Raw genomic sequence first — 288358 nt, forward strand, 5'->3', positions numbered from 1 at the left:
AGCACTAAACTAACAAAATGAAACAATATAAATAATTTGGATGTGCAGGCTTATCGTTGAAGAAGTAAAACTTCCTCTTTTTAAGAACGAGAGAAATGTACATATATTTATTAATTACTTTTTTGCTTCACATTGCTTATTCTAATTTCTATTACCTTTTTAATTATGTCTGTCTGTCTTTATGTGTGTCTGTATATATGTATGTATGTATGTATGTATGTATGTATGTATGTATGTATGTATGTATGTATGTATGTATGTATGTATGTATGTATGATATGCGCACTAATTGTCATGATACCTTAGTAATAATTGTAAATATTTTCCACGCATATTGATCTTTAAAATATATATGTAAATAAAATCCCTTTCCGGTTATATTATCTCTGACTTTTCTTAACTTCATTCCTTTCATCTTTCAGTGACGAAATATAAATGTCTAGAACGGTATACATATTTATCTTCTGGTTGAACTATTGTCTCAGTATATATGTATTACACGTGTGAATCATCCATACTTGTATCAAGAAAACATAAAAAAAATGGCTCCCTCACAAAGCTAAATTGGTTTTGATAGTATGGTATCGCAACCTATAAACGTGGGTTCCATTATTTTAACATTAATCTGCTTAAAATCAGATTTCTGCTGTCCTACGTGAAGATCTGACGACGACCGCTTAAGGGTCATGTTCTGGTGACCTTTAAATTAGCTAATAGAAATGCAGCTTTCAAAAATCTGAAAGTGAAATAAATCATTCGGTACTCATTCATGCTCTTCGTCCACACTGCTCAGTCTCCAAATGCGAAGATATAAAGCTTCATCTGATTGGATGATAAAATGAGCGATTATGGTAATAACATAGGGTATCAGAACATGACCCCTAAGCGGTCGCTGTCAGATCTTCATTTATAACAGTGGATATCTGATTTTAATCAGATTGATTTTAACATATACTGGCCAAAGCCCTCTTTCTGGGAACTGAAAATATTAGGTTAACTCACACCTTATCGCAAGTTACTTGTTGCATTTCGGTATTGTCCGAACGGTTACAAATAAATCTAACGCATATCTGGAAAGTTAGCATGAAAAAGAAATCTCCAAAAAGAAACAAGCAAATGTGTTTTAAGATTGTGACGAGTACCAAAAAATTACATTATAAACTGAGCCAATATCACGTGTCACAGTTATGTATAGATTAAAACCCAAGCTGACAAATGGAGAAGGACCCCCAAAAACCATCCCACTTAAAAATCACTTCCATAAACATTACTATTCTCTATTCCATCTGCAACTTGTTCCCAGGATTTGCAAAATATGTAATTAACTTGGCTGCTGCAAAGAATGTCATCACGATTTAGCGGGAACAAAATCACTCTGGACATCTGAAAAACTCCTAAGCCAAATGAACGTCAATATGTGTGTGCGTGTGTGTGTGTGTGTGTGTGTGAGAGAGAGAGAGAGAGAGAGAGAGAGAGAATTACAGACATGACAGAGAACTGATAATTGAATAAATATATTCAAAAAGTTGTTCCGTCGAGAGCTTAAAAACAAATGTCGATCACTACTAAAAGGTTCGAGGGATAAATCCACTTTTAATTTTAGGCACTGTAGTTCTGTCTCGATTTCTTTTACAACAAAAGAATATTTTGTATCAAAGAGGTGTTGTGTACGATAGCATCTGCACTCTGGATTTTCCAATGTTATTCACAGTGCCACGTTTATTTGTGCGGAACACTGGGCTGGCTTGTAAAAATATGTACCAAAGATTTCGAGATGAAAGTTAACAATGTAGAGCTACTTGCGGCGTGTAAGGCTTTGTGTTCAAAACTACATTATAACTTTCAAAAGTCTAAATTATGCAGGTCGACAATTTTTGTTCCAACTTATTTTTTCCCTGAGTGTGTTAGTTCGTTGGTAGTTCGTTAGTTCGTAGATCCTACTCTGGACTGAGAAAGATAAATAGCATTCAGGTCATCAGATTTACAAAAATTTAATCTGAAAATGCTGTACTAAAGATCAGACATCCCGAGTTTTATTGACCCATTTGGAAAACGTGCAGATTCCTTTCAATTATTTGGAACGAAAACGTCAGTCATAATATCCAGCTGTCAAAATTTATTTGTCAAAGAGCTTTCGAAGATTATTCTTTTAATAATTAAAATTAGCACTTACCTGAATGCGTTGCTAATAGCAGACATATGGGTCTGGGATGTAGTTTGTAAGCTCAACTATATTAAAGACAACGACGATGGAGGAGAAGAATAGGGAGGAGGAGATGGTCCACGAGAGGAAACAGGAGAGGAGGAAGAAAGGGGATAACATAGAAGAAGGAAAGAAGAAGAAGATCAAACGACATGAGGAACCTTAAAGATTTTCAGTGTTGCTTATTTTTCCCCCAAAGGGCTTAATTTTGCCCCATTGTTCTTTTGGCGGTGAATATGAGCAACCTATATATATATATATATATATATATATATATATATATATATATATATATATATATATATATATATATAATCGATTTTATTAGCATTATTTTTTCATTTAATAATGTTGGACATATTAGAAGCTGATATATTGACAGAGCGGAAACTTCGTCCATGCGTAAATAAATACATCATTAAATTTCCATGAATGAAAATTCCAGTTCAGTCAATATATCAAACTAATCTAAAAAAAAAATACTAGACCAGTCAGACTTTAGTAATTCACAAAAACGTAAAGTGGACAATGGAAGAAATATTATGAAGACTATTTGCGATGCGGACAGAAACTGCTGATCTGAATATATTTAGCACGTGATATATAATGACATTAAGCATAGTGTACTGAATTTATAAGTATTTAGAGAGGATCGCGAAGTTGTTGCTGGGTTTAACTCCCATTTTTCAGCACACGATAGGCTATACATGCCGGTCAGTATTAATGGTGGAGGAAGAATCCGGGAAAACCCCAGAATGAACCACCGACCCACGAGAAGCTACTGGCAAGCTTTCTCATACACCCACACTGGCTGAATCCGAGACTCGAACCCACGCAGACATAGGTGAGATGGCAGTGATCCGTAATGGTAAGTGCTTTAGACCACTCGGGGCCCCTCATTTGCTGATACATAAATCTTTGTTTACAGCGTAAATAACTGGATCTGCTTGTTATAGGTCATATAAGGTTAACGGTGTGAATCTCAGTACTGGTGAAAATATTTTTAAAAAGTGGACTGCACCACAGCTTAAAACAGTGATGCAATAAACATGTTAAAATTTCGATATGCGTTTAGTTCACAGAACACAAAAGCATTACTGCAAAATAAAATTTAAAACGGCAACGCAGATGTACACATTCAACAATGACGTAAAACGAATTGAATATATATTTTATGGATGTTTTCGTCACATCTGTAAAAATATTTATATATCTCTTACAATAAATAAAAATGAAGACCTTGCTTCCTTGATGCCCCAATACCAAAACAAATTAAAAAAATATTACCTTCACTCTCCGGTTAGTATTTATATGAAAACAAATAAAACGGATGAATTCAAATGGAATCATAACGAAAAGACTAAGAAATTTGTTTAAGAGAAATACCCATGTATTTGTACGTCATCAGTAATCAAGAGTTGAATTAATTGGTTCAACAATATGAAGCCATATTTGAACATCATCAATAGAAAAATTTGTCAAGTTGGTTGTGTCAAAGGTTGATTACACGTAACAATTGTATGACACTGTACATTTATATCACGTACTTTTTATGACATGACATTGTCTATTTATATGACGTATTTTTTATGATATTGTACATTTATATGCCATTGTAAATTTATATGACCGTGGATTTATATGGCATTATACGTTTATACGACATTGTACATTTGTATGACACTGTACATTTATATGACATTAGTGTCGGATTAGACTTAGCGAGACCCTAAGCTATGGGTAGCAGTAGAGTCCCTATTTGGTATTTAAAAAAACATTTGAGAGGCCCCTTCAGACTGTGAGGTCCTAAGATGTAGCTTGTTTAGCTTATGCCGAAATGCGACAATGGTTGCAAGTATATTTCACTGTATGACATTGTACATTTATATGACAGTGTAAATTTATATGACTACATTTGTATGACTGTATATTTATATGGCTTTATACGTTTTTATGACACTGTACATTTATGTGACGGGATACATTTGTGACGTACTTTTTATATGACATGACACTCTATAGTTATATGACGCACATTCTATAAAATAATGTACATTTATATGACAATGCACATATACAAATTTGGCGAGAAAAGAAGCAAAACTACAAGACGTGTGTTTGACAGGATTGAATAGTTGACACCGTGCATAGCCAGATATAAACCATTCAGAAGTTCATACTTAGATTTAAACGAATGGGTTAATGGAAAAAAGCTTTATGATACCAAAACATAAATCTATTAAGTGTTTCTTTTATTTTTAAAGCCGTGTTAAACACACTAAATGATAATGTAAACATGCAATCATTTTTTTTTTTTAGAGAGAGTCAGTAATTTGATAGATGTCCGGTAAAAATAGAGGACATTAATAAAACCGAGACTGATTTTGATATATCTGTAAATAAATTTAAAATAGTTAAAACATTTCATATCAAACCTGTTCGAATAATTAAAATTAAACGACAAAGAGTTTGAAGTGTTAATCATGTTTCAACATCGTGGTTCCAATAGCCGCAAAAATAGTAGGAATTAAAAAAAATTGACAACATTAGTATCACCACAGATAAACAGATACGATTAACAGAATCAATCAAAATATGTCTGACCTTTTTTCTTCTCTTAACTGAAAAGTTATCAGCGCACAAAAGATTATATATATATATATATATATATATATATATATATATAATGCCAGAAACATAATATATTACAATGTAGATACCTCTCTCTCTCTCACACACATTATATAACCCTTGTATATCACCTAAATGTAGCAAACTTTCAAGAATTACTGAGTGCCGAGAAAGTTGTAATTATCAGAAAACTCTCTAATATGATTGATATCATTGCATTAGAACTTTCGCCAATTTCTTATCATCATTACTCCATTGAGATTTCTTACCATTTTAAGGAAAAGTACCATAGGCTCATCACTGTAAGGTAACAAGTTGACTGCAGCTTAATTTGTGTTCCATTCATCGTAATTTATATTTCTTTCCAATTATATTAACATCCATGCTCTTAAGGTTGACTTGAGCGTATTCCGAGTATTTATTGTGCTATTGTTGTTAGAGTTAAATTAGCACTACTGTGAAAGCTATATCGTCCAAAACTAATGTGCGCGCATACAAAGTGAGATACTAACATTTTACCGCGTATATTGCGTATTGCAACCGGAGTGTCCTAAAGATTTCGTCATTTTTTAATAATTGCTAGCAATTACAGTGTTAATTTTAATGTGCTTTTGTGTTGATCAAATGTATAGGTAAAAGCCTTTGTAACCTAAATCTTATTCTCAAGCCCGAGTCCGTGATGGCAACACAATCTTTCTCTCATTTATGAGCGGGATAGGGATCTAGCCGTAGAGGATAAGATTTACGTTGGGGAAACGGCCTGTTGGGTACCTGGTACGACTGTTTCAATTGAAATTCAGAGAATAACCAGGATTGGCAAACTTTATCTCTGTAATCGATAAATTGCCACGTGTCATCATAACTTTTCTCGTGCTTTCCCCAATATTTATTTTTGGTTTTGAGATACTCCATCTTTTTTGGCTAGCTCTGTTAAATCGTTCTTCTGCCCTTCTGAACAGAACAGAATGTTTGTTCAGTACTTTAGGCCTCTGGCCCATAATACACAACTTAATAAAAGAGAGTGTAACGCAGTGCGCCACAACAGTCTGGTAAAACATTTCTTTAGGTGCTGATATTTATACTTTTAAAAGTATGTCTATTAATTTAAAAGCAAATAAAACCATTTTGAAACATTTGTAGTATGGCTTATTTTCTGAGTGGACATTATATTTATAAATTTATCTACTGAACATTTGATATAATACACATCGTCGAGAGAGTTCCGACTTAAATTGATGTAAGAAGTACATACACATACAAAATGATTCTCATTTTCTACACACTTTATATTTTCTTTAGGACATAATTTACAGACTCTGATCTCTTTCAATCTTCAGTCATTAAATAGTCTTTAAAACATTGAAAGTTTTTTTTTTTTGAAAATGAAAGGTTAAATATTTGTAATTATCAAATAACGACTTGTACTGCCAAACCCATGTGTAGAATCGTATATTTTACTTTACCCAATCTGAAACGAAGAATGAAATAGACGTTGTCTGAACATAGTTCAAATTTGTTTGTCACCCATTTTTGACGCTAGCCATGCATACATTAAAATATTAGAGAATAAAACATGTTTAACTTTACTCGCACGTGCTTTTGCCGGCATAATCCATGTAATTTTTAACATAACATTGAAAGGGATATCTGCTAGTCGGCATATGCATAATTTTCGTCCAGTACTTTACACATCTGAACATGTCAGTATTACACACAGAGTATTGTCCACATTCACCAAGACTAACACGCTTATTCACAGTATTTGGTACGTTAAGATTCTGACAGCACATTAGTGCTAGCAAACCGAGTATACAACGGAGTATAGCACATTAGTGCTAGCAAACCGAGTATACAATGGAATATAGCACATTAGTGCTAGCTGTTATCTAACCGTACAATGGAGTTAGCACATTATTGCTAGCTGTTGATTGTACACTGGAGTATAGCACATTAGTGCTAGCAAACTGAGTATACAAGGGAGCATAGCACATTAGTGCTTGCTGTTATCTGATTGTACGCTGGAGTATATCACATTAGTGCTAGCAAACTGTATCAGGGAGTATAGCACATTATTGCTAGCTGTTGATTGTACACTGGAGTATAGCACATTAGTGCTAGCAAACTGAGTGTACAAGGGAGTATAGCACATTAGTGCTAGCTGTTATTTGATTATACAATGGAGTAGAGCACAATAGTGCTAGCTGTTATCTGATTGTACAATGGAGTAAAGCACGTTAGTGTTATCTGATTGTACATGGGAGTTAATTTTGTACTAAAACCATTAAAGACCTATTTAGTCTCTTCACCGTTTCATTGTTTAAATCTGTCAGGATCTCTTCCAATTGAGATGGTAGAGTGTCACGTGTTCTCCATGTTACTCTCCAAAATACGCATGAGCCTTGACGGGTCAATGGGGTAGGGCGGTTACTGAACGATCCTTTAGCTGGCCGATAGTTGTGTTCTACACAATATCATTCCACAACCCGTCATAGGAGAGGCGGGTCGAATGTATTCATGCTCATGGCCAAGATGCCATGAGCCAACAGTATCGTACTGTTTGTGGAATATATATGAGCTTTTCAAGCATAAATGTTTCATTATATGCATGACAATCTAATGCACCATGGTACTTGTTGATGAACAAAACACTGATTTTATTTGTCGATAAATCCACGCATTGATTGTATATGTTAATATATCCATACATCATTACTGTTGTTAAAATCAATGTATTGGCCATATCCGTTAAGGAACATTTTCAGTATTGATCCATTGAGGAACTTTGTATGAATAAATACTAGGATAGGGTTACCAGTTATTTTAGGTTAGTTTGAGGGGGATGGACATATGGGTGTGACCCATGGTGAGGTGTCAGAGAGTTGATTATCATTAATTTGCATTATTAATCAAAATATCATTCACGTGCTTGCATTACATGTCTTCACTAGATGATAGATCCACCCAATCCAATTTCATCCCATTACAATCCTTATTAATTCTATGTACTGTATTTCCACTGTCACCTATGGAAAATTATACTTTTGACACATATATCTAAAGAAGAGATATTTTTAGTAAATTACTAATTTAATGGCATCTTACTTTCAGCTGGCTTACAGATATCGACCAATTCGTCAGATCCTGTCGTTTAATAAGTACATCACTTTCTGATATTCATTGGTTTTGCTCTTAAAATCTTTTTAACTTTGAACATATCATCTTGTTAATAACACATATCATCTTGTTAATAACTCATATCATCTTGTTAATAACACATACCCCATGCATCCTTTCTCTTCAAGTACTAAGTTTGTAAACAACTGGATCAATTAAAAGTACTTGGCTGATTTTAATTACATCCTCTGTAAAGTTTGGATGGTAGACTGTTGCAAAATTCTGGACATCTTATGTCTGACATTAACTCTATGGCATGAAACCAAATGGTATAAAAAATTATCCTCAAATAAGGAATGTTACTTTTTAAAAATGGGAAAAAGCTTATCAATCTAATTAGCTCCAGTATCTACTTTAATGTGGCTCAAAGTCTAATAGCATTAACATCATGCTAAAACAGATTTAAGAAGAATGAACATGCAGGCATGTGGACAGACAGCAGCAAAACAATATACCCCCTTCTGCTAACACTGTGAATTAAAAACACGATAAATGATGAGCACTTGGACTTGGAGGACACAAGAACAAGTATGTTTTATTTGCTGATGTAGTATACTTGATTTCTATCCAAGACTTTCACATTCTAAAACTGCAATATCAATTCAAAAGCATCTGAACTTACACTTAAAAAAAGATCCATTCCTTATGTGTGATAGTACCATGTAAACAAAGCACAAAAGGCTCACACATACATTTCTAGGAAATACATTACAAAAATACACAACTGAAAAACAGCACATTTACATGCATCTATAAATCTGATAACAAATAATGACCAAAAAATGAACACATGATCAGTGCACAAACTACTTTTTTGACTACCTTTTTATGCTTTTACTGAATAATGCACTCTAAAGTGTTTAAGTCTGTGTCAAAAGTTAAAAATAGCACAATCTGATTCGGCTTAAAACAAATCTGATTTTATTCTGACCAATCGGATATCCAAAACTTTGAATATACACCGAGAGCTGCTGAAATAAATGCAAGATATTGTACATACAAATTTTTTTATTTATCCAAAATACTGCAAAAATTACTTATTTATTACTTGATTATTTAAAATATGGCTAAATCAAGATCCATGACCTTTAAAAAAACAAAGAAGAAAAAAAAAGAAGAAAAAACGTATCTGGGTAAGAATTCGTGATAGTAACTTATTAGCAATGCAGATTAAACACTCCACCAAGCCATTACCCAGATTTTATCAGAATGAACTATATTTCAGTATTTTGTTCTTTTAAGTAAGTATATATTTTACGGGTGATTTCAGTAAGACATACAGTAAAATTGGAAGGGTTGGCAGGCCTGCATCCACACTAAATAACACAGTCACTAACTAAATTTATTCAGTCACCCAAACTAAATACTGCCAACTCGTATGGTCATCATAAAAGCCGTGAACAGGAAGATTATACAAACATATAGTGTTTTAAACAATAGATATACTCATCTTAAACATTTGATAAGACAAACCATCTCACCCCACCCCCTTTATCCTGTTGAAGAAATTGTTGTTAAATATTTACTATGGAAAGCTTTGTCTAATATCAGGACCACCTCCTAAATCTTAACAATCGTTCATGGCTGGTCCTCAAGCCTTATCAGGGATGGTTAGTCCTCTGTGGAGACCGGTGCCAAGGTTTCATCCTGGGAGAAATAATGTACATAAATGTTGTTTGCGTATTGTCACTGATGTAACAAGACAATATTTATCATCTTAAAGATGTCTGGATGTAATAATCCCATGATACAGTTTTGGTACCGACCGTTGCAGGTATGGCAAATAATCCCATGATACATACAGTTTTGGTACTGACCCTTGCAGGTAAGGCAAATAATCACATGATACAGTTTTGGTACTGACCCTTGCAGGTATGGCAAATAATCCCATCATACAGTTTTGGTACTGACCCTTGCAGGTATGGCAAATAATCCCATCATACAGTTTTGGTAATGATCCTTGCAGGTATGGCAAATCATCCCATCATACAGTTTTGGTACTGACCCTTGCAGTTATGGCAAATAATCCCATCATACAGTTTTGGTACTGACCTTTGCAGGTATGGCAAATGCATCTTCTGCAAATCAAGAGGTGACCAATGGTGGCAGTGACCAGATTTGCAACTGAAAGGGTGCAGGTTTGAATACCATCATTACACCAGCTATCGTTGTATGTCCAATTGATTGGCTTGTGTTGATATGCTGTAAGACACCAAATCATAGTAAGCCTTGCATCAATTTATATGTGAATGAGCTTGACTTTGTCTTTTTAAGTTACAGCCATTAAACACTTTGCTCTCCAAACAAACTGAGTAAGTGTAGGGTATTTCATAGCCAGTACAATTCATCATATGTCAAAATTTCAAAACTTAAACTGATACAATTAAAACAAACTGGTCTGCAAATCCAACAATTTTGATTACTTACAAGTGCCAGTGATTTTAAACAATAAAGTAGCCTTTAGACAGGCCATGCTTTTATTTTGCCCTCAAGCAAGTTTAGCGTTGTGCTGTGTCTAGAAGACTCTGGGGTGTGTATAAATGCATGGACGGACATACTGATAGACACCACAGTGATTACTGTGCAAAGTTTCTGGCAAGGAGAGCTAAAAAAAACTTAAACTAACTATTGTATTTATATTGTTGTTGTTGCTTGGGTTTAACACCATTTTTCTGTGCATGATAGGTTAAACATGGTGGTCAGTATAGCTAGTGGAGGAAGAACCTGAGAAAACCATGGTGAGAACCACCAACCCACATATTGGGTAGCTGACGTGTCAGTTTGTCAGTGCAAATTCACACACATATTGAGTCTTTTATTTTCTTTCCTTGGCATTATATCTACATAGGATCCCTTCCTAGTACTATAAGAACAAGCCAGCTACACAACCAGCACTATCCCCTGGATTTTCCAGGACCAGCTGTATAAGCCTGGTTTCATAACATAACTCTTTATATCTAAGGCCCCATCCTCAAAGTATATACATTTATCAAGCATTACAATGCGAGTTAACTCATGAAGTCAGCACAGATTTCTGAGTAGGTCCTTAACCTGCTGGGGTCTGCCCATGGAGTAAAAACTTGGAAACCATCGGGAACCTGACATAATGGATCTGTGATAGCTCAGTGGTCGATGCAGAGGACTCAACTAGAAAGCTACGTGTTTGATTCCCAACGTATCAGCCAGGATTGACCTCATAATTTCAAGGATTTTTTTGTAAGATCAGAAGTGTCTTTGTTCTTAGAAACTTAAATTTGATGCATTTCAAGAGGAAAACATACTGATTTATTTTGTACTTTTCATTAACAAATTATTTTTTTTTTACCTAAATAAATTGTGGGTAATGATAATGAATATATGGCATGCCTTAAAATAATGTACAATGATTATGAAAATATATAAATCACAAATGTTTCTGGCATCTTAATGAAGAAAAGATGCAGATGTCAAATTCACTGAATGAAACATTTCAAACCGGCTTCAAAGATATTCAAAAACTTTAAATGTGGCCAAATTTTTAGCAATATTTTTATATGCAAATTAAACGTGGACAAGGTTTTTGAAAAAAGAAACATGTTCACCTTTAAAGCAAACCTTTCTTGCACATAATATGAAAAGAATCCTTAAAATGAGAATCTTTAATAGTGTAGATCAGTGCTTTCTTTTAGGTGTTTTATATAGACTACACTGTTATTGATTCTTTAATAGTGGACATCAGAATGACCACATGAATATTATAAAAGTGGCCATGTTACACTAGGGACATCATAATGACCATATGCATATTATAAAAGTGGCCATGTTATACTAGGGACATCAGAATGACCACATGAATATTGTAAAAGTGGCCATGTTACATAAGGGACATTAGAATGACTATATGAATATTATTCAAGTGGCCATGTTATACTAAGGACATCAGAATGACCATCAGTGCTTTCTTTTAGGTGTATTATATAGACTACACTGTTATTGATTCTTTAATAGTGGACATCAGAATGACCATCTGAATATTATAAAAGTGGCCATGTTATACTAGGGACATCAGAATGATTATATGAATATTATAAAAGTGGCCATGTTACACTAGGGACATCAGAATGACCATTTGAATATTATAAAAGTGGCCATGTTACATTAGACATCAGAATGACCACATGAATATTGTAAAAGTGGCCATGTTACACTAGGGACATCAGAATGACCATCTGAATATTATAAAAGTTGCCATGTTACATTAGACATCAGAATGACCACATGAATATTGTAAAAGTGGCCATGTTACACTAGGGATATCAGAATGACCACATGAATATTATAAAAGTGGCCATGTTATACTAGGGACATCAGAATGACCACATGAATATTATAAAAGTGGCCATGTTACACTAGGGACATCAGAATTACCATATTGCAGGGTTTTCATTTATACCCTCATCTGCACATCAGAGACCCTCACATTTTTAATTTTACACCCAGTTCTGACACCACCGATGTTTGACACCAATGTTTGATTTTCATTCAAACTGACTTCCAGATCTGACATGTAAATTCTAACTCCCAATCTTGCATCCCTAGGTGATACACTGCATATCAATGTTACAGGAGGGACTGTGTTACACTTGGGACATCAGAATGACCATGTAAATGTTATTTGAGTGGCTGTGTTACACTTGGGACATCAGAATGACCATGTAAATGTTATTTGAGTGGCTGTGTTACACTTGGGACATCAGAATGACCATATAAATGTTATCTGAGTGGCTGTGTTACACTTGGGACATCAGAATGACTATATAACTGTTATTTGAGCAGCTGTGTTACACTTGGGACGTCAGAATGACCATATAAAAGTTATTTGAGTGGCTGGGTTACACGAAGATCGTAACAGTTTCGAATCATTGTAATTCAGTTACTGTTCAAATAAGTTTCCTCTGACTCTTCATTTCTTGAATGTACGCCTTTTTCCCTTGACCACGCTGCGAGGTCTTGGAGCAGTTGAAGTAGATCCAACAGAAAATACATTGGGTCCTGCTGTAAATGGATTCGATGGTGGAGAGCCAAAACCAGGAGTTCCAAAGCTACTATTGGCATCTGGCATAAAAGAAAATAAATATATAAGCGTTTAAACAAGAATGTTATTAAAAGCTTAACAAGAACAAATTTATCATGGGCTGCCTATATTTTAAAGACAAATTTAACTGAACAACCTGGTTTCAATTCATTAATGAACATTGCAGAAAAGACAGTATAAAAAAGTGTTGGTAGTTAATTTTGGCAAAGAATTAAAACAAGCTTTTACTGGACTAGTTGCCAGACAAGTATTTTCTTTAGTGGACTCAGCCTCTGAAAATATGTCCCCCATTTTATATAAATGAGTCCTAACTTCATAGCAATTTACTCACAAGAAAGGGCCCCAAGTGGCCAAGTGGTCTAAAGCACTCATCATTACGGATCACTGCCATCTCACCTCTGTCTGCGTGGGTTCAAGTCTCAGGCTCGGCCAATGTGGGTATGTGAGAAAGCTTGCTAGCTTCTTGTGGGTTGGTGGGTTCTTTCCGGGGTTTTCCCGGCTTCTTCTTTCACCAGTTATACTGGCTGCCATTGTATAGTCTATCTTGCGCTGAAAAATGGCGTTAAACCCCATTACAGAAACAACTACTCACAAGAATGTTAACATCCTAAAAGAACATTTTTGTCACATGGCCCAGTCATAATCCAGTAAAGAAAATAACTTAACAAGTGTATCTTGGAAGACAGAGTTTCACCTGCATCTCATGTGTCGGTCTGTGTGTGCGCACGCGCATGCATGCACACACACACACAGACAGACCCTGACCTACCTGCTAATGAAATGAAGAAGATGTATTTACAACTACAATGCTGAGAGAAAACAGTACATATGTCTCCATTGTTGCTTTTTATGCAGGGGGTAAAACTACAACAGAAACAACAAAAATAAAAATTACAAATATTTACAGTATTAGTTGCTGAGTGTTGCAGCCTAACCCCTAACTCTAAGTTTTTTGTTCAAGCGTAAAACTGCGCTCTTAAAAGTCCATTAATGAACCCATGTGATAAGTCATGTAAATACAAATTATAACAATTTCAAACAACTCCAATGTAAAATTGTTGCTAGACAAATAACATACAGATTAATTTAGAGAAGAAATAGTCAATAACTCCTATGTCACACAATCCTTACTATTCCTCATAGGCATTTAACAGAAAATAACAGAAAAAAACAAACATGGAACAAGCTGTCTCACCTGTGCACCAATACTTAGCAGAGGTGACAAAAGAACGCAACTAAATGATGAACTTACTGAAATTGAACTGTGGAGTGGCCACAGCTGAAGCAGAAAAGTTGAATCCCTTCGTAGCCCCACTGTCTATCTGAGTACTTCCTCCTTGGCCAAAAACAAATGGAGCACTGCTGGCCAGTGATGTTCCAAATGTGCTACCACTCTGTCCAAATGGATTAGATGTTTGTTGATTGGATGATGCACTCTGCCCAAACATGTTTGGAGTTTGCTGATTGGATGTTCCACTCTGCCCAAACATGTTAGGAGTTTGCTGATTGGCTGCTCCACTTTGCCCAAACATATTAGGAGTTTGCTGATTTGTCATTCCACTCTGCCCAAACATGTTAGATGTCTGCTGATTGGTTGGTCCAGTTTGTCCAAAGAGATTGATCTTTTGTTGATTGGCTGGAGTGCTCTGGCCAAACACATTAACCACTGGCTGATTTGTTGTTCCACTCTGCCCAAATGGACTACTAACCTTTTGACTGGCTGTTGTATTCTGTCCAAATAAGTTAGAAGTCTGCTGATTAGTTGTTGTATTCTGTCCAAATAAGTTAGAAGTTTGCTGATTGATTGTTACATTTTGACCAAATGCATTTGTAGCTTGCTGAGTCACCGTTCCACTTTGTCCAAAAGGATTTGTTGTCCCTCCAATTATACCAGTTCCAAAGGGAATTTTACCTGCATCAGCAGAAAAGTTAAAACCCACCCCCGATTTCTGATCTGTTGTCCCAGAAACTGCACCAAATTTAGACATATTTGAAGCAGCTCCTGTTGTGGAAGCTGCTGTGTTTGTCTGTGTATTTGAACTAAATGAAAATGTTCCTGTATTAAAAACTGGTGCAGAACCTGAAGAGGTCGTGCTTGATGGAAAATTTAAACTAGTGTTTGTTTGTCCAGATTGTAAACCTAATGTAGCACTGGGCACTGATGTGTTGGCAGGAAACTTAAAGCTAATCCCAGAGTTTGAAGCTGTTGAATTTGGTGTGAAATTGAAACCACCAGCTGCATTTGAAGCTGTTGTATTTGTTGAAAAAACAAACCCACTGTTAGCACTTGATGTTGTTTTATTGGTAGCAAAACTAAAACTACCAAGGGCTGCACTGCTTGTGGTGGTATTTGTGCTGAATGTGAAACCCCCAACTGTTGATGCTGTTGTTTTGTTTACATTAAAATTAAAACCAGCTGAGGCTGGGGCAGAAGTAGGCTGTGTAAAATTTAAGCCACCTGTCATTGACAATGGTGCAGATGAAGTTGCTGCAAAATTAAACCCTGTTCCTGAACCTGGGACTGAGCTAGTTTTCTGCATTAAGGGGAAACTCTCTGTGGTACTCAAGATAGGGGCCGGATTAGAACTTGTGTTTATTGTGCTGAATTTTAAACTTGGTGCTGCTGCTGTTGTTCCTGCTGTGAAGCTAAATCCAGAACTATTTGTGGCAGTTGCTCCAATTCCTGAAAAAGAATTGGATAACATCTTATTGCATTATACTGGTAAAAAGACGTTTCATATATGTATCTCATATTACAACCATTAAACCATGAGTGTAAGATTATCAAGAACCCAATATACTGATGGACGATTTGACACAAATACAAGAAAGCAAATGAATACAAGGCACTTTTTTTGGTTAAAAAATCAATATCTTTCAAGTGGTGATTAGCAAAACTGACTTATCTGAAAAAAAATTAGCAATATTACTTATAATAGGTATAGATGATGGTCATTGATATAAGGTCATGTTTTCTTGACAATCTAATTAATCAATCAAACTAGAGGTTTCGAAATTCTGAAAACAAATAAACTATTGTTAACTCTTCCCAACTCAAAATGCAATGCTTTAGCTGAAGGTTACCAAAATCAAGTTGTTTTCGAATTCCAAAGATTTGAAAATAAACTTGCCAAATCTTCATTATGGTGACCTCAATTTCAATCAGATTGCAAAATTGGAAAAATATGCCTCACGGCCAACTTGCCAACCATAAAAAAAAACCTTTCTCAGTAAGGCTCAGTATTTTCTGTTAGACCAAGTGTAATGAAATATTGGTGACTTAGAAAATATGTGAAAATTTCAGAAGTGTGATCTGAAGCAGCACATATATTTAAATTTTCAACTAAAAATTTGTCAAGCACACTTAGACCTTAGTGACCTCATGTTCTGTTTAAAAAAATTATATTCCAAACTCATTGTAGTTAACAGATCCTAGCTAGAAGCCATATGATCCTCATATGCATATTTTTATTTTATTAGGTAGAGGCAATATCATCTCTTCCACCATAACCAATACTCGCATCAAAATGACCTAATGTCCAAAATATATAATTGTTACCTTGGGACATGTTCTTCATATGTACTCTTACAATGACAACATATACATCTTGAGGTCTTTCATAATTTTCTCATTGTAAATATCAGCACAGCTAAAATGATCAATTGATCAGCACGTTTTCCCACTCTGCAGGTGGTTGAAGCAGGACTGCCAAGCCTCTGAATTTGTCATCCAGCAATTGTTTGTGTATGGAGGATTCCTCTTCAAAAGTGAGTTTCTGCATCCCAGATTAAAGATTTGCACCCAAATACAAGTGATTAAGCGATTCCGAGACCTCTGATTTTGTTACATTTCTGTACCAATTGTTTTAACTTTAAAGAAGCTGATTTTCCAAGCACAGTCATTCAAGAAACTCCATTATATTTATGTGCTGACAATTCAAAGAGCCTGATTATCACGTAAATGTGCTTTCATTTGTTGGATGACACTGCTAGATTAACAAAACCTTTATCATGCAGGCATTCTGTATAAAAAAGACCTCCACTAAATATGAAAACCATGATCAGGATCAAACAAAAGCCAATATGCAGATTTTAAGACCATTCTTCTTCTGGAGTGCACAATCATGCATTTGGAGTAAAGAGACATTCAAAGGGACCACAAAAGGAACATAAATCTTTTGTTCGTATTGACAAACCCATCTCTACAGTGCATTGTTACATCATAATCCGCTTATGATGACATGTGGCCTCTGTTCTGTATTTTGTGATACACTCAGTCATGCTACCAGACTATACCTACAATCGACACGAAATGAAACAGCTACAATTAACTGAATGATGGGTAATCCTTGTTTTTGTTTTAAAGGTACCAGTAAAACGGTTTTGCTGAAACTTCGGAGAAAACTGATTTTTTTTTGAAGTACCGATTGCTGTGTATAAATACAAAGAAAATGGGAAAATCATAATCAGAATTAAATACTGTCAACAGTGCAACTTTGTCATGGGTAAACAAAAGTTTACCGTTTGCGTGTTCATCGTCCCAACTGTGCCCAAACTGCACAATAGCTGAAAGTTAGACTCAAGCCTCTTCAACATACTTTAATGAAACTGCCTATTCTAAAGTGATTGAAAGCACTAGCAAGTGATTGACAAATAAACAGTGCACTTTTTTGCTATAACTAACAATGTTTAAAATGGGTGTGAATTTATGTTAACGGTTCAAATGAGGTCACAAGCTACCATAAGTGTGATAACTATTTCCCACATTTTATATCCCACCTTATTTTCTTATTTTTAACTCACATATGCATATAACACTGCTTACTAAATAAGATATTTATTCCGAATTAGTTTTTTTGCGGGGGTGGGGTGGGGTGGGGGGTGGTGGCAAATGTGCTCTGTGATGTTTCTTCATTCCTTTTAATTTAATGATGGTAATTAATGCTTATATATACTGTACACTGGGTTTCAAGGGTTGTCATCGCCGGGGGCGGTTGTGGGAGATAAGCACCCACTTCCCATGGAAATCTCCCAATGGCTTGCGTCTGATAGAGCCTCTGACAACCAAATCCAGCTCCAGGCCTTCACGAGTGGCGGAACCTGTTTAAACTGACTGGAGAAGGGATGACAGGTGAGCTTCTGGCGCCTCAAAACCAGATGCTTCGGGCAGATGGGGCTCGTTAACCTTGGGTGGTCACCCATCTAGGAGAAGGTAAACTCCGATTTCAAACCTTTGCTGCCTTGCGACTATACCCTCCTAGGGGAAAGGCTAAGGGAGTAAACCCCAACAGAAAATCCGGAGTCGGAGTCCCTAAGGTGACTTGGCATTGATTTCAGTGTCATCTCGGCAACTCCTGCGACGCAGCTGGTGCCATGATGTATCGGCTTATCCTTTCCCTTGGATCCATCAGCTGCGTGGAGAGGGGGGATCAGCTGCATGGGCAACAGTTGATTCTCCATATCACCCTGCCCAGGCTTGCGCCCTGGAGAGGACACTCCAGCTTCGCTCCATAGCGTTGACACAACACGGGAAGCAGCAGTTTACTGGTTATAAGACACCGCTCGATTGGCGTAGAGCCAGACGCCAGAGGTTGCTTCTGACGGTGGGAGAGACCAACATGTTTCAATGGACAGCTACCGCCCGCCTCAAACTGGGCAGCCCCCAGCCAATAAGGTGCTGTTCGCCACAGTTCGCCTGCCTTGCTGGGTGCATAAGGCTTAAGGTACGCGAGTACCTGACAAGCGGACTGCAACTACTGCACCAAGAAATAACAAAATAAAAATAAAAAAGACTACTTAAATCCTCAAGCTAGGTACCTGGAATGTCTGGACCATGCTGACTGGGCTTTCAGATGATCTCCAGACAATCAGTGATGTTCATGAGACTTCAGTCATCAACGACGAGCTTGCAAGGCTCCAGGTCGACATTGCCTCACTACAGGAAACAAGACTACCAGATTCTGGGTCCCTGAGAGAAAAGAACTACACATTCTTCTGGCAAGGAAAGAGTGCAGATGAAGCCAGAGAGTTTGGTGTTGGATTCACTGTCAGGAACACTCTGCTGGGAATGATAGAACCCTGCCAACAAGGAAATGAAAGACTGGTATCCCTCTGCCTTCACACCACAAACGGGCCAGTCAACCTGATCAGTGTATACGCTCCTACACTAAGATCTGCCACAGATACCAAGGATGAGTTTTATGATGAGTTAAACTCGCTCATCGACAAAATTCCCAAGGAAGAGAACTTGATTTTGCTGGGCGACTTCAATGTTAGGGTGGGTGCCGATCATGACTCTTGGCCCTCCTGTCTTGGCAAGTTTGGCGTTGGGAAGATGAATGAGAATGGGCAGCGCCTTCTAGAGATGTGCTCGTACCACGAACTCAGCATCACCAATTCATTCTTTCAGACAAAGCCACAGCACAAAGTGTCTTGGAGGCATCCCCGGTCTAAACACTGGCACCAGCTGGACTTGATCATTACAAGACGGTCAGCCATGAAGGGTGTGCTTCTCACCCGTACCTTCCACAGTGCTGACTGCGACACCGACCACTCGCTGGTGTGCTGCAAAATGAAGCTTCAGCCAAAGAAGATCCACCGCTCTAGGCAAAAGGGTCAACCACGCATTGATGTGAGCAAGACATCATATCCAGACAAGGCTGAGGAATTCACATATGCTCTTTCCAAGATGTTTGACTCAGAACCCCCCAACGGCAGTGCCAAAGAAAGATGGGATTACATCAGAGAGACTGTATACAGCACAGCCACATGGATCTTTGGTAAGAAGCAATCAAAGAACAATGACTGGTTTGAGGCTAACTCTGCCACACTCATGCCAGCCATAGAAGAGCGTCGCACTGCTCACCTGCAATACAAGCGATCCCCCTGTCAGAAGACACTACAGGCATACAGGTCTACGAGAAGCAAAGTGCAGAGATTAGCACGGCAGTGTGAAAATGAATACTGGCTTCAGCTCTATCAGAGTATCAAGTCAGCAGCAGATACTGGAAACATCAGAGGCATGTACAATGGCATAAAGAAAGCAATGGGTCCCACGAAGAAACTGACAGCACCACTGAAGTCTGCCACAGGCGATACCATCCACAACAAAGGCAAGCAGATGGAGCATTGGGTGGAATACTACTCCGAACTGTACTCCAAAGAGAACCATGTGAACAATGATGCCCTCAACGCCATTGAAAACCTCCCTCCAATGGCCGAACTGGACGAGAAACCTACTGTAGACGAACTAAAGAAGGCCTTAGAGAAACTGTCTCTAGGTAAAGCCCCAGGGAAGGATGGCATCACAGCAGAACTCATCAAGTGTGGATGTAGCGTGCTTCTCACACACCTGCACGACCTCCTGTGCCAGTGCTGGGACGAGGGGGCAGTGCCTCAGGACATGAGAGATGCTAACATCATAACCCTGTACAAGAACAAGGGCGACAGAAGTGACTGCAACAACTACAGGGGCATATCACTTCTCAGCATCGTGGGTAAACTTTTCGCACACGTCATCCTGAACAGACTGCAGACGCTTGCTGACAGAGTTTACCCAGAGTCGCAGTGCAGGTTCCGCGCAGAGAGGTCCACAATCGACATGATCTTCTCTGTCAGGCAACTGCAGGAAAAATGCAGAGAACAACACAGACCCCTCTTCCTGGCCTTTATAGACCTCACCAAGGCATTCGATCTGGTCAGCAGAGATGGACTCTTCACAATCCTGGCGAAAATTGGTTGCCCTCCAAAGCTGCTAAGCATGATCCAGTCCTTCCACGATGACATGAAAGGCACAGTGCAGTATGATGGCTCAACATCCGACCCCTTTGACATCCGCAGTGGAGTTAAACAGGGCTGTGTCCTTGCCCCCATGCTCTTTGGCATCTTCTTCGCAGTCCTGTTCAAGCACGCCTTTGGGACGTCCACAGAAGGGATTTACCTGCACACACGATCAGACAGCAGACTGTTCAACCTGGCACGACTGAAGGCAAAGAGCAAAGTGCGTGAAGTAACCATCAGGGACATGCTCTTCGCAGATGATGCTGCTCTAGCCACCCACACAGAAGCTGAGCTTCGGTACCTGATGGCCCGCTTTGCTAAAGCATGTGATGAGTTTGGGTTAACCATAAGCCTAAAGAAAACAAACGTGATGGTTCAGGACGCGGACCCCCCAAGCATCATCATCAACAACTACGAACTTGAGGTGGTGAGTCAGTTCATGTATCTCGGCTCTACCATCACCAACAACCTCTCGCTCGATGCTGAGCTCAACAAGGGGATCGGAAAGGCATCAACAACTCTCTCCAGGTTGTCGCAGAGAGTGTGGAACAACAGCATGCTGACCATGAACACTAAGATCACCATGTACCATGCATCCGTGCTAAGCACTCTCATGTATGCCAGTGAAACCTGGACTCTGTACGCCTCACAAGAGAAAAGACTGAGCGCCTTTCACATGCGATGCCTCCAACGCATACTCAGGATCACCTGGAGAGATCAATGTAACAAACAACGAGGTGCTCAAGCGTGCCAAGATTCCCAGCATGATCACACTCCTCCGCCAATGCCGCATCAGATGGCTGGGCCATGTATGTTGGATGGATGACGGACGGATCCCCAAAGACATTCTTTATTCAGAACTTGCCTCTGACAAAAGGTCGATCGGACGGCCACATCTCCGCCTCAAGGATGTCTGTAAGCACGACATGAAAGCCCTTGATACTGATGTCAACACCTGGCGACATGCTCTGATCACTGGTCTGAAAGCCGGAGAGGACAAGCAACGCTTGCTAGCTGATGAAAGACGATCGCAGAGGAAGAAGAAGCAGCTTCAACCAACACCTGACACAACCTTCAAGTGCAGCAGGGACTGCCACTCCCGCATTGGACTACTTAGCCACAGCAGACGCTGCACAACCACCAACTGGGACATCTCTCATGGGCGCAGTTCCATCGTCTCTCGAGACTAACTGATGCCAACACACACATACTGTACATTATAGCCAGGTGTTGACTCGTAAGTTTCATTGGTGGGAATGGAGATCAAGTTTGCTTGTTGAGAAAAAAATCTACAGCATTCAGTGATGATTCTTGGGATGTAGGAAACAATTCACTAATAGCAAAGCATGTAAAATGCAGCAAAAATAAATTTCTGAACTCTTGGTTGATGGAGATGTACTTTGTAAAGCTAGAAATGGGGTGGTGGTGTCATTTAATTCCTGAATGCATGAAATTGACGGTCGCATTATACATCACTCATCATACATTGCAAAGTACGATCATAGGGTTTTAGTAATAAAATGTCATTAACTAAAGTTCCTTACAAAACTATTGTTTTGGAAAATAATATACATAATATAGATTTGCTTAATACCTGTTTCTATATATAAAAAAATGAGAGACTGTAGATGTCAGGAAAGGAGATATTTTACATTTTATAATGCATTTATTTCAGGTGACAATAGTTATACCTATGGGTGTTGTGGGATGCAAAGACCATGGAAGTAGTGCAAAATAGTCATGTAATGATTTTTTTGGTAAAACTGGCTGTATTGCTTGACGTCAATAAAGTAATAACTATCCCATCTTTTTCAATTTTCATTGACTATTACATTAATAGACTTGGAAAAATATTCTGTACTTGTTCTGGCAAAGTTTGTTGAAAATTCGTGACAAAATATTAAGGCTGGTGATTTTTTTTGCAACAACATTTTAAAAGCCTGGACCAACCCTGCCATATAAAAAAAAGTTTTCTATACTGGGTTAGTGTTAAAGAGATCTTTTGTTTTATTGTTTTTCATTTCATTCTCATTTAGTTTTAAAATGGCCTTTCCTAGTGGAGTGTTAGCAACTCTAACTTAGTGATTTTCTGCACATACTGGCTATTGTCATCATTATACTGTGCTTCAGATATCTGAGGTCCAAAATTGTCACGTGATTTATATGATTAAATACAGCATTTGTCAGTTCCATTGATAAATAAACTAGCTGAATTTCCAACCTGTGCCAGCTGGGGATATTGTCTGCAATAACTGCAAAACATCTTTAATTGAGCAAATGAGTTCAAGCAATAGTTAATTATCAACATGTCTTTGTCTCTTTGTTCATATATGCCAACCCCTGGCGAGGAAAAAGTGTAATCCAAGTTGACAAAAAGAATAATCCGAGCAGAAAAAGAGTAATCCACATATAACATGAAAAAAATTCAATGAGCATACGTACAAAATGATTTATTTATCCCTCTGGACTTTTAACATCAATTACTGCTTCAAGTTTTTGTATAGAATGCTTTGAGCTTTAAAAAGCAAGACTCTCATTGCATTTCAAAACACTTTGTAACAGTTGAGATTATGAATGTTTTGCACACTAGTAGAGCACTAAGTGCTGGATTACAGAGCTTGGATCTAAATTCAGGTGTACTTTTGTTAACAATACTGAACAATCTCTCACTGCCAGCATTAGAATGGTAAAGAACCAATATTCCTTTCATAACCTAACAAAGAGGAGGAAATTTATATCTTCCAGCTACTGGGTCTTTTAGCTGGTAAATAAGGTGCCATTGCACATCAACTCTGTCCCCATGAAGTACATTGTCAGGTAGAGTGCCAGCTTGATACTTCAGGAGTTCTCCTTCTAATTTATAAGCAGCTTTTCCTGCAACATGGTGGATCATATGACAGAGACAACCTGATATGTACAATGATAGAGACATTTTTCAAAATACAGAATGCAACTCCTTTATGAATTCCAGTTGTCACTGATGCAGCATCAGCTGAAAACCCAATACAGTTCTGCCGTCTTATATTTATTCAAACAATTATCAAGCAAATAAAACTTGATTCTCCAGTGGAATCTACTGTTAATTCTGGTAAAGAAAGAAGAACACTCTGACTTTGCCTTTTTCATTGTCAAAGTCTCATACACAGACTGGGTACAACGTTTTGTAATCATAATCACTACTCCTGTCTGTTGCAATATTAAACGGCCCAATTTTCATGGTTTCTGCAATTTTAAGTAAATTATCTTCTGCTAAACACCTAACAATATTAGATGATTTTGTTCTTGCACATGCATATTTTCTGCAACTCTGGAATCAGTCTGAACAAAGAACCAATGTAGTCTTCTACTGCTAGGGGTAGTCCGTGTTCTTTTAAGGACTCTGTACACAACACCTCTGCATTTATAAAATTGGTGCCCACAATTTAGTTCTGCTGTAAAAAAGAAACTACCTTAGTACTGGAGTTAGTAAAATGAGCTAATTCAAGGTTTCTTTGTTTTATCACCATGACCAATATTAAAATCTTTCCACACAGCTTGCGAGGGGCGTGAAGCTGCCCTTAGAATGGAATGCTGTAATGTGTAGTTCATTTATTCATCTCTGAATCAATTTTTCATCTTTTCTAATCAATCTGTGAAATTATTTGAAAAAATATTTATGCTCTAACACATGCATCAACTAGAATAAATCCAACTTGACTTTTTGTGCCAAATACCTACAGAATGGTTATGTACCAGTTATCAATTTGAACAAAGAATCTGCAAGCAAAGATTACAAGTTAGAAAACCAGTCTGTTCTCTCCTAACTAAGCCATACAGCTGCTATAAATAGAAACCGAGGGCAAAAGTTTGAAAGTAGAACCAGCTTACTTCTTGGAAATAGGGCAACTGCTATAAGTAGAACATAAAACTTAGAAAAGTGCATGTAAATCTACGGACAAGCATAATCTTCTGTCGTAGTTACATAGAAGCCATCTTTTCTAGAATACAGTCTGTGGGATTAATGGGATGTTAATAAAAATGAGAAAACAAATTATTAATTTTTTTGGAGGGGGATATATATATATAGAAAACTCGTAATCCGAATACATTTATGCGTAAGGCGTAATTTAGCGGAAAAAACAATGATTACGCCAAAAGTGTAATGGTTGGCATGTATGTTTGTTGTGTGATATTTAACAATTCTAGCTGCCACAGAGTCTGGCTTGTCTCTTTAGTGGAATAGTTAAATCAAGCTCAGTGGCTGCCTCAGATTTATCCTTCAACTTTCATGTGAATTTTTCTTCAATGAATCTTTCGTATGACCTTACTTGCAATTTTTTTTTTAGTAAACTCATTTTATCCATATGAAGTGGATCACCTCATCTGATGACTAATTCAAATAAAGTAATCACGACGTACATTTTTCTTGTTTTAATGCAAACACAAGCTGCTGCTTTAGTATAATTGCTTTGTTCAAACACAATATTACACAAACAAGTTCATCATTGATGTAATCAAGGCAAAAAAATTAAAAAACTCATTATTGTCATGAAGCAGTTCATAAAGGAAATGGGCACTTACGTTGATAAAAAAAATGGGAAAAACTCAGACGCAAGATTAACTTCATCCATCATATTGACTAAAGGAGTCTATTTACCAAGTCTGATAAAATGTCATCTCAAGCGGCAAGAAGATCACCTCATTAACATGGATAAATATCACTAATAATAAAAGCTATTTTATATCGTTATGATATATGCCTATTAATATATGTGGATAAAAATCTGATCAGAGTTGTTTAAGTGTTTGCAAGCTCAGCCAATCATTTGCAACATAACCTCAACAATTTGCAAGGTTGTTCGTTTTTGTAGTCATCTGATTTCAATCTATTATCAAGATGAATCAAAACTGTATCATATAGGGCTTTCTGAAACCGCCAATCAGATGCAAGATCACCTCATGAATCAATATTATTGAAACTGTCAAGGACCTTTATTTTATAAGATCACCTCATGAATCAATATTATCGAAACTGTCAAGGACCTTTATTTTATAAGATCACCTCATGAATCAATATTATCGAAACTGTCAAGGACCTTTATTTTATAAGATCACCTCATGAATCAATATTACTGAAACTGTCAAGGACCTTTATTTTATAAGATCACCTCATGAATCAATATTATCGAAACTGTCAAGGACCTTTATTTTATAAGATCACCTCATGAATCAATATTACTGAAACTGTCAAGGACCTTTATTTTATAAGATCACCTCATGAATCAATATTACTGAAACTGTCAAGGACCTTTATTTTATAAGATCACCTCATGAATCAATATTATCGAATCTGTCAAGGACCTTTATTTTATACGATCACCTCATGAATCACTATTATCGAATCTGTCAAGGACCTTTATTTTATAAGCCTATATTTCAAGTTTGATCAAAACTGGATCAGAAATGAGGTCACCAAAGTAGCTACAGATCCAAGATCACCTCAATGAAAGGTCTGGATCTTTCCCATTATTGAACTCTTCTGAGAATGTGATGATATAAGCCCAAGTGTAGCAGACTAGGTACATGAGGCCACTTGCTAACCAGCCTAGCTGGATCAGACTTTACAGTTTCATGGTATGATGTACCTGACAGAGATAGATGAACTGGTTTTGATTCTTAACTGTGAATGGTAGAAACTGGTCTCCACTCCTATTACACAAGCATAGCAAAATTGGATAAAAAATATGGCCAACAGAATAGCAACAAGCTCAGTCAATTTGATTCAAATTCACCTTAATAATATGCAAGAATCTTACTCATCTGAGACCTTGATTATATTAGCCTATATTCCAAGTCTGACCAAAATCCAACCAGAATCATGGCCTTAAGAGTTGAAACAAACACTGACTGACACAGACTATAACATAATCTAACTCAGCCTTATGGCCAAATCAGCTAAAACTTTTGAACATCCCATCTTTGCAACTTACCTCCTGAAAATTTGAAATTAAATCCTTCTGCAATACCAGTTGAGGCTGTTGTGGTAGTTGCTGTTGCTGATTGTGGGAACACAGGTTTGAATGAGAACTGAGGTTGTGATGAACTGGTCACAGCCACACCTGTTGTGCCTGCTGAAAAAATAAATCCTGGCTTTGCCGCTGAACTTGCCACAGTATATGAACTTATGGTACTTATAGATTCCTGTGAGCCTGGAGTCTTCATCAGACTAATCTGAATCGGAGTCTGAGTCTCACCACTGTTCTGATTAGATGACATAAATCCTGGGAATGCACTAGATGGCGCTGTCACATTTATTGTTTTTGTGCCTTCTCCAGACTCCTGTTGAGGAATAACCTCTTTTGGTGGAGTTTTGGGGATTTCTCCATTTGGCAGAGCCAAGCTTATGGAAGGGACTGGAGCTACTGTGTTTGTTGTTACCATTGCTGCTAAAGAAACAGCAGTTGTAGGTTCAGAAGATGTGGTTAATATTTGTGAAGTAGATTTCAGACCCAAACTGGAATTTAATGACGTAGGTATATCTGCTGTTGTGGTGGAAATTGGGGCTGTAGTAAAAGAACTTGTCACTGTTGTAGCATAAATGGACTTGACTTTATCTGCAGCTGAAAAAAGATAAAATATTAATGTAAAAAAACAAAGTTGGGTAAAATTGAGGAAAATGAACTCAATGTAATAGTTTATGGCTGATGATTTTAATACTAATTTTCAATTCATGCAGTACAAATTTATTGATATCTTTAGGAGACTGATTGGACCAAAATTGCCCTTGCCCCAATGTAAAACAGTCCAATTTCATGAAGAATTTACTCCTGAAAATTATGTTTTTAATCTATCAATGTTTATTCCTTGATTTTCCATACTGATGGGTTTCTGCAGCACAGCAACACCTCCAAGGTTATACTATGCATAACCTAGTCTAGTAAAGTGTCTTGCTCAAAAGATGCAACATGGTGGTGGTGGTTGTTGTTGTTGTGGGGTTTAATGCCATTTTTCAGCAAATGATAGGCTGTACATGGCAGCCAGTATTACGGAGGAAGAACCTGGGAAAAACCCCAGAAAGAACCACTGACACAAGAGAAGCTAGTGGCAAGCTTTTTCACATACCTACACTGGCAGAATCTGAGACTCGAACCCACACAGACACAGATCTGTATTGGAGATCTCTTTAAACCACTTGGCCACAAGGGGCCCCTGCAACATGGTAGAAGTTCCAGTTTGATTCAATGCAGAGGTGTTGTGTACAAAGTCCTTAAAAGAACTGAATCAGAACTCTTCAAGTCCAAAACCGTAACCACAGAATGACAGTGCCTCTCTATCCTGATGAAATTGGGGCTAATTCAATGGCAACCAAACAACGTCCCTGAAATTGTGTTTATTTTATACTGGTTGTCAGAAAAAGACATTTCCAAATTTCACTCATAAATAAAATTAGACAGCATATGTAGTTCTTTACTTTTTGAAAGAAAAATAAATTAAAGGTCATTAAGTCTGAATACTGAGCTATGAGGTCAAACAAAATGTGTTTCGGGTTGGCAGACCAGCTCTGGGTCTTTGGAAAAACCCTCACACTTCTTTTCCCAAGGTAAAAAAACCCCAAAAATATTGTTAACACAAAAAACGCTTTTAAAAATTCTGAAATTGATTTGCATGTCTAAATGAGATGGTTAGGTCCAGTAACTGAAGCACTTTCTACATTATAGCTACTATTCATTATAATATATATAATGTTTAAATAAAAAGTGTATCATTTATATATAAAAAATCCTTAGCTACCTACCCAATTTTTAAACCAGTGCAGAAGGAAACACATGTATATATTTTTTTGGCCTTCAATTAAGATTATACAAAGCACTTTAAAACAGCTGTTTATACTTTAGAATTTCTTTACGACAGCACTCAATAACTTGTGCACATGTGTGCTTTAAAGAGAATCAAAGTATTATCAGGATATATATAACACTAGTACACACATACAGTGCTCCAGGCAGAAATTTCATATTTACAGAGGGAGAGGTAGGGTGGGGTGGGGTGGGATAAAAACACATTTTGAGAAAAGACCCTTGTAGATAATCATGACGTCATCACAATATTATAATTTAACAATGAAAATGTACATTGATATTTTCTTCACAAAACTGTAATCAAAATTGTATAATTTACAAGGAACAATAATGAATCAAATCTAACAATGCAGACGGATTTTTAATAAAATATAATGAATAAAGAGGAAGTTGGCAACTTAAATTTTGTAAATGATCACTTTGAAAATTATTATTAAATGATAGCACGTCTGCAATGTACCTGTAAACAATAATAATAATAATAATAATAATAATAATAATAAATAATAATAATATTTATTAGGGAAGAAAGAAACTATTTTCTCTTTAAAGAAATTCCTACCAGCACCAATTATACGGTGACTTAAAAAAAGGATTACTGTTTAAACTAACTGACCATATTCGACTGAATTATAATCTTTACTATCTATTTACCTTTCAAATATTTTTTTATGAAATACGTTATTATTAGCCGATTTCTAAAAGTTTGGTGCTCTGGCAAGTTTCATGTTGTACAGGTAAAACCTGTTATAATGCACTTTGTTATAACGCAATGGCAGCATGGCTCCCATTTTTTAATTTAAGGTGACCTCTCTTTTTAACATCCTAAATACATGCTCTCGGAAAAGCTGATTATTCGTATACCTAGCAGATTTTGAATCCCAGCAATGCATTTAATGTTGGCTTAACTTCATCATGCACCTTTTTTGCCATAATGGTATGTATACAATTCAAAACTGAAGTATATTTGATATTTGATGAAACCCGGCAAACAAAACAATATATGATCAAAAGGTTAGTCAAAACTGATGACAGTGAAATTTCAGTGCACATTTTCTATGGGGAAGTTTTTAATAAGTTTTTTAAACATAATCTCGCTTATATCATGATGTTATTCTTTGGACCCCAAGCAATTCGTTTAATAGGTTTTACCTGTATATTCTTTGATATGTCAAAAAAACTGTATTGCTTGTATACTGCAGCTGCAGCAGCATCCTCTGAAGTTACAGACCAGAAACCGATAACATCACAAAATTGTCCCACTGCAAATTTGCCGCAAATAAAAAACACCCCTACTTTTCACCCAAATTGCAAAATCACATCCAGTAAAAAACACCCTCACTTTTTACGAAATCTGCCCCATTTTAGTCAATATTGCTTCACTCTCTACATTTATCATGACCCTCCTGTGTGTGCTGTAAATACTTTTCTGACCATCCTCTTATTACATCTGCTATGTGCATAAGATTGTAAGAGAGACAGGTGGGGGGTTTCTATAAAAGAAAAAAAAGAAAGACCCCCCCCCATTTACCCAGTGTTGTACATCTGATCCCAAGGGTGGGGACACTATTTCTCCAAACCCCCCAAATCTGGTGAACACACAATCTTTTCGCTCGACAAATGAAAGTAAAAGTACAAAATACACTAACAGTGCAACAATGATGGGTTAATCTTGTTCGCTTTTACAGTTTTGGCATTGATATTTTTTAAATCTGCGAAGTGTCATCATATTTTTCTTGGATTACATCACTGCATTAAAAGTTTGTATCATGTACTCAAATAACTCATGAAAACATTACCATGTATAAATATACAGTTAACCTGAAATGATGCATTTACTCTATCTCAAGTTTCGCTGAAAGAACTGGAGTAATATCAATGGCTATCACTTTATTCTTTCTTTCCATACATTGATGCAATATTTCATATTGTACACAACATGTACGTATATAGCCTCCCATTTATTATTCATTCCATGTCAAACAAAACTGACCACAGGGTTGTGTATCATGTAATTTGGCAAGCACTGAAAAAGGTCTTCTATCAATTTTCTTGTTGTTATTTTGGATTTAATGCCATTTTTAGCGCATGATAGGCTATACATAGCAGCCAGTGTATAACTGGTGTAGGAAGAACCTGGGAAAGCCCTGGTAAGAACCACCGATCCTTGGGAAGCTACTGGCAAGCTTTCTCACACACCTACATCGGCTAAGCCTGAGACTTGAACCCACTATTGATTTTGTAATGAAATTATATGCAGAATAATATGCTTTCCTGGAAGATCTGTTGTCTGGCAAAAAAAGGAGGCAACTGAATAGTTCTGCTTGTGGAATGTTTCCTTTGCAATTTTGAAGCTGAAACAGTTAATGTTTTCACTATGTATGTTTGTACTATTACTGTAAATAATAACTTAAAAATAATTGTGAAACTTTACATCTTTTGAGTGTGCATGGCATTAATATTTGATTCAAACAAATCCACATCAGTATCAGACCTGATTTTTCTTTAAAGGTTTCGTCAACATCCTGCAGCATTTGCTCTACTCTTTTATGTTCCGCCTCCTTGTCTTTGTCGTAGTCCTCCAACGTGGCCAGGACATTGGCATAGGGCACCTAAAATAGATTTTGCAGTGATCAAAACAAAAGCTATAATGTACTACCACATACAGTTTCTAATCATACAAAATTTCATGATGGATATCATACAACTGTCCAAAGAAAATAATAATGTATTTCTGATCATTCACTTGTATTTTACTGTTATCCCAAAAAAAGTTCATCTTGAAGTACTCAAAAGCTGGAATGGATGCTTATAATACAAGGGGAATAACTCCATCAATCTGTCATTCGTTTTGTTCAATGTGAACAATAAAAGACGAAAAAAATTAAAAATGTCCCCATTATTGAAGGAGCAAGATAAGGATAACTGCAATTATACAATATTCAACTTTTTCTGAGATTTTGTGGCTGTTGTAAACCATGCATTTAAAGACCTAATGAACAATAATTATTCTGTAAATATAAAATGCTCCCCCCCCCAATCTGGCACTGATAAAATATTGTTTTCCCCAACACCACGAAAATAAATGAATTCCCAGTATCCATCAATACCTTTCTTGGCCTAGTATTCATCTCTGAATAAATGGACAAGGAACTCTTCTTGGAGGATGATAAATTCTTTAACAAGGAAGGTCTGGATGGCTCCGATTCCAAACCCTGAAAATAACAATATGCTTTGTGTACCGATATGTAAACTGGTTACCTTAATTTACAAGCAGCTCAAAATTTAAGTTAATCCTACATTTTTAGGATCTCAGAGAGTCTGTATGATTTGGATTTTTAACGTAGCTTTAATCATTTTTCAGTCATATCACTATGTCTGCAGCGTGGCAGTTTATAGCGATGTCAAGCACTGGGTCATCATGCCGTAGACGTGTAGCATGAAGTCCCACCCAGTCACATTATCCTGACACCAGGCCGACAAGTACTAACACTAACCTTTTAACGCTGAGCGCCAAGTGAGGCAGCTGTTAGTACCATTTTTCTAAGTCTTTGCTATGACTTGGCCGGGAATCGAACCCACAAACTCCTGCATCCGAGACGGATACCCCAACCACAAGAACACCAGAGTGGTTGATCTGAGAGAGAGATGATCTACTGATAATGGGCCATTAAACATGTAGTTATTACATTTGCAATTAATACAATTTGACTAGCATTTTTTGATGATTTGCCACTAGCTCCTTATACATATAGCAAGTGGCATAAAGATTTAATTGTTGTGTCATAAATTTCATTTCTCTTCATCCAGAGATATTGATGTTATTTATAGCCACATGACTCAATATGTGGTCATGAGATGCCACTATTTGTTACCAATTTATGACAATACATTATTACACAGGTGACAAAACAATTCATAACAAAATGACAGCATGATGCCAATTTATGACAGGAAATAACACTTCTAATGGTAAACATCTTGTATTATCATCTGCAGTCTTCCATGTTACTTTGACAGTGACATACAAGTTTGTGACATGATATGATAGTGATATATCAATCAATGACATGACATTATGACAAAGTGACATACCAATTAATAATGACATTATAACACTACAGTGGTAGTATTATCAGCTGCAATCTTCCCAAGTTCACATGCCAATCTGACAAAAAGCAAATTTTTCAATAAATCCTGCTATTCCATGAATACTTACCTGAATACATTAATGTTAGGAAAATAAGCTCGTTAGCTCCCAATTATATTAGGGACCAACAACTGAATGTTTTGGGGCCAGGGGCTTTACACCTTTTTGTTTAATTTCCATCTGTCACTTGATGAAAAAAATATTTTACTCTGTTTTACAGCAAATTAACACCCATTTATATCCATGATATTATATGGGGAATAAAATCTTTATTTATCTTGTAATTAAAGAAAAGGAAATATTTCAGCATAAAAAAAGTCACAGCCCCCACACACCCCTCGTAAATTAAATCGTCAATGTCAAATAGATGATGATTTTGTTATGTGCATGTTAATTGTGGTATAAGTTGTAATCTAAAACCAGTAACTGAAGTGAAATTATTAAGCTTATACTATTGCTGATACAATGAAAAACATTGGGCTTGAGGGCCTATTGATACAAATAAGGAGTGCTGATGCAATGAAAAACATTGGGCTTGAGGGCTTATTGATACAAATATTATTAGGAGTGCTGACACAACGAAAAACATTGGGCTAGAAGGCCTATTGATACAAATAAGGAGTGCTAATACAATGAAAAACATTGGGCTTGAGGGCCTATTGATACAAATAAGGAGTGCTGATACAATGAAAAACATTGGGCTAGAGTGCCTATTGATACAAATAAGGAGTGCTGATAAAATGAAAAACACTGGGCTTGAGGACTTATTGATACAAATGAGTGCTGATACAATGAAAAACATTGGGCTAGAGGGCTTATTGATACAAACAAGGAGTGCTGATACAATGAAAAACATTGGGCTAGAGGGCTTATTGATACAAATAAGGAGTGTTGATACAATGAAAAACATTGGGCTTGAGGGCCTATTGATACAAATAAGGAGTGCTGATACAATGAAAAACAATGGGCTAGAGGGCCTATTGATACAAATAAGGAGTGCTGATACAATGAAAAACATTGGGCTAGAGGGCCTATTGATACAAATAAGGAGTGCTGATACAATGAAAAATACTGGGCTAGAGGGCTTATTCATACAAATAAGGAGTGCTGATACAATGAAAAACATTGGGCTAGAGGACCTATTGATACAAATAAGGAGTGCTGATACAATGAAAAACATTGGGCTAGAGGGCTTATTGACACAAATAAGGAGTGCTAATACTGAAATCTATAATCTATACTGATATAACAGGTAGAGAAACTTTGAATGGGATGCCAACAACCAGCAAGACATTTATCAGAAAAGGCCAGTAAATATAAAACACATGTACTTGACAAAGGAGAAAACATTTAGTGAGAAATTTATGTAAAGTTCAGACATAAAATAACTGCAGTCCTGACAATCATAGGATGATCAGCAGTCTTACAGAGGGATATACATACTGAACACATTCACACGTGCAAGTCAAACATTATATTAAAGGAACAAAAATAAAATTATAGTTGTAATATCATTATTAAATTGTGATAGCTACAGCTGTTTTGAGAAGAAAAAAAAGTGTTTTGAACTATTGTGTCATAAATAATGAAAACAAGCTTCATTTAAGTCATATTAAGTTTTCTGTACTGATGAAAACTACCAAAGTAATGGCACAGTGAAAAAGTACCATGGTACATACCATGCAAAAAAAAAAACCACAGAGGCAAACTGGTAATATGGTGCAACTCTACAATGAAGGCATTTTTAAAACAGAAAATGAATGCCAGGACACTGACTGATCGAAAGGTTTCTTTCAAAATGACACAAAATTCTAAATCACACATGTCAGTGACTATTCCATGATGAAAGTGCCTTCCATGGGTCCCAAGTATGTTTGACTTGAACAGCCCTTAACAGACATCAAGACCTGAACCAAAGAAGAGTAATTATACTTTAAAAAATCACGTTTGAATTAGTAAGCACGAAGACGGTAACACTCTTGAATGTTTTGAAAATACACTGCTCTCATTGGTTGAGAATGCACAAAGTTATTGGAATCACCTGCTCTCATTGGCTGACTCAGCTATACTGTAATTGTACCAAATACTTTCAAAGACCCAAGTTGGTCTACGATTCATAATGGATTGAAAACAGACTTTAATGCAATTAATGCAACATATATTGTTCTTCTTTACTTTCCAGAGGGATGTTAGCATCTTCAAGATTAAAAACTTAGGGACAACTGTTACTAATGTATACACTGCCTAATCAACTTAATTACTACAGTGGTTTTTAAGCCGGATGCTCAAAAATGCATGGAACTGTATCTCCTCATTATCTTTTATAAAGATATATACATTGATGTGCAATACTTAATCCCATTTACTGCAAATGACAAATTATGAAATTAAGAATCCAAAAATTTTAAGTGATTCACAGGATAATGTACCGTGGGAGGACAGCCTGTAACCAATATATGTTTGGGTACTCTGATTACACAGAAAGTTCAGTCTGACTATAACCACAAATACCCCCACCACCCCCAGTCCCAAGTAGGTTTCAATGCAACAACCTTGAAAAGATTGTAACTATTTAAATAATTATTTCAAATTTCATTACTTGTCAGGCATTGCACTTTATTATTTTTATACAAGCAACCAAAAAAACAAACAACTTGTGGTAGTTACCTTTAATCCCCTTGAACCATTCAATGAAGAATCTGGGCTTTCAGTGCTGTCTCGATCTGGTTTCATTTTACTGAAAGTGAAAGGAACTTGTGTTTAAGTAAGATAAACAATGTTCCTATCTTAACCTTTACCATCCTACCTTTACCTTTTAAAATCCTACCTTTACCATCTTGCCTTTAACTTTAAAATCCTACCTTTACCTTTAAAATCTTACCTTTACCATCTTGCCTTTAACTTTAAAATCCTACTTTTACCATCTTGCCTTTACCATCATACCCTTACTGATATAAAACCCTTTGTTACAATCTGATCATAAAGCTGAAGCTGTCATGGACATCTTCCCTTTATACATTAAAAGTATCTTAAGATTTTTAAATTTTCAGTTCTGATTAACATTTGCAAACCAATTTAGATTCACATTTTGCTAATCAATTTGCAAACACATGTAGCAGCAATGTGGAAACAAATGAGCTTTCTATATTATGAATCTAAATTATGAACTTCTGTATTTGATCATATACCTTTTATATCAACAAAGCAAAAGCTCTATATATACCAGAATGCCAAACAGAAGGCTCATCCATTCAATCTCTGACCATATCAATACAAAGGCATACAAAACAACAAAGATAATGGCAAAAACAAAAAGGTAAAATCATTCAAATACAAAGCCAAATTTTCTTTTATATAAATCACATTCATGTACAAAGTCCAAAACCTCCTCAGCTGAAATGTCACCAGGGGACAATCCTTAAAAGGTAAAATGGTTGCCTCCATTAGTTGCCTCTTGTGACATTCGTCCCCAAGTCACTTGGGGGAATGAATGTTAGTAAGAAAATACAAACAATATGAATTGAAACTGAAGCTAGCAAATCACAGGGCAGTCCAGCAATTTCTGATGTGACTGTATGAGTCTAAGCATCTGATAACTTTCTTTTTGAAACACACATGTTATTATTACCTTTGGATGGTCAGACAGTCAGTATTGTATACAAAGGCAAATTAATGTTCTTATTATCATTGGATGGTCAGACAGTCGGTATTGTTTACAAAGGCAAATTAATGTTCTTATTATCATTGGATGGTCAGACAGTCGGTATTGTTTACAAAGGCAAATTAATGTTCTTATTATCATTGGATGGTCAGACAGTCGGTATTGTTTACAAAGGCAAATTAATGTTCTTATTATCATTGGATGGTCAGACAGTCAGTATTGTTTACAAAGGTAAATTAATGTTCTTATTATCACTGGATGGTCAGACAGTTGGTATTGTTTACAAAGGTAAATTAATGTTCTTATTATCACTGGATGGTCAGACAGTCAGTATTGTTTACAAAGGTAAATTAATGTTCTTATTATCATAGGATGGTCAGACAGTCGGTATTGTTTACAAAGGTAAATTAATGTTCTTATTATCATTGGATGGTCAGACAGTCGGTATTGTTTACAAAGGTCAATTAATGTTCTTATTATCATTGCATGGTCAGACAGTCGGTATTGTTTACAAAGATAAATGAATGTTCTTGTTATCATTGGATGGTCAGACAGTCGGTATTGTTTACAAAGGTAAATTAATGCTCTTCAATGGTTTATTAGATTGGATGTATCAAAATTAAGACATCTGGATCAAGTGTATCTTTCTAGGACTACTGGTCCAATTTCACTTATTGAGTATGTGACCTGGTAATATTAACAAACACTCTCTCTTTCTCTTGTTCAAGCCACAAACATATGAAACACACACCTGCATATATTTCTGACTGCTACAAAAGAACTGATCGAGATTGATTAACCTTAATTTGGACCAATCAGTGTCATTTCACTGTGATTAATGAGAAAAACTTTTGCCTCTTTTTAAATTTACTTGATTTAAAATTTGCAAACAATTTATATTTCTAAACGGATCTTTCATTAGCTACTATAAACACATGTATCAGCTCGTTAAAGAAGGATAGCATAATATTGTTTTCTAAATGATTTTACCCATGATGCATAGCAAATTTCCAGACAGGTCCAGTGACATGCAAACTATGATGCATTTTCTGTGTACATATCCCAGAACAGGATAAAATTGTCTTGTCTACCCGCAAAATTGTAATATTTGCTGGTGCATGTTACAAGAAGGAATTTTTTAAAATTGTAAATCAAGTTTCTCTGGGAGTACTTACTCAGTCACAATAAGAATTATTTTCAACTGCCAAGCAAATCCAGCCTTTCCAGACATGGGTTATATATATATATATATATATATATATATATATATATATATATATATATATATACATACACACACACATATACATATATATATGGCAAAGAACTTTTCCACGATACACCTCTATCATTACAACTCACACATAATGGGGTTCATAAACAAGTGTGAGTTACCAGTGCATGTGGACATAGCTGAGACACTTTTTATGTTTGAATACAAGAGGATATACTGATTTATGACAATTACACTGAATCCAAAATTGAAAGACGGAACTAAAACACGAATTTCATTTCACAAACTTTATTTAACTGGTATTTCTTTCTTAAAAACTGCTGTATATGGTTATTAAAAGTTACATATTTCATGATACTGATTCAAATTTCTGGGTAATAACCACTTTTTGTCACAATAAATTGAGCAATATAGCAAGTTTCATTAAACGGGTTTTATTGCAAGTTTCTTCCTGTTCAACATACAAAGGGCCAATGTTTCTGGTGTTTTCTAGAGAACAAAAATGGGGTCCATGTCTAATCCCATATCTTAACTGGTTTACAAGTCATCTCGGCAGGAGAAATCAAGGGAGAGGTGTCACATTATAATTATTAGCCTCTGCCACCTCTATTATACCAGACACTCTTCTATTTAAGCTCGAACAAAACAACATCAAATTTTATATGTAAAGAAACTGAATGCAACTGTAGATAGTACCTCTGTTCTTTCGCAAAGCTTATCTCTGGGGTCAATTTGACTGTATCCATCCTCTGAAATTTGGATAAGGATTCTGTATTTTCTTTTTCTGTCAGATCCAGCTTCCTTTTGGCAAAATCCTTGCCTGAGATCTGAAAGAAGAGCTGCAAGTATTACATGATAAAAATACAGACCCATTTCATTTTGGCAATGGATATCGCTTTTGCTTTTGCAGTTGTATATCATAATAGAGAGGTCTAGATACAATATGTGACCAGATGCAGAGGTCTAGATACAATGTGTATCAAGATACAGAGGTCTAGAAACAATATGTATCAAGATGCAGAGGTCCAGATACAATATGTATCAAGATACAGAGGTCTAGAAACAATATGTATCATAGGCTTATGGAACATACCTGACATACAGTATTTAAAATATCATGTGAGTAGCTTTTTTTCAATCCTACCTTTATATGCACATTCATGGGTCAGTATAAGACCTGAATTGACGAAACCTTGTGCTATGTTGTTGTTGTTGTTGTAGGGTTTAATGCCATTTTTCAGCACAAGATAGGCTATACATGGCGGCCAGTATAATTGGTGGAGGAAGAACCCTGGAAAACCCCAGGAAGAACCACCGACCCACGAGAAGCTACTGGCAGGCTTTCTCACATACCAACGTTAGCTTGTGCTATGTAAAAGGTGCTATGATGTGTTTGACTTTATCATGACCACAATGAAAGATAAATATGGCATTTGCTTCTGAATCATCTGAATAAATGTAGCATATTTCATTGCTAATACCTGCCATAATATGACTCCCATTAAAATAAGGACAGCAAATAACAATACTGAATTCCTGGTGTAAAAAAAACATATTTCTTTTCCACAGTGACCTGATCTGTTTGTTTTCATCTAAAAATCAATAAGCTAATTCCTTGCTGCAAGTGTACACTATTCAAAGTTTGGCTGAGGTCTGGAATGCAGAATCAACATAACTGGTTGGAAACAAAATTTTCTTCTTTCAGTCACGGGGACCTTAACATCAGACCACAAAATTGATAGGTTTCATGCTTAATCCAAGATCAAGTGATCCACAAAGTTTGGTTCATGTATAGATTTAATGTTTCATGCAAACCATCTTTATTCTTTAACATAGTGACCTAGACCTCAAAATGACATGACCTCGAAAAAAATGCAAGCCATCAGCAAAATTTTAGTAACTTTAGTATATCCTTTGCCTAATGATGACGGCATGAAAAACAAACTTGCAAAATCCTTGTGTCCACTATTTCTAAAACAGGGGTGTCAAACTCAATTGCTCAGCGGGCCAAAACTCAAATCACACGTAAGGTTGCGGGCTGAACTGGATAAACATTCAATAAGCGGAAAATTAAACCTTTTTTAAATATTAATATAAATTAAAACAGAAAAAGGTCTTAATAAAAAAAAAAATCATTGGCATACCCATTTTCGCTCTTATGCCAATTTGTCAGAGCTGGATGTTTGGCAAGGCTGCTAATTAGGGAATTTGATTTGCACTTTATATTGCAGGGCCATTAAAAAATATTTTTGCCTAAAATTCTCTCTCGGGCCGGATATAATTGTACGCCGGGCCTGATGTGTCCCGCGGGCCTTGAGTTTGGCACATGTGTTCTAAAACCTGTACTTTAAACTCTGTTATACTACCCTGACCATAATCCGCTGATTTTTTGTGCAGTTTACTTGTAATTTTCCTAGCTGAACAAAATGCCATGTGTTCATGTTTATTAAGCCTGATTACACATGCCCAAGGTCATAGCCTTTGACCTTGAAAGTTATTAGAAATATAAAAATAACAGAGCATTCACTAACTTGCAACAGGAACAACCATTTTGTTTCAGAGAGTGGTCAACATAAAATATTACATGAACATTTATGTTGGCCATCATGTGAACTCAAGAGGAGATGATGTAACAGATTTTACTTCAAGTCTGATAATACTGGGGAAATATTTTCATATATGAAATGTTTGGGCATGTGAAAATGATACTGCAACACCCTGAAAACACGGTACATTATTTTCAGTTAATGTCTACAGTAAAGGGACAGATAATTAGCAGATGATTTCATGGAAAAGCTAAAAGAAGCTCTATTTTATAGTTAGAAATTATGCATCTGTTTAAATGTGTACAAAAGGATTTTACTACTGATTAACTGTACATTACTAGGATTGCTGGGGACGAAATTTTCAAGAATACCCCACACAATTGGCAACCCATAATAATATAGTTAGTCCATTGCTTCAATTGTACGATACTTACCCTGATGTCTTTTTCCTTCTCAAAATAAACCCTTATACAATCTAGTTGTTGCATTTATCAAACCCTGTTGACTACCCATTCAGTTCTTTGAAGAGCAAAAGTACCTGCGGAATGCCAAATTCAGTTAGACTAGGAGTGTAATCTTTTAATGAACCAAATATGTCTAATTACATTCAGCCAAATGTGCTTAGACATTCTTTTGGATAAAAATGCTAAATTTATAGTTCAACCACATTCAACATTCTTTGGCTACTACCACCCTTCAAGCAACAGAAATGGTGGTCCATAAAAGAAAAACTGTACAGATGGAAAATGGGTAATTTCTACACTGGTTGGAAATAAAGCATGCACAATTCATGAAAATTTGCGACCAAACCATATATTCCTATTTTCTAATACTATATATTTCCTAATTAATACACACATGGGCATTACATTTTCCAAAATGGGGGAGGGGGTATTTACTAGAGCACAATAATGAAAGCTAAAATTGTTCTTATGATGTACTCTTACAATGACCAAATGGGAGTGGTGTTTATTAAAGCACTGTAAAGTTTCTCATTTCCCGTAAAATACATGTAATAAATACCACAAAATAATCAGTTTTGTATTGGTTCTTTCACATTTTTTAAATTAAAACACCAAGAATGAAACAAGGAATTTCTAACCTTAGGAATTGTCAAGTTGGGAATGTGGCCAAAATTCAGCAACCACCCTAACCTCCAAATAAAAGCCTTTGCTCAGAAAAGTCAATGAAGGTGTCCAGCTTTATAAATATATATATACACACACTAAATAATCTTTGAAACGCAAATTTTCTTTAGATATCAATTTAAATCAAAGCTAAAGTCAAAGTCTGTTGACAACAAAACTCACCTCTCTTCTCTGCACCATTTTTCTACTTGAGCTGAGTGAACTCCAGACTGCATTGTTTCTGGTTTGTTGCCTTGGTCTTTTAACACTTAATTCACTCTCATAATCTTCATTCTGCTCCTGGCTGGGTCGTGATGGTCGTTTCAGAGTTGATGTTTCAAGCCGAGGGATGTTATAGTCGTGCTGTGAAAGGTCTGGTAAGGCCTCATGGAGAGATGATAGGGATGAGGTTGATGCATTCGAGTGTTGACTCTCTTGACGCCTACAAAAGAAAATATTGAATGGTCTAAAGTGATAATGTTCCAAGAGGTAAAAAGTCTTTAATTTACGGAAATTTCAATAATGTGAAAAGTTTGTGTACACAAGGTTGGGCAACATCAATGCTTATACTAGGAAAACTCCCAACGTGTTCGTTCATTAACTCTGCAAGCGATTGGTGTAATGAAGCATCACAGATAATTTGGTTGAAATCACCCTCTGAAGGATCGAGGCAAAACAGGCACCATATAACATATGGCATATTGTGCGAGACAACTAGTTTAAGGATTTTATATGACAAAACTGAATAGGTCTTTTTTTTTCAACAGTAGCTCCCACCAAGAACCTCAGGTAAAAGTTTCCATTTAACAACAAAAGTTCAAACTTACACTGAACAAATTCTTTAAAGATTTAAAAACAAATTAAACTAATTGCAAGGTTCTCATTTTCTTAGTGGATACTAAGGCCTATGTAAATCGAATCTCCTTACCAAACTCAGTTAAATAAAAAAGAGAATGACAATGATAAGGTTATTAATTGGGACGAGTTATATAATACTGTACTGTTACACTAATTAAACTCCATAGGTGGCATTTGTAAATAGAAAAACAGGATAAGGGAAATAACTCTTCATATACATTTGCAATTGGAATATCCCTGAGTCTTTCTGCACATGATAATTAAAACAATAGATTTGTTAACTGCTGAGATGCTAATATAGGGTTGGTTTCATATTAATTTATAGCCTCAGTTAAAACTGACCAGACTTATGTTAACATCATGTATCTAATAATGAAATATAAAGAAATGACACCATTTATAATTGTACAGAAAGGCCTTTGATCATCTCTAGTTGAAAGGGAAATTTTTCTTTTAATTGAGAATCTACCCTCATTCATCAATCCGCCCTTATTTGTCTTCTTTATTGGCAAGAAAATATGATTCATGCAAAGATCTCCCATTTTCCAAGGTATCAATATGTTAACCCTGTCTATATCTGATGGATTGATCAGATATTTCTGTGTTTTGGGCCTGTGAATTGCACTAGATACAATCAATATCAACCTGTTGAAATTTGAACACTAAATGAGAAGGGGTGCATACAACTGGAATGGACAATTTTCCACTGCTGGTCTGTGTTTGTATAAATACATCTCTGCTGTCAAATACATTTTTAATGGATTCTCTCCGGCATGTAGTCATACTTTCGACGTTAAACTTACAAAGCATCCTACATCAATTACCTCTACCATTTTCCGCTATGTACCAAGCACTGCTCTTACACTCTACTGGTTAGTTGGCATTACATACTAAGGAAGGCAACTATCAAACCCACAAGATGTCGCTTGGACCAAGCAATGAAATATCTGATTGATCAGCCAAATTGTAAATGGGGTTAACATATAAGAAACTTGGCTAGAGAAGATGAAAAACTCTCCGTCATTATAACATCTACTGCTTTTCATTACCAATTGGAAAATGGTCATATCATTAATGAGTGCTCTTCATTAATTCAGTCACTGTAACAAAGCATCATGTACATTTTAAAATGAGTTCGGAAGCCATATTTTCTTATCCAATAAAATTATATCTCAGTACATGATAGAATGAAGACCACAGACCAGTGGTTGTCTGTTTCATGAAAGTATTTCAAAAATAAAATATAAAAACCATATAATTTTTTGTCAAATTTGAATTCAGTGATATATATATATATATATATATATATATATATATATATATATATATATATATATATAAAAGCACTTGTATTGTTTCAATTTGGATATAATTAAGAATCAATCCTACTCCTCTACTGTTATCTTTATTGATAAGTACAAAGAACAAGTGATCATCGATTGTCCTCACAATGGCCTTCATAGCATACTGACAGATCTTTTTTATTCCCCATGAATAGCCACATTTCCCTATTGGTAGCCTCATTTCCCTATTGGTAGCCACATTTCCCTATTGGTAGCCTCATTTCCCTATCGGCAGCCACATTAATTTGATCTCTTCCCTCAATCTGGTGTCAGCCAGAATAACCTGGCAAAAGCTCTATGCATATTTAATTAATGTGTAAATAACACTGCATAGCCATGGAAATAATAATTTAAACAAGAATTAATGGTTTATTAATAGGTGTTAAATGATAATGGAATATAGTAGTGTTCAAGTAAATGTGGAAGATCACAACTGTCAAGGGTAAATGAAAATACAAATTACAAATGCCCTGTAACCTCTCTCTCTCTCTCCAAAAGCTACAAATAAAAAATCCCCCAAATCAATATATTAAATCTTGCACACAGACATGACATTGTTTCATCTCTATCTCTCTTACTCACACTAATGCATTCTTTTTTAGTTCTTTTATTTTTTTAAATTGGAATTTGATAATGAGGTTACTGTTGCTCAAAAAGTACAAGTTGCATATGTAACTTCCTGACAACACTGTACCGATAAATTATAGCCACAAATAATACATAGATGTGCAGACCATTTTCTTCATTGTTTTGCCATAACAAGCTACAATGATGTATAAACTAAATGCAGATGGTCGGTCTTGCCAACTAACCTATTGTCATTCCTGCCATCTCTCTCTCATTAATAACAACAAAAATCTTTTTGAGTACTTTTATTTTTACCGAAATGGGATTCTTGAGTTGACAGAAAAATGAAAACAAAATGTACGATTAGTCTGTATGTTAGTAATATTCCGTTGTTGAATACTGTGTGTCATGTAGACCTTGTCTGAGTAGACCTTTTTTTCTTACATGGTAAGTACAACAAAATAATAATTATTTATTTTACATAAAAAATTTCATACTATGATATGAATAATTATTTTTTGTGTACCAAAAATTACAGGAAATATGGTAAAGCATTATGAATAAAACATGACCCCCTTCTCCTTCTGTAGGCAAGTACCTTGAAACTTTAACTTCAGCTTGTCCAGGGAGTTGGGCATGTGGATTTGAAAATCCCTGCTGATGGTGACTTCTCTGATCCCAAATATTTCAGTGAAACCATAAAAAAATATTGGCTCAGTTAACTTGTTTGAACAATACTGCAGCCTCTTAAAAAAAAAAATCAAGTGCATTATTAGGTGCTGTCTAAGTTGTAAATTCAAGCTAAACCAACCTTCTCTTGGCATGGTGAACTGGTACATCTGGGGTTGTCTCCTCTTGAGAATTTATTGACCTTTTCCTGTGAACAAAACACACATTCTGTGTTCATTATTCCTTATTTCCTGCATTCTAATAGTAGGAAAGCTTACCAAATATTGACCAGTTTAACAAAAACTTTATATACAAACCTATAAAGAATTTATTTCTTCTTAAAAGAATCCAAGTTTGTGGGAAAATGTAATCTGATCTTTCACCAAAGGGTCCATGTGGCACTGAAGTCATACAAAATGTCTGGTAAAAGGTCTGATTCAATGTTATAACAACATAGCATTTTTGACAACTTAAACTACACAATAATGCTTGATTTGAATATAAAGTTTGCAGAAATGTTGTTAATGTTGTACATTTTCGACAAAAATGACTATTTATCCATGTAGACTTAATTATAGAATTGTTCCATGGAGCAATATGTCAGACTCACATGACCATTCTGTTGCTTACTGTAAGTGACATCATGCCAAGTACATGTATGTATATTTTTTGGGAGGAACTATGAACATTTTTCAGGTTATGACCAACCCACAAGTTCCCAACAAGTACTGAAAGACTCTTGACCAGTGTTAGCTGCATAAATATCTTAGCTGGTCAATAAAGTGTATGTATGGTTATAGTGTGTGGATCTCAAATTGTGATCAGTGTGTGTGTGTGTGTATTTGTGTGTCATGAATGATGAGTGTTTGTGTTGGGTAAGGACTGGCCCATGAATAAAAACCAACTAAATAAATTTGAAGCACCTGGCTGTGAACAGTTTCCTCCAAGTTGTGACCCTGGTGCCAATGTTGGTTGCATAAATGATGACATCTTCAAATCAAATGGGTCGGGGTGGGTGGGTGGTGGTTCAATCCAAGCTACACATTTGCACCAGTGACCCTTATTTTGCATCTTTGGCATGTGGAAGTTCCCTCCATGGCACCATTAGGGCACATAAAAAAGACCCCCCCCCCTCCAAAATGACAAAAGATCATTACAGTTGACTTCAGACTGAACTGAAGACATGCTATGCTTATTATAAATAATGAGCTTGTTGCAAATCAATATCATCAATTTTAATAACATTAAGAAATGTTTTAATAATTATGATAGCTTGGTCAACAAATCAAGAGTAAATGGTGAATCATTGATAAAAATATAAAAAGGATGACATTTTCAACAAAATCAGTGCAGCATTTATTTCCCAAGTAGTGTACAAAATGAAATGTACACTCAAATGTCCTAAAAAAGTTCTACTGGAGAATGGTTATTCAAATCCCAATATGGAAGACTCATGACAGGGGAGAAAGATCAAATCATAATCACATGGGTTATAGATTTATTAATTTCTGCAATAAATATTTAAATATTCAGCTAAAATGACAGTGTACTGAAGAGTAAACACAACCATTTTCAATGACAAAGAAACTGTAGAAAACTGTGTTGTAGTTTGATTCCACATATACAATGATGAAAAACTGTAAATTATGTTTCTCTGAAAATAATTACCTGATCATAATAACATTAGGATTATTCTCTGCTACCTTTGAATCCAGCCCTGTCTTAAAAGACTATTAAAATGTCTTTCCAGAAACGTAACATACAATTGTAACTTATAGGTTAACTCCCCTTAATACATGGTAGTTGGCAACCATTATACTAGATGTAATCCGTTTTAACTTGAGACCTCTAGCAGGTTGGGGGAAAGAGTATGAGGGTTTTTGTAATGTGTTCAGTAAGTATTATTGCAGAAATATAATTTACCAATAGAGTACTTAGGTTATTCTGGGTTCTTCTTCCACCAGTTATGCTGCTTGGCTTGTCTAAACCCAAAAGACAATAAATGAACTCTGAACACAGAAAAATCTCAACATAGCCACTGAGTGCGAGTTTTAACATAGCTTAAAAAAAAATTCAGTCACACTGCTACGATGTCTGCAGTGGGGCAGTTTATAGTGATGTCTAGCACTGGAGGTATCATGCCACAGACATGTAGCATAATGTCCCACCCAGTCACATTATCCTGACACCAGGCTGACCAGTCCTAACACTAACCATTTAATGCTGAGTGCCTAGTGAGGCAGTTGTTCGTAAAAATTTTTATAATTCTTTGGTATGACTCGGCTGTGGTTCGAACCTGCAACCTCCTGCATCTGAGGTGGACACGCTAACCACTAGGCCACTGGAATGGTTGAAACACAGCCACTGATGCATGAAATGTTGGTCATAGTACCTCTTTTTGCTAAAAAGTTGTACAACTTATCAAGATGCATTTCACAAAGTTTCATAATTCTAAGTAGTATATCATGCAAACAGCATTCTAAATAGAGTGTTCGAACAAAAACTTGAACAAAGTCAGTAAAAAATGAAATGTAGGTTACAATATATTATTTTTGTTGTTTGGGTATATTTCTAATAGATATGCATATCATCGTCAGTTTCAATCATGGGCTACAGTGACCTACAACTGAAATGATTGATAGTGCTCATCAAGATGCATACCCTCACTATGTTTCATGATTCTAGGAAAAATAACATGCATAATATATCCCAAAAATTCTACAGAATCATGACCTAATTGCAAACTCTTAACCTGAACCAGTGAAATGTAGGGCACAGTGACTTTCTATAGTTGTAAGAGTGTGGTACTAACAGAAATTCAAACAATCGTCAAATTTAATAATTTTGCATAGATAAAGCCTGACACAAAAGTTAAAACACAAAATGCACCCAAAGACAAGTGTGAATTAATGGTCACAGTGACCAACTTGTGTGATGAGGATGCATCCACTCACGAAGGTTCACGATTCCACATACAACACTGTGTACACATGGTGCAAAACATCTGAACTGATTGCAATTATGAAGAAAAGAAAGAAGAAAAAAATTACAGAAATGTACATGTACAAATTTAGCCCCCGTTCCTGTTGATAGGTGCAATGAAACCCTCACAAAACTAGGACCTAGAAAGAAAGAAAGGGTGGTATATGCTAAAGAGCAAGCAGTACAATAGTTCTATACTTCATAAAAATAACCATAGATATTTACTTATAAGATCAGTCAACTGCAAACAACACCCTGATCTGCTGTAACATAATGCACCTGCAAACCAGGGTCAATGTTGTTTGTTCAACTTATTACTCTTAACAAACTGCACAGACCTGCATTAGGTGATGACAGATCTGCATCTGTGCAATTTGCAGTTGGACTTAACTTATAACTGTGAATATACAGTAATTCATATTCCCCAAACATTAAAATCATAAGTTTCACAAATACCATACAAAGCTAAACAAATTAGCTTCACTTATAATTCCTATCAATGGCAATGATAAGTTATTAGAAACATGTTGTGCTATAAAAAGATGAAAGAAAAGAATGTTATGCTGACTGCCATGAACTTACCTTCTTTCCTTTAAAGCAGTGACAACAGCTCTTGTATCTGGAGTGGATCTGTCAGTCAATGATGAATCAGCTTTCAATCGTGACAAACTGGACAATATAAATTATAAACTATACAGTTTACCTATCCTCTACAGGGATATTACGAAACATTCAGATAGCAGGAGTTTCATTTTTTATCAAAGCTCTTATGATAAATGTTTTGAAAAATGTTGTAAAGTTTGTAGTGAGATCATAGTTTTGTTTTGGAAAAAAATAGTCAAAGAACTTGAACCATACTCTTTAACAATGCACAATATCACTAGTTAACAAGTTAACATAAACAGTACAATATACATGCATTCTGTGGTTCACAGTCAAAAATGTTGGAGGCACAAAAAGGGTATAGTTGACTCTAACTTATTGATCTTAACCGACATTTGGTCAAGTGATGCAGTCCTAAATTAAACTTTATGTGCACAAATCATTATCAGAACAATGAATACTGTGGCCTATGACCTTAAGTGTAAGTCATTCACACAGTTTGGTCTAGAAACTTACCTGAAAACAAAAGACACTGTGCAAAACCAAATTCTACTTTGAGTTATAATAAAGCCGTCTACCAATTTTGGCCAAGGTATGTGTTAAAAAAATTAAAATTTCTGTGCATAAACTACTTTTCCTTTTTCTTTGTCCTTGACTTCTGACCTCTGAAACTGATATGCTTATTCCTTTCCAGAAAGTTTGGTCATCGTTTGTGATGTAGAACCAAATTTACTCATGGATATTTTTCTTTCTGTGACCTTAACCTTGGATTTTTTAAAACCCTGTAAGTGATAGGGTTGTTCCTTACATCTGGTGCAAGCCATCCTCAAAGTTTGGCAACTGCTGATGGCATACAACTTGAGTTATAATTGTGCAAAAATCAAATTGGAAATTGATGTACATGTTTCAACAATACACTGGTACAAAACTGGACAAAATGAAAAGAAATATGAGATATAACATACACTATGATGATATTTCTTATGAACAGTAAATATCTTCATGGTGGATGTACTTTGACAGAGTAATATACAACTAGATAAAACACCTGTCTGTGTGGGTTCGAGTCTCGGGTTTGACCTATGTGGGTATGTGAGAAAGCTAGCCAGTAGCTTCTCATGGGTTGGTGGTTCTTTCCGGGGTTTTCCCGGGATTTTCCTCCACCATTAATACTAGCTGCCATGTATCATGTGCTGAAAAATGGCGTTAAACCCCACAACAACTAGTTAAAAACCAATCCACAAAGTTTCAGATAACAAAAAATTGGTTAAACAAATGGACAATTAAATATAATTCATTAATGACTAGTTACAAACCAATCCAATAAATCAGAATAAACAAAAGGAGTAACCACAATATTAATTAAACACAATTACATGACTAGTTAAAAACAATTAATAACTTCAAAAATAAACCACCAAAAATGTAGTAAACTTGATAGAAATAAAACATAAGTACATACAAGTTAAAAACCAATCAAACAGGATAAAGATATATATAAAAAAATTGCACAAAAGTGGACAATAATTAAAAGAAATAAAGCAATACACCATGCAATGTGATACATTTTTGCGCTGGCTTTAAACCTGAATATGCTGCCGTGTGAGCAATCTCCTTAGTGTTATGTGATGTGCACAGAATACACATCAAATATCACAATAAGTCACTTAGCTGGATTCATGTATTCAGCCGCAGCATGAGTTTTCTATCATGGGAAGTCACTCAGTTGCATTTGTGATTTCAGCTGGAATAAGAGTGATCTCCAAAGTATCATGGGAAGTCGCTTGTGCTCTTGATTTAGGCTTCCTTGGGAGCCATCTCTATGGTGCTATGTGATGTATACATCACATAATGGCAAGTCACACATAGTTGCACTCATAATTTAAGCTATGGCTAATTTATGGCACTTTTAAATAACGTGGGATGTCCCAAACAGTTTAAATACACTTCATACTCACAGGAACTCTCTTATATGTGAATGAGGATTATGCTGATAACACCTTCCCGTTTTGACACTTATAGGAACAAAAAGGAGATGCACTATAGTGACATAAAAATTCAACATTAATTTTACAGGGCAGAAGACGTGCACAAATCCAAGTTAAATGAAAGCCAAAATCAGCCAGAATACTGAATTCTATGGGGACAGAAATTATTTTTATTATAAAGCTGGCTGATCAATAAAAAAAATCAGACTGCTTTTTCAAAAAGATCAGTAATCAGTGATGGCTACTCTTTCAATTAACAATACTGACCCAGCACTGAGTGAATGACTTCCCATCACTGGCAAATGTCTGGAAGCTGCGACTGCAAAGTGTACTTGTTTGCTATATTTGTCTGTTCGACAGAAAACATTTAAATATGTCACAGTATAAGTTCTGATAAATAATTCAAATATTTTAAGTATATTCCATAAAAAAAATGTCATGAAAGAAACAATAGAAATTTTCCACGAATGAAGTGTCTCACCTGTGGTAGGCATCAGGCTCATGTATACCTGGGGGTTTGGGTATTAAGAACAGACCTTGTGTGTATGTTGTAAGAAACAACTGCTGCTGGGAACACTGTTTCACCTGTGATTATGTTCATGCTGAGGTCTTAGAATTTTATATTAAAAATATGATTTTGTATTTAAAAGACTTTTACCCCTTTTCTGTCTTTATCTTTGCTTTGCATGCCTTTTCTGGGGTGTCAAAACACTATATAGCCAAGATTGTGCTGATTTTAAAAGCTATACATACATACATATTTTGCAATTAATTGGTAACGCTAACAAGTCACTGATTTCATGAACTAACAAGTCACTGATTTCATGAAATAGCAGCAAAGTCCTTTCTGATATATAAAGTAGCTTTTTTTTATCCCTTTCACAGTATATTTCTTTTCACAATAAGGTAATACTCACTATGGGCTAAGGGTCCTGTTAGGATCTGGAGGAGCTATCTTCACTGTGTTTGTTTTCCTATACATGGATGTGTTCCTTTCAGACAGGGAAAGTCTCTCCTGTTTTCTGGTGCGGAAGTTTGGATACACACCTGGAGAAAGCCCTGTGTTGGGTATCGGGACAATTGCCTGTCTGCTGGGAGAACTAAGGAAAAAAATTAATTCAGAATAATAGGAAAAAAAATTAATTCAGTAAATTTATGTAATGACTGAATTTAGCAATCTGAAGATCATCCATGGTATTTTGGGATAGCAAATCTAGCTGGTGCATGTTTTACTGGCAAAATATTTGTGAAGTTCATTGGGATCAGGGTCTGTACCCATCATCTTTTGAAACATTTTTCAGATGCAAAAATCCATGATTTAAACTGAAGGTCATTTGAATAAGCTTTAAGGTAACATTATAAGTTTGGCAGGTTTGAAATCCCCTCTCCATATGGATATAAGATACAGTTGGAAAATATTGCATGCAAATTTTGTGTATACGGTTCATTTGTATGTACAATTTTTTCAGAATTAAGCAAAAACAGAATAGACCCTGGCATGTATTGTTTTGTAAGTTTATGCAAGTTTATTAGCATGGAATCAAGTATTCATGTTTAAACAGAATCAACAGAACAGTACCAAAAACAAATCTATGTCTAAATTTATACACGGACGCCACTTAGAAACACACATCTGCATTCTAAAATGTAACCTTTCCTTCTGTTATTCTTAGTTTTAACAAACTTAATCTTAACAAACTGTGACAATTAAAAATTATGATTCATATGTATTTTCAATGGAGTTATTATGGATTATTTTGGATGTAATGAAACCAGTTGGAGATATGTGATGTGATGTGATTTGGATTTTTAACGTAGCTTTAACAATTTTTCAGTCATATCGCTACGATGTCTGCAATGTGGCAGTTTATAGTGATGTCTAGCACTGGGGCATCATGCCGCAGACATGTAGCATGATGTCCCACCCAGTCACATTATCCTGACACCGGGCCGACCAGTCCTAACACTAACCTCTTAATGCTGAGCGCCAAGCGAGGCAGCTGTTAGTACCATTTTTGTAAGTCTATGGTATGACTCGGCCGGGGATCGAACCCACGACCTCCCGCATCCGAGGCGGACGCTCTAACCACTAGGCCACCGGAGCGGTCTAGTTGGAGATATACATGTACTTTAGTGACAATTAAAAATTATGATTCATTATGTATTTTCAATGGAGTTATTATGGATTATTTTGGATGTAATGAAACCAGTTGGAGATATACATGTACTTTAACTATTCATTTGTTTCAGTTGCCAATTTTATTTTACATGTACATAACCGATCATGAATGGGTACAGAGAAGAAAATATCAAGATATGTAATCACCAATTCCATCATTTCTCATCCAATATGCATCAATGAAGCCCTCATTTTTGCCCCCCCCACCCCCGCCCTCTTTTATAACTTTTTTGATACTCATGCAGCACTTCGTCTAACCATTGCATTATACATTGCACATGACAATCTGAGGACCCTGATCATCATGTTAGAATGGGTTTTCCTGTAGTTAAACGTATCAAAGGTTGATAAAAGTACCTGTAATTGGGTTCTGGCAGGCGTTCCAGACCCAGTGCTCTTTTTATCATGGGTAGAAATGCTGGCAAGGAGGAAGAAGCAACACCACTTTTATCGTTGATCAGGTGCGACTGACTCAAACTGTTGGACCACGGTGACCCATTTGACTCATTGTGCAGAAATGAAGGGTTTGTCTTTCCTGAAGTCCATGTTGACCGTTTCTTAATACTCATTGAGGTGTCATTCAAGTGATTGTTCAAAACGGACGAGTTGGACCAGGGGGATTTGTGAAGAGGGGTCAAAGGAGTTCTTGACGATGTATTTGGAGAAACGGGGTAGGTATTGTGGGTCTTGTGTGGTTTAGGGGACAATGGATGTCCTCCAATAGTTGTTCTGCGGCCTGACATTTTCTCGATTCTGCGTTGGCTCATACCATTTCTGCGATCTTGTTTCCCAGTTCCAGTAAGAATTCTACGCATATAGCCCCGATACGATACAAATAACGCGATACCAAGTACAAATAAAAATGATAAAATATAAATATTAAAAACAAGGTACGAAAATATTGATAAAACGAAGAAAACCATAAAAATGAAGTTGCTTAAGTCGGTCATTTTTCCGACGACGGCATGATTTCTTTATGAAAATACTTTGGTTTCGAGGCTATAAATTCATTTCCCTTGATTTCACAGCAAAAATAGCCATAAAAACCATTTGTTAAAAATCACTTAGAACACTATACAGAAAATCTAATTTATCAAAATCTGAATAATAATATATATTTTTCGCTAAAGAAACATACATACAACTAAAATAATATAACTATATATTTTATGATAGGATCTGTGTTAACTCTTGGTTCGTAAAGAACGAGCATCAGGGCTTGATTGGTCAGTTCGCTAAAAAGGCGGACATTTCAAACAGTGAATCACAAAAGGTTGGATATTCAAAAAAATTGTATATAATCGCATATATCTGGTCCAAATTTTAAAAGGCAGAAAAATAAGAAACTGATAACTCTTTACAAACACGTTTTGTTTATCATGCAATACTGTTATCAAATTGCTTTTTTAACACCCTGAGCTTAGAGGGGGTTGGTGGGTGGGGGTAGCCGAGGGACGGAGGAAGGATGCTCTCATTATATTAGATGAAGGTATTCTGTAAAAGAATGATATATTTTCAAGCTAAGTCAGTTAAACTTCATGTTTAGTCAGTTAAACATTTTAATTTTTAGTTTTTATCATAACATTCCAGCACATAGAAACGGAAAAAGTTTTGTGTGTAGGTATTCTTTAGACGTACTCGCCTCTGGTTCCAATAACTCCCAAATTTATAACAATAAAGGAGCATACAAAATAAAATAGAAAACGGCCTGAATCCACTATATTAGTGTGAATTCACCCTTTTAGTGTAAGATGGCTCAAGCATACAGGTTGTTGCAGAGTTGATAATGTCATCCACTTGTACAAAACACCAGTAAGACTCCTGACAGCCACTTTGTCAATTTTTGGCTAGTAAGTCCAAATCTTCACAACCTATAAAAAGTATCATGGTTGACTTTAATGCGTTCGTTTATTGCAAACAACTATTCAAATGACGGTGAAGGTGTCTGCTTAGCTTATTTGTCATTAAAAATTGTTGGCACCCTGTAAATTGCATGTTTATATGACCTAAAATTAAGTTGCCAGAAACAGTTGCAAAAAAACAATCAATAATTGTATTGTAAAGTTAAACATTGCCAGAAACAGTTGCAAAAAACCATCAATAATTGTATTGTAAAGTTAAATTAGCCAGTAAATACATTATTGTCATTTATTTTAAGTGTAATGTTTTTTGAACTGCTAGTCACAGGATGATACAGTAATAAGGTAATGTATTGATAATGTGACATCATGGTCTTGTGAGGGTAGTATAATGTGACCTTGAGAATGATATAAGGACATCTCAAGAGATTTATGTTTTAATAATTTATCAGTTTGACATGATATTGTATTTTTTATCCAGCCATCTGAAATGGATTTTGATTCAGAAGAAAAAGGTGAATGTTTAGGAGATAAAATAATGTATTTGAAGATTTCATGATATTAATGGTTGTAAGGCTGCAGCATCTACCAAAATGTCTAAAAATTTACAATAATCTATATCAGGGGTCTCAAACACGTGGCCCACAGCCGCATGCAGCCCTCCAAGTCATAACCTGTGGCCTGCAAAACGATTGGCATCACAAGGTGTCATGCGAGATAACAAAGGTGGTGCTGCCCTTGGGTCATCAAAAATACCCTTATGCACCCCTCAAGCTGGTTTGAGTTTGATACCCCTGATCTAAATTATGCTATTTAAACAAAGTAATTAGAAACTGAACCCTTGTGCCGTACCTTGCTCAATTTAGGATTCAGTTTGTAATACCTCACCAGAGTTTTATCAACAAATGGCTTCATGTAAGTCATTTGACTCATTAAGGCAAAAATTGAGTAAAAATCCAAACCTATGAGTCTTATTCAAGCCAATGATCAGTTTACAGTAGTTTTTAAAAATAATTATATTGTTTAAATACACAACAAAAATATTAGTTATATAATGTGAATAAAGCCAATAAGGCAGTTCCCTTGCTAGAAGCATCAGCAGTTTGTCTTCTGGCAACCCAAGATGCCTTGCCAATGTGCTGTTCTGAAAGTGATTGTTTTTTGCACATTTGGTCATGGAAGTCTTCTTTTAGCCTCGGTACATATATGGCAAAACATAAAGGCATGTTCACTGTCACATTCTTATTGCGACTTCTTGAAAACATAGCCAGTTGTGTTTTCAACCATTGCTGCACAAGTTAGTTTTATCTTACGGGTAACCGTTACCTCATTGGATGATGATGGCTTGACTGTTTCAATAACAATACTATTATCATTGGTTAGTTATAAACACAGTCCAAAAGATAATTTTGTTTGTTTTGGATGAATTTTTTGTGTGTGCCTTGGACACCATTTTTAGTCGAATGCTGAAAGTATCTTGGAACAATGCAAGGCATACAATTAAGTGAATAGAAATTGTTGCTTCATTGCGTGACAAAAGTGCACATAAAATAATAGTTTCTTGTGAGAATCACTTTAAAATCACGTGTCTATTTTCTGCCTCTTTCTTGGGTGGGGTGAATTATACGGTTCTAACATCCTGTTGCTACAAATAATGTGACAGTTGCAGGTCACATAAGGTCAGATCCAGGCTCCTCACTCAGTTGTAACCCTATGTGTTATGATAAATTAGTGTAAGACACTGATTTGCGCATGTTTTCTCTGTTTGGAAGAGTTGTAATCTAGCCATTAACGAAACCTTAATTTTGTGTTAATCAGCATATAATAATAAGTTTAAGTACCACCGACGATTTGTAGACCAAACTTTTGTTTTTTGTTAATCAGCAAAACATAACATTGTGGTGCATCAATTTACATACCGTCTATGATTTTTGTAGGTCAAATTGGAAAAGTCTGCGTATTTGTTGCATAAACACTGCCTCTCTTTGCTGAATATATCTGTAAATGTTGGTAAAACATCCCCATGATCATTGTAATGTTGTTTCAAGCTTATGCATACATATAGATGATGGAAACACAATTAATACAACTGGATGTATTTCAAAATTAAATAATGTTTAAACAACTTTTTTTTCTCCATAAATCAACCTAATGTACAGTGTTATGTATGCTACATCCAATTCTCATGAACTTTTACTTTTTCTTAGCAATTCTACATTTTGATATGAAAATCATACATACAGTTAGAAAAGAATAGAAAAATCCTTGTAAACAGTCCTCCTAAGCAGCAGTTGGGCAGATATGTGATTTAACTGGTATTGGTTGTTCCTGCATAGCTGACAGCCACATGCAAGTTTAATTACTGATTTTGTTACTATTTTTAGGCAGCAAACTGAACTAAGTCATGTTGAAAATTAAGTCATGCAAACATTGAAGCTGTTACTGGTTGTTTCATGCACACAAATAGTTTTACTGGAAACATGTTACTATAGCCTGTTAACTATATATTTGCAGTAGTAAAAGAACACTGGTATCCTCAAACACAAATCTGTCATCCCAATGCTAAAACACTTTGGAAATGTAGCAGTAGATGTACATTATAATGGGAGTGGTTGAGTATGCTGCCTTATAAGGAAGTACAATACAGATATAGTATGTCAGACATACTCTGTGTAAACCAGTACGATAAAACCTGTCTTGAAAGACCATCTGTTTTGACTGACCAGTATCATCATGCACTGATTTATTGATTATTTAATGTTGTGAAATGTTATGAGAGACCACCTGTCTTAAGTGACCATTAGTTATTGGCAAAAGGGGCGGTCTTTCAAGACAGGTTCTACTCTAACATCAAAATCTATTTGTCCATTTGGGGTTTGACTTTGAATCTTTATAAGCTGTCTCAGTTTGCTGGAAAATGATGTGTTTTTCTTATGAGATAGCTGTAATGGAAGTCCTAGTGCCTTCCAGTGGCAGAATTCTAGATGTTGTATAGAAGATAGACTGATTAGTTAATTAATGCACTTAGATATCCATTAAGGTAGCCCTTTGATGGCAAAAGATATTTAAACCTTAAATAAAAAAAAAAATAGAACCCCTTACATCTGCACAAAGTGTAGCTATTAATTTTCACAAACAATGCCAAATATGGTACATTTTAAGTAGTATTTTCATCTGTTATGGAATTGGCTAATTATTGGCTTTGATAAATGCTTGAATATCTATCCCTTGGTTATTTTATATTTATGTTCTAGGGTGTGCTCACCAGTTATTATGTACTTTTGAGAGTGACGTTTGTAAGGTGAAGTTGTTTGCATTAAAAACATGCACAATGGAGAGAATGTTGGCATACCTCTATGCTACATTAATGTAATGTGGATGATATTTCTTTGAACATTGTACTTTTGGAAATTGTACATGATCTAAGCACACTGCTAACTTAAATGACTGATCCCTTGTGCTAAACAAAATTGGCCAGAATTAGTCTAAAGTACACTATCTATAGCAGCTATTAAAATAGGGAAAATGAATTTTGCCAGACTAGACAATACCAGCTTCTGAAGTGCAGTAAATGAATTACCAAATATATAAAATGTAAAAAAAAAAGTTATTGGCTCTTTTTTTTTATACAATTTACCTATGAAGTTCAGGAAGAGAAAATGATAAAGTGGAGCTAGCACTTTTTCGAAAGGTGCACATCTGGAGGAATGCCAAGCTGTATACTCTATAACCCATATTACACCTATCAATCATACACCAAAATAAAGGGAATTAAAGGTTCTTTGAACTATACCAAAGATGTACAAGGTCTTTTTTAAATGGCCAGTATAACCAGTGAGGAAATTCTGGGAAATTCTAACCCTATGCAAAATATGAAACTGTAGAGTGCCACCCTAGTGTTTATGTATGTTTCTGAATATCTTGACACATGACCATATTGCATAGCACATAAAAGACCAATATAAAATTGTACCTTATTTGAGTAGATGAAGTGGTTTTGGCTAGGTTTTTGTTGTTGTTGACAGATGACTAAAAACTAGATCCTACCAATGAATTAGCCTGGATCAGCTAACCATTATGTGTCCTTGGACAAGGCGCATTACTCCGTCCTTGACACTAAATAATGTTAACTGTTACTTGCTGTAAAACATGAAACTAAACCTGAACTATATTTGTTTTGGAGCTCCACCCCCATGATCAATCGCTGCTTAAAGAGGACTTTAACTCTGCCATTTTAGTCCAAACTGACAGCTGAAAACCTTTTAGCTTTAAACTATGTGCCATTAATCATTTGTGATGAACATGCTAACTAAAGAAAAAGTGTGGCATCAAACTTCATCTGTAAACTATTTTTTGTGTTTTTCAGGTATAGTACTAATAAAATGGTATCAACAAAATTTGACTTTCTGATCCCTGTGTCCCGTGAGGATCTGTTGAACAAGACTGATGTTACACAGTATGTTGTGGATGAGGTTCTGTTGCTAAGAGAGATCCCAGGAGCAATACAAGGTGAGCTGATTTTCCTGCTATTGTTTCCTTTTCTTTTTGTCACTTACATTATCTGATAGCAATAAAGGCATGCAAGTATAACTTGCAACAGTGATGGATAAAGCAGTGATGTTCTTAATATGTGTTATAGTTTTGTAAGACAGGACCTGTTTATTAAAGGAGGGTTAACTGAATAGTGTCCATGGGATCAAAAATATAGGAGTGATTGGGAGAAGCAGTTTGCTTTCATTCGTCCATCGAATCGCGGGGCCTAGCATTCAATCTCAATATGACATGGTGGTCTGGATGACATTAATAAACACAGTGCAAGCATTGCAGATGTGTCTAAACAATCTGTAGTATCGTTTAAGGACCTGGCCTTTTCTCCAGCTGAATGGAAGGAATTGGCACTGATGATCTGCATAGAGAGTTTCAGGTTTACCAAATCTACAGTTTAGATGCAGAACTGAATTTGGAAAGAGCAGATCATCAATGGGTTGCTCTCAGGAAAAATAAGGATGGATCTGGCCAACTGTTGTTTCCAACCTTTGGAATAGTAATGCTATCAATACTTTCAATACCGCATTCTCAATGGTCAGAAAAAACAGAACTAGCCAAAGAGCCAGCCTGTCAGCATCAACCCAGGAAGCTATTCTTGTTAGCAAATTTGGCACCCAAGGACAAATAAATGATGAACTTTTGCAGAAATGCAAATCTGCAGCGTACAAGGGACTGACATCTTTATCATGATCTATACACCTTACTCTTGTACCCCCTGATTTTTTACCCTGCCTCCTGATTTTTAATGGTGATTTTCCTGATTTTCATTTTTTCAATATTGGCAGGTCTGATATACATATGGATGGACTGGAAAAGATGTTCACTTCATTTAAGTAATGATTTATTTTAAACTTCATTACATGCCAAGAAACTAGCATGGGTGCCATATATGTGATGTGATTTCTTTCATTTTAGTAGCAGCATGAAAAATATACTCCATATGTTTAGTAGCATAGATTTCTACAAGAAATTATTTTTGAGGCAAGGTTGACTTGCTAAGGCAATGATATTACTAGTGCAGTGTCATTTTCACATTTTTACCAATGGGCCAGTCACTGTCAGACTCTATTGTTCTTTTACCAATGGGCCAGTCACTGTCAGACTCGGTGTTGTTCTTTTTAGTACATTAAGGCATGAGTATTACTACTAACATTTATTTAATGTCAGTATCTAGCAGAAAATAACAAACTTTGTTTTTTATCACTAAACTACTTACTATCGCTGAAACATAGAAGAACATTGCTTGTTGAATTTGTAAGAAATTCTTTTAAAATTTCAGATGCAAAGGTGGCGCTGAAAAACAAGGGTCCACTGTGCATATTGGAGCATTTTGATGCTTTCTTCAGTTTGCTTTGGTAAGTTTTTATCTAGAAAATGAACATGTAAATATTGGTGGCAGAGACCTCATTGTTCCCAAGATATTGATTTTACATGGTTGACACATGGTATGATGGGAGAAGTGAGTTGCTGCATTTGATTCTAGTTTTGTCTTGGGGTTTTAAAATGTTTCAGTTTTTAAGATGAGCTAGTTAATTTTTACATTTATACATGCAGTAGAAACTTTTTACAGTCTCCAATTGGAGCATCCTTGACCTTGGTTTAAGTACAGTAGTGTATCAAGAATGATGCTCAAGGTACTTCTTATCAGCAGTGCAATGCATCAGCTTGTTTTTTTCCAAAATGGCCGTACTATTCTACTTTGTAAAAATTGTATGTTGACAAATTGTTGTTTTGCTAACAAGGATCCTGTTCTGCCTGTTAGTTTAATTCCTTTCATCAGAATTTCATGAATGAAAAAATTTGCTCTCTGGTTCCACTGAAATTCTTGTCTTCAAATCCCATCAGACTTCAAGTTCCATGTGTTGCGATGGATACAGTTTGGGAGAAAGGTGAGCTGAGGCTATTAGATTCATTGTGTTTCCAATGAAGTCTTCTAAGAGAATTATGAACTGCAATGTGCATGCTAAAAATGCAACATTAGAATTAAAATTGTAATGTTTTAAAATCAGCTGCATGATACATCCAGGATATGTAGCATAGCAAAACTGAATATTGATTCTTTATTACCACTATTTTTGTTGCTAAATTTCATTTATACATGGTATATAGAGCAATTATATTGCTGGATGTGAAAAAGAGAGCTAACTTGATTTTCTACATTTAATAACTGAATTAGATTCATTTAACATGTTCGGGGTGGGAAATTATAATACATTCCGAAGATTAAGGTTTTTATATTTTTAAAGCCTTTGCTGTTGAGGCAGTTCAGGGCTATACTTTTATTTACATACATGCCAACCATTTCACTTTTGGCGTAATCATTACACTTTTTTTCACTAAGTTATGCCTTATGCATAAACATATATAGATTTTCTGTTTTTGGTAAATCCCCCTACAAAAAAATAAATAATTTATTTTCTCATTTTTTATTAACATCCCATTAATCCCACAGATCGTATTCTAGAAAAGACTGCTTCTGTGTGACTATGATATAACAGTACGCTTGCCCGTAGACTTGTATGCACTTTCTGAACAGTATTAATATGTTCTATTTATAGCAGCTGTCTTATTTCCAAGAAACATGCTGGTTTCTACTTTCAGACCTTTGACCATGGATTCATTGTTATCATTTGTGTTTGTTAGAGAACCAATCTATAGCGTGCTGTAGGTCATGTCTATTGGCAGTTGTACAAGAGTACAATAGACCTGCATGTACTTTCCTCATACTATCATTAGATGCTATTTATTGCAGCTGTGTGGCTGTTAGGAGAAAACAGACTGGTTTTCTAATTATTAATTTTTGCTATCAAATTCTAATTGATAATTTGGTGCAGAAACAGTCATTAGGTATTTGGTGCTAAAAGTCAGGTAAAATTTATTCTAGTTGATGTGTGTGTTAGAGCAAAAATGTTTTTCATATAATTTCATAGATGGAGTAGTAAAAGACAATAAACAGAATTCTTCAAAGATGAATACATGAATGGCATAATGCAGTGTTCCATTCTAAGGCAGCATCACACCTATTGTAGACTGTGTGGAAAGAATTTAAATATTTGGTGCTAATGGTTGCCAAATGGATTCTGGTCAATGTGTGTTAGAGCAAAAATGTTTTTCAAATAATTTCACAGATGGAGTAGAAAAAGACAAAGAAAAAAGATTCCTCCTATTTCCTAGATGAATACCTCAGTGACATACAGCTTTCCATTCTAGGGCAGCTTGATGCTCATTCATGGTTGTGTGGAAAGGATTTTAATATTGGTAATGGTGGTAAATTTGATGTAGATAACACCTGAAAATACCTTGAACTAGCTTGTCTTACTAACTCCAATATAAAGGTAACTTTTTTTTTTACAGCAGAACTCAATTGTGGACATGAATGTTATAAATGCAGAGGTATTATTTACCAAGTTCATAATAAAACACGGACTCCCCCTAGTGGTAGCAGACCACATTGGTCCTTTGTTCAAATGAATGTTTCCTAATTCCAAATTGCAGAAAATATGAATTTGCAAAAATAAAATCATCTAATATTGTTCGGTGTAAAGGTCAAGATACTTCACTTAAAATAGCAGAAGCCATGAAAATTAGGTGGTTTAGTATTGCCACAGATGGGAGTAGTAATTATGACAACAGAAGGTTGTAACCCAGTCTGTGTCAGATACTTTGACAACGAAAAGGGCAAAATCAGAGTGTTCTTATTGTATTACGAGAATTAACAGTAGATTACACTGGAGAAAACCTTTTTTTATTTGCCTGATAATGCTTTGACGAAACATAAGTTGGCAGAACTGTATGGGGTTTTCAGCTGATAATGCATCAGTGATTGGAATTCATAAAGGAGTTGCATCATATACATGTACATAGCTGCCAACCCTCACGAATTTGGTGTGAATTTCACGACTTTTTCAGCGATTCACAGATTCACGCCGTAAGACAAAAATTCACGAATTTTCCGATCCTCAATTATTTTAAATCTTTAATAAAATAACCGATTTTCCGTTAAGCGCTAGTTGTGATATTCGCAGTTGCCGAAACGGTCCAGTACCGCTGGTCACAATATTAGTAGATCTACAGCCGATTAGTACAGTTGGCCCGGTCGCAAGCATTTTAGCCTATTTTAATCTGTATGTATAAGAGTAGTTTTACAAGTGCTTTTGAGAGAAACTAGGGCCTAACCGCAAATTTGCTCCGTGCATGCGTCAAAACACTGATTTGAGTTACTGTTCAGCATCGTTCAGCATCGCATGTAAGATTTTGAAAATGTCTTCACCACCAAGGAAAAAGAAATGTATTACTCAAAAAGTGAAAGTTTAATTTGGAATATATCAAAAATTGGCCGTGCATTCTGCCATTAAACATTGATATTCATTCATACTTTTTGCACTCAGTGTGCCATCGCAGAGACAATGTGAGGAAGAATGTCGGTTGCAAGAAACACGTAGAAGTTGGGGAAATTAAGAATTCGCAGATTTCAGCTCTGGAATATTTTAAACCATTGGCGGAAGACCCGCAGGCTACCAACGCTTAAGCATTATTTGTGAGTTTTCTTGTGTCGAACACAATCTACCTTTATCAGCTGGAGACCATGCTAAACATTTGTTCTGACATATGTTCCCAGACTTGAAAATTGCTTCCAAATTTTCCTGTGGAAGAACCAAAAATGCTGCAGCTCCTGTGCATTCCTCACAGCAACAGTGATAGCAAAAGAGTATTTTCTTTAGTGATGAAAAAAAAAAGACAGACTTTAGGACCTCCTTAGCCGCAGAAAATTTGTCAACAATTTTAGTCCCCAAGATCTACCAGCAGGCAAGAAGTCGAAACTGTTTAGAAAACAAATTTACGATCAAGCAGTTGAGGAAGTTCAAGTCTGCCACAGTATCATGTCTTAATAAATAAATATTTCTGCATATATGTAGTGTTTTATTTTTATTTTGCGAACTTGATATAGCGTAGTATTAATGGTTGGAGTAGTCAGAGTGGATGGAGTTATTGTCATGGTATTTTTCACGAATTTGTGTCCAAATTCGCGACTTTTTATCCCAATTTTCACTAATTGTGAGCCTGGAAGGTTGGCAGCTATGCATGTATTTTGAAAATGTAGATACCATATCAGTGTACATAACAGGTAGTCCCTGTCATTTGATGCACCTTGCTGAAGGAAAGACTGCTGATAAATTAGGAGAATTCCTGAAGTATCAAGTTGGCATTCTACCTGATAATGTACTTAATGATGCCAGTGGCAGCTTATTTCCCAGCTAAAAGACACAATCACTGGAGGATATAAATTTCCTCTTTGTCAGGTTATGAAAGGAATGTTGGTTATTTATCATTCTAATGCTGACAGAGAGATTCTTCAGTATTGTTAACAAACATAACAACTGAATTCAGATCCAGGCTCTGTAGCCCAGTATTTTGTGCTCTACTGGTGTGCAAAACTTTCATGGACTCAACTTGTACAAAGTGTTTTGAAATGCAACATGACAGTCTGTTGCTTTTTAAGCCAAAAGTGTTGTATATGAAATTTTGAAGCAGCAGTTGATGTTACAAGACCAGAGGGTTAAATAAATCATTTTGTACATATGCTCATTGAATTTTATCATGTTATATGTGGATTACTCTTTTTTTCTGCTCGGATTACTCTTTTTATCCAATGGGAGTACACTTTTTCCTCGCCAGGGGTTGGCATGTATGTATTAAAGCCTTTGCTGTTGAGGCATTTCAGTGTTATACTCCTATTAAAGCCTTTGCTATTGAGGCAGTTCAAGGTTATACATGTATTAAAGCCTTTGCTGTTGAGGCATTTCAGTGTTATACTGCTATTAAAGCCTTTGTTGTTGAGGCATTTCAGTGTTATACTCCTGTTAAAGCCTTTGCTATTGAGGCAGTTCAAGGTTATATTCCTATTAAAGCCTTTTGCCATTGCAGCAGTTCAAGGTTATACTACTATTAAAGCCATTGCTGTTGAGGCAGTTCAATGTTGTGCATGTATTAAAGCCTTTGTTGTTGGGGCAGTTCAAAGTTTTACTCCTATTAAAGCCTTTGCTATTGAGGCAGTTCAAGGTTATACTCCTATTGAGGCAGTTCAAGGTTATACTCCTATTGAGGCAGTTCAAGGTTATACTACTATTAAAGCCATTGCCATTAAATCTTGCTGTGACCATTTTTCAGGTTCTTGTTTGTAGTTGAAGTTGATGCATACTACATTTTTGGAGTATTTATTGAAATATTTTTTTAATTACAGCTTGCTACTTTGGATTTATACCAGTAACAATCAGGGCCATCTATTAGATTTAAAGTTGGAGTGTGAGTTCCCACGTAGGCAGGGGATTTGGGGGGACCTTCCCTAACGGTGATACACTTTTTCTTAAAGTAGCACCGCTCCAATGGCCTAGTGGTTAGAGCGTCCGCCTCAGACGCGGGAGGTTGTGGGTTCGATCCCCGGCCGAGTCATACCAGAGACTTAAAAATGGTACTAACAGCTGCCTTGCTTGGCGTTCAGCATTAAGAGGTTAGTGTTAGGACTGGTCGGCCTGGTGTCAGGATAATGTGACTGGGTGGGCCATCATGCTACATGTCTGCGGCATGATGCCACACTGCAGACATCGTAGCGATATGACTGAAAAATTGTTAAAGCTACGTTAAAAATAAAAATCACATCACATCACATCTTAAAGTAGCTGGGTATAATGTAAAAGTAACCAGGTAAATCACCTGGCTCCCAACTGACAAGAAAAGACCTGAAGAATGTTTCACTGATCGTGAAGTATTACTGGTGAAACTGTTTCCATAAATACAAATCTATGCAATATAGTGCCATTCCTACTAAAAAAACTTGCACTAGTGAACACCTGGCATTTTAATACCATATATACCAATGTTAATTAACAATGTTAAATTAAAAGAAGGAATGAAAATACATATCACACAGCAAATGTGTCCTCAAAAAACTAATTCAGAATAAATATGTTTTATAGTAAACAATATAAAATGCCTTACGAGTTGACAATAAGGGAATAAGGTCAGATATACAACAAGGGGGAATACTATATTTGCCAATCAATTGCTGGTGTTTGCATAACACGCAGTAGTGTAGAATGTGGTTTCTTTGAATTATGATGGAGGGACAGTCGTTTTCACAAAATAGTTGCATTGATAAGGATTAACTTCTATTTAGTTGCACTAGCTTTTTGCTTGTTTATTTAGGACTAACATTTAGCTGTTGTGAAGTTTGGCCACAGCTAACCAGAATATGAAAATAGGGTACATCCTGTACATCCTGGGGGGGAAAAGGGTGTGTCAGAGGCAGAAACGGTCAGTCTTTTTGGGAATTTCATGCATATTGGACCAGGATGATCAATCAGTATTTAGGGAATACAAGGCTTTAAAAATGCCACGAAAAATTTTAGGTCCCAATCTCTCTCATTTTTTTTATCTAGTGTCCCAACATTTCTTTTGACAAGTTGACAGGTATGCCTTACACACACACACACACACACACACGTTTTACAATCGTGCCAATAGTAGATATATTTCTAGAAATAAAATGTTAGTATTCTAACTACTGGCATATTTTTAATCAAAATAATATTTCATGTCAATGAATGGTATGGTGAATTCATATTTTTTCATATGTATTTGATTTTTATGATTTTGTGAAAAATGATATTTTCGTTTTGTACTTATATTCATGGCTTGGGAAAGACTTCTTTAATTTCATGGTTTCTAGCAACCATTAAGTCCACTAAAATTTGTATCCAAATGTATAGTTGAAGTTTGTTACAAAGCTTAATCTTGATGGTATCAGTCATGGGTTAAACATTCTACTTAATGTCTGTTTGTTCTGAATGTTTAGTACGATGAAGGACATTGATGCGGAGCTTAAAGAAGAGGCATGGGAGATTCTTCTCAAATGTAAGTAAACTTCAACCTAGAATTGGATATCTGTCATTAACAGCGACCTTTCATATCCATTCCACTTGTATTTTTCCTTAGTGCTATTTATAGCTCTATTAGTCATAGAAGGCTTGTTGTCCATTGTCTGTCCATCTGTTAGCACACGTTTATTATTGCTACTCCTCCTAAACTACTTGAAGGCAATAGTGTATCAAGACACACCTAATTATAGAGCAACCTCCCACTCCCAATATAAAAAAAGTTGTTTGATGGTACAGATCTAACAGCAAATATGTCTGCTATGGTAGCCATTTTGGAAATCTTGTTACCTCTTTGCTTGAGTGAGTGGTCAAAGGGACATGGGGTTTTCAGAGATGCTGCCAGGACATGCAAATGTGGGAACCATGCAGAATTTGTACAAATTCCTGTACTTGGAGGGCAATGATGCATGAGAACTCCCACAAATTAGTTTCAAGTCATACATATAAAAATGAACTCTGCGCAGTATTCAATTCTTATTTAACTTTAACCCTTAAATTGCTTGTCACGACACAAGTTATGATGCCATTAGAGGTATTGTAGTGTTATGACACCTGTTTGTAGTGTTTGTTATGACACCTATCTCTTTTCACGTAGGCAACTATTGAAATATCTGGTTTCTTTAGCTTGGCATAAATGGTTGTTAAACTAAATTTGATTATCATACAAGCACTGTCTTATTGTGAACTTTGCATCATAGAAGTTTTAAAATACAGGCTACGTAGAAAACCCAAAATGGCTGATTCCGAACATGGTTTCTCTTCAGATGAAGGTTTCGTTCAGCAAATAGTGGTTGATGTTAGTGACAATGACTGATTTTTTTTTAAGTTTGAAGTAGATCAGATTTTTGGAGCTGGTAAAATATTAATAAAGATAACAGTGAGTGATTTTGAACCCAATACTGATGAACCAACATTTCAGGTACTATTTTTTTTGTATATATATATTCGGTTTCTTCCAAATTTCATGTTGCAAAAAACATTGTTCTTGTGAAAAACCAATGTTAGTTTCAAATAAGTTACTACATTGCCATGTTAGAGATAAGATAATTCAGAACAATCTACATATTGCTATAGTGTTTTAATGAAATCCTGACATTGGTGTATCTGTTCATTGAGGAAAAGTTGCAATGTGAAGATTTTCAAGATGAAACTGCTGAATTTCAGGACATTCCTCCAAGTAGTTTTGGAAGAGTTTTAACAAACTGGTGCTAATTTTGGATGCAGGACACTGGATGAATCACATCATATTTACTGTAATGTCATGTTTATAAGTGGATGTTTCTAGTACGGGTAAAACGATTCATCAATACTTTTGCTGTACTCATACACATGTTGATACAAGTGGTGGAGAATTTTTACAAAATGATATTTACCATATGCAAGTTACTTTAGTCGTTAGCAGTCATCAAATAATAATTATTAGTCACTTGCCTTGTTACTTTTTAAATTGAAAATTTATCTGAGACAGCTGTCTGTTGCATGGCACAAACACTCAGTTTTATTAGTAAAAGCAAAAATGACTTGAGAAAACTGACTCAGTTTTTAGAAATTAACACAAAGTGATGTGGTTTGTAATTGCCTTTCCTTCCCCCCCAATTCGATGCTAATTATCTTATCCCAGCTGCATGTTCACCAGCATAAAGGAGACCTTCTAAAGATGTTCCATGTGTATAATGAAGTACATTACTCATCACTGAATAATTACTTTTACACAGAGTTTCCATGTTGATTTGTATCTTGTCTGTGTTAGTCAAGTTTGAAAGCTATACTACTGCTGTGTGATATATGTTACATTGAATTCTTACTGTTGGTTATTGTTTGTTTCAGTCCAGGTAGAATAACCACCAATTAGAACTTTACTCTGTTTACACATCTGGATTCTTGAGCTTGACATACATGGTTGTTAAACGTGCCCTGGGACAAGCATTATGCCATAGTTTGAGCCTTGCATAAGGGAAGTTTTGCAAATGCATGTTTAAAATACGGACCACCTAGTAAGCTCAAGATGGTGTGGTACATCATCAGATGACAGTTTCATTTAGCAAATACTGATTTTGATCCCGAAAATGGTTTTAAATACAAGTCCAATGTACAAAGAAAGGCATCATGATGGTCAATCCACCTTCCAGTGGCATTTCAAAATTAAATGTAGGAAAGGCAGAACACCAAGCCTAATTAAAACAATTTTAAAGTAGAATGCAATTTTCATTTATTTTCTTAAACTGTTTACCCTGCTAGATGATGAATTACAAAACTCTATCCATATCAGCATTAACAATCAACAGATTAATGCATATACAACTATAGGTGACATCTGATTTTGACTTCAATATAGCTCAAACGGAGCATGAAGAAAGAGAGATGGATATTGAATTGTTGGGTAAATATTGAACTCTGGCCGTTTCCTCCTCTCTTTATTTCTACTCTCCATAATTTGGTGAAATGGAGGGGAGCTCCACCATTCAGATAAAATCTTGTCATCTTCTTAAATCGTCCAAATAGATTGGAATGACTCTTTTAATGCAGAGATATTTAATCAGTGACTGAATGTGTCGATGGGATAAATAAAATTAGCACAGAATTGGCAAGGGAGCAGATTTCATATTGCATAAGTTTGTTAGCTCTTGTAAATTTATATATTTTTTTATGAATGGGAGTGGGTGTTGTCAATAGTTTTTCTTCTTCACTAATACAACCTGTGGCTGTGGCAGTTTTGGTTTTTTTGTTTTTGTTGTTGTATCTTGTTGGTATTCATCCCTACTCCATACTAGATGAGATTTTCTTTGCACGAGGAAATTGTTTTTCAGTTTTGATTTTGTTGTTGTAGGGTTTAACGCCATTTTTCAGCACACGATAGGCTATACATGGCGGCCAGTATTAATGGTGGAGGAAGAACCCGAGAAAACCCCCGGAAAGAACCACCGACCCACAAGAAGCTACTGGCAGGCTTTCTCACATACCCACATTGGCCGAATCTGAGACTCTAACCCATGCAGACAGAGGTGAGATGGCAGTGATCCGTAACGGAGAGCTCTTTAGACCACTCGGCCAATCGGTGCCCCCCTTTTCAGTTTTGAAGATAACATGTTAATGCCTTCCAAGTTTAAGTGAGACATGAAATTGATAATATGTTTTTAAAGCATTCATGAAGTGCAAAAGAAACAGCGTGGTGGCTAAAGTGAGACCTGTATCTGATCAAATGAAACCTACCTTAAATGGCCTCTAACATAGAATAAAGCTCACTGACAGCTAACAGGTAGTCTATTTGATAGTATATGTCTGTAATCTGCTTATTGGGAATACAACCATTATATCAACACATAAAAGAGCACAACCTACCATCAGCTTCATAGGTTTATTGATAATGTATTGTAACATCGACAGTGTACTGTAAATTATATTGATATTCTGCACAGGCGTATCATGTCAGTCCTTGTTTTTTTGTGATTCTCTTGTCATAAATAAAAAATGTGCTGGCTTTTAATGGCAGATTCAAGTTACACAAGAAACCATATCTTGTAAAGAAGCAAACTAATGAATTTTTTATTTTATAATTTTCAAATTTACATCCATGCATTATCTGCTGTTTGTACTTTAATGTAAATTATACATTGAGAATGAAAGAAAATAACTAATCAGACGGGATGAGAACATCCAAAGCCTTATGTCCTAACATTGAACTCAGATTTATGATGGAGCCTTTATCCATCTCCAACATCTATGATTCATTTTATTAATCTCACCTTCAGTGTCTACAGCCTTGACAAATCACATGTCATCTGTGCTGGAAGAAGGTGACTTTGACAAAGAGACTCGTGTTGACAGACTGAATTGTGTGAAGATGACCTGCTACCTTCTGTGTCAGTACATTGAGATGTTGGAGAATGATGACACAAAGCCAAACACTAATCAAATTGTGAATGCCAAGGTCAGTATTTGAAATACAGTAAAACTTAATAAGATCACTAGCGGGACCTAAGTTATCATTAGCAAGTTGATTAAATCTAACATTTGGTTTCTCAGCACGTGGCATGTATGTTATAATGTTTGGTGTTTTGGCACCCTGTATGTATGTATTTATGTATTATCTACATATGCGTGTATGTTAGGTTGATAGGTAAGGCAGATATACAGAGTTAGATAGAGATAGATTGTATGGATGGACACGTCACTCCTTCATTTTAATGTTTCCAGATAACTTGTGAACCTGCTTATAAAGCGGAGGTAAACATGGGTCTCATTTTTAAAAATATTGAACAGGAACAAAATAGGTTCTCTTTTGCTTCACATTAAAATATCTTCAAAAATGGTAGACGAAAGCTCAATATATCACCCATTTTTTGATCAAATGTGACAGCTAGTGCACAGAAATGCAGAATAATTATCATCAAATTTGCGAATTTGAGTGTTTTGTAACAAAATTTTACTTGAACCAAAAAGTATGTTAGTGGTAAATAATACAATATAGGATTATATACTGATATATGAACATGTTCAGTATTTCTGGTGGCAATACTGAAATAAATACCAATTCAAGTCTTTCTAAGTGAAATTTGCATTTTAATTTTAATCATTTAATTGTGTTTCAGTGTAATCATGGTTCATGCGATATTTCCCTGGTAAAATTTGGATCTCTGGATTGGAACTAATTGAATTTTTTTTCTGCAAAAATTTGAGGGGTTATTTTGTGAACACTGAAAAAGAAAACTTGTGCTACAAGAAAGTCTTAATCCTCAAGGCATTAGCCCCCATCAGTTTCAGTAATATTTTAGAACAGTTTATTAGATATGTTAGATTTGATTATTAATAATATAAATTGATAAATTTCATTCCATTCTTTAGTGTTTAAAATGTAGTTAATTTACAAATGCCTGTTGCGTAGTTAATTCATTTCATGATTGTTCTATAAATATCCTTATGGTTCCAGAATTAAATCTTGTTAGAAGATTCAATAATCATATAGACATGAATATGTTGTGAAATGTGTGCTGGTGAGTTATTGCTTTCAAGCGTACTCAGTCATATGAATGCATAATGTTGTAAAGCTGGAATCACATATTCTTTCTTTAACTTTTTATGTAGAGTTTGTAAGAAACTGTAGTACAATTATTTCCCCCTCCCCCACCTATAAGTCCACAGAAGAAAAGAACAAACATCAGCATTATGATGCAGTGTTTGACTCAACAGTGATATCTAGTGTATTTTATGTATACAACTGATTAAAAACTATCTAGAAGATTTTTCATAGATACACATAAATGGCCTGAAAATTAGCATGGTCTCAGATTGATTTTTTTTTTTGCCCCATGCCCCTTATATTACCAGTGCTAGTCTCTTGGACTTTTGATATTTATTAGAATTTCCCTTAGATGGCATACAGTTTGTGGATCATTTTATTCCTCTACATGTTTGTAAAGAATTATAAAAGCACATCAGTGCAACTAAAAGATGATCATTTGATAGTGAGAGACTGGTATCGTGAAATGTTACCAGACATAGGGGCAAATTTAGTATGCAGTTGATGATGCACCAGTCTCTTCACTATGAAGAAAGTTGAAACTGGTGCTGATCCATTTTCCTGTTTAATTGCTAGGAAAAATCCAGTGTAATGATGCTACCTGAAAATATGTTTAAACAATATGAAGCAAAGAATGAAATGTAAACCAGATTTCTGAAAATCACGAATCATGTGGAAATACATCATTTTCTGATATTTATGTTAAAAAAATGAAAAAAGGTTAATAAGGAACAAAATATGTCGATATATGAATTTTCAGTTGGCATAAATTTTGTTAATTTTTCATGTGTTTTATCTATGTTTATTGAGCTGTAGTAAAACTTCTCCAGCATGATGAATCAAAGGTACAAAGTGATGGGATTGTAAACTCAGCTTATTTATTGCATGACTTGTTTCTTCTTACCATTCAGCATCACAAATAAAGTCATTATACTTTAACTCCAATGAAAACGATTTGGAGCTGTAAAATTTGTCATAAAGCCAGTTTGATATTTCCAGCTGAATATTGTTGTAGGGTTTAACGTCATTTTTCAGCACACGATAGGCTATACATGGCGGGTAGTGTTAATGGTGGCGGGAAAACCCCGAAAAGAACCACCGACCCACAAGAAGCTACTGGCAAGGTTTCTCACATACTCACATTGGCTGAATCTGAGACTCGAACCCACGCAGACAGATGTGAGATGGCAGTGATCCGAAACGGAGAGTGCTTTAGGCCACTCGGCCACACGGGGCCTCTCCAGCTGAACGTCGTCATGTACCTAAGAAAATAAGAAGCAATGCCATCAAATTCAGGCAGTTTTTGCCATGGTGTTGATTTTTCTCTAAACAACATAACAATGGCAACAAATGACCCAAGATGTGAATGAACCTATGCTTTATCAATCTACATTAGTTACTAGTGGCAATGGCAACTCCAAAAGAAATTTATTTCCTATTGCACTGGTTTTAAAATTAGGGTAGTTAGCTATTTTTAAAAAAAAAGCATTTTATGTATTATAATGATTAAAATATATAATGTACCAAGTGCTTCAAGTACTGGGCATAACCAGCTCAGGTAGATGCACAAATTAATTTCTGCAGTTTGTACAAAAATTATTGAATTTTTATTTAAAAATCACCCTGGGGTAAAAAAAAGGTGCTAGGGTCATCAACTAAAACAGGGTTGGTAAGCTGATCGGAAACACATCTTTTATTTTGGCCCAGTCAGTGCACAGTTTTGAGTGATGCAAGAGTACACCCTCTGAGTGACAGAGGTTGACTGTCAGAAAGGTGGTGATTTTATTAGCCAATGCAAATAACATTGCTAAAAATCTGCCTAGCCTTGTCATTTTACATTAGGTTAAATTGAAACCTGACTTGGTCAGCAAATCTATATGGAAAAAAGAATTACTAGTAATCTTTTATGTGTATTTAAAATATATTAAAAGTAGATATGTGGGTGAAAACATCTGAATAATGTCTAATTGTATACAATATCCAGTTATTAATGTTCCTTCATCACAAGTAATTTCTGGCAAGGTACATGTTAATACAGTCACTTACCTGGAAAAACACGTAATATCTAATTGTATACAATATCCAGAAAAATATAATATTTATGGTCAACTTGTTCTTAGTGATTTTGAAAAAGCATTTGATATGTCATGGATTTTTCTGGACAGAGTTATTAAATAAACATTAAATAGTATTTTAATTTTTGAGGGAACAGATGTAGCTCTCTGTCAGAATATGTGCACTGCATGTTGCCAATACAAGCACTAGCTTGAAAGGAAAAAGGCTGTCACTGAGAAGGAAAAGAAATGACTGTACATTGAGCCAAAAAAGTAAATAGTGACAAAAAGGAAGGCTAAAGAAATATTTGCCAAAGCCACAAAAAAAGAGCTTGACTGGCATATCAATAGGCTGTGTCCACTGGAGAAAAAGACAAGTGAATGTATGGGATTATTTGTATATAGTTGATGTAATTGGGTGTGTATTTTACAGGTTTGTTATGAAAAGAGAGAAGTATAATATATTTGCTGCTAAAATTGAGAAATTATTATAACTTAATTAAGATGTGAACACTGACATGCACATGAAATAACTTCAGCATCAATAGTATTGGAGAATAAACTTAAGTGACTTTAAATATTGTGAAATTATTGAAGTCAAGTTGAACATTTTTGGTAAGTTTATTAGTTTTTCAAATGATTATTTTGGTTTATTTTATGATCATAAGATGCAAAAGGAGCAGTTTTTTATGAGTGTAAAATATGTTTTTGGATGGTGGCCTTTGGCCCCTGGAACTTCAGATCGAGGGAACTGCCTCTTGAGACCCAGTTGGTGGAGGAGTCCCAAACCTCCTTAGAATTTTTTCAACTTTTTTTTATGGAAGATCAAAATCATGTATGATATCAGAATTCTTTACAGTAAAAGGAGTGTGTAGGCTCTATCTTGTTGGACCTATTTTTATTTTTATTCTGTGTAGATTTATTGTCAGTTTTTATAAGAGGTAATATAAATAAAGGCATTGTAACTAAAAAAGAACATAGAGTTGCACAGTTTGCAGATGATCCAATGACATTTCTTATTATTCCACTCTGATTTTATTAGAAATTTGTGCATTAGTATTTGACTGAAAGGTAAATCATGGTAATGCTAAAGTAATATGGGTTGGAAATTTTAAAAAAATTAATAAAGATGCAAACCACTGGTCTCATTTGAAATTAATTTGGGAGAGGTATCTTTTTTAAATATTCCTAATTATTGATATATTAATTTAACACCATTGATTCAGTTGGTCTTTATGGAGACGTTTCAGTTTATACAGATCATGTCAATACACCATGAAGTATAGCTGTCATTGCTAAAACTTGAAATGTGTTTAATCAACTTCCTTAATTTATTAAAAGGGAGCCAGTGTTCATAATAATTCTATCCATGATTAGTACTCATTTAATTTTAGAAAAATAACTTCAGTAAAGTTGATTACCTTATATCATGGCTTGTATCGTAATCGGTATAGCCGTCTAATAATTTAAGGGTAAGATTTGCTTCTGGTTTTCTTATTTTCCACAAATCTTGATTAGTACCTGGCAAATGGCAAGGAATCTGCATGCATTAATATTATTACCAAAGACTGCCTGGTTTAAGCAAACGTGGGCACAGTGACTATTTCAGTTAAAATTGTCACTATGCATGAATATTTGCGGAAACCATGCTGTCTTGTTTATGATGTAGTGTACTAGCCATGTATATTCATGGTTTTAAAATTGATTTCAGCTGCAAATTGCACACATCCAGATCTGCCATCACATAATGGACTGACAGATCTGGTTCTATGCAGTTTTTTGAATAGTAATCAATAAAACAAACTACATAGGCCCTGATCAGTATTATGCGATGACAAATCGGGATCTGTGGTGTTTGCAGTGTGATTAAACTTATAATCATGTATGGAGAGCATTAAGATACAAGCACAGTAAGGGCTTTTCCAGTCAAACATACTGGGGACCCAGGTAAATAACTTCCATTGAGTAGTTGTTTAGACATGCAATTTCGAATTTTGTATCATTTTCTTTGTATTATCAAATTACCCTGGGATATTATTCTAATAAGGTGTGTTCTCTGGGTACCATGTATGATGAAATGGAACAGCCCTTACATGTAAATATCATATATGTTTACTTTTAAATTCTGTAAGCCAATTTAGGCATTCTTAACAGCCTATTCAGTACTAAAATCAGCTTTTTTAAATTTGATTTTATTAATAATGCATAGCGGTTCTGTCAAAAATAATTTGCAGTTTTGCCAATTAAACTGCAATATGTTCATTTTTGTACCAGGGTAAAGGAAAGAAGAAGAAGGATGCAGGAGCATGGACACTTGACTGGGCTAAAGAGAAGGAACATGGGATCAAGGCAGTACTTCATCTAGTGCAGCTGAATATACACCGACTATGGGATCCGCCTATACCAGAGGAAGAGTTTGTCAGGTAAAAGAAACAAGTCTTTTAGCGATAGTGCAATGAATTGTTTAAAGTTAAAATCTTACAGTGTAAGAAATCATTATCTAAGATGGCATTTTTGACAATAATTTCAGTTTTCTCTAACTCCATATAGATCATAACCTCTTAGGAAACTTGCAGAAAATATAATGCCATGTGTTCATCCCAATTCACTTTAATTGTCTGCAGCTTTTCACTGACAAGCCGACTATTAATTTGGCCATCTCACTGCGTAAACCTTTGGTTGAATTCATTTGTCAGATTTCTGCATCTTTGGTTTTTTGCACCTGTCATTGTCACTCTTCCTCACAATAGATGCCTTAATTTTTTACGTGATTTCAACCAACTTTGCTATTCAACTTGATACTGATGAGATGTTGGCTGAGTTCTATTGATGAGATGTTGGCTGAGTTCTATTGATGAGATGTTGGCTGAGTTCTGTTGATGAGATGTTGGCTGAGTTCTATTGATGAGATGTTGGCTGAGTTCTATTGATGAGATGTTGGCTGAGTTCTGTTGATGAGATGTTGGCTGAGTTCTATTGATGAGATGTTGGCTGAGTTCTATTGATGAGATGTTGGCTGAGTTCTATTGATGAGATGTTGGCTGAGTTCTATTGATGAGATGTTTTTCATTTCCACTGAATAATGCCTTTATGCATTTCGACCAGCTGTAGTATTTAGCTTGATATTGATGAAACCTGGCTGTGTTTATTTACTTTCTTTATCATCTTTTAGCAGAGTTACAGCCCCTGGTTGTTTGACCCACTCACGTTTGGTTCAGTACAATAGCTCTCTCAGTTACTGTTGGATTCCATTCAAATTTGGTTGATTTTCATGACACCGTGGTTCAGTTGTCAGTATTCTGGCTCAGTGGATTTTGAACCTCTTATCTTTAGACCCACCCACTATTTTTTTTTTCCTGCACATTAACTCCCTTTATTATTAATAGATTTCATATAGATATGTGCATTGAATTATAAATTGCTTTATTATCTTTTTGTAAGGGTTGAAATAAAACATACACATATAAAAGCTAATTCTTGATTAGCAGCTCACATCATATGTGGCTAACTTTTCATTGGGTCTTTAAATTCATGGTTTGGGACAACAACAGAATTCACCAAAATTTGTAACCCATCAAAATTAGTGATACTACAGTATATTTGTGGCAGTCCTCATTCACAGCGTTTAAGAGATGATGTAATGTCATGGGATCCAGGTGCCCTCATGAGTCAGCCTGAATTTTCCTCAGGATAGAAGATGTCTTTTTAGTGTCTGTATTGGAATGTGGCAACAACTGTTCTGTGTCCACCAAGAAGTTTAAATTGTTTCTTGGTTGTAGGTAGGCTTAGGTTGCCAACTGCTGCCATAACTGCTCATGATTTTTGTTCTGGGTTGAATTTGAGAAGTTCTGAAAATTAATTTTACAGGAATGGCAGAATGCACACTTTTATACTCTATTTTTATACCCTTATAATAGAAAAATGGATGAGTGCAACAATCTTGGACGTTTCTAAATCATTGCTGACACCTTGCACTTTAAGATATACTCAAATTTTGCAGCTTGGTTACAAACTGCTGTTACAAGCTCTTGGAGAACCCATCCATTGCCTATGTGGCCAGCAAGGAAGCTAGAGAGGGGATTGCTCACATTCTTGGAGTTATGGTCAAACGATACAATCATGGACTTGGTATGTATATCAAGACTCGTGCTAGGTCAGAATATTAGGCAGAATTTGCCTATGCAACTTTTGTGTGTGTGTGTTCCTGATAGAAAGAAATTGATGGGTGCTTCAATGTGCCCACCTCACACCTGTGTGTGTGTGTGTGTGTGTTCCTGCTAGAAAGAAATTGATGGGTGCTTCAACGTGCCCACCTCACACCTGTGTGTGTGTGTGTGTGTGTGTGTTCCTGCTATAAAGAAATTGATGGGTGCTTCAACGTGCCCACCTCACACCTGTGTGTGTGTGTGTGTTCCTGCTAGAAAGAAATTGATGGGTGCTTCAACGTGCCCACCTCACACCTCTCTGTGTGTGTGTGTGTGTTCCTGCTAGAAAGAAATTGATGGGTGCCTCAAAGTGCCCACCTCACACATTTTGTGCATCCCTGTTGATCTTTCATTGCACCCTTCTGCCTAACCCTAACCCTAAACCTAACCCTTCTGCCCTTTTTAACTGGAAAATTGACTTCTTTACTTACAATGTAATTTTTGATTGATCTTATTTGATAAATATTTTACTTTTTTGTATCAGGCAGGTAGGGGTTGATGCAGTGCCACTTATATTTGTTAGCTCGTTTGAAGTGACTACTCACTGCCACTAAAACATGGTTAGAATTATGTTTTCCGTTGGGAACATACATGGACCCCAACATAACTGTCCATATATCAGAAATGGGGAGAGAAAGGTCAGAGAAAGCTTGGGCTACTACACAGGTCTCTGAAACAGATAGTAGAATTTATTACACTTCATGAAACATACAGAACATGCAAAATTTTCTCTCTTTATTGTCTGAGAAGAGAGCAACTTTGTCTTTGTTCTAGGCAATAAAACAGGGTATGGTCAGGTGGTTCAAGTGAAGTTTTGCTCGTCTACACCTGGCATGTAAGCACTGTATATAATATACCGTTTGTTTCCACTTTCTACTGGATGTGCCTGTAATTTAAAACCATACAAAAACCAAAGTTCTAACCCAGTTTTAATTAGAAATATTTGGGTCACAAAGTAAACATAGAGGATCTTACATGATTGCTTATTTTAAACGAGTCAGATAATTTCTTTTTGTAAGCCTTGGTTACTAAAAGATTGAAATTATATGTTTGACTTGAGGTAAAATATTGTTGCAGAAGTCAACTGTTACGTATATCTGATTTAATTCATATTTATTTTAATTTTATTGTTTGTTTGTCTGTTTTAAAATGTTATTTTTATTGTACATGCTATTATAATATAATCTTGTTTATGTGATTTGGAAATTTTTCCAGAAAATCTGTTTGACCTAACTCTAATTGTAAACACCTAAGACTGACCTGAATTCAAAATTGGTAACAGTCACTTGAACAAGTTCTTTTTTATATTTTATTCTCGGAGTAAAATGATTGCTTTTTATCAAGGTCATTCTGAGGCTGCGTGATTTATGTAAACATGATCACATGACCCTCTATTTCGCAATTCGGGAGTTTCCGAAATTGCACATTTCATAGTTTTAATAATGATGCTTAGAGAGAGATCTCTAAGTCTGGGCTTTAAACACGAGGTCAAGTCATTTTTCTTCAGTTGTAGCCAGTTTTCGAGTTATATGTTCACTTTACTTCAGATTATTTGGATTCTAAAAGGATTCTTTTTTTCCTGGAAATATATGTGTGCTCATACAGAATTCTTGAACAAAGACATTTCTTAAAAATTTTATTTGGATTTCCAGCACCGGAGTGTTATTTCTTGTGTTTCTGCAAGGAACTGTAGACTTCAACACTGTACAGAATACAGCATGCATCATCGTAATCCATGTTTGGTTCTTCATCGGGACTCACATTTGATTTCATTGGAGCATTTCAGCATTTGGACTTCTAAAATTTTATTCTTGGATTATTTTTGGCTTTGATTCATAAAACTAGAAGTTCTTATATTTTTCATTTTTACAGGGAAATAAATAATTTGTTAAATTTTTCAAAGCTTGTTGTTTTCACTCTTTCTTGTGTTATGTTTATTCAAACCTAAACACATAACGTAAGACAACATCAGATACAAAAATCATTTTGTTGTAATATCTTTGTAAATAAGAAGTGTTTAAAACTTGGACACATTATGGACAAAGTGATTGGGACACTAAATAAAATCATTTTAAATTTAAAAAATGAGTTACAAGAGTTTTATATTGACCCCTTGAAATGTAAGATGCTATTCATCACATGATAAAATGTATTTTATTTTTGATTTCTTTATTATTTATTTTCTTGGAATAAGATTTTATTTTGACAAAACCACAGAACAGTGTAGTAAATTTGTTGTGAAATATGTCATGCTGCCATGTTACATGTGTTACAATAAGGAAATTATAACATAGATGTCGACCTAATTAACATAGTTGTCATATGTTGAACTTCATAATGTAAGTAAATATTTAGCATAGAAGCAATTAGTAAAACCATTTTGTATGATGGGTTTCTTTTTGATCTGGTAAACAGCTGGTTAGATAACTTAGCACATGTAAAAAAGAAAGGGCTGAAAGAAGTTGATGAATATTAACACTACTGTAACATTGTACTTTAAATATATTCCTTGACTCATTTGGCCCCAGAGACTTTAGTAATTTTGCCTGAAAACGGGGTAGGAAACACATTTTGGAGGTTAATTCTGAATACAACCAAATGCCTCTGCTTCCAAGAGTTTTTCTTTAGACTGATGCCTAGTTGTGTTAGAAGCATTGTTTTCTTTGGCTATTTGGCTCACGCATGTGCAGAAGGGTAAAAGTTGGAGTTCTTTTTTCTTATGTAAATGTTAGAATAATATTGATTCACCAAGGTTAATATTTATTAAATTCCAAACATTTCCCAAATTACCCATGTATCCATATTTGCTGCTATGTCCTTTCTAATGCAGGAGCCAGTTTGAAGGTCATTCAACTGTTACAGCATTTTGAGCATCTGGTGACACCTCTGGCTGAGGCTGTAGCTCTCTTTGTGTCTGAATATGGAGCCAAGAATGTCATTGCTGAGCTTTTCAGGTAAAAACCTAAAAAAGTGGATGAATTAAAATTCAGTGAAAACTGAGAGATTAATGGAAGTAAAAATAAGTAACCTATCAAGATGATGACAAGAAATAATTTTCCAAGCTTCTGTTCTTTATGATATCTGTCTGTCCATCTATTTTTGCATCTCCTAAACTTCCAGGCAGAAATTTATGCATTTGGATGTTGCATTAAAGAGCTCATCGTTGGCTTCATCCCTGGGGTAGGTGGGTGGGTGAGACAACATCCAAAATGTCAATTACAACATATTTTCTGACAAAAACTATATATGTATTTCACAGCATGAAAACAATGAATATATATGGCAGATTTTGCATTATTACCTATGGGGTGCAGTCTGGGGCTGAGGAGCAAGTAATAGGTGGGTGGAGTTAGGGTTTGAATATGTGGTAAAAGTGCATGGATTTGCAATTGCACAATTCAAACATGAAATGTGTTCATGGAACATGGATGTCCCACCACTGCTTGAAATCTAACATAAACACAAAGCTTAACTACACAGATTAAGGGATAAGATAAATCATTTGTAGTAAAAGTGAACATGTCAAATGGATTTTGGGAAAAACAGTAGTCCCCCTGTTATGAGACTCCACTCAAGAAAGGATGCCTGCATCTATTGCCATTGTACATGTTAAAGATTTTGTCTCCATGATTCAGGCCACCCCTCTTATAAAGGCTACAGAGGTGGTGACTTTATAAAAATATGGACTACCTATATTTTTATGTATCTGAAGGAGAAATTGAAACCTAAATGTTTATAAATAATTTTCATGATTGGGCAAAATTGACTGTTGTTATTGAATGATTTCAATATTGATTTTCAGTAATTATTAAACACAACTGAAGTATTATTTTTCTTGCAGAGAAATAGGCCGTATGGATCCAGCAGATCTTTCTCGCGACACATCGGGAACCCGGGCATATTCCGCATTCATAGTGGAGGTTGCTGAGAAAATTCCTACCACCATCCTACCTAACATAAGTCTGATTCTGTGTCACCTGGATGCAGAGGTGAACTTTTTAAATACATTATCCATTCATATTACCAGATCATCTACTGCCTTACAAATCCATCCTTACAAAGGTAAAAGGATGTTCACCAAATCTTTTGCTATTTTTAGCAATCAAATTGCTTAAAATAGAATCATCTGCTTGCCAAGTAAGATGAAAATGGAAAGGAGGATGAGAGTGCAGACATGAAAAATGGATGCATTTTAATTTTTATGTAAATTCATTGCCAGAATGTAACAATCATGTCTTAGATTGATTTAGACCTCTTAATGGCATATTTCACCCATTAATGATGCATTATAGAACAATTTCTGATTTCCAGTTACTTGTGAATACATTAAATCAATAATCAATTACAGATGATTACAATAAAAAAATAAAAAAAATAATTAAAATAACCGATTGCAGTTAACCTTGGACTGCCTGGTAATCCATCTTAAATGCAGTAGTCCAGAGAAGGGACTTAAAACTGGAGGTCTCTTCATTATGGGTCATAAGTATTTCTGTATTTAGTTCACCTGACTATTGGGCAATGTGGCTGTTTGATAGTCCTGTACTTCATACATCATAAGCCAACTTTTACTATTTTAAGCTTGTTTTCAAAATCCTAAGTGCTGGTTTCGATTAAATTTAACTGAGCCTTCTGACATAAAAGCCATTCAGTTTTCTGCAAATATTACCCATAAGCCATTAAATATGGCTGCCTTTACTAAAATGAGGTAAGTTTCTAAACTGCTCAACAAAATTTGACCAGATTTGTTGAAAATAATGTGGCCTTTAAAAAATTGAACAACTTCTCTTGAATACCACTCAACAGAATTTGACCAAATTTGATGGAAAACATTCTGGCCTCAAGGCTTTATAAAAAGAATGCTGATCCACTGTAAGATTTAGCTGACTACAAATAGATAGTCTACAGTCATCATTTTTCGCAAAACCTTTGTACAGAATTTTACCAAATGTGACAGAAAGGTATGAAATGCTATTAAAGTTATTGAGATTATGCTGCTGATCTGTCGTGTCATATAACTGCAACTACTAAATAAGAAAAATCTTTAACTGTCTTTTCACAAACATCTGAGCAGAATTGAACCAAATATGACATAGAGCATGCTGGCATAAAGGTCTTTAAAATTTGTATACCAGTCTACATAGAGCATGCTGGCATAAAGGTCTTTACAATTTGTATACCAGTGTACATAGAGCATGCTGGCATAAAGGTCTTTACAATTTGTATACCAGTCTACATAGAGCATGCTGGCATAAAGGTCTTTACAATTTGTATACCAGTCTACATAGAGCATGCTGGCATAAAGGTCTTTACAATTTGTATACCAGTCTACATAGAGCATGCTGGCATAAAGGTCTTTACAATTTGTATACCGGTCTACATAGAGCATGCTGGCATAAAGGTCTTTACAATTTGTATACCGGTCTACATAGAGCATGCTGGCATAAAGGTCTTTACAATTTGTATACCGGTCTACCATCCAATATGGCTGCCATTATTAAAACATGATGAGAGATGAATGTGGGAACAAATTGAAAGATTGTTTATCTTTTTCTAGTCCCACAGTATGCGTAATGGTATTCTTGGGGTGATGGGAGAGATTCACATTAAGATTTTGAGTCAAGAAAACTTGGATGACAAGTTGAAGACGGCCAGAGACCAATTCCTGGATAAGTTAGAGGTAACAACTTCATCTATATTTGTCACTTAATATATGCCCCTTTTGTGACTTCCTATTCAAATCAGTTGTGTGGGATGATCCAGTATATTTTTCTGCCACATCAGTCTTATTATAACATTGCAGTTTGTTAGAAAAAATGTCACATCATACTTTTTATGTCAGAACATGTCACATCATGCTCTATATTTATGTAAAACATGTCACATCATACTCTGTATGTATATATGTAAAAACATGTCACATTATACTCTGTATGTATCTATGTAACAACATGTCAGATCATACTTTGTATTTAGGTAAGAACAAGTCTCATAATTTATATTTATATTAAAATACGTCAGTCATACTTTGTATTTATCTAAAAACATTTCACATCATACTCTGTATGTAAATGATGTCACGTAAAGCTTATGTACGATTTAGTTTTAAAAATATTAAAAACCAGATTTTTTTTGTCAAGAATATATTTATTGATAATTTTGTGAAAATCATTTTAAATACAATTCGTCCTTGAATAAAAAGGGATAGGTGAAAAATAAATTTTACTATTGTATGTTTCGATATTGTGCTCTTTTCTGAGGTATGTGTGGCATACAGGCTGATACCATTAAACTTTGGTCTTGTCTGAAGTATGTGTGGCATTCAAGCTAATACCATTAAACTTTGGTCATGTTTGAAGTATGTGTGGCATTCAAGTTGATACCATTAAACTTTGGTCTTGTCTGAAGTATGTGTGGCATTCAAGTTGATACCATTAAACTTTGGTCTTGTCTGAAGTATGAGTGGCATTCAAGCTAATACTATTATACTTTGGTCATGTCTGAAGTATGAGTGGCATTCAAGCTAATACTATTATACTTTGGTCATGTCTGAAGTATGAGTGGCATTCAGGTTGATACCATTATACTTTGGTCATGTCTGAAGTATGAGTGGCATTCAAGCTAATACTATTATACTTTGGTCGTGTTTGAAGTATGAGTGGCATTCAAGCTAATACCATTAAACTTTGGTCTTGTCTGAAGTATGTGTGGCATTCAAGTTGATACCATTATACTTTGGTCTTGTCTGAAGTATGAGTGGCATTCAAGTTGATACCATTATACTTTGGTCTTTTCTGAAGTATGAGTGGCATTCAGGCTAATACCATTAAACTTTGGTCTTGTTTGAAGTATGTGTGGCATTCAAGTTGATACCATTATACTTTGGTCTTGTCTGAAGTATGTGTGGCATTCAAGCTAAGACCATTAAACTTTGGTCATGTCTGAAGTATGTGTGGCATAGAAGCTGATACCATTACACTTTGGTCATGTCTGAAGTATGTGTGCAATAGAAGCTAATACTATTATACTTTGGTCTTGTCTGAAGTATGAGTGGCATACAAGTTGATATAATTATACTTGGTCGTGTCTGAAGTATGTGTGGCATTCTAGCTAATACCATTATACTTTGGTCTTGCCTGGAATATCCAACAGTAAATAATCTGCAACTTATAGTTATTGGTTTGAGTCATACTTCTTGTAAGGGAAACTGTCCATTCCTGATCATAGTCCCTATATGAAATTATTGCTACTAAATTTAGAGCAAATAGATTTTTAAGGGGCAGTAACTTACATCATCATGTACAAAATATTTGCTGAAAAACTGTATTTAAGGGTCAGAAGTCAGGAAATTGAGACGAAGAACGTCTGTGATAGTTTTCAGTCATAAATTGAATTAATTTGGCAACATATCAGCAGAAATTTTAAAATGGATTTATTTAAACACCAAAAGCCATTATTAACATCCTCTGATCTTTTGACACAAGACCTTGTTTCATTTTACCGCTCTTTTAATAAATTCTTGAAAAAAAATGGAAAAAAATGTTTTCTGAGGTACTGTTATAAAGAGTCATGGTGTGACAAAAAACACAACTTTTTTGATAACATATTATGGATTGACAAAACAATTTTTGTTTGACCAGTCATAAAGCTTGTTACATTCATATAATCTAGGACTTAAGTTGCCATATTGTATGAATAAGTAATCCAGACCTTAAAACGGACACACGGCGTGGGTTCGAGTCTAGGATTTGACCAATGTGGGTATGTGAGAGAGCTTGCCAGTAGCTTCTTGTGGGTCGGTGGTTCTTCCCGGGGTTTACCCAGGTTCTTCCTCCACCATTATTACTGGCCGCCATACATAGCCTATAGTGTGCTGAAAAATGGCGTTAAACCCAACAACAATAACAACAACAAAATGGACACAGGCATACAATGATTTCTCCAGGAATTTAAATATTCTTCCATATTAACACAATAACCCCTGGAGGGTTTTGTCGTTTTCGTCTTAAATTCGATTAGGAAACACATTTTGAAAGCTATTTCTGAATACATCCTAAAACACCAACTTCCAGGTGATCTTCCAGTAACATGCTGCCTAGTTGTGTTAGAAACATAGTTTTTCATTGGCTATTTGGCTCGCGAATGAGCAGAAGGGTAAAAGTTGGAGTTCTTATTTTTTTTTTTTATGGACCCATTATTTTCATATAGAGAACACTTTTCTCCAAATGCCCATCTTATCCTACTTTTTGCAAAGGTTCATCTGTCTGTTCGCAGTTCATACCGGTCTGTGTTAGATCTGAGACCAAAAAGTCTAAAATCCGGACACAAAATTGGTTTCCGACCACAGGCAAAATTTGGTTAGGAAAAAAATCAGGTCCAAACAATGAATATTTTTGCTCTTTATTTTGTAGTGCAACTAGAAATTCCAGATTATTTGGTATCATTGGAGAGCTACATCTGTCTACCTTTCTATAATACCACCCACTTTAGTGTATCTTACATGACCTTGACGCTACAAAGCTCAGCAGTAGGCTATTACCTCCTACCACTTAAACTCGTCACCTGGGGTTAATTTGTTATTGTTCAGGCTAAGTCAGAATATTAGGAAAGTCACTTCTTTATCCATGGACCATAGCTGCCAACCCTCACGAATTTGGTGTGAATTTCACGACTTTTTCAGCGATTCACGGATTCACGCCGCAAGCCAAAAATTCATGAATTCTCCGATCCTCAATTATTTTAAATTTTTAATAAAATAACTGATTTCCCGTTAAGCGCTAGTCGTGATATTCGCAGTTGCCGAAACGGTTCGGTACTGCTGGTCGCGATATTAGTAGATCTACAGCCGATTAGTACAGTTGGCCCGGTAGCAAGCATTTTAGCCTATTTTAATCGATATGTATACGAGTAGTTTTACAAATGCTTTTGAGAGAAACTGGGGCCTAACCGGAATTTTGCTCCGCGCATGTGTCACCAACACTGATTTGAGTTACGGTTCAGCATCTCATGTACGATTTAGAAAATGTCTTCACCACCAAGAAAAAAGAAATGTATTACTCAAAAAGTGAAGTTTAATTTGGAATATATCAAAAATTGGCCATGCATTCTGCCATTAAACATTGATATTCATCATGCTTTTTGCACTCAGTGTGCCATCGCAGAGACGATGTGAGGAAGTACGTCGGTTGCAAAAAACACATAGAAGTTGGGAAAATTAAAAATTCGCAGATTTCAGCTCCGGAATATTTTAAACAATTGGCAGAAGAAATGCAGGCTACCAACGCTGAAGCATTATTTGTGAGTTTTCTTGTCGAACACAATCTACCTTTATCAGCTGGAGACCATGCTAAACATTTGTTCTAACAAATGTTGCCGGACTTGAAAATCGATTCCAAATTTTCCTGTGGAAGGACCAAAAGTGCTGCAGCTCCTGTGCATTCATCACAGCAACAGTGACAGCGAAAGTATATTTTCTCTAGTGAGGAAAAATAAGACTTTAGGGTCTCCTTAGTTGCAGAAAATTTGTCAGTAATTTTAGTCGCCAAGATCAACCAGCCGGCAAGAAGTCTGAACTGTTTAGAAAACAATTTTACGATCAAGCAGTTGAGGAAGTTCAGGTCTGCCACAGTATCATGTCTTGATAAATAAATCTTTCTGCATATATGTCGTGTTTTAGTTTTATATTGCGAACTTGATATAGTGTAGCATTGACGGTCAGAATGGATGGAGTTATTGTCATGGTATTTTTCACGAATTCTTGTCCAAATTCACGACTTTTTATCCCTATTTTCACTAATTGTGAGCCAGGAAGGTTGGCAGCTATGATGGACTGTGAGGTAGAAGTTTGAACTCGCAGCGAGCCATGGTTTGGATTAAGAAATAATTTACTTAACAGACTTGTACTTCAACTCTTTGTGCATGTGCATGCACACACTTATCTTCAACAATGGTTTCCTAGCAAATATTCTTTTTAATGTGCTGCTGAGACAATTGTAGAGAGCAGGGCCGTCTGTCATCTACTTCTTGCTTATAGCTCATTCCTTATTTAGATTTTTTTCAAGCAAATTATTATGTTCTTTAAAGCATGAAAATTTGAAAGTTTGCAAATTTTAAATAGGCCAGTGTAATTTAGAATTTCTGTCACAAAGCTAGGAAACAAATTCTGAAAGTGAAACAGTCAAGCTTTAGTTGTTATTTTTATTTGTGATATGAGAAGGCAACAAATTGATTTTGTTATAATTAATTTTCTTTAATGTTTTGCAGTCTGCATATTTTCAGTAAACTTCATGACCTCTCGTGTACAAAAAACAAGGTTGTCATGGTTACTAACTCATTTTTATTTTTCTGGTAATTGATATTCTTCTACTATTGGCAATGCATATCATAACAAAACTTAATATTCTTGTTCAATCCTTAAACATTGAATTTAATGCATCATACTTGGCTATGATGTATTTTGTCATTATTCACTTCTTTTTGTTCAAATTGCTTACTGTATGCATGGATGCTTGGTGTCATTTGCTTGGATTTGATGTCATATTATTTTCTTTTACAGGACCATATTCATGACACAGCGGCCTTTGTACGAAGCAAGGTTTTACAGATTTGGCTAAACATTGTTAACGAGAAGGTATAACTCAGATCCTGGCCATGAATTCATGTATATTGTTAATGAGAAGATGTAACTCAGATCTTGGCCATGAATACATGTATATTGTTAATGAGAAGATGTAACTCAGATCCTGGCCATGAATTCATGTATATTGTTAATGAGAAGATGTAACTCAGATCCTGGCCATGAATTCATGTATATTGTTAATGAGAAGATGTAACTCAGATCCTGGCCATGAATTCATGTATATTGTTACTGAGAAGATGTAACTCAGATCTTGGCCATGAATTCATGTATATTGTTAATGAGAAGATGTAACTCAGATCCTGGCCATGAATTCATGTATATTGTTAATGAGAAGATGTAACTCAGATCTTGGCCATGAATACATGTATATTGTTAATGAGAAGATGTAACTCAGATCCTGGCCATGAATTCATGTATATTGTTAATGAGAAGATGTAACTCAGATCTTGGCCATGAAGTCATGTATATTGTTAATGAGATGTAACTCAGATCCTGGCCTTGAATCCATGTATATTGTTAATGAGAAGATGTAACTCAGATCCTGGCCATGAATTCATGCATATTGTAAATACGAAGTTATCTTGGAGCCTTTCCATGAATGTCATTATGCTCCTCCTATACCATGTTAATATATAGCCTTCACATTTCGGGATTCAAAATTCTGATTGGCCCCCCAGGATTTGAGCATGTAGGTGGAGATGGGGACACTTTAGCATATAATTGATATCACAATATATAAAAAGCAAAGCAAATTTTGAAGTTGCATAATGTTGTGTAATGCCCCATGCACTGTTGAAGATAGACGTGATAAACTAAATGTTTGTAACATGACTGGTGATGGTCTATTATTTATGAATCTATCCTAGGGAGAGTTGGTAAATTACAATACAATACAGTACAGTCTTTTTATTGTAGATTTAAAAATACTTGGGTGGCATAGTTATAGCATTCATGAACTGAAAATACAGATTAACAAAGTTTTAATAGTAATGGCTATTGTGTACTTTACTTTGACTTTGTAAGCAAATGTATTTGGGTACAAGTTACAGTTATTCAGTTCTGAATCCCTCCCCATCGATGTAAATCATGCATTGTGATACATATTGGAAGCAACATGCAGATCGTATCAATTCCTGCATAAAATTAGAATTAAGACAACATTTTATATTTTCCTGATTCCTGTAGAAATGCACCAAAAATTATATTTAAAACAGTGTTACTATTCTGTGACCTCATTTTTGAAAAGCAGATCACAAAACATTAGTTTTCAAGTGAAAAAAATTGATGATATATCTGTCAGGACTTTGTACTTATATAATGTACTAAAATATAGATATGTGGATGATATTTTATGAAGGTGTGTGCAGGTGAAACAGTGTTAGATGAAGACCTTATTCAATAATTTATTTACTATTTCATGACTACAGTGTCTTCCCCTCAATCGACAAGGGAGCCTGCTGCACCTTGTGCTTGGCCGTTTACAGGACAAATCAAGCCAAGTCAGAAAGAGTGCTGTTCAGCTCATAACCAACCTACTGAAGAGCAATCCATTTGCTGCCAAGGTATGTGAGCCTTTACAACATTTAACAATGCATTCAAAAGGTAGGGGAAACAAGTTATTTTAAGTTAACTAAAATTGTGATAAGAGTGATTCATCATTTGTGGATATTAAATACCTGATTCAGCAACATGCATGTATTTAACAATGAAATAGATACTAAAACAAGAATGCCTTCCAAAGTTCATTTTTATTTGTATTTTTCTCTAGTTTTTTATACATATGTCCTGCAAAACCAGATTCATTATAAGAAACTGGTCTAGATCATTAGGATTAATTGACCTATAGTTTAGTGTTAGGAAGTAAATTTACTTTTATTTGTAGAGTTGGGACTGGATGAATCTCAGTTCCTCTATACATTTAATAAACTCTATGGTCTTTATGACAGTAACAAAGTGTAGGTTGACGTGTTTTATGCCAGTTATATATGTTAAGCAGGCAGCTCAGGTCATGGGTTCGAACCCAGGCTGATTGATACCAAAGACTTATAAAAATGGTACTAACAGCTGCCTCACTAGGTGCTCAGCATTAAGAGGTTAGTGTTAGGACTGGTTGGTCTGGTATCAGGACAATGTGACTGGGTGGGCCATCATGCTACATATCTGCATCATGATGCCTCAGTACTAGACATCACTAGAAACTGCCACACTGCAGACATCATAGCAATATGACTGAAAAATTGTTAAAGCTCCATTAAAAATTCAAATCAAACTCATTTTTGTAAATAAATTAGCATATTGTAGTTATCTCCCTTTGATATTCCTCCACAAAAATACTTCAGTAGTAAGAATAGGAAGTCATTGCAGTAATTCCTTGAATAATGTTTCCAATGTTAATACTTCAAATAGGAAGTCATTGCAGTAATTCCTTGAATAATGTTTCCAATGTTAATACTTTAAATAGGAAGTCATTGCAGTAATTCCTTGAATAATGTTTCCAATGTTAATACTTTAAATAGGAAGTCATTGCAGTAATTCCTTGAATAATGTTTCCAATGTTAATATATATTTTGGAGTGATATATAAAGATTTTCACTTCATCTGTCCAAACCATCAACGTTTTCAATACTTTTTGAATTTTAATTGTTACCTCAAACTATGAATTGAAACATGTAAGAAACAATAATTTCTCCACTTCCTCATCAGTGGCATATACATGAATTTGAAGTATGGACAGAATTTTTTTTCTGTAAAACGACAGTATTTGATACCCACAAATATAACTGAAATTGCAGTGTTTGATGTATAACATCTTTACTTTATTTCAGTTGAGTGCTGAGGAGCTGAAGGTGAGTTATGAGACAGAGAAAAAGAAACTGGATGACATGATGCCTGAACATCAGACACAGGACGCTACCAATGGTGAGACACAAGAATTGGTTACCTAATCATTCTGTGGAGAGCAGGACAAAGATATTGCTTTTCCAGCTGCGGTTATACTCCATCACAAATGTAGTTATGGGGGGGTATACTGGAGTCAGTTTGTTCAAATGAAATTGGGGGTAGGGGATGTGGCATTGTGAACTGGAGTCTGCTTGTCCATCAATATGTTACATTTTTTATTTATTTAATAATGAAGCTGTTCAGATATCTTGAAGACATTTGGTATCCTTTTGCAACATGACTAGACATTGTGTCATGTAAAATATGGGGCCTGATCAGAATTCGATTTTCATTAACATTTGAAATGTCTTTATGAAACTTGGTATGCAATTACAAGAGTTTTTGACTCTTTGAAACTGTGGCTTTGTTAGAGTAGTACTTTTAGAGTTGTCTCACCGTTTTAAATTTTTATTATAAACTTGTCACATCACAGTTGATAATGCTGAGATCTGTAATTTTATAATTTTTGGAAGTCATATATTGTAATGCAATTTGAAAGAAATAGTGCTCCCTCTTTATAAAGTCCCTCAGTATGTCCCAATAAGTTGATTTGTTAATGTATTTCACTTTGTGTTCTTGGATAATGAGAACCAATATGGAGGTCATTTCACAACATTAAATACTCTATTATGTTTTAAAAGATGATCTGGACACATCATTATTGGAATACTCCTTGATAAAAGGCTCCCTGTTGATAATGTGACTTTCATGACTCACATAACAATGGTATAAAGATGGAGAACTGTAGCTTATTGTACAAAAAATGTGAGACATCTATGAGTTGCAGAGTGTTAAATGTGTCATAAAATTTGCTTAAAACTTACCATGAGAAGCAACAATAATACTAATAACAAAAACAACTATAACAAGATTTAAGTTTATTTGTGTATAACTGATTTTTATGATGCTTAGTCTATGAAATTATCAAAAATTTCTCACTCAGAACTTAATCTAGACATGAAATTTTATTAATTTCATCGACCAAACCTCTCTTCACAATAATCCAGGGAAAGGACAGTCATAAAATGAGCTGGAATGATGTAAATTAGAGATATTAATTAAAATGAAAATTTCTAGTCTGATTGTCAGGTTTATCTATATGATTTGTCAGATTGCAGTGTTTATAAATGCAATACGATATTTTCATTATTGGCAAGAACTTGTTTTCTGTTTGTACCATTTTGATCTTGCAGTATAAAGATGCCATAGAAATTGAACTGGTCTCTCATACATCAGTTGTGAAGTTGTATCAACTTACATTGGGTACCTTTCACATGATCTGTTCTTGGATGATAATTTATACAAATTTATTTTGAAAAGCAACAGTGCTTTAAAATCATCATGTTTGTAAGCTCCACCTTTATTTGATCATTAAATACTCCTGGTCTGTTGGTCTGTTCCTTACTTTTTGTTTCCACACCATAAATGTAATAATGTTCATTCTAGAGTATGTTCCTTGATCAGACTTTGTAGATGGATTGCGCTTAGAGGAGAAAAACCTATGTGGTTTGAATTCAAAGGTCATGGTCATGGTAAGCTGATCCATTGTCCAGTGTTAGTGAGGGACCCTGGGTAGCCAAGTGGTCTAAGGCACTCTCCTTTGCAGACAGATCACCAACATCTCATCTCTGGTTCAAGTCCCAGGCTCAGTCAGAATGGGTATGAGAGAAAGCTTGCAATAGCACCCATGCCCATGGGTTGGAGGTTCTTCCTGTGATTATTACAGGTTCTATCTCTCAGATATGCTGGCTGCCATGTACAGCCTGTAATGTGCTGAAAATTGGTATTAAATGTAAAAACAACTCCAGTGCTAATGTTTACATTAAGGGCTATTAAATACGGAACTGTACCATTGTTGTTGAAGGGTTGGTAGGGTAGATTTACTCACTTTTTGATTACTGAGTAGTCCCTGCTTATTACAGCTAAGATGTTAGAGTTGTTTTTGAGGTGGCAAAAATCTTCAAAACCCAGAGAAAACTACCAACCTGTTTTTGGAGACCACTGCCTTTTGCAAGTACAGGATTTGGGATCAAACCCAGGACCACAGGGACACAGGTTAAGTATATTATCCTACTGTGCTATCCATGTCCAGGTCAATGTAATCTTATCGATTGTTCCTGTTTTTGGTACAGAGAGGTTTAAGAGCATGATATGTGAGGAATGGAATGCCCTTCAGAAACGACTTAAGGCCCTTCTAACCTCAGAAGGGAGTGAGGAGATTGTTGGGGAGGAAAGTGAGGATAAGGAGGGAGATTCTGAGCTTATTACTGAGCAAGACACCATGGAAAGGTGAGTTTGTAAAAACATTGTTTTGTAATATCAGGGGCAACTTTGTTTTGCATGAGTTGGAAGATGGTGAGACATATATGTATTACTCCTTTGGCAGTGATGACGTCATCTTAATTGTTATGATCATGTGGAATGGTTTTCTGTCAAAGATCTGTCAGTGATGAAGTGATCTTAATTGTTAACATTATCATCATGTGGAATGGTTTTCTGTCAAAGATCTGTCAGTGATGAAGTCATCTTAATTGTTAACATTATCATAATGTGGAATGGTTTTCTGTCAAAGATCTGTCAGTGATGAAGTCATCTTAATTGTTAACATTATCTTCATGTGGAATGGTTTTCTGTCAGTGATGAAGTCATCTTAATTGCTAACATTATCATCATGTGGAATGGTTTTCTGTCAAAGATCTGTCAGTGATAAAGTCATCTTAATTGTTAACATTATCATCATATGGAATGGTTTTCTGTCAAAGATCTGTCAGTGATGAAGTCATCTTAATTGCTAACATTATCATCATGTGGAATGGTTTTCTGTCAAAGATCTGTCAGTGATGAAGTCATCTTAATTGTTAACATTATCATCATATGGAATGGTTTTCTGTCAAAGATCTGTCAGTGATGAAGTCATCTTAATTGTTAACATTATCATCATGGGGAATGGTTTTCTGTCAAAGCTCAGAAAATCAATAACCTGATGCATGGTGCCACCCTAACTCAAAGATTGGAAGCCTCTTGTTTCTAAACAAGTTGGTCAAAGAGCCTGTGAAAGAAAGTTTTACCATTTGCAATGCTTCAGTTCAATTTGATGTTCTTGAAAGACACCAATAAATTATGAATATTCAGTCCTGCTGGAGCTCCATTGTTAGTCTCACCACCTTATGAAGATAGTACTGAAGTTATCAACTTTGCACACAAAGAAAAGTATGTGATCAATAAATGGGGGACAGTACTATTTCTCTTCCTTGTATTTTATTGGTTACCGATAATTAGCAATCACTTGTCCTTCATGAATAATAATATGCTGTCCATTGACAGGGTAGTGCATCACTGATTAAATATATTTAATTTTGGATACATAATTTTCTTTGTGTGCAAACAAAACAATTTTATTTTAAATGAGATATAATTTTAAGGGAATAATATGCAAGATCTTGACTTTTCTTTATGGAATCTGTGTAGACATTTGCTAAGTTACAGTTGCCATGGTAGCTTGTGCTTGATGGAAGTCACTATCTAGTTTTTGCTTGATGTATGTTTGAGTGTATTTTGTTAGAGGTTGTTACAAGTCTATGCTCTTAAAATAAGTAACAGAAAAGAGTGAAAGACAACAAGCTTTGTAAAATTTAGCAAATAATTTATTACCCTAGAATACAAAGTGAAAATGAGAAGAAAAAACTTACAGTATTTTGAATTCGATCCCAGAATAATCCAATAATTACAGACACAAGTCCTAATAATTTAAAGTCCTGAATATAATTAGTAAAAGTCCAGAATAAATCCAAAAACTGACAGTGTTGATGTGTCTGTGGTAGCATATAGTGTTGAAGTGCCAACAGTCTTATATTGAATCACAGTGGTATAATTCCAGGTTTGAATTCACTCTAAATTCCAGTGAATGGGTCTATCCAAGAATTCTATCAGATCACTTTTGTATTTCCAGAGAAAATAATCACTTGAATTCAGTAATTTGAAGAAATAAATTTTCAAGCCCAAAAATGAAAAACTGGACACAACATATAATGTAACCTAAAACTGCTACGTATTAAAGCACAACTGAAAAATCCTCACAGTTACAAGATTATATAGTTCTTTACTTGACCTCAGGTCACAATTAGCATTTTCTGTAAAATAAAATAAAATTACCTAATGTAAAATAACTTTTTAGAATGATCCTAATGTTTACAAAATAAAAACCATAACGTGGATTATGTAAAATACACTAAGGATTTTATTTAACCTAGATATACCCAAATAAACATATTTAATAATAATACTGATTTTAATCTCATACACATAGAGAATATATTAGCTATGTATTAGTTGTTTACACAGAATAAAATAAATTTTAAAATAGTGGGTCCAACAGAAATGAACTCGATTTTTGGACAAGGTCATGTCCAACTTATAATATTACATTACAATAGCATGTGGGGCCCTGAGTGGCCGAGTGGTCTAAAGCACTCACCGTTACGGATCACTGCCATCTCACCTCTGTCTATGTGGGTTCAAGTTGCCGGTTCAGCCTATGTGGGTATGTGAGAAAGCTTGCCAGTAGCTTCTCGTGGGTCGGTGGTTCTATCCGGGGTCTTTCCGGGTTCTTCCTCCACCATTAATACTGGCCACCATGGATAGCCTTTCTTGTGCTGAAGAAAAATGGCATCAAACCCCACAACAACAACAATAGCATGTAATGAAATTAAAAAAATAACAAAACTAACAAACAATTAAATTAAATATACACAACAACGTATATATGGCATTGTGGTTTGCTTGTGGGATTCATGTCACAATTAAATGGTAAGTTTTTATCTTCTTTTTACTTGTTTAGGTTTTACTTGTCTTAATAAACTGTTGGATCATTTAGAAAGTACATCTTTGTTTCAAATATGTTTAAAGTGCAAAGTCAGATTAATTTAGGAAAGTTTTTCTGTAATGTAAATTATATGAATTCTATTCATTTCAATTTTATTTTTTAAGTAAACAGTAGATTGTTAAATCATTTGTTATAAGAACTGAGTTGTGTTATCCTTACTGATTAGTAATTATATATATTATGAAGTTACATGCATTTTCATGTTTTTGTAAGCTGAATTAAATCTCTCTTTTTAATCCTAGATGTAAATTGTTTAGAGATTAATGCTTTACATCACATAGATTGTAAATTTTACTACAGTTTATTTCAGCACTTCATAAACTTAATTCCACAATTTTCATAACAAGCTGGTTTATCCAGGTCAGTGTGGATGTTATTCTCACGACTTAACATGTTCAGTTCCTTCAGTTCAATAATAAGTCAATGTAATAATTGTCTAATCCAACATATAAACATAATTCATTAGGTTTTTGTATGATGCAAGATTGTCCAAATTATTGTAAGTATTATTCTAACTGACTTGACAAGATAAATTCAGTTCAGTATAATTCCACCAACTCAGCTGTTTTAATTGATTCATTCAACATTTCATTATAACAATTCCAGAAATTTTGGAAGTTATTGGTCCGTCAAAGTCAATATGTTAACTTAATCAACCTGATGCACTTGATTCAATTCAACTTTTTATCAATTCAATTCGATGTTGAGGAATAGGAATTTAACATTATTAATATGCATATAAATCCAATTCAAACAAGTTTTATACTTGAAGTTTACAGTAAATTAAGCATTCTTGCAGAATTAATATTTAACAATGTACAATCAAGTCATGTTATGTTTCCGTTGTATAATTCTTTACTAAAGTCATTCTACAAATAGTTTATTAACATAGTGAAAGCACAATATTAACCACGACCTTGTGTTGTATTATGTCCCCTTTATTGATACATTTGTTAATAAATGAATTACATTGTGTTATGGATGAATATAAATTGTGTTCAAGTTTCCAACATTCTCCCTTTGTGAGTTGTTAGGCAATAAGCTTACTGTATATATAATTACTTTTAATTAGAGTCCAACTGCAAACAATGTAGACCCAGATCTGCTGTCACATAATATGGTGGCTGATCTTGCTGTGTTGTTTGTTCCACTGATTACTTCTAACAGATGTCGATCTGCTGGCTCATGTGAAAACAGATCTGGATTTGTCGAGTTTACTCATCCCAGGTGTCATCCTCTGATGTAATATTATCTGGACTGACCTCAGTGGTTACAGTGTTTTATTTATTATGTATTAAAATGCTGTAAATTCATTTATTTTGTTGGTATCAATTTTAATTTTTTTGTTGTTGGTGAAAATGTGTTTCATGAGTACTCAAATTGATGAATAAGGGAAGTAGTTTTGGAGTGTTTTGGCCTTTAACTGTGGTTTGGAGCAACTACAAACCTGACAAAAATTGGTACCTAACAACAAAAAAACCTGGCAGGCAATTGCCACATTACATTTCACTCTCCAAACAGCTTAAATTTAGAGCCAGCTCTATTCTGGTTTACAGAGGATAAAACTATGCCAAAGTTTGTAAGTCACATCCAGATCCACTTTTTCATGAAACCTTTGTATCTTTGTTATCAAGACACTTGTCTCCACAGCATTAACAGATTTCAAGACATAAATATGATTTCCACAAGTGACAGCTGTATGATCATAAGTAATGGTGACATTTAAAAACTTAAAAGTATTAAAAGAAAATTTTCTATGAGGCATTATATAAATGAAGAGATCGTTCTGATGGCCTAGTGGTTAGAGTGTCCGCCTCAGATGCAGGAAGTCGTGGGTTTGAACCTGAGCGGAGTCATACCAAAGACTTCTAAAAATGGAACAGTTCCCTTGCTTGGTGCTCAACAATAAGAGGTTATTTTTAGGACTGGTCGGCCTGGTGTCAGGATAATGTTATTTGTTGGGACATGATGCAACATGTCTGCTGTACGATGCCCCAGTGCTGGACATCACTATAAATTGCAACACTGTAGACATTGTAGCAATATGAATGAAAATTTGTTAAAGCTGTGTTAAAAATCAAACACACACAAAAATAAAGATCCAGTTCATCTTTTTCTGACAAAATTTAAGAGGTACGGTCACGGTTTGATGCATGGTATTGGCCTTTAATTGCATCCTACTGACTGAGACATGTGTGATATGTCAAATTTCAACTTGTAAATGATTATATGCATGGAGATAGTTTTTATCCTTATGTTGAGATAGCTGTCATTATAATATGTCTTAAAGGTATCCTTTATACCATTTACTCTTTTAATTTTTAATTTACTTTGTCAAAGAGTAGTACTTAAATATTTGTATGGGTAAGTATTTTATTTTGAGAGAGAGACAGAGAGAAAGAAGAAAATGGAAATGCATGTCCAAAAAACATACAAAAGGCCAGATATCCATCCAAATGGAAAATGAAAGTAGATTTCAAAAATGGTGTTGCTACTGTGGTGATATTATTTTTCTCTGTTAATTTTCAGTATCTCATTATGAAATATATAATAAATTGGGGTTCACTTTCAAATAGCATTGTTGTTGTAGATATTAGTGAAAGGTTTTGTATTTGGTTTACTGATACTGTTGTATGTACTGCCATGCAGCGTGACAGGTATACTATCCTCTAGCGTACTACTTACTTTGGATAAAAGTAGGTCACATTGACCTCTGGTGATTAAGCTTTTGAATTGTGCTGAGTCTCCTGGCACCGTTAAATCTCCAGCGATGACACTTTATGGTATTTAACAAAGTAGGTCAGCATAACCAGCTTTTCATGATCCTTAAATACATTTTGATTTTGCATTTGGTTAAGTTTCTCTGATATTTTATTATTTAGTCATGAAATAAGTTGGGTAAATTTTTAATGGAGGGTACCAGACAGAAATAGGTCACAATGAACTTTTTTTGCTGTCAGCTTTTTAAGATGTTTGGATTATTCCATTGTAGCAGATATTTTGCATTTTGTCATTCTGATTTGTATTACAGCGTTCTAGACAAGATCTTTGTTTACATGATGGAGGAAAAGTACAAAAATGCCATGAAATTGATGACTGTTGCTAAGGAAGCCTGGCCGGATATAGGTGAAACTAACTCTCTGTCTGAGGGGTGAGTAAAATACTTGACCTTTTATTGCTTTCATGGTATGGCCCAACAAAATATTATGTATTACTTATGGGTTATTTTTGCATTTTTATGTGTGGATGGGAAACATGTTTGCTTTGTCTGTGATCGGTCAGTTTAGTGTTGTTGAACTAAAATATGAGGAAAAAATGTCATAAAACTGCTTCAAAAACTTCATATCGGAAGCACAAAATTTGGCACGTCAGTAATAATCCAATGATTGTATGACATTACAATGTTCCAGTTTTAATTTTACAGTGTTCCAATTTTAATTTAATTCAGAGTTTGAATTTCATTCTTTTTGACTGCAGGATAAATTCTTTAAAAGAATGTTTTTAAAATTATAAATTTGCAAGTTTAACAATATGGAAATTTCCCCATATGAGTGGTATATCAAGCTCCTTACACATGTGAATAAAGAATATGTTTTCTGCAAGATAACTTTACTGGGAATTGTTGGATTTGAATCAAGCTTGCTTTAAATCTTTATATTGATGAGATCTGAAAACAGTTCAATTTCCATTTTTTCTTTCATCATTTAGAAAAGTTAGGGCCGCTGATTACTTACTTCACTGACTTTCATTTTTTTCATGTGGGACTTGCATAAAAACTTGTCATTCATATCTTTATTAACGAGAATTTGGGTGAGTTTGATTTTCTGTGTTCCATGATAGTATTTACAGAGTTATGCCCCTTAACTGCTTATCCTCTTGATTTGGGTAATTTTGCTTGTTACTTTGCTAAGGTTTGTGAGAGTTGAAATTTGGTATGCAGCATTATATTAATACATTATTATCTAGAAGATCTATGGCTCATAATTGCCCATCATCCATTGATTTCTGCAAAATAACTTTCAATTTCAAACATTTTGTATTATGTATCTTTGTATTATTTTCCTGTCATATATATGGAAAGGGCATATAGTGTTACCATTATTCATCCTTCCCCTCAGATCTCATCTTCCTCACAAATTTTGTTTCTGCTCAATAATTTTTGAAAGATTTGATGGATTGAAATGAAAATTCGTTATGAGTTTTTACATTACATCTTTGACTCCACATCATCATTTTGTGGAAATATGTCCCCTGATTGCCGTCTTCTAACTTTGCTTCCTATGGCCAGTGATAATGTTATAGTGAGTTGGGACCTTGGTAATGCACCCATTACCAGTAGCTCTAGTTGTTGCAGGTTTGAAATGTATATATTTTGACAGTTTGACAATACACCAGCAGGTTTGTTTAATCAAAATATGTTTTTTCCTATTGAGCATCTAATATTTCACTCCAATATCAGCCTAACTTTATAGGTAAGCCTAGCATGTTTGTAATCCAGAAATTTTGAAGAAAAAATTATTGATGGTAAATGATAATTTCACTTCATTCAAAGTTTTGAAGTAACCAGTAGGTGTAAGGATTGTCATAATTTTGTTAAGGCAGTTTGATGACTTGCAGAAATGTTAAAACTTTTCAGGATACATGTTCTCTCTTAGAAAATATTTTATTAAAGGGGATGGCTTTTGGTTATTTCATGTGTCTGTGTGCATACATGTGTATAAAAATCATTTTGATCCCTTAACTAATGAATGGATATTTGCTGCTACATGTAGCCTACCTGTTAAACTGAAGCATCAGATTTCTTTTACTAATTATAGTGATGATGGGGTTTTTGAAGAGGAGGGAGTGAGTGAAAGCCAGATGAATACAGTAAAGTCATTGAAGAGATTGTATTTTGGTAAATATATACAGTGACCTATTTATTAATCCATATTCAAATTTATTTGTGCCATATTTACAATGATGTGTTGAACAAAGCAGTTATGCAATGTACACCATATTTACAATGATGTGTTGAACAAAGCAGTTATGCAATGTACGCCATATTTACAATGATGTGTGTAACAAAGCAGTAATGCAATGTACGTCATATTTACAATGATGTGTGTAACAAAGCAGTAATGCAATGTACGCCATATTTACAACGATGTGTGTAACAAAGCAGTAATGCATTGTACACTGGTTTACAATGCAGTAACTTTGGAACTATTTGCATTTAAAATATATATGAACAAATGATAGATAGTGAAACTGTAATATGTCAGAAACTCCAGTTATTTTGCTGTACAGATAGTCAAGAGAAACAATATATTATTAGAAAAACAATTTAAAAAAAGTAAATCATATCTTTTAGAGCTCTTATGTACATCAATAACTTTACAGCATTATATTAAGTTTCTTTGTTGTACCATGCTCTCCGGAAAGTCTCCGTGTCACATATTTCTTGGTATGATTTCCAAATGTAAGTAATGGCAACTTTGTGTGTCATTCATACACCTCACGTCTGTTCTAGCAGTCACTGTTGTTTTGATATTCTTCTTTCATGAAAATAAATTAACATATTTTTGTTGCATGCAGCACGCAAAAGGACATCACTTGCATCTGTGACAGAGGCACTGGAAACGCAGGGTACACAAGACCAGAATATTGTCAATGAGCTGAGCAAACAACAAGTCCTTGTACAGTACCTACAGGTTAGTTAAGTCAGGAATCCTCAAGAATGAGATAAACTGAGACAACAGGCATTTTGACTTTGGCAGAATCATTCCAACTTTCAACTTCAAATTATGTCATTACGATAATTTCCACCATATTCTAAGTTTCTTGTCAGATAAAATCTATACAGTTAAACCACAATGTATACCTCAGTATATCTAGATCACAAAGATGCTTGCAATTCATTTGTGAATGTGTACCTAAGCACTTGTATCACAACAGCAATCGAATATTGACCAATAAAATAATTCATGTCAGTTTAGTGCTGAAGTGAATGTTGAATATAAATTCTGGTTCTAATCCATGTGGATTTTGCCCAATTTTTGCCTTCAGATCCAGATTAGTGGTAAAAATTAATTAAATTTTTCATACAGTGTACTATAAATATGTATTATAATATATTACCTACGATGTCATAGACTCGACAAAATTGGGGTACTAATATTAGTACTGGTAGTATATACAGTATACTTTTTATGACCAGGTTATGCCACTTATATTATGCTTATATTGCTCTCTGGGTTTGGAATGTATGTTGTTCCTTATGGTGGGTGTTGGCATCTGGATAATCATATCTGTGTTTTAGCACACAGCATTTTTGATAAAATCAAAGTTCTTATTGTCTTGACTCTGTAACATTGCGATTAATAGAATATATAGCATGTATGTCATCAGTATTTACATAGCATAAGGAATACAAAATATTTTCTGCAAAGTTTGTGTCATTAAAAAGAATATTTATAGTTTACTTTAGAACAAAGCATTTTGTTGTAATCAAGAATTACTATTATGCTTTTAATGAAAATGTCTGGAAAATTGGATGAAATTGACATAAAAACAGTGAATTTTCTATTTCTTAAATTTCATTATAAAGAAAGTGAAAGTATTTAATGCACTGACCTGTACACTTTACTTCATTTTAGGATTCCCTTGCCTTTGTCATTCTGTAATGTATCAATCTGTAGACTGTACTTCATTTTAGGATTCCCTTGCCTTTGCCACTTTGTAATATATCAATCTGTAAACTGTACTTCATTTTAGGATTCCCTTACCTTTGCTACTTTGTAATGTATCAATCTGTACACTGTACTTCATTTTAGGATTCCTTTGCCTTTGCCACTTTGTAATGTATCAATCTGTACCATTTACTTCATTTTAGGATTCATTTGCCTTTGCCACTCTGTAATGTATCATTCTGTACACTTTATATCATTTTAGGATTCCCTTGCCTTTGCCAGTTTGTAATGTATCAATCTGTACACTTGATTTCATTTTAGGATTCCCTTGCCTTTGCCACTTTGATTCAGGAAGCAATCCCAATAATCTCTCAACTGCTTGGATCCAAGACAACATCTGACATTTTGGAAGCAATTGAATTCTTTGTGACCGGTTATGAGTTCGGACTGACAGCTTCTATTGTCGGAATTAAGAAAATGCTTCTTCTTGTGTCCTCAAAAGAACCAGGGATAAAAGAGGCAGTGGTGGCAGCTTATAGAAGGCTTTACTTAAGCCCAGAAGGACGGAATGAAAGGTGAGGAGGTAGATACCAACCTGCAAGCCCTTATGATTGTACTCTAAGGTTTAAAGAAACATCCTGGAGGTTATTAAGGTTGATGTGTACCTTATGAACTATTTAGATGAACATAATGTTGCCATCCCTGCTTCAGACAATGCTTAGGAAGTTTTCAGACAGGTTCCAAAGTGGAAAATAGAAGTATCTGATATTTCATTATACCTTATTGAAACTGGTCTCACTTTGTGGATAATGTTAACTGTCTTACTGAGTCCTTTCAGGTCTTTAGATAGACATGAATACAAGTTTGTCATATATAGATGGAATTCAGTATTGGAGTCCTTTGAGGTCTTTAGACAGACATGAATAAAAGTTTGTCATATATAGATGGAATTCAGTATTTGAGTCCTTTCAGGTCTTCAGACAGACATGAATAAAAAAATATCATATATAGATGGAATTCAGTATTTGAGTCCTTTCAGGTCTTCAGACAGACATGAATAAAAAAATATCATATACAGATGGAATTCAATATTGGAGGTGTTGCCCAAGATCATATTCGCCAATATATTTAAATTCACATGGGTGGGGGTGGGTGGGCTGAGAGTCTTTAGAGTCTTTATACAAAATAGTATATATCAAAGTTTTTTTTAAAATGAAATATTACCAAGCATTCAGTACAGAATGATGTTAGCATGAGCATTGATTTAACTTAGATCAGTATTCTGATGAAGCACCAGTCCAAAGCCTGAGGCCATTACGTTAAAAATCCTAATCACACACACCAGTCCAAAGCCTGAGGCCTGTACGTTAAAAATCATAATCACACACATCAGTCCAAAGCCTGAGGCTTGTACGTTAAATCACACACACCAGTCCAAAAGCCTGAAGCCTGTACATTAAAAATCCTAATCACACACACACCAGTCCAAAGCCTGAAGCCTGTATCTTTTTACTTTGACAAAAGGGCCTTTTTTTGCTTCCACAGAGGAATTGTTGTGCGTTTGGTCTTTTAATTTGTGGTTTGTAACAACCATGAAATCGATGAAAATTGGTATCACCATGAAGAATAAAGATATCAATCAGTGATTTTTTTCAGCTAACAACATCACTAAAATGGACTTCATACTTTGTTAACAATAGTATTTAACAGTTTTCTGCAAAGCCTTAGTACTAAATTTAATTTGAATAAAGCATTTAACAACAATCTTTCTGTCATTCTTAGATCCCGAGCTCTTGCTGTTGTGAAGAGCCTGTCTTGTCTAATTGATGATGCCACACTGGGGGAGCTGACTGCTTTAGAAGGATTGGTAAGAGTTTGTGATAGCTAATAGACATGATTTAAAAAAAAAAAAGGAACCATCTATACATTTTGAAATGTTTCATATTTCACTGGACCAGTTTCAAGTGGATATGATACAACTCAAATTACTTTCGTTTTGGGGATAGCTGTCTGATTAGAAACTACACGTTCTTAAAAACAAAACCACCCCTGAAACAGATCTTCTTGTAAATGATATGTTGTTGATAATTTTTCTTTAAAATGTTTATTTTTACTGTTACTAATGTGCCCATGTGCTAGACATCACTATAAACTATCACACTGCAGACATCATAGCGATATGACTGAAATTTTTTAAGGCTATGTTAAAAATCCAAATCATATACGCACACACACATGATTGCTGTTGTCATGTAAAATGGAAACAAAACATCCAAGTATTACTTCAAATTGAGAGATAGCAACAAGCCATTGAGCTGAATGGTAAATAAGGTCTGCATAGGGTTTAGAACTGAAGTTTATGCGATTGTACTAGTGGTAAATAAGGTCTACATAGGGTTTAGAACTGAAGTTTATGCAGTTGTACTAGTGGTAAATAAGGTCTGCATAGGGTTTAGAACTGAAGTTTATGCAATTGTACTAGAGGCGAATAAAGTCTACATGTACTTTACAAACAGGCCATTGAGCAAAATGTTTACCATCGCTGCATCAGTTTTGAATATCAAACTTTTTAAATACGTGTTTTCCAACTGTACAGTTGCAGTATATGATATTTTGTTTCATCTTACTGAAAACTGTCAGAATTTCGGTAAAAATGAACTGCCTTACTATAAGTCTTGTTAGGGTTTGCAGGTCTCCTGATTACAGTACACATGTCTGTCAAATTTGGCATTAGCACTAAATCAAGGTAGAATATTAGTGATTTAATCTCTGTAAAAACAGGTCACCAATCATTCAAGAGACCAGTTTATTATGTCATTTTTTACTCCTGGACAACAACAGATTAGTGGCAAAATGTTTTTTGTAATTGCCTCTGCTTTCTGTAATCTGTTGCAGTGCTGACCAGAATGCATTATCCAATTACCAGTGCGAATGTGACAGTCACTGACAGATGCTCGTTTGCATTATGTATTTACCGTAGTATCATTATGCATTTACCGTAGTATCATTATGTATTTACTGTAGTATCATTATGTATTTACTGTAGTATCATTATGTATTTACCATAGTATCATTTATTTTCATTGGGCTCAATTTTTGTGGCTTCGTAAAAAAAAGAAGGCATTTTCTGGGTACTTAGATTCGTGGTTTTGCCTGTCAAAATTTCCATATTAGTAGATATTTAATTTCATGGTTTAACCTCTACAAATACCCAAAATAAAGAATACAAAAGAATAAAACTATGCCGATGCACTTTAAATGTTTAAAACAATATTTTCACATGTATGAGCACTTCATAGATTTGACAAGTTCAATACTTACACCATGTTTTCAATCAAGTGAATTATATCAATTGAAGACGATGCAGCCAACAACACTAAAACAATACTTCCATCTCTGTGAGCACTAATAAAACACCTGTCAAGATTAATCACTTTCACCATGTTTTTATTTGAATGCTCAACATCAGAGGAAGCCGACACAGCCAACAACACTAGGCAAATCGGTTAATAAAGTACATATTAATGATCTCTTACTTAAACCACTGTCCATCAAGTTGCACCATCAGTACTTTCTGATGATCATGGCATTGGAACACAGTGGCTTAAGATTCAAATTAGACCCTCTTCAGTTCCTGGACTTCCTAACCTGTCAGAAGCTGTGAACACAGCAGAGGTGCTTGCTTACCAGGCAGCTAATGTTTGTGCCTGCCAATGGTACAGACTGACTTCAACCACTAGACTTGACAGTAAATAAAGAGTAAAAAGAAGAATTAAAGTCACACTTCCACGACTGGTATGTTAAACAGATCATGGATGCCATTATGGAAGAAGATGTTACCGGTGATGATCATTGCACAGTATTAGTAAACTTTGCAACCTCGTTAATCAAGCCAGTTCATGCTGAATGGATAATTGCAGCTAAGCGACAATGAGTGAAAGATCAGACCAAATTATCAGTAGTTTTGAGAAAGCTGGACTTGTTTAATTCAGCAATTTTGGGATTATGTACCTGAAAATGCATGGATAAAATGAAATGTCATCCTACGTGGCTCATTTTTCGTGAGGGCTTTAAATTCGTGGTTCAGGACAACAACAAAAACCATGAAAATTGATGATACTACAGTAGTTATAGATAAGGTCCACTAAAACAAGTAAATAACTTGTTAAATCAGTTAGATTTTAAAGTGTGTAGAGTATTTACAGTATTTACAAGTGAATTACAATAGAACACTTAAATAATTTTTTCTATATGGTTAATAGATGGAAAAGACAAAATTTTATCTTTTTGGAGTGCTGGATTGGGAAGTAGTAAAATTTATTTTCTTAGCATTAATTTGATGTGGTAAGTATTGTCTGAGAAACATAAATTACAAAATTTTGTTAGCTTTTTTGTAAAATTACAATTTAGACATAGGGTAGAGTTTTGGAGTTCATAATACCCAATTCATTGACAGAATGAAGAGAGACCTATACCTGGTCTGAAATTCAAAAGTTGGCAAAACTTCTAATCTTTAATCTTAATAATGACAAAAGAGTGGCATGTGTATATTACCAATTTTGCAAACTGACAGTATTTGTGAAAGAAATACTTGCACTTTACTATTTGCAAAATTTGTAGTGGCACTTAAATAAGGAGATTTGCATCAATAGATCTTACTGGTTTAAAATGATAATATTGCTTCTGTTCAGTTTAAAACTTCTAGCAGGCTACAGCTTCTTGTTTAATATTAACCTTTTTTCTTTATTGATTGTGGATCTGTTTATCAGGTCTTTTATTTTGCTTGACATTTTTGCTTTATAGATTGTGGAGCTGATGAAGTCAGGTCTTTTATTTTGCTTGACATTTTTTCTTTATATGTTGTGGAGCTGATGAAGTCAGGTGTTTTAATTTGCTCGACATGGTTTCTTTATAGATTGTGGAGCTGGTGAAGTCTGGTGAAATCAGCAGTACTATCATTCAGATGTTATGGAAGAGATTCACCATGAAAGTTCCCAACACAACAGAAGGGAACAGTAGAGCTGCTGTTGTTCTTCTGGCAATGGTTGCTGGGTAGGACCCTTTTAGAAAACTTTTTTTTGCTGTCCTCCAACCTCTTCCAACCAGTCCATCTTTATATACTTCATCATGGCAGTGGTAGAGCATGCACAACAGTGTTTGTCACGCTTCAGTTATTCCTTACAGTCCTTTCATGAACACAGTTTTAGTTGTTTTCTCTTCATTATTGGAATTTAATAATGTTTGAAATTATTTTGATTCATTCATCCAGCATACATGCCCCTCCCGCACAACCATGCATATCTACCTAACCACTACTTAACCTTTGGGATCTAAGACATCAGAACCAGAATTTGTTACCTATGGTTTAAAATTTCTTTTTCTCAACTTTTAGTGCTATCATTGGAAGATTGGCTGTTAGAAGTAAAGTGGATGGGTCTGTTGTATACATAAAAAAACGTTCTTGAACTGACTATATTTAAGTTTTTAAAATTTGTTTTTCCCTTACACTGCTTTTGCATGATTTTTAATCAAGTTTAAAAATTCAGTATTGTCATTTGTGAATAAAGTTCCACAGATTTGTGGGGATTAATTTAGTTGCTACAACTTTTGATGCATCTGTTTGGGAATGTTAAAACAAATCACCTTTAAATTTGGCCTAATTTCATGCAAAGCTACTTGAAGGTATTGTCATTTGTATATTACTGTCAGTTTGGTTTGCATTTATATAAATAAAGCAAGAGCATAAGCACGAATGATGATACAATCCATAAATACCTAGATGTACAAAATAGACTAATCACTTAACCTAGTGTTTGTCTTGTGGGTTTTTTTGTATTAAAAAAAAGCCTGTTGCCTATTGCTGTATAAAAGAAAGGCATGACTAGTGGTAGTGTGATCGATGTTTATGAATGATTGAGCAATATGCACACACACAAGAATCATTTCGGCAGATTATTAGCTGTTGACATTGATAACTTACCATGATAAAACAAACTATCAACTTTGAAGAGGTTCTGGACTGTGAAAAAGAGGATAGACTTTTGTGAAGTTCTAGATTTTTAAATAAAACTATACTGTTTTAAGAGATTGTAGATCAATCCAAGTGTGTTCTGCCTGTAGCAAGATGGTATCAATGGAAGCAGGAACCACAGTGGTCAGGTGGTTGACATGCCAGATTTGTTGGTTTGAATCGTATCATCAGACAACCTTACTTGGCTCCCATTTTATGTTCTTTTAACAAGGCACTTTTATTCTAATTGTCTTGCAACTTAAATAACCTCCTTATTTGACTGTCCTCTAAAAATTTTTCTAGTCATTTGTTTTCCTGTATGTTTTCAGTGCCAACATGAGTGTGATTAAATCTAACATTGATGTTCTGGTCAAGGAAGGGCTGGGGATCAGAGCTGAAACAAATTTCCTCCTGGGTAGAGACACCTGTCTGGCACTCATGAAACTGGGAGTTCCAAAAGCTGTATGTATTGTAAAAAATTTACCTGGATTGAGCAATACAATTGCTTGTCATCAAATCAATTTAGATAATTAAATGTGATCTTTCATGGTTTTAAAACCAAGCCTGTGCATGTTTCATTTAATTAATGTCGTCTACAAGAGCTCGACATCAACAGTTGCTCGATAGCCCAAAGCAAGAGAAATTAAGATCGATGGAAGTGAAAACTAAGAGTTTGTCAGACTTGTTGTTTCTTATAAAAGTAATTAAAAAGCATTTGAAGAATAGACTATACTTGTATTAAATAGAGTATATTTGTATTGAATAGAGTATATTTGTATTGAGCACTACTTTGCCCCTATACATGTTGAAATAATTGTAAGACTTTTCCTAATCAAATGGAAGGCTGATTCAATCCATGCCTTTGTTAAGTCTGCTATCTTGATTTGCTTGGATCATATAAAGTCTCACACCTCATATGTATGATAAGACAGATATCAAACATATGTATGATAAGACAGATATCAAACATACGTATGATAAGACAGATATCAAACATATGTATGATAAGACAGATATCAAACATATGTATGATAAGACAGATATCAAACATTTGTCTGATAAGACAGATATCAAACATTTGTATGATAAGACAGATATCAAACATGTATGATAAGACAGATATCAAACATACATATGATAAGACAGATATCAAACATATGTATGATAAGACAGATATCAAACATATGTATGATAAGACAGATATCAAACATATGTATGATAAGACAGATATCAAACATGTATGATAAGACAGATATCAAACATATATAGAGGATTAAGGTTCAAGTAAGCTCATTTATCCAGACTATCAGATTTTGCTGTATTAGGTGAAAATAGTTGTATTGCCAGATGTGGTCCAGCCATATGGACTCGCATCCACTCCTACACTGCATCCTTCCAGCCATATGGTCTCACATCCACTCTTACATTGCATCCTTCCAGCCATATGGACTCGCATCCACTCCTACATTGCATCCTTCCAGCCATATGGACTCGCATCCACTCCTACATTGCATCCTTCCAGCCATATGAACTCGCATCCACTCCTACATTGCATCCTTCCAGCCATATGGACTCGCATCCACTCCTACATTGCATCCTTCCAGCAATTCTGACAATGACCTGCTGTCCTTTTTGCCTGCCAATGATACTTTATTGGGTGCCAGACCCCCCCCCCCCATCTCTATTCCTCGACCCAGAGGCATGGGCTGTTAAGACTCAATCAATCATTAGGGAGGGATGTGGGCTGGTGCCTCCTTCCCAGCATTTTTAATACCAGAGTGAATCCATAAGACATGGCTTGCAATATAGCTCTGATTGCTTGACTCAGTTGGTACAAATATTAGGTCAGCGATCTGCTCAATCTTGCAGCAGATCAACCCAGCAAACTTGTAGTGCCCCCCCCCCCCCCCCGCTCTTCAAGCATCCAAGGTTATCACAAGTATTATGTTCATGTCTGGAGAAACTCCTCTTGCATGCCTGGATCTGGTAGTCAGATATACCTGGCATGAAAAGTTCTGTGCTTTTATTGGTGGACAGAATCTCAAAAGCTAGAGGCCCTCTACTTTGAAGTTTAATGAAGAGAAGTGTCGTGCTTTTGCTGACAGGTGTCAGATTAACAGTATCTCACCACTCTTATCGTCAATCCCCCAGGTTGGCTTGCTTCTTTCTTTTCCTTCTTTGAGGACACAAAATTAGCCTTTATTAAGATCAAGTTATGCTTTTCTACGATTTCAAACAAATTATTATTGGCCGCAACAAGGATCTGGATGATTTGATGTCCAGTTTCAACCTATCTAAGCTAAACCTCTCCTATGTCTTGACATGGTTCATCTCATCCTTTCTATGTCTTGACATGGTTCATCTCATCCTTTCTATGTCTTGACCAGGTTCATCTCATCCTTTCTATGTCTTGACCAGGTTCATCTCATCCTTTCTATGTCTTGACATGGTTCATCTCATCCTTTCTATGTCTTGATATGGTTCATCTCATCCTTTCTATGTCTTGGCATGGTTTATCTCATCCTTTCTATGTCTTGACATGGTTCATCTCATCCTTTCTATGTCTTGACCAGGTTCATCTCATCCTTTCTATGTCTTGACCAGGTTCATCTCATCCTTTCTATGTCTTGACATGGTTCATCTCATCCACAATTGGGCCTATGTTATGACCTCACTAAAACTTTCATCATACAAGACGTTCTTCCTGATTGCACAAACTTTAGCATGTTGGGTGAGTGAGCTACTTGCCCTGTCTGTGAATCTGAACAGCATGCAGTTTTGTTCTGACAGTACATTCATGCTAATTACTGAACCTGGTTTCGTATCCAGCAGGTTACCATTTACAGGCAATAAAAAACTATCCAGTCACTCTCCTCGATCAACCTGTCAAGAGAGGCAAATCTGCAAGACCTGACTTACACTCTTTGCTACAATCTGCAGTGCATGGAGAGCATCTACAGTGCCTGTTTGAGACTTTTACTACCAGTTCAGATCAGAACTCCAGACAAAAGCCCATAAACTGTGGCCTCTTGGTTAAAAGTGGGTTATTAGATTGTTGTGCTATGAACTCTTGCAAGAACAGGCACAAATCATGAAGATTTTGATTCACAGATCTGAGCAACTTCATGAGTGTGGGCTGCATTAATGTTAAGAGTTCATTTTTTCGGTAGAGCAGCTATCATGGTCCTACAGTGTGACATGGTTGGATGGTCATGTATTTCCTCCTTCTACTACTATGATTTTGTTAGGTATTTGACAGAGGAGGAAAGTAGTTTAGTTAATTATGTTTCTAAGAGATGTCTGATCAAATTATTGTCAATCCCTCTCACCCTTCAATTCAAAATTGCGAGCATCCTGTTGTAATCAGGTAAGCATACATGATACAGGTGGCTACCAAGTAGGGGCAGTCTTTAGGAGATAATTACCTTGGTCTGTATGGTAAATAGATAAAAGACCTTTATCGTATTTTATTTAGAGAATGCTTGATTTGGAGGTAGGGGAGTTTATTTCTTACTGTTAATGTGATCAGGTATATAAAAAGTTAAGTGCCAAATATGAAACAAGTTGAATATGTACTGTGTTTGAACCAAAGCATTTATTATTTTAATTAAAAATGTTTATTCTTTTGAAATTATAGTTTTGTGTTGTAATCCACTGAGCACATGCATTTTGTCTCACATATGGTAGCAAATCATGTGACATATGTTTGACTTCTATGATGACAGCTGTGTTAAATTTTAGTGTTTAAATTTTTTGCAGGTCATGTACAGGGGGATTACTTCACAGTACAGTTGAAAGTGACATGTAGATTCCATGTTACTATATTTCTATTACTAATTGAAAAATATGTTCTTTTTCCACTGATTTGTTTCTTTAACACAGCCAGCATGCATGGGATGGCTAATTATCTAATTTTTTCACTTTTCCCAAATCAATGACAGTTGTATATTTCCAGATCTGTCAACCCTTAAAATTTAAATAAATGACCCATAAAATACAGACTTAGTGAATAAAAGCAGACATTACGGAAATGCAATTGTTTGCAGTAAAATCTGGATACTGGCTTGTCCATATTTGATTTGGATCTGAGGTTCATAGTAAATCCAGTGGAATCAAGCTGGGAACCAGACTAAAATTGCTGGAGAACTTCGGATGCTTTAAACTGCACATATTTGGTGATGCAAAATGTTTCTATGCTTTGTTGTTTTTTTTTATAAATGGCATACAACATGCAATGCATTATCAGGACAAAAGGGTCAATAAACCTGTTAAAAGTTTTATTAGTGAGTATTGAATAATAAAATGGAATATTCAGATTATTGATGCATTAAGTGTTATGGACATCTTGTGTTGATTTGATTATGTCTCATGATGGGAAAGATGATTGCCATTGCCACAACCCATGTGATATTAAATTTAAAGGATTATGTCAAGATGAGAGATAGCAGGAAGCTATTGAACTCCGTAGGGTTTGGAACTGCAATTTGTGAAACTCTACTTGGGGTAAAAAAAATCCAAATCCATCTCCAGACCTTCACGGGTGGCTTAACTAAAAAGTCCAGTGGAACCTGTTTAAACTGACTGGAGAAGGGATGACAGGCGAGTTTCTGGCACCTCAAAACCAGACGCTTTGGGCACATGGGGCTCATTAACCTTGAGTGGTTGCCCATCTAGGAGAAGGTAAACTCTGACTTCAGATCTTTGCTGCCTTGTGACTATATCCACTCATGGGAAAGGCTAAAGGCGTAAACCTCGACAGAGTCCAGAGACGGAGTTCCTAAGGCGACACAGCATTGCTTTCAGTGTCATCTCTGCAACATCTGTGATGCCAATGATGCCATGACATTGGCTTGTCCTTTCCCTTGGATTCATAAGCTGCATGGAGAGGGGGAATCAGTTGCATAGGCAACAGCTAATTCTTCATATCACCTTGCCCAGGCTTGCACCCTGGAGAGGACACTCCAGCTTCACTTCACAGCATCGACACAACACAGGATGAAACAGTTTACTGGTTATAAGTCACATCTAGATCAGCATAGATTCAGATGCCAGGGGTTGCTTCTGGCAAAACGTTTATCGGATGGCCACATCACCGCTTAAAGGATGTCTGCAAGCGCGACATGAAAGCCCTTGACATCAATGCCAGCACTTGGGAAGAGCTTGCCCTAGACAGGTCCAGCTGGTGACACACTCTGATCACTGGTCTGAAAGCCAACACGTGCTTGCTAGCTGATGAAAAGCGATCTTCAAGGAAGAAGCAGCAGCTCCAATCCACACCAGACTCAACCTTCAAGTGCAGCAAGGACTGCTACTCCCATGTTGGGCTTCATAGCCAGAGCAGACGCTGAACCACCAACCGGGACATCTCTCATAGGCACACTTCCATTGTCTCTTGAGACTAACAGATGCCAACCACTCAGGGGAATTAAAGTTCAGTAAACTTCAGAAGCTTTTTAGTTGAATACAGTGTTTACTGTTGCTGCATCTATCACACTTATGTACTTTAAATGCATGTTTTCCAGCATGACATTAGCACCTTACTAAAAACTGCTGTAACTTCCGGGAAAAAATTGACTGTCTTTCTGAGAAGGTATTGTTAGGGTTTGCAGGTATGTATCTCATAAATTTAATTTGCTAAGTCTAAGTACATAATTCTTTAAAAACACTAAGGGGTGCTATTTAACTATTTCAGATGAAAGGAGCGGTGGGAAATGATCCATTCAGACTACCAGAATCACATGACCTCTTCCAGAGACTTAAGCTGATTCTGATCAATGGTAGGTGTTTGTTTCTTGTTGTTTGGTGACCTTCCCGTATGTAGTTTACCTTGACAACCTTCCTGAATGCAGTTTACCTTGTGACATTTCCAAATGTAGTTTGCCTTGTGATCTTTCCAAATATAGTTTACCTTGTGATCTTTCCAAATGTAGTTTATCTTGTGACCTTTCCACATGTAGTTTACCTTTACCTTGTGACATTTCCACATGTAGTTTACCTTGTGACCTTTCCAAATGTAGTTTACCTTGTTACTTTTGTATTAATTGGTATATATATATATAGGAATCCTTATGCCTATCTGTCCATTACACAACTTTGTGAATGCGTTTAGTAGTGCAGTTTTTAATGGATTGTCATAAAGCTTCCCAAATGTTATAGGCATGAACTGTCGGTTTTTATATAAGGTTATGGTAAACAATTATTCATTCCCATTTTAATTTTAATCTGTGGAAGTCTTGGGCTCGGTCAATGTGGGTATGTGAGAAAACTTGCTTCTAGCTTCTCGTGGGCCAGTGGTTCTTTCTGGGGTTGTCCCGGGTTCTTCCTCCACCATTTATACTGGCTACCATGTATAGCCTGTCTTGTGCTGAAAACTGGTGTTAAACCCTATAACAACAACAGCAGTCTGGAATGATTTACTGTTGTGCTCAGATATAATTTGAAACTAATCCTTTATTTAAATTATTCATTGGAATTACAAAGTGCTCATTAACTTTTTAGGACTTAAGCACTATTTTGGGATTGTTGGGAATTCATTCAAAGACATTCTGGATTATATCACTGTGATTCATCAAGACTTGGTACATCCATATATTCAAGACTGTTGGTACATCACTGTCACAATTGGTATTCATTTGGAACACTACTTTTGGACCTGTCATAGAACATATTTTTATTTGGGATTTATTTCACAATACTTTAAGTTCCACTTAAATTCTCACTTTGTAACTTAGAGCAATAAACTATTTGTTAATTTTACTAAATTTGTTTCTTTTTGTTACTTATTTTAAAACCATAGAGGCCTCGGATGCGGGAGGTCATGGGTTCTATCCCTGGCCGAGTCATACGAAAAACTTACCAAAATGGTACTAACAGGTACCTTGCTTGGTGCTCAGCATTAAGAGGTTAGTGTTAGGACTGGTCGGCCTGGTATCAGGATAATGTGACTGGGTGGGACATCATGCTACATGTCTGCGGCATGATGCCCCAGTGCTAGACATCACTGTAAAGTGCCACACTGCAGACATCGTAGTGATATAACTGAAAAATTGTTAAAGCTATGTTAAAAATCCAAATCACACACACACAAAACCACAGAGTCCTAAAAAGATATATATTTTTCATACTGATAGAGATACAAGCATATTGATGGAGATATAGTCTTACTTATGGAGATATGGTCACAGTGATGGAGGTATAGTCATACTGATGGAGATATAGTCACATTGATGGAGATATAGTCACATTGATGGAGGTATAGTTGTACTTATGGAGATATGGTCACATTGATGGAGATATAGTCTTACTTATGGAGATATAGTCACAGTGATGGAGGTATAGTCCTACTGATGGAGATATAGTCACATTGATGGAGACGTAGTCTTACTGATGGAGATATAGTCACAGTGATGGAGGTATAGTCGTACTGATGGAGTTATAGTCACAGTGATGGAGATGCAGTCATACTGGTGGAGATATAGTCACAGTGATGGAGGTATAGTCGTACTGATGGAGATATAGTCACAGTGATGGAGATACAGTCATACTGGTGGAGATATGGTCACAGTGATGGAGATATAGTCACATTGATGGAGGTATAGTCGTACTGATGGAGATATAGTCACAGTGATGGAGATACAGTCATACTGGTGGAGATATGGTCACAGTGATGGAGATATAGTCACATTGATGGAGGTATAGTTGTTCTGATGGAGATATAGTCACATTGATGGAGGTATAGTCGTACTTATGGAGATATAGTCACATTGATGGAGATGTAGTCCTACTGATGGAGATATAGTCACAGAGATGGAGGTATAGTCATACTGATGGAGATATAGTCACAGTGATGGAGGTATAGTCGTACTGATGGAGATATGGTCACATTGATGGAGGTATAGTCCTACAGATGGAGATATAGTCACATTGATGGAGGTATAGTCATACTGATGGAGATATAGTCACATTGATGGAGGTATAGTCATACTGATGGAGATATAGTCACATTGATGGAGGTATAGTCATACTGATGGAGATATAGTCACATTGATGGAGGTATAGTCGTACTGATGGAGATATGGTCACATTGATGGAGGTATAGTCCTACAGATGGAGATATAGTCACATTGATGGAGGTATAGTCATACTGATGGAGATATAGTCACATTGATGGAGGTATAGTCATACTGATGGAGATATGGTCACAGTGATGGAGGTATAGTCATACTGATGGAGATATAGTCACATTGATAGAGGTATAGTCTTACTTATGGAGATATAGTCACATTGATGGAGGTATAGTCATACTGATGGAGATATGGTCACATTGATGGAGTTATAGTCCTACTGATGGAGATATAGTCACATTGATGGAGGTATAGTCCTACTGATGGAGATATAGTCACATTGATGGAGGTATAGTCGTACTGATGGAGATATGGTCACATTGATGGAGGTATAGTCCTACAGATGGAGATATAGTCACATTGATGGAGGTATAGTCATACTGATGGAGATATAGTCACATTGATGGAGGTATAGTCATACTGATGGAGATATGGTCACAGTGATGGAGGTATAGTCATACTGATGGAGATATAGTCACATTGATAGAGGTATAGTCTTACTTATGGAGATATAGTCACATTGATGGAGGTATAGTCATACTGATGGAGATATAGTCACAGAGATGGAGGTATAGTCATACTGATGGAGATATAGTCACAGTGATGGAGATACAGTCATACTGGTGGAGATATGGTCACAGTGATGGAGATATAGTCACATTGATGGAGGTATAGTCGTACTGATGGAGATATAGTCACAGTGATGGAGATACAGTCATACTGGTGGAGATATGGTCACAGTGATGGAGATATAGTCACATTGATGGAGGTATAGTTGTTCTGATGGAGATATAGTCACATTGATGGAGGTATAGTCGTACTTATGGAGATATAGTCACATTGATGGAGATGTAGTCCTACTGATGGAGATATAGTCACAGTGATGGAGGTATAGTCGTACTGATGGAGATATGGTCACATTGATGGAGGTATAGTCATACTGATGGAGATATAGTCACAGTGATGGAGGTATAGTCATACTGATGGAGATATAGTCACAGTGATGGAGGTATAGTCGTACTGATGGAGATATGGTCACATTGATGGAGGTATAGTCCTACAGATGGAGATATAGTCACATTGATGGAGGTATAGTCATACTGATGGAGATATAGTCACATTGATGGAGGTATAGTCATACTGATGGAGATATAGTCACATTGATGGAGGTATAGTCATACTGATGGAGATATAGTCACATTGATGGAGGTATAGTCATACTGATGGAGATATAGTCACATTGATGGAGGTATAGTCGTACTGATGGAGATATGGTCACATTGATGGAGGTATAGTCCTACAGATGGAGATATAGTCACATTGATGGAGGTATAGTCATACTGATGGAGATATAGTCACATTGATGGAGGTATAGTCATACTGATGGAGATATGGTCACAGTGATGGAGGTATAGTCATACTGATGGAGATATAGTCACATTGATAGAGGTATAGTCTTACTTATGGAGATATAGTCACATTGATGGAGGTATAGTCATACTGATGGAGATATAGTCACATTGATGGAGGTATAGTCATACTGATGGAGATATAGTCACATTGATGGAGGTATAGTCATACTGATGGAGATATAGTCACATTGATGGAGGTATAGTCGTACTGATGGAGATATGGTCACATTGATGGAGGTATAGTCCTACAGATGGAGATATAGTCACATTGATGGAGGTATAGTCATACTGATGGAGATATAGTCACATTGATGGAGGTATAGTCATACTGATGGAGATATGGTCACAGTGATGGAGATGTAGTGGTACCGATGCAGATATGGTCACATTGATGGAGGTATAGTTTTACTGATGGAGATATAGTCACTTTGGAGAAATAGTTGTTCTAAATGAGATCTAGTCACATTAATGGAGATTTAGTTATACTGATGAAGGTGTCATAATGTTAGAAATAAAGTCATATTGATGGAAATATAGTTGTACCAATGGAGATATAGTCATACTGGTGGAGATATAGTCACATTGATGGAGGTATAGTCATAGTGATGGAGATGTACAGTCGTCCCACACTTTAATCTATACAAAAGGTGACTGTATATGCCAGATAAATCACTATATATAAATATATATATATATATGTTGTATTTCAGGCATAACAAACCTAGAGAACCGTTACTGGATCCCACTGGCAGAACAAGCTGTTAATGTAATATACAAGCTTGGTGAGCATGCTGACCTGATTTGTAGTGACATCATCAAGCAGATTATACATGAGGTCATCAAGGCCAGCAATTCAACTGAATCAGGAGACACCATGCAAACCGGTAACACATAACAATTTTGTGCCAAAATAATTCCATGGCACTCGTATATATATTCTGTGTGCACTGTAAATCTTTAACTCATCTACTGGGTGAAAATCTAAAGGTCTGATAGTATTCTAGTAAAATCTAATAGTCAATAGTTAATTGTTGAACAGGTTTCATCAAATCACATGGTCTATACAGCCTTGAAAATACTGAATTTGAGTTGTGTTGTAAAGCGCTTAGAGCTTCTAAAAGTTAGGCGCTATACAGAGTTCTCATTATTATTATTATTGTTATTGAAAACTCCTTGAATTTGAAAAAAGTTGGTTTTATTCTATAAAAATCCATTTCTGTGAAACCAAGCTTTTTATTTTATGAAGTATTCATTTCGCCTGGTTGCCTTGCTATCTTTTATCACAGATATGAATGAGTCTGTTAATTTAAGATAGTTTATGTTACATACACAATAACATTTATAACAGAGTTTGATTGATCAAATGAAATGAGTCCACCTGACATACAACTGGGGCCGCTAGATTTTAATTGGTAGGATTTGCATGCTTTTTAACTTCTGTTATTCCACCACCTTTATTTGTTTCAAAAGAGATAATTAACGTGATAATACAAAGGAGGCCAGCTTTCAATTCAGTGCAACAATACAACAAATAATTCCTTAAGTCAGTTATAAAAACACAGCACTTAATTAATTTCTCAGAGAAGCATTTGCAGACAGTGCTGTTACAGTAGATTGACACATTTTACATTTAAATACACATTGCATTTATGATGATTACACTTAAGAGGAACATTAAAACATAAATTTCACTTAATAAAAATTACTTAATTGGCCTTTCAATATTAATGTACTGCCTTCACTAGGCATAAGTGACATTTTCATTGATCGAAATTTCCTTGAATATCTTTATTTAATTTTTACTAAGAACGTCGTTTGGAAAGAAAATGTAATCAATTATATGACTTCTTATTAAAAGCTGATAATTTCAAAATGTTGATTAAACTTTCCAGGTCCTATCTACCATTTTTGACTAAAAAAAACGAGCAATATATCAGTGTTTCAGTTACCAATTTTGATTGCTACTTTAAAGTTCAAATTCAAGAAATATGGATAAATTTTCTTTGTATTTTCTGGTTTAAAAAATGGGATCCATGCCTGACCCCACGTTACAAGCGGGTTTTATGAGCTATCAGGGTGTGAGTTTTCATGGGAGTGGTGTGTGTCTTGAAAATTTTGACTTTCCTCAAAAAGTGTTTGACAATTCTCCAAAAGCTCGTCAGACCTGTCAGAACCATGGATCACATTTGATATTCAGGAATGCTTAAGTGAATGGTGTGTTACAGTTAAGTAAACCTGATGCCTTTGATCTGAGCTAATGGCCATATTTTATGCAGTAGCTGGCTCTAACACTGGTCGAATACAGATGTAGACTGCTAGAGACAAAAGCGATTTGAGTACTAAGTTTTGGCGATATCAGATTATAATAAAATATGTTCATAAATAATTTGAGCATGAATATGCAAAAGTGTACATCTAATTGTTTCTTTGATTGTTTGAAACCTAGTATGGAAAATTCAACTCATTCACTTATATGTATGAGTTGTGGCTGAGAGTGGGACCAGTAGTGGTCTAGTAGTTTGAGTGTCTGCCCAGGATGCAGGAGGTTGTGGGTTTGAACGCCAGCCGAGTCATAGCAAATACTTCTGAAAATGGTACTAAAAGCTGCCTCCCTAGGCGCTCACCATTAAGACGTTAGTGTTAGGACTGGTCGGCCTGGTGTCAGGATAATGTGACTGGATGGGACATCATGCTACATATCTGTGGCATGATGCCACAATGCTAGAAATCAGTTTAAACTGCCACATTGCAGACATTGTAGCGATATGACTGGAAAATTGTTAAAGCTATGTTAAAAATCACACACACACACACACACACAAACACACACACATACACACACACACACACACACACACACACACTCTCTCTCTCTCTCTCTCTCTCTCTCGGTCCATGGCATGATTGAATAATGTTTGGAATCATGATATTATGAAGGCTGTTATAAGGACTGTAGATAGATTAAGCCACCCATTTTCAAGGATCATATTCCAGGTATCACAGACCAGAGACATTTTTATGTCATGCTATTTATCTGTATATTATGTTCATAGGATGCCATGTTTGGACTGGTCTTTGTCTTATATATTTTTCTTAAGGCCATTTTTAATGGAGTAGCTTCATTAGGAAACATTTGTAGATTTTAGTTTCTGCCAAGTTTGAGTTAGCATTTTTATTACAATTCAGATGGTGCTGGAGATGGTACCAAGTCCTGCCCATCAGGGCTGCTGGTCCGACTGATTTCTATTGTGGGACATGTGGCACTGAAACAAGTCATTCATCTTGATGTTGCTGTGTTTGGGGAGCTCAAGAGACGGCGGGCATTTCAAGAAGACAAGGCTAAGATCAAGGACACAAGACGAAGTGCCAGTGGTGCCACAAAACCAAAGGTAAGATTTATTTCAATAGACCTGTTGACTGCTGGATTTTTTTAATGGAAATTCCACCCAAATAATGAGCTACATTTTAAGTATCAGCTTCTTAGACTCTTCATCACCATTAATGGAGTGCTTAAAAATGTTCAGGCATCTTGGTAATCATAAGTAAATCCATTTCTTCTTTAAATGTCACCCAATCATAATACCTTATGAGAACTACTACCTTGCAAATCCTGCTCTAAAAACATTTAGCCAAAAAACTACAAGTTATCTGCCCAACTTGGTGGCAGTCAGGCAGAGTGATTTCCCCTTGGTAAAGGGATGGAGCCAAATTTTAAATTATTTACCCAGCCCCTTCCCTTTGTTTTCACCTTACATAATGGATGTGACATCAGATTTGGAAACAACTGAATATTTGCAGAAGGTCATTACATGATAATGCGGACTTCAGGGTTTTACTCGTGATTTTGCAAATGGCAAAATCCAGTGAAAAACACATCAGGCATAATCCTCAGCCAGCTCAATAGATACATTGCCATGTTAAAGTTCAAAATTGAAATTGCATAGTATATCAGGCTTTCCATCATAAGGGACAAATTTGTGGTCAGTTCAGACCACACCAATGCATGTTTTCAGATCCATATTCACTTGAGTTCCTTCAGTTTGCCTACCAAGGCAAAATAAACCAATTTATGTGCAATCCCATACAGGCTGAATATCTTGAGCTGAGATGCATCAATTCACAAATATCTTTCAGTTGATGCCACTAAAACACTTGTGTGTTCATTAGTACTTTCAAGACTGGACTATTGTAACTTAATTCTGTCTGGTTCATCTCAATATCTACTTCAAAAAGTTCAAAACACAGCTGCTCAGATCATAGAGTACCACGATCAGAGCACACCTCCCCGCTGCTCTGTACCCTACACTGGCTATCGATTCAATCCAGAATGAAACACAAAATTTGTTCTCTGTGCTACATTTCACTGTTGGACTCCAGTCCATACCTATCTGACCTTACCCATGTGTACACACCAGCAAGATACTTACGCTCCTCTTCTGACAATCGTATACTCATTATTCCCACTATGAAAACAAAGTCATATGGACAGCGTTCTTTTGCATACCAGGGCCCAGCAACGTGGAATGAATTACCCACTGAACTTAGATACAAAGACACATTCAAGAGTGCTCTCAAAACTCACTTATTTCGACAGCAAGAACAAACTTAAAGACCTAATAATGTTTCCTACCTGAATTAATCTCAGCATGTTTTTTATTTTTTAATGTTCTTCTAATTTCACTGTGTTTGTTTTTGTATATTATTATGTTTCTTATCTTATAGGTGTTATCTAATGTTGTAAAGCGCTTAGAGCTTCTAAAGATTAGGTGCTATACAAAGTCCTCATTATTATTATTATAGCCTAATGTGTGCTGAAAAATGGCGTTAAATACTACAAGAACAACAACCACCTGGTTATGTAGCTTATGGCCGATCTCCAGTTTATCCATCTCCATTACTTATGGCAAGAATTATGGAACTTGTTGGGTCTTGTTCCAATGGAGTGAACTTTTGTGAGAGAGCTTTTCCTTTACAGTATGGTGCATTAAATCACAAATAATCCGTAGAGTTCTATTACAAGGAAAAAGGTAGTGAGTGTTCCAAATGAGTTCCAGTATTAAATGTGATGTGCCTATAGTATTTAATCAGTTGATGTACCAACAGTCTTGATGAATCACAGTATAATCCAGAATGTCTTTGAATGAACTCTCAATAATCAGAAAGAGTCAATGAGCACTTTGTAATTCCAATGAATAATTAAAATAAAAGATTCCTCTCAAATTATATCTGAACATAACATTAAATGATTCCACAGACTGAACTTAAAACGTGAATTAATAATTTTGCTACTGGAACCTTATATCAAAATTTGACACAATTAAAATTACCAGAAAGTGGGTCACAGATTCTTTTCCAAAACATTCTAAGCTTGTAAATAAGGATTGACCTTGAACTCAGATTTCAGTAAACAACTTATTTATAATTTATAATCATGCTAAAAATCAGTTATAGACAAAGGTCAAGCAATGTAAATTAATAGACACAACAGTCAGGCATTTATTATCATGACATAAGTAGTATTATTCTTGCATCGACAGCACAACAAATATTGGGTCATGGCAGGAATTCCTCAGGCAAAGCACTAACCAGAAGTTACAATATGTATGGATTGTTGTTTGTGTGGTTGGGGAGTCCAAATGTTCTGAAAATGAAGGTTATAGTCAACCATTGTCATTTATGGAAGGATCAACACTATGTGAAAGTGCTTATCATGTCAGAACTAGATGATGGTGTCCTACCTCCCCAAATTGTGTGTGTGCATGCATGCATTCTGGTTTAGATGTTTCTGTGCTTCATTTTCCATTTAAGGATATTCATCCAGAACAGACTCATTCTAGGCAGGCACAGTGTCCTGGTTGACTTGCTGATAAGAAAAGAATCAGGCCCTTCATACTGAGTGGTTCATTCATCAGTTGGTCTATAAATGAATTATGGGGTTTTACTTTAACAGAAATCAACCTCAACCACTGGGGACAAGCTAGGTTTAGCTGGTTTATTTCGGGGGTGGGGTGGGGGTGTAAATCAGTTCAAGGTCAAAGTTGAATCAAGGAAAATTTCATTGGTTTTTTATGAATCTTATGGGTAAGAGTGGACATTATTTTCTACTTGTTCACATTTCTACAAAATATATGTATGAAATAATTTGGACACCTTGTATTGTGATTACCATGGCCATTATAACCACTATTCTTTGACAGTTAAAATGTGTTGAAATGCAATTTTTAGAGTTAGATTGAATTTTTCAGTGTAAACCTAACTTAATGCTCTGTCGTAAGGTAACTTAATTTTTAGTAGATGTTTGAAAGTTATCACAGTATGCAATTTTTACTTTGACCCTCACTTTTCATTCAAAAATGTGAGAGAAAAAAAAATCTTTCATTATGTTTTAGTGTAAGATAGGATAATTTCACTCTTGGGATCAAATAGCAGATGCAAAACTTGGATCCTTGGGTGGAATTTTCCAATTCACTGATGCATATGAAGGATTCTGTTAGCCTCATTGTTGACACGAGCTTTTACTTTGACAGGAATCAACCTCAGAAACCATTGAGGAGGAGCTAGGTTTGGCTGGGGCTGCAGCAGAAGATGCTGAGTCAGAATACATTCGCAAGATCTGTGAATATGAAGTTGTCACAGGTAGGATGGCTGCATGCATTATTAATATTGTTTAAAATAGATGAGTTTCACATCTTAAGATATTGTTCAAAATTAAGCTCAAGTGAGAAACTTGGAATCTCCAAACTTGTCTTTTCTTGCCATTCTAATTTGATTCTGTCGAATAGATTTTATTTGAGATTTGACAGGATTCACTCTGGATCAAAAGTTGCAAATAGGGTTTAGTATGGATGAGAAGATTCAATAGGGTTTACTGTGGATGAGAAGATCCAATAGGGTTTAGTATGGATGAGAAGATTCAATAGGGTTTAGTATGGATGAGAAGATTCAGTAGGCTTTAGTGTGGATGAGAATATTGAATAGGGTTTACTGTGGATGAGAAGATCCAATAGGGTTTAGTATGGATGAGAAGATTCAATAGGGTTTAGTGTGGATGAGAAGATTTAATAGGGTTTAGTGTGGATGAGAAGATTTAATAGGGTTTAGTGTGGATGAGAAGATTTAATAGGGTTTAGTGTGGATGAGAAGTTTCACTAAGGTTTAGTGTGGATGAGAAGATTCAATAGGGTTTAGTGTGGATGAGAAGATTTAATAGGGTTTAGTGTGGATGAGAAGATTTAATAGGGTTTAGTGTGGATGAGAAGATTTAATAGGGTTTATTGTGGATGAGAAGATTTAATAGGGTTTAGTGTGGATGAGAAGATTTAATAGGGTTTAGTGTGGATGAGAAGATTCAATAGGGTTTAGTGTGGATGAGAAGATTTAATAGGGTTTAGTGTGGATGAGAAGATTTAATAGGGTTTAGTGTGGATGAGAAGATTTAATAGGGTTTAGTGTGGATGAGAAGATTTAATAGGGTTTAGTGTGGATGAGAAGATTTAATAGGGTTTAGTGTGGATGAGAAGATTTAATAGGGTTTAGTGTGGATGAGAAGATTTAATAGGGTTTAGTGTGGATGAGAAGATTTAATAGGGTTTAGTGTGGATGAGAAGATTTAATAGGGTTTAGTGTGGATGAGAAGATTTAATAGGGTTTAGTGTGGATGAGAAGATTTAATAGGGTTTAGTGTGGATGAGAAGATTTAATAGGGTTTAGTGTGGATGAGAAGATTTAATAGGGTTTAGTGTGGATGAGAAGATTTAATTGGGTTTAGTGTGGATGAGAAGATTTAATAGGGTTTAGTATGGATGAGAAGATTCACTAAGGTTTAGTATGGACTAAGTCTTGTCATAGCTTAAAGAATGCATAGTATTTTCTGTAAGTTCTTACATCATTAAAATAAGCATAGAAAGTTTAGTCTAAAAGAAATTCCTTCTTTTTTTTTTTTGCAGCACAGGATTAATGTTTTAGGCAAATTTGTCATTTCTTTACAACTGATAAAAACATTGCTTATTTTCATGACATCAAAAATATAATGAAATATCTTATAGGGTATCCAGCATGATTTTCTGTCATAATCAAACTGCCTCACACACACACACACACACACACACACACACACACACACACACACACACACACTTGGGAATGAGGGAATATGAAGGTTCTAAGTTACGAACCACCCTGGCAGTCTTGGGATGTTGAACAGATCTGAACCATCCCTGGCAATCTTGAACATTGAATAGACCTGAACCATCCCTGGCAGTCTTGGGATGTTGAATAGACCTGAAGCACTTGTATGTTTCAAAGAGACAACTAACAGAGGCAGAAACAGCTGTGACTTTGTGGTTAGAAAGGTGGACTTGCAACCAGAATGGTGCAGGTTTGCATCCTACCATTTGATCAGCCAAGGTTGGCTTGCTCATATTGCCCTGGCACTATGCAATCTACTTGTGTTGCTGTGCCTTAAAGCACCAAACGCCTTTAAGTGCATTTTTTCCCCAGTATCTATGACCAAATCAATGAGTTTTTTTTTAATTACTGATACATAGTGGTTAAAAAGAGACATAAATCGGTCATACAAAATGCATATTGCCAATAAAGAAATAGAAATAGGAAAGAAATTGAAAATTGTGGATTGTAGAATTTCCTTACAATAAACTATCTGAATTCATGATTATAGTACTGTTATTTCAGGTCCTACCCTTCTGTCAGCTGAATTCATGATTATAGTACTGTTATTTCCGGTCCTACCCTTCTGTTACCTGAATTCATGATTGTAGTACTGTTTTTCAGGTCCTACCCTTCTGTCAGCTGAATTCATGAATATAATATTGTTATTTCAGGTCCTACCCTTCTGTCAGCTGAATTCATGATTATAGTACTGTTATTTCAGGTCCTACCCTTCTGTCAGCTTTCCGACCTCTTCTTATTGAGGTATGCACCAACCAATCCAAATATACTGATCCAGAATTAAGGACTGCCGCTACCCTTGCACTGTCCAAGTTTATGTTGGTCAGGTAAAGTAGAACTGTTTACCATCAAATTTTTCCATGTTCTCTTTGGAAGTTTTTTTTTCTACCATCCCTTCAGCACTGTGATAGTGGCGACTGCTCAGGTGGCCTAGTGGTTAGAGTGTAATATGTTAGTGGTAGGACTGGCTGGCCTGGTGTCAGAAAAATGTGACTGCATGGTACATTATGCTGTGTGTTATTCAGCATACCCCAGTACTATACATCACTATAAGCTGCCACACTCCAGACATCGTAGCGATATGACAATTTTTTTTAAAGCTATGTTAAAGATCCACAACTCACACACACAGTGTGGTAGTAGTATATAGTGTTACCCTTGTCTGTACATCCATCTGTCCATTAAATCATTGTTACATTTTGCATTTAGGTCATTTCTGATTTTCTTTAGCTCTTCATCCAGCTTTCATTAACATAAATTACTATACTTATTTTTCCAAAATACTTGGAGGATTGTCACCCATCTTTACATACACATTCATTCCTAGATCTTGTTGGTCCTAAACAACAATGGTTCAGTTCAGGTATAGAGTATGGCTACCATGTTTGAACATCTTGCTATTGGTACTACTAATAAACACATGGTTGTATCAACATGAAGTATTACTAAAAGACTTTTATGATCTCTAGTAGGTCTGAAATAAAAATTGTTTCCATCTGACCTCCAATATGGCCACCTTTTCAGCCAGCTTTACAAAGTTTTAATCATTATTCTTGAATGGATGGTTGCATTGGCATGTGATTTCCATCAACAGACTATGAGATCTAATAGGTCCTAAAATGAAGATGGCTCTGATCTGATATCCAATATGGCCATGATGGGGGTCTTGTTTTTTTGCTCTTCCTCCTCAACCGAAAGCCATATTGACATGGAAAATGGTAGAGCATGTCATGTACTTCTCCAGGAGGGTTGTGTGTGTGATTTGGATTTTTAATGTAACTTCAACAATTTTTCATTTATATCACTATGATGTCTGTAGTGTGACAGTTTATAGTGATGTATAACACTGGGGCATCATGCCACAGACATGTAGCGTCATGTCCCACTTAGTCACATTATCCTGACACCGGGCCAACCAGTCGTAACACTAACCTCCTAATGCTGAGCACCAAGCGATGCAGCTGCTAATACCATGTTTATAAGTATTAGGTATGTCTTGGCCCAGGGTTTGAACCTGCAACCTCCTGCATCTGAGGTGGACACCCTAACCAATAGGTCATAGTGCGGTCCATCTCAAGAAGGGAAATTGGCAATAAATTATGAAGCAGGAAACCTTGAAACATCAAAAAAGGGATTACAAGTAAAACCATCATACTCATAAATGTTTGCATACTTTACCATGAATGTGATTTGCTGTAAACAAAAATATTTATAAAAGAAATGTGCCAGTTATTCATAATTAATTGGGACACATGAGTTTTTATTCTGTATAACTGGTTGTCCATTTGCGATGTTTTCATATATTTTTGTGCTTTTGTAAGGAAAAAAACAAAAAGAGTAAGAAAACAAATTCATAGGTATGTAAATTTGTGGGTTTGTTTCTGCCAAAGTTGCATATATATTAAAATACACAGGTAAAATGAGATGTGTTTTCAGAAAGCTTTAAATGTAACAGGTAAGTTTGTTACATGTATTAGAGTGTACATGTTTGAATTTGTTTTATGCAAATAAATTCATTCACATAGATCATGACAATAGTTGATTTTTAAATTAAGGAGAATTCCAGTGAAATATAGTATTTTTGACTGCAGTTTAGCTTGAATAAAGGATTGATGTAAATAAGTACTAAATCGAATTTTCAGACGTTATTTCATTATTCATTCTTTTGGTTTCAGTAATAGTAGTACATTTATCAGCATAGAGCAGTGAGTGGGAAAGACACCTGCTGGGTAATGTTTACATGTGTATTGAAACAATTATTCTTTAAAAATGGATTAAAATAAATTTATTATAGTACTGAAGTTGAATTATCAAATAGCTGAATCTTTTTGATTGCTAGGAATGTATCAACAAGAAAAGAGAGGAGGGTTTTTTGCATCACATGTAGATTATTGTTGTGTTAGGTTTTTAATATCATGGTTCAGCATTAGGTCTTTAATTTTTTGGTTTGTTGTTAGGTCTGTCATTTCATAGTTTGAGAGTAGGTCTTTAATTTCTTAGTTTGATGTTAGATCTTTCATTTAATAGTTTGGTGTTAGGTCTCTATTTTCATGGTTTCGTGTTAGATCTTTCATTACATAGTTTGGTGTTAGGTCTTTCATTTCATAGTTTGGCGTTAGGTCTTTCATTTCATGGTTTTGTGTTAGATCTTTCATTTCATAGTTTAGTGTTAGGTCTTTCATTTCATAGGTTGGTGTTAGGTCTTTCATTTCATGGTTTCATGTTAGGTCTTTCATTTCATGGTTTGGTGCAAACCATGAAATGCATGGACTGGTATCCCATGAAAAGTAGTGAAACTACAATTGTGTATTTAATCCGTATGATAGAAACCTGCAGAGAAATGTCATTCATATAAAAAAAGTTGTACTCTGTTTACAGGGTTGTGAATCTTCATTCTACACAAAGTTTCAAGTCATATTTTATATCTGATGTTTTGATCATTTTGACTGATTAGTAGAGTGCAAATTGACACTCACAGGCATGTTTTTTTCTCATGGAAGTATGTTCTGTTAAGAATATTGTTTATTGTGTTAACCAAATAGTTCTTTCTTTCAAACATCTTTTATTCTTTTCCTTTACTTTGGATAAGCACTTCCTTCTCTAAGACATAAGCTCAAACTTCAGGTGGATCCAGTTTTATAATCACTATAAAATAATCATGAATAATTTTATCATTTCAGTTCCCAGTTTTGTGAGGCTCATCTGCAAATTTTGTTCACAATTTTGGAGAAATCACCACACCCAGTTATTCGGGCGAACACCATAATTGCTTTGGGAGACATGGCTTTCCGCTTCCCCAACCTTATCGAACCTTGGACACCATATCTGTATGCCAGGTATGTTTGACTTGTGTAAAATTGCTGTATCTAGCTGATTCTAAAAAATAATTCTTATGCTTGTTTTTCTTCAAGGTGTAGTCTAAAGTCAGTTGTATTCCCCTGAGGTAACATTAAGGCTCAACACAGTGAATGTTGAACTGAGTCTCCAAAATCTTTGTAATAAGATGTACTAATAAAGAAATTTTGTATATTCTTTCCCATTATGGCCATTATTGGACTATCTGATTCCTGATTACACATTTAAAGTGAAATTTATTGCCACAAACAAACAATTTAAGTTACCAAAAAGAAATCTTTGACTCACTAATTTCCCTTAACTGTGTGATCATTGGTGTCCATAGTTACATAGTACTATGTGTTCAATGCATTTCAGTGACTGGTGGTGGTATTATCATCAGCTTCAGTTGTTCTTGGATTGGATTTAGCATCATTTTTCAATGCAAGATATGCTATACATGGTGGCCAGTTCAACTGGTGGAGAAATAACCTGGAAGAAATCCAAGTGAGAACCAGTGGCCCATGGGAAGTTACTGACAGCTTTCTCACATACCCACGACGGCCAAGCCTGAAACTTGACCCACACGTAACATTTATTACGGTTTTAAAGTTCTTCTGTATTGGCATGAATCCCTGATAATTCCAGGAGGATTGCTTTCATTCTTAGACCATATAATCTGCAAGTTATGATATTTAATTTCTAGACATCCCTACCCTTGAAACCCTCCAGACAAGGTTACAGTCATTTGAAAATCTTGGTTAAGTTTCTGTTCGGTCTTAAGTCCCAAATCCTTAGAGTGATCGCTGTCATACTTACATTGTAGAATCAGGAAGCTGTTCCATTTCATAACCTTACAGTCCTAGGTTACGTTTATTTGAAAATCTTGGTTAAGTTTCTGTTTGGTCTTAAGTTCCAAATCCTTAGAGTGATTGCTGTCATACTTACATTGTAGAATCAGGAAACTGTTCCATTTCATAACCTTACAGTCCTCCCTCTGACTTTCCCTGACCTCCTTGGAACCTCATGCAAATTGAAGGTCGCTTAAAAGTCTTGGGCTCAATCAATGTGGGTATGTGAGAGTAGCTTCCCATGGATCAGTGGTTCTTCCTTGGGTTTTCTGGCTTCATTCCCCACCGGATATACTAGCCACCAGGTATAGCTTAGCATGTGCCCCCAAAAATGGTGTTAAACCCAGAACAACATAAATTTTAACACAATCTGTGAACTTTTGTCAAAAATAGCTTAAGATAATTGTGTCACTTGAGTATAGTCATGACATGAAAACAGTATACAAGTCTTTAGCAATATCTTGTAATATATTGCTGGCCTTTTCATCATTTTTCATTAACATACAACATTTACATCCCCCGTTGATCGGTAACCTTTATTTTGCACCATTACCATCTCACCGTTTTAATTTCAACTATTTGTTTTTTATATCACTCGTCGATATGAGACTTTTTATAATTTTTAAAAGATTATACATATAACATTTTGTTTGGCGCTAAATACCCTAACAGTGCTGATGCACTGTTAAAATGCAATCAATTAATCAATCAATCAATCTTCTGGCCTTTTAACATTCAGAAAACTTATTCAAAGGTTTGTTTCAAATTTGATCCTTTGTTAGTGACAAAAACATCTCCCTCTCTTTTTTCCCCCACTACTGCCATATTTTGGTGACAAATTGGGAGCTCCCCTCTTTGATAAAATCTTGACAGCATACCTGGTTAGAGGCACTGAATTCAGTGAGTCTTTATAAAATTAACCGCTCCGGTGGCCTAGTGGTTAGAGCGTCCGCCTCGGATGCGGGAGGTCGTGGGTTTGATACCCAGCCGAGTCATACCAAAGACTTACAAAAATGGTACTAACAGCTGCCTCGCTTGGCGCTCAGCATTAAGAGATTAGTGTTAGGACTGGTCAGCCCGGTGTCAGGATAATGTGACTGGGTGGGACATCATGCTACATGTCTGCGGCATGATGCCCCAGTGCTAGACATCACTATAAACTGCCACATTGCAAACATCGTAGTGATATGACTGAAAAATTGTTAAAGCTACATTAAAAATCAAAATCACATCACACATCTTTATAAAATTCTTGTGAAGGTGGCATAAATTTATGATTCTGTTTATCAGATGAAGATGATTCTATTTATCACATGAAGATAAATATTGATTTCTTGTTTATCTTGTTTTCTTTTTACTTAATTTATCTGCTACCTATGCTAAACTGTATGACTAGTATTTTATGCAGGGCTGTCCTAGTAAACATACTTAGGAATCAGGGTAGATACTTTCATTGTTGTAGTCACCGATTGATACAATTTATAATATTGAATTATTTTCGTATAAATTCTTTGAATAATCAGAATACTCTGGCATATTTTTTAAAGTTACTTTTTTTAAAAACTGCCTTTCCTGGTTACCATTTATGCTTAAACAGGAAGTTTTGAATACTATTTTGTGACATACAATATATCAACATATTTTTTCTGTATTTACATGTTTAGTAGTTGTGCAAGTCCCTCAGAAACACAAACATACTGAAATCATGGTAACTAATTGTCAGTAAGTTTCTGTAGTGTGTTTGATGTTTACCATGCATTTTGTTAAGTAGATAAAAATAAATAATCACTGCATCAGTTACCTTTGTAATTCAATGCAGTCATCATAAAAATCAAAATGTTTGAACAAGAGATAATGTTAAAATCATTTCGTTATAAAGTCTGCTAAAAAGTAATAAACAATTTTTTCCCCCTCCAATTTAGGTCCATTGAACAAATGTACATTTGCACAAAAACTGCCCTGATTACATGTGTTACACAAGGAATATGAACTGGTTTATGATAACATCAGTTTCATCATGTGATAAATTTCAGACTGCGTGATGAATCATCCCACGTATCAGTTTCATCATGTTATAAATTTCAGACTGCGTGATGAATCATCCCAAGTATCAGTTTCATCATGTTATAAATTTCAGACTGCGTGATGAATCATCCCAAGTATCAGTTTCATCATGTTATAAATTTCAGACTGCGTGATGAATCATCCCAAGTTAGGAAGAATACCATTCAGGTTCTGACCCATCTGATCCTCAATGACATGGTCAAGGTCAAAGGTCAAATCAGTGAGATGGCCACTTGTATCATTGATCATGATGAGAGGATTTCCAACTTGGCCAAATTATTCTTCCATGAGCTGGCTAAAAAGGTATGAAAATTATTTTGTAAATTTTCTTGTTTTTGTTGTGATTTGTTTCTATATTTGTAATTGAGCTTTGAATACATTTTGTCCTTCTAGTTATATTTTGTTTGGAAGAATGTCTTGAAAATGATATAGCTTGATATTTCTTATTTTAGTTGGCATTAATGCAAGGTCATAAATTTTAGTATATCGTGTTTTACAATATCTACACGAAGTTGATGTCTCCCGTGGTTTAAGAAAATACTAGAAAGGGAGGCTACACATAGAATTGTTTTAATTCTGAAATTTTGTATTGCTGGCCAACAATATCAGATCAGACAGTGCAAGAAATTATGGTCACTGTTGCTCATTTTCTTTGTGTCAGCTACTGATAAAACTTAACTCCACATTTTGAGTAATAACTGTTTCTCCTGAGTTAAAAATCTTAATCCAGAGCTCTGCATAATCACTTCATATATTTAGTATTTTAATGTATATATTCGCTTATAAGACAAGTCCAACTTCCAACTGTACAAACTCAGATCTTTTGTTACTTAATATGCTGGAAGGTCTGGGTCTGTACAGTTTGTTAGGAATAATCAGTAGAACAAACAATAATGACTTAATCTGCAGGTGCATTACAATACTTGTTGTTTACAGTTTGACTTGACTTATGAGCAAGTATATATTTGGTTCTCCTGGTTTGGAAATATTAGCATTGTTGTAAATTCACTGTGGTAATTTGTGAATACAACAAGACAAAAACATATATGTCTTTTGATCATGCGTTATAGGATGCAAGAAACAGTTTATAACTAAGATTAATTTAGGGTGCGTTCGAGTATATGGTTCAGTTTGAGTGGTTTTTGCCACCATCAAGTACTGTTATTTCAAAAAAGCATGAACATCCAGAATCTGACCTAAAACCATAGATGGTACCGACTGAATGAACCATATTAAACACATACAGAAGGAGGTATATGCTAAATGTTAAAAATTAATTTCCCTTAAGCAATTCGAATACACTTAAAACAAAAAGTTTCGCATTTTTAGTGAATTTATTTGTGAAAGATATGCTGCTCATCTCAAACTGTTTTTCCAAATCAACAAATGCCACTTTTTGATTGGTCAGAATGTTTTAGAGTTGAATAAAGTTTTGTGACAAGGACCTAGTTACTATCTTCATGAAGCGAATGCTTTTTAGCAGATGTATCAAACTGATATCACTTTTCTGGTGGTGTCAATCTGAAGATTCCATATTTGAGTTTTGTGTACAAGTTTTTATGAAGTCATATAATATTCACAGTGGAGTAAATCATAACCTGGTTCCCATTAGCTGTGAAAACCAGAGTATAAAATATTAAGTTGATTGGGACACTCACATATGCACAAAGTTCCATGATGCTACAGAATTTTAAACTGCTCTGGTGGCTTAGTGGTTAGAGTGTCCCCCTCGATTGCAGGTGGTGGTGGGTTCGATCCCCGGCTGAGTCATACCAAAGACTTACAAAAATGGTACTGACAGCTTCCTCACTTGGCGCTCAGCATTAGGAGATTAGTGTTAGGACTGGTCGACCTGGTGTTGGGATAATGCGACTGGGTGGGACATCACGCTACATGTCAGCAACATGATGCTCCAGTGCTAGACTAAAAACTGCCACACTGCAGACATCGTAGTGATATGACTGAATTTATTTTAAAGCTATGTTAAAAATCCAAATTACACATACACACACACATAATTTTAACTAAATCAAGATTGCTTAGATCCGGAAATCTATATAATCATTAAAATAATGTGCACTTCACATTTTTTTGCTGCCTAAGCTTTTGATGAAAAAATCATGGCTAGGTTCACAAGCATGATACTGTTCTATGAAAAACCATTTCAAAATGGCCCAGATGTAGGTTGCAAGGGGTTGCATGGAGAAACCAGAAAAGAGAGAGGAAACTACCATTTAGGTTGAGTGACCACAACCTTAATGCACATGCTAGAGCTGGGAATTGTGCCATGGACCATTCACATGTAAAACCATTATTGTTGCTATGTTATCATAGCCCTTGAAATCCACTTTTACTATTGGATTTTCGCCACACTTAAGTCTTGTTTTCACCAACATTGTGAGTTTTGTGGCAGTAAGGGCAAATTTCACAATGTACTAGTGTTTTTCAAAACTGATTACTTCTCTTTAGGCATTGTGGATTGCAGAGTACATTCAAGATTTGGACCGCTCCGGTGGCCTAAGTGGTTTGAATGTCCGCCTATGATGAGGGAGGTCGCGGGCTAGAACCCCGGCCGAGCCATACTAAAGACTTATTTAAATGGTACTAGTAGATGCTTTACTTGGTGCTCAGGATTAAGAGGTTAGTGTTAGGACTGGTTGGCCTGGTGTCAGGATAATGTGACTGGGTGGGACATCATGCTCAATGTCTGTGGCATTATGCCCCAATACTAGACATCACTATAAACTGCCACACTGCAGACATCAAAGCAAAGTGTTATAGCTATGTTAAAAATTCAAAATTTTACAAACACATGCAAGATTTACTCTTCTTCAAAACTAAAAACATCATAATATGCAAAAGTGAAGTTTTGGCAATGGAATGTTACTTAGCTTGAATTATATTTAAGACGTATACCTTAGCATGTCATGAAAACATGAAAATAAACAAAGGGGCAAAGTGTTTGGAACTATTTTCTTATTCTTGACATAAATATTTGTCTGCTGAGCTGGTCGTTGTATGAATAATATCCAAAATTTCATGGTAAATCGCCAAATAACAGGTGTTTTCTTCATAGCCACAGTGCAGGGGAGGGGGTGTCATTGTGTATGGCCTAAGGCAGTGAAAATTTATAATGAAGGCATAGGTTCATTGTCGAGAATGTGAAGTCGTACAAATACAGTAATGTTGAGTGGAATGGTGCTGGTTCATGGTTTTCGTGCGAAATGCCATCACTAAACATGTATATGCCAGAACATAAGGTCATAGGGAGTCTCTGTTTTGTAGGCACATAGAAGATTCTTAATTCCCAAATTTTCACCTTCTTTCCATAGGGTAATGCAGTGTACAACATTATGCCAGACATGGTCAGTAGGCTATCGGATCCGGACATTGGAGTAGATGAAGAAAACTTCAGGACAATAATGAAGTAAGTTTGATTGTTTACAATTGTTGAGCTGAAACTTTGGTAGAAACTCATTTATCAAAACCCACTTAATCAGAATTATTGATTTATTTGAATTTTTTATTTGTTCATACCACATATATTTCTCTCCTGCTACACATGTCTACACCCCATCTTTTGTAAAACCTCAGCTTCTTCAAGGTCACATTTGTCGGAATGTTTTTTTAATACTTCAACTGTATCTACTTTGGTTCGATATATTGCTGCCATGAATTTCTTGTTTTTGCTTAATAAATTTAACTGGATTTAATAACTTTCTTATAGCACTTTAAATTAAAACAACCTAAGTTAAGTTTGATTTTTGCTATTTTCCGACAAAATTGAATGGCAGTTTTGGTTCCTGTTTGACTTTACAACTTTTGCTTCATTTGCTTTTTTTTCTAATGGGCATCCTTATCATATTGGCACATGTCTAGTCCCACCAACTGGTATGTCTAGTCCCACTAACAGTGATATCTAGTCACACTAAGTTCCACTAAAAGTTATATCTAGTCCTGCTAACAGGTATATCTAGGCACACTAACAGTTATATAGAATCAAAGAAAGTTATGTCTAGTCCCACGAACAGTTATATCTAGTCACACTAACAGTTATATCCAGTCTCTGTCACAGTTCCCGAGTGGCCGAGTGGTCTAAAGCGCTCTTCGTTACGGATCACTGCCATCTCACCTCTGTCTGCGTGGGTTCGAGTCTAAGATTCAGCCAATGTGGGCATGTGAGAAAGCTTGCCAGTAGCTTCTCGTGGGTCGGTGGTTCTTTCCGGGGTTTTCCGGGTTCTTCCTCCACCATTAATACTGGCCGCCATGTATAGCCCATCGTGCTGAAAAATGGCGTTAAACCCCACAACAACAACAACAACAACAACAACTGTCATAGTTATATATAGTCCCACTAGGTTATAGCAAGATTTTCATGATGCCATATTAGACTTGAGATAAACACTATTTTCATCTGAATCAATTAAACATCGTAAGAAGGCTTTGGTGACAGCTCAGTGTTGATGCGCCCATCTATTAAAGAGGAGTAGTGATAAATTTTCACATACCACTGTGCATGTAAAGTTTACTGGCAATTCTGCAAGTCGTTTAGGTCTGGTCTGTGGCCATTAGAGCTCAGGAAATTGGGGATGATGATTGTAGCTTGAGAAAAGGCAAAGTCAACCTTACTTTTTCTGAGTATTGATTTGAAATTATAGGCATAGGGTGCACTCTTTAGACAGAATAAAATCCTAGCATGGACTTTGTGGATGTAGCAAAATAAGGAAAACATGTCCCATGGAAAAGAGTTGCAAGGAATTTTTTTTTAACTGTCTGCAATACATTCATTGAAGTGTATTTATTTTGGCTACAAGAAAAATAATTTAGTAATTTTTGATAACTTAACTCTTTATATATCTGTGCTTTCAAACTACATTATACGCTACCTAAATTCTGCCCTCACCATCGCCCATGCCCTACCCCTGCCAGCAGTAACTCTGGTCATGTTGCAGATTAAGTTGCATATGTGATGTGGCTTCCTGCTATTAGTCAACGTGTAAAGTTAAATGTTAAACTTTTTTAAAAATTTCATTGTGCACTTTTCATTGTATGCTTATTTATTTGTAATAGTTTGTGTCTATTTTATCACAATTTTTACAATAATTATGTCATTTCAGGTATCTTTTTTCATTCATCCAGAAGGAGAAGCACTGTGAGAGCCTGGTGGAGAAATTGTGTCACCGATATCGGGCCACAAAGTATGTAATTTCCACTCATTCTGTAGTGTTCTTTGCTGAGTCTGTATGTGAAATATTTGGGATCTTGGTCATTAAATCCCAAAGAATTGCACCATGCACAAATGTCCAAATTTACTGTAGAATTTTCATATGTGTGACAATCCAGTTTGATTTCATGTTGTCTTGCCTGCAATGTATATATGAGAGTTAGGGGTTGCTTTTCATATAGCGTTGTCACAGTTGTCAACCAGTTTTTCCTTTAGTATGTAGTCATAAAATCTGATGATTGTATAGTTGGACACAATCAACTTTCACACTCCTGTAATTGTAAGATTTTTGCATTTTGCTCAATTTTTCTGACAGTGTTTTATGTACAGTGTGGTGTTACTCATGCTTCAGCAATCAAATTCAGTTTTTTGCATTTAGTTGAATTTCTTTGTCCTATGATCAATACTAAGTATGAATGAAAAATTGTGTTCAAATATGCATACATGTACATCTAAAGGATAAATAGCTGGAAAAAATTCACTGCCATAAATTTCCTTTTTCCAAGATTTTATGGATCTGTACTTTGTTATGTAATATTTCTTTAAAATGAATTTTTTTTATTCCCTTCCTCACATCTACAGAGTGGACCGCCAGTGGCGAGATTTGTCATACTGCCTGTCTATGTTGTCATACAGTGAGAAGTGTCTAAGGAAACTGCAGGAGAATTTTGCTTGCTTTGGAGACAAGCTGGCAGATGAAGAAGTTTACAGTTGCTTCTGTACAATCATTAGCAAGAGTCGAAGCTTTGTGAAACAGGAAGCAAAGGTGAGTACACGCATATGAATTTTCCAGGTCACTCCAGAAATCTGGATTTTTCAGGGGTTGCTGAAATAAAATACCCCAGTGCAGTACTTTTGGAAGCCGATTTCATTCCCTAGTTACAGTTTAGGAGCTATGGAGGATTATAATTAATGACACAAAACAATATTCTTTGGCATTAAAGGTGTAAATTAAAAGTAGTTTGTTTCCTCTTTTACAGTTTTGAAGTCATTGTGAATTTAACTTGGAAAATCGTGTTAATCAGATTATAAGATACATTCTTCTCGCAAGTAAATAATTCTGATGGTTTTCACATCAATAGAATTTTCCGTTGTGAGTGTTAATTTTGGACTTACATTTATTCTTCATTATTTAAAACCACAATCTGAAATTGCAAAGAAGCAGACAGCAATGAGGTAAAAAGTATGCTGCATTTGACTCAGTTTGTGTCAATATTAAAGTAGAAAATTGAGAGACAAACAAGAACTTTGAATTAAATGTACCGTATTCAGCATAATAATTACACATGGTTTAAAAAGTGCACATAACTCTTTTTCGTCAAAGCTCAATTCAGAATAATTCCCTAATGAGTACACATTTCTCTATTCCAGCATCCCTTATGGGACTCCAACCCCTCTTGCATATCACAGTTGATAAAACCTACCTACAACATTATAGATTTCTTGGAACTTCACTATGCATGTGTGATGTCTTGTTACCACTTTATTTACTAAATCATTACACAAAAAAAGAAATTTTATACATGCTTATTTGGTGTGACTATATTGGGATGTCTCTCCCAATGTATTCTAAAGTGGAGAGTCCCCAACATTAATAAAGGGAGATAACTGTTCCAGAAGGTACAGACTTGCTATGAGGATATTACAATATTGTTAGCATATGCTGAAAATGATGAGCTTAAATCTAAAGAAGTTTAACCTGATAGAACCCGACCATGTTATAAACTGAACTGTGTTATAACCAGTCAAGTCAGTTAGCTGAAGAAAATGATGCATGTACAAAATAAAGATGTGGGGAGGAGGTAACAAAAGTGTGCTACAAAATAGGTGCTTTTCATCAAATGAAGAAAAAATTAGTCTGAAATACATTTGAATATTTTGACTTACATTTGTGCAGTACAGCCTATTATGCATTAAGTAACTGAGAATGATATGAAAAATCCATGAATTTGAGTTGAATCTGTTAGAAAACAAAAATAACATCACTGGCCTAGATTTTGGTCAGCTGGAGACAGCTATCATCTTGCCGAGGCTACCCAAAGGATGAGGCTGTTCATAGGGAAATGAAAACGTGTGTACAAATTAAAAAGTAGCTTGATGGCCAAATATCTATGGTTTTGAGAGATTGGAAATTTATTTTGTGTTTTATGCTGCCATTTGTAGCAAACAGTAGCATAAATATTGTACCTTCAAAAAGGAAAATTTAACAGCACAATTAACATATTCTGGTCACTTTGGAAAATGCAACAATCCAGATTTCATTGCATTTATTGAAGTTTGGTGTTGACTTCCTTTGATGAAAGCTGCTTTATTTTTTTATTGAAGATTGTAGTTGGATTGCTTTGATGAAGGGTGCATGTGTTATTGAAATCGCTGCTAAAGAACAACTTTGGAAGACCAAACAAATGCCGAATTTTTATTTTGGCAGCAACATCAAATAATTATAGAAGATTGGTTGAGACTGAATTTTTTATAGTATTAATACAGACTGATTAGTGCTTCAGAGGTAATTAGTTTTCTTTGAAGTTTCACATAGCATGACTATTTGAGTTGATCACAGCATTCAGTACTCAGGACAGATGTCAGCATAAACACTGTTAAGATGGTTTGTCAATATGAACAAAGAATTTTTGTAACAATAGATAGATGCAAGTACATTTTATACACCAAGTTTGCGGCTTGGCCTCCTTTCATGGTGCATTTTGAATTTCTCCACTCCAAACCCAAGATTGTATATACAAATTTAGACATCCAACAATAATCACGAGATGGTATATTTTGTCACCAATATGGGGAAAAAATTACAATCTGCAACATTGTCGCAGCCCAGCATGATCCCTGAATAAATTTTTTACATATTCTTTTTCATGCTTTTAAGAGGTTAAAAAAAATTTCATGTGGAAGAAAAATGCATATGAAATTTCAGGGGAAAGGACACGATCATCTTGTATCAATTCATGCACGATCTCTTCCCCAAAATGATAGTAAACTTTTCCATGTCATCTTTGTACTTTTAAGAAGAAAAAATGTTTTTTTTGCATACACACCATGGTCATGTTATATCAGAATTCATGTTATAATGGAGCATGCTGTATCGGGGTCACACTGTACACAGTGTGTATTGCACTGAATATGGTTGATTGCTATTATGCTCAGGAATCTGTAATGTCACCCCACTCCTTATAAACTGTTGCAAAGAGATACTTAAAGGTCAGAGATAAGATTAGAAGTGGTTGTCATTGAGGATAAAAGTTTTTGGTATTGTTGTCTGTAGAGATTGTCTGGTCAAATGGTAAGGGGTTTATAATGAAAAGAGCATCAATATACACTACTGTGATGGAAATTTCTTATTATTTTGTCAGGCCGTAATAGATGAGCTAGAGCGACATATTGAACAGTACCATAATAAAGGATTGGAGGATGCTGAAGCATCTGGGAAAGCTATGTCAGACTTTGCTGCAGCAGCTTCTAAGAGACACAAGACACCAAAAAAACCTGCCAAAACTCCAGGTAACTTTATTGAAATCTTGTCTCTTTTCATTGAACAGAATATATGATCTGCAGTATTTTTGTTTCTTTTGTAAAATGAAGCCCTATTTTTATGTCAGCCATACAGCAGACCATATACCTGCACCAAAAATTTGAGGATAATTTCCTGTTATAGCAAAGAAGTAGGACTTGGGGATTTCAAGGTTAAAAAACATTTTGAAAATGGGTTTATGCATAAAAACAATGCTATTTCATTAAGGCAAGGAGAGAATCTTGAAGTTACATGGTTAAGAACAAGATCACTGTGACCCATCTGTCAGTACTGTATAAAGTCAGATATTCCAAGATCACTGTGACCCATCTGTCAGCACTGTATAAAGTCAGATATTCCAAGATCACTGTGACCCATCTGTCAGTACTGTATAAAGTCAGATATTCCAAGATCACTGTGACCCATCTGTCAGTACTGTATAAAGTCAGATATTCCAAGATCACTGTGACCCATCTGTCAGTACTGTATAAAGTCAGATATTCCAAGATCACTGTGACCCATCTGTCAGTACTGTATAAAGTCAGATATTCCAAGATCACTGTGACCCATCTGTCAGTACTGTATAAAGTCAGATATTCCAAGATATTGTCTACATAGTTCTGTTAAACACAGAGTGTTAGATAATATACCATTGACCACTGTTGAACATTAAATAAATTCTAGGGAAACTTGATAGAGGTTAGGGTTAGGGTTGAAGTCCGGGGTTGAAAATTCATTTGGTCAACTCTAAATGGGGAATGAAAATTTCTAGCACTCTAGTGAATTTTCTGATTACTTTTCCAGGCGAATGCTGATTCAACTTGACCTGTGTTTCTCTTTAATGAATAATATGTTTTGTCAAGAATATTGTCAACATTTGGCTATTTCAAGTTAAATACTCTCTGCCAGAAGCTTGTTTTCCATTTGATTGATCCAATTCATAGAAACACCCCTCTCTATCTCTCTCTCTTTCTCTCTCTCTCTCCAATATTCATAAATGCTTACTAGAGAGAGGGCAGACTACTCAACAATTTGTAATTACAAGCAACTACTCTTATATGGGTCAGTTCTGGAAAGCAGTGTTTCACTAGATCGAATTTAGCGTCACTACCATTGTTATCTTTAAATCTATATTTGCTGGTTGAGTAAGAATTTATTTGGGGCAAGTAAGCAGTTTTTGTACTTGTCTGATTGGGAAAGTAAACAGTTTTAACACAGAAGCTCCCAGGGTGTGTGATCAAATGATTTGCACAAATCTTTTTACAAATTCATGCTCATGGAAAGCAGTGATGTGTCAGAACGCAAATTAGATTCAGTCCAGCCAGAAGAAATATTGTAGCTCTTATCTATAGATGATTTGACAAATACTGCTTGGGTCATAATGATCAAGGTAATTTATTTATGAAGTTGGGAAGTAAATCAAATTATTAGAGCTGGGAGAATGTTAATGGTGATACCAGCAAATGATTTTGAACCTGTAAGTGATGTTAAATATGAGCTTGATGGACAAAAATAGATGGCCTAACAGTCAGCCCCTCATTTCAGAGGTAGTTCAAAATGTAGAAAAGGCAGACAAACAAGCCAATGAAAATACAGACAATTTCAAAGTGGAGTGCACTTTTCTTTTCTTTGTTGTCATAGTTAAGGTGGCGCTCTACAGTTTCGTATTTTGCATAGGGTTAGAATTTTAAAGAAAAAGAATTTACCCGGCTTTTCTCACTGGTTATACTGGCTATTTAAAAAAGACCTTGTATATTATAGGTATAATTCAAAGAACCTTTAATTCCCTTCATTTTGATGTATGATTGATGGGTGTAATATGGGTTATAGAGTATACAGCTTGGCCTTACTCCAGATGTGCACCTTTCAAAAAAGTGCTAGCTCTACTAGGTCATTTTCACTTCCTGAACTTCAGAGGTAAATTGTATAAAAAGGAGCCGATAACTTTTTTTACATTTTATATATTTGGTAATTCATTCATTGTGCTTTCAGAAGCTGGTATTGTCTAGTCTGGCAAAATTCATTTTCCCTATTTTAATAGCTGCTATGGATAGTGTACTTTAGACTAATTCAGGCTGATTTTTTAGCACAAGGGAGCAGTCATTTTAGTTAGCAGTGTGCTTAAATCATGTACAATTTCCAAAAGTACAATATCCAAAGAAATATCATCCACATTACATTAATATAGCATAGAGGTATGCCAACATTCTCTTCATTGTGCATGTTTTAAATGTGAACAACTTCACCTTACCTACATCACTCTCTCAAAAGTACATAATGCAGGGTCATGTGCTGCAAAACCATATAGCCCTAGCATAAAATTTTTGATAAATCTGATAAATAAAAATCTAACAAGGAAATTAAGAAGTAAAGATTTTTTATTTGATCAAGATACCTGTGTTTGAGCAAGTAAATTATGGCATCAATGAACTTAAAATATAATAGAGCAATATAGAAATCTTGCGTCATAGTAAGTAGAGTACAAATTCAAGAAAGCTAAACTTTGGCAAAGCTTATTTTGGTGAAAAATCTTATTTTGGAGCAGAAATATCCTAGAGACAATACCTGTGAGCTGGGGAAAATTGTACATAACCATACAGAACAGTTTTCAAACTTGATCACACTGGTTAAGCTGGCTATATATATGCCCCTTCAGATGGCAAACTGTGAAAGCGGTTTTCAGTACAGAACAATATTCAATTACAGATAAGGAACAAATTAAGTTCAGAATCAATCAAAACAGTAATCCTTATACAACTAGAGGCAGCATCTTTTAAGATTTTGATTTCATTAGGGGTCTTACAGAGTGGAGCAGGAAGAAAAGGAGATGGATATTGAAGTAATACGTAAATGATGAACAATGGTTGTTTCCCTTCCACCATGTTTTTTCTACTTCCCCCTTATTTTTGATAAAATCTTGGGAGCATCTCTGTTTTAGTACTTGGCTGACAGGACAAGTAATCAGTTTTAGTACTTGGCCAGATTGGGCAAGTAAAAAGTTTTATTACCTGCCTAATTGGGCAAGTAAACAGTTTTGGTACTTGTCTTATTGGGCAGAAAACAGTTTTAGTACTTGCCTTATTGGACAGTAAACAATTTTAGTACTTGCCTTATTGGGCAGCAAACAATTTTAGTACTTGCCTAATTGGGCAGTAAACAGCTTTAGTACTTGCCTTATTGAGTGGAGCAGGAAGAAAAGGAGATGGATATTGAAGTAATACGTAAATAATGAACAATGGTTGTTTTTCCCCCCCCCCCCCAACCATGTTTTTTCTACTTCCCCCTTATTTTTGATAAAATCTTGGGAGCATCTCTCTATTTTAGTACTTGGCTGACAGGACAAGTAATCAGTTTTAGTACTTGGCCTGATAGGGCAAGTTAATAGTTTTATTACCTGCCTAACTGGGCAAGTAAACAGTTTTGGTTCTTGCCTTATTGGGCAGAAAACAGTTTTAGTTCTTGCCTTATTGGGCAGTAAACAATTTAGTACTTGCCTTATTGGGCAGTAAACAATTTTAGTACTTGCCTTATTGGGCAGCAAACAACTTTAGTAGTTGCCTTATTGGGCAGCAAACAATTTTAGTACTTGCCTTATTGGGCAGTAAACAGTTTTAGTACTTGCCTTATTGGGCAGCAAACAATTTTAGTACTTGCCTGATTGGGTAGTAAACAGTTTTAGTACTTGCCTTATTGGGCAGTAAACAGTTTTAGTACTTGCCTGATTGGGCAGTAAACAGTTTTAGTACATGCATGACTGGGCAAGTAAACAGTTTTAGTACTTACCTAATTGGGCAGTAAAAAGTTTTAGTACTTGCCTAATTGGGCAGTAAGTTTTAGTACTTGCCAGATTGCGCAGTAAACAGTTTTAGTACTTGCCTTATTGAGCAGTAAACAGTTTTAGTACTTGCCTTATTGAGCAATAAACAATTTTAGTACTTGCCTGATTGGGCAATAAACAATTTTAGTACTTGCCTGATTGGGCAGTAAACAGTTTTAATACTTGCCCAGGGATGGTCCTGGCTTTTAAAATGTCACCCAAAAAATCGTCAATCTCATTATTTTGTTGCCAATTTTCAAAACATGTCGCTAGAATAAGTAGTGACTATTTTTTCAAGACTATTAATGTAATAGGCAATAAAAATTGAGAAAGATGGGATAGTTATTACTTTACTGACAACAAGCAATACAGCCAGAATATTACAAAATTAATCCTTACATGACTGTTTTGCACTACTTCCGCGACCGCTCAAGTGGCCTAGTGGTTAGAGCATCCGCCTCAGATGCAGTTTGATCCCTGACCGAGTCATACCAAAGACGTATAAAAATGGTACTAACAGCTGCCTCGCTTGGTGCGCAACATTAAGAGGTTAGTGTTAGAACTGGTTGGCCTGGTGTCAGGATAATGTGACTGGGTGGGACATCATGCTACAAGTCTAAGGCATGATGCCCCAGTGCTAGACATCACTGTAAACTGCCACACTGCATACACCGTAGTGATATGACTGGAAAATTGTTAAAGCTACGTTAAAAATCCTAATCTCACATCAGAACAATGCTAGACTCAACCAACAGCAACAGACCAGAATGACGCTCTGCCTTAATCACACACAAACTCTCTCGCCTTGCTGTTGACATTGCTGCACTTAGCGAAGTCCGCCTTTCAGAGGAAGGAAGTCAGAGAGAACTCTGTGCTTGATACACCCTGTACTGGTTAGGAAAACGAAAGACTGAAAAACGACTTTCAGGAGTTAATTTCATGGTCAAGGACACAATTGCCACCAAGTTAACAAACCTTCCCACTGGTCATACTGACCCCATCATGTCCATGTATCTCCCATTAGGGAACCAACAACACGCCACACTCTTCAGTGTATATTCTCCAACACTCCAGGCAGATCCTTCTGAAAAGGATAAATTCTATGCTGACCTGCACAGACTACTCAAGAGTGTCCCAGAGAGAGACAAAATAATCAACCGTGGAGATTTTAATGCTAGAGTGGGATGAGACTCAGAAGCCTGGAAAGCCATTTTTGGGATACAAGGCATGGACAGCAGTAACGACAGTGGGTGCCTGCTTCTTGAATTTTGCGCAGAACTATAGCTCAACACCACAAACACCGTATTCCAGCAGAAAGACAGCCTGAAAACAACCTGGATGCATCCTAGATCAAAACATTGGCACCTAATCAATTACATCAAAGTTTGCCAGAGGGACTTAAAAGATGTCCTCCATACCAGAGTGATGCCCAGTGCAGAGTGTCACGCAGATCATCGTCTTGTCTGATGCAAGCTTGACTTCATCTTCAAGCCCAGGCCCAGACAACAAGGAGGCTTCCCGAGAAGGAAGCTCCAGGTGAAAAACCTGTTATCTGCAGACGTCAAGGCAGATTTTCAAAAGAGCATGCAATCTAGACTTGAAGAACCTAATTTTCCGCCAGATCTACCTCCGGAAGAGATGTGGAACCACATTAAGGCTGCCATTCTGCCAACCTCAGAAGAAATCCTTAGATTCACCACAAAAACAAGGGGGAAAAGTCTGACTGCTCAAACTACCGTGTGATAACTCTGCTCTCCATTGCAGGCAAAATCCTTGCTAGAGTATTGCTGAACAGACTGGTACTCACCATTGCAGAAGAACATGCTCCAGAGAGACAAAGCAGCTTCACTTCAAAGCCAGTAGGGGCACAACTGACATGGTGTTTGTCCTGAGACAGAGCCAGGAGAAATGCCAAGAACAAAATAAAGGACTGTACATCACATTTGTGGACCTGACGAAGGCATTTGACACGGTAAGCAGAACTGGCCTGTGGAAAATCCTTGAAAAGCTCGACTGTCCTCCAAAGTTCCTTACCGTGGTCATCCAGCCACATGAAGACCATTTTGGTCAGGTCAGAAACAATAATGACTTGTCAGAAATGGCGTAAAACAGGGCTGTGTTTTAGCCCCACCATTGTTCTCAATCTTCTTCAGCATGATGCTCCAGAAAGCAACAGAAGACCTTGATGATGGAAGATAGCATCTATATTCAATTTTATACTGATGGCAACCTCTTCAACTTAAGGCATCTTCAGGCCCACACCAGACCTTTGAAAACTAATTAGAGAAGTCCTCTTTTGTCAGATGCCCTTGTTGCCCACACGGAAGCTGCCTTACAGCATGTAACATCCTGCTTTGCAGAAGCTTGCCAGCTCTTTGGTCTTGAGGTCAGCCTAAAGAAAATTGAGGTACTTCACCAGCCTGCACCAAATGAAGAGTACTGGCCACCAAGCATTTTCATTGACCAGACAGAGCTAAAAGCAGTCCACCAGTTCACCTACCTGGACTGTGTGATCTCCTGTGATGCCAAGATCGACAAAGAAATAGACAAACAAGTGTGGCACAATGCCAGTCTGAAAAAAGATACAAAGATCAGCGTCTACAGAGCTGTCATACTGACCTCCCTCCTTTATGGCGCAGAATCCTGGGTCATATACAGTACCACCTCCGCCTCCTTGAATGCTTCCATCAGCACTGCCTCTGCACCATCCTCAACATCCAGTGGAGTGACTTCGTCATCAACGTTATAGTCCTCAAACAAGCAGGGGTCACCAGTGTTGAGGCCATACTTATGAAGATACAGCTATGCTGGGCAAGTCACATCTCCAGGATGGAGGATTATTGCCTGCCAAAGATTGCACTGTATGGTGAACTGTCAACTGGTCACCGTGCTAGAGGGGCACCTTGAAAGAGAAATAAAGACTCCTTGAATAAGACCCTCATCACCTGTAGCATCGACCACCACCAATGGGCATCACAAGCTACTGACTGAAAGCTGGCATCGTACAGTTCACCGGGCCACTGCCACTTTTGAACAAAACAGATGGGCCATCTTGGAGGAAAAAAGATGGCAAAGAAAGAACTGGGAACCATTGGCAGCACCCACCACAACCCAGATATTCCCCTGCAGCCTCTGTGGATGGACGTGCCTGTCACGTATTAGGCTTGTCAGCCACCAGCGCACCTGCAATAGACGTGGACATCCCCCTTCCTAAATCTTTGCAAGTGAAGTCAGGTGAACAGTGTATATACATGTACATACAGAGGTGAGCTAGACTTGAATTTTAGGGACAAGTGACTTCTCCTTTTGAACAGAACAGGGAGAAGTGGGAGCAAAGCGAGACATGCACTGTGTGTGTGTGTGTGTGTGTGTGTGTTGTTTTCATTCTCTTATCTGAGTTATGCCATCTATATTCCCAGCATGCATTTTTTACATTTACATTGGTTTTAAGCAATACTTTATTTTCAAGTAGAACATTTTCTGAGTTCTATCTATATTATAAACACATTTGGTGCATGTTTAAAAACTATCATATTCATATTCAGTGTATTTTGGCAATATCACTTTAAAAGAGAACAACAGAAGCAATACATTGTAATGAATTTTAACTGAGTAACTAGATTGTAGGATTGTAATTTCAAGTTAGTACAAATGCTTAATCAACTACCCTTAATGAAGAACTTTTCTTTTACTTTCTGGAAAGTTCATTAAAATTGGCATTTGGAAAGATTTCTAAACTTGTTTAAAACACACCCTGTACCATGTACATGATGATAAATGCACATGTCTTTCAGATCATACTGATTGTCCTGATTTTTTTGTTGCTGATAAAACTTTACCGTAACTGTTCAAAGACAACATACTGAAGAATTAACGTCAGTATACAAATGAACCCTTTTTTCAACTGAATCAACACTGCCAACATGGGGGGCCTCGAGTGGCCAAGTGGTCTAAAGTGCTCACCATTCCTGATTACTGCCATCTCACCTCTGCGTGGGTTCAAGTCTCAGACTCGGCTAACGTGGATATGTGAGAAAGCCTGCCAGTAGCTTCTCATGGGTTGGTAGTTCTTCTCAGGGATTTCCAGGGTTCTTCCCCCACCAGTTATACTGGCCGCCATGTATAGCCTATCTTGTGCTGAAAAATGGTGTTAAACACAACAACAACAACAACAGCCAACATGCAAGTGCATCTATTTTTAGAAAGAGGATTTTCTTAAAGTAACCACTCACTTTATAGCTTCGTTACAACAGTCCATTGATAAGATTGTAAATGCAAGATCTTATTATTTGTCTACCTACTTGGTGTAACATAGGCATTAGTTAAATAGTATTTGCTTTGCTATAGTTTCTTTTTTCTTCTTCATATTTTCACAAAAATGAGCAAACTCAGAATACATCCTTGACCTTACACCATCTCTCGAATTCCACAACATAGCATTGTCTCATATATTTATGACCTATATAATTGCATTTTAAAGCTAATTCTTTAATAATGTAATATTTAGACTATGCTTTCTATTAATTATATATTCCTGAATATATTTGCCCAATGGTTTACAAAAAGTGACAGTCGTAAAATGGTACTTCCCCCCAAACAGCAATGTCTGTGATTATTTCACCATGACACATGTTCACTTTCAGTTCCAAACTGGTTTTTATCAAGAAAATAATGTAAAAGCCGCATTTTCATTTTACTGATTCTATTTATAAAACTCAGATTGCTATTTACATAAGTTAAAGTTTTGAAACACTGGTATTTTTTTATCATCAATGGATAACTTGTGGAAATCAGGCAGTAATAGTTGCTAACTTACTCAGAAATAGTTAATAGTCAATCAGCTATCAAAACACATGCGTGGGAATGTGCAAGAGTTTGTTGGCATAATTGATATCAACACCAACTATTTGATGGCTTGAAGCCAACATTTCACCTTGAGCTATATATAACATAACACTAGAACTAACCTGGCCAAGGCAAGGGAGCATCTCAAAGAAGATGGTCAGTCAATGCTCCTCCAAAAAAATCACAGGGTGAAGTCGTTTTTGCTTTCCTAACAGAAGAAGGCAAAGTGTACAATTTTTAGCAACTGAGTCACCCTCTTCGCCTAGTAGCATGACCTTTATGCTATTTTTGTGAAAACACAACAAAATCAAATGAAATCACAGCACAAAGGAGTGTTTGGTTTTGTGCTTTTTTTCAATAATCATTGCAAAATTATATGAAAAAGAGCAGTCCTAATTTCTTTTCTCCAAAACATATTATTCCTTGCATCATTTCATTGACATCATACTCTTGGCTATACTTGGTGAGAGGAAACTGAATTTCTTTTTGCAAGGCAGGTTAATGAAATTTTCACTTGTAACTATTTCAGCACATGGAGTAAGGAATGGCAGAAGAGGTAGAAAAGACGATGATGGCGATGAGGAGAATATTGACGAGAATACAACACCTCTCCCCCGTACCCAGAGAACAAGGGCTGCAAAGCAGAAACCTCGACCTATATTTGACTCAGATGAGGACAGTGACATTGAATTGTTCCAAGTTGACAAGTCATCTAAAGGTATCTTTTATCTTGACTGTGTAAACATAGTGAGATATAGCTAACACTTTCCCAGCATTGGGACAGCAACGGTATCATCAGTTAAAGTTTTCCAAAGTCATATAAAGTGATGGTCAGCCTTAGCACAGGACAGGTGAGACACATAAATTGATGGTCAGTCATAGCACAGGACATAGGTGAGACACATAAAGTGTTAGTCATAGCACAGGACATAGGTGAGACACTGTGTTCTGAAAGCTTTTATTTAAAGGCACTGTTTGTGCATATATTTTTATGGATATCAATTTTCATTGTTTTTCCAAATATGGCATTGTTGTTAGTACTGAAATTCATGGATGTAGGAAGGATTTTCTTTCTTCCACAGAAGTGCTTTTTTTATTGGATCTTTGACTTTATAATTTTGAGCACCCACAAAATCCATGAAGATTGTTACCAAACAAAAAGTAATTAATTCATGGTGCCAGTAGTTGTTTTATGCCCCACCATGACAGCTGTTAGGCATGTAGTGTCGTCCTGGTCTGTCTGACTTTTTGTCCATCCATTCATCCAATAATGGTGATTGACAGATAACTTTTATCTTCCTTCATTAAATGTTATTTATCACATGCATCTTTTGAAACACACATAGTATATATTCATACTTTTTCCTTACAAAAACTGCATCTCCCCCTCCCCCCCCTTAAAAACTGAAACCACCCTCTTACAAAAATTCCAGAGTTGAAATTCTTGCACTGAAACTGCTGGAGAAAGAACTTTCTGGTATCCATACATCTTGCTTAGGAAACAAATTTCTTTTTCTATTTTTTATTCCCATTGTAATTTATTAAATTTTATGTGAGGTCTGCCAGAGAAAATTTCATTAAAAATTGACATCTTCTTGTTTTTCTTTCTTTCATTTCTCTACTCAGAACTCTTGGATTTGTTATTTTCATAACTTTAAGACATTACTCATTGTGTCTTCCTCGATCTATGTTCTTTACAGATTCCAAAAAAACAGGAAAACCTGTTGACTCAGAATCTGAAGATTCAGAACCTCTCTCGCCTCGCCAAAAGCCACAAAAAGGACGGGGGAAACGGCAAAAGCGACGACTCGGCTCACTGCAGTCTCCATTACAGCTTTCAAATTCCCCAGTATAGCAAGTCATACAGTATGAAGCAAATGCCCAAAATTACTATTATCAAAATGTATGAAAGCTATAATTCACAAAATCATATTTTAAATTGGATTTCAAATAATTTTAATCTTGTACGAATTTTTACAGATAATCAGCGGTGTTCACCAGGCATTGCAAAAATACACGATATTTTATGACGATGATCTTACTGTTTTACTTTGGTGAAATGTTTAACTATGACATATTTATTATAGCAAAGCTGCTTAACATTTTTGTCCAGTTTTTATTTCATGTTTGGATCGTTTTGTAATTGTTGAATTAATAATTGTTGCTTTTACGTCATCTGATGTTATGGTTTAGATTATGTATGCATGGTGACTTTTCTTGCTGCAAATCCAGATATTCCTATTTACATGTGTGTTCAATCTGGGACACTAGCTGTCATTCATGTAGTGAATTTACACCAAGAAGAAGCCATTGAAGTAAACTGTGGTAAACCTCTGATATATATATATATATATATATATATATATATATATATATATATATATATATATATATATATATATATATATATATATATATATAAGGCCTCTGAATTCTGTAATTTATGTTGGAAATATCCAAGAGGATATGTTTTGACCAACATCAAAATGCCCAAGTTGGAAACTGGAACATTTCTGCCATAAAACTCTTGTTTAGACATGATAATCTAATTATTTTAACTGAAACTGGTACACTGTGATGTCAATTTGACCCGTTCTTACATACATGACATACATTGCAATAGGGAAACGTGATCAAGACAAGGGGAAGTACACATTTTGAATGGACTCATAAATAAGCAATTTTCCACTGCCGGTCTGTGTTTGTACAAATACTTTTAACTCAAAAACACCTGTAATTGCTCCTCTCTGGTATGTATTTATGCTTTCAGTGTTTAACTTACAAAGTATCCTTTTGAAGTCAATTGATGCCACAATTTTTGGCAAATGTACAATGCACCGCTGTTACACTCTATTGGTTAGTTGGCATTATATACTAGGACAGGCACCTCATGAAATCCAAAAGATGTTGCTAGGACAAAGCCCTAAAATATCTGCTCGATCTTCCAAGGTGTAGATAGGGTTAACATATCTGAACCTTGGCTAGGGAAGATGATTTTACAATGGATAAACATTTCTGTTTTAACAAACATTTAGATGGGTAAATGTGTAATGTGGTTAAAAAGTTCCAAAAAACAAACAATTCCGCTACATCAGATAGTTTGTCCTTATTTCTTTTTATGTTGTTTTTTGTATTAGATATCTATATTTTAAACTTGATAAACAATCAAGTTGAAACTCTTTTTGCCCTCTGATTACAAGAAAGTACACATGGTTGAAACATTATAAATCTGTTGTTAGATTTTTCAAAATAAATACTCAAAGTAAATGATGTAACTTGAATTATAAATTCTATGAAAAGAAAAGTTAAGCCTGAATAATAATGCCAGTGTACAGTGTGGTCTGTTTCATATCTGCCAAAACTTTTTTCTTTATCAAACTTGCAAATTCTTACATTTTCAAGAAAAGTCTTAAAAAGGTTGAGAGCACTGCAAAATGCTTTTTTTGTTTTTGAATGAACTACTAAATAAAATCTTCAGAACATTTAGCCAAATGTTATTAGCCATATTTGTTTCATCAAAGAAAAGTAAGTGCATGCCATGACTAACATTTTTCTTCAGTCATCTGAATTGATGCATAAACAAAGTTTGGAAAACAGACACTTGATTGTACTTGATATACTTAGTTAAATTTAAAAAAGGCTTTATAGTAAGTGTAACTTAAAACAATTAGACTTGAATTAGCACAACAGTGTCATTCTGACCATGGTACAACTTATTCAACCATTATTACCATAACCTATTGTAGATATAAGGGGCAATGTCTTGCAGTATAGGACTACAGTTTATACTTTCTGCTGAAAAAGAAAAGCTGGTGTTCCCATGGGCCTCAGATCGTTGTAGTTAAGTGGTTTGAACATGAAATTTGGTAGTCCCAGGCATTTAAACTAACAATTGTTTGGTCCTTGCAAATTAACCAATTACTGCAAGTGTGAGGACATTTTTCGCACAGTTGTGACCCAACATTACCTACCTTTCACACTCTTAGAATGAACCAATAAAAGTTTCTCTTGAATCACACTGATCAATTAAACAGACACTTTTCACTGATGTATGATAAAGGAGTGTAGCAGATTATCATCAATAGCTTGATAATGGCAGGAAGATTGCTCTCTAATTTAAAATCATTTCCACTCTATTTTCTCTGATTTAAATTCATTTCCACTGCAGTCTCATAATCTGTGGTGTTGTTTCCAGGATTTGGGATTGCTACATTCCCACAGTCTGCAAAGCTTTGGTCCAAGATAAGTTAACTTGCATGCCCAACAGATTTGCTTACAGTTCAGTTCCTGTTGATTTCCCAAGTCAAGATGCATATTGAACATAGTAAACAAGCTTTGTTGTCTACATTAATCTATTTGTTTACCATTGTCATGGAGGCAGTCATAACCGATATTGTTGGAAGTTAAGGTATGGTTTTATCTCAGTGAGATAGTTTTTTATGGGTTAGGGCAGTGTTGTGTCACTTATATTAATTATATTGGTACTTGTACAGTCAGCATCCACCAAATTGTGAAGTAGAAAAATGCACTTTTTGATTATTTTAGTGGAAATGAAAATGCACAACAATGTGACAGTTCAGAGAATAAGCCAGGATCATCTAGTGACACATATATGTCACTGGATTTAATTCTAGTTTGTTTCATAATTTCAGGTTAGCATCATTAAATATAGCTAAAACAACCAATTTATTTTGAGCACAAAGTATTTCAATACCATTGAAATGGACATACAGTGTAACACGTCTGATTAAATAAGAGGTAAAATAGGCTGGTCTGTTTACATTAAATTTTTGTGATGCCACCATGGCCAGAAGCGTCTATTTATTTATTAAGGAGTGAGCAACTTTCCTATTTGGTCATATTGTAGTTGCATCCCTTTGATTTCTTTGAGCATCAAATATGGACTCTTCCAGCATTTGCACAAACATGGCTTATTACATGTACACATTTTATTTTTTTCAACATGTATCAAAGGAATGGTCTTGTGCTGTATGTTAGTATGAATTATTTTTAAATCCTTCATGGAAATCATGAATTATTTACTTTTAGCAACATTTTGAGACATTGTGATGAAAATTCAAATGATAAACGGATGTGGATATCATTCATGATGCTGTGTGGAATAGACTGTATGAAAATTAAATCAAGTAAAGGGGGTTCCAGGTGGCCAAGTGGTCTATAACGTGTTTGTCTTTATCACTGCCAGTTCACCTCATTCCATGTGGGTCCAAGTCTCAGGCTCAGCCAATATGGGTATGTGAAAAAGCTTGTACTGGCAGCCATGTATATCTTATCTTGTGCTGAGAAATGGTCTTAAAACTAAAACTACAAATTCAAATCAAGATCCAGACACTGACACTGTTTCCATCACAGACCATGATTAAAACAAGTACAGGTGCTATCACATTTTCTCAAGATTTGTGCATGGAACAGCTTTTCCTCTGATTGTGGTAAAACCTTTGGATCATCGTATTTGCTAAATAAAAAGAAGACAGTTGTTAAATATGATCTTATCTTTTCTTAATATGACTGAATAAGGATGCTTTTAAAAGTCTGAGTCAAATTTTTGAGGAGTCTGATTGGCTTATATTTTAAATTACAATGCTGGCGTGGTTTCTTTGTACAAAATGCTAAAAGCAATCCTGGTACTTGTATTGTGTGTTTGAATGTAGTCTTAATCCTGAAAAATCCACATGTATTGTTTAGACATGTAATTAAGATCCAACTGCAAACTGTATAAACTAATAATCAGTACAACAACATATACCCTGATCTGCCAGCACATAATATGACTGCCAACTGGGTTCTATGCAATTGGTTAGGACTAAACAGTACAACAACATATACCCTGATCTGCCAGCACATAATGTGACCGCCAATTGGGTTCTATGCAATTGGTTAGGACTGAACAGTACAACAACATATACCCTGATCTGCCAGCACATAATGTGACCGCCAATTGGGTTCTATGCAATTGGTTAGGACTGAACAGTACAACAACAAAAACCCTGATCTGCCAGCACATAATGTGACCGCTAATTGGGTTCTATGCAATTGGTTAGGACTGAACAGTACAACAACAAAAACCCTGATCTGCCAGCACATAATGTGACCGCCAATTGGGTTCTATGCAGTTGGTTAGGACTGAAAAGTACAACAACAAAAACCCTGATCTACCAGCACATAATGTGACCGCCAATTGGGTTCTATGCAGTTGGTTAGGACTGAACAGTACAACAGCATATACTCTGATCTGCCAGCACATTATGTGACTGCCAATTGGGGTCTTTGAAGTTTGTTAGACTGAACAGTACAACAGCATATACTCTGATCAGCCAGCACATAATGTGACTGCCAATTGGGGTCTTTGAAGTTTGTTAGACTGAACAGTACAACAGCATATACTCTGATCTGCCAGCACATTGTGTGACTGCCAATTGGGGTCTTTGAAGTTTGTTAGACTGAACAGTACAACAGCATATACTCTGATCAGCCAGCACATTATACGACTGCCGATTGGGGTCTTTGCAGGATTTTTTAGGACTGAACAGTAAAACAGCATATACCCTGATCTGCCAGCACATTATGTGATTGCCAGTTAGGGTCTATGTTGTGAGTAGAAGAACCTGATTTTTAAGCAAGTATGTATGGTAAACTTCCCATGTTGTGGCTTAAAAAAGGAAACACGATTTTATATATTATAAAGTCTTGGTGACACAGGTTCACCCATACATAACACAAACCAGACAGTCCTACACATGCATAACACACAAACCCAACAGACCTTACACAGGCATAACAAAACAAAACAGTCCACACATATATAACAGCCGCTCCGGTGTCCTAGTGGTTAGAGCATCTGCCTCGGATGCAGGAGGTCGTGAGTTTGATCCCCAACCGAGTCATACCAAAGACTTACAAAAATGGTACTAACAGCTGCTTCGCTTGGCGCTCAGCATTAAGAGGTTAGTGTTAGGACTGGTCGGCCTGGTGTCAGAATAATGTGACTGGGTGGGACATCATGCTACATGTCTGCGGCATGATGCCCCAGTGCTAGACCACTATAAACTGCACATTATGTGAAATTAAGTGCTTAGAGAAGTGCTATCAGATGGTTTGGAATATTTAAATACATGCAATGCCACAAAATGTAGAAATTCACTGATTTGTAATGTCCATGTTAGTCATTGGTAGTACAGTAGTAAAACTGACTTGTAATGTCCATGTTAGTCATTGTTAGTACAGCAGTAAAACTGATTTGTAATGTCCATGTTAGTCATTGTTAGTACAGCAGTAAAACTGATTTGTAATAAATGTTTATACACATAGAGTACAGTACTTGCACTACAGCAATGGAATATTAATTTTTGAGAGGAGGTTGGGAGGAGGTTGGGTTACCATATCTGAACTTCGAAAAGAGGGCACTCTGGACAGTGTATGTCTTTATAAGTATCTGTAAAAAGATTTCAGAACAGAAAAGGAGGATGTATCCAGGAAAAATAAAACGTATGGTGGCAACCCTAGGGGAGGTAACTCTCATTTTGCTAATAACATACCTCCAATTGTAATCAAAGTATTTAGTTAGTATCGAAGTAGTTATTCACCATTTAACCATTTCTTGTGTGTTTCACTCTTAGCAATCTTACCATTTTCTGGGATTCCATTAAAGGCTTGCAGGTCATTATCTGTGGTGCACACATAGACACACGACAGTAATGCAAATTCAGTAAACACCGCTACTGTAGCAGGTGGATAAAAATGCACTCTTCCAAACAGGGATATGGCTTTTATAGCTCCATATCTATACAAGTCGGCATAATACATTTTCAACTCCACGCTCATGCTATTCACTATTCTTAAATAAAGACATTTTATACTGTTGGAAATTGTTGATTTCTTTATTTCTTTATTTTTAAAATTGTGCTTATTTTCTGGATCTGCTTTAGCAATGGCAAGACATAAAGACACTTATTTGCCTTGAGAGATCACTGCTTTAGCAATGGCAAGACATAAAGACACTAAATCTGCCTTGAGAGATCACTGCTTTAGCAATGGCAAGACATAAAGACACTGCCTTGAGAGATCACTGTTTTAGAAACTCATCTATGATGGACCAGATTTTACATACACAGGTGAGCACCAGCAGTTTTGTATAGCTATGATCGCCAGTGAAGAGACCACTTTTAGTTATTCATTGTTATTATTTCAGGTGAGGTATCGTCAACAGTGATTACAGCTTTGGTTAAGTTCTGTATGGTTATAAGTCCAAAATCCTGAGAGGAAGAGCTCTCATACTTGGATTGTAGAATCAGAAAGCTTTGCTATGTCGTATGCATTCGCCCTGCTGTCCTTGTGAACCTTAGGCAAATTCAAGGTCGTTTAAAAATCTTTGTTGAGTTTTTGACTCCCTTTTCTGCAATGATAACAAATCCCAAAACCGGAGAGGGATGGTGATTACACTTGTACTGTAGAATCCCTAAGCACTGCCCTTTCCAATCCATGCACTGCATTATACTTCTCACCCTCAGGTAACTTAAAATCTGGGTGTTGGTTTCTGTTAGTTTTTCTGCATGACTGTAGGTCCCAAATCCTGAGAACAGCTATTTCACTCATTAGCATTAAAGAGATGAAGGGGAGGGGGTAAGTAGAAAGAGGATCTTGGAAGCGTATTTCAGTTGTTAAATTTATTAAACTAGATCACTTCACTATACGGCAAGGTTGCTGGAAGTAAGCAGCGTGTTGTATTATTGATAAGTTTCAAAACATGCATGTTCGATGAGTACAAGTTTGACATGACGGCAAGGACTTTGCATAACTCAGTGATTTTACTAAATGACTTTTGTTATAAAGGTGATGCTTGATTTGCAGCAATTTGATTTATGTGCTTTCATTTTTATGCCATATATAAAGAAAGAAAATTCAATTTGCGCCACATTTTTATGCTATTGCTGGAGCCATGTTTTGTGAATCATGCGCAACTCGTGTTTATTCTTGATTTGTGCCATAACCTCGGGACCACATCTAGGACATGAATTGAGCAACACCTGCATAACAGTAAGACGAGTAACCTCAGGACCACATCAAGGACATGAACTGAGCAACACCTGCATAACAGGAAGACAAGTAACCTCAGGACCACATCTAGGACATGAATTGAGCAACACCTGCATAACAGTAAGACAAGTAACCTCAGGACCACATCTAGGACATGAATTGAGCAACACCTGCATAACAGTAAGACAAGTAACCTCAGGACCACATCTAGGACATGAATTGAGCAACACCTGCATAACAGGAAGACAAGTAACCTCAGGACCACATCTAGGACATGAATTGAGCAACACCTGCATAACAGTAAGACAAGTAACCTCAGGACCACATCTAGGACATGAATTGAGCAACACCTGCATAACAGTAAGACAAGTAACCTCAGGACCACATCTAGGACATGAATTGAACAACACCTGCATAACAGTAAGACGAGCCTATATTCATAAAGAGGCCAAATGTACAAATTTGTTTTGGCATCATTAACATTTCTTGTCACATCTATGATGCACAAGTGAACCACAGGTATTTTTCCAATGGCATTTGCTGGCAGCAAATATGTAAATGTTGTCTGCCTCATGTGTGCCATCTGGTATCCATCAGCATTTGTTTATATACTCTACACGTTGCTGTTTATTTTGGAAGCAAGGCATTGACCCAACCAACATAAATAACAAGGCAAATGTCTTACATTGCCAGACTAGCATACATGCCAAGTCTCCCGAATTGTCCGGGAGTGTTTTGATTTTCGACACCATCTTTTGATCTAACAATTTGCCAACAAGATCTCCTGGAAATAAAAAACCTGCCAAGCATAGGTATTTCCAGCTAAAACAACATTCATTACACTATTCACGACTACCGTAATCCTTCAATCAAGTTGTTACATTCAGAATGTTCTCTGCCTTTTCCATCAGTTCGAGAAATAAACCTTGGATGTAATTTGTCCCCATTGAGAATTATAGTCTGAACTAGATGGAGCAATATGGCAGTGGAAGGAGACTCATCACAATCGGAATATCATCGGCCTTTGCTGTTGTACAGTATGTAGTGCACTCCGTTGGAGGTGAATCACACCAAACATAAAAACATACAACTACTTCTGGGGTTATTAAAAAAATTATGGTGCCATGTTGAAAAGTCCACTAATGAATTCAATGGAAAATATGCCTTTCACACTTAAACTTATGAGAAAAATAGCCATTATGCTAATCTCCTTGATTTGGACCCAGTCTCTCTGATTTTGAACACAAATCTCCCTAATTTAGTTCCAGAAAACTTGGCACATATGGACTAGGTTGGTCTTTGAATCAGACTTTCTTTTTTACAAACCTAACATGGAACACTACATTACTGATGTTAAAACAAAATTCAAACTCTGCTGCTTTAAAGTGGTTAAAGTGTTTTTAACTAATAAGGACATTGTCAAGCTCTTCAACTGGAAGCTGTGTGACTCTAGGATACCTTTGGTGTGTGGTAAATACACTGTTGTTTAAAACAAATCTTTCACACCAGGTAAATTCTGTAGCGTTTAAAAAAGATAGGATGCCATACAATTCAGCTGACCCTATTTCTTTTAATGTTTGACATCAGCACCTAAAAATGCATATAAAGACATTGCAAATTTATTTACTCTATCAATACAGCTATTAGCATCACACTTGGAATCTTTTAAGATGATCTGTGCTAATCAAATCCGATGTCTGAGACTACACATTTTGAAAGTTGGACAAGGACAATTTTCCAATTCACTAGTCCAGAACAAGTACTTTCATACTTTAAAACAAGTCTGGGAAGCACTGATTTTCATATTTTAATCACTTTGTGTGGCTATTCATGCCCTCTGGGCATACTAAAGTAGTCACTTTGTGTGGCTATTCATGCCCTCTGTGCATACTAAAGTAATCACTGTGTGGCTATTCATGCCCTCTGGGCATACTAAAGTAATCACTTTGTGTGGCTATTCATGCCCTCTGGGCATACTAAAGTAATCACTGTGTGTGGCTATTCATGCCCTCTGGGCATACTAAAGTAATCACTTTGTGTGGCTATTCATGCCCTCTGGGCATACTAAAGGCTTTAATGTACCTCAAAATTCATTCATTCATATCCTGTGATACTAAAGGCTTGAATCTACCTCAAAATTTATTCATTCACATCCTGTGATACTAAAGTAAATGGTTATTGATAAGTGTCACGTGGAGACAAGTTCTGTTACTGCTTGACTGTATACTGGTCCAAGCAACCAAATTATCAACCAATCAAAACTTAAAACAAACAAATCCAGCATAATGAATAAGCAGTGCTTTAAATGAATGTGCTATGTTGTGTTTAATCAACAGATACTCGTGAGCAGATCACCCTTTGATTTCAATCCAAGGCAATGCAATGAAAGGACTCTATCATCGTTAGTGTCCATTTCCTTTATGAACTGATTAAATGACAAGAGTATTTATTTTGTTTTTAAATCAATACACTGAGGATCAACTTCAACAAGCAGTAATGTATCTGAAGCAAAATAAATGAAGTTAATGAGCAACCCATGTTTGCATTTAATAAATACAAGACTAATGCATGATCACTTTAGCAAAAGTAGCCGTCAGGGGAGGTGCTTGAATGAAATGAGTTTACTAAATCGTTTTTACAAGGTAGGTCATAAAGAAGACTCGAAGAAGGATCATGTGTGTGAGTGATTTTATTTTTAACACAGCTTTAACAATTATTCAGTCACATGTCTGCAGTGTGGCAGTTTATAGTGATGTTTAGCACTGGGGCATCATGCTGCAGACATGTAGCATCATGTCCCACACAGTCACATTATCCTGACACCAGGCCAACCAGACCTAACATTAACCTCTTAATGATGAGCACTAACTGTGGCTGCTGCTAGTAACATTTTTTAAGTCTTTAGTATGACTTTGCCATGGTTCAAACTCCTGACCTCCCACATCTGAGATGGATGCTCTAACCACTTGGAACACTGAAGCAGTCCTCAGAGAAAGAAAATTCATGTCAGAGTGGAAGGATACAATGCAAGGCTACCAGAGAGTCTATTCCTCCAAAGGAACATAAGCCAGACCATGCAGCAGCAAAAAATTTCAAATATGACACAACTAAGCCACATTGGTTTGATTACTAGATACTTATTAATGGCTTTAATTCATCAATTCTTTAGGAAAGACATTTTGCACTTATTGCAAACATTATCCTAAACTGTCACATGTTGACAACTGAACTGAGCCAGTTCATTTGTCAATGGAACGAACAAAATTCAGGATTTAATCAAGCCTATCTCATAACAGTTTTGGACCCCTCAAAATCTGCAGCATAGTATATGTGTAAATGCAAATGTAGAAAATCCGTCATGTCTGAGTTGCTAACACTCCACTAGCAAAGGCCATTTTAAAACTTAACGAAAATGAAATGCAAAACAAATAAAATGAGAGCTCCCTTGAATGGCCTACAATCTAGCCTAATATGGAAAACTTTCTTTTGATAAGGAAATGATGTGTGCACTCCAAACATGGTGTTAATTATAAAACAGATTCAGGGCAAAGGACTTTGCTCAGTCAATTAATCTTTCAATTCTTGCCAGGGGCGGATTAAGGCTCACTGGTGCCCTAAGCACTGACAAATCTTGGTGCCCCCCTCCTTTCCATGTACACCTGGGAAGATAACTCTAGGGTGCACCATGATCAAGAAACAGTACATTATGATCAATCTGCACTAGTTTTATTAATTGTTTTTACAAATCTGCATTCGTTTTTTTTCTTTTCACCCTTTTCTCAACTCTGTGGTGCCCCCTTTGGCCCTGGTGCCATAAGCACATGCTTAGTCAGCTTAATGGTTAATATGCCCCTGATTCTTGCTAATGGAAGTACTAATGCTACCATACTGAAGCAATAAAATAATGTATATAACATACCCTGACAATATGAAAAAGTAAACAAATTAAGCCCATTTGAAGACATTAATATGTTGTACCTTGTTTTATTTATTTTTAATATTGTTTCTGTTGTTTTTAATATTGATTGAAATACATTTCAACCAATCTAGGCAAGAGATTGGTATTTTGGGACATGTGAAAATGCAGGTGGACAAGTTGAATTTTGTGAAACCACTTGTACTGCAAAGTATTTTTTGTTTTTTAAAATATTGCACTCTGTACATATATAATGTGCCACTGGAATGATGAACATAGGGATAATACACAACTTTACATATTGAACACATGAAGAATTCCTGTAGCAAAAAAAGTGCATTTATATCTGTCAGGCTTAAGGTGCGTCCAATTCTGTGTCAGGTTACCCTGAATGGCAGTTGTCTTATAAATCATCCCATCTGTGTGGTCTAACATGTACGCTGAATGGCAGTTGCCTTATAAATCATCCCATCTGTGTGGTCTAACATGTACCCTGAATGGCAGTTGTCTTATAAATCATCCCGTCTGTGTGGTCTAACATGTACCTTGAATGGCAGTTGTCTTATAAATCATCCCATCTGTGTGGTCTAACATGTTCGCTGGTTCAGGCCTGATCAGTGTGCAACCTGATGTGTCTTTGAAAACTTTCATGCCAAAGAAACATTTTGTCACAAGTCTGACATTTGTATGGCCTGTCTCCGACGTGTATTCTTGCATGCAATTTTAAGTTTCCTCTCTGTGTAAAACTTCTACTGCAGACTTCACATTTGTATGGTTTTTCTCCTGTGTGAGTTCTCATATGAAGTTTCAATGGTTCATGTACTGAAAAACTTTTGCCACAAACCTCACATTTGTATGGCTTTTCTCCAGTGTGAATTCTTGTATGCTGATACAAGGCTTGTTTGCTTGAAACACTTTTGCCACATACTTCACATCTGCAACGCTTTTCTCCTGTATGCATTTTCCAGTGACTCTTGAGTTTAATTTTTTCAGCAAACTGTTTGCCACACACTTCGCACATGTAATTTTTAATTCCTGTGTGCTTTGTAATATGCAATTTCAGCTGGTCTTTCCGACTAAAGATTTTACCACAAAGGTTACATTCACAGTGTTCTTCTCCTGTATGTATCTTAACATGTTTCTTACGGTAAGAACTCAATGAGAAACATTCACCACACACTTCACATTTGTATGGTTTTGCTCCACTATGAATATTTAAATGTTGTTTCAAGCTATCATTTCTTGCAAACCTTTTGTTGCAGATATTACACTTGTACGGTCTTTCTCCAGTATGAATAATTGTGTGGTGCAATAAATTTCCACTCGTTCTAAAACATTTTCCACATGCTTCACATTTGTATGGTTTTTCTCCAGTATGAATTTTTATATGCTGCTGCAATGTATGATTTCTTGAAAAACTTTTACCACATACTTCACATTTGCATGGTCTCTCTCCAGTATGAATTCTTGTGTGCAGCTTCAAACCCTCGTTTTTTGTAAAACTTTTACCGCATACTTCACACTTATGTGTTTTTTCTCTTGCATTCATTTTTATTATTCCCATCAATGAACTTGGGTGATCGTCATCCTCTTCAAATTTAAAACTAGTAAATTAGTGCTTATATTAACAGTTTCAAGGCGTTCCAACTGGTATCGTGGGGAAGTTAACAGCGTTTAACGGTTCTGTTATAAGAAACGTTAATGGCTCCCTTCACAACGAATCACTTTAATAGCAGCCTGTCCAGAACTAGGCACAAAATTGTTATGCATTATTTGAGCCTTAACTAATTAAAATGCTTTTCTAGGTTGTTTTTTTTTTTTTAAAATATATTTTAAACTGAAAGATATTTCACCAAATCAAATGATAGATTAAAAAAAACAAGGGCTCGATTATTTTGATGAGGTAAATTAACGTCAATATTATATATTTTAGTTACAGAAATTCGTGTCCAAATCGTACAGCGGACAGTTTTAAAAATCACTGGGTATGCAAGCTCTTGTTAATAAACTGGTACGGCTACAGTTCCGTTTAGAGACTGGCCTTTTATGCGGGGTGGGGGGCTCTAGACTTCTTTCTATCCTTATTCATCTTTTTTCTTTCACAAATTCGTCCGTGCATCATCACTTTTCAAGAGCAGCAGAGAGGGCGAACAGACCATAGAATTCCGACAAACAAATAAAACAAACAAAAAATAAAATCTCGTAGAAAGGTCCAGATTTTTACAAATAAACGTTTCCTGGGAGGTTTTTATTTTTTGTTGAAACCAACCCCATCAATAAAACCCTAATTTGAAAAGGTAGCTGAAAAATAAAGTACTCTACGTATTTATTTATTTTTTTTTGTTTAATTACTGGACGACCAACGTTGGTAGGCGCCCTCTCTGCTGCTATATTAATTAAAAAATTGTTATGTTAAAAATAATGGTACATCCAGAATCTCATACTGCAAGAATAGCACGAGAAAGATTAGAAGCAATTAAAAAATTTCTTCCCGTGCGAGATTCATTTAGAAAAAATCTACAAGCGCGGCAAGAAGCACGAGTTGAGTACGAAGATGACACTAAAAAACTGTTTAAGCCCGTCACTGCAGCTACTGAGAAAGTTACAATAGTCATCAAAGAGGATCTTCTTCCGGTATCAAAACAAATAGCAGAACAAACCGAAAAAATAGCAAGAAGAACTAAACAAACAAAGAAGATTTTACGAGATCTTCCAGTTGATATAGCTGCGGCTCAACCTCCACCTATTGGTGAGGAAATACTTGAAAGTATTGGAAAACTTCGTACTGAAGTCGCCAACGTGCAAAAAGAACATACACCTGAACCCGAACTAGTAGAAAAAAACGTAGAATTGATTGCAAAATTCAAAGGAGTTGTTGAAGAAATTAGAAATACTAAAGAAGAACAATTACCCGAAGTAATATTAAATAGTATACGCAATAAATCTAGTATTTTAAAACCCCGTCATGAAAAAGTAAATGATGATAATCTTATTAAATATATATATCGCGTATATTACAACAAAAAACAAGCTAAAGGTCGAGAATATAAAATTATCAATGAAGAAGTAAAAAGACTTTATAGAGGGAGACTGAAACAACTAGAACAAGAACAACTCTCCCAGTATCAGCTTCCTCCACCTCTGCAACAAACAGAACAAAAACAATCTTCTTATTCGCCGCTGATGTCGAAACTTAAAGAAATGTTTAGAGCGACACCATCTAAGAAATCAGACGAAGGAGCTACTGGCAGTGGTCTGGGAGATGATTTTGTTTGTCCTGATAATATCATTAATGATGTGTCACGGTTAGAGGTTCTCATAGGAGGAAAACGTGCCGGAAATAATTCACCAGAAATAATTAATGAAGCATCTGATATTTGCGATTATTTCAAGGTGGTATCATGGATATCGGCGTTTACCGAGAACATATCGATGAACATTCTGATGACTAGTTGTTAGATAAATGGTAAATAAAAATAAGATGATCATACATGATAATCATCGTAAACCCGTGCAGGTCAGAGCGGTAAACTCACGATTACAAATCTACAGAGCTACTTACGGAGATGGACTTGGTGATGTTATTCAGGGATTATTTACAAGGATAGCCCCAAAAGCAGCACCCGTTGCAAAAGAATTATCGATGAAAGCTATTGATATTGTTCGTGATAAAGCGCCTGGTGCAATTGTTAATGTTGCTGGTAAAGCGTTCTCGGCGATCAAAGAAAGACTAGCACGATTATTGCGACGAAAACAACAACTACTGGTGAAACTGGCAAGTACTGAGGTGATGCCAGCAGACGTAAGTAAAATAATAAATCAGGCTGCAAATCAAAAACTAGCTGCGATATCTGAAGAAACAGAAAAAAATATAACAGCAAATTTAATAGCAGGAAGCGGTCTTCGTCGACGATGATCATCATTTGAAAAATGGTAATTATAATAAAAATGTTCAAGCGCGAATCAGACCCAGCATTTGATATGGAGGCACCTGTCCTTAAGTATGAATCTATACGTGATTATCAGTTTTATTCTTATGACGCAAGACAACCAAATCAGCGGGGGAGAATCGAATTACAGGTTCATGATACAAGTAGATATTTCTTGCCCGCTGAGGCGTTTATTGAAGTAGAAGGTAGACTTGTAACGAATGTTGTAGCTAATACGCCATATGCTGCTAATTTGCGTGTTGGTTTTGTCAACAACAGGATTATGGGATTGTTAGATAGCGCCACATACATGATTGATGGAAAAAATATTAAATCAATTCAGAAAGATGTTGATGTTGCTACAACAATAATTGGTCTCCTGACGACTTTACAAGATTGGCTGGTCCAACAATGATGTTTGCTAAGGATATTACTAACCACGCTGATCATGTTCAGTATACTAAATTACTGACACCACAAAATACTGCAGTTAATCCACAACCAGGTGATTTTGAACACGCAGACAGACCAGGTGCTGATTTTGATATTATAAAAAATGTTAATGCGACTTACAACTTAGGGTTTGCAACACGCCGAGCAGCGCTGTTAGGAAATGATAGAAATTTTTCATGTGCAATTCCATTATCTCACATCTTTGGATTTTGCAGAAATGTTAGAAAGGTCATCTTTGGAACTAAACACACAATTGTGCTCGTAAGAAAAGGTGATGATAATGATGCAATCTGGCGAGGTGCTGGTGTTGCTGATGGTAAAGTAAATATATCAAAACTTTCACTGTGGATGCCAGTAATGACACCATCAATTACTGAGGAACAAAAATTACTTTCTTTTATGGATCAAGGCGGTAAATCATTGCTATCATGGCTAACAGTAACCACAGATGCGATTCAAAGTTCTGTTGTTGGTTTATTTACATGGCATATAGCATCACAGCAAGGTGTTTCTGCACCACGACATATTTTTATTGCGCTGCAAGATAATGCTCGGACGAATAATCAAGAACGTTCACATATGATATTTGACAATCTTGAAGTTAATGAAGTTTCCTTACGGATAAATGGACATCAAGAACCAGCTGAAGATATATTGTTAAATTTTGATCAAAATCACGTAGCGCGTGCATATCATCGTTTAATGTCATTCATGGGACGTGATCAAAATATAGATACTGGTTTGCAAATATCACAACTAGATTTTACAACATTATATCCGATCTATTATTTTTCATTGGAACATCTTGATTTATCCAAACAATCTGTGGTTGATATACACTTTCGAGCTCGTGTTAATGCCCTGCCACAAATCGCGGCTGGTCCACCAGTTGTTCATGGTCCTTACAGAGCAATCGCGGTCATACTTAGCGATAAAGCCATGTTACTTGAAGGTGGTAGTGGTCGAATGAGGGTCGTTGATGCACCAGTGGAAAATATTTAATCATGTTATTTAGAAAAATATATTTTATATAAAAATGTCGTATGGTCATGTTAATGTTACTCTGACTCCTGGTCAGGTAAAAAAGCTTCAATCAAAAACCGCCAACAAATGCGGAACTAAAATATCACTAAAACGAGATCAGATTAGTGGTGGTCCAAACAAATTATCGTTGACAAATAATCAGATTAAACATTTCAATAAAGCCCTGGAATCAAAAACTGGAGTTCAATTTCATCTTTCCCCGAGCGCCATCAAAGACATGGTTAAAACCGGTGGTATATTTCCACTTCTTGCGGCTATTCCAGCGTTAATAGCTACTGCTGCTCCAGCCGTAGCAAAAGCAGCTGCGCTAGGTGCTGTTGGAACAGCTGCTGGAATGGCTCTAAAGAAAGCAACTGGAAATGGATACAAAAAAGGGACGCGGTCTAAGATTACCCGGATCTCGCTGGGGAAGAGGTCTGAGGCTTCCACGTTAGATACTCCAGCATCAAATTTTGATTTACTTGATGCCGCTAAAAAAATTAAAAATAAAAGCCTTTAGAGTTGTTTTTATGCGAGATCAATTACCGAAACAACCGAACAAACTCGAAACAGGTATTATTAATCTAGACTCGAATTCAGGACCCGGTACTCATTGGGTATCATACGCGGTTGATCCACGTGGAATCGTTTATTTTGATTCGTACGGGTTAGCTCCACCCGTTGAATTTATCAAGTATGTCGCACCACTCCATGCAAGAACCTCTGGTTGTAAAGTTTGGTATTCAACGTTACCCACACAAACAATGACAGATCCGCCAATATGTGGCCGTGAAGTAATTAATGTACTCGACGCTATATCAAAATCATCCAAACCACCACATAAAGTTGTGCATGATTATACAAGTAACCGATTCGTTGCACGTAAAGCGTTTTAAACAACAGGTCTTATTATAATGGTTGATATTTACGGAAGAAGATTCTCACGTGTTAAGAGAACATCCGGCGATGTTGATCTGTCGAAGTATGCGACTAAAGATGAACTCGCTCATATCATGAACCTGGCTGGAGTTGACCCAGATGAGGTTGTTATTTTTCAAGATCGATATGGTAAACTAAAAACGAGCAATATCAGATGGAATGATATGGTTCGACGAGTACTCGGTGCAGTTACAGATAATATTCCTGTGTTTACTGACAGCGGCAGAATCAGGGATTCAAGTATATCGTTTAAAACTATCAGAGATGAAATTGCAAGAAGCGTTGCTAATCGTGTGAGAAACACCGGCGACACAATGACGGGTGAACTCAGCATGAACGGAAATAAAATAGTAGTTTTAAGAGATCCAACATCCGACGAAGACGCAGCAACAAAAAAATACGTCGACAACGTGGATGGAAAACTATCCACGCTGCGGGCTGAGTATGATGTTCACGTAGGCGCTTTTGGAAGATTTCGAAGAAATTTTCAAAAAACCGACGAATCCATAGATAAATTCTTCGGCACTCCGCACGCCATTGACATGAAACTCGTTGATATCAAAACTAACCTAGACACGATTAAACAAACACAGCAAAACATCGTAGCGGGGATTCCTGAGATCGTTAACAAAACCAGTTTAATTAAAATTTCAGCTGGAATAACTCCCGGACATATCACAAACATCGTGTACACGGTATCATCGGGATTTGCAACATGGTCGCAGCAAAATAAAACTATCAAATATACCACAATAGTCACTGGCGTATACAGGTTGTCCGTGTTCAGTGCTGCGCGATTTGAAATATTTACAACGTATCCATGGCGTCATTCCACCGACAGGTTTTCCGGGGTTGTATCTATTATACTAAATAGCGGAACCGAAGAAATATTTATCCTGGAAGCAGCTGATAAGAAATTAACCGCAACATCTTACTGGTGGTGTTTGGAATTTGTAGCTGAAACACCTCAATTGGTTACTGCATAAAACTATATGGATGGTGCACAATACAGATACAATCAAGCGCGTGAATGGCAGGCGGCGTTGAAAGTTCAAGTCGAACAATATACAGTAAAAGTAAAAAAATATCGACGACGATTAGTTATCGTTGATGTGATTGTTTATTCAGTATCCGCTGTTGTTGCTGGAACGGGTGTTATATTATCAGCGGTGACAATGATAGCACCAGTAGCCGTAACTATTTGTATTTCAGCTGCAACAACGACTGCAGGTGTGCTCAATATCATCGCAAAAAAAATATGTACTTGCACGAACGAAAAATTATCCGATTACATAATAAAATTACACACAGCGACGGTAGCATACTCGAAATTATCCTCGTTGTTATCAGCGAGTCTCAGTGATGGAATTATATCTGATTTCGAGTTTTCGATGATAACTAAAATATACGACGAAGGTATCGGTATTAAAGATACAAGTATTAATAATGACAGAATTACTCCAGCAGATCGTGACTAACACAACTCCGCCAAAGATAACGATGATCTCGGTAAGTTCAACTAATCCTGAATTTAGTATTAATTTTCCTACTGCAATTCCAGTAAAAGAAATAGCGTTAGCTCAATTACGGGTATATTACAGCTGGCCAAATATCGGATCAAAATCATTTCATGGTACACCAGCAAATAATTCGCTCGTATTTGCTAACAAGAACAAACCAGATGGTACTCCTGACTGGATAGATGTTGGAATACCCACTAGTAGTTATGAGATTGAAGATATCAATGAGGAATTTCAACGTAGAATAAAATCAATAACCGGAAAAGAAGCAAAAATATCGATTAATGTTCATGAGCCGACGCTATCTTCGACGGTTGAGATACATTCTCCTGATTACGTCGTTGATATTTATCAATCCACGATAAGATCCGTACTAGGTTGGCCTGAAATATCACCACCGATAACATCGATACCACCAGAACCGAAAAAATCCGATTATGTCACAGATGGACAATCATATCACGAAATTGATATAGTGTATAAAAAAACGTTAATAGATGCAAAAAAAATTCAAAGGCTGGTGATGATGCGGTTTTTTATTTACCTGATAGAGATATATTTTCTTGGACATTTTACTCTGAAAAAACAAAATCCAGAATAGTTACCTTAATTGGTATTAGCACAATTGAACTTACTAAAATATTTACAGAAATTAATAAACATCATAAACAACAACTAGAGCAACTACAACGGTACTTTCAAGAACGTCTTTTTGATATAACAAGCTCACGCAAAGAAATCATTACGCGTATAGAAATATTAAATCAACTTGTTTCCGACATGGAATATCTCAACCAGCGATTAATTAATGCAGTAATTAATGTTGAAGCAGACTACTATGGCAAAAAGCTTTTTTTTAGATAAGTATAAAATAAAAGAAGCTGATCTACCAAATTTTAAATTCTCCAGATATAATGCGAATGAACTAAAAAAATCTGTCAATGATGTCATTGATGAGAACTTTCCTAAAATACTTGATGCGTGGAAAAAACTAGCACCACCTCCAACTGTTCTCAGACATAATAATGATCCACATGGCGGCGGCAGACACGTATCTCCGGAAATCGTTAATATAACCAGCACGATCGTGGTCAATCTGGTTTGTGACGTAGTCGATGGCAGCTATCAAATAGATCTCGGAAGATCAAATCAGGCTCAACAAGGATATATTTTATATACATTTACACCACAAGTTTCCCCTGGAAGTTTAATCGTGCAAGAACCAACTAATCCTGTGTATTTGCGGTGTCACAATAATATGTTAACACGAATAAATTTTAAGCTCACAGACCACCTCAATCGCTTAATTGACATACGTGGAGAAGAGCTTGTGATAAATCTGTATGTGAAATCTTAATTAATCAAGTAAATATTATATAATGTACCAGCATGTGAGGGTTTTTATACATGACAAAGAAGTACTTGAAAACGCCATCAGAACAGCGTTTTCACAAAACATGGAGCAATTTAACGTTAATTTAGTTATTGATGAATACGGAAGTGAGGATTTCTTATTAACACAAGAACAGTTAGATGAGCTCCGTCAAAAACATATTATCGAGATCATTTGTAGCAGAGATCAGATTCTAAATTATGCACACTCCTGTATTAAAGTCGATCAACTTAAAAAAATAATATTCCAGAATGAATAAAATAAGGAGCGGATTAAGAAATATTTTATTTTATTTTATTTTATCAGAAATATTTTATTTTATTTTATTTTATTTAATTTTATCAGAAATAATTTATTTTATCAGAAATATTTTATTTTATTTAATTTTATCAGAAATAATTTATTTTATCAGAAATATTTTATTTTATTTTATTTTATCAGAAATATTTTATTTTATTTTATTTTATAGAAATATTTTATTTTTTCTGAATTTCAGTGAAAAATCAACAAATTTCGTGTTTTTTGAGGGGTATTTTACCCATCTTGGGTGATTTTGTCCATTAGATCGTCGGGTAAAGTTGCTTGATTCTCTAATTGATTTTAATTGAATAAAATACCAAAACAAGTAAAAACCAGTAAATCAGTAAAAAATTACATATTTTTTGAGCTAATTTTACTGATATTTGAGCTAATTTTACTGATATTTGAGCTAATTTTACTGATTTTTTTGTAATTCTTACTGGTTTTTACTTGTCTTGGTATTTTATTCAATTAAAATCAATTAGAGAATCAGGCAACTTTACCCGACAATCTAATGGATAATTCAGAAAATAAAATAAAATAATAAATCTGAGTACCAACTAACCCATCAGAGTTATAAATTTGATCATTTTACATAAATCTGAGTACCAACTAACCCATCAGAGTTATAAATTTGATCATTTTACATAAATCTGAGTACCATCTAACCCATCAGAGTTATAAATTTGATCGGTTTGTATGATTCTGAGTACCAACTAACCATCAATTTCAGAATAAATAATAATTCAGAAAAAATAATAATAATTCAGAATAAATAATAATAATTCAGAAAAGATATAATAATTCAGAAACAATATGATAATTTAGAATAAATCTGAGTACCAACTAACCCATCAAAATTATGAATTTGATCATTTCACATAATTCTGAGTACCAACTAACCCATCAAATTCAGAATAAATAAATAATAATTCAGAATAAATATAATCTCAGAATAAATAATAATTCAAAATAATTCTGAGTATCAACTAACCCATCAATTTCAGAATAAATAAATAATAATTCAGAATAAATAAAATAATTCAGAAAAAATAAAATAAATAATAATTCTGAGTACCAACTAGCCCATCAAAATTACGAAATTGATCATTTCACATAATTCTGACTACCAACTATCCCATCAAAATTACGAAATTGATCATTTCACATAATTCTGACTACCAACTAACCCATCAAAATTATGAATTTGATCATTTCACATAATTCTGAGTATCAACCAGCCCATGAATTTCAGAAAAAATAAAATATCTCAGAATAAACATAATGATTCAGAATAAATAAAATATTTCAGAATAAATAAATAATAATTCAGAATAAATAAAATATTTCAGAATAAATATAATATTTCAGAATAAATATAATCTCAGAATAAATATAATCTCAGAATAAATAAATAATAATTCAGACAGGGTTGCTTTGGTCGTTACCTGCTGACATCATTTTTCTTAAGTATCTTATGCGGGTACTGATTGTTTTATTCGTTTCGTACTCGTGGGATAACAGCGATCTAATTCTTTCTACTGCGACAGAAAGAGGAACAAATTCATTTACTTGATCATCGCTCACCATAGCCAGTGACTGAAACATAGCTGCCTGAATCCGCTTTATGAACTTGTATTGAGATGATAGAACGTACTTATTTTCATTCTTAAGCTCTTCTAACGTTTCAAAATCAGATATTATTTTTTCAGGATTTAGTTCATCAGATATATTAATTTTGTTTTCTTCTAGTTTTTTGATAGCAGAAATAATGTCTTTGATATTTTCATGGTTCATTATATAATATATAAATCTTTAAAATAAAAAAAATTATCCCTACAGAACCCCTATCGAGTCTTTAGCGAGTTCGTCGGGATGTTTCAAGGACAGTACAGCCAAGAACTCACAGATTGCCATCGCATTCTACCAAGTTCACCAGGCACACAGAACATTACCCTCTATGAGAGCCCCTAACCCGCCAAACAACGGTCTAGAGGCCCAAGAGGGGGGACCGCACAAACATATATTATGAAATGGAACCTCTATTCGAGTCTTTCAGCAGGTTTAAGTATACAATGAATGAATCAAGGACGACACAAACATATATTATGAATGAACCTCTATTCGAGTCTTTTAGCAGGTTCAGTAAATATGCAATAAAATATATATAATGAAATGAAATATATGTAATGTGATGTAATGAATGAATGAAATGAAATGAGATGTAATGAGATGTAATGAATGAAATGAATGAATGAAATGAGATGTGATGAATGAAATGAGGCCATTTTCTCCGCTCAACAGAACACCCACCCACCAAATAATCAACCCGTGGGAAATACAAAAACATGTATCTACTACGTTTGACATGGTAGGATGGTGTTCTGAGAGCGGAGAGGGGCTGGCGGAGCCCCAATTAATTATAAAAATCGCAATTATGCGTACACCACCGACAAGTTGTCAGCCATGGGGATTCGATCCTGGACCGCGAGCGTCACAGTCCAATACGATACCGATTAAGCCATCGAATCTTGTTAGAAACATATGTTTCGGAAGTTAATATATAGCTAAGGAACTAATTTCAAATATATTTGCACTAAAACAACGGTTTCTGAATAATAATAATTTCTACGTTTAAATAACTATTTCTGCATTCAAATAACGGTTTCTGAATATACCTGTATTATAAAACAGACTGCAAATACAAACCTGCGAAATCAATAACGAATTGTGAAATACGCCTGCACACCATAACAACGGTTTCTAAGCTGATTGTAAATGCAGCATATACAGCTACCTGCGGATCAATAACAGCGGTTGTAAAATTGCCCTGATTTCGCGTAATGTTGTATGATGGGAAATATTTAAAAACCATAAATATACTTCTACGAGTAATTAATTACGACGTAATTAGTTAAACTGACTAATTACGATCATAAAAAAATCAAAAATCTACGAAGAAAACTATATATTACAAAGTAATATCTCCCTTTTATATAATCAAAAATTCAGTAGTGTATGGAGGAAATACTGTGACATAAATTAAAAAAATTAATTCAAGGTGGTGATGATCGTTAATAAATATTAAATAATGTGGTGATGATAATTATTGATACTTAAAGATGATTTTCTGCTTATATTTCTTTGAGAAAGCGGTTTTATATATATTTTCTGCTACTTTTTGTACTGAATGCGGGTGAATATCAAAATATTTCTCAGCAGAACATATCGAACGAAATATAATTACTTTGCCAGTTTCTGTGTTTGTGGAATTTACCGCCCTTTTTCCGATTGTTTTACATCTTCCAGTATTACCACATGCAGAGTTCACGCTTTGCATGACAACACGAAGGTTGGATAAACTATTATTTTGAGGATCTCCGTCAACATGATCAATAACAAGATCGTCTTTGATCACTCCGAAGAAACACTCGTACGTAAATCGATGACAGAGATACCTTTTCTTCCCAACAGTGAATCTAAGATAGCCAGTATTAGAAACAGTACCAACCGGTCTCTTCAACATGGAATTTCTAATCATGCCATTAAAATCAGAATTGGTAATTCTTAATGACAGGATGTGGGACAAATATATTTTGCTCCATTATAATAATATTATTTGTTTAAATCATTGTTTGTCTGAAATCTTGATATATAATCCTCCACGGATTTTATAGCGTTTTCACCATTATTATTTTTTTTGTCATAATATCTTTTAAGCTCTCTGAACCGTTTTCCACCGCACTTTCCACATAATTCTGTTTTTCCTCGCACCCCAATACCACACCGCAGACACGGTATTGGTCCTAGACTTCCTCGTCGTATGCCCTGTAAGTGCATCCAATAAAATTCACCTCTACAGGATTTGTTGCATCGATTTACTGAACCGATCATCAACCATCTGCATTGAGACATTGTATATATAATATTTTTTATTTAAATATTTGTTTTAATTATATGAACGAGTTTGAGAAATTATCCCAAACTAGGCCTGTTAAATATAAATTCAACCTCGACAGATTATCTTCTGACTTGCCAGTACGAGGTCTGTTTGATCCGAAAAATAAACGTCTGATCTCGAAAATTCACGACGCCAAGAAAGAATTTTACACAGATGGTGCATCTCATACATGGTCAACGTTCAAGATTATAAGCAATACTGTCAAGGACGCCACAATGAATGACAAGCGAGCGGCAACTATCAATAACTACATCACTGAATACGAGGGCAATCAAAAATATTTCTTCAAAGTAAAATTTATTGTATTAACAGAAACAGGTAGTTGGATTATCCGTGACAAATATGATCCTGTCCTTGGTAATAATAAAACTGTCATATTAAGTAAAAATTCCAGACCGGGTCTATTGACGGGTATTGATAAACCGTATCATGAACGAGCGTATCCTGTAACAGCGGTTATTTATAGAATCTATGAGATAAATAAAAAACCCAACGTTGATAAACTGGCACCGATGAAATTTTCAAGGTTAAATTGTGTAGCCGAACGAGTAATAGAACACTTTACAAACGCGATGCGTGGAAATGGATTAACTGATTTAAGACGTGAAAAAATAAACTCGTAGGCTGATTCAGTTAAGGATACCGGTGCTACAATAAAAGATGTTGCTGAACTAGGAAAAATATTAAAATTTCCAATAGTAGTAGCGACAATAACGGGAGAGGTACTGTACGAATCGAAATATAAATCGAAAGGAGCTTCAATAAATATTATTGATCATAACGCGCATGCATGGACTAGCGCAGTAACAATATTTCCACGTGATCGAACTGTTAGATTTTACCCCTCAGACATGTTTGATTTTATCAACGAAATAAGTAAAAACGATCCTGTATCGGTATGGTTATTTAAAAGTAATGAGGAAGGTGAATTTGATCAGTTTGTTAGACCAAATGGTGAAATATATCGAACAGAATCTCTCCATGACGAGATGAAAAATCTCGCGGATAAGTTTTTAGAGCGCAAGCACGCGGAAAATACTGACAAATACTAACTAATTGCTTCAACGTTCCATCTGTTGCGGCTAATTTCGCTAGAGAAAGAAATTCATGGAAACCAACACGATTTGATTTACTCGAGGACGTACGCGCAAGTTGCGTCGAATACGGACACGGTGGAATATGGAATACCAAGTATAATTACAATGATGTTATTTCGGTTGATATGGTTGCATGTTATCCAGGAAGTTTTCTAGGATACGGAGATTGTTCTGTGTACTTTAAAAGATTTGGTCACCCTACAAACGAGATGACGCGAGTGGCAATTAATGGACCATTACCTGATTTTGATCTGACTGGATTTGCTTGTGTTGAATCATTCGAGCTTAACGAAAATCTTCACAAGATTTGTTATGTTTGGTTTGGTAGACATTTTTGTGAAAAACGTTGGGCACCTATAGTTTTATTACGATATATGCTAGATTGTGCGATAGTGACATCGTTGGTGGTCAGTGAGGCAATTATATCATATCACGCGCAGACCGAAGTTTGGTTGCCCATGCCAGATTCTATCAGCGCCGATGAAGTTATTAGCGAGTTTAAGGAAAAATGTCCTGATGTTTCCGAAGATGATACTACCAAAGAAGCTCCTAAAATTTTCGAGATTAAACTTAAAACCGCAAAAGATCTCGGCAGAAAAATTATAGGTAAATTTACTCAAGGTGGTGCATATGATCATAAAAGACATCACGCACGATTAATTTTAGATGATGCCGAGTACGATTTTATAATCGCTGATACAACAGCGAAAAATATATTTGTAAATCGAGAAAGTGTTTATTTATCCGACGGAACAAAATTGGGCACGATCGTTAGTTACATAAATGACGTCTCCCCACAGTATACTCATCTAAGATCCTCCATGTTGGCTTATGTTTCTATAAATTTATTATCGATGATTAATAGATTTCCCAAGACCGCAGTCAGAGTCGCAACAGATTCGTTTTATATTTCGAGTAAATATTTAGAATCTGTTATGAAATTTACAAGTAATGATGAACGATGGGGTTAGTGGATAATAAAAAAAGAAATATTACACAATTACACAGAATCAGCAGATGTTCCAATGAGAGATTTTTATCGTAAGGGTAATAAAATATCAGAAATGTCGAAAGCGCCGCCGGTGAGTGATCCAATAACTAGATATAAGACAGTATATCTCAATGGACCTGGTGGGTGCGGCAAAACGACTCGAGCAATTAATGTTTTTAGAAATTCAGATATGATCGTGCTGACACCCACACATAGACTTGCACGCGAGATGAAACAACGGCAAGTACAATCGTGCACGTATCATAGTTTCTTTCGGTGGCGCGGGGATACATGGACTCCTGAACGAATGGGAGAAAATATATACCTAAAATAATTATTTGGGATGAGATATGCACGGTGTCATTGGATACATTAGAAACGTTTCTTGATTGGTTGTTGACGAAAAATACCGCTATAATAATGTGTGGCGATCATGGTCAACCGCCGCCTTTTGTTGGACCATCTCCACATGATTGGTTAAAAAATTTCGTTGATTATTACGAAGAAATAGATGATGATCATAGAGTTCTCGATGAAAATTTAAAGGAATTTAAAAAATTAATCAGACTACAATCAAACAAAATTCAGTGTGAAATAATACGCGGAGTAATCTCAGAGACCTCAATGAGTGATTTTTTAAATTTATGGAGACCCACCGATTTGATAGTAGCAAGCAGAAAAATAATCAGAGACGATTTACAACAGCAGTTATTTCAACTACATAAAGAAAAATATTCAGAATTACCCGTACCGTTGTGTTATAGACCATCAGATACACGAAAACAGAATATTAATGTTGATATTCCAGGACAGACTGAAAAACAGAATCTCGTATTAAACGATATTGTCGCCGTTGATATCAGTGTAGTCGAAGATGCATTACGCGCTGACAAATCTCCATGGGTGTTGGGATACGCTATGACGATCCACTCGTCTCAGGGATTAACTATTTCTGACACACGAGTCTGGATTGTAGACGATCGTATCGAGTGGTCAAATTTAGTTTATTTAGCAGTATCAAGGGTCAGAAAGATATCTCAATTACGTAGAATTATAATTCCTGAAATCGTTGATAAATTTAACGTCATCGATGATGATATAATAAGAAAAAATTAATCGGATACAAACAATCTGATAAAAAAAATAAACGCGACTTTGATCTTGATGTTGAATTTATTATTGAGTTAAAACAGCAGCAGAATAATCATTGCGCAAGTTGTAATTGTATAATGTTATGGCGGTATTCGAGTAATGATTCAAGACAATTTACCGTAGATAGAAAAGATAATAGTCGCGGTCATACATGAGAAAATACCATGCTGACCTGTCTCGAATGTAATCGACGTAGAGGCGCTAGTGCTAGTTAAGTGATCGCGGTGGTAGTTGTGTATCCGTGGGGATTATTTGTAGTTGTTCACGTGTAAATCCACGTTGAGGAGCAGCCGAATCTAATCTGTAGATTGCAGGTCTACCTGAGGATCTTGTCACGGTGGATATTTTGTGTGTGGTAACACTCCAAATAGGATCAGTCGCTCTTGCTTTACCACCTTCAAGTTCACCAGGTTCATATAAATATCTGACTGTGACATCACCCAATATTTTCTGTTTTTCAACATCTTTTCGTTGTGTTGGTATATTTTTTTTTGTGACTGCGCTAATGGGTTTCATGTTGGTTGTTCGTGTAATCTCATTATTTAATGCAGCTATCACGTTTGGTAATCTTGCAACCCATTCGCGAGATCTTTTATCCTGAATAAATTGCCTCGCGTATTGATATCCAAATAACCGCTCAGCGAGTGTTCGATTAAATCGCTCAACAATTGCCTGATCACGGTGAATTGCAGTATGACCTCGTCGTATTTTGGTATTATGTTGTTTCATCAACGATGATACTGGACCAAGAAATTCCATACCAGGATCAACCTGTAATAATTGTGGCCATCGCAGACCACCTTGTGGTCCACCACCTCGTTGATAAATTCGTTCAAACGCATCGGCTACTTCAGATAATGTTTTCGTCGATAACGGTTCTGTTTCTTTATATCTACTTGCAACATCAACTACGGTTAACGCGTACTTGTACGTTTTTCTACGTACAGTATCATGCGGTAAAAACAGAATATCTGCTTGATGAACTTCATTAGGAACACTGACATCGAAATACGCGTACTGAATTCGTTTCGGTGGTGGTAGATAAATTTGCCATATTGCTTGTTTGGATAACCACGCTTTAGCAGTAGAATGTTTAACCGCTGCTGCATCAGCAAGTTTACCAATTGCTGCTTTGCCTCTCCAGTATCCTCTTGGTGAATAATAAATCGATTCCATTTATATATTACCAGCCCCAAACGCTAATTTACTTTTCATCGCGGATCTTACTAACCAATTAGCTAATTTTTCTTTGATATTTTTATTTTTTATAGAATCTAGCGCGTGAATTAATTTCACATCCGCAATATGTCTATCTTGTAGATTTTTACTTTTATAAGCTACATCATGAGCGTGACAAGCTCGATCAATAGCGTTTATTGGTTCCTCGCCTGGTTTTGGTTGATCTTGATTATCGAGCCTGATATCAAGTCTGGTACCAGGACCGCAATAATTATATCCTGGTAGATGTTTTTCTCCGCTGTATTTAGCCCATGGAGTACCTGGAAACTTTGACATCAAATTAGCAATATCACCACCGCGCTTATTAGGTAAAAACGAAAATTTCTTCCTACCGCATACAGAACATTTTCCACCATACGCTTTTTTTTAATTTTTTGTTGTAACCGTAGCTAAATCAATAGTTGGAGTTTTAAATCTACAGCGTAAGCAATATAAATTAATGATATAATATATATGGATATAATTGATTTCTCAGCAACAAGAAAACGAGAGCCAGTTAAACACCACCCTGCGTTACCAAATTCCATCAGAATGATTATCATAGGACCATCTGGATCGGGTAAGACGCAGTTATTACTTAATTTAATAATGAGATGGTTGAAATGGGATAAATTGTATTTAGTAGCACCATCCGCTGATGATCAACGATGTTATGATGTACTTAAAGATTTCAATGAAAACGCGCGATTACTGGATGAAGGTAATGATGTTATAGAGTTTATAACCGATATTGATGAAGCACCGTCCGTAGATGTTTTAGATGGATTTATTAATAATTTAGTTGTATACGACGATGTGATGCTAGATAAACAATCAAATCCAGCTAGAATATTTTCCCGAGGTAGACATAAAAATACAGATGTGATCTATGTCACTCAACGATATACACAAATTCCGAAGGTGATTAGAGACAACTGCAACATTTTAGTTGTGTTTAATGGTGTAGACACACACACGCTGCGAAATATTCATCAAACTTGGTGTGGTGGTGACATAGATACAATTAAATTCAGAAATTTCTTCTCACGAGCGCAAGCTACTCCACATGGATTTATAACAATAAATTTACATGATCCAAGAACAAGATATCGTGTGGGTCTTGATAAAATCTTTAAATTAATAGCAGCAGAGAGGGCGCCTACCAACGTTGGTCGTCCAGTAATTAAACAAAAAAATAAAATAAATACGTAGAGTACTTTATTTTTCAGCTACCTTTTCAAACTAGGGTTTTATTGATGGGGTTGGTTTCAACAAAAAATAAAAACCTCCCAGGAAACGTTTATTTGTAAAAATCTGGACCTTTCTACGAGATTTTATTTTTTGTTTGTTTTATTTGTTTGTCGGAATTCTATGGTCTGTTCGCCCTCTCTGCTGCTTCAAGCGATTTGGGGCCTGATTTTTTTTTCTTCAAAAAAAAAAGTACATGCCCCACCCCAGCTATGAAAATTAGATGGTCTGTCTCAGTTGTTCTAAGGGGTTGTCCGTAAAGGACGTCTGCAGATAATACTTGTTTTCCTACCACCCAACCCTCCCCTTGTCTGCTTATGTCCGTATGCGGCTCACCCCACCCCCACCCCCGGCTGCGACTGTCCCCATCTAGCATTATACACTGCTCTATGGTCTGGCATTGTAATAGCTGTTGCTCTCAAAATTCAACGCTCACTGATCTCATCACAATATGTAACTCAAAACAAAGAAAGTTCTTTCTTTTAAAAAAGTCTTTATTCAGGACATAGAACTAAAGTTGTCATCTCACAGAAAGCTAAATTCGACAAGACTGTCAGTGTCTTACTCCACTTCAACAAACGCAGACTGTAGCAAGTCAAATAAGATGCCAACAAAAGGCAAACCATCATCACTGCTTTCAGTTGCGGAAGTTGATGATGTAGTTGACAGAATAGCGTTAATAGATCCAGGCTCCATAGCGCCGACGTCTGCCACTTCAGCTGGTTACGGGTCAAAACGGACCGGTACCAAAAAGGCCCACGACCAAAACGGATCAGTGCTTAAAAGGCCCGGTCCGAATAGGCCCGACCCAAAAAGGTCCATTTATGTATTTATTACCAATTATTAGTATCATGTCTAATAAGAGTAACTAATATGTAATATCAAATTCTTGTTTAACTGGTAAATTTCTATAAATAATGTGCAGTAGAGAATCATTGTGCCGTATGTCACAATCGTACGTCAAGTTATCATGAGAATAATTGCGACACGCTAATGCATGTTCTATGTAAGATGAACAAGGAAGGCAAATAATAATTGTGTAAGAAAACATTGTATGTAAAGCGAATCAGTAATATCTTTGTTATAACATATCAAGAATGAATACGATTTAGTGTCACCCACGTGTGGTTTGTGTATGCCAACTTTGTCATGGTAATGCCTTAGCTAAGTAATGGCGATTTCATTTATGATGGATGGATGAATATTTTAATTTTCGAAGACTATTGACTCTTCCTGTTTCATATTCATTCAATATCGTTAATACGTGTATGCGTATTTTATCTGCGTTGATTATAATTTATGCTTTCAATAGACATTTGTTATATACCGTTATTGCGTTGTGGTTGCAATGAAAGTCAAGTCACAATTGGAAAAGACTTAAGAGGTTATTTATATATATAAAAATTAACAACATAAATTTGTATGATAGGTTAGAGAGAGAAAAAGAAGAAAAGATATCATGTCTAACTAGTATAAGTACAAAAAAGACAAACGCTAATGCCATTTCAGATTTAGTAATATGTCAATAATAACAATCATTATGGATAATACATGAATATTAATATCTAATATCAAATACTACAACAATATTGCTCATAATGGCTGTCAAATAAACGTTCTTGGCTCTTCTGGACGTAGTTTCGATCTGGTTCTATTGGCAACTCTTTTCAAAAGCGCCATTTTTGGGAGAGAGACTGTATCTGGTCCAGAATAGCGTCTTCTGCAATTTTCAAGGCTGGTGTGAAAAGTTGTTCTCTAGCAGCACGTCTCACCTTTGATAAGGAGGAAATCTTGTTATGTCAAAGGAGGTAATCACAAGCGTATAATTAAATACTAAACATGTATGAAAATTTCTTGCCTTTACCACGAAATCCACTAAAATTATAAAAAGCATATTAAAAAAACATTTCATGATTATTGCCTTTAGTATCACCACTGTGTTAGGATTGAATATTTAAATAATTATAGTTACATGTAATTTTTGTTCTTATAATTCTAATTTTGCGTTGTTTATGTACAAAAGGTACAATTAGCTGACAATGTAACATGCTATGCTGACAAAAATTTACCTTGGCGTACACCTGTGCCTTTAGCTGACGATCAGATACATCGGGGGTGCGGTGTGCTGAGCATAGCTTTGAACAAACAAGTTCACTTGCTGGCGCATTGTCACTTTGCACTTCACGTTGAGACTTCTAGAAGTGCAGCGCCACAAAGTAGAATTTACGTTATCTCGCTGCAAGGACAAAAATGCATTATGTATGTCCTTGAACAGTCTTGTCCAATGAGGAAATGTAATACAATTAAAGATTTGATATCACACACACACACACACACACACCAATTTTATTGTAACAAATTAAGGTCGAGAAAGATGTATTTTACTACGCATTTGATATATACATGTCATTTGTAATTGATATGTGATTAATTTCCTAGAAACAACAGTATTCAGTGTTATAAATTATACAATCAATTAGGGGACATTCAATAAGTATGTATTTTTTGATTCTTAATAAGGATAAATTCAATCTAAATACTGCAGTAATCTAACTTCATGCACACAAGTTCACATCAATATTAACAAACTAAATTGAAATTATCATGTGGAATTTGTTTATCGATATAAGTAAACATGTTTGTCCAGGATTTTGAAGAAATTGAATTGTCAGAATTGAAAATAATCATATATATTTGTCTATGTTTACAATAATTGATGTAAATACTATTAATATCGACACATTTTCACACACCTTTACCCCATATGAATATCCAAGACTGGACTCCAATAGTCTGGTATGTTTCTGTGAAGATCCCTCTAGGATTGAATACGTTATACCACGGTATTCGACCATCGTTTCAGTCAAAACATCGTGGACTGACCTGAAATAAACAATGTTATGCAAGCAATCATACAAAATTTAAGCATTTATGTTGTAAGGAAGTATTGCGGTTGCACATGTTTCATGTTTGTATATGATTACCAAGGAATTCAAAATCATGTTTATAATAACGTGTCTCAGACTCTTTGCAAATATTACTATTATTACTTGCGTATACGTACTCTTTGTCAATAATATTAACTGGATCAATGTTTCTGTCACTTATATCGAATGAAGTGTCTGCGTCGGGGATGTCGGGAATCGTAATCGCCCCATATGGATCCACTTCAATTTCCGTTGACTCAGCCACCGGAATATCAGTCGACAAATCGCCAATACTATGGATCTATGAAATAAATGAAACAATAAAAGACATTACATTTTCTATTTTTCTTCGCACCAGATAATGATTTTTAATTTAGTTTCATCATATGTATAACGGCAAATTGTGACTTATGGAAATATAAATATTAAGGCAGTCGAAAACCGAGTGGTTTAATTCATGGCCTTACAAACAAAATTCCTCGTGTCGCCTTATGGATTTTAAACACTTACACTTAACTCCAAAAATGGCGGGTCTTCTGGCTTATCTTGGTCTTGATCGGATACACCTATGGTCACTGGAACCTGTTGTAAACGATTAAGGATTTATTTAATTAATACAAAATTTGTCTCGATAAACGCTCATCATGAACAAAATAGTGTTACGAATTGTCAGCAGCATTTCTTGAATAACCGCCTTGAATTGTATGAGAAATTAATCAACTATATTTTTACTTGTTTATATATACAACATAAATACGACATGAACACGACTGTACTGTTATTTGCCTTATTACAAGTGTTCTTAAAATTCCTCGTGTCGCCTTATGAATTTTAAACACTTACACTTAACTCCAAAAATGGCGGATCTACTGGCTCATCTTGATCTTGATCGGATACACCTGTGGTCACTGGAACCTGTTGTAAACGAATAAGGTGTATTTAATAAATGCAGAATAGTGTTACGACTTGTCAGCAGCATTTCCGGATAAACGCCGTTAATTTTATGAAAAATTAATCAACTATATTTTATTTGTTTATATATGCAACAAAGTTGGGTTCATCGGCTCGTCTTTGTCTTCACCTTCCACCGACATGGTCATACGTGGTAGAAACAATTTCTTACTATTTAGTTGCTTTATATCATACTTGATTCAATTCTCTGCATGGCCTGCATGTAAAACTGATTTCCCCTCTGCTATTTACAGCCTCCCTATACGCCAGCAAGGATATTCCTAGAATAAATAATTTATTATATAATGTTATTAGATAAATATTTTCGATTCATACTCTGTAGGATGTACAATTAAAACATGCAAAGGATAAAAAATTCATACGTGATTTAATTGAACACATGAAGCTAAAAATCGCCATCATTGGCATAGTAGTGTCTTAATTGTCGTAAATAAAGAGAATTTTCTTAACTAAAGAATTTTCTTATTTCTTGTGCCCTGTGTTGCAAAAGTCCACAATAGGCAAAACTCTGATAATTTTATTATCAATGACCTGCACCGTCATCTTTATATGTTTCATTGTAGTTCTTGTGACTTCAAGAAAAGGTAGAGTACGTAAGAATAATAAATGTGTTTGCTCGTGCTCCCCTATTTCCAACTGAATAGAAGTGAATATGAAGATTTTCACAACTTCAGGAATATATTTAAAAGTGTACTTACCAGTGCTGCACGTGCGATGTCGCCAAAATCCACACACGTCACAAGCAATTGTCGTGGCCTAACTTCCCGAGCACAATGAATACAGTAAACATACGCCATTATATAAAGTGCTTATCTTTTTTTATAAGTATGAATAAATTGATAGACGAGTATGGAAAACAGATTATGGTGAAACAAGACGAAACAATAGGTACTAAAAACTTAGAAAAACAATGCTAAAATTAAAATAAATAGATTGTAATAAAGTTGGCACACAAATAAATCCATAAGCACATGAATCAGTGATCACCAATAAAGACTTTGCTATTTATATAGGTATTACACGCTTTAATTATCTTATGTACCTTATGGGAGTAGATGTTTTCTGGTCCCATAGGAAGTTTACAGATAATCGCCTGGGGTAGGTAAGTAAATAATGTCTCAGTAATCGTTACAAAAACTGTTAAAATCATATGACGCATCAGGCGCTGTTGAGACTAGAGGCATAGGAAAATGTTGTGATTGTAGAGATTTGTATTTGACTCTTAAATGTGATTATCAAAGTTTCCTAACATATTAAATAAATCTGAAACAGAAAACAGGTAAAGGAAGTGTGAAAAGTACAAGGCGATCGCTGATTCTTTCGTAATATCGGTACTACAGTCTGCGTAATCGGTAAAGGTCTGCTGTTTGCTATCCGTTCTTTATTTTTGTCTACGTGTTAATCCTCACTAACCAGTGTTTCAGTTTTGGCAGCTCAGTGTTTTAGCAAGATATGTAAAAATATCATTGACTTTGAAGTGAATAGATATGGGTATTGTAGAAAAACTGACTTTTTTTCTTCTTCTTTATTATTATTATTATTATTATTATTAATCAATCTTGTAAACGGTCCTTTTTAACCCGGGCCTTTTCCGTCCAGGTCCTTTCTGACCCGTTACTCCCCTTTCTGGACCGGGCTTTTTTTTAACCCGGGCCGTTTTGGTACTGGGGCCTTTCTGACCCGTTACCCTTCAGCTTGTGCGCTCACTGATGCATGCCTGTGAATACAAGCATGATTGCGCTTCGCAGCCTGAGATGGAAAGTACAGGCCAAACCGATTACAAACGCGCTTCTCAATATCAGCAGTCACCGACAGACAGTAGAAATCAAATGGCTTTAGGAAATTGTATGAAGGCTGCAGATGTAAAAGAGCCAGTCGTTGATAAAGCGATCCAAACGTTCAGCTGGTGCATCGGCAATCCCTTTATCTGTTTTTGTAGTGTGTATCAGGTGGAGGTAAAAATGATCTAGGAAATATAGCATTGTAGTTAGTGCGACGCTGACCACAAAATGATTCACTGTTGTACCTCACAATCTGCAAGCAATACTGCGATTGTTGAATGTGCCGACTTGACCACTCATCTGACGGTGAACTGATGTCCAGTTTTCCCGCATCACATGATACCACATCAAAATCATCAATAACAGTAGAGCTCGAGATTTCACCGGCCTACTGGAAATTGGCCTATTCCAGCTCTACATCACATGTCTTGCCATTGCTGTCCAAATGAGATCCATAATGAGTGTGAGGCAGCATAAATCCTAATAGGTCGCGTGACATAGGAGCCATGAATCGTTCGACGGTGTTGTAGGCAGAGTGCCCTGGCGCATAGCACGCAACGAAAATCACATCCAGGTTGTTGTAATGGATGGCTAGATAGGCTGTGGCTAGTGTTTTGTTTTGGAAATCGAGGGTTCTCATCCTGACCTCCATCTGCTGTTATAACCACAATCGGCTTCACTGATCCATTAATACATATAAGAGGCTGAAAAACAGGAAGTTGTTTGAGTTCTTCAAAATTATCAGCGTGTGTCATTGCTGTGCTACTGTCATGCTTACCACTGCGAATGAAGATAGCAGTCGGCACTGAATACGATACAGCCCCTGGTTTTATAACACATGTAGCATAGACTGGTGGGATCAGTTTCTGGAGTTTAGCAATAACCCAGTTGTGATCCATGTGCATCAGAATGGGCGCATGCTTATTTGCTGCCGGTAATTCTAGTGAGACAAGTGCCATGTCGTCTTGGCTCAAGAAAAAAAAGTGTTCTCCCATAGCGACAGCCAGATCTTTCAAATAGCAGATTGTAGCTGCGTCAAAATGAGCATCCACTTGATTGCACATTTCACTGTTTGCTGCCTTAAGCAGCTTGACAGGCACTGTGGTCACGTGACGCTTACCTTCAGTCGTGGAAGTAGATGTAGATATGTTACTGCTCGACTGATGCCGAAGCTATCTTGGACGAGGGCTTCATGCAAGTCATCCAACGTGTTTCAGCTACTAAGCTTCTTAGATCGTCTCCACGGATCAGCAGCTGATCCACATGATACAATGTCCACAGATGTCTTTAGCAACTGTGGTTGGTCATCTTCTACGCGAGGCCTTCCTACTTTCTGCTGACAGAACTTTATGAGTCGCTGGCCAATGTCTGGATGTTCTTCTGTAACTTCAGTAAGCTTTCTTTTGAAGCCAAGACTGGAATTTGCGTGCTCTTTCAGCTGCCGAAAGTTTTAGCTTTTTATCCAGCTGCACCTTTGTGCTGCCGAGTTCATAAGACTTTGTTTTCATATTAACTGTCCACAGTCCCGTGTTTGTTTTATTTTTACCTGTAGAAGACTAGCTATTTGTGCGTTGACATATGCTAACTCATTTCTTGCTGCGCCTTGTGCTGGTGTAGAGAGTTGGGTTGTTTTCTTCACTAGACATGCATCCGTCTGTCTTGCTGTTACGTCAGCAGAAGATGCCTCTTTCACCTCTGACTGAATGTCACTGTTTATTATCACCACAGTTGACGGAAGTTCCTGAGATGACATGGTTAGCGTCGAAGTAGTTGAATCAGATGCTTGGCTTAGACTTGCCTTAGGCGTGGCAGCGCGGGCCCACATACTCATCAGACGACTTTTTATTTCTGCTGCTCTCGCATGCCAAACTCGATTCAAGTTTTTGACTTCTTCATTTTGTTTACAAGTGTTCCACTGCTCATGTGTACGTTTATGTGCCAGATCTGCCCTCAGATCAGGGTGAGCAACGATGAAAGCATCCTTAAAGTCGCTATACAGTTTATAATGCGCATACATTATTAGCATCGGTAGTACACAGAATATTTTTAAATAATATGTAATATCATCTGGAAAAAGATAGATATTAAAAACTCTTTTAAACAGTATGTTGCCTATGTCACTGACTAACACATACGTGTGCATATCAGCAGTGTAGTGGTGGCTACTGCAGCCAGCCACCTGCTTCCAGGGAGGTTGGCACTAGCTCTGCAGTCGCACGGTCAGCCATGGTCTTCATCACATGTCAGGCACTGTATTGTCTGAATTGAGAGCATTATACAGGCCATGATACGTCTTATTTGGCTATCTGTATACTCGCTCAGGTCCGCAGGGCCGATATGTGGGCTATGTAATTAACCTCAGGCACTGGGAGCCAGACCTATGTATTACTGCCAACCCATTCATATATATTCTGTGGCACGAATCGTACAAAATGAAAATAACACATAATTTACACTTAGAAATCACCCATAAAGGACGTCCGCATACACATAGTGGGCCCAAAGCAGCTGTTCAACACAGATTATCATAACAAAAAAATACTAGCTTGCAGACGTCTGCAAGGTTCTTTACACACCTCCCCCTTGTCCGCATTTGAACAAACCCCCTCTCCCCCATCTTTGCGGACGTCCTTTATGGATGATCCCTAAGGATGCCTCTGGTACAATGCTATTAGCGATTTCTTTGACAGATTGATTTGAAATTAAAGGCATCTGTCCATAATGATTACTCTCCAGAACAATCAACACCCACAAGAGCTAATAAATGGATGAAAAAAAGTGTTTTAAAATAATTCTCAAAAGTCGGAGACTGTTTTGATTCATATAGTTGATATCAAGGTGAGTATTGTGACATGAAAGCGGAAGCAGACATGCAGTAAATATAACACACCCCAGAAAAAAAAACAACCCAAGAATTAATTCATTGGCACAGGAATATTTGTGGGGGACTAGATTTATGCCTTTTTTTGTTGCTAGATTTGATACTTTAAATCTTCAAAAGCAGGGAAAGAAAAATATTAATATATATCACAACATCTTTAAAATAAATATTTGTTTTGAAATGCGAAACCGATGAAAGTGTTAAGGATCCCTGGCGAACTAAGTCTGATGTATTCTTTTCATGCCCTTTTTTTTTTTAAAATCGGCAAAGTGGACACAACCTGCCGAGGGCATGGGAAGGACCGGTCTTAAGCCAATTGGACTCATTTGGACCAATCGGGCCCCACTCTCTATCATTGGGGTTCCCCCACGTTAGTAATTTGTAAAAAATAAATCTATAAAGAAAAAGCAAATTTCATGCAAAGGAAGGAAATTTTAAGTTCAATGTAATATTAAAATTGTTTACAAATTTATTTCCCACAGGGGGCCCAGCCAAAATGATCCAATCGGGCCCAACGTTTGGCTGTTCCTGTCTGCACTGTAACGGGTGGCATATAGGAGGGGAGAGAGAGTATTGACTGAACTTGTGTCTGTTTGGTTGGCAGTATGTAGGAGTCTGTTGGAACCCTTGGTTTGATGGTTGCTTTGGCGACCGCTCTTCTTGTTGAAACCGATGTACATAAGCGGTGTTTCTGCAGCAGAATTTTGTCATGGATGTGGAGGTATGTGAGTGTTGGTATGGTTAGTTTCACTCGTGTTAACCAGCAGAATTTTGTCATGGATGTGGAGGTATGTGAGTGTTGGTATGTGAGTGTTGGTATGGTTAGTTTCACTCGTGTTAACCAGCACGGCTTGACCGCTTTCTTAACCATGTTTTTCCAGCATTGCGTGCGTGGGGGTGGGTGATTATCAGTTAGGACTAAGGCTGACGGAGAAAGTATTTTTGTAGGATTTTCCTTATGCAGGTAAACCAGCTGCTGACACCCTCATCTTTTAACACCAACTGCCGCTTGTTGCGGCTGTTTAGTGAGATTGCCAAAAATTGTCAGAGCTTTTGTTTCGGTCTCAGAGCTTTTGACATCGAAATTGTCAGAGCTTTTGTTTCGGTGTGGATGTCTACGGGGTTACGCATGTACGTATATAGATTGCGGCTGTAGTGTAAGCCTTAATGTAATTATCTGTGTAATACCACTTGACAGTAAAAGTAATCCGATATTCCACACTGGATTAGAACAGCTGGCATATGTTATACGTTCACTAGGGTTTAAGTTCCATGGGAAAAATACTTTCAGGGCAGTCTTTACTCCCCCTTCTTAGCTGTACTGATGTCTTGTATTTAATAAATAGTATAGAACGCACTCTGCAGTTATACATATTCTTCAGTAGTGAATAACATTACAGGGTGGCATCGATACAAACACATGATTGAAATTTTCAGAGTTGAAAATGGCTTCATTTAAATTTACAAATCCGGACATTTCGAGACCTGAAACTTGGGAAAAGTGTTTTCAGCGCTTTGAAAGCTTTTGTCAAGCGTCTGGACTTAGTGAAAAAGAGGAAGAAATTCAGGTAAATATCTTGAATTATTGCATGGGAAGCGAGGCTGATGGCATTGTGTCTTCGTTCAACCTAACAGAATAAGATCAAAAGAAGTATTAGCCCGTGACAGATTCGTGCGATATTTCATTCCAAAGAGGAATGTAATTATTGAAAGGGCAAAATTTAATCAAAGAAAACAGGAAAAGGGAAAAGTTTTGTTACAGCTATCTATGTGTTAGCAGGTAATTGTAATTTCGGGCAACTTCATCATGAAATGATCAGATATCGACTTGTATTTGGACTGCGAGACTCAAAACTGTCGAAAAATTGCATTTAGATGCGAATCTAACTCTAGACTCTGCCGTTTGTCAAACTCGACAAAATGAGTCTGTGAAAAAGCAACAATCAATTATACAAACAACTGGATAAAGAATGACTGAATAGATGCATTAAAGTCGTCTTCACTGAAGTATGGAAAACAGAAACATAAAATCCCAAAGGTTCAACAGAATAATGTGAGCAGAAAATTATGCATGAGATGTGGAAAGAAAGTTAATCATTCTCGAGACCAGTGTCCAGCAAAAGAAGCAGATTGCCACAAACGTAAGAAAAGAGGACACTATGCAAAATGCTCTTTGTCAAAATCAGCAGTTCGCACAATATAATCGAGAGCGGAACCTGGATTTCTAGGGACTATTAGCACAAAGAAGGTTCAGCCGTGGATAACGCGTGTGAGATTGAACAACACTTCACATTTATTCAAGATTGATACTGGAGCCCGATGTGACTGTAATTCCTGAGAGGGATTTGCGAAAAATTGGAGACCAAAAAGTATCAAGGTCTGGTCGAAAACTGTATGGACCTGGAAACTCTGAACTTAAAGTGCTGAGAAAATTTACATGTGGACTGGAATCGAACAATGCGTTCAATGTACAAGACATATTTGTTGTAAAGGGACTGAATCAGGTACTCTTGGGCAGGCCCGCGATTCAGGCTTCCAAGATTATTGAACAGGTAAATATATCCTCAGTAAATGCCTCAGATAAAAACTCACAAAACGCAAGCAAAATTCAAGATAAATCCATAAATTTAGATAGGGATTATCGCGAGAAATTCCCGAATTCGTTTAAAGGTCTAGGGAAAACAAAATGGTTCTTTAACATAGCTCTGGACAAAAATGCGAAACCTTATGCCATATCTATCCCAAGAAATGTTCCTATCCTTTTATTGAATAAAGTTCAAGAGGAGCTGGATAGAATGGAAAAAATGGGTGTTATTTCAAAAGTAGATGAGCCCACTGAGTGGTGAGCGGCAATGATTGTCGTTCTGAAAGCAGACAGTACAGTAAGTTGCGTGGATCTAACTAAACTGAATGAATCAGTTACATGAGAGACACACCCACTACCATCAGTTGAAGAATCCCTTGCAAAAATAGCAGGTGCAAAGTTTTTCACCAAACTTGATGAAATTCAGGCTTTTGACATATAAACCTGTCAGAAGAATCGTGCCGCCTTACAACTTTCATTACTCCTTTTAGTTGGTTTTATTTTAATCGCCTTCCATTCGGAATCAGTTTCGCGCCTGAATTCGTTCAGAAAAGGATGTCAGAAATCTTCAGCGACATGGCGGAACACTTCGTCACATGGACGATGTTCCTGTTTTGGAGGAAACGCAGAAACAGCATGACGAAAGACTAGAAATGGTCAGTAAACCAATTCAAAAGGCCGGCGTCACTTTGAACGCTCAAAAGATCATTCATTATTTTTCTTGTTGACGAAAATGGTTGCCGACCTGATCCAGAAAAAGTCAAAGCTATAACTGAAATGGAAACACTGAAATACGTAACAGATATACGACAATTTATCGGTATGGCAAATAAGATTGGCAAATTTAGTCCAAATTTTGCAGAAACATCAAAACCATTACGTGAACTTTTGAAAGGTAAAAACTCGTGGACTTGTGGTCCAGATCAAGAACAAGCTTTTAGAGATATCAAGCAAGAAATGATATCTTCACAACTTTAACACATTATGATCCAAATAGAGAAATAGTTATATCTACAAATGCATCTTCATGTGGACTAGGTGCTGTCCTACGGCAGAAGCGCGGTATCACTCTGAGACCTATGGCGTTTGCATCGTGAGGTATGTCGAAAACTGAGGAACGCTGTCCTCAGATAAAGAAAGAGGCCCTTGCAATCACTTGGGCATGCGAATGCTTCAGTAGCTATTTAATTGGGTCGCAATTCAAACTTGAAACTGACCATAAACCATTAGTACCACTAACGAGCAAAAAAATCTTGGTAGATTTACCCCCCCCCAAAGAGTTCAACGTTTTAGAATGCGTTTGATGAGATTCAACTTTTTTATAGTTCATGTTGATGACAATAATCTATTAACTGCTGATGCTCTATCAAGAGTACCTTTAACTTCTCACTCTGAGAGTGACAGAAAATTTCAGGCTGAAACTAACGCCTACGTTGATTTCGTAGTTAGTACTTTGCCTGCATCAGATGCTCAACTTGAACAAATAGTCTGTATATCGAAATGATTCGATTTGCAAACAACTGGTACAACTCTATAAAAAGTGGTAGTCAGAGAAATCCGCTGTTGACAGAAAACTTCATTCGTACTGGGTAGATACAGGTAAATTTGCAGTTCAAATTGGTCTTTCAATGAAAGGTACACGCCTGGTCGTACCAGAATCACTTCAAAAAGAAATTCAAGAGAGAATTCTCTATGGTCACCAAGGCATAGTTAAATGCCGAGAACGCGCCAAATCGTCAAGTTGGTGGAAAGGACTAAGTACTCAGCCAGAACACTTGGTAAAGTCTTACCAAAATTGCATCGAAAAGTCAAGAGATCAAGCTGAACCAATGATACCAAATGAATTTCCAAGTCGACCTTCGCCAAGAGTAACTTCCGACTTGTTTTAACTGAAAGCTCAAATATATTTCTTGGTGAATGATTATTTTTAACAATACATCGAAATAGCAAAATTGCAAGACACAGGTTCAAAAGCAATTGTCAATCATCTCAAATCAGTCTTTGCGCGACACGGTATACTAGAAGTATTAGTTTCAGATAACGGTCCGCAATACACATCCGCAATACTCAAAGAATTTGCGACAAATTATGGATTCAGGCATATTACATGTAGTCCAAAATATCCACAGAGCAATGGTCTCGCCGAAAGAACTGTTCAAACAATCAAAAGAATGCTTAAAAAAGCAAACGATCCTTACATAGCTCTTTTGACATATCGCGCAACACCATTACCAAATGGATACAACCGAATTATTGATGGGACGAAAAACAAAAACTACTTTGCAAATAGCACCGAAAAACGAAATGGCCAGATTTAATGAAACTGAAGAAATCGGAAAATTATCAAAAGCAAACTTAGAGTGACTGTTTCAAATCCTAATACTTTGACTGACTCAGATGAAAGCACAGCAGTGCCAACCAGTCAAAACGGATATTCGGGAAAAATGTCAAAACCAAATAAGATGCTGAGCTTGTAAAAATAAAGCTGATGTAGCTTGTTTAGAAATGCATTTCACATTTCGTTTTAAGGTTAACATACTCAGGAGGGGAGATGTAGTAAACGTAATCAGATATTCCACACTGGATTAGAACTGATATACACCAATAGCTCGTTTATATTATATGTTCACTAGGGTTTAAGTTCCATAGGGAAAATACTTTCAGGGCAGTCTTTACTCCCCATACTAGCTGAATTGATGTCTTGTATTTAATAAATAGTATAGAACGCTTTCTGCAGTTCTTCTTCAATAACGAATAACATTACAGGGGTTGGGGCACATCTCTTTGCCATAAACTGAATATGACGAAGAATATCTTGCTGCGATTTTTTTTCAGCATTTCTAGTTTTAGTTTGGAAATCAGTGTTTTTTTCTAAAATGAAAACATCTTATGACAAAATGTGATACATGTTTTAAGACAGCACTGGGTGAATGTCATTCTTTCCGTGTTGGCCCGCTCTCATCATGGAATATATTGCTCTTCTCCTTTTCTACAACCTATCTTCTGGAGTTACCAAGACGGGTTGTTGATTCAATTTCCACAATCGTTGTTTTGCCAAGATTTCATGACTGTATTACCCTTCTTTTAAGGCAAACGAAGGAGCAACGTTTCTTTCATCACTGTTGATGTATAGAACTTGTTTGATACAAAAAACAGAAAACAAAAACCAAACAAACAAAAAAGGAGTATGAGAACTGCCGTAACTTCATCAGGTTGTAATTTGTTTGTATATTATTATTTAGTTCTTTTCAATTAGTTACAAATAATACTTTTTGTGCAAAATGGAAAACTAACAACTTATGTGTAGGTAATGGTATCCTTTTATTATCAACAACGTTTCCTTAGTTCGACCGGCAAATTATAAGTATACAATGGACCAGTCAAAGTTAACAAGAATCATATTTATTTTGCATTCCTTAGTGTTAATTACTCTAATTCCTGTAATATTTAGTATCTATCTTTTAAATACCTTGGATTTAATTTCTGTTGTATTTCTGTTTTGTTAACAGATTTATTTACATTTAAAAAAAAAACATTCTGCAGAGAGTAGGAAGCTATGGAAATCTTTCTATCAAATAAAGGCAGTCGAAGATAAGTCGCGATGGCAGGCTGATTAAAATCAAATCTCCACTATCCAACGTGGAGATCTGAGAGCGACCGCTTGGAGGTCATGTTCTGGTAAAATATGTTGTTACTATAATGGCTAATTATATCAGCCAATTAGATGAATTTGTATATCTTCGCGTCTGGGCGACTGAGCAGTATAGCTGAAGAGCATCATTGTGTGCCTATCGATATGATTCACTTAAAAACATTCTGAAAGTTACATTTACATTGGCTAACTCCAAGGTTACCAGAACATAACCCTTAAGCGGTCAGATCTTCGCCCAAGATAGTGGAGATCTTATTTTAATCAGATTGGTCACGACGGATTCCTCTACACCGAAAGGAAAACAAAACAAAACAGTGAATGATGGCATACGATGGAGATGTGTCCTGCGTGGCAAAGATTTCTCCTGCTCTGGTAGTGTGACAACAGACAAGAAGAAGGTGGCTCTATTAATACGCGCGTCACAACACACACATTATCTTTAATTATTACAGAAGACCCACCCTGGCTCCTTTTGTTAGAAATTGAAGTAGTGATAGAGATGCAAAGCTCCGAGCCCCCCAGTCAGCAATGCCGACAGTTAAATTACTGAATACACAAAGGTGAAATTCAAATAAACAACAAATTTAATGTCATTCAATTACAGATAGTCCTTCCTCAAATGAAATTCAATATTCAAAACCCTATCATTCGTCTTTCACTCGAGTAAGTGACGGCCTATTTCATCATCTGACTTAGTATGATAGATTTTCCTCCTGTCCTGTGTTTCTACTCATCTGTAGTATTTCTTGACTGGTACCCAGTACACCTTCAGTCCAACAACCACGTCCTTCAACCTTTCACTTCCGTTCTCTCCTTTTCTTGTCTCCCAAAGACTCGGGACCAACTTACCAGGGTATTTCCTCTTCTCTGTCTCCTACAGCTCCTCCGGTCCCTAAAAGCTTCCTTTCCGAAGTTCCTTTGTAATTCCCACAATAACAATGTTTCCTGCCAATTCGAATGACGTCGGAGTAGCTTATAACTTCCCCATGTAATTCCCGCAAGATGGTTTAGCGATCACTGACGTTTAGTTTCAAGGCACTAGATTTAAACTTGCGATTCCAATCATGGCCACGCCTTGCTCAATTCCGAGTGGATGTCGATTCACCCATGGTCTAAATAATTATCAGACATTGCCCCCTACCCGGCAGTCTGTCAAATGTGAGTAGTGAATAGGGATACTTTACGGACAATGGGAATTAGCATTAAAAACACCCCTGGGACACTTTACGGACAATGGAAATTTAACATGGCGAAAAATCGTGGGATACTTTACGGACAAGGGGAATTAACATGGCTAAAAAATCGTGGGACACTCTACGGACAAGGGGAATTTAACATGGGATTTTTTTTTTAAAAAAAAGGGGTAGGCAATAGAAAGGCTATCTCTTTTCGAGAAATATGGCTGGCCCTGAAAAGGGCCTTTGGGTTTTCTTCTTCTTCTAATTTCTTCTTTTCCTCCACCAACTTCTTATTTTATCTCCAACACTCTTTCTCTTCTTTTTTTTTCCTTCTCTTCTTTCTTCTCTTCCTCCTCTTCTTCTTTCTTCCTCTTCTCATTTTCCTCTTCTTTTTCAATTTTTTCGTTCCATGTTCTTATTCTTATCTTTTCCTCTTCATCCTCCTTCTCCTCCTTGATCTCTTTCATGACACCACTAATCTTGTCCTTTGCTTTCCTTAAATTGTTAATTTCCATCTTTACACGATGGGGACTATAGGAATAATGGTCTTCAACGAGTCTTATTAGCATCTGTTCCATTATTCCTAAGTTGTCTAAAACGTCTTGCAAGGTTTGTAATTTGTCCATTTGGTTTGACGCCATCTTCTTTTTATTCTTTGCAGAATGGTTTGAACGACGAATACTGTGGGTTCTTATACGAAAAGCGCGTACGTGAAGGAAAACATCCCCTAAAACATAAAATTGATCTTACCTAGATGATGACCAAACATCGCGCGGACGTGAAGGAAAACATCCCCCTACTTTTTCATTTCATATAATATAACCCCAACTATACTCTCCACATACGCTAAGAAACAATTAATAAACCCATAATCTACTATTCACACAAACATACCTTAGCTCTTATAAACACTAACACACCAACACATACCCTCACACATTAAAAAAGAGTTAGTGTTTATATTCACACTACTCTACCTACACACATTGGCAAATCGATCGTTATTTCTTTTCTAGAGTATTGGGTAGCCCTGAAAAGGGCTGTTTTGTTTGGAACTTCATGGACACCTGGTTAATGGTGGCACCTTCCAGGCCTGGCGCCACATACACATCTTATCCCCCAGTTACTTTTTACCTTTTGGGGGGAGAGAGCAGAGGCAGGATATGTCGCTTCAGAATCCCAATTTTCACTCTCTGGGATTCTGAAATTTTTTCTTCTCTCCTTTTCCTCCTCCTCTTCTTTATATCTTCTCTCCTCCTCTTCTTTTTTTCTTCTTTCCTCCTCTCTTATCCTTCCCTCCTCGACAATGGCTTCAGCGGCCAGTTCATTTAATATGCGCCTGGCATATTCCAGATGCACATGAAGTTCCAACAGTTTCTCCAGTCTCGTGTTCATTTTTTGGTGTTGATCAATCAACAAGGGTAGCTGGACTGCCGAACGAGTTTCAATTTATACTGAAAGCGCGGACGTGAAGGAAAACATCCCCCTAAAAACATAAAATTCATCTTACCTAGATCATGACCCAGAACAACGCGCGGACCTAAAAGAAACACTCACTCACTTTTTTATGCTACCCATCACTATTTTAAAATTTTTTATAAATCACTTCAATAGACTATCCACATAAGCAAAGCAATCCAATCTAACCCCAAATATACACCTCAAACACCAAAAAAAACATGATTTTAATCTACTATCCGTACCAACTTACGTGAGCACTTACTAACACGTACACTCTCACTATCAATAAAGAGTTAGTGTTTATTTTCACACTACTCTACCTACACACATTGGCAAATTAATAGTTATTTCTTTTCTAGAGTATTGGTTAGCCCTGAAAAGGGCTGTTTTTTTGTTTTGCTATGGCATTCTTTTTTAGTTTCTAAGAATGCGATGTCCTCTGAGGATAGACTTTCTGGCGATAGGTCTGCTTCTTCGGAAAGAGAAGAAGAATTCTTTGGTGTCGATACGACAATCGACAAAGCCTCTGTCAGCTTCAGGTTGCTGCTGCTGCTGCTGTTGTTGCTGCTGTTGCTGCTGTCTCTGAAGTCTGTACTTCTCTGTCCATTCTTCTTTCTCCCTGTTCATTTCTTCTCTGAAGAGCTCTTCTATCAGGTCTTCAGTGATTTTTAACATTCTCACATTCTCTATTTCTTCTGGTTTCGGTATCAGACTGTGTCTGACCCTATGCAGATTCACGTAGGCTTCGTTGAGCTTAGCTAGTTTGGAGCACATCTTCTTAGGAGGATGAGTCGACAATGGACGGCTAGACTGGGAACAACCCGGTTCTTAAAGTTAAAGCGCGGACGTGAAGGAAAACATCCCCACATGGTTTTCGAGCCGCAACGTTCATGAGAGGGATAGTAAGAAATGAAAGAGCATCAATCCAACATTCTTCTAGCTAAACAAAAGACAAAGGCATTTTTTCTAAACACAACATTTTTTATTCAAAAATCACTTAACACTAAACAACAACATTTTTAACAATAATCCAACACTATAACATCAAACAATTTTTTTTCAAATCACAAACATTTTTTTCTTCAAATACAATCTACTTCAAACAAGGCTGACAACGTTGTGAATGAAATTGTGATTTCCACTGTTGGAAATCATTAGGCCATTGATGGACACTACGTTTCCTAGCTTGAGACAAAAGATAAGCATAATGGTCACAAAACCATCGATCTACTTTCACATCGTTTCTAGCAGAAGAACGAGGATCGAAATGAGTCACTAAATGTTCTAAGGAATAGCCCAGGCTGCGATGATGCAGAAAATACACACAGTACTGTCCACACACCAAGGAATCTGTGCCTTGTAATTTCACGTTATTGAATCGGGTGGTTTGAGCATTTCTTCTCATAAAGTCAATGATATCGTCTTCCAAAGGGGGCAATCCGTACGAATCGAAATATTCCACACATCCTTCTTGAGGAAAGTAGACGGCTACCCAGTGGGTTCCTGGGAGATGACTCTCGTCCGTGTTGATCACGTAAGCTTGATGGTCTTTAGGTTTGCGATGAGGGAGTTCATCTTTAGCACAGACGACAGGATTCCAAGAAGCTGTATACGAACTGTGGTTCAAAAGGTAATAAAGTTCCCAGGTATCCATTGTTTTCTGTGTTGTTTTTTTTCTTCTTCTTCACAGGTAATAATAAGTCGTCAATTCGATCCTGACTTTTTGCTTGAAAATGTCTGACGAATAAACGGTTATTCGTTCTGTTTCCTCACTCTGATTTAGGAGAGCTTCGATACGATGGATCTCTTGAGTGGTTAATGGTGGACAAGAATGTTCACGCAAGTCTTTATACCACTGGTGCAACACGTCTTTGTTTGAGATGAGACTCCAAGCTTCGTCCAGATACTCGTCCAATTTTTCTTCTTGACTCAACATCAGGCATTTATCGTGTTGAATTTGACTGGGATGATCGTTTTGACATCCATAGCAATTTTTCTTGATCAATTCCGTCATTTTGTCGACCAAGTGTTTGGCAAAACAGGAGACTAAATGGGCTTCTTGTTCTGGCCATCTCGACTTCATCATGACAATTTCTTCGTCTTTGTCTTGGGATTCTCCTTCCATGGTCTCCTCACATTCCATGTCCAAAGTTTCTTCACTAGGTAAAGAGGGATAACAGTCTTCCATGGCTTCTAGTAATCTAGAATGACTTCTCTCAAACTGTTGATTTCTATGGTATTATCGAATTCTGCATACAGGATGACGTTCAACGTTGGATTATCATCAGCACCGAGGTCTTTGATTGCAAACTGAAGTTCCACACGAATCTGGCCGGATTTTATAGGGTGGAAATGTCCCTCGTCGCTGCCTTGGTCTGGAGTGAAATCGAAAGCCCACAAAGCGTAGCCTCCTGCATAATCTTCGTACGTAATGCCGTGACTGGTGTTGGTTCCTAACTGTCCGGTGGCTTCGTACAGGGACAAGTACGACCTCAAGTAATTCTTCTTTTTAAAGTCAGGTTCGAAAGGTCTGGTACACAAGGTTTTGCCATCTCGACTGACTTCGATCTTGGACACGTCAAAGTGTTTAAAGTAGAAAGGATTTTTTTTGATAGCTCCGTTGAAGGCTTCATTCTCGACGATACCAATGATTAAACGTTTGGGTAGCTGTCCTTGGAACAAATGATCTTCGATCATGGATCGCTGTCCCTTGGGAATGGTGAACGTTTTCACTTCCACGCGTCGTATGGGATACTTGGCGGTTGTTCTGCTCAACGTCTGACTGATGTCGTTTCCCACTTTAGGTAGCACTTCCACACGTCGCACGTAGAGTCTGGCTTCTTGGATTTTGGTTTTGTACTCGTCATCATTAGCCAATAAATGGAAAGCGGTACTGCTCCGATTCAGTCTCAGGCGAACATTCACCCCGTTCAGCAAATATTTCTCTTGCAACCACATGTCCAAATGTAAACGATCCATCAGTTCTAAACTCTTTCCATCTTTGATTCTGTCTCTTCGTTCTACAAATCCGTCATTGTTTGGTGTTTTGGTTGCATCAGTTTCGAATGTTTCAAACTGGCCTGCTTCGTCAGCTTCCCATACCACACAGGCATTGAGATGAGTGTTCTTGGCGTCTATTCCGTACGTCAAGAGATTTTCCAGGTAGGCCCGATAAGGGTAAGTATCCATGCTGCTACTGACCAGTTTGTTGTTCAAGTACAAGTCCACTCCACTGAACAAGGAATGCATGAAATTGTTGACGGGAGCTACTGCTTCAGTGTCTATATCACCTCCTGTCTTATCTACAACTTTGACTTTCAGGTACAAGTAACTGCTATTCAGATCGATGTAATCTTCGGGCTGTCCTTTGATTTCAAACTCGATGGGAGCGGAATCGGTCAATGAGGAGACGGGGTGAAATTCCACCCACTGAGATTCTTGCATGGTCATCATGGTGGGGGGCATGGCAAACAGATCCAGTTCCGTCTTGGAACAAGCGCAAGACTCTCGGTGCATCATTTTTTTTGTTCTGTGTCTCAATAATCGAAAACGTCTAAGTCTCGAACGGTTCTTCTTTTCTTGGCCTTTCTCGCTTGAAGTCTGGTGAAAGGGTGTTTTCTTCTTCGTCGTCTCTTTTTGCCTTGTCCTTGCTGAATGCTTGACTCGGTAGCGTGCAGGGCATTTATAGGTGTGTCTCGTCGGCCTAAAATGTCTTTGCCCGTTTGCAGCAAGACATTTTTGCCTGCCCTCATGAAGGCTTCTTTAGGGTTTTGTTTGTCGATGATGACATTTTGGAGAAATTCTTTGCCTTGCGTCAGTGCCGCATCTTTCAAGGCGTGCAATCCGCGTGTCACCATCGGTTTCAACACTGGGGCCACCGAACGAAAGGCCGATTTTAACATGTCTCCTAAACCGTGTCCTCGCTGTCGTGCAACCCCTTGGTACACTGGATACATGACTTACTTACGAATCGTGAGAGAACCGTTTTCGAAAATGGAGTTTCACCGTGACTTTTCCTTTGGTGAATGGAATATTTTGTCCCAAATCTCCTTTTATAGCAATGTTGACCGTGTCCAAATACGACTTGCTGACAGGCAAATAATGAGGATGCACAAATTCCCTGTGGACGTGATAGGTGTTTCCACCTTCCTGGTCACTGGTTGCGGTACTATCCACTTTGAAAGGAATGACACGCAGTAACGGTACGGAGGTGTGTCCCACCACGTTGTACTCCACCACATCGGAATACACGAACATCAAATTCAGTCCTTGGTTCAGTTCTACCGGTTTTCCAAAAGCTCTGTAAAAATCCATATTATTGTTGATCTTGGGGCTCATATTTTGTGCGAGCATTGTTGGATGTCCACCCAAAATTTCAAACAAACTACCATTGAACCTGAAGGACAACAGTTGAGTATCCTGAAATTTCATCAGTAAGCGACGAGCCACTTTATGGTACTCCAGGGTGACACTTTTTTTGATTCTGTTCAGGGCTTTGCCAAAGGCGAACTCGAACCTGTCCGCAATGGTGTCCACCAAATGTTGGCCACTAAAATAAAACCCTGCTGGAATTTTCACGGTGTAGATTTTGAAGGGTGGATTGCTGGCTTGTTTTGTGTCCCTTGAAAACCCGATGTCATTCATGACTTCTTGTAATTGTTGGTTCAGGATTTCGACCTCAAAAGTGTTTTGCTTTTCGGTGATGTTTTGGATTTGTGTAGGGTGAATCATTTCTACTAAAGCCACTTCCCAATGGGCTTCGTGATCTAAGGGGATGGCTTGAGGTAATTTGGCCGTGTAACAGCACAACGTGTTGTTGGGAAACACCTCCATGGAACTGTCACTGGGTAAGGTTAAGTAAAATTGGTTTTGGTGACTCATAATTCCAGAGTTCTGTGGCTGTCCGAGGGGTTAGTGGATGTCAGAGGCGTGTCTCCGCCCAAAATGGGGTTCTGGTTGTGGTTGTTGGAGTGGTGACTGGCACTGGCACTAGACACAACGTTCCCGTTCGAGGAGAATTTCAGGGAGGGATTAGGAAGCAGGTAACCGATGCAACTGCTCAATAAAATGGTCCACAATTGTTTGTCTCCTTGTTGCAAACTCAAATTGGCAATGGCTGCCCCGATGACACAATACACCACGAAGATTTGGCAGAAAAAGACGATTTGCGTTTTAGGCACACGTTCTCCACACCACACCCACAAGGGTTGTTTTTGTAAATCTTGCACAGAAGAACTAGGGGAAGAAGGAGTGGTCGACGTAGCTGCGTCTGATGTGTGAAAGGGCATGATGGTCACTTCTTCTTTTTATAGTCGATGACTTGCGAAGCGTCGATCCAAGAATCGAAACTGGGTGGATATCCTTTCCAACGTACTTTGACTTCTTTGACACGTCGTTTGCCCACTTTACGGGTTCTGCGTTCGAGAATGCTTTCGATGTCGTACACGTCGTCTTCTTTTTTGGTGACACGTTGTAACTCGGGCAAATAAAACGTTCCTTTGAGTACTTCTCCGTTCATGTCTTCCAATTTATAGACGGCAGGATGACGGCCATGCACTCGTCCAGTGACGCGAAACAATTCGGTCGTCCAGTTAGGTAAGTAACCTTTGTCGAAAGTGCGTTTGGTTTTGCCAATGCGCACCCAATCTCCTACGGTCAACTCTCCACTTTTCTTGGGGACAGCCCTCGTCGGGGACGTACCGAACAGGCGCTCGAACACCAGCACTTCGTTGTCGGGAGTCACGTCTTGCGGGGCACGTCCGATGCTTCGATGGTAAGATTGGTTGTACGCTTGCACCAGGTGTGGTAAGATGTCGATGTACTTCAGAGTGTGGTGATGCGTAAAATATTTCCACATGCGTTGTTTCAAAGTGCGTTGAAAACGTTCCACGATGCTGGCTTTGGTTTCGGGATTCTCGGTGGTAAAAAAATGAATGTCACGTTTCTTTAATTCTTTTTGGAAAGCTTGGTTCAGAAATTCGGTGCCTTTGTCCGTTTGCCATCGAAGAGGGCGACGACCGCTTTGTTTCAACACCCGTTGCAGGGCTCGCACTAACTCGCTGCTCGATTTGGAAGTCAAGGGCACGACCCAGGCAAATTTGGAAAAGACGTCGATGACACAAAACAAATATTTGTAACCACGATTGTAGCTGGCCAAATGAGAGACATCGGCTAAATCGGCTTGCCATTGATGATCGATGCCTTCCACTCGGGTGCGACTTCTGGCAAACTTGCGTCGAATGGGTTTGTGCAAAGTGTAGGTAGCTTGTTCTTGTAACCATCGTTGCACTTGAGGTAAACGGAGACTTTTCAGTCGCGTTTTGGCAGCACGATACAATTTTTGAACTCCTGCGTAACCTGCAGGATGCGAGGGATCGTAGTAAATGCTGGCTAAGACTTTTTCCATTTTTTGTGTTGATGTGTTAATAAGTCACCAACTCTTCGGTGATGCTACTTTGGGTGGGTCGAAAGGGTGGTTTGGAAACGGATTTACGTGTCCGATGGGCTACGGGAGTAGAAGTCGAAGGTAGTGGTGGTGGTGGTGGTGGAGGTGGCAATGGAATGGCTTTGGTTTTCTTTTCTTTTTTCACTTCTGGTTTCCCTTCTTTCTTTTTCACTTCTGTCGAAGGAGGCGTGGACATCATCTTTTTAACCCAAGCTTTCATTTCTTCTCGTTGGGGTGTGGGGGAAGGGGTCAACAAGGATCCTGCAATCTTACTCGAAATGGGAGCTGCTGACGGTGTTTGAAACACTTCGCGCATCTCTTCTTCCTCAGGTCTTTGTGGGGTAGCATCTCTGGTAACCCTTGGGGATGGTAGTGGTGGTGGTGGTGGTGGTGGTAATGATGGTGCTGGACTTTTCATCAAGGTCTTAAAATCTTTTAGAGTGGGTAAAGCTGTTTCGTCTAAAGCTTTCTGGTGAAAGAGTTGCAGTCTTTGCAAGAGTTGACCGTACTTTTGCGATTTTTCTGTTTCGGACAAATCTTGGCGATCCATCAAGGATTGCAATTCGTGTTGTAACTGGGACATCTCGCTCAAATTGGGATTGGGAGGTAAATGCGGGGTGCGTTGTTCTTGCCACCGATGGTATTCCATCCATCGTTTGTAAGGCACTAAAGCTAGTTTTCGTCCTTCCATGGGGTTGTCAGGGGTGAATTCTGAGATCTTGGGACTTCCGAAGGCCTTTTTATCTTGCTCCCATCAGTCCTCCCAACATGGTTCCCAAGACTCCTTTTAGTATGGGGCCTAACAAGAGAGGTAAAATGCCTCCACGTTGGACCAACATCTTCTTTTTTTGACGAATGGGAATTTTCTTTTGAACCATTTTCCGAAGAACGTGACGATGTTTGCCTAAGCATTGTTTCTGGTGTTTGGACAAAGGGATCGTGCCTTTCAAGACGTTCAAACAACATTCGCACACGGTATCGATGACCTCTTTGGAGGCCGTTTGAATGAGTTTTTTTCGTAGGGGTGGAGAAGCTTTGGACAGGACAGATAACATGTCCCCATGTTTGGCTAAACGTGGTGGCAGTCCTTTCCTTTTCTTTCCTTGGGGTTTTCTGGAGGGTGACATCTTTGAGTCTTCAGGAGCACCAAAAAACACTGATATCCTACTCGGTCACAGGCCTTTTTTATACTGGAACGCGTCGCCATTGATTGTCTTTACGTCGTATCAGTTTGAGGACAGGCATGACACGTCGTGCAGGGGTACGTAACGGACTAAATCGGGCCAGTTCTTGCTTGGACAAATCCAGTAAACTTTGTAACATGCCCGATCTTTCATGGACTTTGATTTTGGGAGAAGGTACTTTGTGAGCAGCAGCCACTGCCGCTAAATGGGAAGGTCCTGCCACTGGGGAAGTTCTTTTGGGGGTCATCAACGGAGAAGTTCTTGGTGTAATCAACGTCTCCAAGTACTCTTCAGTTCCTGGTGACATCAACGGAGAAGTGGACAAACGTGAGGCTGCCGGAGACGCTGTGGCAGGTCGTGGTTTGCGAGTGTAAGGCTGCGTCCTGGCCGAAGTGCCTCTCTTGCGACTAGTTTTCTTCTGTGGACTTTTCTTTTTCTGAGGACTTTTTCTCTGTTTCTTTTTCTGGGGGCTTCTTTTCTTTCTCTGGGGTGATGGTGGTGGTGTCTGGTAAGAGGAGGGTCCCGCCACTGGAGAAGTTCTTCTCTTTGGGGACCTGGTCTTTTTCTTCTTGGGGCTTCGTTGAACTTTTGTCTTAGGGATAACTTTGGGGGCATTAGGATCCCATCTTAAGAGTGAGCGAATGATGACCCCTCCTAGAGTACCGCTCCCTCCAGGTTTCAAAATGATTTGTTTTTTGGTTTGAGTGTCGATGCGGGGATCGGCCAGTTGGACCAAAGCGACTTTGTTTCGATCGAAAAAGCGTTGGGTTTGATGAGGAATCTGAATGATTCCTTGGAGTATTTGACGTGCCGTCACCGTGAACCATCGTAAGACTTCTTTGAGACTAGCTTCTAAGACACGAGCTCGTGTTTGTGGATCTTTTTCTCGACTGATGCCATACAAGGCACGAATCAATTTGACGGGAAGATGCGACTGAAGGGACGTCATGTTCGCACTGTGTGAGACAGACGAAAAAAGGGTCTGAGGTTTTTATAGATTTTTTCATGGGGAGTGAAATGAAGTCGAGGACGGAGACGTGTACAGGACAGGCCCTCCGTCTTGGCACCAGTGGTGAAACAAGTGGGTACGAAATCGCAAATCCTCGGGAGTGGTAGGTTTCAAATCGACGAGTAAATTGGCGTGTGGCGTTTGAGTGGCATCGTCGTACGCCTGAGTCAGCCAAGGCGTTCCTAACTGTTTGGCTAAGACTTGCACTTGCGATTTATCTCGAGGGCTTTTAAACAAGACCACGTAATGCGCATTGAGACTGATGGTACGATGGGCTTTACTTTGTTGAAACAAATTTTGGGTGATGTAAACGACACTGGCATTACGGTGATGCCCTTTGCGCATAAACCACTTTTTAATTTATTCTTTGTCTTCTCATAACATGTCTTCGAAAATGACCAAATGGGTTTGATGGGAGTCAGAGACGATGCCGTCGTCTTCTTTAGGAATGCCTTCCACAAACACGATGGAATCGCCTTGACTTTCTCGCAAGAGGCTGTACGCCGATTGCCACTCTTTGTAACACCACACGATCCGTTGAGGTGGTCGATCGATCAAATGATGTTTATGTTCGATCAAACGTTTGACGAATTCGGTTTTGCCTGAACCGCTAGGTCCAGCAATGAGCATGTTAAAGGGATGGCGAAGATACAAAGCCTCCCAACTGGCACGATCTAAGTGTTCGTCGATGACTTTGACAGTAGAGGAAGAGGGAGCAGAGACAGCAGAGGTAGCCATGGTATGAGAAATGTCACTTGTGACACGAAAAAACAAACAAGACAAGAGTTTATATACTTTTTCAGAACACGTTTATTGAATGTTTCAAATATGAACACGAAAGACAAAAATGCATACAACCCAAATAGTGATGTACAGGAATATAAAACACATCAAAACAATCAAAGTGGAATATAAACAAGTGTCTGTACAACATGTTTTGGGTAACGAAGATGTCCTAGGGACAGTGTGTAATGTTCTTACAGTCTCTACATGAGGTATTGTCACACAAGTGTCCTCCCGGAATGACCTTTCAGGAATGTCCATGACAGTCCTGTCCTGAAGCGAGTGGTTGTTCTCGGTGACGGGTTCTTCTGGCACCGTCACTAACACAGGTTGAAAAGTAACTTTTTTCCTTGAACAACTCTTGTGCATACTGGGCCACTTCTTGGGTCCAAGCCTCAAAACCCCCCTTTTTCCAGTCACGAACATCTGTCCAATGAGGGTGTAAGTCACAAGCTACACACACATCGTCATACACGTCTTGGGTAGCTAAAAGTTGACGAATCTTTTTTTCCTGTTGAGGTCGAGAAGTATCCAGATGAAACCGCAAGGCTTTGAGCAAAAGGAGTTTTTCGTGACCATTTAAGGCCATGGAGGTGGTAAGTACTGATCGTAAAGAGTCCACAAAGAATCGGCTGGTAAACGAAATCCCAGAAAACAAGTCACTAAGACACACACCACTTGTCGTCCCAAATTAAATGGATACAATTCTTGTAATAATTGATGGTAATGATCCACGGTTTGAATATGGTCATTGAGTTCCTTCCACGGAATCTGTTGGATGACATGTGACATAAACCGTGGCATGGCAGCCTGTTTTTATATTCTCTTTTTTTTGGATGCAATACACGTACTTTCTAGCCAGAGATCTTCGTTCTCCAGTAGGGAATCTAAATCTTGCATACTGTAACCGAAACGTCAGAGTTCGTTTAGGTGTTTCCTCTTCCGCTAAGCAGATTCCACGTAAAATATGTTTGTAATCCTTTAACTTCTCTTCCTCAATGCGTTGCACTAGGTGAATCTCGAAGTAACCATAATCATGAACATGTCGATCATTAGCGACCTCAAAGTTTTGAACAATGTCTGACCATTGAAAGAATTTCTGACGAATCAGTTCTCTTATACCCTTCAGGTACCAGTGGTTAAAGATCTGGTGACGTATCGGATGCAATTGTTCTTTACGTTTCACTTGTATTTTGACCAGCTCTCGGTAAATGCGTTCTCTCAACTCCACAGGCAAAGCACGAATGTTCTCTTGTAAAGTATCCATGAATAGGTCATACTAAATCCTCTTTGGTCTGACACAAGAAATGTACTCTTTGCACAAACATGGTTTTAATTCATTGTCGAATCTAAATCGTTTCACCACTAATCTACACATTACAATTCGTTCAGAAGTTTCCTCTTTCACCAAGTTGACATTGCGTGAAAGATGTTGGTAATTCGTTAACTCTTCCTCTGGAATTCGATGTAGTACGTTTACAATGTAGTAGATAGAATCGTCCATACCAAACCATTCCTTTTTATAACCAGGAGGTCGTTGATCAATGTCTGTCCAATGGAACACTTTCAATTGAATCAATCCTTGTATAGCTTTCAGGTACCAGTGGTTCAAACACCGGTGACGTAACGGATGCAATTGTTCTTTACGTTTCACTTGTATTTTGACCAGTTCTCGATAAATGCGTTCTCTCAACTCCACAGGCAAAGCACAAATGTTCTCTTGTAAAGTATCCATGAACAGATTATTATGGTAAGAAGTTACTTCAATGTCTCGGTCCCACTAAGGGTAAGTAATGACAATTCGGTGACCATCGAGCATGTTCTACGTAGGCCGAATCTTGCGGTTCCCAGTGGTGAAGTGACACACCGCAACTGAAGCACTTGACTTTATCTCCTTCGCCCAAGTAGAAAAATCCGGCTCTGGCTAATTCTTCGGGGGTCGGTCCTCCCAGATACTTTGGCCATTTTCGTTTGAACGATTGAAGACGATTTTCAAAGTCGCAGTATTCCGACAAACGCACAGGAAACGAATATTCGTCTTTCACAGGTTCGTTTCGATGAGGGTTGGGTGACATGAACAGGAGTTTGCTCAGGGCTGGATGACATCCGTAGGGAGGTAAACGTGAAGGTCGACATTCCCCTTTAAACCCGGTAAAATGTCTAAGAGGACGAGCGGCATCGCTTTCGCATCCCTCAGGTTTGACACGCACAGCATCACTTTCCATGATAGGGGCAGTGAGAACAAAGTTCCCATGATGCTTTACGGCATCGCTCAGGTCACAAGGTACAGCATCGTATCCATCGCAAGGCTCACAATCGCACTCGTCTGCAAACTCCGTTACGCAATTACAATGGTAACCACATGGACAATCGCAGTTTCCTTCCGGACATTTTCCGTCGCAATGCATGGGTCTTATCCATCCAATATTAGTCACACTAGAGGAAGATACAACTTTTTTACAATCCCCAAACTGGAACGATGCCTCTTTCAAAGTATTCATCTTGTTCGCTCGGTCTTGGTAGTCACAATGAACTATCGATCTTGCCTAGGGTTCCTTTTTTATATACAGACCAATACCGACGTGACCGTACGGTAAGGTGAAATGATTGGGAAGTCGAACTCGCTTCTGGTATACAATTTGACAGACTTTTTCCAAGGGTCGACTGACGATGTGGTGAGTGGGTAAACGTACAATCTTGTTAGGTTGATAGGTGGTCACTTTAAAGTTTCCATCCTCTCCCGATTGCAAGGCTTCTTTCAATACCCCAAAGTTGACCACTCGACTGGTACGATAATTCAGAGTCAGTCCTTTCACTTTGCACGTCGTGTGCACTTCTCCTTTTTTGTCCCGGTATTCGTAGCCGTAATTTTTGGGACCGCCACTGACAAAACTTAGAATCTTGTCGTCGGGATGCTCGTCTGTCCAGGCTCCTAAACGGTCTCCTTCGATGTCAGGGTGATGTTGAATCGGGTGATGGATGTAAATGCAACTGTCCGTATCAAAGTACAGGACGCGTTCTTCTAACAGTTCTAAAGCTTCGTACAATTTTAAGCGAGCATGGGCTGTCACGTAAGCCGCAATGATGACATTTCCAAAAGGGTCGTCTTGTACAAAGTCCAGATCTTCTTCGTAATTGACCAAGATCAAATTCTCTCGAACGACGTCCACGTGTTTCATGTATTTGGTTTTGTCGTGAATCATCTGGAAGTAGCGGGAAGGTTCTGTCAAATATTCCGTCTTGGGTAAACACGGGCGTTGTGCCATTTTGCCCCACAAGCAATTTAACATCACTTTGGCAAACGATCGCCTACCGTCGTTTTTCTCGATGTGGTCTAAAGTGATGCCTTCTTGTTCGTAGTATTTCTCTTTGAATTTTATTTGGTCTTCGGGAGTGTGACACCAGGACGGATAGCCGCTGGCTTCTTGCTTCAGTTTCAAAAAGGCATCCACGTAGTCTGCGAAAATGCCTTTCTGCGTCGGGTCACCCTTGCGGTATTGTTGTGTCTTTGGAAAGTGGCAAATTTCGTACACTTCTAACAGTTGGTATCCCATGTCCAGAGCTTTGAACAATTCCACGCTGACCCAGGTTCCCGTCAAGGCCCGTTCTTCTTGGGTGTGCTGACAAGGTTGGTCTTGGTTGCACGTTTCGGCACAAGTACGGCACAAGGGAAACATCAGTTTGCCTTGACAATGGTGAGGTAAGACGGGATGGTACAGGTTCGTGGGAGGCAAAACTTTACACTTGATCAAGCCTTCGTATTGTCGAATGTTTTTCAGGTCGATGTGTTCCGTTAACAATTGCGGGTGCCCTACAGGAAAGCGACAATATTTGCACACGTAGGGATACAGCGAACACACGTCCAAGTATTTGATTTCTTCTCCTTTCTCTTCGTCGGCTTGGTACAGCAAACAGGTGGCATTGGTCCTTCCTCCGTACAAACTATCCCTCGGGTTCAGCGGGTCCATGAACTGGTAACTTTCCACGAGGCGTTTAAACTCGGGATCGGTTTTCATACGGTGATCGTACTCGTGTTCCCACATTTCCACCACTTGGTATCCTTGCTGTTCTAACTTTAGGCGCCGCTGACAAGTGTCCTGGTACAAGTCTTCCATGGTTCGTTGTAAAAACTGATTTTTAGTGCCACGGTCAGGGTAACAGACGGGACATCCGTGAAATAAGCAACCGTTAAACTCGTACACGATCTTGGGGTTTTCTAAGTCCCAGCCATCGATCGAATACGTTCCGATGGTCTTTTCGCCCCCTCCGTTGCGGGCATGCTGAATCCACTTGTCTTCCTTGTCGCACAAGTAATGTAACCAACGTAGGGCTTTGACCGAGTACTGACGTTTGACAAAGTGGGTCGTTTGAGGGCTGATGACAGCCACGGTGTTTTCAGGCATGAATCGTTGTCGATACACTAAGGAACACGCTTTGGCAATGGTGCAAGCTTCTTTCAAAGGATCGACCCCTCCGTGTTCCATGAACAGTTCTCGAAATTTTCCACAGCAACGCCGTAAAATGTCCACGTCGGAACGACAATACTTTAACATTTCTTCCTGAAAGTCGAAAGGGTCCGAAGCGTGAGCCTGGTACCAAGCGTAGAAAGCTTCTCGTTGTTCGGTACGCATGTTGTCGGGGTCGTAATAGTGAGCCTCAGGTAAATGGGGTAGAACGGCATGTTGATTGGCTTCCGTATTGAAAAAGTGTGGAAAGTACCCTTTAGCCATTTCTGTCATTCCAAACGTTTTAGGCATTCGACTCAAAGGCATGGCCAAATAGCTCATCGAATCTTTAAACTGCACTTGTCCCACTTGCATGAAAATGATTTTGGCTCCGTTCAAAGTCACTTTAGGACGCTCGGTGCCATGTTCCGTATAGTATCTGAGAAGAAACTGTCCATCGTATCCGGGGAAATTGTGAGCCATCACCGTGGCATGACGATGACAATCTCCGTAACGTTCGATGTCCTCTTGGCTCCACGTCTTGTCGACGGGGTCTAAGACCCATTGGGCAAAATCGGCTAACGTGTTCGGTCCCCGAAAGATTTTTTCACGCCCTCCGGGAATCTTGCTGCAGTGAGGGCAATGACTGAAGATAGGTTCTTGAATGCACTTCTCGCACGCTCGATGAGCCACGCAAAAATTAGGAATGTGAATGCCGGTTTCTTGCATGCATTCGAAATCGAAAAAGATGAAATTGCCTTTCTTCTTGTGACCATCCTCTTTCTCTGGTGGGGGTTGGTATTTTTGCACGTAACATTGGTGTTCCAAGTCCACGATGTGGTGACAAATGTGACATTTTTTCTTTCCTCGACATACGTGTGCCTTGGCAGCATTGGTACATATGACTTGTTCACACGTAGGGCACAATCTCAGGAGTTGACAAGCACATTTCTTCTGTGAACCTTGCGTTTTCAGATGTTGTTGGTAACAGGTAGGGCTGACAAACGTGCGCAGACAAGTGGAACAAGGCACTGGTTCTTCGCTCAGACAGGGTGAAGAGGCCAAACATCCTGAGCATTTCAATCCACAATGCTTGTGTTGCTCTCGATTATTATAACCATGGTCACATTTCTCACAGTAATAACCGTATACTAGGAATCCGGTGATACTGGTAATGGTATCGAAATGGTCATCGTGATGATAAACATGAATGTATTTTCCGTCCTTAAAATCTTGGCCTCGAAACAATAGAGGTCCGCGCATTTCTTGAGGGTGCACTTTCAAGGTGTATCGTGGAGCTAGGACATCTTGCAATTTTTGCATCTCAGGAATGCCACAGGGTGTGTCTTTGGGCAGTCCGGCTTGTTGTAACAGGAGTTCTGCTTCGTTTCGTTGTTTGGCTCGGTCGGAACGTTGAATAGTGTCCCAGGTTCTTTTCCATTCTACCGTGTCGTTCTTGTTGGCATAGGTTCGTCCCACCACGATGGCACGGGCTAAGCACATCTGGTCATGAGGGTTGTCAATTCGGACGAGACTCTTTTTGGTGTTGCGAAGGTCGTCCACCAATAACATCTTTTTGCGTCCTGTCCCTTGAGGAGAAGAGACGTGGGTCATGTCCAGTGTGGCTTTACCATCGGTGATGTCAAACTGATCATTAGATTGTTGTACGTGTTGAATCTTGTCCATGACTTTGGAAGCAGTCAATTCTGCAGGGGTGCTAAACTCGATCCAAACAGGGGATTTCAAACCGTCGTGTTGTATGGAAAGTCTCAAGCGATCGTCTTCTTTGGGTTGACATTGTCGCTTGAGTGCGGTGAGCAAAGAATCCCACACTCCGGTGATGAACCCTTCTGCTTTCTCTAACGGTACTTCGGACTTGAAATCTTTAAACTTCACCGTGTATTTGTAAGCCGTGGTTCTAAATTTTCTAGAGGAGCGCTTTTCCGTCTCTCGAATGGAATAGTATTTTTCAGGGTTGACTAAGGGTGGTGAACTTGGTTTAGAGGTTTCAAATTCTGGTTCACTCATGTCCTCTTCAAAATCACTGGCATGAATTTGTGCCAAGATTTCAGCCCTGGTTCGAGGCGATAGATCACGTTTCTGCCTCTTACTTTCTTCTTTCTTCTCGAATGAATGGGATCGTTTCATCTTGAAAGCAAAAAGTCAAATGACTCAAGTTCAAACACCATGAGCTACTTTATAGTCATAGCAGACCAGCGTATATAAAAGGGTGTGTGTCTTGTCCTTTCACTATTCATTTCACTCTCAAGCCGAGCACAACGATGGAAGAGACTAACCAGATGGAACGTTTCGTCAGAGCTTTGCGAGGGGTCATTAGAAAATTCTCTTCAGACCAGCCGACAGACTACTCTCCTTCCTTTCGAGATAAAAGTCAAGATACTTGCTATATCTGTCAGAAGAAAGGGCATTGGTCTTCAGAGTGTCCAGACTGTCAAAAAAGAACAAAAACAGGGACTAAAAAAGACAAAAGTCAAGATACCTGTTATTATTGTCAAGAAAAAGGACATTGGTCTCCAGATTGCCCAAAAAAGAAACAAGAGGAGTCAGAAGAAAAGAGGGATTCTTCAGAAGAAGAGAGGGATTCTTCGAAAGAAGAGAGGGATTCTTTAGAGGAAGAAAAAAGACAATTCTATTTACAAGAGGCAAAGAAAGAGGAGAAGAAGAAAAGAAGAAGGGAAGAAAATGAGGAAAAGAAAGTGAAGAAATTCAAGAAACAGAGAGACTAAACAAGGAGAAAGAAGAAGTCAATGAACTTTTTATTAAAGTGATGTGTTGTGAATTGTGAATTGGATTGTAAAAAATGGAGAAAAGAATAAATGAATGATATAAGGTAAGTGTCTTTGAGTTGTGATTTTAAAATAAGAACGTACACTCACGCACTCATACACAGACACGTACTATAAGGGTAAAATGGGTGGGGTTTATTTTTTTTTGAGTTATTGGCAAATTGAAATTGTATTTCTTTTCGAGAAATGTGGGTGGCCCTGAAAAGGGCCTTTTTTTCTTCATGGTGAAAGGGTGAGTTTAAGCAATCAACTTTAACTGCCTTATGCCTTTGCCACGGCCAAGGCCCACTTCTGGACTGCGTAATGTTGATGATGATTGGGTTGAAATCACTAAGGGTGGTACGGTAGGCTTAGTCACAGGGTTGACGTGTTTAGCTCGGGAAGGTCGTATTCTCTTCGGTCGTGATAAAGAAGTCTGATACATTTGTTTCAGACTTCTTAACTCCGCTAAAATGTCCAACAGTACCGTGACCGTTTGATTTTCACCCTCTTGTTTCTTTGCTGCTACTTCTTCTTGCTGTTGCTGCTGTTGTTTTTTTCTTACCTCTTCTTCTTGTTGCTGTTGCTGTAGGAGAAAAGCCTGTTCCGCTTCCTTTTGTCGTTGTATAAATTTCTCCAATTCTTCTTTCTGTCTCTGTCTAAAATTTTCCACTTGCGGTAATGAAGAAGGTAACGAAGGTTCCGGAACAAATTCTTGCGAGGAGAGAAAATCCACAAAATCCCAATTCACCTCTTCTGAAAGTAAGTCCGAGTTCCCTTGGGCAGTCTCCCCTGCTGGTGCACCCCAATGGATCGTTTTCTGAGTTTCCGTCATGTTGAATCACTGTCGCATAGATTGACTGCACACAAGCGCTAGCGAATCTATATAGACTACGTGACGTCACAGACTACTCTCTTCGGATTGGATGCGGGCTGACTGAATTCTGTAACGCGTGTTCGGATTGGTGAATGAACTCAATCCGTTTCAATCCTTCCTGTCCCTATAAATAAGCGCCGTTCACTGCATTGATTCACCTATTCTCGGAGCCTCAACATGTGGACAGACGTTGAATCTTCAACCCTTGTGTCAACAATGATGTTCAGGACGGACATGCTCATGTATGTCCGATCCAAGTGGACCGTTGTCCACAGGACCAACAGCAGCCTGTGGATAAGAAGAGTCTATATAGAGAGACAAGGTTGCCTCAAGAGGACTCTGATGTATGGCCCTGCTGTAAGACGAAGTTTGAGGAAAAGAAGATGTCGCAAATGCCCTTTATGTTAAGGGCATATTAACATAAACCAAAGGCCCTTTTCAGGGCCAGTCATATTTCTCGAAAAGAGATAGCCTTTCTATTGCCTACCCCTTTTTTTTTAAAAAAAAATCCCATGTTAAATTCCCCTTGTCCGTAGAGTGTCCCACGATTTTTTAGCCATGTTAATTCCCCTTGTCCGTAAAGTATCCCACGATTTTTCGCCATGTTAAATTTCCATTGTCCGTAAAGTGTCCCAGGGGTGTTTTTAATGCTAATTCCCATTGTCCGTAAAGTATCCCTATTCACTACTAATGTGGATTTACGACCCCCACTTGATATTCCTTTGAGCCAACACCGGCAATTCATGCCACTTACATGTGAATCGCACTCAGCAGAATAAGGCGCCAGTAACAAGTTCCTATGGCCATGTTATATACAACTGGCTTCCCACCCGTCTTTTTGATGTCGGCTTACACTCGCAACATTTATGAAGCGAATAATTAGCCTCAGGGTCTAGCATATACATGTTGCAATCTGGCTATTGTTCCTTACTTATAACGTGGCACCCTTCCCAAATCTGTGTTCAACTTGATGAACGATATGTGGCTGTGATGTCACCTGTGCATTAAAATGTGCAATTTTGTTGTGTGCAAATCATTTCGGAACAACCCTGCGTACACTTTAGACACACACCGGTAAGTGGTAACAGCCATATCTAGCGCGAAATTTAAAATGGTCACAGGACAGATGGATATGCTATTCCACGCGGGTTTACAAGTCACCAAACACAGAATTTGCTCAAGAAATATAATGTACATGTCACCAAAAGAACTCTTTGATCGACGGTAGCTCCACAGCCACGAGAAATACCGGTAAGTTTACAAAATGTACGCCGATGTGTGCAGCCAAAAGTGTCTGCAAATAATTGCAGCTTTCAATGAGTACGTGATATCGGCCCCTAACCCGAAAATAAATATCATCACTGGTGAGGGGCTGATTTATCGGCCTAGGGCAATTTTACGATTTGCAAAAACACATGCTTACTCGTATTTTGTAAAGAAGTTTACTTGGTTTAAATTACAGTCAATGCATTTTTTATATATTAGCAAGTCATGAACTTACAGAAAGGAATGGCCCCAAGCATTTGGAACTATTTTGTTGCTTTTAATATACAAATGTGTTCTTCGTGCTTGTAAGACGCAGGGATATATTCAAAACTGAAAAATAATTCGTCAGATAGCAGAGAACAGAGACGCTTAACGGTGATGGTGTTAAGCGTTCATATATATATATATATATATATATATATATATATATATATATATATATATATATATATATATATATATATTAAAGGCACAATAAAAACAATTGTCAGCTTCTGTCGTTTGGATTTCGGGATGGGGGTCACATCCGTTATTCAGTGTGATCAGACAGTCCGTGGGAAAGTTTTATATTTTTTGCCAAAAATTCTTTGAGAGAGAGAGAGAGAGAGAGAGAGAGAGAGAGAGAGAGAGACTTGATCACTTGATCGTCAGACTTTGTAGTGATGGATACATCTATGTACTAGAAATGAATCTTCAAAGTCCATATATAGCTGTATCATATATTATAATTGTACATTTTTCCATAGGGACAATATGTTATTTTCTTGTACGGCAAAAGTAACGCCAACTCAAGCCCAAAAATATATCAGTGATACAATAGGTGAACTACAAAGTGGGAATGGGAAAGAAAATAATTAAAAAATAGAAGTTTTAAAATGAAGAAAAAAAAATCTGGAGAATCCGGGTATCGATCCCGGTACCTCTCGCATGCTAAGCGAGCGCTCTACCATGTGAGCTAATTCCCCAATTTGCAAGTCGGTTAAACTGAATGTATAATCACCAAGAGAGCAACTGTATCCGTGTGAACTATGTTAGTGTTTCAATGCAGGACTCGCGGTACTAATTCAGTTCCCATAGTAAACCTATGCAAACAGCATGATATTAAAAATTAAATAACTTATGATTTCTGAATGCTCATGATCAAACCTATATTTCACAGTATAGATGAAACCTGGATGTCAGCTTCTCTGCAGAGGAACAGCCATTCGTTCATTCGTTCGTTCGTGCGTCCAGGGCCAGATTAAGGACTTTGCAAAACATAATTTTTAAATAATGTTTCATACATATCAATTTAATAATATTTTTTAAAATTTATTTGCAATATACTAATACAAATCAGGTCAATCTACATATAGAGAAAACATGAAGATTTATTAGTATATGCTAATACTACTACTGTTACCACTATTACTACCAACACCACCACTACTATTACTACTACTACTAATAATAATAACATATAATATGTTACTCGCCGCTTTGTTCATATTAAATGTATACATGCTAAGTTTGTTGTGTTTCTGTTCTTAGGATTGTATCATTTTTCGAGACAAAATTTTCAAATAAATTTAAATTGTTAAGTACAAATTATTTAAAAGGAGATCTTTTCGATATTGGTACTGACCTTTCATACAGTACAAAAGGAAGTATTTTTTCCCCATCTTCTTTCTTCCTCCAGATAGTACAAAATCTGTCACCTCATTCACCTCTATGTATTTCATATATCGTACATCTTCTATTAGCGTTGTTTTTTTATTTTTATATCGAATTCATAAAAACAAAATGCGGAGCTTTAGACTCTTTTACTATCGTTGTTCACTATAGGCATGTTTTCATCCAATATAACTAAAATTATCTACACGATGCTGACTTTATTTCGTCATCACCAAAATTAAATATAGACTTTAATTTCTTATTTTTTCGATAAAATACAACATACTCGGATTTTTATGTTTATTTTTACCCATTTTGTAACATTGCACAAACGTATGAATATATAAAAAAGAATTTGTTGCAGCATGACGTCAACAATACTCACGCCATGGGATGACGTCACGTAGATGCAGGGTAGTAACCAAAATAGCTAGTGATGCTTTCGGGTAACTCTGGATTACATTTCGTCATTTGAAAAAAGCAAATTTATATGTAGTCATGAAATCGAAATCGATGAGATTCCGATGGATATCGAGTTTAAAAAAATGGGTAGTAAATAACCTGTGCTGTGTTGTAAGGAAGAAGAACAGAAAAAGACAGCGATGGGAAAATTTGGAAAGTGATGCTCAGGTAAGTATGAAAAAAAATACATGGTCGTGTTTGCGCGCGAGGAGAGAGAGAGAGAGAGAGAGAGAGAGACAAAACATGTATCAAGAGCATAAAGTAAAGCACGCGCTTTATCGTCTGACGTCTTTGTCATGAAAATCTTTAAAGCAATTGCATTTATTTATTTATTTGCATAGCAAGTTATACTTAACTGATTAATTGATTTACATAGGCAAACCGACTCTTTCACAAAAAAATATATCTGAATTTTAGTAATGGTTAAAGTTGCAATGCATCATAGTCACATAAGGTGAGTAACTAAAGTTGTAGACTATAAGATGAAACATCGATCTCAGTCACTATGTCAGATGCTTCGAATACAGGTGTTATCCCCAGGCTTTAGGGTAGGGATATAGTTTTATCGTTTGTCTCTCCGTAAATCTGTCTCGCATAGTCTGACCTTAACTCTTAATCCTTTTAAGTTATGGGGTTGAAATTCCCCAAATCTTGTAATTAAGTTACCATTTGCAAAATATATTTAATGTTTGTTTACCACCCCATAATGGCCTTGGAAGTGGTGAACAATGGAATATTTAAAGCGATTTGTAAAACATGATATTACATTGAACTTTTTTTATAAGATATATTGATAACATTTTAGATTTACAAGGAGGCCAAGATAACATAATGTTTGTGTTATAGTAAACGAAATACGACCTCTGAGTGACGAAGTAGGATTTGAAAGGGTCGGCGGAAGGGGTGGGGGAGAACTTGAATAAATGGCAGAAGATTGCATAAGGAACTATGGATTTATTGACTGACTGGTGTTGAACACCATATCAGGACATAGCTGACCATATGTATCAAGTGCCTTACTGGGAGACATTATACGGCATCAAATCTGCGCTGGTCTGGGCAGTTTTTAAACCGCAATATAGTGTGAGTAATACATGTTTATTCTACTGAATATCTCAGACAGACAATATTTATTTTTAGACCAAACGCCATGATATTTGTATGATGTTTCAACAAAATTGAGCAATACCATCTTTTATTAACTTGAAAATTTGAAAACAGAAAGGAATTTTTTACCAGTTCTTATTCAATTGTAAAAAGTAGAGAAAATATTAAGATAGCTTATAGTTTCAACAATCATACAGCGTTCTTGGCATTGCATCAAATAAGTACACACAAGCTCCATTTCTTTCCAATTACTATTTCAGGATAAATGTGGTGGCGTGACAGCCGTTTCAGCGATAGACCCGAGTTCGATCACCTCTGCAGAGCCACAGTCTCCGCGTCATGCTGAGTAAGTAAGGAATGACACATTCCTGTAGTAATGTTTGCAACTGACAACACCCACCTCTAAACTCTATCAACCTCCATTTATCAGTCAGTTTCCGTATATTCCAAATTCTTCTGGATCCATGGACAATTTATATTTGTGTATTGGATAAAGTACCCCCCTTTCTAGCCAACGATTGCCACCCTATGTTAGATAGTTTACTACAGTACACAGTGGGGTTGTAACGTTTTCTTGATCCACACAAGGTCAGTGTTTTCATGAAAAGGTTCGTCCTAACCTAGCACTTAACCAAAAGGAAAACTAAGTCAGGATAAGTAAAATATAGCAGTTACAAAATAATAATACAAACCCACACAATGCAGACAATTCTATTATACACGTATATATATATATATATATATATATATATATATATATATATATATATATATATATATATATATATATATATATATATATATATATATATACCCATCTATGGGTACTGACATGTACCCACCATGTCGGCCAATTCTGCGCGTCTGCTAATTCTACGCAACAATATGACAATCCTGTAAACATTGGACAACGTGTTGTTTTTTTGGTCGAATATCCAATTTGTATTGTTATGTATATTTGATTTACTTGTATCTGATTTAATATATATTTATTTCAATTTAATTGTTTTTCAGTTTTAATTTTTTTTATTACATGCTATTGTAATGTAAATTTATTCTCTGGAGATGATACTTTTTTCAGAAAATAGTTTGACCTTGACTGTTAGTTTATAAACATCATGTGTTGATCTAAATCCTGACCTTGTTTCAAAATATTTAGCATCCACGTAAACAAGTTCTATTTATTTTAAAATGATTTGTTGTTGTCGAGGTCATGATGGGACTTCGTGCTTAAGGTGTAAACAAATTGTTTTATGTTTTATTTTTTAGAGTAAAATGATTGGTTTTCGTCAGGGTCACACTGGGTATACGTGATCTTTAACAAGTACTTTGTGTCTATAAGCTTCGAGAAGATGATCACGTGACCCCTTGTTTACGTTTTAGGAGACCATATAACCTCTATTTTGGAGAATTATTATCAGTAGAAGCTGGGCTGTTAATTTGGAAGTTGTATGTTGTGCTGTTTGGAGTTATTTCAAATTACTTGGATTCAAAAGGATTAATTCTGTTATTTTTCTGGAAAATACATGTGCTCATTTGAGAGTCGTAATCAATGACAGTTCTTATTAGAAATTTATTTTGATTTCTAAAACTGGAGTGATAATTCTTGTTTCTACAAGGAACTGTAGACTTCAACACTACAGATTGCAGCATACGTCATCGACTTCCATCTTGGATTCTTAGTCTGGATTCGAACTTGAAATCTGTAGAACATTTTGTTATTAGGACTACTAAAAATTTATTATTGGATTATTCTTGGATTATTTTTTGATTTGATTCTATAAAACCGTAAGTTCATATATTTTTTTAACAGAATTTTTCCAAGGAAATAAATTATTGTATTTTTTTTTTAAGCTTGTTGTTTTCATTCTTTCTTGTGCTACTGGTTATTCGAGCCTTAACACGTGACATAAGCGTATCAAGAAAGTACGATCGTCCTTTTAATAGGGAAGTGATATTCATAACGTGTACAAAAAGATCCCATATTTCTACTTTAATTGTATATGAAAATGCGATTTATAAATGTCAACATGGAAGACCCACTCCATGACCATCTTGAACTTGTAACCCAGAACATCCTATTTACTATGTATCTTTTAGAAAAATAAAATAATCATAAAATAAATACATTATATAAAAGATGGAAATGTATACCTTAAAACAATACTGTATTTTAATCCAAGTTTTCAATTTTGCAAGAAGTTTTCCCACACGTAGTTTTATGGTCTGCTATACAACATATCAACGTGCCGCTAGAACGGGATTCTCAATAAACGAGAAGTTGCAAACACATTACATCTTATTCATTGTTGGTTCTCTTCAACATAAGTCTTTTTTAAAATGTGAACATTATTAATTTGCGTACACGATCAGTTTAGTTTGCTTAGTATCACTTGCTATTTGTTGGCATTGCTACGTTGAATTTTATACAACCAGCTATAAACCAGACCTAATTACTCGACCGAAATGCTAACCCGAACATACTGCTGTTCACTAATACTGCTGTTCACTAATAAAGAACTCTTGTGTGCAGCATTCTAATATTCAGAACTTTCTATATATAGGTTATAGAAAAGACATAATTAATGGAGATGTGTAAAGGGTAAAGACATTGCCTCAGACATCCACTAGTGAAAATGTAAGTTGTCATTTGAAGTCGTATATGACAAGAACAAACCTTATATTTAAAAACTATTAATAAATTCTCTGTATTTTAGAAAAAATGTATGCACCATACAAAACAACATTACATCTTACTGTACGACTGAAAATGTATGTTATAGAAGTTATTGAACTTAATAGAATGGTCTGAAGGACATCAAGGCAGCGAAGGGAAAAATTGATTGAAACCAATATAAAGGTAGGTAGAATGGGGGTTTAATCTGCAACAGTTGCTTCCATTTGTTTATATAGTCTAAATATATATAAAGACAATGTGCGGAGGTTATCCAAATGTTATGTGATCAGGTAATGTATTTACTGGAGAAATGAATATTGCCCATGTGTTTATTTGTTCCGTTAATGACCTTCTACTATTTCTTACTTCTAGTTTGGAAACAGAAATGGCCAAATTGAAGCTACAAGACTTGCATATAGTAACACCGCTGGGTGTTGGAGGATTTGGAAGGGTAATATTGGTAAGTACGTTATTCTCATATGTTTTATCTCACCTTTTTCTCCATATACTCTCTCCTGAACGTCTTAGAAAACGAATAATGAATGCATGAGACATGGTGGATTTTTGGCTCGAGACCGGAAGGATGCGGCTTTGATTCCTATCATCTGATGTGCCCTGATCGGGTACATTGGATTGTCCTGGAGCAAGACTCTTTACTTCAGTGGCCTTGCCACTAAATAACCTACTTGTGTTGTTCTGAAGTAAAATATCACATCCAACTAAATACTTGTGTGAATCGAGGGGAACAGAGTTTATTAATCATCTGTCCAGCATTCACTCTTTTTCAGGTTTATAACTTTTAATTCGTATACACTAAGAAAGGTTGTTAGATTTGAATATCATATGAAATAATCCTGGGGCATACATTCTTTTTTTTTTTGGGGGGGGGGGAGGGCACCAGACAGATGCCCCCTCCCCCATCCTAGCCAAAAATGGGAAAGTGTTTTATGTATACTTGAAACCCCCTGATATGTTGCTCTGTTTATATTTTTTTTGAAAAGGATTTGGATCAAAAAATGTTATGTTATGAATTTTTTGACTCCTAGTGTTTTCTATAGGCTTGTTCTTCCGGTTTGGTTTCTATCACCTAAAACCGGGGTCACTCCCCTATTAAGATTTTGGTGACCTTGGCTAGAGGTCTCCTATGTCCCGTGTTTGCTATCTGTTAGTATGCTATCTGTTTGTTCGTGCTATAGTGTGTTTATGTTGGGACAGCCTTCTGAATCAAATTTGTTCCCAGTTTTCGTACCACAGTTTATAAAGAATACCTGTTAATTTTACTTGTTTTATTTGAAATTTTGAATTTTGGCGAAGTTACGGTGTACTGCTTTTTAAGAAAAAAAAATAGCTTATTGTTTTAATGCGTGCTATATGTGAGTCATACTTCGCTTTTCCTTTTTTTTTTTTTAGGTCAGCATTATTTTGGGCTTTCTTTATTTCCATATACATCGCCCTTATAAGGGTTGCTGCCTTTTATAGTTCCATTTTATTAAATCGAATGGTGCCAAAAGGTTGTTAATTTTCCTGAACGAGGTAGCTTATACAGTCAAACGACTGTATGGGGTTGGTATGTAGAGGGTGCTGGATATTTCTGTTTTGTTTGTCCTGATATTCTTCATGTGGAGAATTTTCCGGACTCTACCCGGGCCCGTTCACTTCGCGTAGCGCCATGTGACATAGCCCCATGGCATCCTCATATCGTACTTTCTCCACAAGTGGTCCCTGTCCTTGGTTTTCCTCAAAGAAAGAAGAAGAAGATATTAGTATCTCTAAACTGTACAAGTCAATTATTTTCCGATACAAATTATTTGGCCACAGGCCCTCATTGTTTCTACAATATAGTTTGTTATCATATATAAAGTTTTCTTTGTAAAGTTCCCATTTATATATAATAAGTGTTGATGTTTGTATATGTTATTTGTATTAATTTCACTTATAACTTTATCTCTCTTAATTTGTGGTATTGGACATTGTACCATTACATACCATTACATGATATTTAGAAAAAGGACCTTTTCTTACACAGTGGACATTTTGGCGGTTCTCTGACCATTCGACGTCTCACTGCTACCTCTCCTGTCAACCACGCATCATGCATGTATTTGAAGCAGAGGCTTTGTATTTTCAGAGAGCCTAGTTTTTTCCAGTGCCCCCATGCTTTATTCCAATTTACGTGTATATTTTCTTTCTCTACTTTACTTTTTATGGGTTTTGTTATATCTTCCCGTATCCAGTCATATGTCAGTTTTTCTTCTCTATCCCATAAGTCTTTTTTTTATCTCGGTATTATATCAAAAGTTCTTTAATACTTCTATATTTCCTAGGAACTACTAACATTTTAGTTAGTTTATTACTTTTATAGATGTCCGCTCTATTTCTTAAAGTGAAACCATAACGGTATATATAAATACCTTCCCATGGAATTTTCGGTTCTGCACTTAATCTTTTGAATCTATATAAAATATTAGTGGCTTTCAGTAGTATGGGGCTGGGGAGTGCAACCCTCCCCTCTCTGTGGCATTGATAAGCGTCTCTTTATTTACGTAATGTAGTTTGAAGTCCCAGATATAGTCAATTATGGTTTTATCAATTATATTTAATTCAGTATTACTGATTTCTAAAGACTTTAAAATATAGTTCATATGAGCGTACATATATGTTTTCGCAACTTGTACTCTTTCCATTAGACATAATGGCGTGAATGCCCCGATTTTCACATTCCTTTCTATGGCTTCTTTTATTTTTTTTGCAGTTTTCCTTTTCTTCTCCTTCTCCAAAGTATATCCCTAATGCTGACCTTCTTTTTTATTTGGTGTGGAGGTAACCCTGGGTGATTACCTCTCCAGTTTCCTATTTTAAGTATTTCTGTTTTCTCATGATTAATCTGAGATCCCGATGCTTTTCCAAAATTTTCAAATTCTTTGATCAGGTGTTTAAAGGAGTTTTGATCCTTTATAAAGTTGGTGCAGTCATCAGCATGTTGCAGCATTTTCACTTCTTTTATATTTGGTATCTTAATACCTTCAATGTTCTTGTTGAGTTTGATGCTTATACTTAGAATTTCAATTGCTATTACATATAATAGCATCGACAGTGGGCACCCTTGCCTCACTGATCTTTTAATGTCAAATTTTTCTGTTCTGGCTCCATTTACTAGTACTCTAGAAGTTGTTTTATTATACAGGATTTTAGTCCATTTTCGAAAGTTATTTCCGAATCCAAATTTTTCTAGAACTTTTTGTATGTAGTTATCTTTTAATCTGTCAAAAGCTTTTTCTTGATCAAAAAGTACCATATCAGCTTTTCGTGCATTGTCATTTATATATTCAATTATTGTTTTTATACTAAGTATATTATTTTGTATGTCCCTACCTTGTGGTCCGCATGTTTGGTTTATATTTATTATATTTCCCAGTCCTTTTTTTCATCCTTTCCGCTAATATCTTGCTAAGTATTTTGTAGTCATTGTTAAGGAGGGAGATGGGCCTCCAGTTTTTTAAATCTTCTCTATCACCTTTCCCTTTATATATAATTATTATAATCCCTTCCCTCATTGTTTCAGTCATAACGTCATCTCTAAGTAAAATATTATTGAATAAACATTTCAAAATGGGCGACAGCTCCCCACAGAATTTCAAGTAGAAATCCGCTGTGAGCCCATCTCCACCTGGAGCTTTTCCTTTAGTAAGACTTTGAATGCTTTTAAAAATTTCTTCTTGCGAGATGAAATCATCACATAAGTCTTTTATGTTCTGTTGATATCATCTCGCATTGGATGTTTTGTAAATATTTATCAATTCTTTTATTTTCAATCCTTTGTGATGAGTACAATTTAGAGTAATAATCTTGTATGTGTTTTATAATTACATACCTGTCACTTGTTCTTGTTGTTTCATTTATTTTCATGCTTTCCATTACTTTATCCCCCCCCCCTTTTCTAATTTCCTCTCGCTTGTATAGTCCTTGAGCCTTTTTATATATGTGTGTATATTTCCCTGCCCTTATGTTCCTACCCAAACTCTTTTCTTCTATTATTTTGTTTAATTTATCATTTAAAATTTTATTCATTTCCCTTGTATTATTTGCTTTTAATTGACATTCAATTTCTTCTTGCTCCATTTTTAATTTTTTACTTCTGATTTTCGAGGTTTTGATAGCTATTTTTTATTTTCTGTTTAAGTTTATCCCATTCACTAATAATATCTATATTTCCTTTTTCTATAAAGGTTTTTAATTCATATTGTATTTCCTTAATAAAATTTTGATCCTCTAGCAACTTATTATTCAATTTCCAATTTCCTTTTCCCCACTTATTTCTAGATTTAAAATCAACTGTAAGATATATTAGTCTGTGATCAGAAATCTTAAAATCAATAATTCCTGCATCTTTGTATGTTTCTTCATTATAATTGGTGCATAGAAATTTGTCTATCCTACTTCCTTTATTTGTACTATAATCATAAATATATTGCTTCCTAACTATATTTAGACGTCTTTACACATCCGTAAATTTATGCATTTTAATTAAATTTTCCATTTCTATCTGAAATCTCATATCATTTGTTGTTAATCCCCCTTCTCTATCTACATTTTCCCCAACCCAGTTATAGTCCCCTCCCAAAATGACATCTTCCATTGTATACTTTTCTAAATATTTCGATAAAATTCTTAGAAATTCCTGTTTTTGATATTTGTTAGCATGTATATATAGATTAATAAAATGTATTTTTTCGATTTTTTTGTGTAATAGTCTCCCCTTAAAATCTTTTCCCTCTTCTATTCTTTCCCACTGTATCCCTTGTTTGTTTTTAATTAAAGTTGCAACGCCCCCTCTTACGTCTTTTCCCTCTAAATCATTTTTCAACAAAATGCCATCTAAATGACTTTCACACAGAGCTGTCACATCACTGTTGAACTCATTGTGGGTTTCTTGCATGAAAAGAATATCATAATTTAAGTCTTTCTTGAATTTAACAATTTTCTCCTTATTTATCCCATTAACATTTATTGAAAACACTTGGAAGTTCTTTCCTTCCATTTTTTTCCCCTCCAGGTTGCCGCATTATTGGTTAATATTAAATTATCTTTTAGATTTTTATTCCTAAAAATAAAAATAAAAAAATTTTATTCTATGGGGGGCACTGGTTTCAGAGTCTACCCCCCCCCAGTCAAAATGGTAGGTGGAGTTTCTTCTTCTGTTGTACTGTTGATTTCTTTGCTTGTTTGTTCAGATATGGTTTCTGCCGTTGTGTCTCTTATTCCTGTCTCTTGTGTTTCTTCTCCATCACTCCCATATTCGTTTCCGGTTTCGAATTCGTCATCATCATCCATTTCTTCTTCTTCCTGTTTTTCATTTCCATTTATCTTGTCGTTTCCAGTTTCCATAGTTTCTTCCTCTATTGTTTCTTAACGTTTCTTTTTTGTTTTGGTTCTTTTCTTTTCCTTCTCATTTTTCCTCTCTTCTATTGTCTCTTCATTTTTCCCTTCCTCTCCTTCATGTGGTGATTCTAGACCTGTGCCTGCCTTTCTTTTTTTCCTCTCTGATTTCGAGACGGGTGTCGATGTTAAAGGTTTCAGCCCTATGATGTCTTTTTCTGTATTGTTACTTTGTTCTTCTCCCAGAATTTCCTCTTCCTCTGATAGACACTCATACCTGTTTGCTGTAGTTACTCCCTCCTTGGATTTTTTTTTGTTTTTAGAGGTCCTGTTTTATCCGGGCTCAATACTTGCTGCCACTCCGGCGTCTTTGGTTCTTCCCCTCCTATTTCAGTCAAATCCATGACCGGAAGTGAGCTGTTTGTTATTTCCTCACTTGTTTCTTTTTCCGTTCTGATTTCTTTGATGAGTTGTAGTATTGGGTCTTGTTCTATCACTTTGCTATGAGGTGGTGTCGCCACTCTGTTTTCATACGTTCTTTGTTCTGTTTCTTTCACTGTAGGTTCCTTGCCCGGGCAGTCCCTTGGTTCATGCCCTGTCATGAGACATCTAGGGCATTTTCTATCGTGCTCTGCTCCTTTGTACCAACTTCTTAACTTGAAGCCCATAACGTAAAAGAAAAGTGGTACCTTTCTCGCATCTTCTTTGGCTACATAAATAACTCTATTGCCTGATTCTATTGGTGCAAACCCCCAAATGGTAGCCATTTTGTGGGTCACAACCTTTGCATGAAACTTCTTTTCGACCTTTTGGATTATTTGCTTCGTGTCGACCTCCAGTGGGAGTCCCACTATGTGGATTTCCGTCAGCTTAGGTTCTATCTTCTGATGAAGGGTTCTGTCTTTCGTACGGTCGCTCTCGTCCCTTTTATTTCCAAGGATGCCATTTCCAAAAGTGGAGTGTTGTAATTTCTGGTGTAGATGATATATTTGTTTCTTCCACCATTTTGAATTCCATCTATTTGTCCGATGTCTACTCCCATAACATGAAGCGCCATCAGTACTTCCGCCTGTCGCGGCGCTTGCTCGGCGTCTCCGAAGTCTATCGTTTGACATCCTGGTGGGTGGTGCACAATTAAATGCATTTCCTCTACACTGGTTTTAAAATACTTGTTCAATTTTGATCTTGTATGTACATTACTTTCTGCCATTTCTTCCATCTTTGAAAATCAAGTCTATAATCTCTGAATACTACTCATATAATGCGAAACCTTAAGAATAGGGTCTCACACCACTATTTAATGAGTCAATGTATATATGATATTTTGTTCAATACCAAAACAGTCACGCTTTAATAAGCCCCTAAAGAAAAGTTGTAGATTAACCCCTTGGACAATCTATTTCTCAGTCCTAACTAAGACTGAGAATCAAAAGGTAATTATCAAACAAATTAAACACAAATTAAACACAAAACTCAATAGTGCATAGTTTCCCTGCCGGGCACAAAAACTATTAATAAATATAAGGCACAATAATATGAACACAGAATACACTTGCCTTTCACTAGATTATCCTGTTTGAGGTAATTTCGCACAAAATGTTGTCACACTATAACTTCACACGCTTCACATGCTTTAGAGCGCACAAAAAACACTTCCGCTCTCCTCGACGACCAACCTTTCATATCAATTCAGTTCTATCAGATCTCCACTGTTATGCATGAAGATTTGACAGCAAACGCTTAGTGCTCATGTTCTGGTAACCTATGTTATTACCATAATTGCTAATTTTATCAACCAATCACATATTCACATTTGGAGACTGAGCAGCGTGGATCAAGGGCATGAATATGCACTGAACGATTTGATTCGCTTTCAGATTTTTGATATCTGCATTTTCATTGGCAAAGTCAAAGGTCACCAGAACATGACCCTTAAGCTGTTGTCATCAGATCTTCATGTATGACAGTGGAGAACTGATTTTAATAGGACTGACATTCGGATCCCAATCGGTTTCCAGTGCTGTTCGATCAAACTTTCTCTGTATCAACTGCTTCAGATCAAATTTGGCAACGGCAAACAAAACATCACGTTAGGAAACACATTGATATACCGTATTTCATGTTATTTTTCGTACATGAAAAAATAATTATTTTAAGTTCAGTGTACGCAAAAGTTATGTAAAATAAATAATTATCATTTTGTGGTAATGACTGTACGAAAAATAACGGGATCATACCCGGACAAGGTCTGTAGAACACACGACACCCGACCACCTAACGTACAAAACTAATGTACAAATTCTGTCTCATTCTGCTTTCAACTGAAGAATCTGATTGTTGTTATGAGAGAGAGAGAGAGAGAGAGAGAGAGAGAGAGAGAGAGAGAGAGAGAGAGAGAGAGAATAATCTTTATTGTTCAGCTACCTCTCAGTTGTGTTATTCCTTATGTAAACACTACAAGGGCACTATTATATTCCATTGGCAATTAAAACCTGAATGAATAAATCGTTTTGGTTGTAATTATGAGATCCATTGTCACTGTGCCACATGGCTATGCAGAGGTAATATACATGAGATCCATTGTCACTGTGCCACATGGCTATGCAGAGGTAATATACATGCTAATTAAATACGCTTGACCTTTAGCTTGGTATTTCCAGCAAATACTGGACTGAAGACCAGATTCACCTCAACAGATCAAACTAAGGAGGCTCTATGTAGGGAAATGAGGCTACCCATGGGGTATTGAAAATATGTACGACAAGCCCATTAGCTCAAAAACAATATTAATCTACTGATACTGAAGAGAGAGAGAGAGAGAGAGAGAGAGAGAGAGACAGAGACAGAGACAGAGAGAGAAAGAACAACAAAGCAACGTGTATAAAAATATTTTTGTATTATAAACACATGTTATTTTCAAGGATATAATTTGTGATCCAACGTTGGACGAATGGACAAAACAACTGCAATGAAAAATTCATAATTGTCAAGAGTTTTGCAAGTCTTCCAGGGGCCCCAAGTGGCCGAGTGGTTAATGCGCTCTCCGTTACAGATCACTGCCATCTCACTTGTCTCTGCGTGGGTTCGAGTGTTGGATTCGGCTAATGTGGGTATGTGAGAAAGATTGCCAGTAGCTTCTCGTGGGTCGGTGGTTCTTTCCGGAGTTTTCCCGGGTTCTTCCTCCACCATTAATACTGGCTGCCATGTATAGCCTATCATGTACTGAAAAATGGCGTTAAACCCTACAACAAGAACAAGTCTTCCAGCTCAAAACCCTCAAACCATTCACATTCTTTGTCACTAGAAAGACTTTCCAATAGAACTGCATTGTTACTCCTTATGTAGTGGTCCTCTCTACCATTTATTACATTTGAAAGGCCAGTAACTCTGAAGCTACTGATTATCATATCCTTTTTCTTCTTTAATTCCTCACTGGCTTCAAAAATCAAGTCAATCATCTGCAGCTTTGAAGAGGCTGGAATTTTGTCGGTTGCCTCCTCACCAGCTTCCCTGGTTGCAATGTTTTTGGAAGCCTGGTCCTTCATGTACGTTGATTTTTTTCTCTCCAGAGCAGTCCTTTGAAAGGTTCATTTAGATATTATACATCCAGTGGCTGTAGTTTACTTGTGCATCCACTGCCATTGTTGTTCTGGATGTCTTCATGGAGTTTTTTTTTACAGTCAAATGGCCACGGAATGAATCCAACATTAGGAGAGATGGTGTGTACTTTCCAAACTTCATCAATATAATCCAACATCAGGTGTTCATCCAGGAATGCTTTTTGCTGAACTTTAACTACAACTCCCTTTGGGATTTTTAGATTTTTTAAGTTTCTTTTTCCCTGAAAGATTAGTCACCAGATGCCAGGCATGTCAATACACAAGTTAAATAGTGCTTGTCACTGCCGATACCTCTAATACGCACCTGTCTCGTTCCGACTTTATCAATTATCTTCCCTGTAAACAAGTCGAAATATACTGCCGATACCTCTAATACGCACCTGTCTCGTTCCGACGTTATCAATTATCTTCCCTGTAAACAAGTCGAAATACACTGCCGATACCTCTAATACGCACCTGTCTCGTTCCGACTTTATCAATTATCTTCCCTGTAAACAAGTCGAAATACACTGCCGATACCTCTAATACGCACCTGTCTCGTTTCGACTTTATCAATTATCTTCCCTGTAAACAATTCGAAATACACTGCCGATACCTCTAATACGCACCTGTCTCGTTCCGACTTTATCAATTATCTTCCCTGTAAACAAGTCGAAATACACTGCCGATACCTCTAATACGCACCTGTCTCGTTCCGACTTTATCAATTATCTTCCCTGTCAACAAGTCGAAATACACTGCCCTTCTTATGTATCTGGTAAAGCAGTCTATTTTTCCTCTAGGTGTTGAGGTAGTTTTTGAGGTATTGAAGTTGTACATCTCAGTGCAAGTCCATTTCGCTTGAAAAATCCATCAACCCATCCTCCTGAGCCCTGAAACTTTAGATTTTCCTCCTGAATAACTGCAGTAGTATAATTTTCTAACATCTCAGTTGTTACAGGCTCGTGATGGTCCTGCGTACATAGTAACCAGGATAAAATTTCCTGCTCGTTCTCATGCAAATACATCAAGGGTCGGCTGGCACACGAGATAAATCCTTTCTTTGTCCTTTTAATATTTTTCAAAAAAATCCATTTTCATCCAGTTTGATAAAGTACTTGGTGTAAGATGATACTTTGCAGCTATGGGCCTAATTCCACATAGTTTTGCCTCCTCAACAATTCTTATTTATCGTTAATGTCCTATTCTTATACTTTCCTCTTACTAGTGACTTTGCAGTATCAGGAAACTGGCTTATATCCCTGATATCTTTGCTGTAGTCCAGCTTGTCTACTGCAGGAAATTTTTCAGCAACAATGGGCACCTTTTCATTAATATCTTTTGGTATGATGGCATTATCTGTTGCATGAGTATTTGATTTGTGCAGTTCAGCATCATCTTTTACATTGGTGATCTCGGTAACTGAAGTAACAGACAGGTGATGGGCTTCACCATTGTCTTTTCTGGGCCATCCAGGTCAAATTTTCTGCCTTATGTTTGTTGGTTCAGTACATTTAGGTGGTGATGGGATACAAGTTTCTCCCTTTGGCATGGGTTTGAAGAAACGTAATAATGAAGACATGCCCAAGCACGAACAGACCAAGATCTTTGGAGATATTACCCATATATAAATCGGGTCGTCGACTTTTGCATTTATGATTAAAGCTAACTGGGTTTTTCTAGTTTTTGCTGCATTACTATATTGAGACAATAAGAATAATTGCCTAATGGTCTGTGGTCTTCACATCTTCCTGTAATGAGAAATTATTTTTACTGGAAAAATAAACCACAAGTGGCTCCTGAAGTCGTTTTCAAATGTGCGCTTTTCTTTGTTCACCAAATGATGTTATCGAGAGTGCTCATTAACATCCAGCTGTTAATGAATAGCGGCATATATTGTAATGACAACAACAGAACAGATACATCAATCATTATATTTTCTCACCGATACAAAAGACGAAGAAGGGCAGTGTAATGAATGCGAATAGATACTCAGTTAACAAAATAGTTGCCCTTTCTGCGTAAGCTGAACAAAGGGCTTTCTACACGCTTATAATTGGTGAATATTTCTTTAGTTTTCTTTTCTTTTCTTGTACATTATTAGATGCCTCAGATACAAATTTACGCGAAGATAACAGATAAGTTGGGTTTGTGTTTCACACTGAGGAATAAAATATTTATATTTCTCTTATGGGATTATACCAAATCAAAGAATAAGTGGGTCTTTTTGCGTATCTAAGTGATTCATCATAATTTTTTCTTAAGCCGTTTGAAACGTGATAAAAATAAAAACATAAAAATATGTATTGAAATACAATAAGAAAAGAAAGAAATTATCAATGACCGACATGCATGATTATAAACCACGATTGTTATATTGCATGAATCACCCATTTCATTATTCGATGCCACAGTTAAGAACATGCCCAAAGTTAGTCACTACTCATAACTTGCTTAGCAAAACAATACCCTGGTCATTTGATGTACCTAAATCGAACTTTGGTATATTTTTGAATCCGTTTGAAATGGGAACCTGTCTTTAATTTTAACAAAATGAAATAAAAATAATAGATAAATAAAAATGCAACTAAAACAATGATTTTATCTTTTATTCTTAGTTGTAAAATTTAAAGGGCTGTACATTTTTATCACTTTGGCAAAAGTAAATCCTCACAGTAGATTGTTTTATGTGCAAAAAATAATAGGCTGACCGAAAAAATATGAAAGTTTGTGTACGAAAAAATATAGAATTAATTATTATTTTTATGGCTTGATGGTGTAAGAAAAATTAAAGGGTACGAAAATTAACACGAAATATGGTAGAATGTCCTTCCTCCACTGACTTAACTAATCAGCTACAAAGGTATCAAACACACTTTATTTATTTTGTGACTGATTTGGTAAAATTTGCACTTCGATAAATGCCCATCTATTATCATTTAATACCAGAGTGAATGTTGCAAATCAATAGCAAGAATCAGCAGGAGGATGAAGTACATCGATTGTCAGTGACACTGACTGTTGCAAATTTCATCTTACACAGTTGTAAAAAGCATAGTACACTACCTTGAATTGTACAACATAAATACGAGTCTTGAACAATGACAGTGCCATGAAATTGTACAACACAAATACAAGTCTTGAACAATGACAGTGCCATGAAATTGTACAACACAAATACAAGTCTTGAACAATGACAGTGCCATGAAATTGTACAACACAAATACAAGTCTAGAAGAAAGACAATACTATGAAATTATCCACACAAATACAAGTCTGTAAGAAAGACAATACTATGAAATTATCCACACAAATACAAGTCTATAAGAAAGACAATACTATGAAATTATCCACATAAATACAAGTTTTTGAAACAAAAATATTACCTTGAAACCGTACAAAGGAAATAAAAGTCTTGAATAAAGACAACACCTGAAACATGTATGAAATAAATACACCAGAACCAAGGAACAATAGTTTGAAACTATGAATAATTTTCAGGTACAGGAAAATAATAGCAGTGAAATGTATGCTCTAAAGATCCTCAACAAGCAGCAAATCATAGCACGTGGGCAACAAGAACAGGTCCTGAATGAAAAGAACATTATGGCGGAATTGAGATCAGATTTCTTTGTAAGGTAAGATTAAGAATTTTAATTTTCCACTTGATGCCGATGGAGTTAAAAGAAGAGAATGTTGTCAGGTTTAGTTTGTCCGCTCTATCTTTTCAATTATGTCCTCTTTAACACATATTGCAAAAAGAAAAAGAAAGGACAAACGCATGAAAGAAAAGCAATTGTTGGGGACAGATTAAAACTGTAAGCATATTTAGCTGCATTGGTAAAGGATTTGACTAGATCATTATATTACCTTTTTCCATCTTTCTTTTGGACAAAATCCTTGTTAGTACGATGAAGCAACATTCATTTCAGGCTGATAAATAAAACCTTGTACGCTTTTTAACTTGTTAGCACATTTAATGCAATGACCACTTTATGCAGACAAATTAAATTACTAGGTAGGTGTGTTCGTATGCATAATGAACGACCAGTAAGCTGGAAATTTGGTAGGCATGTTGGTATGCTTGTTGATTGACTGGCTTAGAGTTTCATGTCATTAAATCATTCTCAAATTTGGAATATTTTTTTTACCCATATGCGTCTATACTTGTATTGGTTTGAACTGTTTGGGTTTATACTTGTATTGGTTTGATACTTGTATTGGTTTGATACTTGTATTGGTTTGAGCTGTTTGGGTCTATACTTGTAATGGTTTGAACTGTTTGGGTCTATACTTGTATTGGTTTGAACTGTTTGGGTTTATACTTGTACTGGTTTGATACTTGTATTGGTTTGAACTGTTTGGGTCTATACTTGTAATGGTTTGAACTGTTTGGGTTCATACTTGTACTGGTTTGATACTTGTATTGGTTTGAACTGTTTGGGTCTATACTTGTATCGGTTTGAACTGTTTAGGTCTATACTTGTATTGGTTTGATACTTGTATTGGTTTGAACTGTTTGGGTCTATACTTGTAATGGTTTGAACTGTTTAGGTCTATACTTGTATTGGTTTGATACTTGTATTGGTTTGAACTGTTTATGTCTATACTTGTATTGGTTTGAACTGTTTAGGTCTATACTTGTATTGGTTTGAACTGTTTGGGTCTATACATGTATTGGTTTGATACTTGTATTGGTTTGAACTGTTTGGGTCTATACTTGTATTGGTTTGAAATGTTTAGGTCTATACTTGTATTGGTTTGAACTGTTTGGGTCTATACTTGTATTGGTTTGATCTGTTTAGGTCTATACTTGTATTGGTTTGAACTGTTTAGGCCTATACTTGTATTGGCTTAAACTGTTTGGGTCTATACTTGTACTGGTTTGAACTGTTTGGGTTTATACTTGTATTGGTTTGATACTTGTATTGGTTTGAACTGTTTAGGTCTATATTTGTATTGGTTTGAACTGTTTGGGTCTATACTTGTATTGGTTTGGACTGTTTGGGTCTATACTTGTATTGGCTTGAACTGTTTGGGTCTATACTTATATTGGTTTGAACTGTTTAGATCTATACTTGTATTGGTTTGAACTGTTTAGGTCTATACTTGTATTGGTTTGAACTGTTTAGATCTATACTTGTATTGGTTTGAACTGTTTGGGTCTATATTTGTATTGGTTTGAACTGTTTAGGTCTACCCTCGTATTGGTTTGGACTGTTTAGGTCTATACTTGTATTGGTTTGATACTTGTATTGGTTTGAACTGTTTAGGTCTATACTTGTATTGGTTTGAACTGTTTAGGTCTATACTTGTATTGGTTTAGACTGTTTGGGCCTATACTTGTATTGGTTTGAACTGTTTGGGTCTATACTTCCACTGATTTGAACTGTTTAGGTCTATACTTGTATTGGTTTGATACTTGTATTGGTTTAAACTGTTTGGGTCTATATTTGTAATGGTTTGAATTGTTTAGGTCTATACATGTATTGGCTTGAACTGTTTGGGTCTATACTTGTATTGGCTTAAACTGTTTAGGTCTATACTTGTATTGGTTTGAACTGTTTGGCTCTATATTTGTATTGGTTTGCAGGTAAGGTACACATATTTTCCCAAAGACAAACTAAGTTCATTTTGTGTTGGACACCATTGATACGGTAACTATTTTCTGGTTAACATTAAGGTGTGGACTTCAATGTACACTTGATGGTATCTGAAATTTTTGTCAGTCTGGGCCGTACAAAATAGTAAGTGAGCAGTTGTTTTCTGGAGAGTCAGATTTTGAACTGGCAATTTGTATTTCTCTGAAGAAGAGTACTCTAATGGATTTGTAGACTCTTTAAATTATAATAGACAGGAGCTTATTATTTTGTAGGTCTATTTGAAGGCAATTTGTAATTATAACAGACAGGAACTTATTATTTTATACGTCTAGTTCAGGGCAATTTGTAATTATAACAGACAGGAACTTATTATTTTGTACGTCTATTTGAAGGCAATTTGTAATTATAATAGACAGGAACTTATTATTTTATACGTCTATTTAAGGGCAATTGGTAATTATAATAGACAGGAACTTATTATTTTGTACGTTTATTTCAAGGCAATTTGTAATTATAATAGACAGGAACTTATTATTTTATACGTCTAGTTCAGGGCAATTGGTAATTATAATAGACAGGAACTTATTATTTTATATGCCTATTTCAGGGCAATTTGTAATTATAATAGACAGGAATCTATTATTTTATACTTTTATTTCAGGGCAATTTGTAATTATAATAGACAGGAACTTATTATTTTATATGCCTATTTCAGGGCAATTTGTAATTATAATAGACAGGAACTTATTATTTTATACGTCTATTTCAGGGCAATTTGTAATTATAATAAACAGGAACCTATTATTTTATACTTTTATTTCAGGGCAATTTGTAATTATAATAGACAGGAACGTATTATTTTGTACGTCTATTTCAAGGCAATTTGTAATTATAATAGAGAGGAACTTATTATTTTATACGTCTAGTTCAGGGCAATTGGCAATTATAATAGACAGGAACTTATTAGTTTATACGTCTAGTTCAGGGCAATTTGTAATTATAATAGACAGGAACTTGTTATTTTATACGTCTATTTCAGGGTAATTTGTAATTATAATAGACAGGAACTTATTATTTTATACGTCTAGTTCAGGGCAATTGGCAATTATAATAGACAGGAACTTATTAGTTTAAACGTCTAGTTCAGGGCAATTTGTAATTATAATAGACAGGAACTTGTTATTTTATACTTTTATTTCAGGGCAATTTGTAATTATAATAGACAGGAACTTATTATTTTATATGCCTATTTCAGGGCAATTTGTAATTATAATAGACAGGAACTTTTTATTTTATATGCCTATTTCAGGGCAATTTGTGTTGGAGAAGTTTCATCCTAATAGGGATGTTGAATTTGTTTTTGTGAAACCAAAATTTGTGAAAGGTGGAAAGATTAGGTCACACTAACAACCTGATTGTGAAAGATAGAATTTGATAATGTACAAAAATTCCAAATGAATAAACAGTTCAACACACATTTGACACGTTTGCATTTTCTAATGAGATTATGTCACAAAATTATTTGGAAATTCATGTTTTTTCCCCACAGAAATTGGTTGCCTGATTTGCCTAAATTCCATATGATTATAGACAACAACAATTAGGCAATCATGCCATGTTAAGACATACAATCCTTTGCCTGTAAAGACATTACAAACAAGTCAGGTATGATATAATTAAATGCATTCCTTGTGATAAAAAGATATTGATTCTCAGGTGGACACTGCAAATAAAAATGTAAAACTCATACAAATGAAAAAAGTGTCATGAAGACACGGGAGAATTTTATCGAAAGTTAGAATGAAAGAAAATTCAGCAGCTATTTCATCCACTTAAAATATTTACAATTAAGACATCATCAGCTGAATGTGCTGATATAGCAAAATCATGCATGAAAGTTATAAAACAGGCAGGTTCTACCATAGGTATAGTAAAGTCAAGCATAAATGTTATTCAGTAGGTAGGTTCTAATAATAGATTTAAAGCTAATTTGTTTTTCATTTTCCAGATTGCATAGGTATAGTAAAATGAAGCATAAATGTTAAAAGGTAGGTAGGTAGGTTCTACTATAGGCATAGCAAAATGAAGCATACAAGTTGTAAGGTATGCAGGTTCTACTATAGGTATAGTAAAATGAAGCATAAATTTTCAAAGGTAGGTAGGTAGGTTCTGCTATAGGTACAGTAAAATGATGCATACAAGTTATAAGATAGGTAGGTTCTACTATAGGTACAGTAAAATTATGCATACAAGATGTAAGGTATGTAGGTTCTACTATAGGTACAGTAAAATTATGCATACAAGATGTAAGGTAGGTAGGTTTTCCTATAGGTACAGTAAAATGATGCATACAAGTTGTAAGGTAGGTAGGTAGGTTCTACTATAGGTACAGTAAAATGATGCATACAAGTTGTAAGGTAGGTAGGTAGGTTCTACTATAGGTACAGTAAAATGATGCATACAAGTTGTAAGGTATGTAGGTTCTGCTTTATGTACAGTAAAATGAAGCATGCAAGTTGTAGGGTATGTAGGTTCTGCTTTAAGTACAGTAAAATGATGCATACAAGTTATAAGGTAGGTAGGTTCTACTATAGGTACAGTAAAATGATGCATACAAGTTGTAAGGTATGTAGGTTCTGCTTTAGGTACAGTAAAATGATGCATATAAGTTATAAGGTAGGTAGGTTCTGCTTTAGGTACAGTAAAATGAAGCATACAAGTTATATGGTAGGTAGGTTCTACTATAGGTACAGTAAAATAAAGCATACACGTTGTGAGGTATGTAGGTTCTGCTTTAGGTACAGTAAAATGAAGCATATAAGTTGTAAGTATGTAGGTTCTGCTTTAGGTACAGTAAAATGATGCATGCAAGTTATAAGGTAGGTAGGTTCTACTATAGGTACAGTAAAATGATGCATAAAATTTATAAGGTAGGTAGGTTCTACTATAGGTACAGTAAAATGATGCATACAAGTTGTAAGGTATGTAGGTTCTGCTTTAGGTACAGTAAAATGATGCATACAAGTTGTAAGGTATGTAGCTTCTGCTTTAGGTACAGTAAACTGAAGTACGCAAGTTGTAAGGTATGTAGGTTCTGCTTTAGGTACAGTGAAATGAAGCATAGAAGTTGTAAGGTATGTAGGTTCTGCTTTAGGTACAGTAAAATGATGCATACAAGATGTAAGGTAGGTAGGTTCTAGTATAGGTACAGTAAAATGATGCATACAAGTTATAAGGTAGGTAGGTTCTGCTTTAGGTACAGTAAAATGATGCATACAAGTTATAAGGTAGGTAGGTTCTACTATAGGTACAGTAAAATGAAGCATAGAAGTTGTAAGGTATGTAGGTTCTGCTTTAGGTACAGTAAAATGAAGCATACAAGTTATAAGGTAGGTAGGTTCTACTATAGGTACAGTAAAATGATGCATACAAGTTGTAAGGTATGTAGGTTCTACTATAGGTACAGTAAAATGAAGCATACAAGTTGTATGGTATGTAGGTTCTGCTTTAGGTACAGAAAAATGAAGCATACAAGTTATAAGGTAGGTAGGTTCTACTATAGGTACAGTAAAATAAAGCATACACTTTGTAAGGTATGTAGGTTCTGCTTTAGGTAAAGTAAAATGAAGCATAGAAGTTGTAAGGTATGTAGGGTCTGCTTTAGGTACAGTAAAATGATGCATACAAGTTATAAGGTATGTAGGTTCTACTATAGGTACAGTAAAATGATGCATGCAAGATGTAAGGTATGTAGGTTCTACTATAGGTACAGTAAAATGAAGCATACAAGTTGTAAGGTATGTAGGTTCTGCTTTAGGTGCAGTAAAATGAAGCATACAAGTTATAAGATAGGTAGGTTCTACTATAGGTACAGTAAAATGATGCATACAAGTTGTAAGGTGTGTAGGTTCTACTTTAGGTACAGTAAAATGAAGCATACAAATTATTAGGTATATAGGTTGTGCTTTAGGTACAGTAAAATGAAGCATACAAGTTGTAAGGTTTGTAGGTTCTGCTTTAGGTACAGTAAAATGAAGTATACAAGTTATAAGGTAGGTAGGTTCTACTATAGGTACAGTAAAATGAAGCATAGAAGTTGTAAGGTATGTAGGTTCTGCTTTAGGTACAGTAAAATGATGCATACAAGTTATAAGGTAGGTAGGTTCTACTATAGGTACAGTAAAATGATGCATACAAGTTGTAAGGTATGTAGGTTCTGCTTTAGGTACAGTAAAATGATGCATACAAGTTATAAGGTAGGTAGGTTCTACTATAGGTACAGTAAAATGATGCATACAAGTTGTAAGGTATGTAGGTTCTGCTTTAGGTACAGTAAAATCAGGTATAAATATTATAACATAGGTAGTTTCTAATAGATTTAAACCTAATTTTACTTTCACTTTTGTTTTAATTTTCCAGGTTGCATAAAACTTTTAAGGATGATGAACATCTGTACCTGTTAATGGAGCCTTGTCTTGGAGGCGAGCTGTTCACGTTGTTATATGAAGAGCAAGTTAAACAATTTTATACATTGTTGATGTAGTTTTTGTTACTTTAATTGTTTGTTTGTTTTTCAAGAAAGCTAACACTTAATGGATGGTGTTAAAATCCAAATTTAAATGAAGAAAACTCAATTAATGCTTTCTTAGGTGTTATTGTAGAGGGCATCTTTCACTGTTTGAGGTCATCAGTGATCTGATGATACAAATGTAAATATCGATGTGAACACAATATAAAACCATTCTGAAAATTAGTGAACTAGTTTTCTGCATTTGCACGATTTATGCATGTATACTTTAAAAAGGGTGGCACAATTGTTGCAGGTGTTATAATGCAACAGTCGTGATTTATTTCTTACTGTTGTCACGCGTGTACTCTGTTGAAAAAACATGGGCCACATATTAAAATGCACAAGCAGGGTCTAAAATCAACTCTATACAATACATTATAACTTAGATTGATGAAACTAGAGTAGAATATGAATAGATCTACAAGCATAAATGAGTTTCCTATAATAAGAGATTATGCCATTGCCTTTAAATCGGGTAGTTGATGAATAGCTTGTGTGTTTTTCAAAGGCCATTGTGTTGTATGCCTGATGGTACACATTATATACATATTTACACTAGGCGGGTGTATTTTATTTTACAATGTACACATTATATACATATTTACACTAGGCGGGTGTATTTTATTTTACAAGGTACACATTATATACATATTTACACTAGGCGGGTGTATTTTATTTTACAATGTACACATTATATACATATTTACAACTGGGAATAGCTGATCCTTTTTCCTGTGCAGGTGTACACCTTGAAATATTATTAGTGACTTTATATGTGGCAGTGACCAAAAGCAAAAGCATTAAAGTCTGATCTTGACGTACATCGAATCGTATCACGATGTTCAATGTTACGCATCTGGTTATTTTTGGTTCGAAGATAATAACATAACAAGATATGTCATATCAGAAAATAGTTATGGTATTTCTTGTATTTTTTTTCATACCCTTTAATTTTTCGTATACAACCCAGTTATCAAAATAATAATTATTTAAATGTATCATAATTTTTTGTCCATATCACTTTGTATTTTTTTAAAAATCCATTAAATTATCGGACATAAAATTTTTACTAAAAAGATTTGCGTTTGCACAAAAGATAAAAAAATACGGTATTGCCATTTTGTTTTTACAAAAAATTGATAATTAATTGTTGGTGAGAAAATACAATGATTGATTCATAAACTCTCTTATTGTCATTACAATATCTACTGGGGCTTATTAACAAATGGACAAAGGACTTAACAAAACACACCTTTAAATATTGTAGTTAATTAGTTCTACTTACCAAGTCCGTCACAGTAACAAAACACCAGGTGCATTTTAAAATGAGTTCAGAAACCCTTTGATGTTTTCTTATCCAACAAAAATTACATCTCAGTACATGCTAAAGTGAAGACCACAGACCATTGGTCAGCTAGTCTTATTGTTTCATTATAGTCATGCAAACATAAAATATAAAAACCTTGTCATTTTCTGTTGTAAATTTGAAAGTCACAGACTCTGTTAAATTGATTCGTATTTATATACATACACTATCTTTTAAGTGCTTGTACTGTTTTGACTTGGACATAATTAACATTTTATTGCAAATCTATTCTATGATATATCCGTCTATTGTTATCTTTATTGGCGAGTAGTTTTAATAGCAAGTAATGCATATGACTGCTTGTCCTTATAACACCTGCTGTAAGGACAAAGGTGTAAATAGCACATTCACAGATTTTCATTTCCCTAAAAAGATCCTCATTTCCCTACTGGCAGCATTGCTGATCTGACCTCCTCTGTCAATTCTTGCCCTCAAGCTGGTTTCAACTGGAATAACCAAAGCACTTAACATTTTTAATTACCATGTAAATAGCACTGCATAGCCATGTGGTTTTTGTGACAATGTATATCGTAATTAAAACAAGAATGAATTGTTGATTTAACGGTGTTTATTGATAATAGAATATAGTAGAGTCGTAATACATGAGGATTATCACAATCGTCAGGTAACTGAAAATACAGTCATGTTTCTCTTTTCCAAAGCTACAAATAAAAGACGCCCTGAATAAATAGTCTTGTAATCTGACCAAATTTTGTTTCATCTCTCTCTCGCACACACACACACACACATACACACACATGCTCATGCACATTAACTTATTGTGGTTGTAAAAATACAAGTTGCACTTAATGTCTTGACATTGTGGACAATTTACCAATAAATAATACTCATAACTAATAGATGTTCAAACCATCTTAATCATTTTGCCAACATTACACAACATAACAGCTACATATGCTCTAAATGCAGATGAGCTTTCACAATGAGACATAATTTTCTCTCTCCTTTGTTCACTAATAACAATAAAAAATCTTTTTGAGTACTTTTATTTTTATTGCAATTAGATTTTTGAGTTGAGAGCAGAATGAGACAGAAAATATATGTTTACTTTGTACTTTTGTACCATTAGGTTTTTGAGTAGCGTGTGTTCTGTAGAACTTGTTCAGGTACGATCCTTTTATTTTCGTACAGGGAGAATACCACAAAATGATTATTATTTGTTTTACATATAATGTTTTGTAAACTGAAATTAATCTTTCAGTAATTAACTGTGGATTAGCTGATGTAATTTGGAATTTTTGTTCTGATCTTGACTTTTTGGACACTTTTAGTCATGTCGTAAGTAATCCCTGATTTTCATTAGACACTTATTAATTAGGTAAATTAGATCCATTGAGAATGTGTTGTGGTTGCAATTCCTTTAAGGACAAAAATGATCCCTCTTATATAAATAGAACACAGCATATTTTCTGGGTTCTGTTTCATTCATTTTATGGTTATTACGGTAATTTATGTCGATACAGTCATCTTTTCAAAAGATGTAATCATTTAAAAATTTAAGACAAGCCCTCAAGGCAGCCATCTTTCGAAGTGGATGAAACAAAATGTACGTTGCAAGTAAAATAAAATCTTTTAAAAAAATGTTGGCATGGATTTCCATGTTTGAATTTCCCTTCTATCACACATGCGACATGGAAAAATTGATATGTTGTTGTTGTTGTTGTTGTGGGGTTTAACGCCATTTTGCAGCACACGATAGGCTATGCATGGCGGCTAGTATTAATGGTGGAGGAAGAACCCGGGAAAACCCCGAGAAGAACCACCGACCCACGAGAAGCTACTGGCAAGCTTTCTCACATACCCACATTGGCCGAATCCTGGGCTCGAACCGACGCAGACAGAGGTGAGATGGCAGTGATCCGTAACGTAAAGCGCTTTAGACCACTCGGCCACTCGAGGTCCTCTGGAAAAGTTGAAGATTTGCTAACCTTACTTTTTTCTAAACTCGATCCGGTTGCCTCAGTCATTCCCATGCATTAATCACATCACAACACAACAGTTCTAACAACTACTTTTTAAAAATTTAAAAGTTATCTTTATATACAAAATTACAATTATTTGTTATTTACATATAACAACCATTGCATAAATGTGTTAATATTATCCACTTTTTAATGCTGTTATTTTCTCACATGTGTGACTTGTGTACTATGAATTGACCAGTCATGTCACTTTCTTCATTAACATATTTGCATTAATTAAATATCTTTTAAACAAATATCACGTAACTTTTGACATTCTTGGTTTAATACAGACAAACCATAAGAATTATAAGTGTTAATTGTTTTTTTTTTGTACTAGTGGCAGATTTAGTATGATTACATAATTATTTAGATTTTAATAAAATGTTTTAAGACATTTATAGAAAGGGCAAGGAAATAATAGTATTTGATGAAAACTGTATTTTTTGGGTGTACTAAACAAAAGTCAAAATAATTAAGGATGATGTTATTTGAAAAAAATTGCTTTTGCACTGAGATGAAGAAGTTGAGGATTATCTTGTTTGTTGATTGTGGTGCCAGAGTGTCGTGGGAGACAAATAATGTAACCACCAGAAAGGAAACAAAATCCATCAATCAAAAATCTAATCACTGGATATAAAGTTCTCACCAGATCTGTCACAAGGCCTGTTTTATACACTTGTCATATGGATGAATTGCGATCACTATGCTGAATTTAGTCTTTTACGTGAGAAAACAGCCTTTTCAAAGATGTGAATTTTTGACACTCTATGGAAGGAGACAAATCTTCCAAAAAAGGTCTTATAGCTTAATGTACATCCAGATACAAATACAAATTAAAGTATGTCGACTTTGATAATAGCTTAATACTATGCCCGTTTATGCTTCTAAATTTGTTGATTTGTTTTTGTTATAGAAAGAACTTTAGTCATACAGCAGCGAAATTCTACACCGCCTGTATAGTAGAGGCACTCATCTTCATGCACTCAAAAGGAATCATCCACAGAGATCTAAAGCCCGAAAACGTACTCCTGGACTCCAAAGGATATGCAAAACTGGTATGTATACCTACACATTTTTACTCTCAAATATGTACGCCTTAACTCCAAAGGATATGCAAAACTGGTAAGTATACCTCTGTATTTTTACTCTCAAATATGTACTCCTGGACTCCAGAGGAAATGTAACACTGGCTTGTATACTTTCAGAATTTTACTCTTGAATACGTACTCCTGGATTACAGAGGAAAAGTAAGGCTGGTATTTATACCTCCACAATTTTACTCTCAAGTACGTACTCCAGGACCTGAGAGGAAATATAAAGCTGGTATGTATACCTCCAGACTTTTACTCCCAATGCATTATGAATTTTGACCGTTCTGGTCTGACATATAAAAATGGTACTAACAGCCGTCTCGCTTGGCGTTCAGCATTAAGATGTCAGTGTCAGGATTGGTTGGCCAGGTGTCAGGATAATGTGACTGAGTGGGACATCATGCTACATGTCTGCTATGCCCCAGTGCTAGACATCGCTATAAAACTGCCACATAATAGCGATCTGACTAAAACTTAAAGCTACGTTAAACATTTAAAAACTGTTAAAGCTACATTACAAATGCAAATCACACACACACACACACACACACACACACTACGACTTTTACTATCTCCATTGGCTTGGGCATTTTACATCCTTTTATCTAGTCTAGATTAAAGTGATCAATATAAATGTCCTCATTGACTGAGGTACACCACTCCCTCGATAACTTGCTTTCTTATCGCTGATCGAATTATAAATGATCAACGGGACTGTCCTCATTGAATGAGGCACTTTACATTCGTGTAGCTAATTAAATTTTAAATGATCAGTATATATCACGAGCTGAACTGCGTTTCCTTTTAGGCACTACACATTCGCTTTGGCTCGATGAGGTCACTATTGTTATAAATGTACACAACGCATTAAATCAACAGCCTAAACATTTCTTGTTCAGTTTTTATCCCTCTCCCCCACTTCCACCCACCTCTAACTCACCACAACCATTGCTTTGTCCATCTGTCTGTCCATAATCTGTCACTCTCACTTCTGGAGGACAACTCTCAAATAATTCAGTATTATTCTAAGAAACTTGACTTTTGATTCAATTGTGCCTTGTTGTATTCACAGTTGTTTAGTTTCATTATTTTAAAAATGTTTTTCGGGGTTTCATCCATTAATACATGTCAGTTATAAACACTTTAGTTTCTGGAGCATAACTCCTAATCAGTGATGTTTGTTACATATATTCCAGTCAAGATTCAGAAGTGTCTTTTGGTATTCACAATTATTAAGTTTCATTGTTGTAATGTTTTCATTCATTTATTGGATCATCCATCCAATAACTACAAAGTCATTAGAATATTTTTATGAAATGTTTTTTGATGGACATTTTGCTAGTCACAGTTCTTAAGTTTAAATCCATTTAAAAGTTTTCTCCATGTTCATCCATCAATCATTCACACATTTTCTGGAACTATTGAAGATATCTCTATAAGTATTAGTACACATGTTAGAAAGGTTGTCCGGACCTGTCTTTGCTATCACAATTCTTTCATTTTGATATTTGTAATAGTTTTGTATGCTGTATATTGTTTTTGTCAGTTATCCACACCATTGGTAACTCTGGGGCAAAATTCCAAAACCGTTACATCTCTGTGACATTTGGTACACCTATTTGAGTGATATTTTGCCTTTTCTATTCCTGATTCTTATTAAAGTGATATTTTGCCTTTTGCTTTTCATAATTCTATAGTTCTAGTATTTTGAATGCTCTTCATCACGCATTCATCAATCATCCTTTCATTTCTAGAGAAAACACAATCACTGTATACATTGTAAATTTGATTCTCCATATATGAAATCTTTGATTAACCATTTTGTCTCCTAACAGACATTTGGTGAGGCTGATGATAATGATGACTCAGTCTTTTTGTTTGTTTGTTCAACCTATCCTCTGACGTGATAAAGAGGCATGGAAAGATAATGTTATCACTTTCTCCATCTGTCTGTCTGTCCTTAAATATTTTAATCTTGGTTGTTGGGAAAGCTGACAAAGCAAAGTTGTGTTATTTGCCTGGTTCAGAAAAGGTAATTTTTGCACTGATGTTTCCAGTACAAGCTGTGTAACCTCTAATGAATTTTTTACTGGATGCGAACGGGTTAGTGACTGACACAAGTAGTATAGTCTTGGTTAATCTGGCCTTGTAACTAATGTACTGCATTTCAACAAATATAAAGAAAAACGTATGCACTTAATTAGTGTAGTATAACCATAGTGAACAGAATGGACTTGTAAAGTTTCCATGTACATGTTGTTTTGAGTAAGTGCAATGTATAGAAAGTATTTAAAATAAGAAAGGCTGAGTAAGTGCAGAATGTAAAACACGAAGCAAAATAGTCGTTTTTGAAAATGAGAGAGAGAGAGAGAGAGAGAGAGCTCTTTGATGAGGTGGGTACAATTCATATTTATTAGTCAATCAACATTGACTCCTGGGGTTGTTATCATGCGATAACAGTTTGGGGAAATCTGCACCGGTAATTAAACCTATGTTATTTGTGTACTATGAGAAAGCATTGTTAATTTCTACATTGTGTCAATAGTCGTAATTCTCATAAATGGTTTGACGTGCATACTGATGGAAATGATATCTTTCTTTTTATTTAAATATGTCAGGGGAAGGCTTGTTCTAACCTTGATGAACTTGTGGCCTAAATCTTTTAGCCTCTCGCGTGATTAACATACTCTTTCTCCACGTGCCAACATTATCAGGTATTGTTTCCTCTTTTTTATTCATGGATTTGCATATTTGTGGTTTATAGTCCTAATTTCACTGTTTTCATTACAAATTAACACTGATGTATTGCCACACACCAGCTAATATTGTGAGTTATTGCAATGCACAAATTGACACTGCGTTCTCACAGTGCACAAATAAAGAGGTTATGCACAGAATTATCTATTGCAGTGAAATGATTTACATTGCTTTGTATGGTTATTTAATGCTCAGTGTAAATGCATAAAAAATTAAGTATTTATTGTATTGCAATTTTGTATAGATGTTTTAAGGATATGGACTTTCATATCAGACTCTTCCGTCTTTCATCAAAAGCAAATATAACATACAGTCCTGTCCTAAGATAGTTGCTTTAGTGGTTTGAGCATCCACCTCGGATGCGGGAGGCCATGGGTTGGATCCCTGGCAGTGTCATATTTATAAAAAAAATTGTACTAGCAGCTGCCTTGATGGCTCTCAGCATTAAAAGGTTAGTGTTAGGACTGGTCGACCTGGTGTCAAGATAATGTGACTGGGTGGGACATCATGCTACATGTCTGCAGCTTGATGCCCCAGTACTCCAAACTGGCACACTGCAGACATCATTGTGATGTGACTAAGATTGTTAAAGCTACATTATCGACACACACACACACACACACACACACACACACACACACTTGAAAGTTAAGGTTATTAACCACTTTTTTTAACATACTCAGCTACATATGACATATATCATTGTATGCATTACTTACTCTCAATAGATTGACTTTGGGGTGGCCAAGAAGGTGAGACCAGGAAAGAAGACGCAGACGCTATGTGGATCTCTAGCTTATATGGCCCCTGAGATCATTTTAAACAAAGGACACAACACAGCAGCTGATATCTGGTCCTTGGGAGTTCTTGTGTTTGCTATGCTTTCTGGCTGGTAAGAATGATGGACACTGTTCCGGGAATGTACACGGTTCACTGTGGACCAGTACTTCACATGGCTTGTGTGTGTGTGTGTGTGTGTGTGTGTGTGTGTGTCTGTGTGTGAAATACATGTATTTAAACAGGAAGCAAACCAATGATGTTTGTTTGCAGCTGACGTCAAAAGAGCACACTTGTCAATATATTCTTTTGATGGATGTAAGTTTCAATTGTTATCAGATGCAACCAATGGTAAATGAGTATTTTACCTGTGACATCGTGCTTTACAGTCCAATATAATTATGAAATATTGTCTCTGTTTCTAGTATCATCTCATCTATTTCCAGTATGTGGGATAACTCAGAGGAGAAGAAGGCACAAAATAGAGACATTATTTCTTGTTTAAAACAATTCAACAGATATCTTTTGTCTTTTATCACAATTCAATGCTGACAAGTACTTGTATGTCGGTTAGTTAAGGATATCGTTTCTGTACATGTTTATAAGTACCAAGTCAAGTTGTTTATATTTCAACAGTTGTATTTCTTTCTTCCAGTCCCCTGTTTGCTGACAAGGATGATAATAATATCATGCAGACGTGTGATAATATTTTGAAGGGAATCGATGATGTTGTCTTTCCAAACGAAATTAATAAGATCGCTGAAGATTTCATACGAAAATTATGCAGGTAAGAGTGAGACTGATGCTGTTGTCTTCCCAACTAATATAAGAAAAATTGCTGACGCTCTCGTACAGAAACTATGAAGATAAGGGCATCAATTCTGCTGTCGCCCCTGGTGACATAAGAATGCAGGCAATATTGTCTCGAAACTGTGCGTTGAAGTAGGTCCCTTCGTCTTAGATGTCAATAAAGTTAAATACCAGAAAAGTGGTTTCAGTATGAGGTAAACGATGGCAGAACCCTTATTACTATAAGCTTTAGGAACGAAATGAAGAAAACAAACTTATTATTTTAAAGTACATAAAACCAAAACATACTCGATTTTTAAATTGAAGCATTTCAGTAATGTAGATTCAGAACTTATCGATAGATTGTGGTAAAAATAATTGATGATATTAGGGAAAATCATAGGAATTAATAACTAGATAAAGCCGAGTACATGAGATCAGTGCCGCATATAAGGATTCTCTTATGTGTTATCAATAGATATACAAATTTGCTGCACGAGTTTCAGTTCTAGCACACGTGAGAATATTTCTCTATTCATCAGTTTTCTTTCGAGAGAGATGTAAAGGACACAACACATTCGACCATAATAAATTCATTTAGTTCTAGAGTTCAAATTTTTATAAAAATGTAACATTTACCGTAGTTTTTCTTCATACGAGTACAGAAATACATATTTTTGTTTATTGTTAATAACACACACATATCCTCATGCTAGCTGTATTTAAAGGTTGCGTATTGTAACCTGGATTCCTCCAAGACCATATGCTTCTCACCACGATAACGTCAAACATTGCCACATTTTTAGACAGACACAGCTGCACAGACAGGCATTGCATAATTTTTTAACATATGCCAGAATGAATTGTTTAGAAGTTTGTCTGGCTCATTTTTTCTTTTGTCTGTCCACTCAGACTTTCTATAGGCCTGTGATCTTTCAGAAGGTTTGTCATGATAATGAACATTTTGTAGTTTATTTTAAAAGAGGTTCTGTAGTCGTATAATCATATGCTACGTGCCATTATAATGTGAAATGGTGCCACATTTTTAGACACACAAAGTGGCACAGACAAGCTTTGTGTAATTTGGAAAGATTTGCCCCTGACCAAATCTGTCATAAGTTAGGATGTTGAGCAAAGAATGAGATCTATCTTCGGACATGCAAGATCTGTGCCACTCAATATTATTGTAAAACTGCAGATTTCATAAAGCGAATGAATAATCAAAATAGTCACATTCGCAACAATATCACCGTGAAGGTAGCCAACCACTACAACTTGACTGCATATAACAACTTGTGCATCAGTCTACGCTAACTTCAAAATTGAAGGACTTTTTAAACACAATTTTATGCCATACATTTTATTGCCTCTAACAAGAATTAAAAATTTCATTAGTTGCAGTTTTTTCTCAACTTTTTATCAAAGCTGCAGAGATAATCAATAATCATCAGATCTTACAAGAACGTCATCCATTTTTTCAAAAGGCAATGTGCGCTGAATGGAACAAATTGAATGCTTGAGTCTGTTGCACAACGGGAAAGCATTTATTGCCTCGGTCTTGATATCAGACATCTTTGCTTAGGAACTAAACTTGTGACTAAAATTTAAAAGCAAAAGATATACCTATGCGCCATCTGCTTAATTGAATCAATGATATATTGATGAATTTCATTCTAACATTCTGATTCCTTTCTTTCCAAGGAAAAGTCCTGCCAAACGCCTCAGTGCGCTGGAAACACGAAAACATGGATGGTTTGACAAATTCCACTGGGGGGGTTTAAGAAGCAGAACAATGGAACCACCTTTGATTGTAACGGTCAGAATCTCTCTCTCTCTCTCTCTCTCTCTCTCTCTCTCTCTATATATATATATAATCACACAAACACAGTAAAATAACAAGACAAACAACAACAAGCAAGACAATTAATTACTGTGAATTCACTGATAATCCAAAGATAATAATTTTAGTAGATTACGTGGTTGCTTCAGATGACTGATTAAATAAAAACAGCAACGACTAATTAACAAAGGCAATAGAACATAAGATGCATATCCAGACTTTAGTAACAGGTAATATGTACGGTTTTGGAAAACCACAACATTTGGTACAAAAGTGAATGAACAATATGAATAAATTGTCTCCAATTTGATGAGTTAAAACTGGGCCTTAATTTACCCACTCTGACATCCGATTTAAACTAAAAGACAATTGAATTATTGTGGACAGCAACAAGCAGACAGAGTGAATCGTAGTTTTGCCATTGTCGTTCTATTTTCTTTTTCTGTCTATCTAATTGTCAAGGTATTTTTTATTGTTTTTTTTTGTTCCTTTGTTGTTTTCTAACTAGATATTAACACAAGACATGTGTTTCATTATTCAGGTCGAATCCTCAGTTGATACTAGAAATTTCGGTTGTGAAAGCTTCACAGAAGAGGCAAATTATCCACGCAATGATGACGTAATAAACTGGGACCCGGATTTTTAGATCAGTTCTACCATTCCCAGCTTACATCTGTCAACTTCTATTTTCCCCCGATGAACATAAATTTAGTGGCTGAGAAGCAAGTGAATTGATTAAAAGTGAATCCTGATGTTGGAGACTATCAAGAATGCTTACCACCCACAAAATCACTGAAGCATGCAAATCAGATGTAGAGTGAAGGGTTATGATTTTCAACAATGTCTACAAGCGTCTGTGAAGAAATATTTTGCTGGACATTTTTAGTGATGGCCATCAACCTGTGGGAGTTGCACATAGTTGATATCTCTATCCCAAAAATATGCATATTACAAGCCAATCGTTGGCAAAAACAAACACATTAATCATTCATTTTATATTTTAACAATAGCACATTTCAAATGTTAAGATGATGATCAAGCATTTAAGTAATATTTTGTGAATGAATTCTGAGTACCGTGTAATCATACATGCTTTTTGATTTTTATAGAAGCTCACATTCTGTTTTTGTGGACACCTCCTTAAATTCCACCCCAAGCATATGTGGCTTGGTTAGCACTTGAGAGGTGTCCCCTCGTAAAAAGTGTTTTCGATATTTGAAGGTTTAGTTATTTAAAGTGACAATTTTTCACTCGATGTTACTCTGATGGTTGTATGCCTAGGGGTTTCCGGTTCCCTACTCACCTCCCTCAAGGTATTTTACATGTTGGTCATCTTTCCTTCTCCATTCCCCCTTTCCTGGTTCTAATTAGTTTTGACTCTTACTAGGAGTCATTTTTGTAGATATACTTTGTAATTTTACTTTATATGTTATTGTTTCAAATATTACTTTGGTGTGGATGTTTCAAATCATACAAGGGTGTCTTTTTAATTTAAATCTATTTTGTTTTACAGTTGGTGTCTTCGTGTGTGCGTCTCTCACCTCTTTCGGTTGCACCCCTCTCTTATCCCTGGTCTCCTTTCAGAAGGCAATTGGTCACACAGGGGCTGACCTCAGTTTTTTTGTTTGTGTGTCACAGCTTCAGTATCTAGTTGGTTGTTGTTTACATTTGGACCATAGTACTTCCTTGTGATTTTCTGTTTTTGCTTTTATCTGTTCATCCATAATTTGAAGTGTTGATTTGTGCTCGATTTGTGGTAGCTGCATCTGCTTTTCTTCACTAGTTGTCTTGTTGGTTAGATTTCTAGGTGTCTCTCTGGCTTCTAAGTCTTTTCCCTTGTCAGTTATTTGCATTTGTAAGTATTTCTATCACTTCTGTCTGTTTTTGTAGTAGTTGGTCGGGTTCTCTGGCCTGATGTTGGGTTAACCTTTCATCTCGTGAGAATGTAGTCTTTGTTTCTCTTGTTTCAGTCTCACTTAAACTAATGCTTATTGTTTGCTTTGGAAGTATGGGTAGTTATGCTCTGTCAGTAGTGAACAAAGTTACATTTGTTAAAAAATGGCTTGCGGCGAGTACGTTTAGAAAGATGGTGTTCATCATGATAAAATGATACGACTTCAGCTCCTTTTTGATTAGTTGTGATTCATGAGATAGATATGTGCCCAGTGACCTAAATAATTTTGGTTGGTGAAACTCTGGCTTTGGAGGGTTTCGTAACTGTTGTTTACTGTTTGGCAAACTTTACTCTGAAGGCTTGAATTGTCAGCTGGATTCATCATCAGGAAAGCCAAGGTAATGGGGCCCCTTGGTCTTACATGTTTATTAAAAAATGTATGTTAATTCATTTTTGAGTCATTTCCCTACTATTCCCTGCATGCAAATTGTTCAGTGAAATGTTAAAGTAAATATTGTTTAATTGGATGCTATTTACAATACCTCAAATAACGTTATTATGTTTGTTTTTAAATATAGAATGAAAAAGGAAGTGAATGAGCGTAACGAGGCCAGGTATTTCCTGACATATGACCTTCGCCTAGTATTTCGCAAAACCTACATCAGTTTATATAAAACAAGTGTGATACTATTATTGACATTTCTCACAAAAGATTTAGAAATATTCATACTTCTATAAAACCCTCAATTGTATGGCAAACTTCCCAAGGAGTACGCCTCAATTTACAATAAATATAGTAGTATTATATGAGAATCCTCATCATATGAGGATAATCGAAGGGAAGCTACTCTTCCAAGAGATTTTTATCACGGTCATCCATGTTCAGCTATGATAATTTTATGTAACTAATACCTTTTTTACCTCTCTTACTTTTTTACTATGTTTGCAAAACAATGGAAATAACATCTCTAGAATTATGTAGGTCAATGACAGAAATTCAATCATTTAACATTTTATATGGCCTGAAAAGTACCTGTATTTCCTCCAACATGCCAATATTTAACTTAAATCCACGTCATAGTACTATCACACTCACGTGACCATCACTATATTTTGCATTGCCCAAGTATTTGTTATTTGGTTGTTTCGGCTTTTTAATTTGTTTGCTTTGTTTTTGATATTTTGTTGATAATAATTGTTTGGGTTTGTGTTTCCTTCACATGCGAAAAGCATGCTTGCATTGTTCAGAAGTGTATTCGATCAATCGAAATAAAACATTTTCACAAGTGTAAGAGTCACTTTTTTTTCAGCATCCTGAAAACATTATTATGGAGTTATCTGCTGACTTGATTATTTTCAGAATACTGTTACTCACAGGTAACATGAGATATTCCTTGTGTGAACAATTTGTCAATTAGCCTTAAAAAGGGTGCCATATAATCATTTACAATTTAGCTTGCCTGAATGAAGTAGGGCAGAGTCGTAGTACACGTCACGTTTGGTCACCAATGTTACGATATGATAAACTATCTACAGATAGGGTTATCTCATCGGAACTTTGACTAGCAAAGAGGACTACACGTTGACTTTGGCATCAACGTATACATAATAAAGACATGCGTATAAATTCTACTTTCGTCTGTGTCCCCTCTCTCAAAGGCATAATTGCATCTCAGCTATTCTTTTTTCCTAGGCATTTATCTCCTTCCCCCCACCCCAGGAAGGCTTATATGGGGATACTGTTATACATATGTATAATATCTATATTCATTCAGAACATTCTGGGCTCGGTCATGTTAGCAGTTAAGTGGGATACCCTAGCGTCAATGGGACTAAGCATTAAAAAACACCCTGGGACACTCTAGCGTCAATGGGAAATTTAACATTACGGAAAACTCTGGGACACTCTAGCGTCAAGGGGAATTTGACATGGGAATAAATCGTGGGACTGTCTAGCGTCAAGGGGAATTGAACATGGGAATAAATTGTGGGACTGTCCAGCGTCAAGGGAAATTGAACATGGGAATAATTCGTGGGACTGTCTAGCGTCAAGGGGAATTTAACATATAGAAATTGAACATGGTGGGTCTGTATAGCGTCAAGGGGAATTGAACATGGTGGGATTGTCTAGGGACAATGATGGTAGAGGGTCAAACACAACAGAGACAGAGACATACATACACTAGTACAAGCGTGAGATTTATATATAAAGCATTACCAAGACCTGAAATCTTGCTGGGGTGTTCAAAAATTTGCATAATTGTAATGATGCTATAAATAGCTATAATCAAGGAAATGCTCAACGACAAAACGGATATGACTAAAAGTAACGGTAAAATGACGAAATTGTCCCAGAATTTAAAGGAAAATAAACATATCCCCGAAAATTAAGTTACAATGGTTTAGACTAAAATGGATAAAATTAGTAACTACTTACAATATCAACTTGTGTGACTATCGTGGATAAACACCCATGTATCTATTTATAGCTATAATCAGCTAAAATTCCTATGAAATCCCACTATCTATTTATACTACAACTTGTGGGTTATTCCTTTGGAAAATCCCACTATCTTTTTATAGCCTCAGCTTGAGTGACGTTCCTGTTTATGAACTCTAGTACATATATATAGCTACAACCTATGGAAATCCCCAAGTCCATATTTATAGTCTCGAAATTTCCAGCGTCAGTGACGTCACTGTACTGAACACTAGGGGATAAATGTCAACAGTGTTGCAAGTGGCTGACCTGAATACACGCTACTGCAGGTAGGTAGGTAGAGTGTATCTGATAGGGATAAAGTGAGTTTTATAGGGACAAACAGAGACCAATACACACACACCCACACACACACAACGTACGCGCGCAGACATACGCACACACACACACACAGACACACACACACACAGAGACAATGGGAAGAGGAAAAAACAAACCCCAAATATACTATCAAAACAGAAGGAAGATAATACAAACCCCAAATAAACTATCCACACAAACGTACGCGAACGCATACAAACCCCAAATATACTATCAACACAGAAGGGAGATAATACAAACCCCAAATAAACTATCCACACAAACGAACGCGAACGCATACAAACCCCAAATAAACTATCCACACAAACGAACGCGAACGCATACAAACCCCAAATATACTATCCACACAACGTCGCTAACGCATACAAACCCCAAATATGCTATCCACACTCGGGAGGAAGAAGAAAAAAACAACCAAATATACGATCTACACAACGTACGCGAACACACACACACACACACACACACACACACACACACAGAGGGAAGAGGAAAAAACAAACCCCAAATAAACTATCCACACAAATGTACGCGAACGCATACAAACCCCAAATATTCTATCAACACAGAGTGAAGAAGAAAAAGTTTTTTGAAAGCACCTAAGCCCTCACCTGCAATGACCAACTCTGCCAAACACCTACACCCCACCCACCCACTCCCACTCACAACACTACAAAACCCATTTAACCCGTTATTTTATGGCATCAGTGTGTGATTTAGGAAACATCAAGACACAAAATGATGGATGAATAGACTGACTATTGTTTACCGACTTGCATGCCTAAAGAGCGTGCGTGAAGGAAAACATCCTTCCATTTCAATTCTAACTAAAACATGATCCAGAGGGATAGAGAGAGGTGAAAGAGCACAATTTCATAAAGTGTGAGTAAAAACAAAACACGCCATCCTTATTATACAATGTCAAGACCAAGAGACACTTACGTTTTCTTTCTGGTCTATTCTCTTTTAGAAGGTAGTAGGAAATTTCACATCAGGGCCAACGCATCAGCTCACATTGTCAGTTTTTCCATTTCCATGTCTTTACTGGCACAAGTTCTTCATCATCTTCAATTTCTTCTTCTTCTGAATTCCTCTTCTCTGTTTCGTCTTGTTTTTGTTTCTTCTCTTTTCTCGTAGGGCGCTCTGAATTCCAGTGTCCTTTCTCCTGACAACGATATTAGGTATCTTGACTTTTGTCTCTCTTTCTTAGACGAAGCAGGTATTCTGGAGACAAATACCCATTTACCTTTGCAGATATAGCAAACTTCATTAGCACTTACACACTTTCGTATGACTCTCATCAAATCAACGACCAAAAGAGTAAGTTTTGTTGCCACTTTCGCATGTGAATTATGCTTTCGTATGACTTTTAGCAAATATTTGACCAGCAGGTCGATCTGTGCTGACTCTTCCATCTTCTTGATCGTTTGAGAGCGGAATGAATACTCTGACGCTAAGACACTCTCCTTATATACAGGGACCTGCTGCGTATGAAACCTAGTCAAATGTAATTTTGCAATAAGATGAAACGATTTCATTGAGGAAGTAAAAGGCAATGATGTACCGTATCGCCTCACACAAAACCTGAAGTGTTAGTTCAAATCCGTGTCAGCGATTTCGAAGATGACATAACTGGGCTTTAATCAATGCTCTCCAATTATGCCACAAAACCACAAGTCCTGATTCACGCCAAAAGAAATTTCGTTCGGTCCATAAAAAATAGTATCAAACCCCAAATTTATTAGTTTGAAAAAAAAGATAACATGCCCCTCAATACTGTAACACGTCTGTTCTGACTCTACCGATGTGAGTGTGAGTGTTTATGTCGAAATGTTTAAGTGAGATATAAAAAAATGGTCAGCTTGAAAACGCGAACCGATACTGTGACGCTCAGTATTTTGATGTGGTAAGAGGAAATGGTACAACACACACACACAAAGAGGGCTTGTAAGTTCACATTTCAGTGTGTGCACTGTAATGGTAACAACGCAAGAACATAGGGATTATTATGCCACACAGTCCTAGAACAAAACAATGCATCACCCGTTGTAAGCCATTTCATTGGCTATACTTATTTTCTTACCGCGTTCGCTTCGAATTGACTTGAGTAGCTATTCAGACAGTGACGAGAATGGCCATGCTTTACTGGGTCTATCCTATAGGCGATTTATATAAAAAAATATTTTTAAAAATTAAACTAATTCACGAACAATCGTACCATGGGCGATCCCATGGAAATTGTGTCCGTCTTATTGCAAAATACATCAACATTTAATTTAACCGTGCAGATCGCTAGAACAAACCTCTGATAATACACATTTTGAAAAGTGTTGTGTGACACGGATCGCCATTGTCGCTTGGTGTCTGCTTTCTTGTTCGAAAAGAGATCGTTTCGTCTTGACTATAAAAATTTAATTTGACTAAGTTTTACGCACTACTTGAACTCATACATTTACGTTGTAGGTGTAAGCCGTCGTTCTCAGTTTTCTGGAAGTTCATTTTTTGCGTTTCTCAGATGTTTGTATGAAGTAAAGAACCGAAAGTACAGTGAAACTCAAGGATGATGACCCAATCTGTCTGTCTATTGATGCGTGTATTTACTTAAGAAGAAATATGACCTCTAAAACACAAAGAGATACGGCAAGCATGATTAGATTAAACACAACGATGTTTTCCTTCACGCCCGTGTAATTTAGAGTTTCAATCCTCTTTGAAGACAAACTTGGTCTCCTTTTGTAGGGCTTGAAATAATAAAAAAAGCTGAAAAATCTTAAGCACTTTGCTATAAATAATTTCATCAACAGACTAAACAACATAAATACCGTTACAACAATAGAAAGCCTTAAATCTTCTATCAAAAAGAAATGCATGAAAAAAATTAAAGATTAACGATAACTAACCAATGAAACCGAATTTAACAAAGGCAATGACATGTGAAGAAATGCCTCTCACTTTGGAAAGGTAGGCGAATGTACTCTGTCATGCACCATCAACTTGAAAAAAATTATAAACAGAGAGAAACCTGAATTCAAAATTCAGTTGTTTTTTTTCTTCAAAATTATTTCGTTTCTTTTTTCTTTTTTTTTTTTTTTTGGAACAAATCTAAGCACTAGTGGAAAAGGGAAAATGCACAGACAAGCTTTGATATTTCTGAAAAAATGAGGGGATATTCCTAACGTTCATAACCATCTATATATGCTTGGACTTGTCTGTGACTTATCCACAAAACAAGATGTACATATTTCTGGTCAAGCTGCAAGTGTGTGCGTGTTTTTGAAAATGGTAAAACTTGGATATACAATTTTCTCGTGACACTTATAAAGTGAAGAGTCTGTGCAAGTGTCAAAAGCCAAAGTCATATAAATTTTGTATTTTGTACGGCTTGTAAAGATTTCCACTTTAGGAAATGTGAAGTATCACAAGTTATTATCACAAACAGAAGTGGGACATAGGGGCTTGCAAGAAAGAAAATAACCCAGACAGTTGGTGTCATCAAGAGTGCTAGAGACGGTACCCGAACTTGCTTGCTTGCTTACTTGAATTAAAGTGATTTTCGCTCTAATGGAGCATGTATCACTGGTTTAATAACGCACCGCGTGATTTTTAATTACTCCTGGGGAAGGAAAGAGAGCCTCATTCCCCAGGCTTTTATGTACTCACAGACTATTTTTAAATTTAGCCACTCAGGTGTAGGACTAACTAGTCCTTAACAACCTGACGGAAAGGCTTTAAACATGAGTGGGAATTGTCTCACCACACACTCATTTTTCTGTCCGAGCGTGGTAAAGGAGGAAAAAGGTGCTCAGCAAGACAGCCATGGATGTTAAGTACTCACCAAAACGCTAGCCCGTACTTATTTCAAATCAAGTCCCGTTTTTTGCTAATCGACAATAATAAGTACCAATAATGTGTTAACCACCTGTGCAATTAGTTCAAATCTAACGAGTCTGTTAAATTTCCTAACATATCTGTCTAATATTAGTACTTAGTGTACATAAAAATAGTTATACTGATCTTATTTAAATTATCATGTCTAAGCGACATATACCAGTTTGGTTACTGTTAGGTTTAAAAAGTTAAGTTTGTTGCGGTGTTACAATGGGTCAAGTTTGTTTCGAGAATAGTTTAGTCAAGGAGGGATACCAAACCAAATATGGTTCCCTATTTAATAAAATGCAATCTTTTGGAGCCCTAAAAAAGGTCTGCTTTTTCTGTTAGAAGGTAACACGTCTCTGTTTAGCTTTCACGTTCTTTCCCGCACTCCTAGTCTCATGATTCTTGATATCAGGAAATGCGTAGCCATGATGGGCGGTAATGTAAGCAGCGGCTTCTACCAGTTGACTGAGGGGGTATCCAGTGTAGGCATGTCTGTAGAATTGGGGAAGAACTCTGACCCTTAATCCCCATTGAGAAGGTCTTGGTTTAAAGGTGTCTAGAGATTTGTAGGCAACGTATTGTATGGCTCTAATAAACTGCCCTGCTATGTTGACGTCATACAATGCTTGATCTAGCCCCATTTCGGTGTACTTTTCAACGAGGGTCAGCGTCCCCCTCCTCCTCCTCAACCGCCTCAATTTCCTCTTCTGGTTCTGATACTAATTCTTCAGTTGAGGTAGATAGTTTCAAATCCGCTGCTATGGTGTTTCTCGCTGTTATTGTTGTCGTGGTTGTTATTTCAGCTGAGATTGCCTGTAGTATCGGAGTGAGAAAAGAACGTAGTGCCTCCGATAATTACATTTGAGTTTGCCATACCGTTTGTCTAACATAATTGGACCTTTGTTTTGCCACCACTCTTTCCGGGACGGGTTGTTTGTTATGTATAGTCGGCTGTTGACTAGATGTTATTTGTGTTCTCGAGGTGGGTGGAGTGCTAACTGGCAGAAACCGTAAAGTGGGCAAACGACGTGTCAAAGAAGTCGAAGTACGTTGGAAAGGATATCCGACCAGTTATCATTCTTGTATCGACGCTTCGCACGTCATCGACTATAAAAAGAAGTGACCATCATTCCCTTTCACACAGATTCAGCTACTGCGATCACTCCTTCACCCAATTCTTCTCTGCAAGATTTACAAAAACAACCCTTGCGGGTGAGGTATAGAGAACGTGTGCCTAAAACGCAAATCGTCTTTTTCTGCCAAATCTTCGTGGTGTATTGTGTCATCGGGGCAGCCATCGCGAATTTGAGTTTGCAACAAGGAGACAAACAATTGTGGACCATTGTATTGAGCAGTTGCATCGGTTACCTGCTTCCTAATCCCTCCCTGAAATTCTCCTCGAACGGGAACCACGGGCACCTTGTGTCCAGTGTCAGTGCCAGCCACCACTCCAACAACAACTCCATTATGGGCGGAGACACTCCTCTGACTTCCAGTAACACCTCGGAGAGCCACAGAACTCTGGAATTATGAGCAATAACAACCAATTTTACTTAACCTTACCCAGTGACAGTTCCATGGAGGTGTTTCCCAACAACACGTTGTGCTGTTACACGGTCAAATTACCTCAGACCATCCAGTTAGATCACGAAGCCCATTGGGAAGTGGCTTTAGTGGAAATCATTCACCCAACACAAATCAAAAACATCACCGAAAAGCAAAACACTTTCGAGGTGGAAATCCTGAATGCCCAACTGGAGGAAGAAATCAATAAAATCGGATTTTTAGGGGACACAGAACCAGCCAGCAATCCAGCCTTCATTATCTACACCTTGAAAATTCCTTCAGGTTATTATTTTAGTGGTGAACATTTGGTGGACACTATTGCGGACAGGTTCAACTTAGCCTTTGGCAAAGCACTGAACAGAGCCAAAAAAAGTGTGAAGATTGAGTACCATAAAGTGGCTCATCGTCTCATGATCAAATTTCAAGATACGGACACATTGTCCCTCAGGTTCAATGGTAGTTTGTTTGAAATTCTGGGTGGACATGCAGAAATAGTCGCAAACAATTTGAGCCCCAAGATCAAAAGTAATATGGATTTTTACAGAGCTTTTGGAAACCCGGTAGAACTGAACCAAGGACTTAATTTGATCTTTGTGTATTCCGATGTGGTGGAGTACAACATGGTGGGACACACCTCTGTGCCGTTACTGCGTGTCATTCCTTTCAAAGTGGATAGTACCACAAACAATGACCAGGAAGGTGCAAACACCTATCACGTACACCGTGAATTTGTACATCCTCACTATTTGCCCGTCAGTAAGTCGTATTTAGACACTGTCAACATTGCTGTAAAAGGAGATCTGGGACAAAATATTCCATTCTCCAAAGGGAAAGTTACAGTGAAACTCCATTTTCGAAAACGGTTCTCTAACGAATTGTAAGTCAAGACAGCGACGAGTGACATTTTCACCCTATAAAATCCGGCCAGATGCGTGTGGAATTTCAGTTTGCAGAAAATCTACGCGCAGATAATACGGTGAACGTCCTCCTGTATGCTGAATTTGACACAACGATATTAACCAACAGTTTGAGAGAAGTCATTCTACACTATTAGAAGTCATGGAAGACTTTTATCAATGTTTATATAGTAGGGATTCTTTGGACATGGAAATGTGAAGATCCTGAGGAAGGAGAACCCCAAGACATAGACGAAGAAGTCATCATGATGAAGTCTAGATGGCCAGAACAAGAAGCCCATTTAGTTTCCTGTTATGCTATAGTCTTGACAGAAAAAAAATAAGGAATTGATCAAGAAAGATTGCTATGGATGTCATAACGATCATCCCAGTCAAATTCAACACGATAAATGCCTAATGCTGAGTCAAGAAGAAAAATTGGACGAATATCTGGACGAAGCTTGGAGTCTCATCTCGGAAGAAGACGTGTTACAACAGTGGTATAAAGGCTTGCGTGAACATTATTGTCCTCCATTAACAACTCAAGAGATCCATCGCATCGAAGCTCTCTTGGATCAGAGTTGGGAGACAAGGCGAAGAAACGGTTACTTGTCAGACATTTTCAAGCAAAAAGTCAGGATCGAATTGATGACTTATCATTACCTGTGAAGAAGAAAAAAACAAAAAATGGATACCTGAGAACTTTATTACCTTTTGAACCACAGTTCGTACACTGCTTCTTGGAATCCTGTCGTCTGTGCTAAAGATGAACTCCCTCATCGCAAACCTCAAAACCATCAAGCTTATGCCATTAACACGGACGACAGTCATCTCCCAGGAACCCACTGGGTAGCCGTTTACTTTCCTCAAGAAGGATGTGTGAAATATTTTGATTCGTACGGATTGCCCCCTTTGGAAGACGATATCATCGGCTTTATGAGAAGAAATACTCAGACCACCCGATTCAATAATGTGAAATTACAAGGCACAGATTCCTTGGTGTGCGGACAGTACTGTGTGTATTTTCTGCATCATCGCAGCCTGGGCTATTCCTTAGAACATTTAGTAACTCATTTTGATCCTCGTTCTTCTTCAAGAAACGATGTGAAAGTAGATCGATGGTTTTGTGACCATTATGCTTATCTTTTGTCTCAAGCTAGGAAACGTAGTGTCCATCAATGGCCTAATGACTTCCAACAGTGGAAATCACAATTTCATTCACAACGTTGTCAGCCCTGTTTAAAGTAGAGTGTGAATTGAAAAAATGTTTGGTATTTGAAAAAAAATGTTTGATGCTATATGGTTGGATTATTGTTAGAAAAATGTTAGAGTTGTTGGTTAGTGTTAAGTGCTTTTGAATAAAAAATGTCGTGTTTTGAAGAAAAAAATGCCTCTGTGGTTTGTTTGGCTATAGGAATTCTGATTCATGCTCTTTGACTTCTCTCTATCCCTCCCATAACACTATTTGAACGGTTCGACTCGAAAACCGTGTGGTAATGTTTTCCTTCACGTCCGCGCTTTGACAATAAAAACGGGGTAATCTCCAGTCTGCCCATCCATTGTTAACTTACCTTCCTACGAAGATGTGCTCAAGATTAGCCAAGTTGAACGAAGCCTATGTGAATTTGCATAGGGTCATGATGAGTCTGATACCGAGACCTGAAGAGATAGACAATATCATAATGTTGAAAGTCACTGAAGACCTGAAAGAAGAGCTCTTCAAGGAGGAATTCAAGAAGGAGAAAGAAGAATGGACGGAGAAGTACAGACTTCATAAACAGCAGAGAGAGAGCAGCAACAGCAGCAGCATGAACCTGACAGAGGCTTTGTCAACAGTTGTATCGACGCAAAAGAGTTCTTCTTCTCTTTTCCGAAGAAGCAGACCTTATCCTGTTAGAAAGCTTGTCGTCAGAGGAAGCCGTCATCATATAACCTAAGCGGTCGCCATAGCTTCAAGTTCCCAAAAAAAATTTCAGGGCTACCCCATATCCTCGAAAAGAAATAACATTCCATTGCCTATGATATGTTAGTCAGTTAGAAGAAAAAATACAGAAGTGAGTCTATCAGCACATGATTTCTTTATCTTGGTTAGAAAGTGTGACTCTAAGTTGTTCGTTTCCGTCGCTTATCAAAATTTTAAAAATAGTAATGTTCTGTAAAAAGTGAGTGAGTGTTTCTTTTAGGTCTGTGCATTTTTTTGTTTTTTTTGTGTTGGTGATAATACGGATAATGTAAGTTCGGGTACAACGAAATTTAAAGAATTAGGCCCAGAACTCGGTGTGGAGGGAAGAAATATACGCAACAGCAGCGGGAGCAAGAAATGTAGACCTAGCCAGTTAGCATTGACGCATTCTGCGTTTGACAATGCGTTTTGGTGAGTACTTAACATCCATGGCTGTCTTGCTGAGCACCTTTTTCCTCCTTTACCACGCTCGGACAGAAAAATGAGTGTGTGGTGAGACAATTCCCACTCATGTTTAAAGCCTTTCCGTCAGGTTGTTAAGGACTAGTTAGTCCTACACCTGAGTGGCTAAATTTAAAAATAGTCTGTGAGTACATAAAAGCCTGGGGAATGAGGCTCTCTTTCCTTCCCCAGGAGTAATTAAAAATCACGCGGTGCGTTATTAAACCAGTGATACATGCTCCATTAGAGCGAAAATCACTTTAATTCAAGTAAGCAAGCAAGCAAGTTCGGGTACCGTCTCTAGCACTCTTGATGACACCAACTGTCTGGGTTATTTTCTTTCTTGCAAGCCCCTATGTCCCACTTCTGTTTGTGATAATAACTTGTGATACTTCACATTTCCTAAAGTGGAAATCTTTACAAGCCGTACAAAATACAAAATTTATATGACTTTGGCTTTTGACACTTGCACAGACTCTTCACTTTATAAGTGTCACGAGAAAATTGTATATCCAAGTTTTACCATTTTCAAAAACACGCACACACTTGCAGCTTGACCAGAAATATGTACATCTTGTTTTGTGGATAAGTCACAGACAAGTCCAAGCATATATAGATGGTTATGAACGTTAGGAATATCCCCTCATTTTTTCAGAAATATCAAAGCTTGTCTGTGCATTTTCCCTTTTCCACTAGTGCTTAGATTTGTTCCAAAAAAAAAAAAAAAAGAAAAAAGAAACGAAATAATTTTGAAGAAAAAAAACAACTGAATTTTGAATTCAGGTTTCTCTCTGTTTATAATTTTTTTCAAGTTGATGGTGCATGACAGAGTACATTCGCCTACCTTTCCAAAGTGAGAGGCATTTCTTCACATGTCATTGCCTTTGTTAAATTCGGTTTCATTGGTTAGTTATCGTTAATCTTTAATTTTTTTCATGCATTTCTTTTTGATAGAAGATTTAAGGCTTTCTATTGTTGTAACGGTATTTATGTTGTTTAGTCTGTTGATGAAATTATTTATAGCAAAGTGCTTAAGATTTTTCAGCTTTTTTTATTATTTCAAGCCCTACAAAAGGAGACCAAGTTTGTCTTCAAAGAGGATTGAAACTCTAAATTACACGGGCGTGAAGGAAAACATCGTTGTGTTTAATCTAATCATGCTTGCCGTATCTCTTTGTGTTTTAGAGGTCATATTTCTTCTTAAGTAAATACACGCATCAATAGACAGACAGATTGGGTCATCATCCTTGAGTTTCACTGTACTTTCGGTTCTTTACTTCATACAAACATCTGAGAAACGCAAAAAATGAACTTCCAGAAAACTGAGAACGACGGCTTACACCTACAACGTAAATGTATGAGTTCAAGTAGTGCGTAAAACTTAGTCAAATTAAATTTTTATAGTCAAGACGAAACGATCTCTTTTCGAACAAGAAAGCAGACACCAAGCGACAATGGCGATCCGTGTCACACAACACTTTTCAAAATGTGTATTATCAGAGGTTTGTTCTAGCGATCTGCACGGTTAAATTAAATGTTGATGTATTTTGCAATAAGACGGACACAATTTCCATGGGATCGCCCATGGTACGATTGTTCGTGAATTAGTTTAATTTTTAAAAATATTTTTTTATATAAATCGCCTATAGGATAGACCCAGTAAAGCATGGCCATTCTCGTCACTGTCTGAATAGCTACTCAAGTCAATTCGAAGCGAACGCGGTAAGAAAATAAGTATAGCCAATGAAATGGCTTACAACGGGTGATGCATTGTTTTGTTCTAGGACTGTGTGGCATAATAATCCCTATGTTCTTGCGTTGTTACCATTACAGTGCACACACTGAAATGTGAACTTACAAGCCCTCTTTGTGTGTGTGTGTTGTACCATTTCCTCTTACCACATCAAAATACTGAGCGTCACAGTATCGGTTCGCGTTTTCAAGCTGACCATTTTTTTATATCTCACTTAAACATTTCGACATAAACACTCACACTCACATCGGTAGAGTCAGAACAGACGTGTTACAGTATTGAGGGGCATGTTATCTTTTTTTTCAAACTAATAAATTTGGGGTTTGATACTATTTTTTATGGACCGAACGAAATTTCTTTTGGCGTGAATCAGGACTTGTGGTTTTGTGGCATAATTGGAGAGCATTGATTAAAGCCCAGTTATGTCATCTTCGAAATCGCTGACACGGATTTGAACTAACACTTCAGGTTTTGTGTGAGGCGATACGGTACATCATTGCCTTTTACTTCCTCAATGAAATCGTTTCATCTTATTGCAAAATTACATTTGACTAGGTTTCATACGCAGCAGGTCCCTGTATATAAGGAGAGTGTCTTAGCGTCAGAGTATTCATTCCGCTCTCAAACGATCAAGAAGATGGAAGAGTCAGCACAGATCGACCTGCTGGTCAAATATTTGCTAAAAGTCATACGAAAGCATAATTCACATGCGAAAGTGGCAACAAAACTTACTCTTTTGGTCGTTGATTTGATGAGAGTCATACGAAAGTGTGTAAGTGCTAATGAAGTTTGCTATATCTGCAAAGGTAAATGGGTATTTGTCTCCAGAATACCTGCTTCGTCTAAGAAAGAGAGACAAAAGTCAAGATACCTAATATCGTTGTCAGGAGAAAGGACACTGGAATTCAGAGCGCCCTACGAGAAAAGAGAAGAAACAAAAACAAGACGAAACAGAGAAGAGGAATTCAGAAGAAGAAGAAATTGAAGATGATGAAGAACTTGTGCCAGTAAAGACATGGAAATGGAAAAACTGACAATGTGAGCTGATGCGTTGGCCCTGATGTGAAATTTCCTACTACCTTCTAAAAGAGAATAGACCAGAAAGAAAACGTAAGTGTCTCTTGGTCTTGACATTGTATAATAAGGATGGCGTGTTTTGTTTTTACTCACACTTTATGAAATTGTGCTCCTTCACCTCTCTCTATCCCTCTGGATCATGTTTTAGTTAGAATTGAAATGGAAGGATGTTTTCCTTCACGCACGCTCTTTAGGCATGCAAGTCGGTAAACAATAGTCAGTCTATTCATTCATCATTTTGTGTCTTGATGTTTCCTAAATCACACACTGATGCCATAAAATAACGGGTTAAATGGGTTTTGTAGTGTTGTGAGTGGGAGTGGGTGGGTGGGGTGTAGGTGTTTGGCAGAGTTGGTCATTGCAGGTGAGGGCTTAGGTGCTTTCAAAAAACTTTTTCTTCTTCACTCTGTGTTGATAGAATATTTGGGGTTTGTATGCGTTCGCGTACATTTGTGTGGATAGTTTATTTGGGGTTTGTTTTTTCCTCTTCCCTCTGTGTGTGTGTGTGTGTGTGTGTGTGTGTGTGTTCGCGTACGTTGTGTAGATCGTATATTTGGTTGTTTTTTTCTTCTTCCTCCCGAGTGTGGATAGCATATTTGGGGTTTGTATGCGTTAGCGACGTTGTGTGGATAGTATATTTGGGGTTTGTATGCGTTCGCGTTCGTTTGTGTGGATAGTTTATTTGGGGTTTGTATGCGTTCGCGTTCGTTTGTGTGGATAGTTTATTTGGGGTTTGTATTATCTCCCTTCTGTGTTGATAGTATATTTGGGGTTTGTATGCGTTCGCGTACGTTTGTGTGGATAGTTTATTTGGGGTTTGTATTATCTCCCTTCTGTGTTGATAGTATATTTGGGGTTTGTTTTTTCCTCTTCCCATTGTCTCTGTGTGTGTGTGTGTCTGTGTGTGTGTGTGTGCGTATGTCTGCGCGCGTACGTTGTGTGTGTGTGGGTGTGTGTGTATTGGTCTCTGTTTGTCCCTATAAAACTCACTTTATCCCTATCAGATACACTCTACCTACCTACCTGCAGTAGCGTGTATTCAGGTCAGCCACTTGCAACACTGTTGACATTTATCCCCTAGTGTTCAGTACAGTGACGTCACTGACGCTGGAAATTTCGAGACTATAAATATGGACTTGGGGATTTCCATAGGTTGTAGCTATACATATGTACTAGAGTTCATAAACAGGAACGTCACTCAAGCTGAGGCTATAAAAAGATAGTGGGATTTTCCAAAGGAATAACCCACAAGTTGTAGTATAAATAGATAGTGGGATTTCATAGGAATTTTAGCTGATTATAGCTATAAATAGATACATGGGTGTTTATCCACGATCGTCACACAAGTTGATATTGTAAGTAGTTACTAATTTTATCCATTTTAGTCTAAACCATTGTAACTTAATTTTCGGGGATATGTTTATTTTCCTTTAAATTCTGGGACAATTTCGTCATTTTACCGTTACTTTTAGTCACATCCGTTTTGTCGTTGAGCATTTCCTTGATTATAGCTATTTATAGCATCATTACAATTATGCAAATTTTTGAACACCCCAGCAAGATTTCAGGTCTTGGTAATGCTTTATATATAAATCTCACGCCTGTACTAGTGTATGCATGTCTCTGTCTCTGTTGTGTTTGACCCTCTACCATCATTGTCCCTAGACAATCCCACCATGTTCAATTCATCTTGACGCTATACAGACCCACCATGTTCAATTTCTATATGTTAATTTCCCCTTGACGCTAGACAGTCCCACGATTTATTCCCATGTTCAATTTCCCTTCACGCTAGACAGTCCCACGAATTATTCCCATGTTCAATTTCCCTTGACGCTAGACAGTCCCACGATTTATTCCCATGTTCAATTCCCCTTGACGCTAGAAAGTCCCACGATTTATTTCCATGTTAAATTCCCCTTGACGCTAGAGTGTCCCAGGGTTTTCCGTAATGTTAAATTTCCCATTGACGCTAGAGTGTCCCAGGGTGGTTTTTAATGCTACGTCCCATTGACGCTATGGTATCCCACTAAACTACTCATGTTTTCTGGAAACAGGTACATATATTTATATACCTGGAATCTTGAAAGTTCATCAGGAGATGCATGTTGACAAGTGTCGCACCTTGACTAAAAATATAGATCCCAGTAACGCAGATTTCGTGTTGCAGTGACCTTGGTTAAAGTGTGTCTTATATTTATGTTTGCAATTTCTTTTGATGCTAGGATCACGAAACTAGAAATTGTATGCAAATTTATTAGTACCACACTTTAAAACCAGAGGTCATTGCGACCTATATTTAATATTATACTGCTTTAGCTTTAGAGTTTGCCTTAACTGGTAATCAATCACGTTATATGCATAGTTATATCTGGAGTATTATAGAAAGCAAAGATATAATGTATGAATCCAGATTAAACTACTTTCACAAAATTTAATAGCAATAAAATGACAATGTAATGATGTGCCGATATACCTGATTTCTGTAGTAATTTTAAGTGCTTCCATACTTCATGAAGTATGAGTGTGCATGTGTATGTTTGAGAGAGAGATTTGGATTTTTTGTTGTTCATTCATGTCAGTACAATCTCTGCAATGTAGCAATTTATAGTGATGTCTAGCACTGGGGCATCATGTCACTTTATCCTGACACCAGGCCGACCAGTCCTAACACTAACCTCCTAATGCTGAGCAAGGCAGCTGTTAGTACCATTTGTATAAGTGTTTGGTATAACTCGACCAGGGTTAGAACCTCTCTAACCACTAGGCTTGAAGTATAGCAATGCAGTCTAGACATTATTGAAAAAAAGATGTACTAAATTAGAATAGACCAACTAGTAGAAAATATACACTAAATGAAACTGATCCTGACTAATGAGGCTGAGTCCAATGATGAATATAATTTTCCTGACTCCAATGATGATGGCTATAATGATCCTGACTTTAATGATGCTGACTCCAGTGATGACGAATATAATTTTCCTGACTCCAATGATGATGACTTTAATGATGCTAACTCCAATGATGACGACCATAATAGTCTTGACCCGAATGATGCCGATTCCAATGATAACGACTGAAATGATTCTGACTAATGAAGCTGTCTGCAGCGATGACTATATTGCTGCTCTCATGATGACATCTATGATGAAGCTGACTCCAGAGATGATTGCTATAATGATCAGGATCTTGATGTTGCTGACTCGCGACGACTATAATGGGGGCGCTCACCAGTTATTATGTAGTTTTGAGAGAGTGACATATGTAAGGTGAAGTTGTTTGCATTTAAAACATGCACAACTTAGAGAATGTTGGCATACCTCTATGCTACATTAATGTAATGTGGATGATATTTCTTTGCATATTGTATTTTGGAAATTTTACATGATTTAAGCACATTGGTAACTAAAATGACTGCTCCTTTGTGCTAAAAAATCAGCCTGAATTAGTCTAAAGTACACTATCGATAGCAGCTATTAAAATAGGGAAAATGAATTTTGCCAGACTAGACAATACCAGCTTCTGAAAGTGCAATGAAAGAATTACCAAATATATCAAACGTAAAAAAAGTTATCAGCTCTTTTTTAATACAATTTTATCTCTGAAGTTCAGGTGAAAGGTGCACATCTCGAATAAGACTGAGCTGTATACTCTATAACCCATATTACACCCAGCAATCATACACCAAATGTCAAGGAAATTAAAGGTTCTTTGAATTATATCTAAGATATATAAGGTCCTTTTTAAATAGCCAGTATAACCAGTGAGGAAAGCCAGGGAAATTCTTTTTAAATTTTTTTTTTATAATCCTACGCAAAATACGAAATTGTAGAGCGCCACCAATGCTGATGCCTATAATGATCAATCATGATCTTGATGATGCTTCCTCTAATCATGATGACTATAATGATCATGACCTTGATGCGTACTGAAATAATGATGACTATAATGACAATGACCTTGATGATGCTTACTGAAATAATGATGATTATAAAGATCATGACCTTGATGATGCTTACTGAAATCATGATGACTATAATGATCATGAACCTTGATGCTTACATAAATCATGATGACTATAATGATCATGATCTTGATGCTTACTGAAATCATGATGACTATAATGATAATGACCTTGATGATGCTTACTGAAATAATGATGACTATAATGATCATGACATTGATGCTTACTGAAATGATGCCTATAATGATCCTGACCTTGATGATGCTTACTGAAATCATGATGACTATAATAATGACCTTGATGATGCTTACTGAACTGATGACTATAATAATCATGACCTTGATGATGCTTACTGAAATGATGACTACAATGATTATGACCTTGATCATGTTTCCTCTAATCATGATGACTCTAATTATCATGATCTTGATGATGTTTCCTCTAATCATAATGACTATAATGATCCTGACTTTATAAATGCTGACTCCGATGTCTCTAATGATACTGTGTTTGTCGGACTGATCCACTGTATTCATGACACGTTCATTCAGCAACAACTACTGAAAAATGTGCTAAGGCTTATTATGAAAGAGATATTTAATGACTCGAAGGTCTTAAAATAAGTAACAGAAAGAAGCAAAATCAACAAGTTTTATAAAGCTTGGCAAAGAATTTAATACTCTAAGTTATTAAATGCAAATTTATGAGAAACTACAGTATTACGAGGAAAATTCAAAAATATCCTAGAAGGTTTTACATTTGTCCAAAAGAATCGAGTGTTCCGAAGAGATTCCTGGCTCTGGATGTGTTGATGTAACGGTTGCCTTGAATATGTTAAAGTGCCAACAGTCTTGATGTATCACAATCCAAAACTCCTTTGAATAAATTCACAATAATCCCAGAATAATATATTACTCCCGAGTCAATAAGCACTTTGTAATTTCAGTGAATAATACAGTTAAATGGTTCCTCTTAAATTATATCTAAACACAACATTTAACACATATGCAGACTAATATTCAAACAAGAACATGGGAAAGAGAAATGAACCAGTTGTCCACGTCTCGCTTTATACGTATATTACGGTTCTACATCGCAATATTGTCCTACTCGATTTCTGTCGCAACACCTCTCATGTGACATATACACCAAAATAAAAATATATATACATAACACCTATCGCTATACTCTGACCTTTGGTATAATGATGCATATCCGATGCTAATTATAAATGCTTCAGTTACGAATGTTATTTCTGTTTCTAACAAAAGACTGAAGAAATCTAGCTGACATAACCATGATTAAATTAATTTTTGCGTTTCGATTTCTGAGTAGAATACCTTTTATATAGTACATCGCAACTGAAAGATGTGGTCGCTTATTAATAATTATTTATTAAATAACGTCACCAATTATCGAAGAAGATATTACGCCCGTTGCTTTAAAAAAACACTTTAGTACATATACACGCGCAATCACACACAATTGTACAACTACATTTCTTAATTCCCAAAAAGAATGCATGACACTTGGTCGAGAGATCATCGACTCCAATGGGGAAAAAGCAACCCCCCCATTGTTAGCTAACTTGACCAAAGCAGCACTATTTCTTCTATAGTACTCTCACACTCCAGATAGTGGCCCCGAGTGTCAGAGCGGTTTTAGGAACAGATCACTGACATCCCATCTCTCTCCGTGTAGGTTCGAGCCTTACCTTAGCCACCGTGAATATGTGAGAAAGCTTGGCAATAACTACCCGTGACCCACGGTGGTCGTTCCCGGGGCTTTCCTAGGCTTTTAATTAACCAGATATACAGGCCGCCACGAACATTCCATCATGTGCTGAAAATCAGCTTTAAACGCATACAACCCCCAAACACCAAACAATCCAGAAAGCCTCTCTCATTTTCACATACTTTTGGTATGTCTAGAATGTTGCCGAAAACCTGGCCATGGAAATACCAGAGTCAAAACTGAATTAACTTCCCTTTACTCCCGAAGCCAGCAGTGAATCAATCTGAACAACCAACTTGTGTGAGAAAAATTGAAAGATAAAGATAATCACCCCCTGAACAGCTTTTGTTTGATTGTTTTATTTCCAATCCAACTATATACGTTCAAAAAGCAATTAGCTGAAAATTCTATTCTTTATGAAAAAATATATTAAATTTACCGACGCATATTGTTGCCGTGTAATTCTGAATATTATATACTTGTTATTGATGGCCTAAAGAAAATATATCAGAGAAAAGTGAGGAAACCGTACGCACAAAGGAACAACTTCCCAAGGACTCTTCAGACAAAAAGTTAATAAGTACTACGAAGTGCCCTTATGTAATTTGGAATGAAAGGAAGTTGGACGTTTGTTTGGGTATTTTGTTTCCGTGGGGATGAGGGTACATACTAGCACACTTAATATTACAAACGATACATCCATTCAGTTTCGCTTAACCACTTTTCGAACATTCTCCTTGGTATGGCTTTCTTCCCTTGTGCAGTAATGTTAACATGTCTGCACTCGAGCCTCTCAAAATATTTTTTTCCATATAAAAGCTGGCTGCTGCTTGTAAATCATTGTCTATAAAAAAAGGCACCGCTTCTGAAATGCGTGGTTTCGGCAAAATAAACGTAGAGTTTAATTACTGTGAATCGAAAGAAAAAAAAAACTCTGTTGACGTTACCGTTTCTGATTGTTAGTTATCTAACTCAAGGACATGTTTATCAAAAGAAAGTATTTAACTATAATGATCATGACCTTAATGATGCTTCCTCTAATCATAATGATTATAATGATCATGATCTTGATGATGCTTCCTCTAATCATGATAATCATAATGACTATAATGATCATGATCTTAATGATGCTTCCTCTAATCATGATAATCATAATGACTATAATGATCATGATCTTGATGATGCTTCCTCTAATCATAATGATTATAATGATCATGATCTTGATGATGCTTCCTCTAATCATAATGATTATAATGATCATGATCTTGATGATGCTTCCTCTAATCATGATAATCATAATGACTATAATGATCATGATCTTAATGATGCTTCCTCTAATCATGATAATCATAATGACTATAATGATCATGATCTTGATGATGCTTCCTCTAATCATAATGACTATAATGATCATGCCTTTATAGATACTGACTCCGATGTCTCTAATGATACTGTTTGTCGGACTGATCCACTGTATTCAAGACACGGTCATTCAGCATCATCTAATGATATTGAGAAATATACTAAATCTTTTTATGAAGGATATATAAATAGATATATAAATAACTACCACCACTGTAATTATTGCATCCAATCACCTAAATCTGACTTTGAGTATAAGAATGTATATGCCCTGCCAATTATAAATATTGAAGTTAAGAATGTTTAAATCTGGATAGCTTTCACAGCAGGTATGTTGTGTTATTTGCTTCAATTAAAATTGTGACACTGAAGAAGGGTAAAAACAGGATGATATGATATATGGCATTGCCAAATGTTAATTCTATCCAAAAGAGACGATTTATACTTCTGAAAGTAAGGAACAAATTGGGAAGTCGTAAAGGAAATACAAAAGGCATTTGAAAACATAACCAAATCTGTAGTATCTAAATGGATATTAGAGTCAGACTATTATCAAATACTGCTCCTTATCCATGCCCAGCAACACAATTTAACAAAGTTTTTAATATTGGTATTAAAATCCCTAATCAGAACAATAGAAGTCTACCAAAAGCAAGATAAATTCTTTACATACAAAACATTCAACATTTATGAAAAATATACTCTTAAATTTAGAAGTGAGAAGTGACGATTCACTTTACAGACAAATAATATAGAAACGGAACACTTTTCAGATTCATGTTGACCAAACTTAATGACATTGATTCACAAGTTTTATATTTAATTTCAAATCAGAAAGATCCTCTCTGAATGTTGAATTACTGTACCATATGATCAATCATTTAACTCAACAAACCTAGTTTAACGTAACATACGACATCTTTAATATTCCGCAAGATCCTAGACGGATATTGCTTAAAATGAAGAATTTAGCCGTTTGTAATTTGTGGGATTTAGATCTTTAACGTAGCTTTAACAATTTTCTAGTCATATTGCTACGATATCTGCAGTGTTGCAGTTAAAAGTGATAATGACAGCCAAATAATTCTTACGAGAGAGAGAGAGGGAAGGAGGGAGATCTAGCGATAACAGGATGGCCGCTATAGCTTAACCGGCTTGAAGCAGCTGTTCCGTTTTTTATTGCCATGATATTTGTGCTTGTTGCCTGTTTTCAACTACGTTATTGTGTTCATTATGTATTGGCTGTTAAATTTGCATGTGTTTCTTCATCTCCTTGTTTTGGAAATGAGAGCAATTAGTCTTTTTCTCAATTGTCTTGCTGCACTGTTTTTGAAAAAACCGCCATCACGTGACACTCGTCAGTCAACTCGTTTATGCTACGATGGACCCTCATTAATTGCTTTAAATGATCACTCTTTGGTTCTCCACACTACATTGTGCTCTAGACTAAACGAACTGGGACTACATTCATCATTACCTAAATGTAAACAGAAGCGAAAAAAGAAACGTTTCAAAGCTGGCAGGCGTAGAACAGGAAGAAGAATTCCAGTTATCTCCCTTATTTCGGCTCAACAATTAAAAAAAAAATCGACCGTTAATTTAGATAACCTAATTCAAATCCCTATTAATTCGTCAACCTTTGTGTCAACTATCCAGGAGATACCTCTGCGTATTGCACTATTCAATGCCCAGTCAGTAGGACCACCGGAAAAACGCACAGAAATAGTTAAATTTATCAACGACCAGAATATTGACCGATTTTTCCTGACAGAAACATGGCTAAAAACATTAGGCGATGAACCCAAGTGTGCGGATTTAAAACCCACTGGTTACTTCATCAAGTAATTCCGCCGTAATTCTCGCGGAGATGGAATTGCTGTCATCACAAAGAGCACCTTGATAAAATCTCTTAACCACACCATCACATTCAATTTCGACCACACATCGTTTGAACTAGTCCAAACCACACTCACACTGGAGCAAAGGTCAGTCCATTTTTTCTGCCTATACCACCCTCCTCCTAGTAGAAAAAAAACAAGTTGGCTGACTCTTTTTGGAGCAGTTTCCGAATCTCCTGGACTATGGAAATTCGATAGGTGGCAACCTGGTTATTCTTGGAGATTTCAACTTTCACTTTGACTGTCCCGGAAACCAAAATACATAAATACTCATAGATTCTATTAATTTTTTCAACCTCAAACATTCAGTTAACCAACCAACCCATAAACATGGTCACATTTAAACTGGATTCTTCATAGACCTCAAGATAACATTCTACGGTCCTCCCTGGTATCCCATAAACTTGCATCAGATCACCTCTGCATTATATGCCATCTTGACGTATCAGTCCCGAACCCTCCACCTTTATCTGCTATTAAGAGAAACCTCCGTATGATAAATAGAACCAAACTAATGCACGACATCCAAGCTAACTTCACAACATGCTTACCTCCTACCGCAGAACAACTCGATAACTGTATGCGTTCATTGCTTTACAAACATGCACCAGATACCAACTGCATAGTATCAATTCAAAAGTGTTCTCAGTGGCAAGCAGTGTTAGGGACCAGCTTCGCACTGCTAAAAGAGACCGCCGTAAAGCTGAGAGGCTTTGCCTTTCCACCAGACTCACTATTCCTAAGCAAATATATGAAGCCTCTCAGAAGAATGTGACAAATATAGTCCTTGCAGCGAAATCAGCCCACTACACTACGAAGATCATGGAATATTCCAGCTGTAAAGAGCTCTTCGAGATTACTAACAAGCTAATGTCAAGGAACAAATCTACACCACTTCCAACTACCTTCTCTCCAGTCGACCTTCAGGACATGTTTGCAAATTTCTTCCTTGACAAAGTACAAACCATTAGAGATAAGCTTGACACCACAGTTTCAATTGACTCGTCGTCACCATACAGCTGGGATACAGAATTTGAGCGGTAACCATTAGCAGCATTTGAACCTGTCTCTATGGATTTCGTACGTACAATCGTGAAGAGTGCACCAAAGTCATGTGAACTTGATCCAGTTGCAACATCACTGCTGCTTGAGTGCTAAGATCCAGTATTACCTTCACTAACGGATGTTATTAATACCTTTCTCTCATCCGGGGAATTCTCATCATTTTTCAAAACTGCCATTGTAAAGTCTCTGCTGAAGAAACCAACGCTAGATCATAACGATTTAAAAAACTACCGCCCATTTTTAATCTCCCATTCATTTAAAAAATCTTAGAAAAGGTTGTTCTATCCCAGCTTGTATCTCATCTAAATTCAAACAGTCTTTTTAGCAATGTACAATCTGTATATTGCCCTTGCCACAGTACTGAAACTACTCTTCTAAAAGTAGTTAATGACATTCTCTCTGCGTTGGATAGCGGAAAGATTACAGTCCTCACCCTCCTTGATTTGTCTGCAGCATTTGACACAATAGACCATGATATATTACTTCACCGACTCCAGCATGTATTTGGCATTCATGATACAGCCTTACTGTGGTTCAAGTCCTACTTGGTCAACAGGACACAAATTGTATCTGCAAATGGAACACACTCCAACCCAGTTAATATATGTTGTGGTGTTCCACAGGGGTCTGTTCTTTGACCTGTTCACTTCATTCTGTACACTCAGTCGCTCTCAAGTGTCATAGATCATCGTCCAGTGTCTCACCAATTGTACGCTGATGACACCCAAATATACAAATCTAGCCACCCAACTGAAGTTGATGCTACCATCCAAGGTGTAGAGAAGTGCTTGTTTGATGTGAAATCATGGATGACATGTAACAAGCTGCAGATGAATGATGATAAAAATGAGGCTATTCTGGTCACAACACAAATATTTTCTCATTCACATCCTTTACCTCAAACAATACATATCAGCAGCACCAATATTAAATTCACACAATCAGTACGAAACCTAGGTGTTACTCTCGAGTTGACGGTAGTCTGGTTTGGGTCGCGTGGTTCTTAGCTTGGATACACCCTTTGGTGTATGGTTATTTAAACTTTCCTAGGCTTAATGGTGCGACCTTTTGTGCAGTTGATCCTGATGGTCCTTGGGGTTTGAAACACCGCATATATCCTTAAGTTTAGGTTCATGAAGATATTGTTTAGCTATTTGGTTTGCTTTATCGTTACAAGCTAGTCCGATATGGGAGGATACCCACATGAACTCTATTATATGTTTGTTATTTAGCAGTTGTTTAATTAAGTGGTTGGTTTCATTCAAGAAGCTGCTTCTTGTGATAGAGTGGTTTTATTTAATCGAGTTGATGAGTCGCTAAAGATATCTATTGGTCTAGTGTTTGTTAGTTGGATCAGTTTAGAGCTTCAATAATGGCCCGGAATTCGGCAGTGAGTAGTGAATGGGGATACTAGAGCGTCAATGGGACTTACCATTAAAAACACCCCTGGGAACATATAGCGTCTATGTAAATTTAACATGGAGAAAAACCCTGGGACAATATAGCGTCAAGGGAATTTAACATGGGGAATAAATCGTGGGACTGTCTAGCGTCAAGGGAAAATGGAACAGGGTCGGGACCCTATTTTAATTAGGTCCCGACCTGATGGGTCTCTATTTTTTTGTTTTTGAAAAAAAAATAAAAAGAAATTGGGTAGGCAATTGAAAGACTATCTCTTTTTGGGAGATTGGAGTGGCCCTGTAAAGGGCCTTTGGATTTATGTTAATATGCCCTTAACATAAAGGGCATCTGCGGCATCTTCTTGTCCTCAAGCTGCGTCTTACTGCAGGGCCATAAATCAGAGTCCTTTTGAGGAATCCTTGTCTTTCCACATACACTCTTCGTATCCACAGACTGGTGTCTGACTTGTGGACAACTGTCCACTTGGATCGGACATACATTAGTATGTCCGTCCTGAACATCATCGAAGAAACAAGGGTTGATGATTCGACTGTGGTCCACATCTTGAGGCGCCGAGAACAGGTGAATCAATGCAGTGAACTGCGCTTATTTATAGGTAGAGAAAGGATTGAAACGGATTGAGTTCATTGACCAATCCAAACACGCGTTACAAAATTCAGTCAGCCCGCATCCAATCCGAAGAGAACAGTCTGTGACGTCACGTGGTCTATATAGATTCGCTAGCGCCTGTGCGTTGTCAATCTATGCGACAGTTATTCAACATGACGGAAACTCAGAAAACGATCAATTGGGGTGCACCAGCAATGGAGACCACCCAAGGGAACCCGGACTTACTTTCAGAAGAGGTGAATTGGGATTTTGTGGATTTTCTTACCTCGCAAGAATTTGTTCCGGAACCTTCATTACCGCACGTGGAGAATTTTAGACAGAGACAGAAAGAAGAATTGGAGAAATTTATACAACAGCAAAAGGAAGCGGAACAAGCTTTTCTCCTACAGCAACAACAGCAAGAAGAAGAGGTAAGAAAAAAACAACAACAAGAAGAAGCAGCAGCAGCAAAGAAACAAGGGTGTGAAAATCAAACGGTCACGGTATTGTTAGACATTTTAGCGGAGTCAAGAAGTCTGAAACAAATGTATCAGACTTCTTTATTACGACCGAAGAGAATACGACCTTCCCGAGCTAAGCACTCCAACCCTGTGACTAAGCCTACCGTACCACCCTTAGTGATTTCAACCAAATCATCATCATCATCATCATCAACAGTACGCAGTCCAGAAGTAGGCCTTGGCCGTGGCAAAGGCTTAAGGCAATTAAAGTTGATTGCTTAAACTCACCCCTACACCACAAAAGGCCCTTTTCAGGGCCACCCACGTCTCTCGAAAAGAGATAGACTTTCAATTGCCAACGTCCATTCAAACTCAAAAAAAAAAAACAACAACAAAATCAACCCATTTTACCCTATAGTATTTGCATGAGTGTGTGAGTGTACGTTCTTATTTTAAAATCAAAACTCAAAGACACTTACCTTTCTATACCTAATTTATTCTTTTATAAATATTTACAATCCAATTCACAATTCACAATTCTCAACAGTACACTTTAAAAAGTTCTTACACTTCTTCTGTCTCATTGTTTAGTCTCCCTGTTTTTTAAATTTCTTCACCGTCATATTCTTTTCCTCCTCTTCCTCCTCACTTTCTTCCCTTCTTCTTTTCTTCTCCTGTTTCTTTTTCTTTACCTGGCTGCTTTCTTCCTCTGAAGAATCCCTTTCTTCTTCTGAAGAATCCGTCTTTTCTTCTGACTCCTCTTGTTTCTTTTTTGGGCAATCTGGAGACCAATGTCCTTTTTCTTGACAATAATAACAGGTATCTTAACTTTTGTCTTTTCTAGCCCCTTTTTGGTTTTTTGACGGCCTGGACACTCTGAAGACCAATGCCCTTTGGTGGCGCTATACAGTTTCGCATTTTGCATAGGGTTAGGAATTTAAAGAAAAAGAATGTCCCCGGCTTTCCTCACTGGTTATACTGGCTATTTAAAAAAGACCTTGTATATCTTAGGTATAATGCAAAGAACCTTTAATTCCCTTTATTTTGGTGTATGATTGATGGGTGTACTATGGGTTATAGAGTATACAGCTTGGCCTTACTTCAAATGTGCACCTTTCAAAAAAGTGCTAGCTCTACTTGGTCATTTTCACTTCCTGAACTTCAGAGGTCAATTGTATAAAAAAGAGCCGAGAACTTTTTTTACATTTTATATATTTGGTAATTCATTCATTGCACTTTCAGAAGCTGGTATTGTCTAGTCTGGCAAAATTCATTTTCCCTATTTTAATAGCTGCTATGTATAGTGTACTTTAGACTAATTCAGACTGATTTTTTAACACAAGGGAGCAGTCATTTTAGTTAGCAGTGTGCTTAAATCATGTAAAATTTCCAAAAGTACAATATCCAAAAGAAATATCATCCACATTACATTAATGTAGCATAGAGGTATGCAAACATTCTCTCCACTGTGCATGTTTTAAATGCGAACTACTTCACCTTACATACGTCACTCTCTCAAAAGTACATATTATCTGGTGAGCGCCACCTTTCTTCTGACAGATATTGCAAGTATCTTGACTTTTATCTCGCAAGGAAAGAGAGTAGTCCGGCGGCTGGTCTGAAGAGAATTTTCTAATGACCCCTCGCAAAGCTCTGATGAAATGTTCGATTTGTGTAGTCTCTTTCATCGTTGTGCTCGGTTTGAGAGTGAAATGAATAGTGAAAGGACAAGACACACACCCTTTTATATACGCTGGTCTGCCATGACTATAAAATAACCTATGGTGTTTAAACTTTAGTCATTTGACGTTTTGCTATCAAGATGAAACGATCCAATTCATTTGAGAAGAAAGAAGAAGAAAGTAAGAGGCAGAAACGTGATCTATCGCCTCGTACCAGGGCTGAAGTCTTGGCACAAATTCATGCTAGTGATTTTGAAGAGGACATGAGTGAACCAGAATCCAAACCCTCTAAACAAAGTTCACCACCCTTAGTCAACCCTGAAAAGTACTATCACATTCGAGAGACAGAAAAGCGCTCCTCTAGAAAATTTAGAACCACGGCTTACACGTACAGGGTGAAGTTTAAAAATTTCAAGTCCAACGTACCATTAGAGAAAACAGAAGGGTTCATCACTGAGATGTGGGATTCTTTACTTACCACAGTCAAGCAACAATGTCAACCCAAAGAAGACGATCGCTTGAGACTTTCCATACAACACGACGGTTTGAAATCCCCTGTTTGGATCGAGTTTATCAGCCCTGCAGAATTGTCTGCTTCCAAAGTCATGGACAAAATTCAACACGTACAACAATCCAATGACCAGTTTGACATTGCCGATGGAAAAGCCACACTGGACATGACCCACGTCTCTCCTCCTCAAGGGACTGGACGCAAAAAGATGTTATTGGTGGACGAGCTTCGCAGCACCAAAACAAGTCTTGTCCGAATTAACAACCCTCAAGACCCGATGTGTTTAGCCAGGGCTATCGTGGTGGGACGAACCTATGCCAACAAGAACGACACGGTACAATGGAAAAGAACCTGGAAAACTATTCAAACGATCCGACCGAGCCAAACAACGAAATGAAGCAGAAGTCCTGTTACAACAAGCTGGCTTGCCCAAAGACAAACCCTGTGGCATTCCTGAAATCGAAAAATTGCAAGATGCCTAGCTCCACGATACACCTTGAAAGTGCATCCTCAAGAAATGCGCGGGCCTCTGTTGTCTCGAGGGAAAGACTTTAAGGATGGAAAATTCATTCACGTCTATCATCACGATGACCATTTCGATACCATTACCACTATCACTGGATTCCTAGGATACAGCTATTACTGTGAGAAATGTGACTATGGCTATAACAATCGAGAGCAACACAAGCATTGTGGATCGAAATGCTCAGGATGTTTGGCCTCTCCACCCTGTCAGAGCGAAGGACAAGAACCAGTGCATTGTTTCACTTGTCTGCGTACGTTTGTCAGCCCTGCCTGTTACCAACAACATTTGAAGGCGCAAGGTTCACAGAAGAAATGCGCTTGTCAACTGCTGAGATTGTGCCCCACGTGTGGACAAGGCCTACGTACCAATAATGCCAAGGGACACGTATATTCAGGAAAGAAAAAATGTCACATTTGTCATCACATTGTGGACTTGGAACACGAATGCTAGGTGCAAAAATACCAACCCCAGCCAGAGAAAGAGGATGGACAGAAGAAGAAAGGCAATTTCATCTTTTTCGATTTCGAATGCATGCAAGAGACCGGCATTCACATTTCTAATTTCTGCGTGGCTCATCGAGCGTGCGAAAAGTGCATTCAAGAACCTATCGTGAGTCATTGCCCTTACTGCAGCAAGATTCCTGGAGGGCGTGAAAAAATCTTTCGGGGACCGAACACGCTAGCCGATTTCGCACAATGGGTCTTAGACCCCATCGACAAGACGTGGAGCCAAGAGGACATCGAACGTTACGGAGATTGTCATCGTCATGCCACGGTGATGGCTCACAATTTCTCCGGATACGATGGACAGGTTCTTCTCAGATACTATACGGAGCATGGCACCGAACGTCCTAAAGTCACTTTGAACGGAGCCAAAATAATTTTCATGCAAGTGGGACAAGTACAGTTGAAAGATTCGATGAGCTATTTGGCCATGCCTTTGCGTCAAATGCCTAAAACGTTTGGAATGACAGAAATGGCTAAAGGGTACTTTCCTCACTTTTTCAATACGGAAGCCAACCAACACGCCGTTCTATCCCATTTGCCTGAGACTCACTATTACGATCCCGACAACATGCGTACCGAACAAAGAGAAGCTTTCTACGTTTGGTACCAGGCTCACGCCTCCGACCCTTTCGACTTTCAGGAAGAAATGTTAAAGTATTGTCGTTCCGACGTGGATATTTTACGGCGTTGCTGTGGAAAATTTCGAGAACTGTTCATGGAACACGGAGGGGTCGATCCTTTGAAAGAAGCTTGCACCATTGCCAAAGCGTGTTCCTTAGTGTACCGCCAACGATTCATGCCTGAAAACACCGTAGCTGTCATCAGTCCTCAAACGACCAACTATGTCAAACGTCAATACTCTGTCAAAGCCCTACGTTGGTTACATTACTTGTGCAAGTGGATTCAGCATGCCCGCAACGGAGGAGCCGAAAAGACCATCGGAACACATTCGGTTGATGGTTCGGACTTAGAAAACCCCAAGATCGTGTACGAGTTTAACGGTTGCTTATTTCACGGATGTCCCGTCTGTTAC

General features: G+C 36.6%; 5 protein-coding genes and 1 non-coding gene across 8 annotated transcripts; 3 read left to right on the forward strand and 3 right to left on the reverse strand.

Moving 5' to 3' along the window:
• Positions 1–8501: 8501 nt before the first annotated feature.
• LOC149770828 (uncharacterized) lies at positions 8502–53589 on the reverse strand. Of its 3 annotated transcripts, none has more exons than XR_016418458.1 (13): positions 52964–53589; positions 51345–51527; positions 48419–48505; positions 44997–45062; positions 41601–41859; positions 38441–38571; positions 35517–35586; positions 31810–31914; positions 31194–31311; positions 26831–27460; positions 14335–15765; positions 12368–13102; positions 8502–12216 (listed from the first exon to the last, which is right to left on the reverse strand). XR_016418458.1 is itself a non-coding variant. In XM_089949072.1 (12 exons), the coding sequence occupies exons 1-12, from the start codon at positions 53554–53556 to the stop codon at positions 12951–12953; spliced, it is 3825 nt and encodes a 1274-aa protein (XP_089805198.1). In that variant the 5' UTR covers positions 53557–53589; the 3' UTR covers positions 8502–12950. The 3 variants fall into 3 exon arrangements, 1 of the variants encoding a protein (XP_089805198.1); XR_016418457.1 differs by having other exon boundaries at positions 12266–13102; XM_089949072.1 differs by having other exon boundaries at positions 8502–13102.
• Positions 53590–53842: 253 nt separating this feature from the next.
• Positions 53843–153604, forward strand: LOC149770829 (condensin complex subunit 1-like). Its single transcript, XM_089949068.1, has 34 exons — positions 53843–53879; positions 58832–58974; positions 60293–60368; positions 66866–66924; positions 70697–70875; positions 76293–76441; positions 78019–78146; positions 81054–81177; positions 82065–82212; positions 83781–83903; positions 88779–88853; positions 90290–90424; positions 91688–91781; positions 93935–94091; positions 99716–99835; positions 101502–101581; positions 102262–102377; positions 103677–103930; positions 105138–105222; positions 108271–108407; positions 109695–109827; positions 115058–115142; positions 119611–119784; positions 122087–122289; positions 125428–125536; positions 127791–127914; positions 130768–130923; positions 133962–134139; positions 137169–137263; positions 138954–139034; positions 139643–139826; positions 142423–142570; positions 151772–151960; positions 152943–153604. Exons 2-34 carry the CDS (start codon positions 58848–58850, stop codon positions 153095–153097), a joined length of 4380 nt encoding a protein of 1459 aa, XP_089805194.1. The 5' UTR covers positions 53843–53879; positions 58832–58847; the 3' UTR covers positions 153098–153604.
• Positions 153605–162969: 9365 nt separating this feature from the next.
• LOC149770830 (uncharacterized) lies at positions 162970–166264 on the reverse strand. Its single transcript, XM_089949069.1, has one exon. The coding sequence runs from the start codon at positions 165774–165776 to the stop codon at positions 164817–164819; it is 960 nt and encodes a 319-aa protein (XP_089805195.1). The 5' UTR covers positions 165777–166264; the 3' UTR covers positions 162970–164816.
• Positions 166265–220559: 54295 nt separating this feature from the next.
• Positions 220560–220632, reverse strand: Trnaa-agc (transfer RNA alanine (anticodon AGC)). Its single transcript has one exon. It is a non-coding gene; the product is annotated as a tRNA-Ala (tRNA).
• Positions 220633–221773: 1141 nt separating this feature from the next.
• On the forward strand, positions 221774–227045 carry LOC149770832 (uncharacterized). The gene is made up of 4 exons (XM_089949070.1): positions 221774–221950; positions 223150–223235; positions 225939–226026; positions 226977–227045. The coding sequence occupies exons 1-4, from the start codon at positions 221819–221821 to the stop codon at positions 227043–227045; spliced, it is 375 nt and encodes a 124-aa protein (XP_089805196.1). The 5' UTR covers positions 221774–221818.
• Positions 227046–238027: 10982 nt separating this feature from the next.
• On the forward strand, positions 238028–258411 carry LOC149770833 (cGMP-dependent protein kinase 1-like). Its single transcript, XM_089949071.1, has 7 exons — positions 238028–238179; positions 244564–244683; positions 248979–249120; positions 252642–252805; positions 253346–253477; positions 255181–255295; positions 255861–258411. Exons 1-7 carry the CDS (start codon positions 238028–238030, stop codon positions 255963–255965), a joined length of 930 nt encoding a protein of 309 aa, XP_089805197.1. The 3' UTR covers positions 255966–258411.
• Positions 258412–288358: the final 29947 nt, after the last annotated feature.

Source organism: Sinohyriopsis cumingii, unplaced genomic scaffold, assembly GCF_028554795.1.
Source record: "Sinohyriopsis cumingii isolate HCF-2022 unplaced genomic scaffold, ASM2855479v2 utg002264l, whole genome shotgun sequence".
In the NCBI taxonomy this organism is placed as follows: Eukaryota; Metazoa; Mollusca; class Bivalvia; order Unionida; family Unionidae; genus Sinohyriopsis; species Sinohyriopsis cumingii.

What these genes read in the sequence shown, in the direction of transcription:
- LOC149770832 (XM_089949070.1), top strand. Translation starts at nt 221,819, where the DNA reads ATGAAATCGAAATCGATGAGATTCCGATGGATATCGAGTTTAAAAAAA. An exon ending in CAGTCTCCGCGTCATGCTGA is followed by an intron (nt 223,236 to 225,938) that starts GTAAGTAAGGAA and finishes TCTTACTTCTAG; the next exon opens with TTTGGAAACAGAAATGGCCA. An exon ending in GATTTGGAAGGGTAATATTG is followed by an intron (nt 226,027 to 226,976) that starts GTAAGTACGTTA and finishes TTTTTTTTTTAG; the next exon opens with GTCAGCATTATTTTGGGCTT.
- LOC149770828 (XM_089949072.1), bottom strand. Translation starts at nt 53,556, where the DNA reads ATGACCGACTTAAGCAACTTCATTTTTATGGTTTTCTTCGTTTTATCA. An exon ending in AAATGGTGCAGAGAAGAGAG is followed by an intron (nt 38,572 to 41,600) that starts GTGAGTTTTGTT and finishes CTCTTCTTTCAG; the next exon opens with ATCTCAGGCAAGGATTTTGC. An exon ending in ATGGTTCAAGGGGATTAAAG is followed by an intron (nt 31,915 to 35,516) that starts GTAACTACCACA and finishes TGTTATTTTCAG; the next exon opens with GGTTTGGAATCGGAGCCATC.
- LOC149770829 (XM_089949068.1), top strand. Translation starts at nt 58,848, where the DNA reads ATGGTATCAACAAAATTTGACTTTCTGATCCCTGTGTCCCGTGAGGAT. An exon ending in GTCATTGCTGAGCTTTTCAG is followed by an intron (nt 81,178 to 82,064) that starts GTAAAAACCTAA and finishes TTTTTCTTGCAG; the next exon opens with AGAAATAGGCCGTATGGATC. An exon ending in ACACCATATCTGTATGCCAG is followed by an intron (nt 130,924 to 133,961) that starts GTATGTTTGACT and finishes TATAAATTTCAG; the next exon opens with ACTGCGTGATGAATCATCCC.
- LOC149770833 (XM_089949071.1), top strand. Translation starts at nt 238,028, where the DNA reads ATGAATAATTTTCAGGTACAGGAAAATAATAGCAGTGAAATGTATGCT. An exon ending in CAATTTTATACATTGTTGAT is followed by an intron (nt 244,684 to 248,978) that starts GTAGTTTTTGTT and finishes TTTTTGTTATAG; the next exon opens with AAAGAACTTTAGTCATACAG. An exon ending in CCAAAGGATATGCAAAACTG is followed by an intron (nt 249,121 to 252,641) that starts GTATGTATACCT and finishes TACTCTCAATAG; the next exon opens with ATTGACTTTGGGGTGGCCAA.
- LOC149770830 (XM_089949069.1), bottom strand. Translation starts at nt 165,776, where the DNA reads ATGGGAATAATAAAAATGAATGCAAGAGAAAAAACACATAAGTGTGAA.